The sequence below is a fragment of the Melanerpes formicivorus genome, unplaced genomic scaffold (assembly GCF_026170545.1).
Source record: "Melanerpes formicivorus ecotype bairdi unplaced genomic scaffold, bMelFor1.0.p_v2 SCAF_5, whole genome shotgun sequence".
Lineage (NCBI taxonomy): Eukaryota > Metazoa > Chordata > Aves > Piciformes > Picidae > Melanerpes > Melanerpes formicivorus.
Window position 1 is genome coordinate 4,445,719 of NW_027142357.1, and position 241,022 is coordinate 4,686,740.

Here is a 241,022-nt window from a genome sequence, read left to right on the forward strand (position 1 = left end):
ATTGCTGACTACCTGTCTCAAGCTCCTTTGTTGTCCAAGTAAGCAATTTGTGTCAGGGTCAGCAGGGAAAGCACCTGCTCATGGCTGTGACCTTACTCATGGTGGTGGCTTTGACCTTGCCAGCAGCTGCAGAACTCATTTCCTCTGCTTTTTCTTTTCAAAATACAGAAAACTCAAACACCAGGCTTGGACATGGTGATGAAACATGCTCTGACAGCTCCCACTTGAAGCACCAATGCTGGAGCATGGCTGTGAGGAGAGGCTGAAGGACATGAGGCTATTCAGCCTGGAGAAGAGCAGACTTAGAGATCTTCTCAATGCTGATCAATAGCTAAAGGGCACGGAGCAAGAGAATGAGGCCAGACTCTTTTTCAGTGGTGCCCAGTGACAGGACAAGGAGCAATGGGCACAATCTAGAGACCATGAAGTTCCACCCAAACATGAGGAAAAAATTCTTCCCTGTGAGGGTGCCAAAGCCCTGGAGCGTCTCCATTGGAGAGATCCCAAACCCTCATGGACTTTGTCATCCTGGGAAACCTGCTATGGGTGACCCTGCTTTAGCAGGGGGGGTGGCCTGGATGATTCCCAGAGGTGCCTTCCAACTCCCACCATGCTGGGGTTCTGTTAATGCAGCAATTTGGTAACACTTTGGCTTGGACCTGGGTTCCTGAGGTGGAGCAGAGAGCACAGGCTCCAATTTTGGGGTGCCAGCTGGTTATGTGGCTTTCCTGCTCCTCAATGCATGGCTCTGGTGGGGCTAGGAGGGGTTGTGCTGCTTTGCTGTGGAGCTTGCTGTCTGTCTCCTTAAGCAGGAAAATGAGGAGAAATGCCATGAGGCTCTTTTCTGCTGTACAGAAGGGTTGAAAAGATGTTGTGCTGCAGTGATTCAGTGGGGAAAGGATAAATCCCTCACATACACCTACACACCACCACGAGAAAGAACTCCGTGGGCAGGGAAGGAGCAGAACATGAAATATGAATTTCCTCGAGCTGCTGGGGAGGGATGGCTTTCCAGAGCCCTGCCTCCAGTGGCTCTGCACTCCCCCTGCCCAGCTTTACTGGGATGAAGGTCTGCACCTGCCCAGAGAAGAACCCCAGGCAGAGCTGCCTGCTCTGCTCCACCCTGCCCTGTCTCACCCCAACCCATTGCTTGCACCTGCAGCCTTCAGGAAGGGCGAGGCCCCTTCTCACGTGGTTTTGGGCTGCAGAGCCTCCTCAAGGAGATGGATCAAGGCTGTCTGCCCTTCCTGCTGTCAGCTCCAGCAGGCAGCAGCCCAAGGGCTGATGGAGGTGGCGTAGGTGGTTCCCACTATGGAAAAGCTTGGGAAGCCCTAAGGTAGGTTGCTGCCAAGTCCTTAGGTCATCAGATGAGGCCCTGAACAACTGCTCACCCCAAACCACCACCCCCAGCCCAATCTGTGGCATACCCAACTCCTTTTTCTTTGGGTAATTCCACAGGGAATAGTACTGCTCTCAGGGGAAGGGGGCTGCTGTTTGGGATAGTCAAAGGACCATTGAATGCTTCTAGCCTTGGAACAAAATATTCAGAGGTCTTTGAAGCATGTTCATCAGAGATAGGCACCATCTGTGGTGGGTTCTGGTGGAGCAGGGACTATGCAGAGCTTGGTGCACGTGTGGAGTGCCCTGGTGCAGCGAAGGTGGCTGCTGCTGGTTTGGGTGGATTTAATTTACATAGCATAGGGTTTTAATTAAATTTTGTTTGCTTTCTTAAATATTTTATCTTGTGTCTCAGTGAATTGGAAATCCTTCTGTATCTGTGGAGGGTGTGTGTCTGCACTTAATTTCCTGTTACCTTGGGGATTTGAGACAGCTTCATTCTCTCAGCTACTTAGAAAATTATTTAATCACCTTGAAAAATCCTGTGTAGCCCCAAAAAATCTTGTGCTTGCTTACAGCTCAGCTGTAAACTGGTAGTGCAAACCAGGGCAGAGATGGACTTTAAGGGTGCATGGCAGCCTCCAGTGAAATCACAGAATCATAGAATATTAGGGGTTTGAAGTGACCTCAAAAGGTCATCCAGTCCAACTCCCCTGCTAGGGCAGGTCACACAGGAATACATCCAGGTGAGTTTGGAATGTCTCCAGTAGGAGACTACTCCACAACCTCTCTGGGCAGCCTGTTCCAGGGCTCTGCCACCCTCACAGTGAAAAACCTTTTTCCCATGTTTACATGGAACCTCTGCTCCAGCTTGCACCCACCGCCCCTTGTCCTATCATTGGACATCACTGAGCAGAGCCTGGCTCCATCCTCCTGACACTCTCCCTTCATGTCTTTATAAACATGAATGAGGTCATCCCTCAGTCTCCTCTTCAAGCTAAAGAGCCTCAGCTCCCTCAGCCTTTCCTTACAAGGGAGATGTTTCACTCCCTTCAGCATCTTTGTGGCTCTGCACTTGCCTCTTCCACTTGCTTGGAAGAGGTCATTCTTCAACTGAGTGGCCCAGAACTGGACACAATATTCCAGATGTGGCCTCACCAGGATAGAGTAGAGGGGGAGGAGAAGCTATCTTGATCTACTAACCTCAGCTCTTCTAATCCACTTCAGGATGCTATTGGCCTTCTTGGATGTAAGGGCACATTGCTGGCTCATGGTCATCCTTCTGTCCACCAGGACCCCCAGGTCCCTCTCCTCTGCACTGCTGTCTATCAGGTCAGTCCCCAACTTATCCTGGTCCATGGGGTTGGTCTTTCTCAGATTCAGGATTCCACTTTTGTTCTTGTTGCATTTCATTCAATTTCACCCTGCCCAGCATTCCAACCTGTCCAGGTCTGGCTGAATGGCAGCACAGCCACAGAATGCTCAAATGAACAAATCAGTACAATCATTAATGCAGTGACACAAATGTAAATGAGTTATTTTGTCTCAAGGGCAATGATGCTGGTGAGGGGTTTGGAGAGTAGGTCTTGTGAGGAGAGGCTGAGGGAACTGGGGTTGTTTAGCCTGATGAAGAGGCAGCTGAGGGGAAACCTCTACAGCTACCTGGGAGGAAGTTGTAGTGAGGCCAATGCTGGCCTCTTCTCTCAAGTAACTGACAACAGAACAGGAGAAAATGATCTCAAGCTGCACTAGGAAAGGTCTAGGATGTATATTAGGAACAATTTCTTCACTGAAGAGTGGTCAGGTATTGGAGCAGGCTGCCCAGGGAGGTGGTGGATTCACCATCCCTGGAGGTGTTCAAAAAATGAGAGTGCTTTGGGACATGGTTCAATGGTCATGGAGGTGCTGGGTAGAAGGTTGGACTTGATGGTCTTAGAGGTCCTTTTTTAACCTTAATGATTCCATTCTTCTGTGGCGGGGCAGGAATTTGTGAGGTTTCTGCAGAGCTGAGTAACCCCCACAGATTCTGGGTAGCTCATGGGTGACACATCAGGTTAGGATGTGATAGTATTTATGCATCTTCAAACTCTGTGGTGACTCACAGAATCATAGGGCTTGGAAAAGACCTCTAAGATTATTGAGTCCCACCATTAACCCAACACCACTATGCCCACTAAACCATGTCCCAAAGTGCCATCTCTACTTTGTTGGGTTTTTTTTAAACATCTCTAGAGATCCATAGGCCACGAAAAGTTGGTGCTCCATAAGTGCAATTGGCTGCTGAAAAGGGGCTGTATAGAACAAACATGGGATCCTGGGAAGAGCTCCAATGGGCAAAGCATGGAGGTGCAGGCACTGCGATGCTGTGACCTCAGCCTTCTTCCTGCCTGTCCCTGGAAGGAGATTTGCACAAGTACACAATCACTACCTAAGAGGCCCTTAGATTTGGCATTGCTGTGGTGTATAAAGAAATGTGAGTTGGTCACTGAGTGAAGGACAGACCTCAGAGATTTGTAATCAGTGGCACAGAGTCTAGCTGGAGGCCTGTGGCTAGTGGTATTCCCCCAGGGTCAGTGCTGGGTGCAGTCTTGTTCAACATTTTCATCAATGACCTGGGTGATGGCACAGAGTGTACCCTCAGCAAGTTAGCTGGTAATACCAAACTGGGAGGGGGGTCTGACACATCATCAGGCCGCATGGCCATTCAGCCAGACTTGAACAGGCTGGAAGGTGGGGAACTTCATGAAGTTCAACAAGGGCACCTAGGGAGGGATGACCTTCTGCACCAGCACAGGTTAAGGGTTGACTTGCTGGAAAGCACCTCCACAGAGAAGGAGCCAGGAGTGCTGGCTGGCTACAGGTTCACTGTGATCCAACAGTGTGCTCTTGTGGAGAAGAAGGTCAATGGTCTCCTGGGGTGCATTCAAATGTGTGGCCAGGTGGCCAGCAGGTCAAGGGAGGTTCTTCTCCCCTTCTGTTCTGCCGTACTGAGGCTGCATCTGGAATATGGGGCTCAGTTCTGGCCTCCCCAGTCCAAGACAGGGAGCTGCTGGTCTCTGGCTACAAAGATGCTGAGGGCCCTGGAGCATCTCTGTGAGGACATCTCTGGGGCTGTTTAGCCTGGAGAAGAGCAGCCTGAGAGGGGATCTAAAAGGTGGAGGTCATGGGGATGGGTTCTTATCAGTTGTGTCCAGTGGCAGTACAAGAGGCAATGGACGCAAACTGGAGCACATGAGGTTCCATCTAAACATAGGAAGAAAACTTCTTTCTGTGAGAGTGCTGGAGCCCTGGAGCAGGCTGCCTGGTGAGCTCATGAAGTTTCCTTCTCTGGAAAGATTCCAAACCCACCTAGACATTGCAATTCTGGGTAACCTGCTGTGGGTGACCCTGCTTTAGCAGGGGGGTTGGAGAGGTCCCTTCCAACCCACACCATTCTGTGGTTCTGGATGATGACCCCCTTAACACAGAAATACTGGGTGACACATTTTTGTATTACCCAAGGGCCTGATGATGTCACTTATCACTGCGTTGGCAGCACATTTTACTGGACCCAGGCCACGTGTCAGAACCACCTTGCTTATGAGAGGCAATATCCATCTTTTCCTCACACACATAATGAGACTCACCAGGTCCCTAGTGAGCCCCTGACTGAGCCCAGGAGGGGGCACAGCCCCATCCTGCTGATGACGCGTCCGAGGGCTTTTGTCGGAGCAGTGTCAGCCTCCCACCCACACCTCAGGATCCACCTCGCACTCATTCAAGAGCTCCAGCTCCTCCACCACGCAGGCACACAATGATCTCAGCAGCATCCCTCTGGTATCTCCCCTCTCTGGCTCCCTTCCAGCCCCTCCCGCGTGCGCCTGGTTATTACCGGAGCATCCAGTGTGTTTTACTTCATCTTCATCTCTTTTGCACATCCCGGCCCACTCGCAGATTACATCCCAAGCTTCTCCTCTCTCTCTTTTTTTCTCTTTTCCTTTTTTTTCCCCCTCTTTTTTTTTTTTCTCCTTTTTGTTGTTGTTGTTGCTCGCTGCTCAATAAAGCGGTGAGGCATGACACGCTGCATGTTGTGACACCTCCTGACAGGTCTTGGCAGCATGGCACCTAGCAGCTGCCTTATCTGTGCCCTGCTTGCTTTGCTGGCCAGAAGCAAAGCTCTCGGCAGCAACCCACCTCCAGGCAGATACTGGCCTTCCAGGATCTGAAGAGAGCGTGCAAGAAAGCTGGTGAGGGGCTTTTTAGGTTGTCAGGTAATGATAGGACTAGGGGGAATGGAAAAAAATACAAGAAATGGGCAGACTCAGATTGGAGATGCAAGCTGGGAAGGGACTTTTTACTAGGGCTTGTAGTGATAGGATAGGGGGAAATGGATTGAAGCTTGAGGAGGGCAGATTTAGCCTGGGGATTAGGAAGAAGCTCTTCCCCGTGAGGGTGGTGAGACACTGGAACAGATTGCTCAGGGAGGTGGTAGAAGCCCCATCCCTGGAGGTTTTTAAGGCCAGGCTGGATGTGGCTGTGAGCAACCTGATGTAGTGTGAGGTGTCCCTGCCCATGGCAGGGGGGTTGAAATTAGATCTTTGAAGTCCCTTCCAATCCCAACTGTGATTCTGTGATTCCCAGGATCCCAGCATGGCAGGGACCTCTGCAGATTGTCTGGTCCAAACAGGGTGCCTGCAATGTCCAGGTGGGTGTAGGAGAGCATTGGAGGATGATGGCACTGGATTTGTCTTGGCTTTTAATGTCATAGCATGGTTTGCGTTGTATGGCACCTCAAAGGTCATCTAGTTCTGGCGACACCTCCCACTAGCCCAGGTCACTCTAGGCCTCATCCAGCCTGCCCTTCCACACCTTCTGGGAGGGGGCATCCACCACCTCCCTGGACAACCTGTCCCAGTGTCTCACCACCCTCACTGGAAGGAACTTCTTCCTAATGCCCAGTCTAAATCTGCCCTCCTCAAGCTTCAGTCCATTCCCTCTCAGCCTATCACTCCAAGCCCTTGTGCAAAGCCCCTTCCTGCCTTTTTCGTAGGCTCCCTTCAGGTACCAGAAGGTTGCTCTGAGGTCTCCCCGGGGCCTTCTCTTCTCCAGAGATATGCACCTCTTGCCAAACCAGGGAGAAAGATCATGGACAGCCACACATTCAACATATCCAAAACCTTGCTGCAGTCTTTTTAGGTAACATTTTGGCCTTTCTTTCCCGTGTGTGGCAGCAGCCGTGCTGGCTGATGGTGACTGGGCTGGCTGGGGCCATGCTGTGTTGCTGGGGTGGAAAGGGGAAACGACAATGGTTGGAAGCATGCAGGCAGAGTTTTCAAATTGTTTTAGTGTGTTCAGTGTGTGGCCACTTTACAAGATCATCACTACACTTCTCAGAAAGGTAAGAACAGCTTTTAAACCTCAGCAGGTGGAATGAACTGCCAGTGGAGCAGGAGAGTGGATCCTGCTTGCTGTATCCTTGCTGGTGTGAGCAGCTGGGGAAGCCAGCACCACTTCCTGGCTTCAGCAGGAGCAGCATCCCTGTGGCTGGATTTTCCTCTGGATCTTCTGAAATATCATTTTTCTTTTTGCTGGTTTTCCTCTTCTGGAGTGATCCCACTCAAAAGAATCACAGAATTTCAGAGGCTGGAAGGGACCTCGAAAGATCATCCAGCCCAATCTCCCTGCCAGAGCAGGATCACCTACACCAGATCACACAGGAATGCATCCAGGAGAGTTTTGAGTATCTCCAGGGAGGGAGACTCCACAACCTCCCTGGGCAGCCCGTTCCAGTGACCTCAGGGTGACAAAAGGGGTGATCTCATTCATGTTTATAAAGATGAGAATGGAGTCAGGTCCTTCTTGGTGATGCCTAATGACAGGACAAGGGGCAATGGGCAGAAGCTGAGGCATAGAAAGTTCCATAGAAACATGAGGAAGAATGATTTCACTGTGAGTATGACAGAACACTGGAACAGGCTGCCCAGGGGGGTTGTGGAGTCTCCCTCTCTAGAGATATTCAAGACCTGCCTGGATGTGTTCCTGTGTGATCTGGTGTAGGTGATCCTGCTCTGGCAGGGGGGTTGGACTGGATGATCTTTCAAGATCCCTTCCAGTCCCTAACATTCTGTGATTCTGTGAAAAAAATCCATTATGCTGGTTAGTGGAGTCTGGGTTACATTTAAATTCATAGAGGAAAAAGGTTGGGGATGGCTTTAAAAGTGCCCATTTTAAAGTCTACATCCATTGCAGCAGACCTCTGAGGTAACTGTAGATGTTTTAGTTATGAGATGGAGAAGAATTCATGCCAGTACTTGAAACCAGGTTTAACTCTCATTGTCACATGAACAACTTTCCCTTGGTGTCTGAAATAATCCCCAGTGAGCAGTGTCCCATCTAATTTCCCAAAGGCACTTTGTTTCTTCCTTCACATAGAAGTTAACAGGCTTGAGGAGCAGCAGACACTGTGGAAATTGCCTTGCTGCCTCCTCACTTACCTGGAGCCATTTAATTCCACCCGTTGCTGTACAAACAGTAGCTGGATGGTGCTGGGTTAGACACTTGTTCAGATGGCTTTTTCTAGCCATTTCATGGAAGCATAGAATCATTTTGGTTGGAAAAGACCTTTAAGAGCACCCAGACCAACCGTTATCTGACTCTGCTAAGTTTGGTGCTAAATCAGGTCCCTCAGGACCACATCTCTGTGTCTTTTAAAGACCTCCAGGGATGGGGATCCAACCACCTCCCTGGGGAACCTGTTCTGGTGTTTGAGAACCCTTTCAGGAAAGAAGGTTCTTCTAATCTCCAACCTAAACCTCCCCTGGTGCAACTTGAGGCCATTTCCTCTCATCCTATTGTTTGTTCCACCTGGCTCCAAACCTTTTTTCAGGGAGCTGTAGAGAGTGAGAAGGTCTCACCTCAGCCTCCTTTTCTTCAGGCTAAACATGTTTTGGGGGGCAGTCAGAGAGGTTTGATGTGAACTCCACGGCTGAGACAGAGCTGGTGAAGCAGGTGGCAAGCCTGTGTTTGGCACAGGGAGAGGAAAAAAGCCCTGCAAACCAAAGGGAAAGGCTTTTAATTAAAACAACAAAAAAAAAAAGATGATTAGATCAGCGAAGCATTACAACAGGTAGTTAAATCCTGCGGCAAAACAGCCCAAGCTTTGTTCTGCAAGGGTGAGACATGAAGGGAAGCTGTCTACAGGGCAAACTAGGCATGGTGCATACGTGGCATGGAAAGCACATTGCTGGTGGCACAGCAGAACTGGCACCTGCTCCTCACTGGGAGGAAGCAGATACATGCAGAAGTCAAAAGTTTGCATTCCCATGGGATAGGACGAGAATGGTTTGGGTTGCTCCTCACTGCAGCTGTGCAAGGGGGCACCAGGGGCTGAGGCCATCAGATTCCCTGGCTGGCAGTGAGGCTTGGCATGGCCACCCAGCCCTCTGCCGAACACCCTGCTTGTTAAAGTAGTGTGAGAGATTTTGTTCCTCGTGGGCTGTGAAGTTTGCAAAGCACTTGTGGGCAAGGGCTTCTGGCCAGTTCTGCAGCCACACTGTGGCAGAGGCAGGGTGTGGTACCTGCTGCTCCTTACCCTGCTCACGACCCCATGAGGTGCTGCTGGGCTACCTGCCAGAGATGCCTCTGTAGATAAGCTACACCTTGATTTTCAGGACTGTTGAGCAATATTTCAGTCTCCTGATCCTGAGATCAGGACACTCAACCTCATGTACATAGGGGGAGATGATAAAGAGAAGCAGTGTGCACCCAACAGTGCATTCATCCAGTCTCCTAATATCCATGTGCACCTGCAGTATTCTGTCCAGTTTTGAGATCCTCGAGTTGTGAGAGACTTGGAACTGCTGGAGAGAGTTCAATGAAGAGCTACAAAGATGCTGAGGGGCCTGGAGCATCTCTTTGAGGAGAGGCTGAGAGAACTCAGTCTTCTTCATGCTAAACAGCTCCAGAGGTGGGGATCTTCTCAATGTTATCTAAAGGGTGAAGGTCACAAAGATGGGACTGGGTGCTTTTCAGTGGTGCTCAGTGACAGGACACAAACTGGAGCACAGGAAGTTCCATCTAAACATAAAGAAAATCTTCTTTGGTGTGAGGGTGCTGGAGCCTTGGAGCAGGCTGCCCAGAGACGTGGAGTTTCCTTCTCCGGAGAGATTCCAAACCCATCTGGATATTGGGATCCTGTGTGGCCTGCCGCAAATGATCCTGTTTTGGCAGAGAAGTTGGATTAGATGATCTCCAGAAGTGTCTTCCAGGCCCCACCATGCTGGGATTCTGTGATGTAGGCATTCCCTACAGCTTGTTGCTTTGCAAAGTTCAAGATGAGAAGTCTCCTGGCTCATGCTGGGCAACATGATTGGCGTGACAGGGGCCACCAGGGCCACCAGCATGCTTCTCCTTGATTGTGCCAGTAGGTTGCCACCCTCTTGAAGGACCTGTCTGTACTGTGTCCTCCCAGCTGCTGGGGGTCACCCCTGTGGCTCTGTGCACCAGCACATGCCAAGGCAAGCACAGGCAGAGTGAGGGTAAGTGATCCACGAGGTGTTGGCAGCTCCAGGGAATGAAGTCAGTGCAATGGGGACATGCCCTCACTGCACCCGAGCAGCACAGACAAGCCTGGAGGCATTCCCAGCACTGCTGGTGAGTCCTCCTGTAGTGCTGTGGGACCTAGGGCAATGGGGGAGTGTTGTTGCTGCTCTCATGACCACAAATGATAGCAGGAAACAGAATTGCTCTTCGGAGTCATGACAAATTTCCTTCAAAGTAAGGCTGGAGGGGGAAAAAAAAAAAAAAAGAAAAGGAAAAATGAGACCCACCATTGAACTGCTTGGTGGCTTTGCTCTACACTCTGCATTCTGCAGAACTTAGGGAATGCCAACCTGAGAGTCAAGCTTCTGTCTGACAAAAGTCCAACCCAAGCCTCTAGTGACATTGTTCCAGAGGGAGGAATTTGATCACCTATGGCTGTGTGCTGCCTGGAGTGATGTGTGTGGTGGTGGCGTCAGAGCTCTCATCTGAGGCTCTCAAAGCATCTGCTGAGCTGTTTTAGGAGGCAGGTAAGGATGGCAGGTCCCAGAGGAAGAGGGCTGCTCTCCTGCAGCATGGGCACCAGCAGGCACAGCCCCAGCTTGGAGCAGGAAACCCGAGGCTCGGCACCGCCTGCTATTTTTCGCGGGATGAGGAAAGCGCTTTTGCCTGACCCGGGGGCTCCTTCCCCCCAGGAGAGGACAGATGGTCTCCCAGTGAAGGCGTGGGACTGGGAATCGGGAGCTCTGGATTCCTTTCCCAGCTACATCAGAAACTTGCTATGTGGCACCACCTACTCCTGTGCCCACGTTTCCTCCTCCTTATTCCCTCTTGCTTGCTGCTTTTTTCCAGACCTTTCACCTTGCTGCTCAAATGTTGTTTTTTTTTTTTCTTCCTTTCATGGAGCACTTTTCACAGACTCAAAAGCCTCCTGACACATTGTCACCGGTACCTGGACCAGACACCCACTCCTGCCCAGGTTTCTCCACCCCCCCTCGTTCTTTGCATCAATCTCTCCCTTCCCCTTGCAGAGCTGCTGCCATTTGATGTCTTCTCTAGATACTGCTCACGGCCAAAACTTCTCCTCGCTCTACTTTTGAAGCAGTGCAATTGGTTTTGCCACAGACTTGGAGGGCACAGGTACATGGAATGGTGAGTGTTGGAAGGCATCTCTGGGGATCATCTAGTCCAAGAGTCCTGCTAAAGCAGGGTCACCCACAACAGGTTGCCCAGGATGCCGCTGTCCAGGTGAGTTTGGATCTCTCCAAAAGAGATTCCACAACCTCTTTGGGCAGCCTCCTTGGAGACTTTGGCACCCTTACAGGAAAGAAAGGTCTCCTTATGTTCAAGTGAAACCTCCTGGGTTCCTGTTTGTGCCCTTTGCCCCTTGTGCTATCACTGGGCACCACTGAAAAGAGCTGAGCGCCACCTTCATGACCTCCACCCTTTAGCATTGAGAAGATGCCCTCTCAGGCTGCTCTTCTTCAGGCTGAACAACCCCAGGTCTCTCCACATCTTTTCTTCACAGAGATGCTCCATATCCCTTCAGCACTTTTGTAGCCTCTGTTGAACTCTCTCCAGGAGTTTCCTGTTCTTGAGCTGCGGAGCCCAAAACTGGATGCAATAGGGTGCTGGGGGCCAGCACTAGTCAGAATTTAGCCATTGTTCATCAAGCTTGCTGGAAGGATTATCATGATATTGCTGTATGTGAGTCACAGCAGAGCAGCCTGACTCAACTCAGGGGTCTTCTGCTCTGGACTGAACAAAGCCTTTGGGGCTGGCTACTGCTTGTGCCAAGGCTCTGGGTTTTGCTGTGATTTGCTGCTTCACGGCAATGCTCTCCTTTTTTGGCTGAAAGTGTGTGCTTGGTGGAACAGGCACTGCCTAGCTAAGAAGTGAGAGCACAGTTTTTGGCTCCCCAAAGATGATGTGTGTGGTGTGACACTGTGCTTCCCCTTCCCCAGGGCTCCTTGCAGAGGCTTCACTTCCCATGCACCATCCAGACTGTGGCTGTCAACGTCAATGGATTTTCAGTGACTAATCTCAGTGCTGAGGTTATTTATTGCTGCCTCAAAAGGACAAGACACCCACCCCAAAGCTAAAACACTTACAAGATTTCTAAAGCTGGGTCTAGTCCTAGCTGCCCAGTGTGTGTTGCTGCTCATGGTCACCCAGGGGACAGATCAAAGTGACAAGCCATGATCAGCAGTGCCAAAATATCAGTGGTGTCAAACCCTTCAGGAACATCCTTGGCAGCTGCTGTTAGAGCTCGTCACCCACAGCAAGTCCCAGCAACCATTTGAGGCTGCATTGGAGGCACAGAGTGTTAGGGGCTGGAAGGGACCTTAAAAGATCCAACCCCACTGCAAGAACAGGATCACTTAAGGTAGGTCATGCAGGAAGGCCCTGTCCCACAGCCCATGGCCTGAGGTCCTCCTTGGTTAGTTTCCACCTTGGGCAGCCACTCCATATCTTAAAATCTCAGTGGAAGCCTCCCCTCAACAGACTGAGTGTAGCTCTGTGGGGGCACAGCAGCCACCCAGTGAACATAGTTTTTATCAGTGGTGAAGTCTGGGGGTGCAATAGATGCTGCAGTTCTCTCCTTCAGCAAGTTTTTTTGGTGGGATCCTACATGGCATTCATCGTGAGCAAGCTGGGAGAATGTCTTCTGGCCGCAAGTGTCCAGGAGTGCTGAAAACACCAGAGGAGAAAACACACTTGAAGAGGAGACCAGAGGCATTTCCTAGGATCACTGATCCTTCCTCCAAAACACAAGGATAAGGAAAACTAGCTCATCTAGCCTGCAGAAAAGGGTTGGGGATGAGGGAGAGGAGTGATGCCAGCAGAATGAGGATATGCCAGTATAGAAACCTTGAACCTACACCTTAAAGCTTTATTCTTTTTCAGGAGCAACCCAAATGTGGGATGAGCTCCACAGCACTGAGCACAGGGTTTGACAGGGCAATGTCCCTACATACTAAGGAAGAGCACATAGGGGAGAGCAGCTTGAAGAGCAAAAGGTGAACCTCAAGATGGGTTGAAAATATCTCTACTTTTCATAACCCTGTAACATGTCTTGCATGCAAATTAGCTGCCTGATGCGTTCCCACCACCATCAGCAGGATTTTTATCTGCCGGTGAGAAAAGGGAGCTGAGGAAGAGCCTTGTGTTACTGAATAATCCTACAAGAGAGGAGAAGACAAGAACTAATTAAATGAAATCTTGTTTAAGACTTGGCTCTGGGTCAGGATGGTAATAAAAGAAGGGAAACTATTTCCTCATTTTAATATGGTAGAGCATTAATTAAAAAAGCCCCAAACCTGCTCTGGTGCCAAGCTGCATTAACATCCAGCTGTTGTGCTTTGCATTTGCCCAAGTGCTGGAGCAGTCCTTCCAAATATCCAGCTTTAAGTTTGCATAAGTAAAAGCAACAATCAGGGCTCTGAGGGGGAGCAAATGAGGGAAAGCAGAGATGCTCTACAGTACAGGAGCAGCGCACAAAGCTGTAGTCTCCTTCCCACCTTTCCAGCAAGGGGAAGCTTCTTCCCAGTGGACATTCAGAGATTGCAATGGGATGAAAGGGACCTTCAAAGGTCATCTTATGCAACCCCACTGCAGTAAGCAGAGACACCTCCAGCTATATCAGGCTGCTCAGGGCCACATCAAATCTGATCTTTAATGTCTGCAGGGATGGGGCCTCAACCACATCCCTAGGTAAGGGGGGTGATGGGGCTTTTCTTGTCCCTGCTCATCAAAAGAGATGGCCAGGATAGCTGAGGAGAAAATGCAGGCAATGTTACTTCATCCCTAAACTTGTCATCTTCTGCTCTAAAAATTAAGGCTTCTGAAACACCTTTTGACCTTCTTATGACTTTGTTTTATGCAATTCATATAATAATACTCATTTTGATAATTTAATTAAAATATTTGTGCTCTTTTAACCTATAAATGTAAAGAAAAATCTTAGGTTCTTTATCTCTGGATCTTCTTCGTGTTACTGAAGTGTGCCTTTGAAATGCTCTGACTTCACTGAATCTTCATTTGGTTTAATGGCCATGGTGTTGTTAGGTGAATATTTGGACTCAATGATCTTGGATCTTTTCCAAAAGAAACCATCTGATGATTCTTATACATTCCCCCCCTCCATGTTGATGTGGTGGTTTAGAATCATAGAATGGTCTGGGTTGGAAGGGACCTCTAAAAGACATCTAGTCCAACCCCTCTGCAGTGAGCAGGGACATCCTCCACTAGATCAGGTTGGTCAGAGCCCTGTTGAACCTGACCTTGAATATGTGCAGGGACGAGGCTTCAACTACCACCTTGGGCATCCTGTTCTAGTGTGCCACCACCATGGCTTTCTTTGGGATAGCTGTTTGTGTGGGGTTCTCAGCTCCATTCCCTTTGTAACAAAAAGAGTTCAGGAAACCCATGTGATGACACAATGCTAACCAGATCGGGATTTAGCAGAAGTCATTTGAAGATGAGGGTTTTGGAAACCAGAGTTAGAGGCATAAAGTTCATCAGGCTTCAGGATTCTGAAGAAATGTCACAAATACTATAATCTATAGCTATTGAATTAGAAAATAAAAGTAAATATTTTCATTTTTCCATAAACTCAGATTTTGGAAAAGCTACTTCTAAAAATTAATTAATTAATTAATTAATTAATTAATTTATATATAGAAATTTGAGGGCTGGAGCACCTCTCCTATGAGGACAGACTGCAAGAATTCAGCCTGGAGAAGAGAAGGCTCCAGGGAGACCTTAGAGTGGCTTTCCAGTACCAGAAGGGGGCCTACAAGAAAGATGGGGAGGGACTTTTTCTAAGGACTTGTAGTGATAGGATGAGAGGGAATGGATTGAAGCTGGGAAAGGGGAGATGTAGACTGGAGATTAGGATGGTGAGACACTGGAACAGGTTGCCCAAGGCAATTGTGAATGCCCAAATCCTGGAAGTGTTCAAGGCCGGTTTGGATGAAGCCTTGAGCAAGCTGGTCTAGTAGGAGGTGTTTGGGTATCTCCAGCCTTACTTCATGCATGGGGTATGTTTTGTCTTGCCAGCTTTTCATGACGTACTGTTGAAGGTAGCGTATTACCTGCCTTACAACTACTGACACATAGTCACGTGACATCAAACTTCAATGACTTCTTTTTTTTAATGTATATATATATTTAATTAAGAATGGTTTGGGCTTGATACTGATGAAACTACCTCCCTTTGTTTCTAGATCAAAGCAGCTCTCATTCGTGTTGTAACAAAACAGCTTTGCTGGGGCACAAAGAGGAGCCGCTTTAGAGCTGGAAGGAGGAGAAGATGTCTCCAACAGCACCAGGTAACAGCTGCTCTTTGTGATTGTAATCAGAAGTATAATGGGACTATTTCAACTATTATTCTTGTCATAATATGACATGACACAGTAACTACTCCTGACACATAACTTAATAGGTAGAAATAATAGAAGGTAACTGTTGTGGTTTAAGCCCAGCCAGCAGCTCAGCCCCAACAGCAAATTGCTCACTCCCTACCAGTGGGGTGGTGGAGAAAATGGGAAGGGTAAAAGAGAGAAAACTCATGGGCTGAGAGAAATGCAGCTCAACAAGGAAAAACAGAAGCAGACTCAGGAATCTACTCACCCCTTCCCATCAGCAGGCAGGTGTCTGGCTATCTCCAGGAAAGCCAGACTCCCTCACACATAGCAGTGACTTGGAAAGACAAACACTATCACTTTGAATGTCCCCCTTTCCTTTCTCCCCAGCTTTTATTGCTAAGCATACTATCACATCCTCTGGTGTATCCCTTTGGGCAGTTGGGATCAGCTGTCCCAGTTGTGTCCACTTCCAAATTCTTGGGGACTTTTTGAGTAGAAAAGACTTTGACTCTGTGTAAGCTCTACCCAGCATAACAAAAGTATTCCTGCTTTTGCTATTGCAAAACCTAAGATCTCTCAAACCCTAAGCTCTAGGCACTCCCTGGAGCCTTCTCTTTTCCAGGCTGAAGAGCCCCAACTCCCTGTATGTGAGGTTCTCCAGCCCTCAAATTTCTAAACCCCCAATTATCATTACTGGTTTCAGCACGAATACAAAACGTGGCCCTGTACCAGCTGCTGTGAAGAAAGTCAGTTCCACTCCAGCCAAAACCAGGGCAAATAAGAATCTGCCTGTCTGTTTGTTTTTTCAATGGAGAATCTTTTATTTATAAAGTGGAAATTTTCATCAATACACATTTTCTCAACAACTGAATTCTGTTGCAAGTTTGGGGATGGAAAACCTGAACAGAAACTAAGAAAAGGGTCTTGTTAGTTTGAAGTCCTTGAAGCACAGCAGCCTGGGATGTAGAGATGTTCTTGCAGATTGGTCAGAGGACCATGCAAGAAGCTTTGCTGGAACTAGGAGGGAGATGTTGATGGGTATTAAAAAGTGGGGAAGCTGTAGGATTTCTTCACAAGTGGGTTTTACTTGCTCATTTTTTTTAATCCCCAAACTGCATGCAAACAGCCTTTGTGGTCTTAATTTATGACTTTGTGGTCTTGCTTTATTGCTTTGACTAATATCTCTCCATGCTGAAGAAAGCTGGTCTAGGAGGGAAAGTTTCCTCAGCTCACTGGAGCTCAAAGATTTCAGGCTGCCCTTGCATAGTGTAGCCACAACCATTAAATGTCCCTCCTTGTGCCTTCGCAGGCTGCTGGGGCAGGCAGGGGCCCAAAAGGACCCTTCCCCATGCCCCATAACACCCTGCCTCTCTAGCTTAGCTGCCAGAAGGTTTAGAGGCAGGGCCAGAGAAGCTTCTTGGAATTTGGGGAAGGAGCCAAGAGTCATAGTGTGATCCCAACCAGCTGGTGAAGTTAGCTGAAACTTCAGGAGCTGGCAGCAGGCTTTCTGGCCAGCCTTAGCCTTGGGAGCTCTGGAGAGGAGCAGCAAATAAAACCTTCATTATTTTGCATATGTAAATTGTCTCCTGAAACAGGCTTTTGGCAAACCTGATGGTTTTGTGCATGCCGGGGTGTAGCCAGGCACAAAAATAAGTCAGTCAGTAGGAGGGATGGGAGGTGGGAGATAGGGAAAACTCTTTTTATACTATTCCCCTTGCTATATTAAGAGTCATCATTCTCTTTCCTGGCTGGAGAAAAACCTCTCCCTTGCCTTGCTGTCTCTCATCCTGGTTTAACTGCCCAGAAACCAGGATTTAGAAATCTTCCTTCTTGGCATTGCCACCTGTAACTCTCTGATCCATAGGGGTTTGAGGAAGTCTTAGCTGAACCTCAGCTGCAGAGCAAGGTCCTGATGCTGCTGTCAGCTGATTCTGGGGCTTGGGTTCTGCCACACATCCTGACTCAGTGGCCAGTCACAGATGAAGAGAATCACAGAATTGTAGAATCATAGAATCATTAAGGTTGGAAAATACCTCTCAGATTACCAAGTCCAACTGTCAACACAATACCACCACGCCTACTAAACCACATCCCAAAGCAACAAAGACCCAAAGTCTACACTTTTTTTTTAATAAGTCTAGGGATGATGACTTCACTGCCTCCCTGGGCAGCTTGGTCCAATGCCTGACTACCCTTTCAGTGAAGAAATTGTTCCTAGTATCCAGCCTAAACCTCCCCTTGTACAATTTGAGGCCATTTCCTCATGTTCTGTCACTTGTTGCTTGGGAGAAGAGACTGACCCATACTTCACTCTAACATCCTTTCAGGTGCTTGGAGAGAGTAATGAGGCCTCCCCTCAGCCTTCTGTTCTCCAGACAAAAGAATCACAGTTCCTTCAGGTGCTCCTCATAAAACCTGTTCTCCAAGCCCTTCTGCAGCTTTGTTGCCCTTCTCTGGAACTGCTCCAGCACCTCAATGTCTTTCTTGTAGAGAGGGGCCCCAAATTGAACACAGAATTCAAGGTGTATCCTCACCAGTGTCAAGTACAGGGGGAGAATCATAGAATGATTGGGGTTGAAAGGGACCTTAAATATCATGTGGTTCCAGCCAGATGGAGCCATAGGCAGGGACACCTTCCACTAGACCAGGCTGCCTGAGGTCTCATTCAACTTCCAGGGAGGGGGGTATCCATCACCTCCCTGGGCGACCTGTTCCAGTGTCTCCCAGCCCTCACTGTAAAGAACTCCTTAATCTGCAGTCCTAATCTGCCTTCCTCAAGCTTCAATCCATTCCTTCTCATCACTGCCCTGGTCCTGCCTGCCACAAATATGAGGAGCTGGGAGTTATAGGGAGGTCCTGATCAACCCAGAGAAGGGGAGCATCAGGCACCAGGATTGCTTCTTGCTTTTCCCCCTTTTATTGTTTTCTCTTATTTTCCCCTCTTGAAGTCCACAGCTGCATGTTGCTGTGGGGTGGATGACTTTGGATGTGTGTGTTTTACATCATAGTGCCGAGCCCAGAATGGTTTGGATGGGCACCACCTTAGCATTGTGGAAATCCAGGGAAACAAATATCAAAGGAGCAACTCTGACATGCATTCTCTGCTCACAGCTGGTTACTCCTAGGTAAGACTTCCAAGCACTCCTACAGTGTCCACTCTTGGAGATGGATCAATGAGATGTTAAATCTGTGACCTCTTCACAACTATGGAGGTGTACCTTCTTGGCTACCATGACTTCCCTACCTGGCTAGAAGCCTGGCATGCTGCTGGAAGCCAACACAAGTGAGGAGAAACCAAGAGCAGGTTGGGTTTTTTTTCCTGAAGCTGAGTGGGAGCAGGCAGCGGGTGATGCTGCACCCCCGCCTGTCACGGATGTTGTTTTCCACCAGAGATGGTGGGGAGGAGATGCAGACAGTGCAAAAAGCTAGACTGCAGCAAACCTCTGTCCTCCCCTCCCACCCCCACAGCCTAAACCCATCCCAATCCATCACACTGCTCAGAACAGTGATTAATGAGTGTGCAGCACCAAAATAGAGGGATTGGGAGCAGAGGCTGTGCCCAGGGTCAGAAGATGCTGGATAATGCATCCCCATCCTGAGCCATTCCACTGAATGTAAAGATTTACTGTTGCTTTGGGGTTTTTTGATGACAGCAAACTGGGAGGAGTGGCAGTAATGCCATCAGGCTGTGCTACCATTCTGTGAGACCCAGACAGACTGGAGAGCTGGACAGAGGGAAAGCTCGTGAAGTTCAACACAGGCAAGCATTGAGTCCTGCACCTGTGTAGAAATAAGCTCCTGCACCAGTACAAGCTAGGGACTGACCTGCTGGAAAGCAGCTCCACACAGAAGAACCTGGGAGTCCTGGTTCACTATGAGCCAGCAGTGTACTCTTGTGGCCAGCAAGGCCAATGGGATTCTGGGGTGCATTAAGAAGAGTGTGACCAGCAGGTTGAAGGAGGTTCTCATTTTGTCTGTCCTGGTGAGGCCACATCTAGGGTCCTGGGCCAAATTCTGGGCTCCACAGTTCAGGTGAGACAGGGAACTACTGGAGAGAGTCCAGCAGAGGCTACAAAGATGCGGAGGAGGCTGGAGCATCTCTGTGAGGAGAGGCTGAGAGACCTGGGGCTATTTAGCCTGGAGAAGAGCAGTCTGAGAGGGGAGCTCCTCAATGCTTATCAATAGCTAAAGGGTGGAGATCAAGAGGATGGGACCAGACTCCTTTCAGTGGTGCCCAGGGACAGAACAAGGGGGGACAGACACAGGAAGTTCCATCTGAACATGAGGAAAAAAAAAAATCTTTGCTGTGAGGGTGTGGAAGCCCTGGAGCAGGCTGTCCAGAGAGGCTGTAGAGTCTCCTTCTCTGGAGAGATTCCAAACCTGTCTGGACATGATCCTGTGCACCCTGCTGTGGGTGACCCTGCTTATGCAGGGAACGGGGTTGGACAAGATGATCTCTACAGGTTGCTTCTAACCCCTACCATTGTGTGATGCTGTGATCAAGACTAACTTGATAATGATGAACTAACTTTGTATAATGGAGCTTTTCCAATGAGCTGATCCCTCAGTGTTGTTTAGAGAACTTTCCCCCTCTGCTCACTTTGTGTAGACACTGATTAACTCAGGAGCTCCAACATGTACTTTATAGCCTCATGCAGCATCATACTCTAAGTATTAATTTCAAGAATGATCCATTTCTATTGTTGGAAGTAAACCCCACCAGTTTTCCACCACAGGGGCTGTTTCCCTTGTGCTTCATATAAGAACAATGCATTCAGTATATCCTCCAAAAGTGAGAGACAAATGATCCAGTATTTTTCAAGAGCATGTCTCTTCAGGTAGCAAGTATGCCACTTGTCAGCTGTTACAGCTATGTAAGTGTCATCCTGTGTTTTATTCCCTTTTTTTCTCCTTCTTTCCCCAGTTACTCACTTCAGCTCTCTAGAGAGGGCCCCTAACACTGTCAACCTGACAGTGTCATTACTGAGTACATCCAAGATTTCTTCCTACAACATCAGGTGGGCTTTGGGGATCAGACAGCAGGGTCCTCACCAGATGACTTTGCTGTAATGCCTGGTGAAAGCTGCTCTGACAGGGGCAGGCGGTCCCTGCACAGAGCCTGCTCCCAGAGCTGACTGCCTTGTGATGCTCAGTTTTATTTTGGGACTGCTTGGAGTCTTGAACGTGTTAGGCTCTGAGATGCCATTTTGCTTCCTCCCAAAATAAATGTGCAGTCTTGGTGGCTGAGGGCAAAGCCACATGGTTTGTGGTTTTCTTTCCATTGTTAAATAGAAAAGACAGTCACAAAATCCCAGCATGGTGGGGATGGGAAGGGACTTCTGGGCATCATTCAGTCCAACCTGCCTGCTGAAGCAGGGTCACCCACAGCAGGTTATCCAGGATCACAATGTCCAGGAAGGTCTGGAATCTCTCCAGAGAACGAGACTCCACAACCTCACTGGGCAGCCTGCACAAGGGCTCCAGCATCCTCACAGCAAAGTTCTTCCTCATGCTCAGATGGAGCTTCTGGTGTTCCAGTCTGTGCCCACTGCCCATCACATCATCACTGCCACTGGGCATCCATCACTGGGCTCCACTGAAAAGAGCCTGGCCTCATCCTATTGACCCCTAGTCTTTAGCTATTGATCAGCATTGAGGAGATCTTTCCTCAGAATGCTCCTCACCAGGCTAAGCAGCTCCAGGGCTCTCACCATCTCCTCCTCACAGAGATGCTCCAGACCCCTTGTTCTCTGTTGGATTTCCATTGGACTATCTCCATTAATTACCTGATCTCTCTTGAACTGGGGAACCCAAAATTGGACACAGTCCTTGAGATGTGGCTTCAGTAGGGCAGAAGAGGAGCAGAAGCTCCCTCATCTTGCTGGTTGCACACAAACTTTAAATGCATCCTTTAAAACTATTTTTTATAAGTATTTGAAAGAAGGAAGAGGATGCAGGAGACCTTTTTTGCTCTGCAGGTCACTTTGAATTCCCACTTGCTGCACTCTCACCACCCTTTTGTGAATGGAACTAAATACACTCATTTATCTTCCCAGCTGAATTCAAAGTGGTGATAGTGGCAGAGCTGGGAGAAGGACAGGAGATGAGCTCCATTCTCCAGGGATTTTGCTGATTGCATTTCCTCTGGGTAGGGTGAGATTCAGTTGTCCATCCTTGAGCTCCAACCTCAGGGTCTTAGTTATAGTTTCTCTTCCCAAAAGAAGACAAAAGGCATGTTTAAAGCCATCACTACATTTTTACTTATTTTGTTCTTTGCTATGTTGAAGGTTTTCCTTGGGGAAGATGGAGACAGGAGGATGCAAGAGGATGGATGCCGTCACACTGCCAAGGCTTTGGTCAGATTAAAGTCTTCCTTGCTATCACTCCAAGTCTTCAGAAGATAAAGGTGGGTGAGACTAGCTTTTGCTTTATTGTTCATGTGAGCTTTGCCCACTGTCAGCTTGTGCTGTATGAGATTGATCTTCATGGTGGCAGGGCATCAGCAAGCAGTTCTACAACACCAGTCCAGGCTCTGTTTGTCGTCATGGGTATCCAGCAAGGGGCAGCCATTCTGCTGGCCAAACTAAAAAGCCACGTAATTTATTGTGAGTACAGCTGGGTCATGGATCATAACTATTGGAGATGATATGGGTGTCCTCACTGTTGTAACTAGATGGCAAGTAAGATTGGCCTCCTGTGGCTGACGCTGGTGAGGCTGCACTTTGAATGCTGGGTTCCTTTTTAGGCCTCTCACTACAAGGAAAGGCACTGAAGTGCTGGACTCTGTCCAGAGAAGGGCAATCAAGCTGGTGAAGGGTCTGGAGAACGGGTCTAGTGAGGAGTGGCTGTGGAGAAAAGGAGGTTGAGGGGAGACCTTCGCACTCCCTGCAACTCATTGGAAGGAGGGAGGAAAGTAGGGGGTGTGTTTCTTCTCCCACATAACAAGAGACAGAAAAAGAGGAAGAAGCCTCAAGTTGTACCAGGGGAGGTTTAGTGTTGTCGGGCCCAGAGAAGTGGTTGAACCATTATCCCTGGAGGGATTTAAAAACTGTGTGGATGTGGTGTTGAGGAACATGATCTAGTGGTGACCTGGCAGTGGTTAATGGTTGGACTTGATGGTCTTAAAGGTCTTTTCCAACCTAAACAGTTCTGTGATGCTGTGATTGTAAGGTACATATGGACATGGTTTAATGGTGGTGCTAGGTTAACAGTTGGACTCAAGGTTCTTTTCCAACCTAAACCACTCCATGATTCTAAGGTAAATAAGAAGAAAGACATTACTGAGGTGGGCTAACACCCCATAAGGTGTAGGCTACCACTGGGCTTTAATCTAAACGACTGGCTCTGCACAGATATGTGGAGGTGTTTATTTTAGGATTGTTTAATGGGGTTTGCTACTTTTGGCAGAAAGCGTTTCTGGCTGCTTTCCTTTGTTTAGAAAGGGAATTGATCCATGTTAGGATCACATTGACTAAGATCACATTGGAATTAGAATTCACTGATCTCACCCTAACTAAATGTTCAACAATGGGTTGGTGGTAGAGGGCAAACCATAACCTCCATCTCTGCATCAAGTCTCTGTGGGCTGCCTCCACTCTGGGGAGTGATGCTATGGCTGTAGAATCATGGAATGGTTTAGATTGGAAGGCACCTTTAAAGGTTATCCAGTCCAACTCCCTTGCAGTAAGCAGGGACATTCCCAACTAGATCATGGTGCTCAGAGCCCCATCAAGCCTGATCTGAATGTCTCCAGGCCCCAGGTACCTCTCTGGGCTCCAACATTCCACCACCCTCACTCTAAAGAACTTCTTCCTAACATCCAATCTGTATATCTGCTCTTCCCTAATTTCAAACCATTGCCCCTTGTCCTATCACTGCAGGCCTTTTGAAACAGTCCCTCTGCAGCCTTCTTGTGGAACCCCTTCACGTATTGGAAGGCTGCTATTAGGTCTCCCTGGAGAGTTCTCTAAGGTGAACAGACCCAACTCTCTCAGCCTGTCCTTATAGGAGAGGTTCTACATCTCTCTGATCATTTTGGTGGCCCTCCTCTGGACCCACTCCATCAGGTCCATGTCCCACTTGTGCGTCCTTCTTCTCCTTACAGTGTGGTGCTTCCCAACGAGCACATTTTCATCTCTCCAAACTGATTTAATTCCTGCCTCGAGCAGTGCCAGCTGTGCCCTCATCGTTAAAGACTACATTGGTTGGATTTTACATGCTGTGCTGATGTCGTTTCTTGACATGCTTTCTGCCTGCGCTGTTGTGAGTGGGAACAAAAGTTCCCTCTGTTCAGACGTGGCCAAGGTGCTTTCAGTGGCTCTGAATGGAGCTCATGGTGAGAGCAGTCAAGTGCCAAGACATTACGGGTGCAGAGGCAAGACTTGAAAATAGGTGTTCAAAGACCACAGGCGTGAGCCTCCACCCAAGAGAAACAAATATCTTGACTTAGCCCAAGGGGGGTTCAGCCCAACCCCCCAACAGTGTGCATCCTCATCACAAATGGAATTTGAAAAGGTATTTTTTAAAAACCTTAAAATATTTTTTTTAAAAAAAAGGTGGGGGGGGTGGGGGAGGGGGAAGGGGAAGAGGAGTGTTTTGGAAGACCTTAGGGAAAGGCACTGAATTTGCACATTCACATTGGCTTGCTCCAAGCCTCTGCTCCAACGGGCAAACGCCCACCTCCCTCCCTGCCTGCCCACGCATGCGGCTGTCGCGTTCCATCCACCTCCCGCACCCCTGGCAGCCTGGGATGCAGGAGATGATTAATGCCAGCAGAGCAGGCACGCGAGTAGTACTTGTCTTGATCTTAAATAAATAAGACGTGCATGAAAATAATTGAATAAACAACCACGTTTTAAACGCAGCTCCTCTGGGGTGTGTCGTTTGGAGCTGATGTATGAGGAGGAAAGAGGGGGAAACGGGCAGTTTCCCCACACGTCGTTATGATTCTTTTCTATGCTACTAATATATTACATAGCATTTAGAGACCTGTAAGACAAAAAGTCTCCCTCTTGAGCCTTGATTGCCTTACTGCTTCCCACTCAGATGCTGCGAGGGACCAGTGCGGGCTGTGGTGCCGCCTTCTGAGCACGACGCTCAGCGGTGCTGATGGCCATCGACTCACAAAAATTATTTCAGGCTGTTGAGATGGAAGTTGCCCCTTAATATATTTTTTTCTTAAAACACCCTGCATCACAGATTGCAGCTCTGCCTGTTCAAAGGACCTGATTCGCCTTCCAGTGAAGCTGGTAAAAATTTGGGTCAAGCCCAAGGCAATGTTTTCAGGCTGGTGAAATGTGCTCCTTGTCTCCGGCTGGCATGCATCGCTCCCACCGAGCAGGGTGGGGAAAAAGGCATGGGGAAAGCACAATGCAATTGAAATCGAATCACACAATGTTTTTTCTACCCCTTTCTCTTCCACCTCCTCCTCCCTCTGCTTCTCCTGAAAACAAACAAAACCAAAATGAACAAAAACAAGAAGGGAGGGGAAAAAGGTAGAAGGTGTTTGAAGTGCTGCATAGTGACAGGTTTCCTGGAAAAAACACCTGATGGGGCATTACCCTTGGCTGCTCTCAGGGCTGCTCAGCCTATTTTGGGCACTTTTTGGGGTGCCCAGGAGTGGGGCACAGCTGTATTTTCAGTAAGGGCTGGCCACCCTCCTGGTGGGGATGTTATTCTCATGACAAATGATCCAGTGGAAATTCATGCTTGGCTAGGCTGAGATGTTTAAAATACTGATCATCCCACTCCACCCCAGTGGAGCCTTCCCTGTCAGGCACCTTGCATTGCTCGCTGTACTGCTGGGGAGAGCTGGGATCAGCCCTGCCTGATGCAGTCAGTTGCCTTTGTTTAAATAAACTTCCAGCTCCCAGAGCTCCTATATGACTGGGCTGTGCTTTGCAGGGGGAGATGGATGTGCATGGGTACCCACCACCCACTAGAGCCAGGCGTGATGGCAATGTTGAGACCCATCAGGAAGATGGATTGGGAAAATAAAATGGTGAGCAGAAGCCTCAGGCACTGGGAAGCTTTGAACTAAGCAGCAAGATTTAGCTTTTGGTTACTAATCTGCTGTGCAGAAGGGAGCTAATCTGGATTTATACCCAGGGAGCCAAAGGAAGAGATTTGGTCTTGAGTTTCCCATCTTTAATTGCATGCCTGCAGCTCTCTTCTTGTGGGGAGATGAAGGAAGCTTTGTCACCAACTTCAGGAAGCTCAGGTGTAGGCTCCAAGTTAGAATCACAGAATCACTAAGGTTGGAAAGGACCTCTAAGATCATCAAGTCCAGTTGTCAATCAATCACCACCATGCCCACTAAACCATGTCCTCAAGTGCCATATCTATCTATATTTTTTAACACCTCCAGGGACAGTGACTCTACCACCTCCCTGGGCAGCCCGTTCCAATGCCTGACCACTCCTTCAGTGAAGAAATTGTTCCTAATATCCAACCTAAATCTCCCCTGCTACAACCTGAGTCCATTTTCTCTTGTTCTGTTACTTGGGATGAGAGACCAACCCCCCATCCTTGCTCCAACCTCCTTTCAGGGAGTTGTAGAGAGCAATGAGGTTGCCCCTCAGCCTCCCCTTCTCCAGACTAAACCATCCCAGTTCCCTCAGCTGCTCCTTAAAAGGCTTGTTCTCTAGACGCTTCACCACCTTCATTGCCCTTTGAAAGTTTTGCGTTCCCCCCCCCCATTAATATTTAACATTTTAGGCAAGTTTTGGAATGATCCTTGCAGTAACTTCATGAAACCCATCTGGCTTCTCTCTCCTTTTCTTTTTTTCCTTGTTTTTTTTTCCCCCCTCAAATGCATCTGTGCAAATATAAATAAGCTGTTGATAGGGATATAACACACCCTCCATGAAAGCATGAACTCCATGTGCTGGGTGCTTACACGATGCATAGCCACTAAGAAAGGCACGTCTAACCAGGCCTCCCATCCTTCGTAATTCAGGTGGCACTTGTGCAGATAAATCAGGGCACCAAAGCATTTATTTGCTTTTAGTGACAGGCACCATCTGCTACACGCCTGTGAAGCACTCAGGAAGGGATCCTGCCCGCTCGCCTGCTGCTCGCAGAGAGGCTGTGGCACTGGGGATAATAACAGTGGATTTAGCAGCAAGAAAAGAAAGATATTCACTACAAGGACATTGAGGTGCTGGAGCAGGTCCAGGGAGGGGTAGAAAAGCTGGTGAGGTGTGTAGAACACAAGTGCTATGAGGAGCAGCTGTGGGATCTGGGATTGATTAGTCTGAAGGAAAGGAGGCTGAGGGGAGGGCTGCTTATTCTCTACAACTACCTGAAAGGAGGTTGGAGCCTGGTGGATGTTTGGCTCTTCTGCCTAGTAACAAGTGAAAGGACAAGAGGAAATGGCCTCAAGTCACACCAGGGAAGGTTTAGGTTGGATATGAGAAGAAACTTTTCACTGAAAAGGGCTCTCAAATACAGGAAGTCTCCCAGGGAGGAGGTTGAATCCTCTCCCCTGGTGGTGTTCAAAAGACACAGAGATGGGGTGCTGAGGGATATGGTTTAGCACCATGAATAATGGTTGTAGTTGATGTTCTTAAAGGTCTTTTCCAACAAAAATGATTCTGTGATTCTATGATGGTTGCCGGGGGTGTGTCTGTGAGCCCAGGTGCAGAGGTACTGACTGCTGGGAGCAGAGGGACAGGGATGTGTTTGCTCAGCTACAGGCTGGTGTGACAGCATCCAGGTGGGAATGAGCATCCCCTGAGTATCCACATTTACCCACGTCAGCATCCACCCAAACCATGGCTTGAAGAGATTGGGGGGGCTTACAACTGGTCCCTGATGGCATTCATGCATTCACCCATGACTGCTATGTGGAGGAATTTGGGTACCCCTGGGGCACAGCTCTAGGGATTTGGGATAACAAGGAACCATCAGCAGTAGTCGTGAAGTCTTTGAGGAGTGCAGGACCTTGGTGGTAGCCTGGGAGTCATTGCTCCAGTCTTTTGTGACAGCAGCCAAATCACACAGCCCCTGAGGTGCTCAGGACTGGAACAGGTTGCCCAGAGAGGTGGTAGAAGCCCCACCCCTGGAGGTTTTTAAGGCCAGGCTGGATGTGGCTCTGAGCAACCTGATTTAGTCTGAGGTGTCCCTGCCCATGGCAGGGGAGTGGAACTAGATGGTCCTTGAGGTCCTTTCCAACCCTAACAATTCTATGATTCTATGATCCCTAATGCCTTAATTAAGCCATGCTGCCAGTGGCAAGCTGGCTCCTGCTGAAATGAGCACGTTAAGGTTTGGCAGCACCACAGTGCCATCTGCAAAGTGAGGGAGAGGGTATCCAGCTGGCAGGGGTGGGAAAAGGCTGTGTGATAAAGTGTGGCAATGGTGGGAAGGATTTCTGAGCACCTCTGTGACCTCATCTCTCAGAATAATGCTGTTCTTGAGATACTAAACATATTTTAATGTCTTTATTTTTAGCACAATTGGACTTTTTTAATAGGAAATAATTGCTCTAGGGCTTTTTATTATTATTATTATTAATTTTTTTCCCTAAGCAAGCAATTCAAAGCAATTCACTCCTGGAAGAAGTTCCCAGGCTTCCCCCCACTCCCCCCTTTTTTTTTTTCCCCTTTGGGTCTGCTCTCATCACAGCAGGGTCAACTCCCCGTTGCAAGTCAAATTGATGCAAAACAACATACATGTAGGCTCTAGTCTGCTGGGTGAAGATCAGAGCCGGATCAGATGACTCACAGGAATCTATGGAAATAGATCAAAGTAGCAGCACACGTTTGAAGGGCGCGTTTGCGTTCGGCGGGGAGCGGGGTAGGTTGGCTCGCCTGGGTTTTTTTTCCTTCTTTCCCCCCCCCCCCCCCCCCCCTTGACAGCGGCTGGGAGCATGAGTCAGAGCGTGGGCTGGCGTGGGTGGCTGCGTGGGAGGCCGCAGCTGTGGGTGTCGGACCGAGACAGACGCAGATAGATGGCTGCAATTAAGTCGTTAGTGAAATGACTGAGATAGTAAAAACGAATTTAAAGGCGCAGCTTGCAAAGGCGGCACTCCCGAAGGGCTCCTGCCTGACAGCTTGGTGTTTTCCTGTTGGGTGCTCCGCTCCGCCAGCAAGTTGCCTCCTACATCAGCAATGATAAGTTGGGTGGCCGCTTGCTGGAAACCGACTCATTTCCAGCTCTTGTGAAAACCCTGAGGAAAGCATGGGGCTGAGCGGTGAAGCACTGACCCTGGCAAACTCCTGCTGGGGAAAGCAAGCCAGGAAAAGGAAGGGGTGCCAAACAGAGCTGGGAAGGGAATAGGGAGAGGAGACTAGATCTGCATTTACTGGGAAAATGGTTGCAAAACTCCCACATACTTATGTGGGACTCGAATTATGCCCAGAGCTCACAGAAAACCTAAAGCTGGTGGGGTTATTTTCATGGTGCCCATCGCTATCACTTCTAAGTACTGGCACTGGATCCCACTCATGATGTGACCCTGGTCAACCAGCTCAGGCAGTCTCCTTTTGGGCTGCCTTTGCAGCCAGTGCAGGACACCTGAAACTAACTGCCCCTGAGGGATGCTATTCCTGGGATAGCATTAGTGTCCATATCACAGCAGCTTGCTGACTTTATTCCATGTGCCACCACCTCTCAGCAGCTCAGTTTGTGAGCTTTCAGAGGAAGATGTAAAGCAACACACCCTTCCTCACTGGTGGTTTTGGGTATTGCTATTTCATGCCCTGCCAATCAAACTTGGTAAGTCTGCACGGCATGAGTGACATCTGATTAATAAATGAATTAAGTCCTCATTCACTAAGCGATGAAGACAACACAAAGCTTGCAGCCACAAACCTGCTTACCCAGTTATCTCCACACATGACCTAGGAGGTTCCAGATCTCTACTTCGGACTCACATCCCTGCTTTTGGTCTTTAAGCTTCATTTCCACATAATGGTGCCATTGGCATATTTGATAGCATCAATTTACTTGAGTCTATTAGAGGTTTTTATTGTTTGGGAGGCGGGGAGAAATTAAAGGACTCATCCTCCAAGGCCAGTTTTGCTTTCTAAAAATGAGATGAGAAGGAAATCTTTTGGCCTGCCACATTTAATGATGAATTGTAATTAAATCTGCTGCCAACAGGGGCAAATGGTTTGGGCATCTGATGAGTCATGAGGATCTTGTGTGCTGAAACACAGCTCTCAGAGATGTCCTACAAGTGAGTTCCTGAATGTCTCCAGTCTGAGAAGATCTACCAGTTTGGGATTACTTATCCCAGAAAACCTCTTAATTTCTGGTGGAAACCACCCATGACTGTCAGCAGTATCTTAATAAAGAACTTCCATGGGTGCCCAGCTGAAGAACTTCAGTGGTGCTCAGTAACAGGACAAGAGGTAACAGGCACAAACTTGAACATAGGAAATTCCAACTAAACATGAGAAGGAGCTCCTTTACTTTGAGGGTGACAAGAGCCCTGAAGCAGGCTGCCCAGAGACTCTGTCTCTGGAGTCATTCAAAACCTACCTGCACAGCATTCTCTACGTGAAACTGCTCTGGCAGAGCAGTTGGAGTAGATGATCTCCAGAGGTCCCTTCTGACCTCTAACAGTCTACAGTTCTGTGGGGTTTCTTTAATATATTTCTTGGCAAATAGCTATTATTGCCCTACACCCTCCTCAGCTGGCCCTGCAAGGAGACATGTCTAGTGGGGATTTCCTTCTCTGAGCAGATGGCTGCTGTGTGGAAAGGAGAATTTATAATTTATTGCCTTTTTTTTTTGTTGTTTTTGTTGAGATCTTTTGCACAGACGAGGCACCAGAGGACTGCTTTTCAGTCTGATTGCTACACCAGGCACATTTTAGCAGGGAGAAAGGGTGTTATTGTGAATAATTAACAAAAAAAAAAAAAAAAATAAGGCAAACCAACCAACTCCTGAAGTAGTAGATGTGCAAAATTCCTGTATTTTTAAGTGTTAGTAGAAGTGCTTCTAAATGTGTCCACTCTAGCAAGCGCTGCCCACACAGCTGCAGCGTTCCCCAGCACGTGTGAGCAGCACTCCCCTCTGCTGAGTGGCATCAGAGCTGGCCACAGCTCCAGCAGCCAAATCTCACAGTGCTTCTGGAGAAGTCCTGGCTGCAACAATTGGCTTGGTGTAGCTGAACAAGGTCTCACTGAAACGATTGCCCAGCCCGCTATCATTACAGCCAGTTAGCCCTGCCAGCAGGGAGGACAAGCACCCGCTGATGAGTGGGGAGAAGTTCCACAGAGACAGACCTGGGATACAAGTAGTTCACCATGAGCCATCAGTGTGCTCTTGTGGCCAAGAAGGTTGGAGGTCTTCTGGGGTGCGTTAAGGAGAGTGTGGCCAGCAGGTCAAGAGAGGTTCTCCTACCCTTCTACTCTGCCTCAGTGAGGGCATATCTAGAGGACTAGGTCCAGTTCTGGGGTCCCAAGTTCAAGAGAGACAGAGAATTGCTGGAGAGAGTCTGACAGAGGCTACAAAGATGCTGAGGGCCCTGAAGCATCTCTGTGAGGAGAAGACGCTGTGAGACCTGAGGCTGTTTAGCCTGGAAGGGATCTTCTCAATGCTGATCAAGAGCTAAAAGGGGAGAGGCAAGAGGATGGGACCAGACTTTTTTCAGTGGTGCCCATCAATAGGACAAGAGGCAAATGACACAAACTGGAACCCAAGAGGCTTCATCTAAACATGAGAAGAAAACTTCTTTGCTGTAAGGGTGCTAGGACCCTGGAGCAGGCTGCCCAGAGAGGCTGTGGAGTCTCCTCCTCTGGAAAGATTCCAAACCCACTCAGATATTGTGATCCTGAACAACCTGCTGTGGGCAACCCTGCTTTAGCAGTGGGGTTGGACCAGATGATTCCCAGACGTCCCTTTCAATCCCCGCTGTGCTGGGATTCCTTGGGAGATTTTCAGGCAGGGTGGTGGATATCCCATATAGAGGTGAGCTGAATCTCTGACAGCTTCAGCTCCCCTGCTTCTCTGCTTGCTTGCTGCAATTCTTGGGATACTGCCTGCAGGAAATTTCATGGAGTGTGAATGACCAGAGATAGTGCAGGTTTACTCATTACACAGCTTTTTATTTTCTGTGTTGATTTTCAGCAGTCTTTGGTTTCTGGAGTTATTACCTATCATCACCTAAAACACTTGAGGACTTGAAAAGGTCTGAAGTGAAATGACAACATTAATTTTTGTTGGAAGCAAATGACTGTTTCTGTCTGTTCTCAGGCTGGGGACAGTTACAGGGTATTGGAGCGCAGAGTTTCATTGGCCATGGCTGATTGTCAGGTGCATGCCTGCATTCCCCACCCCTCAGACCTGTAATTTAGCTTCTGCTGGGCCATGATACTCAACTCTGTTTTAATTACAATGATAACTTCATTGCAAAAGTTCTTTGGGGGGGGGGGGGGGGGGGGAGGGGGGGAGGGGGCATTCGTGGATTCATAGAATGGTTTGGGTTAGAAGGGACCTTAAAGATCACCTAGTTCCAAGCCCTCTGCTGTGGCTAGGGATGCCTTCCACTAGACCAGGTTGCTCAATGCCTCATCCAACCTGGCCTTGAACACCTCCAGGGAGGGGGCATCCACATTCTTCCTGGGAAACCTGTTCCAGTGTCTCCCTACCCTCACTGGAAAGAATTTCTTCCCATTTAGAGCCCTGTACTGCTTGGAGGCTTTCCCCAAAGCCACAACTGCCTCCCAAAAGCTTTACCCTGTGGTGGCCTGTGACTGTTTGAGGTTGTGCCTTTAAGAAAAGGACAGTACTGGGGCACTGTGGCTGAATGTTTTGTAAACAAAAGACAGGTCTAAACGAATTTCATTGGTAGATTGGTAGAATGCAACTTTAAGTTTTGAGTGCAGCTGAGACTTTCCTCAGTTCGCTCTTCCCTCCCTTTCCAGCTTGTCTGCTTCTAGGTTCTCTGCCAGACTGACCTTGGACAGATAAGCGTGTGGCCTACTAACACTTTGCTCTAATTTATAACTGCTTTAATTAACAATTGCTCTTTTTCTCTCTTTCTAACCCTCTTTGGGGAAAAATGGGAGAGGAGGAGGTACGGGGGGGAACCCTCCTCCAGGGGGGGTGGAATTTCATTCCTGTATTATTGGTTTTTTACTTTGCTGTATATTTCTGTGTATATATTGTAAATACTGTAAATTGTGTGTATATATCTTGCATTCCCTAAAAATTGCTTGTAAATATAGCATTTCCCTTTTCGCTTCTCTGGCTGTGGCTAGCTGTGGGTTTTATTTCTTTTTCTCTTTGTGGGGGGAGAAGGCTGGGCCTTCCTCTCAAACCCACGACATGGCCATGCGGTCAGATTTGGCGTCTCACAGAATCCCAGCATGGTGGGGTTTGGAAGGGGATTCTGGGCATCATGAAGGTCAATCCCCTTGCTAAAGAAGGTCACCCACAGCAGATCGACTAGGATCACAATATCCATGTGGGTTTGGAATCTCTCCAGAGGAGGCTCCACAACTTCTTGAACGGCCTGCTCCAGGACTGCAGCACTATCACAGCAAAGAAATTTTTCCTTAAGTTCAAGTGAAACTGTCTCATGGGAGAAGCAGTGTGGGTTTAAACCCAGGCTGAGATGACCACAAAACTGCCCAGGGTCTGGGATGCAGGACAGAGCCTGGAGCCATTAACTAGTGGCATTTTCTGTTTTCTAGATCTGTTCATAATCAGGTTGTATTATTTTTCCATATGGCAGTTGGAGCAGATGTGTTTTGCAAGGACCCTGAGTGACAACTCACCCAGTCACACTGCCCAGCAGCCTTCCTGACCCATGGGGCTGTGCCAGTGTTGTGCCATGCTGTGCCGTGCCACCCATGTTCCTGTTTCTTCAGGCCCACACGTGGGCTCTTCCTCACCCCAGCACTAATTCATCTTTCTGCTGCTGCACCTTCACAGGCTGCTGTTTGCTGCTTCTCCACTCCCTGTCTCTGTCTGTCTTCGTGTTCTGGGTTGGTTTTTTGTTTGGTTGGTTTTGGGGATTTTTTGGGTTTGGTTTGTTTTGGTTTTGTTTTGTTTGTTTGTTTGGTTGGTTGTTTTTTTAAAGGCTCTTGAAGCAGTTAAACATTAAACCCATTTTTTCTCACTGCTCCCTTCAGCCAACAGCAGCCTCTCAGCATGATGGCTCTTAACCCAGTACTGTGTGCAGTTCAGTTGATATGTCCACTGGCTTGTGGATCTGTCAAGATGCTTCAGAGGATGGTGCCTAGAGCCCTGTGATCTTCAAAAATTCTGGGTGCCTTAGTTCTAGAATCCCACTGTCCATTGGGGCCAGCACCTGCCTTGACTTGGAGAGTCAAGCAGGTAACCCCATGAAGTTCAATATGGGCAAGTATAGGGACCTGCACCTGAGGAATAATAACCCCCCTGCACCAGTACAGGTGAGGGGTGACCTGCTGGAAAGCGGCTTCGTGGAGAAGGACCCAGGAGTGCTGGCAGACAAGAAGTTCACCATGAGCCATCTATGTGCCCTTATGGCCAAGAAGGCCAACAGAACACTGGAATGCATCAAGAAGAATGTGGCTAGCAGGTCCAGGGAGGTTCTCCTGTGTGCCCTGGTGAGGCCACACCTGGAGTATTGTGTCCAGTTCTGGGCTCCCCACTTCAGGAGATGCAAGGAACTACTGGAGAGAGTCCAATGGGGGCTACAAAGTGCTGAAGGGCCTGGAGCGTCTCTGTGAGGAGGAGAGGCTGAGATAGCTATGGCTGTTTAGTGTAGAGAAGAGCAGCCTGAGAGGGATCTTCTCAATGCTGTTTGAGAGTTAAAGGGCAGAGGTCAAGAAGATGGGGCCAGACTCTTTTCAGTGATGCCCAGTGATAGGACAAGGGGTAATGGGCACAAACTTGAATGGTATTTCATTTTCTTCTGATACTTCCTTTTCCCTTCTCCTCTGTTTTTTCAGTTCCAAACACTTTTATCTCTGCCCTCTCACAAGGGCTGGGGCTTTTATCTCTGAGCAAATATACTCTGCTGATATGCTTTGTGCCAGCAGAGCAGCAGCTCCATGTGCTTTGTGAGATCCAGTTAGGCCACACATTGCATTTTCAGAGTGAATTTATTTAAATAACTTTCTTGTTCTGGAAGAGGCTGCCCAGGGAGATGGTGGAGTCACCATCTCTGGTGGTGTTCAAAAAACACGTAGATATGGCACTTTGGGACATGGTTTAGTGGGCATGGTGGTGCTGGGCTGATGGTTGGACTTTATGATCTTAGAGGTCTTTTGCAACCTTAATGATTCTATGATTCTTATTTTCTCCCTGCTTGGGCACTGGTAGATGTTGGGGTGTTAAAGTGAGTTGTTCTCTGAAGAGGAAGATGGAAACAGCTGGGGTTTTGCCTTCTGGCTGTAGCCACAGACTTGCATGAGGATACATTCTCTGCTGTAAGCCTCCTGGAGCTGTTGGTCCCAGCATGAGTGAGGGCTGGAAAGGGAGAGCTGGAAATGGTGGGGAAGTAGCTGGATGTTGAGATGATATAAATGATGATGCCATGAAGCACTTGAGCAAAGCTACTGGGGCTGTGCAAACACTTTTCTGTCTGCTCCTCTCCCTCGTGTGCCTGTTGTGTGTGTGTGTGTGTATGTGTGTGTGTGTGTGTGTGTGCGTGCATGGGAAATCCCACCCTGCATCCCTGACAGAGTATCTCCATCCTGAGATGATTGCTTCAGTTGTGAGCTTGCTTCTTTTCTGGCAGAAAGGACTGTTATTTCCATCCCAGTGCTGAGGAGCAGTGCCAGGGCCACGTGCATTTCTGTGCCCCCTTTGCCACTCAGGCTGGGCTCTTTGCTTGCTCCAAGCCAGCGAAGCACAAATTTCTTGTGTTTTGCTTTCCTGAGGTCTGCACTGGTGACCTGCCAACTGTCCTGTTGTGGAAGCACAAGAGGGGAGGACTGGCTCCTGTCAGGCTGGCCTCTTGCAGAGCAGAGGAGGTGCCGGCCACAGGAGGACTGGCAACTCAAACCTGAGGTGAAGCAAGTGCTGGGACAACCCTGAACTGGCACCACCAGGAGCAAAAGGTGCTGCAAAGCAGTAACAAAAATGCTTGGGAAGTCTAGGTGAAGTGTTGGACGCATCTAGAGGAGATTGAGAAAGGAAAACAAAGCCTGTGACCAACAGGTAGAGCAAAGGCCAGCAATTTAAACCTCCTCCTTTTTTTCATCTTTCCCTTTCTCCTAGCTGTGGTGACTGTGTTGGCCACTTTATAATGTTATCCTCATGTTTTAAAGTTTTGCTGGAGCATTTCACAGTGGTAAAACTTCAGCTTTTCTTGGTCCTGTGTTTGTTTTGTTGAGCATCTTTTCTCTTGCTTAGAGAAGACTGATGAAAGCAACCCTAGCCACCAGTTCTTAGAAATGAATCATTTCTCTTTCAAGGTATTTCAGGTTAGCATAGGCTGATGGAGCCTGTAAGCAGTAGATGGGCCTGAGGATGCTTGAAGCTATTGCAGGGGGATGTCAGACATTCAGACTCCCACGCTTGCACAGGGCTGTTGAAAATTGTTTTCTATGAAGCATCCATCCTCCCCTTTCTATTTGTTCCAGAAAGGGAACAAAACACAAGGCTGTATGGATTCTGGAAAGGATATCCACTTCCCAAACTTAGAAGCAGAGCCCATCTCCAAAGCAAGGTAATATGGCATAATTCAAGAAGACTCCTGACTTTATGAACCTTATTAATCAAAGTTTATACTGCATAGAGTTATAATTGTCTTCACTTGTTTCATTCCTGGTCATTCAGCAGATAGGCTTTGTGGTCAGGGGTCTGCTTAACTGGAGAGTTCTCACAGGTAACGCTGTATTTCCAGGTGGTCATGAACTAAAGCTCCTGTATCTCATTTTGGGCCAAGCAATAGTTGCCCCTCCCTCTCACCAGTACTCCAGCAGAGCTGAAGGCACGTACCCAGAGCCAAATTTCTTTCATCTTGGTGCTACTCTCCAACAGAAAGTTTCCTGTGGCATGGCTGTCCCTGAGGAGCCCCATCCTGTGGTCCACCCATGGACAGTTTTGAAGGCCTTTTGTGCAAAGTTCTTGGGAGCAGAGAGTCTGCAGTGCAAGTGGTGGTAGAGGTTTGGATGAGTTCTGGGCTCCACAGTTCAAGAGAGACAAGGAACTACTGGAGAGAGTCCAGTGAAGGCTACAAAGATGCTGAGAGGACTGAACCATCTCTCTGAGGAGGAAAGGCTGAGACACCTGGGGCAGTTCAGACTGAGAGGGGATCTTCTCAGTGCCGATCAAAAGCTAAAGGGGGAGAGGCAAGAGGATGGGACCAGGCTCTTTTCAGTGGTGCCCAGTCATAGGACAAGGGGAAGCAGGTACAAACTGGAGCACAGGAAATTCCACCTAAACACGAGGAAAAAATTTCTTTGCTGTGAGAGTGCTGGAGCTCTGGAGCAGGCTGCCCAGAGAGGTTGTGGAGTCTCTGGAGAGATTTCAAACATACTTGGACAATGAAATCCTGGACAACCTGCTATGGTGTGATCCTGCTTTAGCTTGAGGTTTGGATTGGATGATCCCCAGAGGTCCCTTCCAATGCCTACCATGCTGGGATTCTGTGAGTTCCTGGCACACAGCCATGAAGGTTTCCTTCCAGGAGATGATGTTCTGAGAGTGGTGGGGGTTAGTGTAGCTACTGTGAAACCATGCTGAAGCCCACTGTGCTTCTGGCAGGCTGATTGAGAGGGGATCTGGGCTCCGCAAGATTCCACTGAGTGAGAGCAGCTGCTGAAGTGCTTTAAAAAATGACCTAGATGATATTTTTGCTTGAAGCTTAGAAATTCTTGTGAGAGGAGAAATCATTATCTGCCTGTTGTTTTTTCACTCCTCTTTCACAGCTGGCAACTCAGAAAGGGATGCTTTGGGAATCTCAGTCCTTCAAAAGAAACACCATTCAAACCTTTGTTCTCTGTGCCCTGCTAAAATTCCCTATTCATGTATTGCTGCAATATTTCCAGGAAAAAGCTGACAAGACAGCTGTAAGGCAATGTTAATTCTCCCAGTGAAGTAGATTTGTGGTCTGATGTCTTTGCCCCGTATCAGTAATGATTCATAGATTCCTAGAATGATTTAGGTTTAAAGGGACTTTAAAGATCATCTAGTTCCAACCTCCCTGCCATGGGCAGGGACACCTTAAACTAGACCACCTTGCTCAAGTTCTCATTCAACCTTGCCTTGAACAGCTCCAGAGAGAATGCATCCATCACCTCCCTGGGCAACCTGTTCCAGTGTCTCATCACCCTCACTGTAAAAAATTTCTTCCTAATCTCCAGTCTAAATCTGCCCTCCTCAAGCTTCAATCCATTTCCTCTTGTCCTATCACTACAAGCCCTTGTATAAAGTCCCTCCCCAGCTCTCCTGTAGCCCTCTTTCAGATGCTGGAAGGCTTCTCTAAGATCTCCCTGGAGCCTTCTCTTCTCCAGGCTCAATAGCCCCAACTCTTTCAGCCTGTCCCCACAGGGGAAGTGCTCCAGCTGTCTGGCCATCTTTCTTCTGGACCCACTCCAGCAGTTTCATGTCCCTCTTATGCTGGGGGCACGAGAACTGAATGCAGTAAGGCAGATGTGGCCTTAGCAGAGCAGAGCAGAGGGGCAGAATGCCCTCCCTCGTCTTGATGGTCACACTGCTTTTGTTGCAGCCCAGCACACAATCTCACATTCATATCACAGAGAAGGGTGTTGTACTCTGTTAGAGAATTGCCTGGTGAGAGGTGACTTCTGAAATGCTCCCCAGGTCACCTACACGGGATGTAACACTTCTGTGAATAACCATGGTCCTTGTCTGGATGAATGATAGCTCCATTTATCTCCGCGTACCCCAGAGACCTTTAACTGGGGACAGGCAGGGGATACAGCGTCACTTGAAACGACATCTTATATCCATGTGACATCTGCTGGTAAAAAAAGGCATGGCTGCCCCTTAGAGAGTAGGTCTGCTCTGTGGCTTTTTTATTGTTCCCTGAAGGATGCATCTCTTATCTCTTGCTATCTCCCACCACCTGCCCGTACAGGGTTTTCTCGTGCTCTTAGTTGGTGACCTCAGTACTCTGACTCCAAGGCACTTACCTATTTCTCTAGAGGTTAGATTTCCTTGATGCTGCAGAAGATGAGCTTTCAAAAAGCCCCCACCCCTAAACTGGTTATACCGCAAGTTATTTCAGTGGCAAGAGAAACTGCTCTGAATGTGGAAGCAATGCAATGTAGCTTAATGCATTGCCATCAAGGAAGTTTGACCATTCATTTAACATTGAAACAGAGCTCTTGAACATCACCACATTGTATTTTTTGCCTTTCCACTTGTTTGTACATATGTGATCAGCTTTTTGCAAGCTCTGCCCTCTGCTACCTTACTCATCAGTTGTGCTGGTGGGAGGAAGGCAGTAGTGATGGAAAGTAGGAACATGGGGATCCCCATGACTACAAACTTGTAACCTCCAGGGATCCCAGCAAAAATCACAGAATGCATTGGCTTGAAGGGACCTGTAAAGGTCATCTAGCCATGGAGCAGGTCAAGTGCCATTATGCAGCCTGTGCAGGGCAGCCAGAAGATCATGCCCAGTCACCATGGGCTCAAGAAGGGCAGGTCCTGCTTAATCAACCTGATCTCCTCCTACAACAGGGTGACCCACTTAATGGATGAAGGGAAGGCTATGGACAGTAAAGCCTTTGCCACTGTTTCCCACAGCATCCTCCTGGAGAAACTGGCTGCTGATATCTTGGATGGGTGGATGCTTCATGGGGTTGAGAACTGGCTGGATGGCCAGTCCCAGAGAGTGGTGGGGGAATGGAGCTGGTGATCAGGTGTCCCCAGGGCTCAGTACTGGGGCCAGTTCTCTTTAATACCTTTATCAATGATCTGTACAAAGGAATTGAGTGCAGCCTTGGTAAGTTTGCAGGAGTCACTACACTGGGTGGGAGTGTTGATCTGCTCAGAGGTAGGAAGGCTCTGCAGAGGGATCTGGACAGGCTGTATCAATGGGCCCAGGACAGTTGTATGAGGTGTAACAAAACCAAGTGTTGGGTCCTGCACTGGGGTCACACAAACCCCATGAACGCTACAGGCTTGGGGCAGATTGTCTGAAAAATTGCATAGCAGGAAAGGACCTGGGAGTGTTGGTTGACAGCCAGCTGAACATGAGCCAGCAGTGTGCTCAGGTGGCCAAGGTCACCAGCATCCTGGATCAGCAATAGTGTACCCTGCTTACTGCAGTGGGGTTGGACTGGAATAATAGAATTGTTTTGGTTGGAAAAGATATCTAAGATCATTTGGTCCAGCCACCATGGGCATTAAACCATGTCCCAAATCCTTTTAGAATTCTTCTGAGGCTGAGCTGCTATCTGCTGGTGCTGCTTTTATTTGTGCTTTTAGTTTGTTGTTTTCTTTACACCTTATTCCTTCTATGATTCTATGATCTTTACAATGTAGAAATATAAATGGGAATGAGGGTGGGTATTATAATTTTGGTAAATATTCCTGTTCCAGATCCCTCTCTTGAATAAAGAACAAAAACTAAACCACAAACCAAAAGAGAAGTAACTCAGCAGTGCAATGTAACAACACAAATAGCATTCCAACAGCTCCATAGATTCAAATACCATCTTGCTGAAGGCTTCTCTGCTTATGCAAACCCTCTTAAGCTTATTCTTAAATCCAGCATTACCCTGAGTGCACTGGTGGGTTGCAAATCACAGAATCACAGAATGTTAGGAGTTGAAAGGGACCTCGAGGGATCATTGAGTCCAATACCCCTGCATAAGCAGGGGCAGGTTGCACAGGAATGCATCCAGGCAGGTTTGGAAAGTCTCCAGAGAAGACTCTGCAGCCTCTCTGGGCAGCCTGTTTCAGGGCTCTGGCACCCTCACCATGAAAAAGTTTCTCCGCACATTGACTTAGAACCTCCTGTGTTCTATTATGTGCCTATTCCTTTCCCTATCACTGGGCACCACTGAAAAGAGCCTGGCCCCTTTATCCTCACACCCACCCCTCAGATATTTATAGACACTGATCAGATCCACTCTCAACCTTCTCTTCAAGACTAAACAGCCCCAGGTCTCTCAGTCTTTCTTCATAGCAGAGATGTTTAAGTCTCCCAGTCATCCTCATAGCTCTCCATTGGACTCTCTCCAGCAGATCCCTGTGTCTCTTGAACCGCGGAGCCCAAAACCGGACACAGTATTCCAGGTGTTTCTCACCAGGGCAGAAGAGAGGGGGAGGAGAACCTCCTTAGACCTGCGGGACACACTGTTCTTAATGCACCCCAGCATGCTATTGGCCCTCTTGGCCACAAGGGCACATTGCTGTCCCATGGATAACTTGCTGTCCACTAGGACTCCAAGGTTTTTCTCCATGGAGCTGCTTTCCAGCAGGACAAACCTTAGTCTGTACTGGTACCTGGTATTATTCCTCCCCAGATGCAAGACTCTGCACTTGTCCTTATTGAACTTCCTGAGGTTTGCCTTTGCCCAGCTCTCCAGCCTGTCCAGCTGTCACTGGATGGCAGCACAGCCTGATGAGGTGTCAGCTACCCCTCCTAGTTTGGTATCATCATAGAACTTGCTATGAACATGGTCTTGAGCTCTGCAAAGGTGGCAAACCCTGGATTTGCAGTGTCACTATATTCTTTGGCTGGCTGTGTAAGAAGAATATAACTCAACAAACAGTAGTTGAGTGTATTTCATGTCAAGCAAAATCATTCCTTTAGGAGGTTTAGTTGTCAGGTATTCATTAAAGAGGATTTCACATCAAAATGATAGTCACTAATACAGTGAAAACATCTTTTATAGCTTCCAGGATTTTTATGGTGTGTTGTAAAAATGCCATATCTCCACTGGTAGAAGAATGTATTTCTGGACCTACACAGTAGTTACAAGACTGCATTACCCTGGTATCCTTCATAGAATCATAGAATGCTTTGAGTTGGAAGAGACCTCCAAAGGTCACCTAGTCCAACCCCCCTGCTGTCATCAGGGACATCCTCAACTAGATCAGGGGATGCTCAGAGCCCCTGATCTAGTTTGACCTTGCATGTCTCCAGGGTTGGGGCCTCCACATCCTCCCTGGGCATCTTGGGCCAGTGTCTCCTGACGTCCAATCTGAATCAACCCTTCTCTAGTTTAAAACTGCTGCCCCTTGTCCTGTTGCTACTTTCCCTTGTAAGCAGTCCCTCAACATCTTTCTTGTAGGCCCCCTTTAAGTGCTGGAAGGTTCAGAAGAATTGAATATGGTGATGAATCAGCACCATAGGAGCAAGGACATTCCTGAAAGCCCTGTATGTAAATAGGCCTAAACTGCAGCTGCAAATTTAGCATAGCATTCCCATTGCTCCTGCAAACCATTTTGCACCTTGCAAACGCTAACGTTGGAGTTTCTCTTTTATTATCCTGGTAATTAAAAAAAATACCATCCTAACTTTTTTTTTTCCCCCCACCCCCAAGTGACTGCTTAAGAAATTGGAAGTCAGTAGCAATCTGGTTGCATAGATTCACAGGTTTAAAGAATGGTTTAGGTTGGAAAGGACCTTAAAGTTCACCTACCTCCAACCCCCCTGCCATGGGCAGAGACACCTTCCACTAGCCCAGGTTGCTCAAAGCCTCATCCAGCCTGGCCTTGAACACCTCCAGGGACGGGTTACCCATGGCCTCCCTGGGCAACCTGTCCCAGTGTCACACCACCCTCACTGTAAACAATTCCATCCTAATCTCCAGTCTGAATCTGCCCTCCTCAAGCTTAAAGCTGTTGCTTCAAACTGTGTTTGTTTGGATGCCCAAAAGAATGTCACTCATCTGGGAGACTGCTAAATCAGCATTTAGTACAACCCAGTCCTTTCTTGCTAGTCCCCAGTCTGGAGAGACCCACAGGACACTGCCAAGGCCATGGGCACAGAATTCAGGTCAAGGTTAAGAGAAGCTCATCTCTCTTTGATAGTCAGACAGGTGCCTGAATGTGGATGGAGGCATCTCACTTCAGCCTAGCTATTTTTGAAATGCCTAGCCTCAGTGTGTGAATTGATGGCATTTCAGTTGCAAAGAGCAGATGGTTCTCCCTGGTGATCCAGGACAGCTTTTCATGCATTAGTGTCAAAAATAGATCAAATGCCAGCTGTAGCTTTTTTGGGTCAGTAGAGGTGAATTCAGAGAGAGGTGGTGTAATATCACCACGTGCAGCAGCAGGGAAAAGAATCAGGTGTTCATTTTAGCAGCATAAAGTACCTTGAAATCATAGAATCAGAAAGTCATTACCTTTGGAAAAGACCTCTGAGATCAAGTCCAGCCATCAACCCAACACTACTGTGCCCACTAAAACACACCCCGGAGTGCCATGTCTACATGTTTTTGGAATACCTCCAGGGATGGAGACTCCACTGCCTCCCTGGGCAGCCGGTTCCACTGCCTTACCAAATGGCTTGAAATGCTGTTTCTTGTGCCGAGTGGGTCTCACTCAGCAGCAAACTGAATAACCTGATACTCTAAAAGTATTCTTTTGCATGGATTTAGCTTTTGACCTGGCACAATTCTGCATGAGAAGGTACAGAAAAGGGCTACAAGGATGATTAGGGGGAAAGGCTGAGGGAACTGGGGCTTTTTAGGCTAGAGAAGACTGAGAGGGGAATCTCATCAGTGCTCATAAATACTTAAGGGGTGGGTGTCAGGAGGGTGGGTCCAGTCTGCTTTCTGTGGTGCACAGTGACAGGACAGGAGTTAACAGGCACAACCTTGAAGTTCTATCTAAATATGAGGAGGAGGGTGCTGGAGCACAGGAACAAGCTACCCAGAGAGAGCCTCTAGACAACCTGCTTTAGGTGAATCTGCCCTGGCAGAGGGGTTGAACTGGGTGGTCTCTAGAAGTCCCTTCCAACCCTTACCATTCTGTAATTCTGTTTGCATCAAATTCTTGGAGGCAGCTTTGGCTGTGCTGTTAATAGGGCACTTGAAAGAAGCATGGTCTCTTGTCAACTCCATTATCTGGAGAACTCATTAAATTCAGTGGTGTTAAGCAGGGACTGGTTAACACCTGGGGCAGACGAGGGAGCTGCAGTGCCCTTGTTTGCCTTCCAAGGAAAGCTGGTTGTAGAGGTTGTGGTGGGAAGGCTGCTATGTTGATTCACCTATGAGCAGGCAGCATGAAGAGGTGTTTGAGGGTCTTTTGTGTTTATTAGAAGACCAGAGATGGTGTCCCCTTGTCACTGCTGCTTCTTGGTGCTGCTCACTGTACTTGTTCCTGAAGTTTAGTTGTACTCTCAGGGAGAAACTACAGACAGGGGTTGTGGTGACAGCAAGGATGATCTTTTTTTTATAGTTAATCAGGAGAATGCTATGATGCAGAAAGAAGAGAGCTGGCATCATTTAGAACCAAAAAAAGATGAATGTGTTGTGCATATGTAAGAAAGCTGGTCTGCAGGCACACCCTGCTGGTGTGCAGGGAGAGTGCAAAGGAATTGAATATAAATATATAAATTATGAGATTAAAATCCAAATTTCCTATTCCCTGTCTTTTAAAATCTGCTTCAGCTCCCCCCCCCCCCCCCCCCCCCCCCCGATGGTATCTCTCTCTTGGTTTTCCTTTCTGAGAACATGAGCAGTGATGCACCAGCTGCTTAGGAGGGATCTGTAGAAGTCAGGGAGGTTGCCTGATCTGGATGATTCCCAGTGCTTTTGGAAATGTCTACTGGATTTGGGGGTCTACCAGAACCACTTTTTCACATGTGTAGCTGAATTGCCTTGGATCTAAAGCAGGCTGTAGGTGACACCTCTCCATGCTCTAAGAGAGGTAATCAACACCACGAGCCCAACCTGGGTCAGGATTTTTCCACATGAAGAACATGACTGGGATAGGAACAGAGAGGGGAAAAAAAAACCCTAACAAACCAAAAACAAACCTGTTCTGTGATTCTGCTCTGGAATCTTTCCCAGATGCCCGTGTGATGATTGCCTCCATATGACTTTTCATTCCCCAAAAACCAGAGAAAAGAATCAGGGAAATAATGGTGCCTTTATCCCTGAACAAAATATCTGCAGTCATTTGGAAACAGTTATTGTGGTGGATTTCCGCCGGCAGACCTGCTGCTGTTACCAGTGTGACTGAGTTACCTGTGAGCAGGAAAGGGCTTCACATTGTGCCTGAGCCTCACAGGACAAACAATGCTGATGTTTTGAAGAGATGCAGGCTGTTCCATTTGAAACCTCTCAAGTGGAGCTGAAAATCATTGGGGTTTGGTGGTGGTGTTTGTTTTTTTCAGAGACATCAGACCCTTGTCCATTAGTTCTGGAGGGGCTAACTGCTTCCTTTTTTCCAGACACATATTTTCATATATTTTGGAGTCATAAGAGAGAGCTGCCGAGGGAGAGTGGGGTGGAAAAGACCTTTTGTTGCTGGTGTATGACCCCCAGGGAGCATTGCTGTCTGAGAATTAGCATCCACCAGGGTGTCTGCTCTCCTTGCCCCACCCATAATTTGGATAACAAGCCACATCCAGCTCCAGAGCCCTCAACACAAGAGAGATATGGACTCACTGGAGCAGGTCTCAAGGAGGGCCACAAAGATGATGAGAGGGCACCTCTTCTACACAGGCAAGCCAGAAGAATGGGGCTGTTCAGACTGGGGAAGGGAAGGCTCTGAAGAGACTCTAGAGCTACATGTCAATATCTGAAGGGATCTAGAGGAAGGCTGGAGAGGGACTGTTTAGAAGCGCTTGTAACAATAGGATGAGGAGCAATGGTTTGAAACTGGAGCAGGGCAGATTTCGATTGGGCATAAGAAAGAAGTTCTTTACAGTGAGAGTGGTGAAATACTGGGACAGGTTGTCCAGGGATGTGGTTGAGGCCCTGCCCCTGGAGACACTCAAGATCAGAATCACTGTGGCCGTGGGCAGCCTGATCTGTTTGGAGGTGTCCCTGCTGACTGCAAGGGGGTTGGACAAGATGACCTTTGAGGCTCCCTTCCAATCCAATGCAGTCTGTGAATCTGAGAAACCTGTTACCAGAACAACCCTGCCCATGATAGGTGGGTGCCCTACAACCCCCAGGCCCCCTGGCTGGGTTCATGATCAAGTTTGTTGGCCCTGGGTACATCAGTAGAAATAGACAAAGCCACTGGGTTCTTTTGGGTCCTGTCTGGTAACAAAAGTTTTGTCCTGGGGATGCAGGAATCTGCAGTTTGGACTTGTCCCTGTGAAATGGAGGGATTAGCCAGCTGGGTGAGCAGGCTGCATGAAGAGCTACTTAGGAAGCTCCTTGAAGACTAGGAGCCTCACCTAAAGGTAAGCCACATTTCCTTTGGCTATGTTGGGTTAATGGTTGGACTTGATGATCTTTCAGCCAGAGCAATTCTCTGATTTATTCTTACTGTGCCTGGTATAAATCATGCTCATGTGGCCTCCAAGTTTTTCTGACTTGTTGGAGGATATGATATTACAAGTTATGGTGCCTAACTCACTTCAAGGGAAAAAAAGAACTTCAAGGAAAATGTCATCATTAATGTGCTGACTGAACCTTCATTCACCTTTTTCTCCAGTACACCATGCTTGTGTTTGGAACTGGTTTGGAAACCCAAATCAGTTGGCTCCTGTGAGGCTGTATTTAGAGAATAGAATAGAATAGAATAGAATAGAATAGAATAGAATAGAATAGAATAGAATAGAATAGAATAGACCAGACCAGGTTGGAAGAGACCTTCAAGATCATCATGTCCAACCTATCATCCAACAACACCCAACCAACTAAACCATGCAACCAAGCACCCTGTCAAGTCTCCTCCTGAACACCTCCAGTGATGGTGACTCCACCACCTCCCCGGGCAGCCCATTCCAATGGGCAATCACTCTCTCTGTGTAAAACTTCCTCCTGACCTCCAGCCTGAACTTCCCCTGGCGCAGCCTGAGACTGTGTCCTCTTGTTCTGGTACTGGCTGCCTGGGAGAAGAGACCAACCTCTGCTTGTCTACAACTCCCCTTCAGGTAGTTGTAGAGAGCAAGAAGGTCTCCCCTGAGCCTCCTCTTCTCCAGGCTAAGCAGCCCCAGCTCCCTCAGCCTCTCCTCATAGGGCTTGTGTTCCAAGCCCCTCATCAACTTTGTTGCCCTTCTCTGGACTCATTCCAGCAAGTCAACATCCTTCCTAAACTGAGGGGCCCAGAACTGGACACAGTACTCGAGGTGTGGCCTAGCCAGTGCAGTGTACAGAGGCAGAATGACCTCCCTGCTCCTGCTGGCTACACTGTTCCTGATGTAGGCCAGGATGCCATTGGCCCTCCTGGCCGCCTGGGCACACTGCAGGCTCATGTTCAGCCTACCATCAACCAGCATCCCCAGGTCCCTCTCTGCCTGGCTGCTCTCCAGCCACTCTGACCCCAGCCTGTAGCACTGCATGGGGTTGTTGTGGCCAATGTGCAGAACCCAGCACTTGGATGTGTTAAATCTCATGCTGTTGGACTCTGCCCGTCTGTCCAGCCTGTCGAGGTCCCTCTGCAGAGCCTCTCTACCCTCCAGCAGACCAACTCCTGTCCCAAGCTTGGTGTCATCTACAAATTTACTACACTCTGAGAACTCTGAAACTTGTATCCCTTTCACATCCATAACCCATTTTGCCCAGAAAGGAGGACTTCACCTTCATGAACAAATTGGTTTTCCATTAAGGAGGAGCTTGGGTTGGACCCTGAATCTTGAAGTGTGCTATCAGCTTATACCTGTAGGTTGTGCCTCTGGACAGCTTTTCACATCAGCTACAACTGCTTTGCCGTGTAAAATTACTCACTTCCTATCTTCTGACAGATTATATCTGTTGAGGAAATGATTAATGGCTTGTATTTACTTGATTACCTTTGCATTTGTATAAACCTATAATGAGCTTATAATAAATGGGGGGGGGGGGAAGGAGGAGGAGAGGAGATAGCCACAGCAAATTCACTGTCACATATAGCCCCAGCCTCAACAATCTGTGCAGAGATAGGCTTGTGTTTGATCATGCCAGCAGTGTGCTAAGTACTTCAGAGCCTGAGAAGGCAGATCTTTGCCCTTGCAGATCAAACAGCTATTTGGTGGGAAGGGCAGCAAGGAAGGAGTTTGGGCAGTAATGTTACTGCTTGCATCATGAACACTTGGGGGAAATGCTGGGGCTGATCCATACTTCTGTGGCTGAGGGGGTGGGGTGTGTGTATGTGTGCGTGTTTTGGTTTCACCTGTTTTTCCTGATGAAAGAGCCCTGTCAGTGGCCACACCTGCCTATGGGCCAGGTTTCAAGCCTTCTGAAGTACAGTGGAGATGGCTTTGCTGTTGTAGTAAGGAAGGGTTGTGACTCGTGCTGCTAAAAGGAGCTTGGATGTGGCAGGTGCAGGAGGAAATAGGCTCCAAACAAGCTGAATTTGGTTACAATAAGGTTTAATTTGTTTTGCTTAATGACTTTAGGGAGGAAAAAAAAATATCCCTTGTTTCTGCATATCTAGTTTTTATTGTTTCTACAGTATTTTCCCTCCTCAGCTCTTCTCCTTTCTCACACACACACAAAAGTTATTTGGGACGAATTTATCAGTGTCATGGTGGTACTTGAGGTACCAAGTGCACCACAACTCTCCTCCTCACACTACAAACCCACCAGTCAGACCCCATTTTTATTGTCCTCCAGTAGCATTTATGTACTTCAGGCCTTTGTTCTCATTGCTGTGATAGCATTTTTATGACAACCCATAAAAGCCATGGGAGATCCTACACACCCAGCCTCCCATAACACAGTAGCCCTGGCTGTTATCTAGAGTGAAGCACACGCTGATGTGCAAATACCTTGGATTGTGATGAGATTAATTTGGGGTGGAGCAGCAAATCCCCCGTTGACTGCACATGCCTAGGCTCATGTGCTGTGGCAGCCCTTCTCTTCCAGCTTCCTCCTCCTTGCTGCATAGCTATTTTGCTGGGAAGGAAAAAGATCACATGACTCTAGAGGAAGAGACTGTTCTGTGCTGGTTTTCAAAGCACACATCAGTGTCCTTTCAAGAAGGAAACGCTTGGTAAGTTGATGTTCCACCAAGCAGATAACAAATAAAGAGGGTGAGCAGCCACAAGGTGGCAAATTTCAACTTGTCCCTTCAGCTGACATGACTCCCCCCCCCCCCCCCCCCCCCGCCATGACATTATTCCAAGAGAATGTTCCTGGGATTTGAGAAACCACCACATAACTAATGGCATTTCAGCTTCAGAAGTGAGTCATCTCCAAGCGAAGGAGCACACAATGACCCCTTTCAATTGCCTGGCAGAGCAGGGTGACTTGCATTTGCAGCTCCAGCTGTCAACCTCTAAGCAGACCAGTGGCAGGCGTACAGAAAAATCAATGGGGATGTTGCTCTTCATTTCCAAATGAATGATCAATTCTGCTCTTTTGCTGTCCCAGAGGAACTGCTATTGCCTAGGCAGAGGAGGCTGAAGGCTAAAGATACTCTTGGCTGCTGGCTTGCTATCCTCAGCTGCCCTGTCTGCTGCAAATTCTCATCTTTTCTGTGGCCCTGCTTTGATAGTTTATTGAATCTGTGCCCAAAACTGAATTTGGGCTAAAGATTTTCTTTGGGAACAGCACATTTTTTAAGGCAAATGTTTAATCCATTCTAAAAAGCAGTGAGATGTTAATTGTTTCAGGGTTAGGAAGGTTGACACGGAGTAATTTTACCCAGAGCAACACAATCATGTGCAGAACAAGGTCCAAACTTCCATCTCTGCAGCTTCTTAAAAATTTAGGAATCACATCCCCTGGCCTGAGCCTTATCAGTTTAGGTATGAACATGATCAAACTTACACCTGTTATCCAGCTGGAGTGAAGTATAGATAGATAGGTACTCACCTTCTGAATAATCTTCTGTCCCTTCTTTTTGCTTCTTGGGGTTTCTACTGCAGAAACTGGGGTGCATCAAGAAGAGTGTGACCAGCAGGTCGAGGGAGGATCATCTCCCTCTCTACTCTGACCTAGTGAATCCACATCTTAAGGACTTGGTTCGGTTCTGAGCTCTCCAGTTCAAGAGAGACAGGCAACTACCAGAGAGAGTCCAGTGGGGGCTACAGAGTGCTGAAGGGATTGAAGCATCTCTGTGAGGAGGAGAGGCTGAGAGACCCAGGGCTGTTTAGCCTGGAGAAGAGCAGCCTGAGAGGAGATCTTTTCAATTCTGATCCATAATCTAAAGGGTTGGGGGCAGGAGGATGGGGCCAGACTCTTCTCAGTGCTGTCCAGTGACATGACAAGGAGCAATGAGCACAAACTGGAGCACAGGAAGTTCCACCTAAGATGAGAAGAAACTTCTTTGCTATGAGGGTGCCAGAGCCCTGGAGCAGGCTGCCCAGAGAGGTTGTGAAGTTTCTTTCTCTGGAGATATTCCCAACCTTTGTGATCCTGGGCAACCTGCTGTGGGTTTTAGCAGGGAATTTGGACCAGAAGATTCCCAGAAGTCTCTTCCAAGCCTCACCATGCTGGGATTCTGTAATTTGAAGCACTTGCCATTTTCCAGTTACTGTGCAGTCCCTGGACTGGAGACAGTAGCTGGTTTTGGCTAAAGGCTCAAAGGGGAGTTCCTTGGGCTGGTGCACACTGTTACCTTTTCTCTGGTACCCTTTGTGAGAGGGCTTCTGGGAGGGTTGAATAAGGACCCAACCCCATCTCCTGGGCATTGTTTGATGGGGCATTCCCTATTTTCTGTAATGCTTACATGACTGTAATGGACAGGGATCAGGACAGAGCTCTGTCGAGTTAAGCACTGAATGAACATGTGATGGAGACAGGGGCTGAAGAGTTTGCAAGCTATTGTTGGTGGTACAAATGTTACACACTCTCTGCACTCTTTGGGTTGGGGGGGATGGGCTGGTGGCTTTTTGTTGTTTTGGTTTGGGGTTTTTTGGTTTTTTTTTTGAATGGTGAAGTCAGCTGGCATTTAGCAAAGGGAAAAAAAGGAATTCTGTTGTCTTCAGTTTGACACTGGTACAATGGATATCAGAGAGCAGGACTATTTTTGCAATGGGGACTAAAGACTAAGGGAATGGCTAAGCCCAGCTGAGCCTGGAGCTTTGCCTTTTTAGGGAACTGCTGTAAAGTGCAGCTCTCCAGCGAGCCTCTCCTCGGCAGAGAAATCCACAGAGCAACGTGGTGATGTGTCAGAAAGGAGGTTGGAGGGGTGGCCAGAAAACCCACACTCCTTTAAATAACTCTGGAAAACTTCAGCATGAAGGAGGCCACCAGCTTCCCTCTGAGGAACAGTGTGTGCAGTCATGCCAAAGAAACATCTCCAAGTTTGCCTCTACAGGAGGCTTCTCTGTAAGAGCCAGTGCAAAGAGTTTCTGTTGCAGAGTGGTGCTTTAGCTGATTTCTCCTCAGCTGGAAGCTATAAACACCTTTTGGACTGCCAGGCACTTTCAGCTGGATGGGGGGAGCTCCTTCCCCTGGTTTAGGGAATATTCCTAGCTCTAGTTCTGCATAACCATCCCATCAAAGCTGTCTTCTGCAACCCCTGGGGCAGATAATTCATGCTGTGGTCCATAAGAGCCTCATAGAATCATGAAGGTTGGAAAAGAACTCTAAAATCATCAAGTCCAACCAACAACGCAGCACCACCATGCCCACTACACCATGTTCTCAAGTGCCATGTCTACATGTTCCATCTCCAGACACACCTGAGCAGCCTGTTCAAGGGGAAAACTGCACCTAGGGCAGGGCAGCCCTCAATATCAATATAGGCTGGGGGGTTGTGAGATTGAGAGCAGCATTGCAGAAAAGGACTTGAGGCTGCTGCTGGGTGAGAAGCTGAACATGAGCCAGCAATGTGCACTTGCAGCCCAGAAGGCAAATGTCATTCTGGGCTGCATCAAAAGCAGCGTGACCAGCAGGTCAAGAGAGGTGATTCTGCCACTCTGCTCTGCACTGGTGAGACCTCACCTGGAGTACTGCATCCAGCTCTGGAGCCCTCAGCACAAAAGAGTAAGGAACCTGCTGGATTGGGTCCCAAAGAGGGCTGTGAAAATGATCAGAGTGCTGGGCACCTCTCCTATGAAGACAGGCTGAAAGAATTGGGGTTGTTCAGCTTGGAGAAGAGAAGGCTCTGGGGAGACCTTAGATCTACATTTCAGTATCTGAAGGGGACCTACAGGAAGGCTGGGGAGGGACTGTTTAGAAGCGCTTGTAACAATAGGATGAGTGGCAATGGTTAAAAACTGGAGCAGGGCAGGTGTAAACTGGTCAGCAGGATGACGTTCTTTACAATGAGAGTCGTGAAACACTGCAACAGGTTGTCCAGGGATGTGATTGAGGTCCCGTCCCTGGAGACATTCAAGATCAGAATCACTGTGGCCGTGGGCAGCCTGATCTGTTTGGAGGTGTCCCTGCTGACTGCAAGGGGGTTGGACAAGATGACCTTTGAGGCTCCCTTCCAGCCTGATGCAATCTGTGGATCTGTGTGAATGTGTGAAGTGGGCTGATAGGTCCTTTCTTGTGCTATGGGTCCCTTCCCGAGTTAAGACAGTGTTGGAGAGACAGCAAAGACCCTTTGCAAAGAAAGAGTGCTGGCTCAGCCAGGAAGGTAGTACAGACCTTTGAATTCAAAAGGTAAGCAGCTGTGAAACGTTCCTGAGGCCTAAATGTGAGCAGACATCCACAGCACCAGTTTTGTTTGAAGCATAATCAATTTAAATAGATCTGCTAATGTCTGCCACAAAGCCATGCAACTCCCCTGGGTTTTTGGCATCTTGGCTGCAAGGCAGCAGTCGCAGAGGTCTTTCTGGGACGGGGCAGGATGAAACACAGCTTTGATGGGAGAGTATAAGGTCAGCTTTGTACAGAAGGCAGCCTCTCAAAGCAGAGCATTGTGGCAGCGCTCCAGCTCCCAGCTCTGCTTGTGCTTCCTCCGGTGCTGTGGTCCTGGGCCAGTGAAACATGCTGTCAGACAGAAAAGGCATTTTCAGATGAGCAGATGCGAGGAACTTGCCTGGCTTGTTTTAGAAGGGCCAAAACTGAGAAACCACCACCAGCTTGTTGTGTGCAGACCATCATCCAACAGAAGCCCTTCACCTGATCTTACCTGGTGTTAAGCCCAACTCTGAAGACCACAACACAGGGCAGAGACTTCCAACATTTTGGGAATTCATCCTCATCAGGCTCTCTGCTTTGGAGTTTAAATGGATCCTTCCTGAAGGCAAGAGGTACCTCCAAAGGAAAGTGTTTAGTGCAGATCATCAGAAATGCTCTGAACCTAGGTATTGCTTTGGGGGGAGCAGGTTCAGAACACAACTTGAGGGCAAGTGGTCATGTAACTTGTGAGAGCACCTGCCTACCATTCGCTGCTGTGACTAGGTATGGGTGATGTTACTCTGGCACATAGCCATAGAGATGGGATAAATTTAGGAGGCTGCAGGAGAAGGGCTGTTTTCAGATAGCTTTGAAAGGCTATGGGGAAGATTTGCCTTTGCTTGTATTAGAGAGGGTTATGTTTGGTCTCTGACTTGGAAAAGAATGTAAACATCTTGTGACTGAGGAGAAGAAATTGGGCAGAATTTGGTTGGACGTGTTAAAATATTGGTTTGTTATTTTAGCCTATTGTATGCCTTAGTTACACACATGCCAGTAGAAAATAACCAATTAAGATGTAATAATAATAATAATAATAATAATAATAATAATAATAATAATAATAATAATAATAATAATAATAAACAACTAGGTTGGAAGAGACCTTCAAGATCATCGTGTCCAACCCATCAACGTGACACATGTGCCTTCTGATAGACTATATAACTTTGCTGTATAATGTAGTAAATGTCTTTGCCTGCTTACATCTTGTCCTGGAAGCTGTGCTCAGGGTGGTTGAACACCTAGACAGCAACAAATGCTGATCCACGACAGCAACGCTGTATTGCAACAGGAGGCACTGATAAAAAGCTGGCACTAGGAAATGACAGCTGCAACTCCCCTCACTATAGGAGCAATGGCATAAAATACTAACTACAAATACAAACATCTGTGCATGGAGAAACTTTATTTGTGCAGGAATATCTGATATCCAAGAGCTCAATTAGGTCTGATGATTGAGCCTAAAGTTATACTTCAAGAGCAGCCTTCAGAAGTGCAAAGATGTCTCCCCACATACTGAAGTGGCTCTTTGGAGGTCTGAAGCATCACCCACTAAGCACAGGTGCAGGAACATTGCACATTGCCAAAATCTCTCAGCAGGTTTTAGCAAAACCTAAATGAATGTAAATTAAAGCAATCCTTATCCTATCCCCATCAGTACTTAGTGCAGAGTCCTTTCTCCCAGTGGCACTGCACTGTGTGCTGGTGGTATCTAACCACCTGTGTGGGAGCAAGCCACACTAGAACCTGTCAGATCTTGTCCCTCAGGAAAGTTAAACCTGTATGCTTCCATCTGGGGCTGGAGTTAATGATTTTCCTCAGATGCAAGCTACATGTTTCTGAGAAAACAGCAACAAATATACATTTCTGTTCTGGACATATGTCCCTGTGTCTGAACATGAGCTGCTAATGAGTAACTTCAGCACGTGGCTGGGGAAACAGGGCATAAGCTCTCTGCTGTGAGTCTTGGTTAAAACCCTCAGTTTCATCTTTTGAAAGTATGGCAATGTCTTAAAAAACCCAAAAAAATGTAAGCATTTTTTTTTCTAACCTGTGCTTTCTCTGTGAGCTTTTCCTAACCACTCTTCTCCACCCTCAGTGTAGCTTTTTGGAGTGGACAATCATGCAGATGTGCTGTTTCAGTCTGAATCTGCCCTGCTCAATCTTCAATTCATTCCCCCTCATCTTATCACTTCAAGCCCTTGTAAAAAGACCCTTCCTGGCTTTCTTGCAGGCCCTCTTCAGGTACTGGAAGGCTGCTCTAAGGTCTCCCCAGAGTCTTCTTTTCTCCAGGCTGAACAGCCTCAACTCTCTCAGCCTGTTCCCATAGTGGAGGTTCTCCAGTCCTCTGATCATCTCTGGACCCACCCCAGCAGCTCCATGCCCCTCTTATGCTGGGGGCAGCAGAACTGGACAAAGTACTGTAGGTGGGGTCCCATGAGAGCAGAGGGACAGAATCCCCTCCCTGTCCTGTTCACAGTTTTTCATGCAGCCAGGCACATAGTTGCCATCTGGGCTCCCAGTGACCACTGCAGGCTCATGTTCAGTTTTTTATCAGCTGACACCCCCAAGTCTTTCTCCTGCATGCCAAGTGCTGTTGCACACTCTAGCAAGGTAATTTCTCTGCCAAAGGTGGAATTTCCTTCCAAACGTGGTGTGAGGAGCAGCTGATGGAACTGAGGTTGTTTAACCTGGAGAAAAGGAGGCTGAGGGGAGACCTTATCACTCTCTACAAGTGTCTGAAAAGAGCTTGGAGCCTGATGGAGTTTACCTTTTTTCTCCCAGGTAACAAGCAGCAGGATGACAGCAAACAGCCTCAAGGTGCTTCAGGGGAGGTTTAGGTAGGTAGGTGTATTTTGGCTGTGTTGATACACACTTCCCTATCCAGACAGCTCTGTAAATAATGTTTGTGGTATGAATCTCGTCTGGTGCTGCCACTCTAGGAGGGGATGATAACTAGCAAGTCAGTTAAGTTGCTGTACATGCATCTTTTGGTGGCTTCACCATCTTGTGTGTTCTGTATGTCAATGCTGACTCTGGGCAGCAAGAAAGAGAAGAATGTTCCTTTGGTGCTGCCCAAGCACATGAGTTACACCGGACACAGGCAGTATTAGGAGATGACTCACAGGATGCTATGTCAGCTATGTGACCTTGGGAGCTGGGGCTTGGAGCTGGTCAGAGGGCACAGACCAGCTTGCTTAAGATAGCTTGTACTTTCTTTGTTATTGTCATTGTCATGCATTCTCTTTCATGTCATGGCTGATGTCTTCTACATGTCCTGAAGTACCTGAGGAAGCACTTGACCTCTGGTAGTCCTCTCAGCAGAGACTGACTACTGAAACAAGCATCTCATCTACTTTGCCTCTGTCAGAGCTCTTGGGATGATTTTGCACATCCAAAAATGCAAGTGGTTGAGAACACCATCCCTGTTACTGCAAATGCCTTCCAGACACCAGGCATTGCATCTGTGTTGCTACAGCTATAGCATTACAGCCTCTTTTATCATGCAGCCTTTTTGGGGCAGGGAAAGCTTGCTTTGTGAATTTGCAGCACTGTCAGACAGCTGGAAGCCCTCACTTCATTTATCTTCAGCCCCTGGAAGTGCTGATGGCCATCAGCCAGGCTGCAAAAGATGGCTGCTAGGTGAGGATGGTCATGCCACTCTCCCAGCAGCATCTAGGAAGGATGTTTTTGTGGTAAGGGGGAGCCAGGCACATAGCACAGGTCCATGGACAGCTGAGAACACCAAGGGGAAGCCTCATCTGGTTTGATCCTTTGAGTTTAGAGCCAAAGAGCTGTAGGGGTTCATGAGCACATCAGTCCTGCATGCAGGAAGGCTGCCCAGAAGTGTGGAAACATGCCAGTAACTCTTATTTCAAGTGCCTGAATAGGTCATATCTGTGGTGTAACAGTCTGAGCCACGCTCACTTCTGTATCCTCCCCGCGTCTGACCCAGCACTGCCACAGGCATCCAAGAAATCCTTTCTACTGAGTCACAGAAGGGACTCTGTTGTGTAACATAGGGTTTGCACTCTGTCATGGCTTCCACAGAGGATTAGGAGAGCATCTGCACTTTCCCCAAGCTAATCCTCAAGTATTCTAGCACAGCCACGGATGCCAGCCTTCATGAGGGTGTCCCCAACAGCATAAAGTGAATGAAAGTGACACTGAAGCCCTGTTGCACAGGCACTTGCCAGGAAGAGCCAGCAACCTCCAGTGTCCAGCTGCTTCTAATTATTCCCATTTCCTGGATAATGGTGTTCATTTCCTTTCAGATTTTGCTTGTCTGGGAACACATTAACATCTGTTCCCCCAGCTTTTGTGAAAGGTGAACTTCCTCTTGGCAGAAAAAGCTTTTAAAGGCTCCTTTCATTGGTTTTTCTGTTTTCCCCCCCTTGGTTTGTGTAGGTTTTTCTGTCGTTCTCAGAACAATTGCTTTAAGCAAGGTTTAGCCCTGAAAGACAATGATAAAATGAGAAGCTTTTCTTTCTGCTTGGCTATTTGCTGAACAATTTCTGCTTCTACTGATTCATGACACCACCTCCAGCTCTGAAAGCTCAACTGCCCTCCCCTCATGGTGTCCACCCCTCATGGTGTCCACCCCTCATGGTGTCCACCTTCCCTCCCCTTGGTGTCCATCTTCCCCCCATGTCCACCTTCCCCAGTGTCCCAGGCAGCATGCACAGCACTGATGGCTGTATCTGTGCCAGAAGCAGAGCTCCCATGTGCTGCCTCGTGTCTCACAAAAGCTGAACAGATTGGCAGTGCCACTAAAACATAGCCATGTGGTAGCCAACTCTACTGAGGATGGAGAAAATGCCAGGGAAATAAATCTTTCCCACACAGAGGTGTGCACGATCTGCTGCACTAGGGAGAGTAAAAATGGAAACAATGAGAGTGAGCGGGTTATGTGCTGAGTAAAAAACCACCTCTTTAAATGGGTGCTCTTCTTTAAGCTTGCACTTAAAGACTGCTAGATTAATGGAATGGTTTAGGTTGGAAGGGACCTTAAAGATCATCTAGTTTCAACACCCCTCCCACAGGGAGGTATACCTTCCACTAGAGCAGCTTGCTCAAGGCCTCATCCAACATAGCCTTGAACATCTCCAGGGAAGGGGCATTCACAACCTACCTGGGCAATCTGTTCCAGTGTCTCACCACCCTCACTGTAAAGAATTTCTTCCTAATCTCCAGTCTAAATCTGCCCTCCTCAAACTCTAATCCATTGCCTCTCATCCTATCACAACAAGCCCTTGTAAAAAGTCCCTTCCCAACTTTCTTGTAGCCCCCTTCAGGTACTGGAAGGCTGCTATAAGATCTTCCTGGAGCCTTCTCTTCTCCAAGCTGAACAGCCACAACTCTCTCAGCCTGTCCCCATAGGGCATGTGCTCCAGTCCTCTGATCATATTCATGGCCCTCTTCTGCACCAGCTCCAGCACTTCTATGCCCCTCTTATGCTTGGGGGCCCAGAATTGGATACAGTAGTGCAGGTGGGGCCTCATGAGAGCAGAGCAGAGGGGCAGAATCACTTTCCTTGTCCTGCTGGTCACTCTTCTTTTGATGCAGCCCAGGACATGGCTGCCTTCTAGTCTGCAAGTACACATTGCTGGCTCACACACTGACAAGAGTTCTGGGTTATTTCTCTGTTAGCAGAATATGGCATCATTTCTCCACAGAATCACTTATGGAGAATTGATCATGGAGGTTTTGCTTAAAATAAAAACTAATCCACTAGGTTAAAAATGCTCCCTTCTTCAAGATGACCAATAATGCCATTCCTCATCACTGTACTAGATAGATCCCTTTAAGGAGGAAGAGAAATGGTTAAGAACAATTTCATCCTCCTGCCACTCACATCTAAAGAATTTCAAGCACCTTATTTTCTTGCTGTCTTGAGCAGAAGACTACCATCTGCTACAGCTTCTTGGCCTCTCTTTGGGCACTACATGGCCAAAGAATTCCAAGCACTTCACTCTCTTACTGCCTTCACCAGAAGCCTAGCATCTCCTACACCTTTCCAACCCCTCTCTTTGGGCATGACCTGGCCTTTCAACATACTCAATCCCGTGGACTGTTTCCTAGGAGAGACTTTTGGGCATCCTGCCATCCCTCTGCCCACTCCACTTTGAGATAATGTGTAACAGACTGCTGGGCCTTCTGGAAATAGCCTTCTCCACTTGTTTGCAGGTCCAGTCTGAAAGCTTCAGAGAGGTGAAGGTTAAGCAGTTCAAGTTCCAGCTGGAATAAGCAGGCTGACTTTATTCCTGAACTCTGAAAAATGCATTCAAAGGTTACACCTGTAACTTCACAGCACAGCTGCATCTTACACATGCCCTTGCACTCAGAAGACCAGTAGATAGCAGAGGTTTGGAGAAACTAGCCTTGTCTTGCTATGAGTGACCTGAAGCCAGCCTGCTCTGCCGCTGCTGCTGCTCTTTTTGGAACGCAATATTCCCTATGCTGAGTTTCAACAGTGCTTAGAATTTGGTTCATGACTATCCAGCAAGGGGACAGCCTTCCAGTGACTACACAAGGGGAGGTGCCCCTGGATATGCAGCCATCTCACACATGCGATGGTCTTCCAGTTTTTAACATGTAAGTCTCGAGATACCAATAAATGTTCCCTAAACATCATTTCTGTCCTCTGCACCCTTGTAAGCAGAGCTGTAATGCCCCTCAAGATGCTCACTCCTTTTCGCCTCCCTGTGCTGTCTGCGAGAGGGTGTCAGTGCCAGTTGTGTGCGATCTATTCAGGGAAGCAAAAACCATGCCGGCAATCTTTTTTCAGAACTCCTGCGTGGGAAGAGCCCCATTCCTCGTGGCTTTCTTTTTCCCAACAACCACTCAAGCCAGTGGAAAGCCTGAGCAGAGCTGAATGCCGTTCAGCTGGGGTGCATTGAGCATCCAGAAGTGGTACAAACTCTCGGGAAGTGATCAGCGGCGTTCCTTCCCCAAGGACTGGGTCACGGGGTGCAGCTGGTGGATGTTCCAGTTCATTAGCTTCATAAGTTAATGGTTCTTGTTAGGCAAATTTTTATAGAGACGTAAATTAACCTGTTCCTTGTTAGCCATTAGAATGAAGGGGATAATCTGTAGATTCAGGATGTTTGTAGAAGGTTATTACTCACTGGCACGTGGATTTTGATTGGATATTTCCACTTCTAGTAATCATTAACAGCTACTGGTAGTTTAATAATTACTTTTTTATTACCAAGGGTAGAAATGATATGGTTCTACAACAAGGTAGATTGTATAAACCATACTGAGCAGCTATCATCTTTCTCTTTAATCATACTGCTGTGCAAAGAGGCAAAACTTTCTGCTGCTTCTGCTTTTTCAGCTTTGCATTTCACCTTTAACAGCAATAAAATATGTTGACATATTAAACAAGACAACTAACAGGTACAGAAGAACAAAATGAGTCAGTCACTATTTAAACTCCTCCTTTTAGGTTATGCTTTCTCTATTGAAGTATATAGGTCAAATGACAAACAGATACAACTTGGAAGACAGATAACCAGAGGAAGAACTTGCAGGAAGGTACAAGGTGAGATAAACTGAGCAGTAGAAATGCATCACAATACATGTCATGAAAGGCCAAGAAATAAACTAGATGGACTGCTTGGTTAAAGATGACTGAATGGGAAGACATGTGCTCTAATTTAAGAGTTCTGGTGCAGTAAGTAAAAGCTGGGGAGGAAATGGGAAAGCAGCTGGGTGATGGTTTCCTAAGCATAGACACATGAGTAATTACATGGGTCTCTTCTGTTTGCCCTGTGGCCCAAAATACTCTACACAGCTAATTTTTAATTTGTTTTCTTAAAGTCTTTTTGGCTCAAAATATCCTTCCTCATAAAGTTTGGTTCTGGGCTCATCACTCAGACTTTGTTTTATCAAAGTTTATCCTCAAGTGTCTAATGAGACTTGAGTCTAATGCAGCATGTTAGAAGACCAAAAATCAAATGGGCCACTGGTGGACACTACTAGATTTGTTCTTCAAGGTAGGTTCATGATGACTCAAGTGATTACTGTAGGCTATTACATGGTTAAAGTAAGTGCAAGTGTGTGGCAGGATAAGGGGTGTTCTAGTAATAGTAGGGCCATTCATATTTCATCCTAAAATCCTGGCCAGATCCCTTTGCAGAGCAATGCTCCCACCAGTTTAGTGTCATCTACAAATTTACTGAAGGTGCACTTAGTTCCCTTGTCCAGTTCATTGATAAAGGTATTAAAGAGAACTGGCCCCAGTACTGATCCCTGAGGAGCAACTCTTGTGACTGGCCACCAAGCAGATTTAACTCCATTCTCCACCACTCTTTGGACCTGACCATCCAGTCACTTCTCAACACAACAACAAGTTTACCCATCCAAGCCATGAGCAAACAGTTTCTCCAGGAGGATGCTGTGAGAAACAGTGTCAAAAGGTTTACCAAAGTCCAGATAAACAACATCCACAGCCTGTCCCTCATGGATTAAGCAGGTGACCTTGTCACAGAAGGAGATCACGTTGGTTAAGCAGGACCTGCCCTTCATGAACCCGTAAGTCCAACTGTCAGCATTACTGTGACCACTAAATCATGTCCCTAAGTGCCACATCCACATATTTATTATTTTTCAACATCTCCAGAGATGGTGACTCCACCAGCTCTCTGGGCAGCCTGTTCCAATGTCTGACCACTCTTGCAGGAAAGAAATTTTTCCTAGTATCCAACCTGAACCTCCCCTGGTGCAATTTGAAACCATTTCCTCTTGTCACTGGTTTACTTGAGAGAAGACACTAACCGCCACTCCACTACAAGATCCTTTTGGGGAGCTGTAGAGAGCAATGAGGTCTCACCTGAGCCTCCTCTTCTCCAGACTAAATGATCCCAGCTCCCTCAGCCACTCAATATGATTGTTATCCAGACAGGATAGGTTAGGATACACAATGGTTAGACTTCACAATTTGTTATTTGTCTGAAGCTCTGCTCACTGATTGAGGTACCAAAGGAAATTTAAGTATTCTAAACACCCAAGCACTTGCTCATGGTTTAAAAATGGCCTGTGACGGGAAGGCTGTGGAGCTTGCTGTCTGACAACACCCCTTTCCTGTGGTACAAGGCCAAGTACAGAGAGAGAGAGAAACTAAATGATCAACATTTCTTGACTACTGCTCTTCCTTTGAGTCATCCCATGGCACATGTAATTCAAAGCTCCTCAAGACACCTTTTGCACATTTATTATGTGAAATTCCTCCTTCTCAGAGAGGAGAATTATCACTCGTCAATTTTTAACCCAGGCTGTTTCATTGGTGCAGTTTACAGTATGTCCCAGTTCAAAAGTTGCCTCATAAGAACTGAGGGGGTGACAAGCCACGGCATGTGCGTGGGATCAAGTGACTTTGCCACCAGAGATCAGTCATGTTAGAAACAGTCAGAATTTCAGCAGTACAACCCAGTCAGATAAGGCATGAGCCCACATAATTTGGTCTAATACTGCTATGGAAACTATGCTGAGGGCTAAGAATACTACTTTAAAAGTAGAGATTCTGTTCTTTTGTGTTTTTTTCCATCATTTCCTCACTTCAGTGAGAGCTGTTTCAAGCCCTGTCTGAAAAGATGGAGCATTGTGGAGCAGTTACATAGGATCATAGAATTCGTTGGGTTGGAAGGGACCTTTAATGGTCATTTAGTCCAAACTCCCTGCAATCAGCAGGGACATCCTCCACTAGATCAGGTTGCTCAGAGCCCTGTTGAGTCTGACCTTGAATATCTCCAGGAACAAGGCCTCAACTACCTCCCTGGGCAACCTGTTCCACTGTTCACTACTCTCATGGTAATGAGCTGCTTCCTAATGTCCAAGGTGTTGGGAAGACATGCTGTGACAACAGTTAATGAAGGAAACACAAATCTTGTGCTTGCACAAACATTCCAAAAGCACCAAAAATACCTCTCAAGAATTTTGAATATTTGTCTTCTCGGAAGTCAGGCTGAACATGGAAACATTTAAGCACTATTTTAAAACCATGATTCATAGAATAATAGCATGGCTCAGGTTGGAAGGGACCTCAGAGATCATCTACTCCATCCCCCTTGCAATGGGTGGGAACACCTCGCAACTAGACTCATCTGCTCAAGGCCTCATCCAGTCTGGCCTTAATTTCTCCATTTTGTTTTTACATCTCTGAATTCAGCGTTGCAGATCTTCAGTGCCCCTGGCCTATTGCTGTGGAACCGTTAAAAAGCCTTTGTCTAAAGAGTAAATACCCTTGGAGTGCTGAGGGTACATTGTGTGCCTCTGGTAGCATAACTGCAGCCACCAGCAACCTGTTGGCACCCCCACTGGTACCAAGCAAATCTGCTTTGCTGTGCTTCCTTGCCTTCTTCCTTCAAAGTTACATCCTTCAAGAGTTAAAAAACATCAGGTATTTTCCCGTTAGTCTTTATGGGACTGTTTGTTTCTGAGTCAACAAGAGACATAAGAGTCTTGCAACCTGCAAGAAACCCATGGTGGCTGCAAAGGATGGCTGAGCCCTAAGTCACCTGAGACATCTGTTCCTCTTCCCTCTGTGCAGCAGCGGAAATGAGAACATGCCAAAAATATCAGGGCAGAAAGAACCTTGTGGCTTTGCTCATTAGTTTGCCATTTCAGAAGTGCCTGGGTTTTTGTTCGGGTTACTGTTTTTCCTTGCTGCACTTCATCAGAGTGGTTTCTGCGTATTCCAGAGGAGCCTTCTAGAGGTTGGAGACTTTTAACCTGTTTGGATCGCTACTTGTGATGAGAAAGTTTCCATTACTGCTTGTTTTGCTTGCTTGATTTTTACCTTGGTTTTGTTTTGCTTTGCTTTTTGTTGCTTTTTCTTTTCCCCCTCTCCAGGATGGGTGGAAAGGCTTTTCCTCTAGGTCTGTGTGTTCTTGCAAGCTTCAGTGTCTATGTGATTATGAGGAATTTCAACCTCAGTTTGTGAAAGGGCAAGTCCAGATGTGTGAAATAAGATTTTCCCTACATGGGACCATTAGATGAGATTCTCTAGTGTGTCTTTGCTTGAAAGATTGCATCTCTCCAAGTGCTGGAATTCAGACCTGAAAGCAACCAGCTTGGGATGAGTCATGGCTGTCATCTCCATCACTTTAGGGTTGGGGGGGGGAGGAAAGGGCACACACAGATGGTAATGATCCAGTTTGTGGTCAGCCTAAGTGCTCTGACCTTTACTTAAGTGCAGGCAACAATTTTATGTTCTCAGAAGCAGCTAGACATGAATTCACAGACCCCCCTGAGCTCCTAGGTGCTCTCAGGCACGACCAGCACAGACATCTGGGGTATGATGGAGCAGCCAGATAACATTATTGCTTGTTTCTATTTGCTAGAACAAGGTTACCAAGGTTAGTATTTGAGGACAGGGAACAGGCACAGAAGATCCAAGCTTTCTCCCACACACTAGGCTGCTGTACTATTAAGAGCTGGATTGCATTTGGGCAGGTGTCATCAGAATTAAGAATCAAATATGATTGTGGGTGGAATTTATGGGATTTGTTAACTATGACTTAAGCATATTATAGTACAAATCATGAGCAGCAGTGTGCTGGATGCAGCACAGGATGCTTCTCTGGTAGGTAAGCTGATGGTGAATGTTCTGACATGTAAAGAATTTTGCATCAGAAAAGTCCTATAACTGACAATGTGCATGGGGAACAATGGTTGCGTCTCACTGGTGAAGACGAAAGGAAATGAGTTAACAAAGAGAGTAATGGGGAAAAAATGTGCCTGTCTTCACAGATCACCCTCACTAAACCTACTTCTATTGCATGCTTGCTCTGCCATATACGCTAGAAAACATCTCATATTGGCTCTCAGTTATGCTAGGAATGTCTCAGGCACTCCTAGTCTCTTTTTACGTTGGTCTCAACAAAACCCCCAAATATTCTTGTTGCTTTCATTTGAATTAATTCCTCATTGACCTTATTTCTCTGGAATTAATATGATGAGAAATTATCTATAGTCTCACTGATGCACTATATAGGGATGATTATTTTGAATTGTTGCTGTTCCTTACCATTTGAAGACACTCCCTCAACTATTACCTTCCAGGTGAATTATTCCTCTGAATATGTTCCTTCTGGTTGGATTTTGGAGCTATCATAGAATGGTTTGGGTTGAAAGTGCCCTCCAAAGGTCATCTAGTCCAACCTCCTTTGCAGTCAGCAAGGACATCATCCACTAGGTCAGGTTGCTCAGAGTGTTGTCAAGCGTGACCTTGAAGATCTCCAAGGATGGGGCCTCAACCACCTCCCTGGGCAACCTGTTGCAGTGTTCCACCACCCGCACGGTAAAGAAATTCCAGTCTAAATCTGCTGTTCTCTCATTTCAAACCATTTGAACAAAGGCAAATCTTCCCCAGTAAAGTCTCACCAGAAGAGAGTGGCAGAATCACCTCTGTCAACCTGCTGGCCATGCTGCTTTTGATGCAGCCCAGGATGCCATTGGCCTTCTGGGCTGCAAATGCACACTGTTGGCTCGTGTCTAGCTTTTCATCCAGCAGCACCCTCAAGTCCTTTCCTGCAGAGCTGCTCTCAATCTCATCATGCCCCAGACTGTATTGATACTGAGGGTTGCCCTGACCTATGTGCAAGACCTTGCACTTTGCATTATTGAACCTCATGGGATTCTCCTCAGCCCACCTCTCCAGCCTGTCCAGGTCCCTCTGGATGCCATCCCATCCTTCAATCTTAACAACTGCACCATTTATCTTGGTATCATCTGCAAATTTGCTGAGAGTGCACTCAATCTCACTGTCAATATCATTGCTGAGGATACAGAATATCATGCCTAAACCATTTTACCTTTCATTTTCTTAGGTTAGATAGTAACTTTATTTACTGCTGCTGTGCTCAGTGGAGCAGGTCTGTATCCTCTGTACAATCCAACAGGAAATCTGTGCTGTGACTGAGCACCTTTTGTTTGAATCAGCATCAAAATGTCACCCAAAGGTGCAGCAAGTGAGCCTCAGAAAGGAAAAAAAAAATGTATTTTTTAGGGACTGCTGTTTGAATTGGTCAGAACACTTGAGTCAAAATTGCAGTGTCTGCTCCTTGGTTCTCTTTTGGAAAGCATTACCCAGCAACAAATGAAATGGAGCCAACATAACCATTTAAAATAGCAAAGTAAACAGTTCATGGCGTAGTCAAGATAATCCTTAATTTCTGCTGCTTATCTGAGATCTGCCCTGCCGATCTGATGGGAGGATTTAACCTTCCTGAAAGCTGTTATCAGTTGATGTGCTTGAACTGGGAAGACCTCTTCCCACCTGCCTTTCACAGCCCTCTCTCCTAGACGATTAACACTGCTATGCCCCTTTTGGAAAGAAAAACCCATGAAACGTGGATTATTTTTAGAGGGATATGCTGGGAACCACTTGCTGCAATACAGCTTAAGGGAAATACTTAAAAAACAACCTTTATTTTCAAGACTCTCTTCTTTCCACTTTTCTTTTCTTTTATGGAAAACCCACTTTATTTGAAATTTGTGGAAATTAAAAGAGGAGAACCTTTGCCTTATGGTGGCTGCCAGTTGTGTAACCGGCTCAGAAGCTAAGGGGAGTTTTGGTTTTGAGTCTCTTTGCGCTGTGCTGGAAACACAGTTTTGTGATTTTTGTCTTTCTCTTGGGGTACTGTGTGAAACAGCACAGCAGGGCAGATGGGCTGCCTTCTCCAAAGAGATGAGTAATGCCGCTCTGTGCAAGAGGAAAGGCTAAAGGGGGTCTTGCTGAGGTATGGAAAAGCCTGTCTTATCAGAGAATCATAGATTGGTTTGGGTTGGAAGGGACATTAAAATGTCATTTCATCCAACATCTCCCCAGCAAGGAGGGACGTCTTCAGCTGGGGCAAGTTGCTCAAAGCCTCATCCAACCTGACCTGGGATGAGGCTTCCACTACCTCTCTGGGCAACCTGGGCTAGTGTTTCACTGCCCTCATTCTAAAAACATCCTTCCTTGTATCTAGTATTTTAGTTTCAAAGTATCATCCCTTGTCTTGTCACAACAGTCCCTGCTGAAATGTCTGTCTCCATCATTCTGGTAGATCCCTTTATGTATTGAAAGGTCACAGTAAAGTGCTTCTGGAGCCTTCTCTTCTCCAGGCTGAACACGCCCAACTCCCTCAGCCTGTCCTCATAGCAGAGGTGCTCCATCCCTTGGATCATTTTCATGGCCTCCTCTGCACCTGCTCTAACAGTTATGTGTCCTTGTGCAGGGGGCTCCAGAGTTAAACACATTACTGGAAGTGATGACTCACCAGAGCAGAGTGGCACAATCACCTCCTTCAACCTGCTGCCCACGCTGATTTGGATGCAGCCCAGGACATGGTTGGCATCTGGGTTGTGTGTGCACATTCATCCACCAGTATCCCCAAGTCCTTCTCTGCAGGGCTGCTCTCAATGTCATCACCCACCAGCTTGTATCAATATCAGGAAATGCCCTGACCCAGGTGCAGAACCTTGAACTTGGGCTTGTTGAACCTCATGAAGTTCACACAAGCCCACTTCTTGAGCTTGTGCAGATCTCTCTGGATGACATCCCATCCCTCAGGCATGTCAGCTGCACCACTCATCTGTGAATTTGCTGAAGGTGCCCTTGATTCTGCTGTGTCATGGATGAACATATTAAACACCTGGATCCAAACAAAACCCACAACGTGTTTAACAGGTTCTGGGTGTATTTCTGGTCTCATCTTTACTACCTTTTTTTAAAGGCTTATTTCAAGAGTAGTAAAAAACAAAGCAACAAAACGTCTATCCCTAAATTAGGACTCCCTAGTGTACCTGCGTCTTTCAGAAAGAATCACTGGGTGAAACTTCTCAGGCTTAGTCATAGCAGGAACAAGGAGTGATGGCCTGAAATATGCTGTAAAAATTCTCAGAATAGGGGATGAGTCACTATTGCCCTTGAACTTTGTGAATCTGAAGCTATATTTATCATTTCACATTGTTCCTGAGCTGGGTGTTTGTAGGTCCACGCTCAGAGCAATGATCTGCCTTGTGGACATAAAAATGTAGAAAAGGGAAATTCCAGGGAGGGAAGCTGAGAATTAATTTCTCCAAGAGAGTTTTAATAAAAGCTTTATTGAGGAATACTCCTATTGGGAGATTACTAATGTGAAGGAGATATTAACAGGTTACATAAAGGAATAAGGCAACAGCATCTGAAGCAAAATGAAAGAGAGAAAAGGAAATGAGTAAAATAAAAGAGTTCACACAGGGTCAAGAATGTGTAACCCAGGGTACTGTTATGAAAGGCAAATATTTTTTGCTAGTGTAGGGATTTTTTTTTTCTTCCCTTCCCACAACCTTATTTCTGAACAGAAACAACAGCACTGAAAGATCCAGGTCATTACATCTGGCATCGTCCCTCGTCTTCCCCCTCAATGGTCTATGAGATGAATTAGATATGTTTTTGAACCAGGTCTTTTGGCTTGTGAAAAAGCACAGCTGTTCCACAAAAAATACCACCTTGGCACTTATAATCAGTAGAGAATCTTGCATCTGCAGAAGAGGGCATTCAAGGAGTGACCCAACACATGGACTGGAAGAGCAATGGCTGTCTCTGGGCTTACAGCAAGTAGAGAGAATGGAAAAGGTGCTGAGAGGCTTATGCCTTTATTTTATGTAACAGAGTTTGAAAAATGAAAACTACCATTGAATGGCAGGGTAAAAGAGGCAGTTCTTCAGAGATTCATAGAATGGTTTGGGTTGGAAGGGACATTAAAGATCATCTACTTCCAAGTCCACTGTCATGGACAGGGACACCTTCCACTAGACCAGCTTCCTCAAGGCCTCATCCAACCTGTCCTTGAACACTTTCAGGGAGGGAGCATCCACAACCTTCCTGGGCAACCTGTTCCTCACTGTAAAAATTTCCTCCTAATCTCCAGTCTAAATCTGCCCTGCTCAAGCTTCAATCCATTCCTTCTCTTCTTATCACAACAAGCCCTTGTAAAAAAATCCCTTCCTGGCTTTCTTCTAAGCCCCCTTCAGGTACTGGAAGGCTGTTCTAAGGTCTCCCCAGAGCCTTCTCTTCTCCAGACTCAACAGCCCCAGCTCCCTCAGCCTGTCCTTGTAGCTGAGGTGCTCCAGACTCCACTCATTTTTGTGGCCTACTCTGGACCCACTCCAGCAGCTCCATGTCCCTAGCTGTGGGCCCCAGCACTGGAAGCAGTACTGCAGGTGGGGGCTCACAAGAGTACAGCACGAGGGCAGAATTACCTCCCTGGTCCTGCTGGTCACATTTCTTTTGATGCAGCCGAGGACATGGCTGCCTTCTGGGCTGCCCTTGCCCATTGCTGGCTCACGTTGAGTTTTGCATCAGCTGACACCCCCAAGTCCTTCTCCTTGAGACTGCTCTCAAGCCACTACTCACCCAGCCTATATTTGTGCTTGGGATTGCACCAACCCAGGTACAGGACCTTGCACCTGGCCTTGCTGAACCTCATGAAGTTGGGTTGTGCCCACCTCTCAAGTCTGTCCAAGTCCCTTTGAATGCCATCCTTTCCCTCCAGCTTGTCAGCCAGGCCACACTGCTTGGTATCGTCTGCAAACCTGCTGAGGGTGCCTCAATCCCACTGCCCATGCCCCTGACAAAGACGTGCAGAGTCTTGCCAAAAAGCCTTATCACGTGGCAATCCAGAATTACTTCCAGGAAATATGATCAGGAATGTAAAAATCACATCAGAAACACAGGTACTTTGCATTTTTCAATGTAAAGTATGCAGGTTCTTTGCATTTTTGTATGTGAAGTAGCTGCAGCACAGGATTACACATCCCACGCTGGTATTGCCGGTTTCCTACTTCAGGGGGAAGGAAAAACCATGAGTTGAGGCTCATTTTGTAGGCACAGATTGTCAAATATCTTTAAATCTGCTTCAAAACCCCCTCATGGCTGCTGTGACAATTTATTAGCACAGGGAGCTCCAGTTGGCATTTGCACTGCAGTGTAAATACAAGCAAAGGCTACTCTGAATATCTGTCAGCTCAAGTTGGAGCACATAAGCAACAGGTAACAAAGCCCTCTCTGTGTTTGGCATGAGTCTTTAAGAGCAGTTCACTGTGTCTCTCTTCTCCTGCTACCCACAATGGACACCATTTACTAACTTAGATTTGCAGTCATCTAGGACCAGTTTAGCAATTGGTTATTGCTGGCTTGTGGCCAGTGGGACCAGGGAAGAGATCATTCCCCTGTATTCAGCACTGGTGAGGCTACACCTTGAATACTAGGTTCAGTTCTGGGCTCCTCACTACAAAGATGACATTGAGGTGCTGGAGCATGTCCAGAGAAGGGCAAGGAAGCTGGTGAAGGATCTGGAGCACAGGTCTTGTGAGGAGCAGCTGAGGGAGATGGGGTTGTTCAGCCTGGAGAAGAGGAGGCTGAGGGGAGAACTTCTCATTCTCTACAATTCCCTGAAAGGAGGTTGTAACCAGATGGGTATTGGTCTCTTTTCACATATAACAAGTTACAGGACAAGAGGAAATAGCCTCAGGTTGCACCAAGGGAGATTGTATATTAGGAAAAATGTCTTCAGTAAAAGGGTTATCAAGTTCTGGATCAGGCTGCTCAGGGAGGTGGTAGAGTCACCAGCTCTAGAGGAATTTAAAACCCATGTAGATATGGTGCTTAGAGGCATCATTTCATAGTGGACTTAACAGTGTTGGGATAATGGTTGGACTCAATGTCTTAAAAGCCTCCTCCATCCAGAATAATTCCACAATTCTGTGTGAGAAAAGGGTTTCATCAAGAAACTGCAAAATCCGTGGCCTCCAAGATACTGTGTAGTGGCAAGCAGCACATTGGGATGCTGTGACAGAAGATTAAGGCACATGTAAGAAGTGACATTTACACCTCGTGCTGAAGCCCTACGGTTATTTTCCCAGTTTGACCTTGGCATTACATTACTATGGGTTAGTAGTTCCCCAGCTGGGAACTGTGGATGAGCAAGAACAAAATTTTCATGCTCTGATTTAACTTTTGATGATGTGAACATCTAGAGCAACAACTCCACCCTATTCATCTAGGTGTCCAGGTGGTTCACTCCTCATCTGTTTCGTTGTGGTTGTTTTTTTTCTTTGGTTGAAGTTTTATGGCTGGGCTCCTCACAGGAAGCTTTGGGAATGGGCTCCCCAGTTGAACTTTGATAGAATCATAGAATTATTTTGGTTGGAAAAGACTTCTAAGATCATCAATTCCCACACCATGCCCATTAAAACACATTCTGAAGTGGCATGTCCACATGTTGGTTTTTTTTTAACAACTCCAGGGATGGAGACTTCACCACCTCCCTGGGCAGCCTGTTCCAATACTTGACCACTCTTCCAGGAAAGAAATTTTTCCTAATATCCAACCTAAAACTCTCCTAGCACACTTTGTGACCATTTCATCTTGTTCTGTTACCTGATACTAGGGAAAAGAGATCAACCCCCACCTCACTCCAACCTCCTTTCAGGGAGTTGTAGAGAGCAATGAGGTCTCCTCTCAGCCTCCTCTTCCCCAAACTAAACAATCCCAGTTCCCTCAGCCATTACTCCCAGGACTTGCTCTTTAGACTCTTCCCCAGCTTTGCTGCCCTTCTCTGGATCTGCTCCTACATCTCAATGTCCTTATTGGAGTGAGGGGCTCAAAACTGAGTCCAGTATTTGAGGTGTGACCACATCAGTGCTGAGTACAGGGAGACAATCACTTCCCTACTCCTGCTGGTCACACCATTTTTGATCCCACCCAGCATGCTGTTAGCCTTCTTGGCCACCTGAGCACACTGCTGGCTCACCTTTAGCACCCCAGGTCCCTTCCAACCCCTAACATCCTGTGATCCTATGATGGAAAGCCATCAGTAGACTTGGGCATGAGCAGTAGCATTTAGCCAAAAGGTTTTGGGAACCTGCTGAGGGCATTTCTAACACGCTCCCATCTTTCCAGCCCTCTCCCACTTCTCACAGGTAATTAGTGATAGAACGAGAGGGAATGGCCTCAAGCTGCAACTGGGTAGGTTTAGACTGGACATTAGGTAAAATTTTTTCACAGCAAGAGTAGTTGGCATTGGAATGTGCTGCCCAGGGGGGTGGTTGAGTCACCAGCCTTGGATGTATTTAAAGGTCATTTGGATGTGATGCTCGGGGATATGGTTTAGGGGTGAACTTTTGTAGAGTAGTGTTATCAGTTGGACTTGATGATCCTGAGGGTCTTTTCCAACCTGAATGTTTCTGTGAGTCTGTGATTCAGGGATGGGGACACCACCGTGCCGCCCAGCGTGGCTCCAGGGTGGGACAATCCTGCTCGCACCAGTGACCGCCCGCTCTCCCTATGCCGGTGGAGGTGTGGAACTCGATAGTTAAAACCAGAAAATGTTTAGAAATCGTCTGTCTCCATGGCAACGTCAACCAGACACCGCTGCAGACCTGCCTGTTTCTGACCCCTCTACACGCCCCGAGGCCCGGGGAGAGCCGCAGGCGCCCCCGTTTCCACCCCATAGGTGCCGGCCTCACCCTGCATCCCTTCCCCACCGCCGCCACTGGCCATGGCCCGGGCCCTCCCGTGCTGCCGGCGCGGGCGCGGCGGTTACTCAAACTTTCCCTTTCTCTAAAGCCTCAGAAAATGGAGTCGGCGGGAAGGGCGGGGTGCCCTCGGTAGCGACGGTGGCCGTGGCCCCGGCCCCGCTACCAGCCGCCGCCCGGCCCCTACGGCGAGTCCGCCCGCTGGGGGGCGCTGCTCCAGCCCCGCCGGCCGCGCGCGCCCAGACCCTGGCGGCCCCGCGGGCGGCTCAGTCAGTCCCGCAACCGGCGAGCGAGGGTGTGGAGGCGTGGCCCAGTGGGAGTGACGTCCCTGTTGGCCAATGAGCATACCTCTTCTCTGACAGTTAAGTGCGAGCCGCCAATGGGGTGAGCGGGTGGGGCGGGCGCGGCGGGACGCGAGCGGCGCCGCAGGCCGCCGCGTTGGGGCAGTCGGCGGAGGGAAGTGGCGCAGCATGATGCGGCTGTGGCGCTCGGCGCTGCTGCGGGAGCTGCTGCTGCTCGGCCCACCTGGGGCCGGCGGGACGGCTCCCGCCGCCGGTTCCAGGCGCCTGCCGCCCCCGCTGGCAGCCTTCGGCGCGAGCCCGCCCGCTTCTCGACGCGGCCCGGGTTTGGCGACGCCACCGCCTTCGGCGCGAGGTTTGTGCACTCGCTCGGAGGGAGCCTTGGAGGAACCGGGGAAGGGGGCGCCGTCGCCGACCGCTGGAGAGCCCCCCGCGGATAGCGGCCACAACAATAACCACGGCGGCGGCAAGGAGCTGGTCGGAACCGGCGGCGGGGAGAAGTGAGTCTGAAGCGGAGTGGTGGGGCTGGGCCGGGCCGGGCCGGGCGGCGGGGGATGCGGAGGCGCCATCTGAGCGCCGCCTTCCCCTCACACGCGTGGTGCCTGCGGAAGGGGGACGGGCCATGCCACCCCGGGCGGGGCTCGGGAAGCGGCGGGCCGCTGCCTCGGCAGGTGCGAGGGTCGGGCCGCCGCTGTGCCCAGGCATCGCCGCCTCTCCCGCGGGCCCCAAGGCTCCTAGCTCTGTGGGCTGGGGTCTGTCGGAGCAGGCCCGGCTGCCGCTTTTCTCTGGGTGCGTGCTTGGGCCACCCGCCCGGCGCCCTGGTGTGGTCCGGCGGGTCGTGGAGCGCGGGCTGGGAGGGGGAAGGAAGCGCAGACGTGTGACGTGGGCTCCCCAAGCTCCGTGTGGGCTTCGCGGGGCTGCCCTCACTGCTGCTTGTGGTCCTGTCCGCGCCCTGAGCTTCCACTTAACTGGAGATATGTCGGGGGGGAGTGGTGCTCGTGTGCTGGCTCGCTGAGAAGAGCATATCGTAGTAGTCCGCTGTAGATTTTTTGTCCTAGCGCTGCTGCTTGCATCAAAGATTTTTTTTATAAAGACCGTGAAAGCTGTGTCATTTCGCATTAATTATTAAAGGCAATATACGTGATGAGTAGTTCTGTTGGAAGTTTTGCAGCGCTATCATCTCCACGCCTATGTCTAGTGCAGTTAAGGATAGATATTATCACCCGTCAGTGGTGTGTGCAGGTGTTGATAGGTGCTGCAGAACATGTCCCTGTCCCAAGAGGTCCTGATTTCCCATAAATGCAAAGGTGCATGCAGGTAATAGAATGATAGGACTGTATGTGGTTATGAAGTTAATGTTCCTTCACTCAGAACCTGAAATACTCTTTTAAAAGAAGATCAGGGACAGGTATATGAGCTTCACTCTGTGTCCCAGGTAATGGCCAGTGCTGAATATGGGGAGTAGAGTGTAATGGTGAGGTAAATGGATTGATGGTTCTCCTTAAAGCTGTGCTCTTCTAGTCCTCAGCATTATTCAGTTTTTGAAAACCTTTTGTTCATTTCCTTCCCCGCCCCTCACGACAGTTTGCCTGTTGCTTGTTGCGAGTGCGGGCAACTTGGAACCTCTGATAGCATTCAACGTTCAACAGTTGTGCTGCAAACCTCTTGGAGCCTCATCTCCTTTGTGTGTATATGGAATGTGCCCCTTGGCTTTCCTGTAGGCAGCCCATGTGTCTTCTTTGCACTGCTTATACAGTGGCATAATTAAACCCCAACCCACTTTCCCAGGCTTTGCTATGCTTATTAACTAGATGAGAAAGGCAGAAGACAGAGGAAGTAAGGCCAAGAATGGAGTACCTTGTTTTAACACCAAGCAAAGCCTCTGCTAGCCTAATGCTAAGAGGAAGGTCTGGAAAAGATTCCACAGGGCCAGTCAGGAAGGCTTCAGCCCTTAGCTTGTTAATAGTTCTGCTTTTTGCGTTGTGGTTTTAGTTTTGTTGGGGCATTTTTGTTGTTGTTGGGTTTTTTTTTTTAGCATGAACTTGTACTCCTTCGGCATGGCAAGTGGGGAAGGAAGTTATCTTATTCTCCTCTTTACCCACCAAATGTCATAGCTGCTCAGCTTGGCTGAAGCCTTTTGTTTCAGTGGGGTCTAACCTTCTGTAAAGGCACTCTTGTAATTTCTGCTGTCAAACTGCTTAGAAAATGTATGAGGTTATATAACCATCTATAACATACTACACAGATGTGTGTTATTGTACTGCTGATCAACATATGAAGTCTTCTCTCTGAATTAGCTCAATACATAATCTTTAGAATTGAAAAATGATCCACCTCTGGCTCAAGTTGGCTTGGTTTGTAAAGGTTGTACTTCCATTTTCAATGAGAAGTACAGACAGTACCATGAAACACTTGGGAAAACCCAGTATGCCTCCCATAAGAGGGTCTGGGGGATGTTGAAAAGGTGGCTTTAAAAAATATACTCTTTACAGAGGTAGCATTTTTCTGAAACAGCTTTTCTTAACAGCTTCCTGCAGTAGCACAGGCAGGTAAACTATGTGATTTCTAATACATCTGCAGCCACAAACCAGTTAGACATTTCTGATGATTTTGGCTTTTGCCAGAAGAATGTACTTGAAAGTCAGAGGCGTGTTCTTTGATCCTTACTGCAAAATGAACAAGGAAGATAAAACATAAGTTATGAACAAGGAAGAAGCTGGAAATTTTCTTTTCAGTTCAGGCTGTGCAGGAATTCCTGGTGGTACGTTAACCAGACTGCTGCATACTTTCATTCTTCACTTTTTTTTTTAATGCAGAATGGTGAAAGTCTTCCTTGAGCATGAGTAAGTGATACATTACATATGGAAATCATGGCTGTATTAAGACAAAGTGCAGTGTTCAGAGGAAAAGTGAAGTTCTTCCAAAGACAGGTTTCTGGACTAAATTGACAACTGGGCTAAGTCAGTACAATCTGCCTGAGCTGCTGATTCCAGCACTTTGTCATCCAGCAGTATATAATGTTAGAGTTGTGTTTGGCAGATGGTTTGTGGACTCAACTGAGAAGATAATTGTCCTTTTTGCCTTTCTTTCTGATTGTTTTGGGGGATTATTTATTTTTCTCTATTTGGTTGTAAGGTTCTGGGATACAGGAATAAGGTACAGCGGCAAAAGGCTAAGGTTTTCTTGCTTATTTGCTTGCCTCACAGTCCTCAGGTACAGAGAGTTACAAGTGAAAAACTAAAGTGTTTTGTGCAGAGACTGTAGAGAGATTTAGAACAGTTTAATACCTTATAGAGGGAAAAAGTTCTGAGGTCTGTGGCTGATGAAATAACTAGGAGCACATTGCATAACCAGGTTCTCTTCCATACATCTCCTGTCACCACCTTATCCCTTCTTTGCAGCCTGCATTCTCTGTATCCACCTAAAACTGAATATATTTTGGAAAATAAAAATACCTGAGCTTAAACTTTAGGGGAAAAAAAATAAAATTTGGTCTTTCCCTGAGAGTGATCATAGACCAGTTATTTTGATTACTGAAGGTTGGGGATTAAAATGCAATCACATCCCACATTTGTGCCTAAATAATTAAAACGTGATAGCGTAGTCTAGGCCTAAATCCTAATCTTGTGTAATGTTTAATAGTGTTTACTTCAACTTTCAATAGAACTGTGCAAAAGTGAACAACTTTCAATATGTGTGCGTTGTTCTTACATTGTACACTGGATAGTAGTAGGATTAAACCTAATTAATCTTAGTATTTCTAAGATACAAAGACCTTTTAATATTAGTTTTTCTTTTGCACCTGGGCTAGAGTCCAGATGGATAACTGTATGGCTACCAGGCAGTGGTTCATCTTTGCTGTTAGACCTGTTGGATGTGGCTACGATTCTCACAGACGCCAGAAACTTTAAGTAGTACATTTTCAATAGACCTTTCACAACTTAGAGGCTGGGGTTTTGAACCAGCAGTGCTTGGTTTTGCCATAGCACTTTGATATCTACTAAAACATACCTGAGACAGCTTAGATCTAAATTTAGAAGTAATGTAGTTTTGTCTGAGTCTTGGTATGCTCTCAGGTAAATGGTTACCCACCACTATTAATGGGATTGGTGTCCAATTATGCCAGTTGACAGAAACACCACACTTGACAGGTGCTTGCATCTCTTACTACAGATAACCGATCTCCAGGTATGGTGACAACTTCTTCAGGATGCCTGTTTGAGATAGCCTAGCTACCAATTGTGTGTTGCAGCCCTTGCAGCTTTCATAGAAATGTAGAATGTTTCAGGTTGGAAGAGACCTTTAACTATCACTTAGTCCCGTTCCCCCTCAGTGAGCAGGGGTATCCTCAACAGAGCAGGTTGCTCAGAGCCCAATCCAACCTGACCTGGAATGTGAGGGAATTGGGCATCTACCACCTCTCTGTGCAACCCAGGCCAGTGTCTCACCTGTCACAACAGGCCCTGCTAAAATGTTTGTCCCTATCTTTCTGATTAGGCCCCTGAAATAATTACTGAAAGGCCACAATAAGGTCTCCCTGTAGCCTTTTCTTCTCCAGGCTGAACAATCCCTGTCCTCACAGCAGAGATGCTCCAGTGATCAGGTAATTTTTCTGGCCTTCTCTGGACTTGCACCCATGTCCTTGTGCTGGGGGCTTCAGAACTGGACACAGTACTCTAGGTGAGGTCTCACCAGAGCAGAGTGGCAGAATCCCCTCCCTTGACCTACTGCTGCTGTTGCTTTGGATGCAGCCCAGGACATGGTTGGCTTCTGGGTTGTGAGGTCGTGTTATTGGCTCCTGTTTGCCAGGACCCCCAAGACCTCTGAAGGGCTGCTCGCAATCACATTATCCCCCAGTCTGTATTTATATTGAGGGTTGTCTCCTTCCTGGTGCAGGACTTTGCACTTGGCGATGCACAGAGGCCAACTTCTCAAGCTTGTCCAGGTCTCTGGATGTTATCCTGTCCCTAGGGCAGGACGGCTTGGTGTCATCTGCAAACTTGCTGAGGGTGCACTTGATCCCAGTATGTTGTTGATTAAGGCATTAAACAGTAGTAGTCCCAGTACAGGCCTCTGAGGATGTGTCAGTTGTGACCTCATATTTTTAGGACTGGTGTCTTATGGTTAATAATGAGCCTGAAATGATGATTAATAACATCTTATCTATATGGCTTTTGTTGTTCTGTGTATCCTGTTCTGCATTTGCCACTTATATCCACCGGGGCATTTCACTATGTTTGTAATTTAATCTCTTTGATATTGTAGAAATGATAAGCTGGCTTTTGTTAAAATGAAACCCTTGCTGGAATCTGCTGTATGCATCATTCTGATGCCAAAGGAAGAGCTGAAGGAAGGAATTTATATGGAGCACAAAGTCCTTGTGCTTGGAATTCCTGCTTGCTTTTTTTCTTGATATTTAAATGAAAAAAAAAAAAAAAGTGTGGATGTCTGCCAGGGTTCTGGTGTACAGGTTAGAGAACTGCTGAAGGAATCTGGTTATGTAAGTGTCTGGTGCTTAATTATTTTATTTTTTTTAAGAAGGAGGGGAGTAAGTATCAAAAATCATTATTCATGAAATGGAATAAACTGGAATTTCCACTTTAATTTGACTGTGGAAACTGCGAGTGCCCTGACTTGAAAAACAGCTTTTTACCATGTGCTGAACAGTGCTATCTTGCTAAGTGTGCTCACGGTGCCAAAACATGGCTTTTAGGTTAAGCAAACATCAGTTACTCACATCACTGACCTGATAACTGCAGAGCAAGCCTTTCTACTGCTATTTAGCTGATAAACTTCATCAAAAGATGGACTATATGACAAAGAGCCATTTTCTGTAAATATATTGAATGCCACCCTCTCTGCTTTGGTCATCAGTGCAGACCCACTGTTCACTTAGGCTGGCTGATGCAACACTGAACAGCAGTAGATGTGAAAGATATGAAAGCAATGTCAAGAGAGAATTTGTGCTGTGAAAGGTGCACATCTCTTTCATAGATAGAGGCAGATAAAAGTCTTGGTCAAGCATCTGAAGGGGGATTTTTTTGTACTCTGTCAAGGATTCGGTTGAGCTGGCCATTAGACAAGTGACGGAGGCTCTCTATGAAACCCCTCTGCCATGCCAAAGAAAATAGGCTGATGGGGTGAGAAAGAAATGAAGCCAGATGAGAAGTCACTGCACTGAAGGGAGAATTGGTTTTGTTCTAGCTCAAACCATGACATGCTTCCAGATAGAAATTCCACATTTGGAACAGCTGTAAGAGTCTGAGTAGTAACTCTGAAACTTGTAATTAAATAGATTATCAATTAAAAAGTCTCAGTGTGTTTGCTGGCTTGTTTTGTTGGGAGTGAAATATGGAAGTTTCCTCTGGTAGACCTGCAATCCGGTGATGAGTCTTAGAATCATAGAATGGTTAGGGTTGGAAGGGACCTCAAGGATCATCTAGTTCCAACCCCCCTGCCATGGCCAGGGACACCTCACACTAGATCAAGCTGCTCAGAGCCATGTCCAGCCTGGCCTTAAAAACATCCAGGGATGGGGCTTCCACCACCTCCCTGGGCAACCTGTTCCAATGTCTCACCACCCTCATGGGGAACAACTTCTTCCTAACATCCAATCTGAATCTACCCATTTCTAGTTTCGTTCTATTCCCCTTAGTCCTGTCACTACCTGACACCCTAAAAAGTCCCTCCCCAGCTTTCTTGTAGGCCCTCTTCAGATACTGGAAGGTCACAATAAGGCCCTCTTGGAGCCTTCTCTTCTCAAGAGTGAACAGCCTCAACTCCCTCAGTCTGTCCTCATTAAAGAGGTGCTCCAGCCCTCTGATTATCCTTGTGACCCTTCTTTGGACATATTCCAGCACAGTCAGGTCCTTCCTGTAACAGGGACTCCAGAACTGGATGCAGTAGTCCAGGTGGGGTCTCACGAGAGTAGAGTAGAGGGGAAGAATCACTTCCCTCAACCTGCTGGCTATGCTTCTCTTGATGCAGCCCAGGATGTGATTGGTAAAACAGCAAATCTCAACCCTTTGGGGAGCTTAGTTAAATTCTGTGTGTAAACAGGGAAAACATAGGGGTGTGGATCGAAAGACCTTTAAAAATGCATGTAGCTGCAGAAGGAGATGCAGGATGAAGCTTTAAGTGGGGTGTTGGTGATTCTGTTTCTGTTGGCCTGATTGGACAGTGGTCTCAGAAGACTTGAAAGCACAACATGCTGTATGGAAGACTTGATTTTTCTTTAGAAAAAAGGGTGTGCAGTAATTTGCTTGAGGTAGTTGCAAGTGTTTGTCTCAGCTGAATTGCCAGCCTGTCTGTATATTAGTCATCCAGCATCATCTGAAAAAGAAGTAATAAAAAAAATATCCAGGCTGGAAGACAAGGAAAGTTCTGTTGGCTTACAAAGCTGTCTTCTGTTCTTAGTTTGGAAGTACAGTGTTTTAAATACATTGGAAAATGAGAAGTGAGATTGATTTTTTTTTTTTTTTTACACTACTGCTTTTCGCTGCTGGCTAAGAGGAAGGGAGGGAGGCAAGCACAGCATGAATGCTGTCTTAAATGTAGAAGGATATTTGGATATATAATCAGGTTTTTATAAAACATAATTGTAAGTCTGACCTGTTGTTGAGCTAGAGTAAAGCTTGCATTGGGAAAGGAGGGAGGATTAAATGTCAGTCTGTGAGACTGGTTTGGCCGACCTAAGGTCTGGGCTTCGTTGCATTTTATTTTTGTAGATATAACCCTGAGTAGTGATACTGAAAGAATTGCTCATCTTGTGAAAACCTTCTTCACAGCTAGGATTTAGACCTACTTTTTGTACATGCACCTATGCAAATCAGTTGCTACCAAACATTCTAGTTTGGGGCAATAACTTGTATACATTACAGTATAGTAACAAAATATTACCAATATTATTAGACTGAGCTTTAAAATTGATGGCTAAAATTAAGTAAGACTGCCCACTCTGCGTTTTATTCATGGCTTCATTTACCAGAGAACTCTCTTGGTTTTAACTTGTTGAACACCAGAACATGGGCTTTCTCCAAACTGACTTGGCTGGAAAAAATTCTGAGCACTTCAGGGGACTAAAAGGCATTGATCCAGAGTCTTTTGCTGGCCCTAGCAGTCTGGAAGTCTATGTTCTAGCTGTGTGCTGTGATCTCATACTGCCAGGGGGAAACACGTGCTTCTGCTTGCTGCAGGGTGCTTTGGAATATCAGGAAAGGGTAGAACTTGGAGGTTAAACCTACAGAGAACTTCCAAAAGCTTTGAGGGCAAGTTGTCAGACTTGGAAGGAATCTTGATGCTTAATCTGATAGGTTTCCTTCACATTTTGCTTACTGCAGGCATGCAGGAAATGTGTCTGAGAGTAAAACAGTTACTGCATGGAATGCTTGGAGAGCCAGTGGATTAACTTTGATAATCATAGTGACCATTTCAGGTGGAGAAGAGACGGCTCTGAGGAGGCCTAATAGCGGCCTTCCAGTACCTGAAGGGGCCTACAAGAAGGCTGCAGAGGGACTGTTTCCAAAGGCCTGCAGTGATAGGATGATAGGCAAAACTTTGAAATTAGAGAAGAGCAGATTGAGGCTGGATGTTAGGAACAAGTTCTGCACCATGAGGGTGGTAGAATACTGGAACAGGTTGCCCAGGGGTGGAGTTGGGGCACCATCCCTGGAGATACTGAAAGTGAGCCTTCACAAGGCTCTGAGCAACCTGATCTAGTGGATGATGTCCCTGTTGATTTCACGGGGACTGAACTAGATGACCTTTGGAGGTCCCTTCTAACCCAAACCATTCTGTGGGTCTATGAACTGCACTGCACGTGATCTTTGCCAAGTAGGCACAATGAGAGTTGCTGTTTCTGGTGCCTGCGCTGGTTCAGGTTACTGTATTGTGCAGCAGATAGCTTTGCTTGCTTTCACTGTGACTAGTGTGGCTTATATAAGCTTCTGGAAGGACAAGGACTTTAGGACTTCTCCTAGGAGTCCCTAAAATGGGCTGATCTTGCAGAAATTATCCATTCATTGTATCTTTCTCTTGCCTGTGGAACCATTGGGTCCCTCTGTTCTACAGCTTTATTATGAGGCCTGTGGGTCTTCTGAGTCTTATAAATACTTTATCTTCTGTTCAAGTCACATGTCTATCCTCTGTAGCATCAAGAAGAGGGAAGTGTGCTGAATCTGCTCCAAAAACCTTCTAAATATATCCTCAGCAATAAACATACGTCAGTGAAATGCGTGACTGTGTTGCAGTCAGCGTTTGCTATTGTAAAGTATGTGTGTACTACTTTAAATGTTACCATTTTTCCCCCTACCTAAGCAGACTTGGAATTCACTGATAGCAGTGGTTTTAGAAATTCATGGCAGCAGTTACCTTGTTATTGAAAATGTTTCCTTATGAATGATGCAAAAATGGGTATAAATAAAAATAGACACTAAACTAATCTATATATGTGTTTTTTTTGTTTTCTTTTTTCCAGTAAAGTGAAGCAAGGTCTCCTTCCTAGCTTAGAAGATCTGCTTTTCTATACCATTGCAGAAGGACAAGAAAAAATACCAGTTCATAAATTCATAACTGTAAGTTTACTGCTGTATGAAAGCTAACTACTGCAAGGGGTTTTGCCATTAAAAATAACAAAGCAAAGAATTTCAGTTACATGTGCTTAACTGCAGCAAGGAATGTCACTGTGGGTTTTTACCCCAACACTATTTCTGTAGTTAAGTAAGAGAATGAATGCTCTGGTATTGTTATTAATTCCTTTGTTGTGCAAAAGAGGGTACTTGAAAGCATCTGTGTCTGTGTGAGGGCTGGGTGATATTTCCACTTGCGTAAAATGTAGTTGGACCACTCTGGATTTCAAATTCCGTTAATCCTTGCCAAAAGAATCAGTGTCAAAAAGTCTCTGTGTTGATAATGACAGGTGACCCATATCTTGATAAATGAAAACTTGAGTGTAACAGCACTTTTTTTTTGTATTTCTTTCATGTCAGTAATTATTGTTTTACTGTTCTGTTGTGATAGGCACTCAAATCTACAGGGTTACGTACATCTGACCCCCGGTTGAAAGAGTGCATGGATATGTTAAGACTGACCCTTCAGACAACTTCGGATGGCGTTATGCTGGACAAAGACCTCTTTAAAAAGTAAACTTTCTGTCAATAACCTAATTGTATAATTCTGAATGAATGTTATCTGTGTGTGACTGCTGTCCTAGGAAAGAGGTGAGGTATATAAAAGGGAGTCAAGCACCCTCCTACTGATGCTGTTTTCATATGAATTTGTTCTCTTGTTTTGTGCAGCAGACAAATTGATCTCCACAAGGGTTTAATGCATCAATGTTGTTTGCTTGTGTATCTGACCCCAGACTAGAACTCTTGGTCAGATGCCAAATAAATGAACTGATGCAGCATGCAGTAACAAAAACCTCTCTTTCACTGCTTTTAGTGTAGTGAGATGTTCAAAGGAGGTGTATGGCTCATTCAGAAGCAAGTATATAAAAAAATTATGTTCTAGGGGAGCATAGAGATGACAACAGTTAGGACTGTGGGCTCTGCTTTGGAAGAGATTTGTGCCATGTTTTAGGGATGTTTTTTTGTTAAGAGAAGCCTGGTCAGTTAGCTGAATAATATAAGCACTGTTTGGGCTATCTCAGTGGCTAAGTGCTTCCCAGGCTGCCCAGAGAAGTGGTGGAATCACTGTCCTTGGAAGTGTTCAAAAACATGGATGTGGTGCTGAGGGATGTGGTGGACTTGGTAGTGCTGAGTTGATGGACCTGATGATCTTGGAGATCTTTCCCAACTGAAATGATTCTGTGATTCTGAATGGCAAGATTAGCAGTGTTCTACATCATGTCTCTAGGACTTGATACTCTGTATTGAGTTAGTAGTCGTTACTATGATAATTTGTAAAAAGCTTGCATGGTTGCCTCCTGTGCAGAAAGAAGAGTTTTGAACAGAAAGACTACCCAGAGGGTAAAGAGGTGACTTTTTTTCATGCAGCAGATTTTCCCTCACAGCAGCAGATGTTAGTTAACCTTTTTAATAAATTAGCACCCCTCCCCCTACAACGTGAGTTGCCTATTCCTCCTGAGCACACTGCATTTGCTGTGTAGAGACTCCTACAAGGGACCTGTATTGTTTCTTCTCCAAGTGTTTAAGGTGGGAAATAGAATAATGTAGCTGCTGAACTGTACTTACCTGAGGGCTTTGAGGTTTCAGTTCCCTAAATGTAGAAGCCAGTGGTGTGATTCGCTGTTGAATTTGAATTCAAATAAAGCATCAAGAATAAGTCACGTGGAGTAGTGATAGCATAAGCTTGACAAGATAAATCAAATTCAGTAGGAAAGAAACCTGTAAAATCTCTTCACTCAAGCATGTATTGTCTGTTTCTAACAGAACTTTCAGCCCCTTTTTGGTGGTGCCAAACATTTGACTGAAATTGATTTGTTGTGAAGAATTTTTGGCTTTTCAGTGCTGTCCACTTAAATAAAAATTCAGGAAGGCAGAGCAACTTGAGCTTTTAATATTTCCTCTCCAGAGCTTCTTGAATTGAAGCCTTCACTGGTGCACACTTCAGAGAGTGCTTGACAAATTTCTTGAATTAGGTCTTCGTGTGACATCTATAACACAACACTTGGTCTTTGCAGCATGAGTGATTCCTTGCTGAGAGCAGCCTGCTTACTGAAAGCACCTCAGCATGCTTGTTAGCTTCCTGGTTTTGTGCTACTCTATCTATGGTACTAAATAAAGTATCACAGTACATTAGAGGTTGGAAGGGACCTCCAGGGATCATCAGGTATTAGTACTGTCTAACTACTATCAGATGAAACTTAGGCAAGTTAAGAGATATAGAGGATAATACACACTATTCTTCTTCATGAGGTGTGCACATTTTGATCTATCCTATATTTTAGACCTGTTTTTGTGGAATTGTAGCTAATTTGTAGGGAAAACCCCCTTATAATAGTAAGGAATTGTACTATCCCCCATTTAGCTTTTCCTTTAACTTGCAAGCTTCTTACAAACAAAACTAGAAGACGTGCAAAAAGGTCTATTTCTTAACTAGCTGTGTTTTGTTGTGAGGGGGTGGTGGGAAGGCCTGAGGCAATTGGAATTGAGCTATTTTGGAAATGGTGTACCCTTGAATGGGATGGGAGCTACTTGAGGAGCAATTAAAACTGAGGTTTAAACGCAGTTCTCTTTTCAGAGTGGCTTTGTAGGTGTAGTCTTTGTCACAAGGTGCTGTCTGTCCATCTTTATTGCCTCAGAAGGATGGTCTTGCTAGTCACATCTCCTCTGATGTGCATGTAGGAAGCAGCAATCTGGATATGTTCTGTTCTAAGCCTAAACCTGACAATCTGTTGCTGGATCTCTATTTGCTGCCGAGCAGCTGAGCTGCTCTTTCAATCTAGTTAGCAAATCCTCAGGAAAACTTTCATTTTTAGATATGCTTAACTTAGCTATTAATAAATGTTTTTATCCTGTTGGAGTGCTTAGAAAGCTTTTGACAGAAGATGCAGAGGGCTTCTGCTATGTTATAATATTAATACCCCACTTGTCAAAATAATGTCACTTTTTCCCCCTAAAATGTCTAAATATGTTGAATGCTTCTGCAGACATAGTCTTGCTAGTTGGAGGCTAAGTTTCACATTCTTTTCTGTGACGCTTATACTGTAGCATTTTAAACAGGGGAAAAGAGTGTCCTTGGAGCTAGGGAGTTGATAGCCAAACAGTTTTTCAGGACCATGGAAGCTGAGACTGTTTTTAGCAGGTTATCAGCTTTGTGAAGGGAAGCAATAATCAGTAATCTAAGCCAGAACTTAAAGAAGAATGGGTGGAGGTAACAAGTTGATAAATGAAGAAAAATAGTGCTGTATGCTAGAGATCAAAAACTCAGCTTCATCACCCTCCCTCACCTCCCCAACCTGTTGCTTTGAGGTCATACAAGTCACTGAAAGTTAATGTAGAGAAGATTTGCACCATAGTCTTCCCAGCTCACACTTATCAGGGAAGTTTTATAGTTTGAAAAGGCTTAGTTTCAAATTGGAGAGAAAATGCTTGGATTGTCGTTTGGCAAAATACAATGTTTTAGGGTAAGATCATTAAAGTTTGGAGAAATGGAAGAAATTGAGGTTGGAGGTTTTTAGTGTACCTATCTTGAACACTGCTAAGGTATGTGGGAGATGAGGATTAAGTTGGTAGTAGTAAAATTTGACTATAGAAAGATTTTTATTTATCAGCATATTAATTTACTTAAGTTCCTTGCTGTGGTCCTTTCCTATGGCTCCACTGCTGAGGCTGAGACACCTTGGCAGAAGTCTGAGAACAAGAGCTTCTTGCAGAAGTAGCTAATGTCCTTAAATGTAATTGGAGGCTCTTGGGTACAAAACCAAACAGGATTTTTTTTGCAGGATATGGGGAAAAAAGGATAGGACAAGCATGACAAATTTCAGCAAATCCAACTAAATTGCAGTTTTAACACAGACTAACAAATCTAATACAGACAAAGCAATTCTGAAGATGTGCCTACAGCAGAAACTTCTCTGCTCTTTCACTTTTGGAAAGTAGCATTTGAAATGGCTGTCAGCTGAATTTGGGATGAAGTCTCCTAAGTACAAAGGACTGAAGGCTTAATAGAAGAAAGGGAGATTCAAAGAAAGATAATTCTATCTTTCAATAATCTTCATGTATCTTCATTTTGAACTGATAATGACTTTTAATAACAGGGTTATTGGAAATTTCTATTCCAGGTGAAAATTAGTTTTTTACTTTTCCCAGTAAGTCTTCACTGGAAGGATCTGATCACCTCCATAGCGTGGGTCGACATGTTCTCAACTTTCCACTTTGTCCTGACAAAGTGTGTTTCTGCTTTTGTCAAGGATGCCAGAAAGCAGTGTTAATGAAAGGGTTTGGTGTTAAACCTCCCTTTTTTGACCTTGCACTTGGATAGGGCTATTGATAGCCTTTATCAGGTCATATTTCAACTGATGTGATAAGAGCTCCTAATTTCTACCCTTGCTCCTGCTTGCCTCTTCACAGACAGACCACTTTCAGCAGCCTGTCTCAGCTTGTGTTCTGATCATTCCATTCTTCTGTTTCTCCTAGATAAGCTGTTTCCTTTTTACCTGATGAGTTTTTAAAATGTTCCAGATGGGCTGTTGTTTAGAGGGTGTGGATGATAACTGTTCTGGGTTAAAAGGCAACAAAAATTCCTTAACTGCTGGTAGTCTGAAGCAAGAGGCTTGCACTGCTGCTCACTTTTGCTCAGTTTAGAAGATGTTACCAAGTATTTCCATGGAGTTTTGCTCTTACTGGAGTGGAAGTGTGGATTTAGATTGGGTGTTAGGAATCAGTTCTTTACCATGAGGGTGGGGGAGTGTTGGAACAGGTTGCCCAGGGAGGTAGTTCAGGCCCCTTCTCTGGGGATACTCAAAGTGGGGCTGGACAAGGCTCTGAGCAACCTGATCTAGTGGAGGATGTCCCTGCTGACTGCAGGGGGGATTGGACATCTAGACCTCTGGAGGTCCCTTCCAACCCCTAACGTTTTGTGATTCTGTGAAATCTTTCTCATAAAGACTTGTTCTCATAGCCATGTAACTTCAAGGGACTTGCTTAAATAGCCTATAACTGTTATTCAAGTAGGTTGCTGGGTTGTTTTTTTTTGAGTGCTTCTTGAGTACACTAATAAACTCTTTTAACTTCTTGCAGGTGTGTACAAAGTAACATTGTGTTGCTCACTCAAGCTTTCAGGAGGAAGTTTGTCATTCCAGATTTCATGTCCTTTACTTCACATATTGATGAGCTGTATGAAAGTGCTAAAAAACAATCTGGAGGAAAGGTAACCTGCTTGTAAATTCAAAGTTGTATAGATTCCTTGATACCAAGCAGCTGCATACTCTTAAGAAGTCAGCTTGTGGGTTTTTGATTTGTTTCTTTCCTAACAAAGTGCCAAACTGATAACTTGATAAAATAGCTACGGAGGTTCAGTTATGCCTGCAACTTGTGAACCGTGTTAGAAACAGCTCTTTAACAATCTTACAGTTTTGAGGTTAGAATGAGAAAATAGTGTTGTTCTTTCTCTTTTTTTAATGTAAACTATAAAACTGCCATATACTTTATCTTATTAAACTTAGTCTATAAAAGAATTCTGCTCATCTACACAGTGAGCTAGGTTGTGTGACAGAAATAATAGTCAGCATCGTACCTGTCTTACTACAGTTGAAAAGCCCTGAAAGCTTTTTACAAGCTAAAATTTTATATGCTTTAGACTGGATATTAAAAAGAAATTCTTTACACTGAGCAACAGGTTGCCCAGGGTGGTTGTGGATGCCCCCTCCCTGGAAGAGTTCAAGGCCAGGTTGGATGAGGCCTCAAGCAACCTGCTCTAGTGGAAGGTGTCCCTGCCTATGTCAGGGGGGTTGGAACTAGATGATCTTTAAGATCCCTTCCAACCCAAACCATTCTATGAATCTATGATTCAGAAAGGCCAAACATACCATATCACAGAACAGAGATTCCTCTTAGAACATGCTGAAGTTTGTACGTTGAAAACATGCCTTGTTTGATAATGGTCTAGTGAAGATAATAGTTTGTAGTGAAAGTTTAGCTGTATCGTGTAACTGTCCATGGAATCATTCAGTTGTACCTTGTTTGTCCTTTCCACAGACATTTATTTTAATTAATGTGTATTAACATACAGTTCAGTATTTTGGATGTTGTAATGTGTCTTTCTCCCTTTCACATTGTGACAGGTTGCTGACTATATTCCACAACTGGCCAAGTTCAGCCCTGATTTGTGGGGTGTCTCACTTTGCACAGTGGATGGACAGAGGTATATTCTAACTTTTGGAATTTGCTATTTCACTTGTTTGAGCTGTCTGGCATAGCACTTCATGATATCTCATGGTGTAGTAAATAAAAAGCTTTGCTGGAGTTGTTTAAGAAGTAAAATCCACTTGGTCATCAACTTGTTTTCAACTTCTTTGTTTAACTGAATTATTTTGCTGCTGTTATGAAATACTGCTTGAATAATGTTTGTAAATAATATATTTAAAGCTCTTTACGATTCAAGCTCAGTATGTGATTACCAGAGGACAAGATAGAAGCAATGCTTACATACTGGCGTCCCCCAGGGATCAGTGCTGGGCCTCGTCCTCTTTAACATCATCACTGATGATCTCGATGAGGGGGTTGAGTCAGTATCAGCAAGTTTGCAGATGACACCAAGTTAGGAGCAGATGTTAGTCAGTTAGAGGGTAGAAAGGCTCTACAGAGGGACCTCGACCGACTGGACAGATGGGCAGAGTTCAATGGGATGGCATTTAACAAGTCCAAGTGCCGAGTGCTGCACTTTGGCCACAGCAGTCCCCTGCAGAGCTACAGGCTGGGGTCAGAGTGGCTGGAGAGCTGCCAAACAGAGAGGCACCTGGGGGTACTGATCGACAGCTGCCTGAATATGAGCCAGCAGTGTGCCCAGATGGCCAAGAGGGCCAATGGCATCCTGGCCTGCATCAGGAATAGTGTGGCCATCAGGAGCAGGGAGGTCATTGTGCCTCTGTACTCTGCATTGGTTAGGCCACACCTTGAGTACTGTGTCTAGTTCTGGGCCCCTCAGTTTAAGAAGGACATCAAGACACTTGAACGTGTCCAGAGAAGGGCAACAAAGCTGGGGAGAGGCCTTGAGCACAAGCCCTATGAGGAGAGGCTGAGGGAGCTGGGATTGTTTAGCCTGGAGAAGAGGAGGCTCAGGGGTGACCTCATTGCCCTCTACAACTACCTGAAAGGTGGTTGTAGCCGGGAAAGGGTTGGTCTCTTCTCCCAGGCAACCAGCACCAGAACAAGGGGGCACAGTCTCAAGCTGTGCCAGGGGAGGTTTAGAGTCGAGGTGAGGAGAAAGTTCTTCACGGAGAAAGTCCTTAGTCATTGGAATGTGCTGCCCGGGGAGGTGGTGGAGTCACCGTCCCTGGAGGTGTTCGGGAGGGGATTGGACGTGGCACTTGGTGCCATGGTCTAGTCATGAGGTCTGTGGTGACAGGTTGGACTCGATGATCTTCGAGGTCTCTTCCAACCTTAGTGATACTGTGATAGTGTGAGTTTTAGTCTCTGGAAATTGAAGAGTTTTGTCTGCTTGTGCCTCAAATGATGTTACTTTTCCTATAGGTCACATGTACTTAATGAGTTCTTTTTCTGCATTTTAATGTTTGTGCTGTAGCTTTGTTTTACAATTTCTGCACATCACCAGAAAAATAAGATTCATATTCTTCAAAAAGAAAATGGAAACTGGACAGAACTTAACATGGTTTTGCTTTTTAGGCTTATTAAACTTTCTTCCCTAAAGGTGTTTGTAGGTTTTGGATATAGCTAGAGTGATCTTGCATTTTTTTCTTTCTTAGTAACTTAGTGTAGCAGAGACAGTTCTGAGGCTAAATGTGAAGGTGTATCTCACACCATCTAGCTGAGCTGGTTTCATGAGTTTCTCTGAAACCTTCTTACATTTGTGCAAAGAAAAGCAGCAAATACACTTTTGGTTTTGCCATCAGACCCGTGCTTGCTTGGAGCCTTTTGCTCTACACTGAGCAGATGCTGCGTTTATGAGTCACTCTTTGATGCAATCTGTCTTAGATGTTGAAAGTAAACTTTCCAAAGGCATTTAATAATTGTAATAAAATGCCTATGCCATTATCCAAAGGAATGTAAATATGGTTACTTAATTACTGCCCTTGAATTCCAAAACCTAATTGTATCTCATCTTTGTTTATGTAGTCATAAATCTGTACAGTAGCTATATTCAGGTCAGCTGTAGTCTCTGTACTCTGAGTATGTGGTTTGTGATTGAGTAGGGTGGGTGTGATACTAGAGGTGTGAGGTGATTTTTTTGGGGTTTTTTTGCTCTGGTACAGACCTGTTTCTGAAGTTGCTTTTATTTTATTGCCTCAGCAGCTGACTTCATAATGCTTAGTTTGTGGATGCCATTGGCAAAACCTTTAAATCTTGTATGTTAGTTCTTTAAAAGACTTAGTAATAGTGTTCTTTTGGGTTTTGGGGTATTTTCATTAATAGCCTTAGTATATTGAAGACTCGATGAAGCATGTAACACTCAAACCAGGAGATTTCAAATCTTTTCATCTCTGTTTTTCCCAGGCATTCCGTTGGTGATACCAAAGTTCCATTTTGTCTTCAGTCCTGTGTAAAGCCTCTGAAATATGCTATTGCTGTTAATGATCTCGGGACAGAATATGTGCACAGATACGTTGGTAAAGAGCCCAGTGGATTAAGATTCAACAAATTGTTCCTGAATGAAGATGGTAAGAGATAGAGAACATTTGGTCTTGCAAATACTTCTGTTTAGAAAATCATTAAAAATGCTACACAGTTGTTTGATTTTCCCCCCCCTCCCAGTCATTTTACTATGTCCTCTTAACTCTTATTATTAGACAATATCCCAAAATATTTTGCCATCAGCAGGGTAGACTTATCCTTCCTCACTCACTTTTGCCTAATTTGGAATGCTAGTAAAATATACTTTCATAGATTCATCGAGTGGTTTAGTTTGGAAGGGATCTTAAAGACCATCTAGTTGTATCCCCCCTGCCATGGGCAGGGACACCTTTCACTAAAGCAGGTTCCTCAAAGCCCCATCTCACTTGGCCTTGAACACTTCCAGGGAGGGGGAAAATACACAATCTTCTCTGGGCAACATGTTCCAATGTCTCACCACACTCACTGTAAAGAATTTCTTCCTAATCTCCAGTCTAAATCTGCCCTCCTTAAGCTTCAATCCATTGCCTCTTGTCCTGTCCCTACAAGCCCTTTTAAAAAGTCCCTTCTTAGCTTTCTTGTATGCCCCTTTATTGTTTCTGTTTTATTTGCTTGTTATCCAGCTGTAGGGGAAAAAATGAAATAACTTTGATAATGCAGGTATTTGAAATGTGTATTTCTTCAGTTGAGTTGGTAGCAAGTGTTCCTCAAGCATGCCTGTGTGAAGTGCTGATGATTTAACATCTTTCATTCTTTTGAATTGAAGATACACGTATATCACCTCCCTCCATGGCCTTCTGAGAAGCAGGTGCTGGTGCCAAATACCAGCACTGCCTAGTTTCCAGAAGGAAAAACTGAAAATATTTTGGGTCACAACAAGCCCATACAGTGGTACAGGGTTGGGAGAGAGTGGCTGGAAAGCTGCCCAGTGGAAAAAGACAACAGTTGTCTGAATTTGAGCCACCATGTTTCCAGGTGGCCAAGAAGGACGGTAGCATCTTGGCCTGGATCAGTAGTAGTGTGGCCAGCAAGACCAGAGAGGTCATTGTCCCCCTGTACTGGTGAGGCCACACCTTGAATACTGGGTTCAGTTTTGGGCCCCTCACTACAAGAAGGAGGTGCTGGAGTGTGTCCAGAGAAGAACAAGAAAGCTGGGGAAGGGCCCGGAGAACAGGTCTGGTGAGAAAAGGCTGAGGAAACTGGGGCTGTTCAGCCTGGAGAAAAGGAGACTGAGGGGAGACCTCCTTGCTCTTTACAACTACCTGAAAGAAGGTTGTAGTGAGGTAGGTGTTGGTCTCTTCTTCTTAGTAACTAGTGACAGGATGAGAGGAAATGGCCTCAAGTTGTGCCAGGGGAGGTTTAAATTGGGTGTTAGGAAAAATTTCTTCACTTCAAGGCTTGTCAAACGCTGGAACAGTCTAGCCTGGGAAGTGGTGAAGTCACCATCCCTGTGGGTGTTTAAAATACGTGTGGACATGGTGCTTAGGGGCATGGTTTAGCAGCAGACTTGGTAGTGCTGGATTAATGGTTGAACTTGATGATCTTCAAGATCTTTTCCAGCCTAAAGGATTGTATGATTCCCACAGATTATCCTAAGCTGATTATTTCTGTTTCATATTACATCAATTCTCAGGCATGAAGATGTTATTTTTAAAAACATGATGCCAAAATTCTGCAAAAGATGACTCATGTAGCCTTAGAGGAAATACTGGATGTTATCTCTGCAACACAAATGTTTCTTCTAGCAGATCTTTCTCAGTGAGAGAGCAGACAATGTTTCTGTTGCCATGGTATTGCAATTAATATTTAATTAACAGCATAAGGTTTGGTTGATATTTTGTGTCAAGGGCTGTGTTGAATTCTGACTTAAATATCCATATTATAATATATTAATGATAGAGGAGTTTACTCAGTACAGACTTGAAAATCAGCTTTCCAAACTTACAGCCCTGCTGTCTTGCTTATGCTTTCCTAGTTTGTCCAAATCAGATGTACAGTGTGAAGAAGACTGCTTTTTGTGTCCTAAGGAAGCTTTCACATAAAAAAAGTTTTGATAGGGCTAAAAATGGACTTTTTCAGATTTCATGAGTTTTGTGTTTTTCATGCAATGGCAGAAAATATAGTAATTATTTTTTTGGTTTTATTGCTACTTTAAAGATGGAACTATGAAAGAAGAAGAATGTCTAGGCTATGGTCTTTTATGATGTTACTGCTCAAATTAGGAGTGTTTGTAAGGCTGCTCTGCAGTAAGACAATTGGGGTTATTTAAAGCATGCATTAAATTAAGAGACTAGGTCCAATGACAGAAATATTAAGTGTGTGCTGTCATGAGAAAACTGTTTAGAACTAACTTGAACAGCCTCTTGCCTATACAGTGCTTAAATGAAAGACTAAAACAAAGTAGAAGCTTAGTACAAGGAAAGAAAGGGAAGGGACCCTTGAAGGTCATCTTGTCCAATGTCAGCAGGGACACCTCCAACTAGAGCAGGCTGCCCAGGGCCACAGCAAGTCTGATCTTCAATGTCTCCAAGGATGGGACCTCAACCACATCCCTGGGCAGCCTGTGCCAGTATTTCACCACCCTCATTGGGAAGAATTTCCTCCTAATGTCCAGTCTAAATCTGCCCTGCCCCAGTTTCAAACCATTGCCCTTTGTCCTAGCACTCCAATCCCTCACCAACCTCCCTGTAGGTCTCCTTCAGATACTGAAATGCAGGTCCAATGTCTCCCCAGCCCCTTCTCTTCTCCAGGCTGAACAGCCTCAATTCTTTCAGCCTGCCTTCACAGGAGAGGTGCTCTGCCTACTAACCACAGCCCTTATAATACACCCCAGGATGCCCTTGGCCTTCGTGGCTACAAGGGCACATTACTGGCTCATGGTCATCACTCTGTCCCCAAGGACCCCCAGGTCCTGCTGCTCTCCTGTATGCTGCTCCCCAACAGGTCAGTCCCCAGCCTATACTGGTCCAGTAACATAATTGTTTGTGGAACTTAGTCAAGTAATAAATATTGCATTGCAGTTGGATAAGACATTGCCAGGAAAATGTTTATTCTGCTGAAAGATTTTATTGTAGCCTTGTTTTAGTTGGAAAAGACCTTGAAGATCATCGAGTCCAACCATGACCTAATTCTACCTTAAAGTCTGGTGCTAAACCACGTCCCTCAGCATGACATCTCTGCCTCTTTTAACACCTCCAGGATGGACATTCAACCATCTCCCTGGGGAGCTTGTTCCAGTGTTTGAGAACCCCGTTCAGTGAAGAGGTTTCTCCTAATATCCAGGCTAAACAGCTGTACAAGCTACACGTAGGGCCAGGGACCAACAAAGTCTGTTTCTTGTATAACTGGTCGGAAGAACTGAGAGAAAAGAAGCACTGTCATTAGAGCTGATTAGGGAAAGGGTCTGGTTTGCATAATTGCATGGCAGCTTGCTAGGGCCATCATGCTAATTGTCAAACAGTTTTGAGGTATTAAAAAACGCTCTGGTTTTTACTACTGATATCCAGTGGAGAGAATTTCAGGTAACTTATCTCTCACATAGAGACTTGCAGTATGTTTAAAGGGCTGTTCCAGACATGTATCTCCTTTCCACAATGAAAACAGTCTTGATGAAGAATAGATTTACTATTCCTGGGCTGTTAGGTGGGTTGTTTACCCATGAGAATAAGTGTTAGACTTAATCAGGGCACCCCAGTTACAGTGGAAGGGTTATTATGACTTGTGCTTTTCATTACAGATGAAAACAGGAATTTACTGCAAAGTAGAATGAGAAGATAAAGCAGTAGAAGAGACATGCAGAGGAGCTGCATAAAAGATTAATTTAGATTTGGGATTTTTTTGAGCCTTATTAGATGACTACCTTTATTGTTTGATTGTATACAGAGAGTGTGATGTGTGTGTGCTTTGGTTAGTGATGTGTGTCACATACCTTTGCAGAGTTTGATACCTCTTTCTTAAAGCCTTTTCTTCTCCAGGCTGAACAACCCCAGCTCCCTCATCCTGTCCTATAGTAGAGATGCTTCAGGGCCCCAGTCATCTTTGTGGCCCTCCTCTGGATCCACTTTATCAGGTCCATGTCCTTCCTGTGTTGAGAACTCGAAAGCTGGATGCAGTACTCCAGGTGTGGTCTCACTAGAGCAGAGTGGCAGAATCATCTCTCATAACCTGCTGGCCATTTGCCTTCGGGGCAGCAAGTGCCCATTGCTGGCTCATGCCTAGCTTCTCATCCAGCAGCACCCACAAGTCCTTTTCTGTGGGGCTGCTCTCAATTTCATCATGCCCCAGGATTGCCCTGACCTAGGTGCAGGACCTTGCCCTTTGCCTTATTGAAGCTCATGAGATTATCCTCAGCCTACCTCTCCAGATTGTCCAGGTCCTCCTGGATGCTACCCTGTCCTTCAGCCTTAGCAACTATACCACTTAGCTGTGTATCATTTGCAAACTTGCTGAAGGTGCACTCAATCTCCCTGCTTTTATCATTGATACTGAACAGCACTGTTCCTGGTGCAGACCCTTGAGGGACACCCCTTACCACCCATCTCCATTTGGACATTAAGCCTTTGACCACTACCCTTACTGAACCCCTTTGCTGATAGCACCCATTGTGAGGTACATCAGTAGTTTCTGCTGCTTTAGAGGAGACCTATCTATGCCTTCCCTGAAAAAATTAATGTAGTATCAGAACCTACACACCTCAAAGAGACAAAAACATACCTGGAAATAGAAGTATTATTGACAGCAGTAGTATAGCTGTGGAAGAAATGAGAAGGTATCTTTCAGAGTGTAAGATTTTACTGATGTATCCTGGCCCTTGTAAAAGGCACAGTGTTTCTTAAGTCTCTGGAGAGATTGTTTCAATGGGCTCAGTTGGTAGCGCATCAGACCTTTAATGGGAAGGTCATGAGTTCAAGCCTGCAGCGGGCAGTGGTGTCCTCTCTACTCTAGTCATGAGGTCTGTGGTGACAGGTTGGACTCGATGATCTTTGAGGTCTCTTCCAACCTTAGGAATACTGAAATACTGAAATATTATTGATATGGTGCTGAGGGATGTGGCTTAGCACCAGACTTGGTAGAGTTAGACAATGGTTTCACTCAATGATCTTAAAGGTCTTTTTCAATTGAAATGCTTCCATGATCCTTCACTGTAGAATAGACTGTAGCAGTTGGAAGGGACCTACAATGATCATCAAGACCAGCTGCCTGACAACATCAGGGCTAACCTTAATTTAAAGCATGCTATTGCAGTCCAAATACCTCTTAAATGTAACTGAGAGGCTTGGGGCATCAACCACCTCTCTAGGAAGCCTGTAGCTATTGTGATGAGATAAAAGGCTTATCTGCCAATTACACATATCTATGCTTAGGAAGTGTTTGGCCAGTGTTATCTGCTGCTGTGTAGATAATAGTGAAAACTGCTTTCTGGGGACCTAGATACCCCAACAGTCTATTCTGCTTAGAAGAGGTAGCAGTGGATTAGTGGAAGGTGTTCTGCTCAGCTCTGTGATTAGGCAGCAGTAGGAGAGACCCTCAATGAAGGGCTTTTCTGTGTGGCAAACTTGCCTGCTCTACCTTCCTTAGCTGTTAAGGCTCCTACAGTGATTGTCCCTTGTTGACTTGTCAAGGGGGGGAACAAAACACAACGATTTCAGAAGCACATTCAGGAAAGCCCATGTTCCATTTCCTCAGAAGGTTCTTGCTATTTTTCGTGCAAGGGCGGCACATGGAGGTGTGCCAGCAGATTGAGGGGATTCTGCCACTTTGTTCTGGTGAGACCTTATCTGGAGTACCATGTCCAGTTGTGGAGCCCTCAACACAGGAAGGATGGACCAGGTCCAGAGGAGGGCCGTGAAGATGATTGGTCGTCTGGAACACTTCTCCATGAGGGCAGGCTGAGGGAGCTGGAGTTGTTCAGACTGGAGAAGAGAAGGCTTCAGGGAGACCTAATAGCAGCCTTGCAATACCTGAAGGGGGCCTGCAAGAAGGCTGCAAAGGGACTGTTTCAAAAGGCCTGCAGTGATAGAACAAAGGGCAATGGTTTGAAATTAGAGAAGAGCAGATTTAGACTGGATGTTAGGAACAAATTCTGTACTAGGAAGGTGGTGAAATGCTTCTACTGGTTGCCCAGGGAGGTGGTGGAGGCCCTGACCCTGGAGATATTCAAGGTCAGGCTTGAAGCCAGGTGAGGGTTGGTCTTTTCTTCCTAGAAACAAGTGATTAAATGAGAGGAAATGGCCTGAAATTGTGCCAAGCGAAATTTAGGTTGGAGATCAGGAAAAATTTCTTTCCTGAAAGCGGTGAGGCATTGGACCAGGCTGCCCAGGGAGGTGGTGGAATCTCCATCCCTGGAGGTGTTGAAGAAATGTGGGGATATGGCACTTGAGAGCATGGTTTGATGGTCATGGTGGTGTTAGGTCGATGGTTGGACTCAATCTTAGAGGGTTTTTCCAACTGATCCAAGAAGAGTTACACAAATCTTCACAGAACCATGGAATTGTAAGTTGCAAGTGATGTTACAAGGGCCAGTGGCTTCACACTGTGGCTTGGGAGATACAGGTTGGATGGTAGATTAAATGTGTCCTCTAGTAAGAATGGCATTGCTGGAAAGGTAGGAGATTTGCCATGCTTGGAGTGAGAGGGTAGAGGAGATGACGTCCAGATAGGCTTTTCTGTCCAGGAGTCTGTGATGCTGAGACGAGTCGTAAGACTTGTAACACCTTATGACTAGAGTACCCAGCAATAGGGCAAGGAACTGGTACAAGCTGGAACATCAGAGGTTCTACCTCAACACAGAGAGGCACTTCTTTACAGTGAGGGTGCCAAAGCCCTGGAGCAGGCTGCCCAGAGAGGTTGTGGAGTCTCCTGGAGACTTTCAAAACCCACCTGGATGTGTTCCTGTGTGACCTGCCCAAGGTGATCCTGCTTTTCCTGCAGGGTTGGACTGGATGATCTCTAGAGGTCCCTTTCCAACCTATAACATTCTGTGTTTAGTTTGAGAGATGATTTGATAGTCACAGAGGGTGAAGTGCCACTGACCATGATCACTGTAATTTTCAGGGGAAAATGTGTGTGTGTTGTATGAGTATCAGGCTAATCTCCAAAAGCAATCATCTCAAGTTTCTTTCAGTGTGTGTGAGATGTGTATAAATAATGAATACTTTGTGGGTTTGGGGTTTTTCTAATTAATACTTCTTTTCAGACTTGGTGATAAAGAGGGAAAAAAAGACTTCCCACCAGTCACAATAACCACGTTTTGAGAATTGGTTGAGGTTTTTCAGGCACCAGAAGCCTCAAAAATCAACCTTCTTGTTAAAAGGCACAACAATAATGTTGGTTAAAAATAAAATAACAGCAGGAGGTAGATGTTAAAGAATGAAAACTTGTATTTGGAGAACAGAAAGATAACTGATAAGGGAAGCTTTATTGGAAAAAGGAGAGGGGGGGAAAAAAGGTAATTAATTCACTTGAGCAGCCATGAATGACTGGGAATGCAAAACCACTCTTAATATGGAAATCAGTGCTAAGAAAGAAAAACTCCAGTGTAGCAGGTATAGGCAAGTCAATTATAAAGAGAGTTAAATTCTAGTGAGGATGAGTTGAAGTGTTATTTTGGATGCTATAAGAGGAACCTCTGATCCTTAAAAAGAATCAGGATTTTGTGTTCATGTGCAGCAACAAGGATTTTTGAGAACTGGAATTTGTGTTTAGTTATGTGGGGTTTTTATAAAGGGCCTGTTGAACACTTCTGAAATTCCTGAGGTTTGATACCTTGGAAAAAAAAAAAACAACTGGAATTCCTTTTGGGGTTATTCTTCTTGCAAATGCTACAGTGATCAAATCTTGGAATGCTGGAGAGGATTCACAAGTCTGCTGAAAAGAAATTATGCCAAACAAATAATTTTATTGGGCTGTTAATTAGGCCAAGTGTGGTCTAGGTTGTAAGAAACTTTGCTCAAAATCACAAAAAATTGTCTAAGGTAGGATTACAGTATTCTTGATTTAGGATTATATGCCATAATCATAGCTTTAAGTCATGGTTAAATGTCACCTCAAGAAAGGTGATTCTTTCCCTTTGCTCTGCTTTGGTGAGACCCCACCTCCAATGCTGTGTCCAGTTCTGATGTCCCCACCATGAGAAGGACACAGAGCTGTTGGAGTGAGTCCAGATGAAGGTCACAAAAATAATCCAAGGGCTGGAGCACTTGTGCTATGAGGATAGGCTGAGAAATCTGGGGTTGTTCAGCCTGGGGAAGTCTCTGGTGGGGAATTTATAGCTGCCTTCCAATACCTGAAGGGAGCCTACAGGAAGGCTGAAGAGGGACTTTTCATAAGAGTGTCAAGAGACAGGACAAATTGGGGGAATGGTTTTAAGCTGAGGGGAAAGTAGGTTTAGAGTGGACCTTAGGAAGAAGTTCCTCAGTATGAGGGTGGTGAGACTCTGAAATAGATTGCTCAGAGTGGTTGTGGATGTCCCCTTCCTGGAGGTGTTTTAAGGCCAGGTTGGATGAGGCTTTGATCAACCAAGTCTAGTTGAGAGGTGTCTCTGCCCATGGCAGGGGGATTGATATAGATCTCCAAGATCCTTTCCAACCTGAACCATTCTCTTTCTATGATTTATAATTTTTCACAGACACTTGACTGGTTTTGTTTTGGGCTGTTTTTGTAATCAAAACATTTCTTCCACAGACAGGCCTCATAATCCTATGGTGAATGCTGGAGCAATTGTGATCACATCTTTAATCAAGGTAAAAAAATCTATTTTTAGTTTTGGTATTTTAACAGAATATAGAGAGAGTATCTTGTGCAGATTATGAACCATTTCCATTTTCTGTGTGCAGTATCTGCTGGCAGCTTACTCATTAGCAGGTAGATGAGCTCTGATATTTTGGAAATAGTAACACAAAGACTAGCAGCTGAAAAAAGTGAGGAGTGCAGCTGAAAGCCTTTTTTTTAACCTCAGTGGTTTTAGTTCTGTTTCCTCCTTTAACTGCCCAACACTTGATATTCTCTTGGGAGAATTGCCTCATACTTGTTAAATGCTAAGAGTATGTCCTTGGGAATATGCTTTATAGCACTCAGAATAAGTTTCTGAATGTCTAATGCTCTTAAAGAGCACAAAGTTGCAAGAGTATTTCTTGCTGTGCAGAAGAAATGGAAGATAGTCCAGTTTGTACAGGAGCAGTGCAGCTAAATTCACACTGAATTTGTCCGCTTTTAACATACCATACAAATAAATGATGTGCAACTTCTCTATTCCATCGTTTCTGGTGGGGTGGTAAATGCGCTTCCTTCAATTAATGTGCTTGGAAACAATTACTCATATTCTGCTGAGTAAACCACAGCTGAATAATGACTTGGCATCTTGAGACTTTTGGAAAGCTGTCTTTTATTTTTCCTTAGTCTTGGAAGTTGTAAGTGACATCAATTCCATGTAATGCTGATGATTGCCAGGTGTTTCTGTTTTCTGTCTTTTTCTGGTAGCTGCTGTGCAAAAATAAAATAAAAATATGTGCATTATTTTTTATTTTTTTTTTCCCTTAAGGGTACCTGCTTAGAATCCTGGGGAACATGTCAGTCCCCTGGAGTTTTGAAGTAGAAAACTTAATGCTGTTACTTCCGAGGTCTACAAATCTTGTTTACAGCCTTTTCCTTGGTTATGTTTCAAACTCCCATTAGCTGTAGTGTGTTTCCTACCTCCTATTTCCAATTTGTTTATTTTAAAATTACTTAGATCATGCTTCTCTGTTATTTTATATTTAAAGAAGGTGTAAAAGAACTCCTGCTTAAAGACATTTATCTTTAATAGCTGTAGGTGAAAGAAAATGGCCTTAAGTATGACAGGTAAATTTATTCACATTTATTTTATTTTTTTTTAAAGGTTGAGCATTGAAATTCACTTGGATCACAGTGAATTTTACAATCTGACTTAACACATTTGTCTGATATGTCAAAATGTTAGTTCCTACTACAACTACTAGTCCTAAGGCAAATGCCGAGCATGTGCCTCTTGCAAAAGGCACTTAGTTCTAGATAAATGGTGTACTTCTGAGTAGATAATGTGGGTTTGTTGACTGCATGCAATTGTGATTCTTGTTAGAAGGTTGGGGGATTGTTTTTGCTGGGTGGATTTGGTTTTGGTGGGTTTTTTTCCCCCTCTTTATTTGCTGTAATGTTCTTACAAAGAGTATTGCATTGCACTAATATTTTTGCATGTGGTAACTGCACGCCTAACAGACACCTCTCTTACTTATCACACTCCATTATTTGTTTTCAGTGTGATTCAAATGTAGGTTATTTTTTATACTGCTCCACTAAGATACCATTTATCATTTGGATAACTAACCAAACTAAACACAGTCCAAAGAAAACTACAGAGAGGCTCACGGGTACAGAGTGACATCATAGTTGTGCTTTCTGTGAAATAACTTGGTTAAAATCTTCAGTTTAACAGTATTCCTACTAACTATCCAGTGATTAATTTATATCTGAACTAATCTAGGACTTGTTTTACAAAGGTGGCTTCATTAACCCATGCTTTGCCCTCAGTTCCTCTGCATTCATTCTGTTTATTTACTTGCATATTCTGAAGGCTATGTATGACTCCAAGAAAAATCAAGGGATTGTTAAGCATGGAGTAATTTACAGTATACCCCAGATTTATCTCATGATAGCCTGTTGATAATTACAGAGAGTTTGTTGTTGTATTTCAGTGTTAATGTTAACCTTCTTTGATCGTCCTTATTTTGTCTGTGAGAAATTGATACCAGGAGTCTTTCAAAATTTCCATCCATTGAACTAAGTTCAGCAGCTGTTAGTATGCACTGCAAATTCTGATTACTTGTGGATAAGGAATGATGCTTGGAGTGATCTTTTTACCAGAATATGGAATATGTTAGAATTTAAGGAGGTAAAAAGGATTCTCAGCATTACATACCCAGTTCTGACTGCCTTATGAATTTGCTATACACACCTTAGAACAGAGCATAGGCCTAAACTGTAACGTTATGTTTAGTCTTTGCTACTCAGAATAATAAAGCCTGTGTGCGTGTTGAGTTGCACATTCTGGCTTACTTAGGCATGACTGTATCCTACTTTCACCAGCTTAAATGATTCTCCTACTGTTACATGCCTGGAACTCTCATGTATTTACATTTTGGTGCCTTAAGGCACGGCTCTGTTCCAGCTGTACTTGCATTACACTCCTCACACTGTTCAGCAATTTAAAACATAGCTAAATAAAAATGCTTTAGCAAAAGGACATCCATCCTGTGGGACAGTATTAATGAAAGAAAAGGTCCACAGGAGTGCCACAGAAATGATCAGAGGGATGGAATGCCTGCCCTGTGGGAACAGGCTGAAAGAGCTGGGGCTGTTCAGCCTGGAGAAGAGAAGGCTCTGTGGAGACCTTGCAGCAACCTTCCAGTACCTGAAGAGGGGAAGGGACTTTTTACAAGAGCTTGTAGCGATAGGACAAGGGGGAATGGGTTGAAGTTTAAGGAGGGTAGATTTATACTGGAGCTTAGGAAGAAATTCTTTACAGTGAGGGTGGTGAGACACTGGTTGTGGAGGGAGGTCATGCATGTCCCCTCCCTGGAGGTGTTCAAAGACAGGTTGGATAATGCCTTGAACAAGCTGGTCTAGTGGAAGGTGTCCTTGCCTGTGGCAGGGAGATTGGAACTATGTATGACCTTCAAGGTCGCTTCCAACCCAAACCATTCTATGATTCTTCAAAACCCCTAAGGACCTTTTCCTGTGTTTGTAAATTTGCCTTTAATACTAGTTAAGGAAATGGCACAGTTAGAACAATTTTCAAATAATTGTTGTAGAAAGAAAATTGTAGTGGCAGTCACAGAAGCTTGTGGATAGGTGATATTAGCTTAAATGGTAGTCTTCTGTGCCTCCAAGGAAGTAGAGGTGCTTGAGGTAAGAAGGTTCAGCTCCTGTGCAGCTTTAGTACAGATTCAGTGCTCTGTAAACACAGAGCTTTCTGCCTGTCACATTAACAGGGAAAAGTCTTTATTGCCTGTGGTATGAATAGATTTTCATGCTTTGATCTGTTTTTTCTTAAACCTTAAACTCCATTCTCAAAGCTTGTCAACTCCAGGAGTATCTGTGGTTGTGTCACCAAGTGCCCACTTGCACGTATCTTTACTGACTGGGGAGGATAACATACTAGAGGTGCCAATGAGATGATGAGGAAGAGTTCAGAGTGAAATATGCAGAAGGCAGATGGCTGTGGAAGGAATCACCAGAGGCCAAGGGATTAATCTTAAGTAATTTTTATTGTATGCTTCAAGATTCCATCTGTAGATAAAAGCTTTTCTAGTATAACAGCGGAGGGGTGGGCAAATGCAGCATATTTAACTCCTGTCAGTGCTGACAGCAAAATGCAGGAGCTCACAAAGCAGTGGTAGGATGAAGGGAGATACTCTGTGGTGATGAATCAGTGTGGGAAGCATTCAGACATCTTGTAGGGGGCACAGCAATATTCATAGTCCTTGCAGAAAACTTGGTGTACAAGGAAATCAGCTTGGTGATCTCACTGACCCTGAAAGCCCAATTCTATGACAGGTTTTTGTTTTAGTATGAAACAAAAAGAGGTGTAGCTGATACACTTAAGAGCATTCTAAATAGGCTGATATCAAATAAGTGAGATATAATACGATGTAATAATACAAGTCAGGCAAAGAATGATGGAAGAACCTGTCCATCTGTGCCAAGGATCAGTTTGCTGTTAAGATACAGTTAGTAGGAAACCTGCCCAGTTAAGATCTAACACTTGAGGGGTGGGGAAAATGCATGGTTTATTTGATTTATTTAGCAGTATAGTTAGAATAAGTAATAGAGAGTTAACTAAATTGCTCTATGCTACCCCCTCCACTTACCAGGACATTGTAAATGTACATACATACCACTTTAAGTCATGTGTTGGCATTGTGATTTTGCTCTGCCAGATACTTGATTTTGGTGTCATTTCCTCTCCTCCTGGGTTATTAATTTTCTTGGATGAACTAATTTTTGGATAGAACATGTGTTCACGTTCCTCTGCACGTGGGTTTTGTTGTAACTCAAATGTATAGGATGTTATTTGACATAAAATATGTGGTAATGATATTTGAAATCAGTGGCCACATAGGCAAGTATTTGAAACATGAAGGACACAAAAATAATTCTTATGTGTATTTTAAAGAGTCTCTATTGCTTTTAGAGGGCCAAATACTGCCTGTACCAGCGTACAAGTAACTCAGAGCTGAAAATGGCACACCAAGCACACAAGGCAGCAGTTCTCACAGCAAAGGCTCAGATGAACAAATAAAATCCAAATATCTCCAAGTCCAGAAAACTAAAATAAAGACATTAATAGTTAATGTAAAATGCAGAAATATAAAAAAAGAAAAGCTATTTCTTAATACTCTGATGTAGTGTTACAAATACATTTTTTTTTTTCCCCTGGATGTTTTCATTAGGGTGAATTGTTAGGTTATAAATTCATCTTTAAGATACCCAGAAATGAATTTTTTTAAAATAGTCATCTATTATAATATAATAAAGTTGTTTTCATTAGCTTGGCTTAGATTCAGAACTGGCACATTGTTCTAACATGAGACACATGGTAAGAGCTTTTGTATAACCACTGAATGTTGATCCAAGGAGATGTTTTCCAATAAACTTTGCTTAATTTTGTTGTTGCAAGTTCTGGCAAGTATCCATGGGTCTCTTCTTTGCTGTGTACACGTACAGATGCAACCCTTGCAACTATAGAAATGCAACTAATGGAAGGACTTTTTCTTTCTTTCTTTTTTCTTTTTTCTCTCCTTTAAAAGAAAGGGAAGTTCACCAAAATCTGACAAAGTCCAAAAATTCAAATTTCTGATGGACAGCCACAGTGTCCATTGTGGGTTTACGCAGTCACAAAATAGTTCTGAGCTGTGTCCTGCAAGTTTGAATTTTCTGCCTAGCAAACTCCTTTGACCTTAACTTTTTCAGTTTCATTTTGTATTTCTGTAGAAGTGTTCTTTCATCTATATATATATATACACACAAGCATGTCTGCAGTGTGCATATGGACATGTGCTCCAGTAAATGTTCTGACTGTTTGTGGAGTTCAAACTGTGATGTTCTAGGCAAATGAATCTCATCTGAGCGAAAAAGTGCTTTTGAAGAACCCACTCTCATACTGCCCCAGCCTCATAGGCTTGTACAGTGTAGCTCAAAATAAGAAGCCCTTGTGCAAGAACAGAAGTTTTTCGTGTCCCTTGTTTAAATGATTTAAGGGAAAGTTTCTTGTTGGATTCTGAATGTTAGGATTTGATATCTGCATATCAATTTGATACCGTGTGTTGCTTCTGTGTCTCTTCAGCTGTTTAGGAGGAGCAGTCTACCTCTGTCAGCTGCTAAAGAGGAAAACTACTACGTGGGGGTTTTTAGCCATGTGTATGGAAGTAAAGTTTTCTGCTTTAGCTCCATGTTATGTTAAATCCCTGCTGAAGTGTTGGTTGTATGATTACGTAGGCAAATATTTTAGGTTGTTTATGTAACAGTAGACTTTTGGGGGGTCAGGTATTTAAGTAACTGGGATTATTTTATTTTTTTTTAGGCATTTAAGTAAGAGTGGAATTTAAGTAACAATGCTGTTGTGTTTGATATAAAAGTACCTGTGCAAGTGTGTGGAACATCAAGGACATCATCTGAGTTAGTGTATACAAGACTTTCTTCCCAAAATATGAGATTAGATGTGAACTTGAAACCTTTTTTACAACAAGTCGATGCGGGGGGGAAAAAATGGGCATTGAGTCTCTCGCCCACTGACTTTACGTTCTGCTAGTTAAAGCAGGTTTTTGTTGAAGGGCTAGGGAAGTTTTTTTTCAACTGGGCAAACCAAAAAAAGAAGTGGGGTATTATGTATTTATATTTTTGCCAACAGCATGATCCCTTCCTCCGTCTTCCTTTTTTTTTTTTTGGTTGTTGTTTTGTTTTTAACAAAAAGAACTTGTTTCAATTTATTATACATGTCTAACCATACAACTATCAATGCAGCATCCCATAACTAATGCTGACCCACTTTTCCCAGGGGGAAAAAAGAAAAACAATTAAGATGTTCATTGTGCATTTGAAAGGTTGAAAAAAAAAAAAAGGTTTTTGTGGTTTAAATGTTGTTACATATTTTCCAGCATTAGGATCTATGGAATATTTTGACAACTGCAACAGTTCAATGAAGTTGGTAATTTCTTCTTTTAATTATTTTTTTTTTCATTGAACAGATTTGGAGTTAAATTTTTAAGGCTTGTGTTCTGGTATATTATACAGGAACATTTTGGTGAAATGTATCATGACCCTTTTGGGGTTTGGTTTTGGTTTTGTTTTTTTTTGTCTTAGTGCAAACTAGCTAGAGGTGATTGCCTTTAAGAGTGAGGATCATTAGTCTTTAAGCGTAAGATAACCACTGGCACATAGCTTTGACCAAACAGTGTGGTGTTCCTTCCAGCTAGCGATCGTACGTGTATGACTGCACATCCTGTTGCAGATGAGCCGATGCATGGGCTTCAAAGATTATCTGCAACACCCTAATCCAAGTACAGAGTGGGAAATGAGCCTGGCTTTACGCATTTCATTAAGTAAAACACTGGTTGATAGAAAGCTTCAGGTTTTTTTCCACTTCTTTCCCCCACCCCCCCTACTAAATGCAGTGCAAGTAAGCATCTGGAATTGCTTGAGAGATGTCAAACAGAGTTTTGTAACTTAAGAAGAGTTCTCTTTAAAATAATCTCTAAAACTATCTTCTGCAGATATTGTTTCCACTTGTGTATGTGATGCCATCGTTTTTTTAAACAGCCTCAAAAAATTCTGCCTGGCTACTTCCAAAAATTAACAATTTTCCCCCAATTGACCATACCTTTTTTTTTTTTTCTATTTTAAATCTCCCACTCGTCTTTCAGGGTCTTGCTATAGGAATTTGTGGAAGGTCACCTATGGGAGACCTGTAAAGAATAATTACATCCTTAACTGGCAGCTATTAAATTTTGAGAATGTTCTTAAACAGAGAAGGGTGGGGAAAAAAAAGCCCCAGAATAACACCCTTTGTCCTCCCCAACACCACCAACCAAACCAACCCTCAGCTTTCACTAGCATCCTGATTAACTTGGCTTATTATTATTATTTTCCTTACCTTGTTAGCACAGTGATGTACTCTGGGATCTGAAAAATCTTATTTTTCAGTTTAATTTTTAATAGGTAAGCCACGAATCAGAGCTGAAGGAAATCAGATTTTTTTGATTGAATTCAGTTCTTTTCTTTTTCATAGTTAGGGGTAACACTTTAAGTCTTTTAAATCTAAATTCTTAGGATGGGTGCTAGCCATGGAAATATTTTTAATTTCAGTAGCCTGAACTTCCCTGTGCTCAGCTCTGTTGGTAATACAAGAATACCTTTGGGGTTACTAATCCATAAAAAAGTTAGCGCTTTTGTTATCATTATCCTAATTGTAGTTCCTGTTGTGGGGGTTTTGGTTTAGCTGCTAGATTTACTTATGCTAAACACCTAAAGCTGAATAGAGAGCAATGTAAAATAAAACATACCTTTTCCAGTTTAAATCCATTGCCAACATAAAGGTGTTTGATAAGGCTCCTAGAGGATTATTTAATTTAAATGATAATTAAAGATTTACTTATCTAACACCTTAATATTCTCATTAATATATGAAATGATTGTAGTACCTTAATTAGCCTCATACCTTAGTTATATGCATTAAAAATCCTAATCCTGTTAAGTGAACTAACTTTATTCTTATGTTAACAGTTTGTGTAAAATATTTTTTCTTTTCTTGCAGCAAGGAGCAAATAACGCAGAAAAATTTGACTACGTAAGTTCATGTTTTTCCTTTTGAGCTAAATTTGGGGCGGGGGGAGGTCTGAACAGCAAGGGAATTGCAAGGGAAGCTTAGTGATTTCAAAGAACCATTGGTTGGGCTGGAAGACACCTCCAAAAGTCATCTGTCATCTAGTCAACCTCCCTGCAGTCAGCAGGGACACCTTCCACTGGATCAGGTTGCTCAGAGCTTTGTTGAGTCTCACCTTGAATATCTTCAGGGATGGGGCCTCCACTACCTCCCTGGGCAACCTCTTCCAGTATTCTACCACTCTCATCGTAAAGAATTTGTTCTTAACATCTAGTCTAAATCATCTCTAATTTCAAACCTCTGCCCCTTGTCCTGTCCCTACAGGCCTTTGTGAACAGTCCCTCTGCAGCCTTCTTGTAGGCCCCCTTCAGGTACTGGAAGGCTACTATTAGGTCTACCTGGAGCTGTTTCTTCTCCAGGTTGGACAACCCCAGCTCCCTCAGCCCATCCTCGAAGCAGAGGTGTTCCAGCCCCCTGTCATTTTTGTGGCCCTCCTCTGGGCCCACTCCATCAGGTCCATGTCCTTCTTGTGTTGAGGGCCTCAGAGCTGGACACATTACTCCAGGTGAGGTCTCACCAGAGCAGAATCACCTCTCAATCTACTGGCCACACTTCTTTTGATGCAGTCCAGGCTGTGATTTGCCTTTTGGGCTGCAAGTGCACCTTGTTGGCTCATGTTCAGCTTCTCATTCACCAGAGCTCCCAAGTCCTTTTCCTCAGGGCTGCTTTCTACCTCATTTCTCAGCCTGTATTGATAATGAGGATTGTTCTGACCCAGGTGCATGACCCTGCCCTTGATCTTGTTGAACCTCATGAGGTTCACCTGGGCCCTCCTCTCCAGCTTGTCCAGGACCTTCTGGATGACATCCCATCTCTCTGGCATATTGACAGATATTTCACACGTTTTGTCTTTTTATCTTTGTTATTTAAACATTTAGTGATTTTTGGGTTTCATTTGTAAAATTGTATTAGAAGATTTAGGGTGAAGCTGGATTGACAACTTCATCAGTGTCATCTTTTTCCTGTCTGAAAATGTTAGCATGCTTTTCTCCCCTCCTCTCTCTCTTAACAGGTGATGCAGTTCATGAATAAGATGGCTGGTAATGAGTATGTTGGATTTAGTAATGCTACGTAAGTATCGTTGATACTCAGGAGTTAGGTGGAAAATGTCTCAACCGGTAGCTGGCATATTGGCAAGGTTTAGCTGTTTACCTTGAAAACACCATCTCATCCCTCAGGTTAGAGGGTGTCTTTAACTTAACATCTATAAGAACTCCAGTTGTGCACGTCTCTGACATCAGCATGGCTAAATCTCATATAAAAGGGTTGCTTACCTCTTTGAAATGTCATTATTTGGTGTTGGTGCTGAGGCAGTGAGAGCTGTAATTGCAGCTCAGCTTCCTGGCATTCAGATTAAAAATTAAACTCTGCATGTTGATGGCTGCGTATCAAATGTTTGGAAAGCACACCTTATACCATTGGGACTCCCTGGGCCTCTTTACTTTGCATGTTTAAATTATTTCCTAGAACCACTCCACTCTAACTCAATGTATAGGGTTCTAAAAATTCTCGAGAGCCTTTTGAAAGCAGCACTGGGAAAATCATCAAGATTCCATAGACCAGAGTTGCTTCCAGGTTGTTGGCATGCACGTGCAGAGAAAGTGAGATAACTAGTGTTCTTCCTGAGCCTTTTTAACAGAATCCCAGAATGGTAGGGGTTGGAAGGGACCTCGAAAGATCACCAGGTCCAACCCCCTGCCAAAGCAGGATCACCTAGAGTAGGTCACACAGGAACCGATACAGGCAGGTTTGGAGTGTCTCCAGAGGAGGAGACTCAGAGGGAGATTCCACAACCTCTCTGGGCAGCCTGTTCTAGGACTCTCTCACCCTCACAAAGCTTTTCCTTATTTTCACATGGAGCTTCCTATGCTCCAGCTTGCACCCACTGCCCCTTGTCCTATTACTGCGCATCACAACCCCAGCTCCTTCAGCCTGTCCTTGTAGGAGAGGTGCTCCAGCCCCCGATCATTTTCATCAGGAGCATGTTTGTGTTCAAAGTTATATTTTCCATGTGATTTAATTGAATTACAGGCTGAAGATCTCTAAAGTTGACCATCTTTGGGAAGGTTTGATGTGTTGTCTTGTCCTCTTTTTTTAATTTACATTTGTGTTTTTTTTAACCTTAAGGTTCCAGTCCGAAAGAGAGAGTGGAGATAGAAACTTTGCAATCGGCTATTACTTGAAAGAAAAAAAGGTTGATCCCTTTTGTTTCTTGTGCTTTATGTGGTGGGATTTTATTTTTTTTTCATAGTCTGTGAAGACTTTTTTTATTCATTTACTATACAGAAGGCCACAAATCACTGCAGTAGTGTATCTTTCCATACTGTTACTTAAAAATGCTGTAATTTAAGATGTGTAATTGCTCTAATTGAATACCTGAGATATTTTTTCTGCATCATAGCCATGATCATTTATTTTCTTGGTCTTAAAAGGGATTACCTGTGCTGTGCAGCTGACTTTAGAAAACTTCTAGCTGCAGTTTGCTGATTTGAAGCTATTGATAGCTGGGCTGAAAAATACTTTCAACAGCTAGCTTATTGACTCTTCTGTCACTGTGTTATCTTTAAGTCTGATCTGATTGAATATTTCCACTTCTGACACTTACGTAAAGATTTAATTTAAATCTGCCTAATGCTTAACATGCTGACCAGAATATATCTTTGTCTGTAAAAGTGATAGTGAAAAATCCATGATAATTGAACCTAAATACTCTCTCTATTTTTCTTCCCCAGTGCTTTCCTGAAGGCACGGATATGGTTGCTATACTAGACTTCTATTTTCAGGTAACTGATTTTAAAGTTGAGACTCATTAACTGCTGCAAGCAGTAGAAACTGATTTATTGACATAGATATAAAGATTTTAATAGCCTATAGTTAAACTTGCCAGCTTCTGTTAAATTCTGGGACTACAATGATGTACATTTCATGCATGGAGATTGGCTTTTGTTTAGGTGATGTACTTTAGGTGTCTTTACAAGGAATAATTTTTAAACCACTAGTAGATAGAAGCTTAAAATGTCTTCTGTTACTTGAGTTTGACAAAATATTTCTTCTTTGGGTTGCTGCTACTTATTGTACTGTGAAGTACTTTAAAACTTGTGTGTAGCTAAAAGGAGAATATGCATGCTCTTGTAAGCTTGAAGGCAGTGGCATAAATGAAATAATATCAAAATCTCCTTTTAATTCAGTGCTTATGGGTAAAACAGAATCTGGTCACATGCATTCCTCCTCCCCCTCTCTTTTATTTTATTTTATTTTTTAACTGTCAGTGAGTTATTTGGAACTGTCACAAAGTGAGAACTTGGCAAGTGTGAGGTTATTTCCTCAGTAAGGGTTTCCTAATGTTAAAATGTTCACAGTTGGGTCAGCTCTGCTGCATAGACTTCTCAAGAGGCAGTTCAAGTTGTGTTACTGGTTCAGTCTGTCTGGGATAGTTGAAATTAAAATCTAGAATGTAGTTCTCAGAATGAAACTGGTTTTGATTGATGAGACTTGCTCTTGCTTATGCAAATGATAATATTCTTGTTAATGCAAGTTCTGAGTTCTTTGTATTGGAATGCCCCTGCTCAAATGACTCTCTGTGAAGTAAGGCATATGTGATTAGCCTCAGCTGATGTCTTGTTGAGTTGGAAATTTAGGAATAAGCTAATAGTCTGCTCTGCAGTTCTGTTATTGCAGGACAACCAAGTCTAGTTGATAGGCATCCCAGCCCATGGCAGGGGGGTTGAAGTAGATGATCTCTGAGGTCCCTTACAACCTGAGCTATTCTATAATTCTATCACAGAATGTTAGGGCTTGGCAGGGACCTTGAAAGATCAGCCAGTCCAACCCCCCTGCTAGAGCAGGACCACCTGTGATAGGATTATATGAACAAAACTGCTAATTTATTTGACTTTTCAATGTTTCTTATCCCACTGCCTCCACTCCTGAAATGCTGAGTGCAAAGCTGGTCATAAAGTTAAGAAATGCCCCAAATGACTTTTCTGTTGTGATTTGATTTGGCCTCGTATTCCTGCGTTATGATCTCTGATTTCCTGACTGCGCGTTGTTTTCATTCACTTGTTTATTTCCCCTTGCAAGATCCCCTTTTCACTCCATACTCCCAAAAAAGCGCAGAAATTCTGTTTTCTTCTCACTCTCCAAGGCTTACTTCCCAACACTACCCAGATGCCACTTCAATGACTTAGTTATTTCTTTGGGTTTTCTCTAGTGCTCCTTGCTCCCTTGTGTCATTGGGAACTTTCTGAACAGGAATAAGCTTCTTTTCCTGTAATCTCTGTAAAGTGAGGATGGATTATTCTCATTTTTAGAGAACCAAGGTACAAAATGAGAAGCTAGAAAGACTTTTTCTTTCCAAGCAGGTGATATTATGTATTACTTCCTATGTTTAAAACACAGTTGCCATTTTAGATGCGTCTCTGACAATCTCTTGATTTGCAACTCCAGTTGATTGGACTAGGATGTATTGAGTTTGGCACCCGGAAAATAAGAATTCCAGGTAGTAACCACTCATGCAAACTTGGCTTAGGTAACTTCATGAAGTATCATGTAATGACTGTTTGGCAAAAGCAAGAGTGCAAGCGCTAGTTTGTTTACTTTTCAGAGCAGCATTTCAGCTTCAGGTTGAAACCAATTTATCTTTTGGTTTCTGCAGAAATGAGGCAGCATCAGGTGATGGCATCTTATCACATTTCCTGATGTGTCACCAAAGTATGTATAGTCTGTACTGAAGCAGGGATCCTGGGAGAAGCTGTGGTGTGGTTGGATCATTAATATCTGGTATATACGAGAGAAAGGTGAAATGAGGCTGCAGCAGCAGGAGATGCTGGCGTTAAGACTTGCATGTGCTAGAGTTTGCAGCTTTCAGATGTCCTTTTAATAATGTGTGGGGTCTTCTAAGGCTTTAAACAACCCACCACACAAAACAAACTCAAAGTGGGGAAAAGAACCCAAACAGTCATTTTGTGGCTTTTGCCATTTTTATGCAGATGCAAAATACTGAGATTGTTATCCAGACCTCTACCTCTCAAAGGAACATAAGGGGAGGGGGTGGTGGGGGAATCAAACAGAGACACTAACCTTTAAAAACTGTCCCAAACTATTAAGAGGGCTTACAAACAGTGTCACTGGGATCTTTATAGTAGGAAAATTCAGACCATATTAATTGATGCTCCTGGCATCATCTGTAACAAATGTTATGCTGCAGGTTATTTTATGAGATGTTATTTCTGTAGAGGCATAATGTTGAGCCTGCTGTAGATGGTCTTTATTATACTAGAGGTACCAGTTCTTATAATCTCTCATTCTTTCTCATAAGCTTTGCTCAATAGAAGTAACATGTGAATCTGCAAGTGTGATGGCAGCAACCCTGGCCAATGGTGGCTTTTGCCCAATCACTGGTGAAAGAGTGCTGAGTCCCGAAGCAGTCCGGAATACCTTGAGTTTAATGCATTCCTGTGGCATGTATGACTTCTCAGGGCAGTTTGCCTTCCATGTAAGTACTCTTCAGGTATTAATTCTAGCTAACCAGGAAGATTAATCTTTTCCTTGTTGCAGGGCTGGCTGGCTTGCTTGTGGAGGAGGGATTGTTTAGAAATTGAACACACCACATGGTGAAACCTCAACAAGGATTCATGGCTCCACTAGTACACCATACCGTCTAGCTCTTACTATGCTCTGCCACTTCACGTTTGGGAATCCATATCATGTCAGAATGTAAATGCTGTCCTTTAGGAAAGGCTGTTCCTGAGAGAAACAGGTCATGGTGCAGATGTGACAGGAAATAACATAACTGAGTAAGACCTGCTGTAGGGGAGTGAGGAACAGCAGAAAGCCTTTGTGGATAGATACCTTTTCTTCACTAACTCAGGCTCACGAGGTGTCCTTGTGTGTTGTAAAAGTGGCTGTTGTACACAGCATATGTACCATGCTTCTATTTCCCAGCAGAATGTTTCTTGCATGAAAGCATTGCAAGATGTACTGCATCTTAGTTGTGTTTTCAGCATTATGGTTTTAGCATTTTGAGTTTTCCCTTATTGCACAGAAATAAAATTCATTGTGGTGCTTTGTGTGACCTGAAAGTTACTGCTTACAGAGCTATGAGGATAGAGCTTGGGGACTGACCTGTGGAAGAGCAGCACAGGGGAAAGGGTCCTGGGGGTCATGGTAGACAGAAAGATGACCATGAGCCAGCAATGTGCCTTTGTGGGCAAGAAGCCCAGCAGCCTCTTGGGGTGGATTAAAAGGGGTGTGGTTGAGAGAGGTTCTCCTCCCCTTCTACTCTGCCCTGCTGAGGCCACATCTGGAATATTGTGTCCAGTTCTGGGCCCCTCAGTTTAAGAGGAAACAGTTCAGGCAACTGCTTGGAGGGGTCCAGCACAGAACCACAAAGATGCTGAAGGTAGTGGAACATCTTCCTTCTGTGGAAAGGCTGAGGGAGCTGGGGCTCTTTAGCTTGGAGAGGAGGAGTCTGAGGGGTGACCTCATTCATGTTTATAAAGATGTGAAGGATGAGTGTCAGGAGGACAGAGCCAGGCTTTGCTCAGTGATGTCCAGTGATAGGACACGGAGCAATGGGTGCAAGCTGGAGCAGAGGAGGTTCCACATGAACATAAGGAAAAAGCATCACTCTTGAGTTCTTGACCCCTCAGTTCAAGAGGGACCTCAGGGAAACAGCAGTGTCTTTATCTAGGTTGTAGTCAAGGAAGTTACTGTGTGCTGTCATGGAGACTTTTATATATAATAGCTTTGTACTACTACCTTGTTTAGAAGCATTAGAGATCCACTTGTGTACTACTGCTTACAGATTCATAGATTCACAGATTGCTCTGGGTTGGAAGGGACCCTCAAAGGTCATCCTGTCCAACCACCCTGCAGTCAGCAGGGACACCTCCAACTAGAGAAGGTTGCCCAGAGGTAACATCAAGTCTTGAATGTCTCCAGGGATGGGGCCTCAACTGCATTCCCAGGCAACCTGATTGAGTACTTCACCACTGTCATTGTAAAGAACTTCATCCTGATGACCAGTCTACACCTGTCCTGCTCCAGTGTCAAACCATTGCCCCTCCTCTTCTCGCTGCAAGCCCTTCTAAATGTTCCCTCTCCAGCTTTCTTGTAGGTCCCCTTCAGTTATTGAAATGTAACTCTAAGGTCTCCCCAGAGCCCTCTCCAGGCTGAACCTCACAGGAGAGGTGTTTCAGCCCTATGATGATCTCTGTGTCATTCCTCTGGACCTGCTCCAGCAGGTTCATCTCTCTTGTGTTGGGGTCCCCAGAACTGGACACTTAGTCATAATTGCTTGAAATTCTTTTTCACTGTATGGCTGACTGTGTAGTACTGAAAGCAAATAACTCTACAGTCATGTACTCAAGATTGCCACCAACTGTGCTTCACGTTATTGTCTGTCTAAAAAGAAGTGAAGAATAATGTTTTACCAGGTTAGAGTGCTTTTCAGATCTACATTTTCTATAATGATCTTCAGTGAAATGCTGATGGATTGTATTACAACAGTGAAGAGTAATTCTCTGCAGAGTAATTCTTTGGTTATTCCATAGGTTGGTCTTCCTGCAAAATCTGGAGTTGCCGGTGGGATTCTTCTGGTTGTTCCTAATGTCATGGGCTTGATGTGCTGGTCACCTCCTTTGGACAAGATGGGCAACAGTGTTAAAGGAATACACTTTTGTCATGTAAGCAGCATTGCCTTTAGTGAGGCTTCTTTTGGTTTTAGTTTTGGGTTTGTTTTTTCCTTTTGCAGCTATTGTTTACTGAGCTTTGGTTAGTACAGCTGAGGTCTAAATGAGTTCAATAGTGAGTTATTACTCTTGCCATACTTTCATCTGATCCGAGGGTGAAAGCCCAAGCTGGGACACTGTATTTCAATAATAAAGGAGGCTTTAACTCAGCACTAAAAAAGCATGATGCCAGAAACACTGGAGGGATTTATTGTGGAAAAGCTTTGGAAAGGAGCACTTTGGTAAGAAATAAAAGAGCTGGCCTCTTGTACACAGCCGTAGAAGCTGTAGAGTCCTATTTATAGACCTCTTTTCCTCTCTGGTTGTAAAGTGAACAATATTCAAAACATTGGAAATGCAGCTCTTCAAAAGAAGAGGATTCTAATGAAATCTTGCTGTTCTGATGTATTTTTAACTCAATTTTTTTAGACAAGCTGACATGAAACATATCTTCAGAGATCAGACCCAGTTGTTGAGCTTCATCTCTTGTTTTTGAAAGGGCTGTGGCCTAGAAGCAGGAGAGATTTTGTGGAGCACTTAGTAATGGCTAATAAAGATGATAGAGTGGCTCAGGTTGGAAGGGACCTCAGAGACCATCTAATTCAACCCTTATGCCATTGGCAGGGATGCCTCTCGACTAGACTTGGTTGCTCAAGGCCTCATCCAATCTGGCCTTAAACACCTCCGGGGGGGGGCATCCACAACCATTCTGGGCAACCTTTGCTGATGACAGCAAACTGTGTGGTGTGTTGGCCTCCCTTGAGGGAAGAGATGGCATCCAGAAGGATCTCAACAGGCTTGAGAAATGGGCCATTTCTCACACACAATCAATGACTGTATGTTCTCTAACTGTTTGCAGGATCTGGTTTCTTTGTGCAACTTCCATAACTACGATAATCTGAGACACTTTGCCAAAAAGCTTGACCCTCGCAGAGAAGGCGGTGATCAGCGGGTAAGTTGCTGTCTCTGGTTAGTGTGAGCATTGCTTGTAAGCATCCAGAAGCAACGTGGAGAGTTCCTCTCTAAACATAAATCAAATCTGCTCTATGACATGTACTGCGTCAAAGCTTTCAGGGGGGAGCCTAGTTAGTCTGCGTAAGTAGCGGACACTTCCCTGGGTGCACCACACTCTTGACAGGGTTTTGTGTAGTCCAATTCCACATTAGATTAGTAACTCCCATTTCATGCAGCTCATCTCCCTTGCTAGATTAAATCAATAGTTTGTGATTACAGCTGCAAAGAGTTTTACTCTGTTGGTTGCATCTACTAAAGCTCTGAGCAGCTATTTGGCTCAGCCTGCAAGGCCTGAGCTATACGCTTGGCATATTTTCACCGTGATATCCCCAAGAGCACAAAGCTGCTGTGGATTTGGGCATTACAGTGCTGTAGGCAAGTGCCTGTGGCTGAGGAAGTGGCGTAAGCAATCTCTACGAAGGTAGCTACAGTTAGAAGTGTGAGGATACTGGAGATGGCAAAAACCTCTTTGCTTTTATTACCCTTAATGTTTTAAGTAAGACATGAAGATCTCAATAGGAGATGAGGCAGTAGAATGATTTTTAGAGTGCTTCTATTTGCATGTATATGGCTAAAAGAAACCTCATATATTTATTTTTTTTAAATAACATGCTAGAGCCATGAGGATGATTGGAGGTTGGAGCACCTCTCCTATGGAATCAGTTTGATTCAGGGCTGTTCAGTGTGGAGAGGAGAAGGCTCCGAGGAGACTTTATTGTAGCCTTCCAGTATCTTAAGGAAGCCTACAAGAAAGCTGGGGAGGGGCTTTTTAGGATGTCAAGTAGTGATAGGATTGGGAGGAATGGAGCAAAACTAGAAGTGGGTAGGTTCAGATAGGATGTTAGGAAGAAATTCTTCAGCATGAGGATGGTGAGACACTGGAACAGGTTGCCCAGGGAGGTGGAAGTTTTTAAGACCTGGAAGTTTTTAAGACCAGGCTGGATGTGGCTCTGAGCAACCTGATCTAGTGTGAGGGGTCCCTGCCCATGGCAGGGAGATTGGTACTAGATGATCCTTGAGGTCCCTTCCAACCCTGACAATTTTATGATCCTATGATAACTGGAAGAGACAATAACAGTTGATATGAAGAGGTGAGTCTGTTAGCATTGACTGCAAATATGGCTTTTTTTTTTTATTGTCCTTCAAATACACTAATAAATAATGTATGTTGCTTGAACAACTAGCATTCCTTTGGACCAATGGACTATGAGAATCTCCAGCAAGAACTTGCTTTAAAAGAAACAGTATGGAAAAAAGTGTCACCCGAATCAAACGAGGACATCTCCAGAACCGTAGTGTATAGAATGGAAGGTCGGGGAGAGCAGAGCTAAACGAATGGGGTCTGCTTTCATTAAATCCTTCATTTTTAAACAAAAACCTCAAGCATCTCTAGAGTTAAGCTTCTGATTTGAACATTGTTTGCCTGGTGTTTCATTTCTATATTCCTTTTGTGTAAATTCTGTATGCTATACCAAAAAGACTGTCAAAGTTCAAGGTTGGGAGGGAGCGGGGGTGAAGAAGGATGTGTGAGCAACAATACCCAAACCTGTTCACTTGGCTTTTTGTGGTTACTGAAAATACTTTTTTCCCCCCAAAAGGTAAAGCTGAATGTTTTCAAAGATATATACCACTTTGGTGTGTATCTATTTCGTTTTGTTTTTCTCTGGGAACTTTAAGTGAATAACTTTAGAGCTAAGCAAGAACTTTAAATATGGCCTCTTGTCAGGGTCAGCACAGAAGGATTTTACTTTGAAATATTCAGTAAGATAGTGTCAGCAAAAGACAACAAATGGATGGATTTCTAAATAATTGCTTACCAAGTGGAGATAGGTTCTGAGTCATCTTATTACCAGACCCTTTTTATTTTGTTATTAATGTGAGCTTTCAGATTACTTTGAACAGAATTGAATCCCTTGGATATGCCATGCTAGCCAAGAGTTTTCTTTTCCATCAGACCTTTAATAATTATGAATGCTAACATTTAAATAAAAAGAGCAGAATAACCTAGGGAGGTCTGAGAGAAGGGGATAAAATCTCTGCCTTGTTTGCAGGTTAACTAAATGCAGCAGAAAGATTTCATACCAAAGGGTTTTGAGTGTCTTGCTAGCTGCTTCTGCTGCCAGCTGGTAGCTATGACTCAGAAGTCTGCTTTACTAAAACTGCAGTGCTCCACCCTCAAGAGGAATGTAAGCAAGCTTGGATTTAGAGTGGTAACCACGTAGGGAGCAGGAAATATCTCCAGTGTGAAGCAGATAGGTAAAGCTTATTAAAACTGTTTACAATTAACTTATTTTCCGGCTGCTTGTGTGTGTGCACGTTCGTCTGTAGGATCAGAGGCTTCATTTACTTGCACATGAGCAAATTTTTATGAAGTTATCATTAATTGCTCCTTTGAAAATGATAATGCGTTTGCACCCCTGTCAGCTGGCTAAGGAACAGGACTTGCATTTTTCTACAGGCAGCTGCATCTGCTCGTTGCATAATTTCATGGGTTTTTGAGTTTCTTCAGGAGGGCATAACTTGATCTGGTGGTGTGTAAGCTTCAAATTGGCTCAATAGGCCGCCCTGGACAGAGGGAGCAGACGTGCTAAATTCTTCCCATTTGTAGCTGTTAGTTTCTTTATGATGCTAAAAATCTTAGGAAATTGTTCTCCATAAAGTTTTCCCCTGTCTAGGTTTGCAGATGATTTGATATATCTGATCCACCTGCACACATCATGCAGAGCCCTGCTTATAGAACTGGGGAAGACTCACCCAAGTGATAAATAGTATTAACTGAGGGTTTTAAGAGACAGTGAGAGACAATTCCTTAGTAACACCTCCACCTGTCCTTCCTGCCCTCTCCCCCAATACCTCTCCCTTTTTAGTTTGCCTAAAGCCCCAAAGGGAGTGAATTTTGCATATGGGGAGAGTTAAGTTTTTCCTGTTCCTTTTTTGACCCATCTGGGTGTCTTGAGCTAAAAAGCAAAGCTGAGGGAGCAAGCTGTTCTTACTCTGTTCAGGTATTGTTACTTTTGCATAAACATTTGAAATCAGCTGACTAAAGCCTGAATAATCTTTATCTAGCAGTGAAAGGATGGGCTTCCTGTCTTTTGAAGCCTAGGATTAAAATGTTGAAGTGAAAACAATACAGAATGTCAATTTTCAGTGAAATTGAAGTCCTGCAGGGATGAAGAGGCCAATCTGTGGTGCAGATGTCAATAATAAATGTCAGGCACACATTGTGTAGCTGTCAATAATAAAGATCAGATGTAGATTGCTGAATAATAGCTTTTAGACTTTTCATCACTGATAGTAAGGTTAGGTTTGTCACTTCTTGGAGGTAAAGTAAAAGAAGTAAAGGTAAAAGCTTGAGTTCTAAAAATGCCTGACCTGTTAGAGGATTTCACAGCAAACTAGGAGTTACAGAGACCTAAGTACTCAGATCCTGCACACCTACATGTCTTCACCTGAAATACCCTCAGTTGTAAGAGGGAACAGAGTGTGTCTGTGCTGCTAATGAAAAGTATCAAGAGTGATGACATGTTGCTAGTTAAATTGTTGATTTAATTACAAAAGGAAAATGAATGATGTAGGGTTTGCTTGATCTAATTCTGCATATTTATGTTTCTGGGGGTTTTTTTTGTTTCGTTTAGTCCCAGTTGAAGCTAATTCTAACCCCATGGTTGAGAATGGAAAATGATTCCATATGGCTTTCAACTTGAAAATTGACTGCATTTGTTTGTCAGTTAAGTACAAAATTTGTGGCAGAGGCAAGTCCTGCATAGGAAACTAAAAACTAAGGAAACTGCTAGACCTTTAAGATGCATAAGAAGACAGTTTAGGGTACAGCTTACACAATCTTTACTTTAGGTAGATAATCTATATTACAGTTCTGTAATACATGCTTTTGAAGCCTATCTCAGAATTGAAGCCAGCCTCTAGTTAGGATGGATCAGGAGGCAGGGAGACTTCCTTTGGACCAATTATTTTGTAGCTTGCCTACACTCCCAGATCCTTGTTCTGACCTGCCACATCTGCAGAGGGCTCTTACTGCTGGCTGGGACCATAGTTGGGTCTGCCCTGAGGACTTACCCATGCCTGCACTGTGTCTGGTGAGCAGGTCTGAGAGAAGGTGGTGATAGAGGCTAGTCACTGGATGTTGGAAGTCTACAACGGTTTTAGTGTTCACCTGTGCTACAGTAATAGCAATTCTTGATATTCAAGCATTTTTAGCTGTTTGTTGGTTTTGGTTTTGTTTTAGTTTTGTGGTTTTAGTTTTTTTTTTTTTTCCTCCCCTTTGTCAGCATCATTAACATTTCATTAGAAATGTAAATGCTTTTTACAGTTTTACCTTTAGCCTTTGTGTTGTACCATTTTTTGCTCAGTTGTTTAAGTTTCCTGTCTCGTTTTCCATTTTTTTTTCATTTGCATTGTATGTTATTTATGTATCTCAATTTCCAGCATGCTTATTTTTGTATTGATTAATAAATTTATTTTAAGCTGATTTTTTTTATTGTATTTTTTCCCCTCCCTCCCCCTCAATGGCGAACAGCTTGGTTCAAACGTATTTTTGAGACTCGGGTGAGATAAGCAAGTGCTCCAGTCTAAAATGAAACACAGATCAAGCTCTAGATAAGGAAGTGGAATAAGTAGATTGAGTTAAAACAGTCACTGAAAATTTCCTAAGAGTTCTTAAATATTTTGTACAATAATCTAATTATTTTTCTCTCTAAACTGTTATCTCTGAAAGCAAAAATCAAAAATGGCAAAGCTTTCTCACCATGGCTTTTCTAATGAAAACAGCAGCAGCACTGTGGATTTGTGGGGGTGTGAAGGAACTGTTGCAGTCACTAGAAAACTGTGGTCAGTAGTACCAGTGCCAGGGTAGAAACTTGATCTGAGCATTAAGGAGTTAAAAATACAGCTTGTAATAAATCATATATAGCAAGGAAGGTGGTCCACAAACCACATCCTTCTAGTAGCAGCCGTGGGCTCTGAACAAGGGTTAGTTGAATCTGGGTTCCTGGCAAAGCACTTACTCTTTGCCACAGGCTTACTTGCTTTTCTCTGAAAATGCATTTGAGATAGATATATTTATTATGTGATGGTTCCAAGGCAAGATATTTGTCACTCAGAGACACGTCTTTAGTGAGGATGGCTCATTTAGTTTTCCTGTGGATTGGCTTATTAACCCAAATTTCATGCACTGTGTATTTAAAGTCAGCTGTATGCTTGTAGATACATAAAACATCGGATATCAAAGGAGTTCTACTCTCTGAAAGTCATCAAGAAAAGGAAAGGTAGGAGTAGTAGTAGATGAGAGAGAACCACCACAGCTGATTTACTCTGGAATTATTTTGGCCCTTATGTTTTGATTTTCATTGTGTATTTGTGTCAAAGGACCAGTGGGTGGGTAGATGAATAAAAAAGGCAGGAGGGGGTACAAAGTATATTGTTTTTATATTGTTCTTATTTCTCCTGCTCTCGCTACAGGCGTGTCGTTGATGCACAGTAGTCAGCTGTGAACAAAGTAGTCAGTTGGGAGCTTCACAAATTATATATATCATGTTTTGGTGTCCTAAACATTGTTTGTAGGCTTTTTTACTGCTGCCTTTTTTTTTTTTCCCTTTAATTTTGTTTAAATATTTCTGTAGTTTTCTGATGGGAGTTCAAAATCCATTACTCCAGTGAAAGAACAACAGATTTATATTTTTTTCTGCAGAGTTCCTACTGGGATGATTCCATACACCTAACAATATCGCTTCAGTGCAGAATCTCTTTCAGGAATTATTGTCATAGATGCTTGTAGTGGTTGCAGGGATAGCAAGAGACTTTAAATCAGGTAGAAATCTTATCTAAAGCTTATTTCTTTATCATGCTAGTGTCTCGTCTGCTTCAAGTCTGTTCAGTTGGAGCACTCATGGCCAGGAGCTTTGAAGGGATGAGTCATGCACATCCCCATTTTCTTTCAGGAAATTGTGCCCTGGTCTGTTGAATAGTTTGTTGCAGTCTCGATGGTGAAGCTACCTACTTGGAGTAAGTGCAGGTTCCTATTTATCATCTCTTCCTCCTGGAGTATATTGTCTGCAAACCAGGAATGCTGTGATTCCTCGTGTGAGTAGGAATTAGTTTTACTGTTGGTCCCTAACACTGCTTTATGTAGGCTTTTGCTGTCACTCAAACACTTGGCATTTAAAAGGCTTCACTAGACTTGAGAGTAGCACAGCTCTGCATGTAGTTCAGTGACTTCTGTGTGTAATGACTGGGGAGGGCAGGTTGCACCAGTTTAAGTAGTTTAAAGAGAACTTAATGCAGCTGACGTAGATGCGTGACCTGGAGTAGGCTGTTAGGGTAAGTGGACCATGCAGAGTTGGAGAATAACAGCCACTTTGACACCTCCACACTGATGAGGACGTGGAAGGCTGATGAGGAAAAAGCTGATGAGAAAACAGGGTTAAAGGAAGGACAAGGGGAAAAGGGAAAAATTCCAAAAGGCTTTTCTATGCTCAGAAACGTTTCAGTCAGCCTTACTTTTTAATTTGTTTCACTTAGAAGCAGTCATGCAGGGGATTTTATATCGCTTGTAAGGGAACATTTCCTGCTTTAGCTGTTGCTCTGCTCTGACTTTGACCTAGCTGACACCTAGCTGGTGCTTTCTGTAGTTTCATCTGTGTGCTTTCCTGATGCTTGCAGAAGACCAAAGCTGTCGTCTGCATATCTTTTTCCCTGATTTCCTCTGACCCATTTATCTGATCAGTTAGAGCAGATCTTCTCCAGTTAATTAGCACTAGAATGTTGTAAATTATGGGTTGTTGGTACCATGTGTCCTGTTAGAATCAGACTTCACTCAAAGTCATTGATTCATTAGTGAAATTAATTCCATTGTTAGTTGTTCAGACTTCAGATAAAGTATTTCTGTTTCCTCCCTGTATTTGCCCTTCTGTTAATCTGGTTTCTTGAGTTTCCAGTGAAATGGCTTGAATTTGATTCTTACTTTTACATTGTCAATTATTCAGAAAATTTGAAGTAATTGCTTTGTTAATACAGTCACCAAACACCTGTTAGGCTCTTTGGAAGCACCTAAGTGCTATGGTTAAGAAGGTTTTTCACTTGAGTCACCAGACAGCTGGGGTACAGGATTTGCAGTGTTTCTGTGGTATTGCCAAGTTCTCATACATTTATCACGTGGATTTGATCTTCATCCTGTATCTTTTCTTAAATCAGGTGTGTTTTACTTAGCTGGATGTAATCATCATACCCCATTTGTATGAAGTGCAGGAGGTTCTAGTGACTAAGCAACCTAAGAATTAAACTGTACAGTCATAGAGCTTGGGAGGAATCTCTGGAGATGACCTTATCCTCAATGCAGGATCTGATATCACCTAGGTCATGTTGCTCAGGGACTTTGCTGATCAGGTGTTGAAAACTTCCAAGGATGGAGTTTCTGTCATCTCACTGGGGTAACTTGTCCCTGTGCTTTCCCACTTCCAGTAAGAGGTTTTTTCTTAACTTCAGCTGAAGTTTTCCCTTTCTGCAGCTTATAATGTTTACTTCTCTCTTTTCACTGTGCATGGTGAGCTTATCTTGTGGAAAACTGATGGCCTTTAGGGTGTCCCAGAAGTGGCATAGGTAAAAATAAGTCTTTTGTTAAGCTATAACTAACATGTATTTTCACTGCATCCTAGATATTTTTTTTCTTACACCATTGATAATGAATGAAGTGACTTAGGGATGTGAAAGTGCCACAGTGCCTTCATTTTTTTTTTTTTTTCTATTAAAGCACAACAGGCTAACTGCAAACATGGTGTATGTTGTTTGCTGAAGGACAGCATGTTGTTGTTAGGACCCTTTGTGATCAGAAGGCTTATCAAAACAATGAGCTGAGGACACAAGTGGAGTGATAGGAAGAGATAATGTTGCTTGCTTCCTGTTGATGTCATTCACTAGTCCAGCTTTTTCCTTGAGCCAGGCAACTTTATTGTTTGCTCTGGAATTAGTCATTCAGAATCACTTTGTGGGGGGGAGACTTTTAGACCTGGTTTTGGTTATATGTGTAGCTTTGGCTTTCTTTATGGGAAGTGCATTTCACACCTCTTTTTAAGGGCTCTTAATCTTCTCCAACCTGTAATTGTTTCAAGACAACTAATTAAAATGTAATCTCAGTCTAAGAATAAACTTCCTAATCAAATGTGTGAAAAAAAGCCCACACAGGCTTTTGTAGAAGAGGATTAAGAGTTATGGCTGAGGCCATGGAAAAACAAGATAAAACAGCAGAGTATGATTTGCCCTATGTACCAAAGGCTGTTGGGATAGTGTAACAGTTTTGATAAATTCACAGAATAGTTTAGGTTAAAAGAGACCTTGAAGATCATCTAGTTCCAACCCCCCTGCCACAGGCAAGGACGTCTTCCACTAGGCCAGGTTGCTCAAGGCCTCATCCAGCCTTGTCTTGAACTCAGGAAGGGGGCATCTACCACCTCCCTGAGCAACCTGTTCCAGTGTCTCACCAGCCTCACTGTAAAGAACTTCCTCCTACTCTCTGGTCTAGATCTGCCCTCCCTAATCTTCAATCCATTCCCTGTTGTTCTATCACTCCAAGCCCTTGTAAAAAGTTCCTTCTGGCCTTTCTCATAGGCCCCTACCAGGTACTGGAAGGCTGCTATAAGGTCTCTGCAGAGCCTTCTGTTCTTCTGGCTGAACAGCCCTAACTTTCTCAGCCTGTTCCCGTAAAGGATGTGCTCCAGGCCTCTGATCATCTTCATGGCCCTCCTCTGGACACCCTTCAGCAGCTCTGTGCTACTCTTGTCCTATGGGCCCTTGGACTGGACACGGTACTGCAAGTGGGGTCACAGGAGAGCAGAATTTTCAAGGCTTGAAGATAAAACTATGAAGACAGGAGATCTAGTTAAGCTAATAAACATTTCTGATGCAAGAAAAGCAAGAACTGAATAAATAGTCTGAAAATTAGAACATGGTAACTGGAAACTTGTTCTTCATAGTTTAGAAGCAGCCCTCCCTACTAGATCAGAGGGCACATTGGTAATGAAGTTTCCCCTACTTTACTTTCAGCCTCTAAGTGTCCTCAATCCCTTGCAATTTTCAGTAAATAACTTTTGAGAACACCCTCCTTTATTTTGGGAATAATTTCAGCTCTGACTTCTGTAGTTAAGAATAAACTGTCATCCACAAAGTGGGAAGTCCCTTAGAGCCTGGAAAGCTGGTTGTGTGGATATCAGTCCTAGTCAATAGGTCCTTGAAAAGCCAGACATGCTTTTGTCCTCTCCTGGCTGCATTATGTCCTGCTTAACGCAGCTAGTGTCACTGAAGCACCCATCAGCATTCTGCTTTATCCATGTGACTTAGGCTTGATCCCAGCCCTTTGGTCCCAAATCTTGCAGTGTTAGTAATGTCTGTATCCAGCTACTTCAAAGGCTCTTGTTGTGTTTTTTTCCCTGCATCTGGTGTCAGTTGGTCAGTGTTCATTCCCCTTGTTAAGATTTCTGTGCAGATTCTGTCTGTTTTTCTGCCTCAGAAGCGTTTTGCAGGGGTTGCCTATTGAGAGGACTGATCAGGGTCTGCCAAAATCAGTACTGTGAAATGATCAACCTTAAGATCCCTGGAACAGGTTACTGCAAGAATTATTATTTTGCCATTTTGGAACTTGCAGTCATTTTCACACTCACAGATTGCATTGGCTTGAAAGTGACCCTCAAAGGTCATCTTGTCCAACCCCCACCCTGCAGTCAGCAGGGACACCTCCAACTAGGAAATATTGCCCAGGAATAAATCAGGTCTGATCTTTAATGTCTCCAGGGATGGGGCCTCAACCACATCCCTGGGCAGCCTGTTCCAGTATTCCACAATTCCCACTGCAAAGAACTTCCTCCTGATGTCCAACTTAAATCTGCCCTGTTCCACTTTCAAACCATTGCCCCTCATCCTATCACCACAAGCCCTTCTAAACAGGCTACCCAGGGCTGTGGTTGAGTCCCCATCCTTAGAGACATTCACAATCAGACTTGATGTGGTTGGAGGCGTCCCTGCTGACTGCAGGGTGGTCGGACAAGATAGATGACCTTTGAGGGTCCCTTCCAACCCAACGCAGTCTGTGAATCTGTGAGTTTGAATACCATGATTCTTGGGGAAGAGGCTTGTATGCAGGGATCCACTAAACTTTGTGACCTGCTCTGCACCTCTGGGGCTCAAGTTCTGGAGCCAATATTGGCATCTTCTGAGGGAGGTATTGGTGGGAGTTGGGAAACATGGCTGGCCAAAATAGGCTCAACTCACCCCGTGGGGTTTTGTGCATCTCAGGAGTGGAATAGATGGGCATGGTCTTTCTGAAAATCCCTCTTACTGAAGGTAAGTAGATGTTTTGCTTCATCTAGTCAATGCTGCTTAATTCTTTAACTCTTAGTTCACGTTGATTGCATGGTCTTAGCTGTAACTTAAGCAGCATCACTTCACTAACACTTCAGAATGTATTAGTAGCTGGAATCAGAAATAAGAAGCTATTGCTTGTTGTCATGAAATAATGTTTCTGCTTCAAGGACAAGTTCAACCTATACCTTAGTGTCTTTAAGGCACTTGAGCAAATCACCAGTGGGAAGCAGACTATTAATTCTGGATTCACAAACTGTATTGGAAGTATCTAAGTCTTTTAAATTTCAGTTACAAGATCCTAAGTCTCATTTGTTATCTAAAAATTCAAGTTAAATGTAATCATCTCTGATCATGCAGTGGTTCAGTTGTAGAACGCAGCTCAGTCACACCTCTGACTCTTGCTTTTTTGCCATACAAGTTAAAAGAGATATTTTATGGCTTTTGACTCATTAAAGAGCTTGCACCTCCTGCTTGTTAGTATTTAAGATGAATCAGCCTTTTCACAGGCAGACAGATGTTGTGTTGAGGAGAACCAGTGAGACAAACTTTCCAGCAATTGATATCCACTCCATGGCCACTGTTGGTATTGGAGGAGGTGAATTCAAAGTATTCTGACAAAAAAAGACTTGAGGCAGAGATGGGCAGAGACTTGGTTTACTGTAAAATGCAGTGGTAATCCTCTAACTAGTTGGTACTTTACACTTTTTGGCCTGTAATACATATGAATGTGTCTAGAGAAGGGCAGTGAGGCTGGTTAAAGCCCTGGAGCACATGGCCTGTGAGGAGCATCTGAGGGAGCTGGGGTTGTTCAGTCTGAAGAAGAGGAGGCTGAGGGGAGACCTCATTGCTCTCTACAACTCCCTGAAGGGAGGTTGGAGTGAGATGGGAGCAGCCTCTTCTCTAGCCCTGATGCTTGCCACCAAGGAGACAAGGGTTTCAGGCTTCACCAGGGGAGGTTTAGGCTGGCTATTAGGAAATACTTCTTCACTGAAAGAGTTCTCAAACATTTGAATGATCTGCCCAGGGCAGTGGTGGAGTCACCACCCCTCAGTTTAAGTGGCTTGTGGACCTGGCACTTAAGGACATGGTTTAGTGTTGACTTCAGTGCTGGGTCAAGGGTTGGACTGGGTGATCCTTGAGGTCCCTTCCAATCAGATCGGCTGTGATTTTAAGGTAATGAGTTCCTTGTATTTCTGTGTAACCAGCACAGCTATGTAGCTGCAGGAAGGGTCTGTAGGTAGGTTGCAGAGCACTGGAGGGCCTCTTTGTTGTGCTTTTAAGTATGATAATTAAATGGTAAAAAAAACCCCAAAATATATATCAAATATGAAAATAAGTGATTAAAAAAAGTGATAAATGTGATAAATAAACCATCCCAAGTGGTTACAGACTGCAGGCTGTTAGAACTGTGTTGTCATCCCAGCTGGGCAAAGGGAGACTGAGGAGCCCTTCTGGAACCTGCTTTGCTGGCCTGCCTGGGGTTTTTTGTAGCTATAGTAGGAGCAGAGTTGGTTTAAAGGTGCTTTGGATATGCATACGTGAAACACAACTTCTCTTGTGGTTGTGGCCTAGACATAACTCATGGGAGAAGAGAAGCAGCTTTCAGTCTACTCACAAATTGTGTCAGAACGTGGCTGCTGAAAATCATAAGGCAGTAACTGAGGGATGAAGAAGTTTCTGAGGCTTGGTTTTCCCCCAGTCACAGAAGCAGTGTGAATAATTGCTGTGCAAGCTACATTTTCAAGTTGATTCCACCAGCAAGCCTCCCAAAATAACCCCTGTGGTAGCAGCTTTCAAAGGCACTGTTGCAGCTTTGACTCCAAAAATAAATGATGCATCTGCAGCTCGTAAAACTGAAGGAGCTGGGGATAATCCTCTGTCTCCCATCTGGAAAGAGGAGCCTACACCATCTAGAGGAAAAGAAAGGAGAACTGATGTGTTAGGATGTGGGCTGGAGAAGGAAAAAAACCAAAACCAGCAAACAAGCAAAAACCCAAAAGCACCTAAACCAAACCCAACAAACTAACAGAACCAAACTCCAAAATTGTATTTCCTGTGTTAGATTCAAAACACAGAAGAGTAAATCTAGGCAGATTCTAGAGTTATTTTTGCACTTCCCTCAAATAAGATGAGGAAATGAAGATCAGTAGTGCAGAAAATAGGGAAGGAGGTGGTGGAGAAAGTCCTGAAGGAGAAAGGAAAGCTTTATGGAACAGCTTGTTTGTATTTTCAGATGTTTCTGTACTTCATCGCTATGTGCAAGCATCTGTGTTAATTTATTTCCATATCCTCTGCTGGTTTGTTGTGTAATGGGAACAAAAGAATTCTGAGGAATTCTAACTCCATAAATGCCTTGTGAACCTTGTGTTCAGTTAAAGTTAGGGCAAGAGGCTCAGTTAGAGCTGACACTACAGTCAGAGAATCCTAGAGTTGTTTTGGTTGATAAAGAGCTCTAAGATCAGCAAGTCCAACCATTAGCTCAACATCACCATGGCCATTAAGTCATGTCCCAAAGTGCCATGTCCACATGTTGCTGTAGAGGCAGATAGGGTCTGTTGATCACTCTTACTCAAGCCAAAACACAACTTGTGTGCTTCAGAGAGTTATTTACAGAAATTGTCTTTTCTTAACTGATAGGTTAGGGATTGCTGTGGTGTAATCCATAGGCTGCTTGGTGTGCCTTTGTGGACTGTCCATCTCCTTGAATCAGGAAGAACCTCACTAGGGAAGCTCTGAGAGCACTTCAGAACTAGCCCTCATGTGGGTGAGGCACCTAAACTAGTCTGGGATTCCCTGATTAAAACACAGCACTCAAGTTTGGGTGTTGTGTCCTGGCAGGCTGCTTGTGCTGGCATGGGGCATGTGAGTGGGCACAGAGATTGACATCTCAATTAGGAAGTGGAGGCAATGCTTAAGTGATGCTTGAAGATCTCTGCCTGAGAGGTGTTACATGGTTTTACCAAGGGAAAGTCATGTTTAACCAACCTGATAGCCTTCTATGAGGACATAACCAGGTGGGAAGATAAGGGTAGAGCAGTGGGTGTGGTTTATCTTGGTCTCAGTAAAGCATTTGACACCATCTCCCACAGCATCCTTGTAGATGAACTGAAGCAGTGTGGTCTGGATGATTGGGGAGTGAGGTGGATGTGAATTGGGCGAAGGAAGGAAGTCATAGAGTTGTGGTCAATGGGACAGAGTCTATCTAGTTGGAGGCCTGTGTCCAGTGGAGTCCTTCAGGAGTCACTACTGGGACCAGTACTAGTCAATGTATTTTTGTATGACCTGTATGAGGACACAGAGGGCACTGTCACAAGTTTGCTGATGACACCAAACTGGGAGGAGTGGCTCACACACCTGAAGGCTGTGCTGCTATTCAGTGGGCCCTGGGCAGGTAGGAGAGTTTGGCAGGGAAAAATTGAATTAAATCCAACAAGGACAAGTGTAGAGTCTTGCACCTGGGAATCAACAGCCCTATGGATCAGTACAGGTTGGGGACTGACCCACTGGAGAACAGCACAAGGGAAAGGGACCTGGGGGTCCTGGCGGATGTAAGGGTGACCATGAGCCAGCAATGCGCCCTTATGGCCAAGAAAGCCAGTGGCATCCTGGGGTGGATTAGAAGGGGTATGGTCAGTAGGTTGAGAGTGGTACTCCTCTCCCTCTAGTGAGCCCTGAAGAAGCCACACTGGAATACTGTGTCCAGTTCTGGGCCCTTCAGTTCAAGAGGAAGCAGTTCAGGGACATGCTTGGAGGAGTCCAACACAGTCACAAAGACTTTAAAGGGAATGGAACATCTTCTTTCTGAGGAAAGGCTGAGGGAGCTGGGGCTCTTTAGCTGTGAGAACAGCAGACTGAAGAGTGACCTCACTGATGTTTATAAAGATGTGAAGGGAGTGTCAGGAGGACTTCTCTGGCATGGGCATTGTGGACATTGCAACACCAGTTTCAGTTGGTTGTTACAGAGCTCTGTCCATGCCAGGCTGAAAACCAGCAGTGGGCAGACAGCAGTACAGAAGGGCTTTTGCCAAACCCCTGTTGTTCTGTTTGGGTATTTGTTTATGCATCAATCTTACTTTTGACTTTCCAATGTTTTCCTTACCTTAAGGTACCAACTTCTACTTTATTTCAGGGGCAGCAAAGCAGAGGATCAGCTTTAGGACCCAGTTTGGTCCAGAAGGCAGCTGTATCCTGGGCTGCATTAAAAGGAGGAGGAGGGAGGTGATTCTGCCCTTCTGTTCTCATGAGACCGCATATAGAGTACTGTGTCCAGTTCTTGCGCCCCAAACATAAGAGGGACATGATGCTGTGTGAGTGGGTCCACAGGAGGCCCCAAAGATGATCACAGGGCTGGAGAACCTCCCCTGTGGGGACAGGCTGAGAGAGTTGGGGCTGTTCAAGGTGGGATAAGAGAAGGCTCTGGGAAGACCTTACAGCAGCCTTCCAGTACCTGAAGGGGGCCTACAAGAAAGCCAGGAAGGGATTTTTTTACAAGGGCTTGTAGTGATAGGATGAGAGAGAATGGATTGAAGCTTGAGGAAGGCAGGTTTAGACTGGAGATTAGGAAGAAATTCTTTCCAGTGAGAGTGGGGAGACACTGGAACAGGTTTCCCAGGGAGGTGGTGGCTGCCCCTTCCCTGGAGGTGTTCAAGGCCAGGCTGGATCAGGCTTTGAGCAAGCTGGTCTAGTGGAAGGTGTCCCTGCCCATGGTAGGGGAGTTGGAATTAGATGATCTTTAAGGTCCCTTCAAACCCAAACCATCCTATGAGTCCGTGAACGGTAGAGCAGTGTTACCCTGAAGCTGAATTTTGCAGCTTTCAATACTTTGTGTAGTCCCTCTTGGCTGATGTAAACTCTGGTGCTGCCTCATCTGCCAGCACTTGGCCGTCTGTAACGGTCAGGCGAACAGGAAGCGTCTCTCGTAGTCATTCTTTCCCCAGTATGAAATATTAATCCTGGTTTGCTAGGCAGACGCTCACCTTGGGCAGCTTAAGCATCTATTTTTGACAGCGCAGGGTTAATCCCCTCCTGAGCCGGCTTAGGGCTGCCGGCCGCTGCTGACGGTGGCTTCGAGGGCTCAGCACGGAACGGCCGCGGCCGTCTCGGCCTGGGCTCTCCTGGCAAGCCCGGCCCTTGCTCATGGCTTCGGCATGTCGGCGTGACCCAGCTTCTTTCTGTCTGTCAGGACAGTCGCTGAGCCTTCCCCCTGCTTGTCACCAGGCCGCGTCGGGATCCGCCATGTTCAAATAACATCTGCCAGACTTTGCCTGTGGTGCTGCCGCACCCTCCTGCCGGGCAAGGGCTAAAGCAAGATAGCTGAGATACCATCAGTGCAGGCTGACCGTGCTGCAGCCTTGGTGGCACTGAGTGGTGTGGAGAACTGTGCCTCATATGCACGTGCCCACGATTTGGTCTGATTTCTGCGGTGTGTTCTATACTGATGAAGAGCTGCAGGACTTTAGTCCCACTTCAGTGCGGCTCTCCTACAGCAATTCTCAGGGGCTTGGGTGGCCTGGGTTGTCGTGCACTGAGACTCTTGCTTCTCTGGGACCCGTTCTGAGATCCCTCGGGTCTCTGTGGTAGTTGCTTGTCACTGGGGAAGTCCTGAGCTGCAAGAGGTGAAGTTAACATCCTAGCTGAAGTTTATATCCCAGTTCATCTCCAAACCTCTGCACTGTGCAGTGGAATGTTTAAACTCTGTTCTTTTGGCCAGTTGGCCAGGAGAACAGGGTTCCCAAAGGAAACATGTTTTAAATGTCCCCTTTTAAGCACAAAAAATGAGATACTGAGAGAGAGAGGTGGCTTTTAGTTCTCAACTAGCTCTGCTATCTGTCTTTTCCCCCTTTGTTGCATTGGAAAGGCACACTGGATCTGGTGCATAGTAAAGTTCAGATATGGAAAAATCCTTGAGAAAAAATATTCACTCAAACTATCTTTTTTTTATTTATCCCATCAATATTTTGAGCTTTTTCCCTTTTTTTGAGGGCTACCTGTGGCATTGTCCTTAAATACCATGTGAAGAGCGTTGGAAAGATGGTTGGTTGGTTTGTTTGTCCTTGTTTGTATAGCCTTTTGCAGCAACAGCATTTTAACCTCTCAGGCTTGACTCCATTCCTCAGCCACCTGTAGAAACAGCAAAGTTGGAAGTAATATTCTTTTTTTAGTCTGTAAATTCTGTCATGTTTTGAAAGAAATTATGAGGGAGGGGGGCACTGTCAGCAAGCAGGACACAGTAGGAAATTAAAATCCAGATACAGTGACCTTTTTAGCTAAGAGCTTCTCATGGAATTAATCTAGCTCTGAGCTATTTTTTTTTTCCCCAAAAGGATTTGTTGTCTTTGCCTGCACAGCTGTTTGGCTTCCCCATCCTCATGGAGCAGAGGCTCATCCTGCTGTGCTGGACTCATCACAGCCATAGCAGTGCAGGACAGACAGCTCTGTAGCAATAGGTTGGATCATCTTGGAGGTCTTTTTCAACCCGCATGAATCTGTGAGTGGGACACAGGGGCAGGTACAGAGCACAGGGCTGGTATGGTTAGCTGCTGGGGTTTGGTTGCTGCCTGAGGTCTGGATGGTTTACAGTAGCACTGAGGTGTGTGAGGCAGTGGGCAGAAGGTATCAGGTCACTTTGTTTGCCCACAAGACCATAGCAGTTCATCTCCATCTCCTGGCCTCAGTTTACCATCTTTTTGCTGACAGGGATAGCAGCTTGCTCTCCATGAAATGTTCGGAAGACAGAGACCTGGGACTGTTTAGTCTGCAGAGTAGAAGGCTGAGAGGGGACCTTATCAATGTCTTCAAATACCTGAAGGGTGGCTGTCAGGAGGATGGAGCCAGGCTTTTTTCAGTGATACCCAGTGACAGGATGAGGAGCAGTAGACATTAACTCAATCTCAGGAAATTCTATCTCAGCATGGGAAAAAACTTTTTTACTGTGAGGGTGCTGGAGACCTGGAGCAGGCTGCCCAGAGAGGTTGTTGGAGTCTCCTTTTCTGGAGAGATTCCAAACCTTCCTGGACGTTACAATTCTGGGCAACCTGCTCTAGGCATATCTGCATTGGCAGGGTTGAACTGGATGATCTCCAGAGGTCCATCCAGCCCCTACCATTCTACAATCCTGTGATCTGCTCTTGATGGTGTGAGAGCTAGGCAGTGCTACACATGCTGCTGTTCTGCATTAAAATCAAAACCTCTTGACTAGTGTCTGTGGAGAGAGAAGTGAGTCTTTTCTCTGTCTCATAGAGGGATTTGCTTTTAGCCATCATGAGACTGAAGCTGTGTAAACAAGTCTTCTCCTGTGGGCTGCATTTCAGTCCGCTGTTCATCTAGGAAGGACTATTTGGTTCCAAACACCCCGCAGAATGGTGGGGATTGGAAGTAACCTCTGACATTCATCAAGTCCAGTCCTCCTTCCAAGGCAGGATCACTTAGAGAAGGTCACAGAGGAACACACCCAGGCGGGTTTGGAATCTCTCCAGAGATAGAGGCTCCTTCACCACCTCTGGGCAGCCTGTTCCAGGTCTCCAGCACCTTCACAGTAAAAAAGTTTTTCTCTTATGTTGAGATACAATTTCCTGAGATTGAATTAATGCCCATTGCCCCACATTGTATCACTGAAAAGAGACTGGCTCCATCCCCCTGACATTGACAAGGTCTCCTCTCAGCCTTCTCTTTTCCAGCACCCATAAATTAAAGAAGTTCCTCCTCATGTCCAGATGGAATTTCAGTTAAGCTTTTCAGATCAATTAGATGTATCAGAACTCCAGGTGTAGTAGGTAGCTTCAGCATATAAATGCTAGAGTGCTAGAGTTAAACCTCCCTTTTCTTGAGGTTTTTCAGGATGGTTCACTGAGAAATTGAGGAACAGCCCCAAAACTCTCAAATCTTACCAAAATACTTTTACAGTGTCTTTGAAGCTCTTGTGTTTGCAGTGCTGTGTTTCCTCCATTCACATGCAGCTGGCTTCACATCTGAGTCCTGCTGTTTCAAGGAGACCTCCTCAAAGCTTTTACCTCCTTGAAACTTTTAGCTCCATCAGCTTTAGGACATACTTAAATAACTGCAGTATGAAAGCCTCAACCTGGGAGTCACTTCAGTGGTCAGTTTTCCCTTAACTTTAGTGTTGTTGGGGTTTGGGGGTGGTTGTTTTTTTCTCTTCTTCCCACCCCATGTTTATCTGAAACATCTGCCACAGTGGTCTGTCTTCCGGCTGCTCTGACCTTGGGGTGGTTCCTTCCTTTCACTTCACCTCAGTGTAGTTGTTCAACAGCAGCTGTCTTGGCTTTTCTTTCTTGTGCTTGACTCGGATCTGGTATTTCAGGGTGGGAGCTGGGGGCAGAGAACCTCTTACCTGATGCCTTAATAGATTTACTGCTTAGAATCATAGAATGGTTTGGGTTGGACGGAACTTCTAAAGGTCATCTAGTCCAACCCCTGTGCAGTCAGCAGGGACATCCTGCTGTAGATCTGGTTGTTCAGAGCCCTGTTGAGCCTGACTGTGAGTATCTCCAGGGATGGGGCCTCAACCACCTCCCTGGGCAACCTGTTGCAGTGTTCCAGCACCCTCATGGTAAAGAACTTGTTCCTAACTCCAATCTAAATCTGCTCTTCTGTCATTTCAAACTGTTGTCCCCCATCCTATCACTGCAGGCCATTGTAAACAGTCCCTCTGCAGCCTTCTTGCAGGCCCTCCTCAGGTACTGGAAGGCTGCTATTAGGTCTCCCCTGAACCTTCTCTTCTCCAGGCTGAACAACCCCAGCTCCCTCAGCCTGTCCTCACAGGAGAGGTGCTCCAGCCCCCAGATTCTTTGTGGCCCTCCCCTGGATGTTTATTGTGAATTAAGCAGAGTTTTCTTGTTACCTGCATTTGTATTTCCTTGGTTTACATTATTTGCCTGAAGAGAGGAACAGCTTTAACCTCTCCCAGATCGCTGAGAGGCACAACATAATCTAGCTGCAGGTGTCCCTGCTGACTATGGGGGGTCAGATAAAGTGACCTTTGAAGGTCCCTTCCAACCCAGTGCAATCTGTGAATCTGTAAGATTATCCTGTTGGAAAGCCTCAGGGATCTGCAAACTACATTTTGTCACATTGTTACAGGAAATGAAGGCAGCTTCTTAGCAAAAGCTTCAGCTGAATCCAGAGGGATTCTTGACCCTAGCTGCCCTTGGAAAGGTATTTTTCTGGAACACAGGAAGGGATGTTATTTTTATTTATTACTTTAATGCACATTTGCATTTCCCAGAAACATAAAGAAGCCCAGCCAGAATGATCAGTTGCCTTAGAAGTAGATTTTAATATGGGTGTAATGTCCTCTGCTCATCTTAGATGTGGAAAATGGGAGAAGAGTCAGTAGGACATGAATTGCCTGAGTATAACCAGCCAGGCACCAGCAGCAGAGCAATGCTCAGCTCCTCTTTCAGAAGGAAAACTGAATCATCCTGATGAAATGCAGTGATTATCAAACTCAATTCTCCTTCCATGCCTGCTTTTAAATGCAATGCACAGCCCAGGATCAATACAAGGTGTACATTCGGTCCAGTTCTGCTGTCCCCAGCATAAGAAGGTCATGGAAGTGTTGGAGCGAGTCCAAAGGAGAGACACAAAGATGACCCAAGGGCTGGAGCACCTCTGCTGTGAGGATAGGCTGAGGGAGCTGGGGTTGTTCAGCCTGGAGAAGAGAAGACTCTGGGGGTGCTTTTCGATACCTGAAGGGAACCTGTAGGAAGGCTGGAGAGGGACTTTACGTAAGGGCGTCTAGAGACAGTACAAGGGGGAATGGTTTTAAAGCTGATGGGGAGTAGGTTCAGACTGGTTCTCTAGGAAGATATTCTTCAGTATGAGGCTGGTGAGACTCTGGAATAGGTTGCCCGGGATGGTGGTTGATGCCTCCTCCCTGGAGGTGTTAAAGGCCAGATTGTATGAGGCCTTGGGCAACCAAGTCTAGTTGAGAGGTGTCCCTGCCCTTGGCAGGGGGATTGGAATAGATGATCTCCAAGGTGCCTTCCAACCTGAGCCATTCTGTGATTCTTTCAGGAAGGTTTAATGTTTTGGTGTGGCCATGATGTTTACTCTGGAAAGCCTAATGAGAGTGCTGTTGGATATTTGCACTGGTATCTTGTGACACTGTCTCCATGACAGCTGCAAGCTTAGATGAGAAAGGCTGAGACACAGCATCCCTTGGGGAGCTACCCAGGGGCGAGGGGAGAAACAAAGGCTGTAGGGGTGGGTGGGCTCACCCATAGACGACTGGTTCTGCAGCCAGAGCAAAGCCCACCCTGATGTGCTGTAGGGGTTTTGGTCACTGCTGTTTTCTTTTTTTCAGAAGCTTTAAACCAAAAAAAATCCTCATGGGAGGAACATTGGATTGTTTCAGTTAGACAGGATCTTTAATATCGTGGAGGCCAACCATTTTCTAACTCTGCCAACTCTGGTGCTAAACCATGTCCCTCAGCACCACATCTCTGCTTCTTTGAAACACCTCCAGGGATGGGGATTCAAACACCTCCCTGGGGAACCTGGTCCAGTACTGAAATCTTTCAGAATTGCAGAGTTACTTCAAGCCAATCCTCTGTAATGCTTGAAGAGGTTCTGGGCAATGATGTCAGATTTGCCACAGTTAAAGCTGACCGAGGTGCTGAGAGAGCCCAGGAGCTGGTCTGGTTTAGGAGGGGCCTTGGAGATAGAGGGGATGGAAACCTGCAGATCCTGCCAAGCAGGTCTCACTCTTGCTGTACAAGGCTCCTAGGCCTGATGAATCTCATAGAGGACCCTAAAAAGGAGCTGCAAGAATGGGTTTATGGATAGTGGCTGTTTCCACTCTGGCTCAGACCCCTGTGCTCTGTGTCAGTGCATATTTGAGGTGTAAAAACCAACAAGCAGTTCCACCACCAGGGCTTGCATGAGGCGCAGATGCTGGCTTCTCTGTGGCTCTGTGAAAACACGCCAGTGTTCTTGCAGGAATCTGGGGGAGGCTTGCTTCTGGGTGGTGATTCTGTTTGTTTGTTTATCCTCTTTCTGGTAGAAGGTCAATTTTTGTTCTTTATCTGTGTTACTTGAGCAGTAGCAGTGACAGAAGAACTTTGTAGACTCATAAAAAGCGAGGCAGCAGCTGGAAGGTTTACTGGAAACTCCTGTGAAGGGGGGCCTAGAAATGGCCATATCAGTTGGTGATAAGCTGGTGTGGGATGCTTGAGACCATCTTGTCTTGTTGGGTTTGGCAGCTGTTAAAGCTTGTGGAGTTGTTTTCACCAGGATGTTTTTAAAATGTGCATGGGCCAAGGCTGATGTAGCTTTAAGGGTATTGTTTCTTATTAATCAGTCAAGCTGAGAGAAGCCCTGCCTGCCTGCTACTTGTGTTATTTGAGCTGCAAAGATCCATTTTATTTTGCCTGCATTGAAACCTTGCTGCTCTTGTAGTGGCTAATGTGAATGGAAGTGCTTAAAATCTGGTTATTTGAAGGAAGCTTTGCTGTTAGATGGAAAAATCTGTCAGGAAACTCTGTCCTACAAAGCAAAACCAGAACCATTTTTTCTTTCCTGCTTACAAAGACTTTTCCTGCTTAAAAAAAAAAAAAAAAAAGAGAGAAACAAGGCAACAACAGCAACAAAGAAAACCAAACAACCAAAAAAGAACCCCAACAACCCAACCCAAACCAAACAAAAAGCCCCAACAAAACCCAAAACAACAAAAATCCCAGCCCAAAGGACACAAAAAAATCCCTCCCAGAACTAAACCATTTCTTTTTCCAGACTGAGTTGGTCTCCCAAGGTGTTTCTGGTTTTATGACCTGTGCCAAGTGATGCTCTCTTCATAATTCCAATGTCTTTGGGCAATCCCAGACACAAATACTGTTTGTCCACACAGCAAGGCTCAGATATATTTTCTTTTTTTTAACCCTTGGAGAATAGAAAGGTACTTTTGATTGGTTCTTTTATTGCCCTTGCACCTTCAACCTCGGACAGCTGCCTTCCAGTGCCTGAAGAGAACCTGCAGGAAGGCCGGAGAGGGACTTTTCATAAGGGTGTCAAGAGCCAGGACAAAGGGAGAATGGTTTAAACTGAGGGAGGGGAGGTTTAGACCGAATCTTAGGAAGTTCTTCAGTACTAGGGAGGTGAGTCTCTGGAATATTTTCCCAGAGTGGTTGTGGATTCCTCCTCCCTAGAGCTGTTGCAGGCCAGGTTGATTGAGGCCTTGAGCAACCAAGACTAGCTAAGAGGTGTCCCTTCCCATGGCAAGGAGGTTGGAGCATATGATCTCTGAGGTCCCTTCCAACCTGAGCCATTCTGCGAAAGACAGACCTAAAACTTCTGGTTGCAAAGCAAGCTGGAACAAAGCCTTCCAGTGTCTTACACTCTGCTGCAAAATGCAGCCAGGGATGGTTGTGGAGTCTCCCTCTCTGGAAATATTCAAGATCTGCCTGATCCTGCTCTGGCAGGGGGGTTGGACTGGATGATCTTTCAAGGTCCCTTCCAACCCCTAACATCCTGTGATTCTGTGAAGGGGATAAACTGAACAAGTTCACAAGCACTGGGTCTGCTGGGCAGCCTGGAATTTAATCTTTTCTTTCCATTTGGATCCCAGTTAAGGGAAGAAGCCAAATAAATTGGCCTGCATCTCTCTTTGCAGGTGAAGTCTGTGATCAATCTGCTGTTTGCTGCCTACACAGGGGACGTGTCTGCACTCCGCAGGTAAAAATCAGTGTGGATATGGGAATGCTGCTTGTTGGGGACTTGCTGCTGATGGTTACTTATGAATATGCACTGTGGTGGTGTCGAGGGCATCCAGCTGCACTGCAGATTGAATGTATTCACCACCAAACTCAGGCCATCCTGCAGTCCCATTGCTTTCTTTGTCTGTGGATCATGGGGTAATAAATTGCCTTTATCAATGTGCCCTTGTGACCGAGAAGGCAAATGGCATCCTGGGGTGCATCAATAAAAGTGTGTCCAGCAGGGCTAGGGAGGTTCTCCTCCCCCTCTACTCTGCTCTGGTGAGATTACACCTGGAATACTGTGTCCACTTTTGGGTTCCCCAATTTGAGCGATACAGAGACCTGCTGGAGAGAGTCCAATGGAGAGCTATGAGGATGATGGGGGGACCTGAACATCTCTGCTACGGAGAAAGACTGAGAGCCCTGGGGTGGTTTAGTCTTGAAAAGAGAAGGTTGAAAGGGCATCTGATCAATGTCTATAAATATCTGAGGGATGGCTGTCAGGTTGAAGGTGCCAGGCTCTTTTTGGTAGTGCCTAGTGATAGGACAAGGAACAACAACTACAAGATAGAACACAGGGAGCTCCACCTCAACATAACGAGAAACTTCTTTACTGTGAGGGCGATGGAGCCCTGGTACAGGCTGCCCAGGGAGGTTGTGGAGTCTCCTTCTCTGAAGACTTTCAAAACTTAGCTGGATGTGTTCCTGTGGGACCTGCTTTCCTTGATGATCCTATTTTGGCAGGGGGGGCTGGACTCAATGATCTCTGGAGGTCCCTTCCAACCCCTACCATTCTGTGATTCAACTGTTATGTTTCCTGCAAAGACATTTTATTTCTCTTCATAAGTGCAGAAACAAAGTTAAGACCCTACTCTTTATGATAGTCAGTATCAGTAAATCATAGAATTGTTTTGATTGGAAAAGATCATCCAGTCCAACCATTATTTAACTCTTCCAAGGCTGGTGCTAAATCATGTCCCTCAGCACCACATCTCTGCCTCTTTAAACACCTCCAGGGATGGAGATTCAACAACCACCTTGAGGAGCCTCGTCTAGTGTTGGAAAATCCTTTCAGTGAAGAAATTTCTTCTCACATCTAACTTAAAACTCCCCTTGTGCAACTTGAGGCAATTTCCTCCTATACTATAATTTCTTACTAGGCAGAAGAGACCAGCCCCCACCTCATTCAAACCTCCTTTCAGGGAGCTGTAGAGAGCAATGAGGTCTGCTCTCAGCCTCCTTTTCTCCAAGCTAAACAACTCCAGTTCCCTCAGCTGCTCCTCACCAGACTTGTTCTCCAGAACAGGGGGTAAAGGTTCCCCTTCACTACAACCAAAGTCCCAGTGCGCCCTTGCTACCATTTATATCCCCTGGCAGCAGAGCTGCCGTTGTTTAGCATGGGGCCATGGTTCATGCTGGCTTTGTAACTTCTACTAATTAAGTAATACTTGAATGAATTATTTTTTTGTGGTTAGATTTGCTCTCTCAGGAATGGATATGGAACAAAGAGACTATGACTCACGGACCGCCCTGCATGTAGCAGCTGCAGAAGGTAATGTCTGCTGGGCTGTGGTTTGCTGTCTGCTCATGGGATGTGGTCAGCTTGCTTTAGGGTATCTCCACTCCCTGTCTGTGCACTCCTGCTTTTCTGTGTCTGTACCCTCACAGACCTGCTCTTCTTATAGGACACGTGGATGTTGTTAAATTCCTGCTGGAAGCATGCAAAGTGAATCCTTTCCCCAAAGACAGGTGAGTGGAAAGGTGCTCAAATAGCCTCTCTCCAGCCCCCATGAGGAGAGGTATCCCATCAGATAGGAGTGGAATGTATTGAGCTGAACGCCTTGGAATGTACTGAGCTGAAGCAGGAGGAACCTGGTCCTTCTGGTTCTCTGTAGGTTCTGCAGAGCAAACAGAGGTTTAAAAAAAAAAAGGTGAAGCCATTAAAATCAATATATAAAAGGTTATGCCTGGCTTCACAGAATCCCAGCATGATGAGGGCTGGAAGAGACCTCTGGAGATCATCCAGTCCAACCCCCCTGCTAAAGCAGGGTTACCCATAGCAGAGTGTCCAGAATCACAGTGTCTTGGAGGGTGTGGAGTCTCTCCAGAGGAGGAGACTCCACAACCTCACTGAGCAGCCTGCTCTAGAGCTCCAGCACCCTCTCAGCAAAGAAGTTTTTCCTTGTGTTTAGGTGGAACTTCTTGGCTTCTGTTTTGTGCCCATTGCTCCTTGTCCTGTCACTGAGCACCGCTGAAAAGAGTCTGGCCCCATCCTCTTGCCCCCTCCCCCTCTAGCTATTGCTCAGCATTAAGAAGATTCCCCTCTCAGGCTGCTCTTCTCCAGCCTAAACAGCCCCAGATCTCAGCCTCTCCTCCTGAGAGAGATGCTCCAGTTTCCTCAGCATCTTTGTGACTGTCTCCAGTAGATCCTTGTCTCTCTTGAACTGGGGAGCCCAGAACTGGCCCCAGTATTCCAGATGAGGCCTCAGTGGGGCAGAGTAGAGGGGGAGGAGACCCTCCACTGACCTGCTGTTCACACTCTTAATGCACCCCAGGGGGCCAATGGCCTTCTTGGCCTTGAAGCCACATTGCTAGCTCATGGTCAGGCTAGTGTCCACCAATGCTCCCAGGTCATTTTCCCAGAGCTGCTCTTGAGCATGTCAGTCCCTAAGGTGTACTGATACATGGGGCTGTTCTCCACAGATGCAGAACTCCACCCTTGCCATTGCAGAATTTTGTTAGGTTCCTCTTCACCCAGTGCTCCAGTTTGTCTAACTCTCCAGCCTGTGAAGCTAGCTACTGAACTTGGTGTGGGCTGAGAACTTCACAGAGTGGTCTGTGTGTGTGCTTCATTATTAGCACACAATGTAAAGAACTGGGTGGTTGCTGCTTTTGCCCTTGGGTGCTGAGAGAATCATAGAATCATTAAGATTGCAAAAGACCTTTAAGATCCACAAAAATTATCAGGGGGCTGGAACAACTCTCCTACCAGGACAGAGAGCTGGGGTTTAGGATGGAGAAGGCTCTGGGGCAGACCTAATAGCAGCCTTTCAGTACCTGAAGGGGGCCTACAAGAACACTGCAGAAGGACTGTTTACAAAGGCCTGCAGCGATAGAATGAGGGGCAATGGTTTGAAATGAGAGGAGAGCAGATTTAGATTGGATGCTAGGAACAAGTTCTTTACCATGGGGGTGGTGGAACACTGCAACAGGGTGCCCAGGGAGGTGATTGAGGTCTCATCTCTGGAGATACTCAAGGTCAGACTTGACAAGGGTTTGAGCAACCTGATTTAGTGGAGGATGTCCCTGCTGACTGCAGTGGGGTTGGACTAGATGACCTCTGGGTGATTCTATGATTGAGTCCAACCATAACTACCATGACCGCTCAACTATATCCTGAAGCGCCACACCTCCACGCTTCTTGAACACCTCCGGGGATGCCGACTCCACCAGCTCCCTGGGCAGCCTGTTCCAGTGCTTGGCTGCTCTTTCCAGCAAAGACACTTTTTTCCCTAACCTCCAACCTTCCCCCTCCCTCCTTTCTTGCAGGTGGAACAACACCCCCATGGACGAAGCTTTACACTTTGGGCACCACGATGTGTTTAAAATCCTTCAGGAGTACCAGGTGCAGTACACTCCATCGGAAGATGCCAACGAGGGCAAGGAGAACCGGACGGTTCACAAGAACCTGGACGGCTTGTTATAAATCATCTGCAGCTCGACCCTAAGAATCAGATCACTCACCTGTTTTAATTGTGGTAGACTTAAGTCATGAAGAGCGTGTGTGTTTCTCTCTGATAGTGGTCTCTCTTTTCCAGAAGTCTCTGTTACTTCAGTGTTATGTTACAGGAGTTTCTATACGCACAGGACAAATCCAGTCTCTCTCCAAAAACAAAAAAAGAGAAAACCAAACAAAAAAAACCAAACCCCACAAAAACCAACCAAGAATCTCCCTCCATAATGTGAGCAATATTACCTCATGCTGCATAGAATTGATGTAGAAAAAAAACCCACAATATTTAGCTGTTGTTGGCTTTACTGTGCACTACTTAATTTATTTGAGTTTTCTTCTTTGTGTTTTGGGTTTTTTTGGAGGTGTTTTATGTCAACTCTACAGTCTGTGGCCAGGAATTCTTTTTCTTTATCTTTTTTTTCCGCTGAGGTTTTGTTTGTTTCTCTAGCCCTCTGTTTCCAGTATGGCCAAGATGAGCTGGAGTACTGTCAGGTATGAGTGTCAGTGAGGTTCTTCAGAAGCTGAGGATGCTGATGTGTAGATTTAGGCTGGGTGTGTGAAGGTAAGGATCTGCACTTAAACTTTGGGCGGGGAGGGGTGGGGGGGGAAGGGAGGAAAACCCCAAACCTTAAAAATCTTTCCACACAACCTTGTTTACATAATATAGATATTCACAAGTCTGTAGGTGACACTTGTCAATGGTCTAGGCTTGTTCTTAAGAGAGTCTTGTCAGGGAATCTTGTGTTGAGATTTGTTTGACCAAATGGTGTAAGGGAATGTGAATTGTGCCATCGCAGGGTGTTTATAGTGGGGTTTGTGTTTGAAGCCTTTCAGTTCCCTTTGTCTCACCTCCCTCCTTGTTCAGCTGCTAAAGTGCTTCCCCTGTAGCTGGGGACAGCAGGTGCTTCCCCTTGGTGCAGTCGTGTTCCTTGCAGGTACATTTGCACTACAGCCTTCACAAGTGACAACAGCCCCTCCTGTGGGCTCCCCCAGGGGGCACTTCTTGGCAGCAGCAACAAGAACCAGAGAGGGAGATGGAAGTGTGTGAAAGGCAAAGTGCTACACCAAATATTACCTGCAAATCTGACCTGATGTAAGGCTTGTGCTAAGAAGCACAAGCAGAGTGAAACAGCTTTAAGGAGCACAGAGCAAATCCCAGCAGGAGCAGAGCAGGAGATAAGCCACATTGTTGTGTACATTCTCTTCTTGCACTACCATTAACCCAGGGAGCAAGAATTACTGCATCGGTGGGATTCCACTGGTGTAGAACAAGGAGTTCAGCATCAGGAGCACAAGTAGGAGATGTTTTTTGTGGTGAAGGGTGGCATTTATTGCCCCTCCACTGTAGCCATCTGGGCATGTGCCCCGTCAGGGGGAACCCAGGGGTGCGGGTATGTCGTTTGCGGAAGTGCAATGTTGGGGCAGCTGCCTCATCCCGGGGGCAACTGCTTCTGCCTCAGAAGTGAGCAGCCGCCTAGGAGCTTAGAGTTGGATATTCACAACCCACCAGAGATGGACGTAGGCAAGAGTTTGAGCATGAGAATGTTTAGGCACAAATGGGTTAGCACATGGGAACAGAGATGGTGCTGGAGCATGTGTGTGGTTGTTCTGACCCTAGCACATAGCCTGTGTGAGTCCTTGGTAGATCTCAGAGTTCCACTTTTCTGTATTTAGGCACCAAATCCTGCTGAAACAACACCCCAGTTCTTCTTAGAATAGCCCATGCACTTTATCTGAAGATGATCTGAACCCCTGTAGCCTCCTTCTGCAAATGGGCACACTAAGGCCTAGGGAGAAGCTGGCTCTCCAGAATGAGCCAGCAGGGCAGGCTATCTGAGGAGCTGTCCTCTCAGGTTCCTGTACAGTCTCTCATCACCATGCCATACTGCCTCCCTGCAGGGAGGATGAGTCACATGGAGAAGTGCTTGATAACTCAGCACAGGGACATCTTCATCCTAATGAAGACATCTTGGAAGATTCTGGAAGTCCAAAGCCCTGAACCAGCATTTCAGCGCTGGCCCCTGGCATGGTTATCAAACACTTTTTCTCACAGTCTTGCTGTTGGTGAACTGCACTGCTGCTCTTGCTTTTGTGTTTTGTTCTGTTTGCTGCAGATCAGCTATTTTTCTGAAGGCTTTTAACCCTTTCAAGGCCTGCATCACAGCCACCTTACCTCTAGGCAAAAAAAAACCTAAATAAAATGGGCTCCAGTTCTTTACTGAGCCACTTTGATGGCTGAGGAGCACCAGGCCTCTTCTCTGCTGCACCTGGAGCTAAATTCCAGCAGGTTTTCTCTGTCAGCTTTAGTGTGGAGAGTATTTTCAGATGGGCTCTAGTTTAGTGTTCTGGATTCTCAGTGCTAATCTGACTTCTTCCATAGATTTATCTATCTCTATATTTTATTTTTCCTGTCCAAACCCATCCTTTGGCTGCTCAGAAAAATACCTGGTTTAGCTTTAGTTAACTGAAATTTGCAGTGTTCCAACTGGTGTTTGTTTTTTTAAGATAGGTAGATAATACACACATACTAAAGACAAAAAAACCCCAACAGAATCCAAACCAAACCCAAACCACCAAAAGAAGGCATTTTCTCTGAGTTAACATTAAGGATCCTGGCTAAACTTAACCTTTCCTGAATCATGCTGAGTGCTTTTAGCCAGCCTCTGCTTCAGTGCATCTTTGCTGGTTAGTTTTTGGTATGCCAGAGGCATCGTTTCGGCATCGTCCAGTCCAGTGCTGCAGCTGCTTTGACATGATGTTATTTATGACTGTAAAGATGATAGCAGTACCTTGGTTTGGCTCTTCATCCTTCATGACACAATGTAGCTTCTACCATCACTAGCTTTCGGTTCTCTTCTCAGCCGCCAACTTCCTTAACGCTCCAAAGAGACTTTCTCCTCCCATGCTCCTTTGTTTTTCTGCCATGTCTGTTCCCTGCCCTATGTATCACAGCCTCCAGTTGTTTCAGCTAACTTAATGCTTTGTACTCAGCAATATTGTCATAGTCCCAGCATTAATTAGCCCATCTTTGTGAACAAAACAAAGTATCGTACCAGACTGATTCTCATTTTTGTTCTGCTTCAGAGCTGGGCTGTCAGTGACTGTACTTCTTGGCAGTGTCATTGTAACCGGACTGGGCTGATCTCTCAACTTTTAGATTCTGTCTTGTGGGGGACTAGACAGTGATGAATGTATTTCTAGCAGTTTCCCATGAATGAATCTAAACTTGAGCTGTACTGGTTCTGAAAGAGAAAGTTATTTATTTTAAGAAATAAAAATCCAGATAGTGTTGCTTTTTACAGCATAATAAATGGAAATACCAAGATGATGGTGACTGCTTGTGGTGGGGGTTCTTGGTTGATTCACAGAATGGGTTGGGTTGGGAGGGGCCTTGAAAATCTAGTTCCAGCTTACCTGCCAGGTTGCTCAAGGCCTCATCCCACCTGGCTTTGAACTCCTCCAAGTCAGGAGCATCCACAACCTCCTTGGGCACCCCTGTTCCAGTGTCTCACCACTCTCACTGGAAAGAATTTCTTCCTTATCTCCAGTCTAACCTTTTTGCTTTGGAAAGAAGGCTTCAGTCATGGGGATGGTTGGCCAGGAAAATCTCCCCTGGTTATTTCCTTCATGAAGAGCTTATAGGAAATCAGAATTGCTCTGACCTAGAATTTGCCTTTCTTCTTTTTTTGGAAACTTGTTTTGCTAGAGCTGTGGCCTTTCACTGCTTTTCATTGATGCTGGGACTCTTAAGTGGGTTGGCCAAGTGCTCTCTACAGCTCTGCTTCTCTGGCTGTGCAGGTAACATAAAATTGGTAAGTGTGAGATGCCCCAGAGAAAAATGGGAATCATTGGGGCTGTCTTGGTAGCTCAGCAAGTTTAGCTATAGACCACTTATCCTTCTTAGCCACTCAAAGTTAGAAATTCAAGTTGAGTTTATTGAGGTTTTGCTGGGGAAGAAATAAACAATCTGTCATATGATACAAGCAGTCACCAGCCCCTTTCTAAGCAATCTGTAACCAACCTGCACCAAGACAGTGAAGTAAAAGCATCTGCAGTGCCTGAGGCTTCAGAGCTGCAGCTGTTCAGCTGCACAAGCCTGTTGAAAATGAGCTATAAGCTATTGGCAGACTAAGGAAGTAGCCAAAGCACAAGACAAAGGACCAAAATGTCAGCTCCCTTTATTTTAAATGGCCAGAGAATCCTCTATCAATAAATCAGGGATTGAAAAAACCCACCCAAACATTGCTTTGAGAACTCCTGGCAGTGTAAAGACAAAGCCATAGCTAAAGCTTTCAACCTCCCACCCTTTCATCCTGCTTGATAAACTCAAGATAGGAAACTACTGAACACAAACTGCTGCCTGCAGACCAGGAGGAGCTTGAGGAACAAGTACTTGGGGTTTGTACTGTACTACATTCAGCTGTTTACAAGACAAGCAGGGAGGTGCCAGCTGTGCTCTGCAGCACTGTTAGCCTCAGCAGCCCAGGGTAGCAAAAATAAAGTCAGTTAAACAATGCTTTCTGTTTAAGGACGGATCCGATGTGCTCCATGCACTGCCATTTTTTTTCTCTCGTGCTTCTGAAGGGGGCACATCAGTATGCACAGGGACAACAGCCTGAAGGGAACCACTCATTCAGTTTGAGAGCAGCAGAGGATGGATTGAGCATTTCTGAATGGTAGAGTAGCACCTCTGCAGTTCCTCTCACTGAGGACAGGTAGCATTGGGGTGAGAGGCTGCAGCGGTAGCTGCTGGCAAGGCACTGGCTGAGGTTGGAGGGACCTCTGGAGGCCACCTAGAGCAGAGTTGCTTGGGTCCTGTACTTGAATGTTGGAGAGCCTGCATGCGTGCTGCAGTTCCTCCTCTCAGCTACATGCCAATGAGCCAGCTAAGGATGACAGATGTCCATAATCCAAGAGACCATCTGCTTAAGACAACCTCGCCTCTCAACTATCACTTGTTACTCTCAAGCATGCTGAGGACCGACCTGTTCTTCTCTGGGGGAAGCATAACTTCATCCTTTAAGTACTAAAGATGGAGTATCCTGCAACCACTACACAGTGTAAAGGTAACTTCTTCAATTTCCTGTGCCTCATCCCTAACCAGAAACTCACTTCATTACCAAAGCCAGTAGGGTCCTGTGAAATGCATGCCCTGGTTCATAACACAGGAGACAATTCAGGTCCATTTCAGCTGGAATAACCGAAATGGGGCACTTAAAAGGCACAAATGACTGTCTCACCTGGGTATGTTAATTATGACAGCATCCTCCAACCCCTTCTACATCCTTAAAAGTAGGTTCTGGTTTTGTCTGAACTGCTGTTAGAGTCTGCAGTGGCTTTAGTCTTGCTAGGACATGTTTTGAGCTGCAAGCTCAGCATGTGCCACTGCAGCTGTAAAGGTGGTGTCCTAAGAAGTGCTCTTTATGAGACAGACTGTGCCAAACACCCTCTGCCAGATGAAAATGCAGGCACCATTTCTGGCTGGTGTTCTCTCTGTATCCCATGTCCTTAGAAGAGAGAAAACCAGGATGAACATGGACTAAGCATGGCATAATACCTGTAGTGGCCCTCTTCTTTCTGTGGTACAGATGAAAGTTCAAAGCTGTGAAAGTTCTTCAGCGATCGTTATGCAGGAGGTGCAAGCCTTCAGAACAGAAGCTCTGAAAAGGAACTAGGTCCTCTTTGAAGCTTTCTATGCACAGCCAACATTTCACCAATTCCCTACATGATTTTTCCCATTGCTCTTGCTGATGACCTCTCATTTCCATCTTCCTCTTCCCCCTCCACTCAGGCAGGGATCTTATTTAGTTAGCCAACTAAAAAAAACACCAACCCCAGTGCCTGCTCAGGAGGCTGCTCAGCCTGCTGCTTATATGCCCATTAGATAAAAAACTGTTGCTGGACCTTCAGGTTCAGAAACCAAAGAATTGAAAGGTGTCACTGAGTCCTTGACTGCAGAGCAGGATGCATAAGCTGATCAGCTGTGCTAATGCTGCAGTGAAAAGCTCAACCTTTAAGTTGAATAGGCTGAACACATCTGCAAGAGGAAAAGTAAAATGTTAATTAAACAAGCTAAGGAAAAAGTCCCTGCCTTCCAGTTTGTGTCTCTTGGCCTCTCTCTGGGAGCCACTGAAGAGCCCAGCCTCATCCTATTGACTGCCACCCTTGTATATATTGCTCAGCATTGAGAAGATTCCCCTCTCAGGCTGCTCTTCTCCAGGCTGAACAGCCCCAGGTCTCAGCCTTTCCTCCTTACAGAGATGTTCCAGACCCCATAGTATCTTTGTGGCCTCCACTGGACTCTCTCCAGTAGTTCCTTGTCTCTCTCAAACTGGGGAGCCAGCACTGGACACAAGGCTCCAGCTGTGGCTTCGCTATGGCAGAGGAGAAAACTTCTTCCTTCCTGTCTTACCACTCCCTACAAGATCCACACAGAAAGCTTTTCTCTCCTGTTCTCCACCCCTGCAGCACAAGTGGGAAGAACAATTGAGAGCAATCGTAGTCTAGCTCTGGCTTCCCTGCTTTCCCTCCACATTTGAAGAGCCATATTCTGAAGTGTTGGCCTGTGTTAAGTGAGCTATGAGAAAAAAGGCACCTTGTGGCTCAACCCTGCCACAAAAGGCTGCTTTACAATCCATACCACAGTATCGATCTCTGCTGGGCCCACCATCCGAGACACCTCATCAAACTCCTCAGGAGACATGGGGAGCAGGTTTTCAGGAGACTGGAGCCTGGAAGGGTGGCTAATAGAAGAAAAAGAGCAGGGACAAACTATCACTAAAGAAGTGAGGTCCAGCTAGGCTACCACATGTGGCTCTGAGTCCAGAGGGGCCACTAAGGAATCACAGATTGTTAGGGGCTGGAAGTGACCTTGAAAGATCATCCAGTCCACCCCCCTTGCCAGAACAGGATCACCTAGAGCAGCTCACACAGGAACACATCAGGCAGGTCTTGAACATCTCCAGAGAAGGAGACTTCACAACCCCCCTGAGCAGCCTGTTCCAGTGTTCTGTCACTCAGTGAAAAAATTTGTCCTCATGTTTCCACGGAGCTTCCTATGCCTTAGCTTCCACCCATTGCCCCTTGTCCTGTCATTGGGCATCACTGAGCAGAGCCTGAATCCATCCTCTTGGCACTCACCCTTCACATCTTTATAAACATGAATGAGGTCAGCCCTCGGTCTCCTCCTATGCAAGCTAAAGAGCCCCAGCTCCCTCAGTCTCTCTGCTCAGGGAAGTCCCTTGTGACAAAGACCCAGCCTGGGAACAACACACTGCAAAGCCAGCAGAAAACAGGGACTGGTCAGTGAGCTAAATTCTAAGCAGACAAAGTCCCACAAGTCTTAAAGAACTTGCTTTTCAAGAAGGGACTTGCCACTACAACTACCCCCATGTTCAGTGGCCTTTTCAGCTGAAGAAGGGTGTTTCACACACAGCATGGCATGGATGTGGTGTGATCAGAGAAAAAGATGTGACAGTGCACCTACACCTTAAACAGCATGAAGACACAAGAACTACAGCCAAAAGGTTATAACCAGTTCCTAGAAATCCAACATTTCTGGGGCAACTTACACTTCAGACACAGAGATTAACTCTGTCTTGATGTAGCCGTTTCCCTTGGGACCATCCAAATCCATTGGCTCTGGTGCTTCAAGGAGGAGAGAAGGAAAAAATAAAACATAAAAGAAGGAAAAAACTTGGAGTTTCTAGCAAGTTTGTTTCACATTGCCATCTTTTTCTTGGACTGAAAACGAAGCCTGTGACCTACATAACCTGCAAGTCTCACTCTCGTACGTACGGCAGCACGATGGTTCGTTTATGCCATTTTTTAAACCAAGACTTTATTTGCCGCTTTTGCCCTGTAGAAAATGGGGCACAAAATCTCCCCTTAAGTTTGGTGTAACGCATCCTGCCAGGCCCACACAGCCAGGATCAGAGTTGTGTAAGTCAGACACGAGCAGTGGTGACAGTTGAAGGACAGGCCCAGCGACAACTGTTGATTGATCTGGCTGCATCTCATGCTGTGCCTCTAAAAATCAGACCTTTTCTTACTCTACTACAGCTGAGATGCCCATGCACTCAAACATGGCACAGCAGCACTCAAGCATGGCACAGGCCTGCCAAGACATTCAGTCCCAACTCCTGCTCTTCCTTTCTGTGTCATGGAACTGGTTTGGCACCCAAGTACCTGAAGGACAAACAGCACAGACTGCAGGGGCTGTGTGCAGCACTCACCCTCCTTTGGCCTGGAGTAGTACTTGCCAAAGGCATTGTCCTTGGGTATGTCTGGGTACAGGAACCTCAGGGGGTTTTCAGGAATGTTTTCAGCTGCCATCACTTTGTAGTTGCGGATGATGTCAGGGAAGGTGACAGCACAGAGCTCCTTCTTGGTGTATGGCTCTACGGAGTGGAACTGGGGCTCTGCAGAAGAGAGGAGCAGTGACAATTATCATTGTAGAGCTCAGGTTGGAAGGGACCTCAGAGATCATCTATTCCAATCCCCCTACCATGGTCAGGGATACCTCAACTAGACCAGGTGGCTGAAGCCTCATCCAGCCTGGCCTTGAACAGCTCCAGGGAAGGGGCATCCACAGTCTTTCTGATGAACCTCTTCCAGTGTCTCACCACCCTTGTACTGAAGAACTTCTTTCTAGAAATCCAGTCTGAACCTACTCTCCCTCAGCTTCAAACCACTGCCCCTTGTCCTGTCTCTAGACGCCCTTAAGAAAACTCCCTCCTTCCTGTAGGATCCCTTCAGGTATTGCTACTGCTGTGGCCTGTTGTAAAGGATGAGGACTGCTAGGGTAGGGTCTTGTATTGTCTCCCAGTGTGAAAGAGATGGCCATAAAAGCTTCTTATTCTTGTGCCAAAGATATTCTCTGTTACTTACTCACCATTTTGAGATCCTTCTACCCAGGTGAAGGTGATGGCTCCCTCCCTGCTGCTCTCACTGAACCTCAGCAGGAAGGTTCCTGGCTGCTGGTCCTTCAGCAGAGCACGTTCTCTCTCCTTGCTGATGAAACCCATGATGCAGCTGCAGTGGGGAAGACAAAAAGCTGACTTTACTCAGCAACACAAAAATCTAATCTGGGCTGGGCTAGCTAGGAAAACTGAAAAGCTTTTGTTGCTTAAGTACTTTAAAAGCTTCACAGAAGGCTCTGTGCTGTGAGCAGCTGGAAAACTAGCAGCAGGCCTGCCAGGCTGGAACTGCCCTGTGGAAGCCATGAATCAGCACAGCTTCCTTCAGCAGTCTTCCTTTGGCCTGGTGGCTTTGCAAACATTTTTCTGAGCTTGGAGTAAAAGGCATTCTGCTTGGCCAAGCACAAGTTATGTGTGTCAGATGGTCAGATCACAGATGGCAGTGTTAACTTCAGAAGTGTCTTAAGGAACAGTTGAAACTCTTTGGCTGATGAAACAAAGTTTGGTAGCTACCAGGATTGCATCCATACAGCTGTGGGGGGTTGGTTTTCAAAGATTCATAGAGTGGCTTAGGTTGGAAGGGACCTTAAAGATCATCTAGTTCCAACCCCCTGCCATAGGCAGAGACACCTTCCACCAGACCAGGTGGCTCAAGGCCTTATCCAGCCTGTCCTTCAACACCTCGAGGGAGGCTTGTGTTTTCTAGATGAGCTGTTAAGCTCATGGGCCTTCAACTTCCCCCCAGTTCACTATGCTCAGCAATGTCATTGTGTAGACAGGAGGCAGAATTCTTTGTGCACCTTATTGTGGCCTTCCAGTGTCTGAAGGGGGCTACAGGAAAGCTGGTGAGGGACCTTTTAGGATGTTGGGTAGTGATAGGACTTGGGGGAATGGATTGAAGCTAGAGGAGGAGAGATTTAGATTAGACATTAGGAAGAAGTTCTTCACCATGAGAGTGGTGAGACGCTGGAACAGGTTGCCCAGGGAGGTGGTGGAAGCCCCATTCCTGGAAGTTTTAAGGCCAGGCTGAATGTGGCTTTGGGCAACCTGATCTAGTGTGAGGTGTCCCTGCCTACAGCAGGGGGATTGGAACTAGATGATCCTTGAGGTCCCTTCCAACCCTGACAATTCTCTGATTCTAAAATACTCCTTCAGTAACAAGATCAGACTTGAATGTGACCCTAGACACCTTGAAGTGTCTCTGGGGGGGACTGTAGGGGGCTTGGACAAGATGACCTTTGAGGGTCCCTTCCAACCCAATGCAATCTGTGAATAATGAAGTTCTGAGTACAACTGCTACTGTCCTGTGCATTCAGCTGGGGAAGAGGGCACTTTGCACAAAACCTAAGTAATATTGTGCTGCTGCCCCCTAAAGGAAGCTCACCACAAAGTCTGGCTTTGCTTTGGAAGATGCGTGATCACCTTAGGACTTGTGCTTCAGTGTTCCCTAAGAAACATAGACTCTGTTCTAGGGTGTGGAAAGAACCTACTTCCAATGGCAGCAGAGGCCAAAAAAACCCATAATCTGACATTCACAGCCCTGCTCTGTGACGTAAATGGGACATCCTGGCCATCTGCTTTAAGCCAATGCCTCATTAGAGGCTTCCTCAACTTTGGATTTCTCTGCTTGTAAGTACTGCTTCACTGGACCTCACCACCAACTGCTAGCCTGAATGAGAGGTGTGAGGCAATAATCATGGCTTGGTTAACTTCACTCAGGACTTACCCATCATTCCAGAGACACAGGAGGTGTTTCTTAATAAGCTCCAGGATTCCCTCAACCCACAGCCAAAAAGGGAAATTTTTATCATTTATATTTTCCTGAAAATTAGAAGAGCAGGATTGGGAGGGGGAAGAACAGGGGTAGTGAAATGTGAGTTTTGTTAAGCAGAGAGGAAGCAGGCTCTCAATCCTTCCAGCATCTATTTCTCCTTGCATTTTTCTGCTCTCTTTCCCACCCTCCACATGTTCTCTTATGGTTTGTTGGTTGGTTTCTGTTCCTCTGCTCAGACGGACAGAAATTATTGGGAATGAAGGATGCACTGAATCATTAGGGCAAGAGGCAGCCTGAGAAAAATGCCTGCCTGAGCTTACAGCAGCCCCAAACATGCTCTATGACCAGCCTTGGTTGCTGCCTGGGCACTGTCCTTACTGGAGCTCTTGGACATCCAAACAATTCCAGGGGGCTTTCACCCAGGCTGGCTGGTAGAACACCTTACAGATGCTTCATGTTCAGACTTGGATTTCAATTCCTCCTGAGACACCCATATTAATGAACTGGAATCCTTGTAGCTTTGTCCTTCCCCTGCAGTCTGCTCCTGCTTGCTGCCATCTCCTGCCTACCTCTACCAGTTGAGGGTCTAAAGCCAGAGGAAATGGGAAAGGTTCTCCAATCCTGTCACAAAACCTCATCAAGTGGCTTTCTGCTGTCATGCTGACCCTCTTGGCTGCCCTATGCTAATCTTCACCCTAATCTGGTTGCCCCTGGCCTGGGAAGTGCCCTTCACTGTAAGAGAGGAGAATCTTGCTGGGGTGTTTTTGACACAAATGGAGAACTATTCTATTAATAGCAACTGCATTAGTAACAATAAGAGGCTGTGTTTGAAAGGTGCCATTTTTCTACAGTGTTTACATGGCTCAAAAGAAATCTCAAATTTCATAGTTTCATAGTTTCATTCAGGGTTGGAAGGGACCACAAGGATCATCTAGTTCCAACCCCCCTGCCATGGGCAGGGACACCCCACACTAGATCAGGCTGCCCAGAGCCTCATCCAGCCTGCTCTTAAACACCTCCAGGGACGGGGCCTCGACCACCTCCCTGGACAACCCATTCCAGGATCTCACCACTCTCATGGTGAAGAACCTCCTCCTCACATCTAGCCTGAATCTCCCCACCTCCAGCTTCATTCCATTCCCCCTAGTCCTGTCACTACCTGAGATCCTGAGAAGTCCTTCCCCAGCCTTCCTGTAGGCCCCCTTCAGATACTGGAAGGCCACAATTAGGTCACCTTGGAGCCTTCTCTTCTGCAGACTGAACAGCCTCAACTCCCTCAGTCTGCCCTCATAGGAGAGGTGCTCCAGCCCTCTGATCATCCTTGTGGCCCTTCTCTGGACACGTTCCAGCACCTCCACATCCCTCTTGTAATAGGGGCTCCAGAACTGGACACAGTACTCCAGGTGGGGTCTCACCAGGGCTGAGTAGAGGGGGAGGATCACCTCCCTCGACCTGCTAGCCACACTTCTCCTGATGCAGCCCAGGATCTGATTGGCTTTGCGGGCTGCAAGTGCACACTGAGAGCTCATGTTGAGCTTCTTGTCCACCAGCACCCCCAAGTCTCTCTCCTCAGGGCTACTTTCCAGCCAGTCACTGCCCAGCCTGGATTTGTGCCTGGGATTGCCTCCACCCAGATGCAGGACCCTGCACTTGCTCTTATTGAACTTCATGAGGCTGGCTTGTGCCCACCTCTCCAGCCTGTCAAGGTCCCTCTGGATGGCCTCCCTTCCCTCCAGCATGTCTGCTGCACCACACAGCTTGGTGTCATCAGCAAACTTGCTGAGGGTGCACTCAATGCCACTGTCCATGGCACCCACAAAGATGTTGAATAAGACAGGTCCCAGGACTGATCCCTGAGGGACTCCGCTTGTCACTGGCCTCCACTGGGACATGGAGCCATTGACAGCCACTCTTTGGGTGCGGCCATCAAGCCAGTTCCTTATCCATCTAGTGGTCCACCCATCAAACCCATGTGTCACCAGTTTGGAGACCAGGATGTGGTGCGGGACAGTGTCGAAGGCTTTGCTCAGGTCCAGGTAAACGACATCAGTTCTCTGTTCCTTGCTTATATAAACTCTTCCTCCTCCTCCTGCTGCTACTTTAACCTCACCACCAAAACCTCCCACAATCACATCAGCTGGAGAATAATTAGGGTGTGCTACTGAAAAAGCAACCCCCAACCAAACACAAAAATACCCCCAAAGAAGCCCCTCAAGAACCCCAGACAGAGCTCCCTCTTCCATCTCACTTTTTAAACCGTGTTCATACCTTGCAGAATCTTGTCCAAGGAATGAGGCCATCATGAGCTCCTCCACTTGTTGGCCCTGAACAGAACAAACTGACTTCAGTTGTGTTGCTCTAAGCTGACAAGCACTGAGCTCTGAGTGTTCATTTCCAGCTCTGACATCTACACAAGAACTGGAAGGCTGCTTGCTGTATTTTCATGGCTAGTACAGGAAGAGCTTGCAAAATTTCTCTCTGGAGAAGTTCACTGCATCAGAATGACCAAATATGTATTTAAACAGATATTGTGTAATGGCAACCAATTTGTTCTGACACTTTCCTTGCACACCTCCAGCAAAACACAGCTGCAACCCTCCAGCTCTTTTGTAGGACCTCTGCAATATCTTTCTGACATTAAGCATGTCACTGTCTCGATTCTGGTGGCCTGCAGGCTTTTGCCTCAGAAATTCCTGACTGTCTCAACCACAGACTCATCTCATTCTTGTTGCAATCATTTCCCCCAACTTCTTTTTATGTCAACAGCATTTCATAACCACAGCCAACCCCAAAGTCCTGTCCTGGGACTACAGCAGCTAGAAGCTTTGCAGACCCCAAGTGTGCTCAGAGCCAAATCTTTTCCACTGCAGATCATGCTGTGCATTTCAGTAGTGTCAGAAAGAAGCTGCTTTTCTCTCTCATCTCTCTAAAGGGTTTAGGGAGCTTGCTTCTGATGCTGCTAATATTAGAGATCAAGATTCTGTCAACTTTCACATCACAGAAACTGCAGGTGAGTTGTATCCTGGCACCTTGCTATCTCCCCTGGCACTAAGGAATCCTACAATATTCAACCACCTGGATTTTTTATTATTTTGGGTTTTTTTCAGCAGTGAAATACTTTTAACTCTAGAGATAAGATTTAAAAAGCATTCCTCCAGTTAGCAGAGCTGTGACGTTCTAAGATGCAAACTGACTACAGAAAACAGGGCAGTGGCCAGTCTGTCTTCAGGATGGTGAATTAAACTCAAGAATTTACTCTCCTTGCAGAATTCTGATATGTAATCCATTAAATCAGCAAGCATTCTTGTCTTGGGGCAATGGGAGGAAGGGAATTAGAGACTGGAATGCTGTGCTTGCCACCTAGACTCATTAATATCAAATCTCTTTGAATGCTCCCTGAAGCTTGGTGCAATAAACTCAATAAAGGGTATTTTTAGAGTCTACTATGCTAACTGTGCCAAGCACCCTGCCTGGCAGACAAAGTGACAGAGTTTGGAAACAGAACTCATGCCTGATGAGGCTTTTAGTAAGGACTCACAGAATCACAGAACATTAGGGGCTGGAAGGGACCTTGAAAGATCATCCAGTCCAACCCCCATGCCAGAGCAGGACCACCTAGAGCAGGTCACACAGGAACACATCCAGGAGAGTTTTGAATGTCTCCAGAGAAGGAGATGCCACAACCTCTCTGGGCAGCCTGCTCCAGGGCTCTGTCACCCTCACAGTGAAAAAGTTTATCCTTATGTTCTTGTGGAACCTCCTCTGCTCCAGCTTGCACCCATTGCCCCTTGTCCTATCACTGGACATCACTGAGCAGAGCCTGGCTCCCTCCTCCTGACACTCACCCTTCACATCTTTATAAACATGAATGGGGTCACCCCTCAGGCTCTTCTGTTCCTAGCTCAAGAGCCCCAGCTCCCTCAGCCTTTCTTCCTCCTGCCTTCAGCATCTTTGTGGCTCTGCACTGGACTCTTCCAAGCAGTTCCCTGAGGTCCTTCTTGAACAGAGGGGCCCAGAACTGGACACAATATTCCAGATTTGGCCTCACCAGGGCAGAGTAGAGGGGGAGGAGAACCTCTCCTCTCTCACACCCATCTAATATAGTCCCAGGATTCCATTGGCCTTCTTGGCCACAAGAGTACATTGCTCTCACTTGAAAGATATTCAGTTTGATCTCCTTCACTGGTTTCCTAGTTGCAATATCAACATGCAAATGCTGTTTATGCAGGTAGAGTACAACTGTACTAGTTTGGGGCATGCAGGAAAGTAAAATTAATGAAGATGGATTTAAAACCAAGCCCAAACAAATGCCAGGCAACAGCCACCTCAAAATTTGCCTACATGTGCATTACCTGAGCAACTCTTTTTAAAGAGAAGTAGTATTTCTCTAAGAGAAAAAGGCAGAAGTAGTCCTTGAACTCCTAAGTCAGGACTGCAGTCCATGACTTTCATTTACAAACTCTACTTCCCTGAATGCTGGAAAACAGCTCCCTGTAATAAAGTGATACAAGGGCAAAAGGGGAGAGGAGATGCAAACTTGAAACAGACTGCAGAAAAGATGTAGAATTAGCTTCAACAACAAGAAGCCATCTGTGATGGCAGCAAACCATACCAAGTAGCTTCTCTCCCAGCATGCTCAGCTGATCTGCATTAAGTCCTCTCTTTGTTACAGAAGAAAACTGCCAGCTCAGAACTTCAGAGAGGACAGACCACTTGGCACAAGGTGGATTCAGAAAGAAGGACAGGTTCTGGAAAGGAAAAATACAATTACTGGTTAATCACCATGAATTTTGGAGTGCCACTTGAATTCACAGGAGTATGTTGTCAAAACAGAACATAGTTTAAGAAGGGATGGCAGCTTGGCCAACGCTGCCAAAGCAGCCTGCTCTCCTGACAGGCACTCTAGGCTTGGAAAAATCTTTGACACACTGCTTTGAATCTGTCTCCTCCCAGCGGGTGGCCTCCCTAGCTGACTCACTGTATTTGAATTCTTGAATATTTATTTGGCTTTTCACAGGATCACAGATCACAGGCTCACAGGATGTTAGGGGCTGGAAGGGACCTCTGGAGATCATCAAGTCCAACCTCCCTGCCAGAGCAGGACCATAGAATCTAGCACAGATCACACAGGAACACAGCCAGATGGGTCATGAAAGTCTCCAGAGAAGGAGACTCCACAACCTCTCTGGGGAGCCTGTTCCAGGGCTCTGTCACCCTCACAGTGAAGAAGTTCCTCCTCATGTTGAGGCAGAACCTCCTATGCTATAGTTTGTATCCATTACCCCTTGTCCTGTCACAGGGTGCAACTGAGCAGAGCCTGTCCTCTCCCTCTTGACACCCAGCCCTCAGATATTTAGAAACATTTATTAAATCCCATCTCAGTTTTCTCTTCTCCAGACTAAAAAGCCCCAGGGCTCTCAGCCTCTCCTCTTCAGGCAGTGCTCCAGTCCCTTAATCATCCTTGTAGCTCTCCACTGGACTCTCTCCAGTAGGTCCCTGTCCCTCTTGAACTGGGGAGCCCAAAACTGGACACAATATACCAAGTGTGGCCTCACCAGGGCAGAGTAGAACAGGAGGAGAACCTCCCTGGATCTGCTGGACACACTCCTCTTAATGAACCCCAGGATCACCCATTGGCCCTTTTGGCCACAAGGGCACACTGCTGTCCCATGCAGAACTTGTTATCCACCAGGACTCCCAGTTCCTTCTCCACAGGGCTGCTCTCTAGCAGATCACCCCCTAGTCTGTAGTGAATACAACAGGTACTGCCCTTCTGTGAGCTTCAAACATTGCTCTCTTTAGGATGGAGAGGTCACTGCTCCTCTCTCTGCATCTGAAAGCCATTAAGAGTCACCTGCCTGGAAAAAATGCAGCAGACACTTGTGTACAATGCTTGAAAACTATACACAGCATTTCTGATGCTGATTTTGTTGTTGCTGGCAATACCTTAGGATCAGTAGACAGCATGTTGAACCATAAGATGGAAGCCCATCCGCTTGGCAGCTGGCTCACGTTTGAGATCACAACAATGGGAAGCGATGTGGTCTGAAAGGGACACAGAAGGAAACACATCAGACTCTGTTGTGCCCCTGGCTGCTGTCCTCCTCTAGACTACCAACAGGCCTTTTCCACTGCAATTCTCTTTATTAAGTTTGCATACAAGGGAGACAATATCAGTATGATGAAATACTAGAAAGACTTTCACAGAACGGTTTGGGTTAGAATGGATATTGAAGATCATCTAGTTCTGACCCCACTGCCATGGACAGGGACACCTTCTGGTAGACCAGGGTGCTCAAGGCCTTATCCAGCCTGGCCTTGAACACCTCCAGGGAGAAGGCATCCATGACCTCCCTGGGCAACCTGTTCCAGTGTCTCACCACCCTCACTGTAAAGAATTTCTTCCTAATCTCCAGTCTAAATCTGCCCTCCTCAAGCTTCAATCCAGTCCCTCTCATCCTATCACTACAAGTCCTTGTAAAAAGTCCCTTCCCAGCTTTTTGTATGCCCCCTTCAGGTACTGGAATGCTGCTCTAAGGTCTTCCTGAAGCCTTCTCTTCTCCAGGCTGAACAGCTCCAACTCTCTCAGCCTGTCCCAATAGCAGAGCTTCTCCAGCCCTCTGATCATATTCGTGGCCTCCTCTGGATCTGCTCCAGCAGCTCCAAGTCCCTTTTTACTCGGGGGGCAGAACTGGATGCAGTACTGCAGATGTGGTCTCATGAGAGCAGAGGGGCAGAATCCCCTCCCTGTTCTGCTGCTCTCACAGCTTTTGATGCAGCCCAGCACACAGCTGCCTTCTGTGCTGCCAGTGACCATTACTGGCTCACGTTGAGTTTTTCCATCAACTGACGCCCCCAAGTCCTTCTCCTCTTGAGCCACTCCTCACCCAGCCTGTATTTGTGCTGTGACTTAGGTGATTTTGTCTGATAAAGACTTTCATTTAGTGCCAAGCCACAATCATAGAGTTAACCAGGCTGGAAAAGACCTTTGAGATCATCAAGTCCAACCTATCACCCAACACCATCTAACCAACTAACCATCTAACCATGGCACTAAGTGCCTCATCCAGTCTGTTTTTAAACACTTCCAGTGATGGTGACTCCCAATGGCCAATGACTCTGGGAAGAATTTCTTCCTAGCATCCAGCCTAAACTTCCCCTGGCACAGCTTGAGACTGTCCTCTCTTTCTATCACTGGTTGTCTGGGAGAAGAGACTGACCCCCACCTGGCTACAACTTCACTTCAGGTAGTTGTATACAGCAATAAGGATTCCCCTGAGCCTTCTCTTCTTCAGGCTAAACAATCCCAGTTTCCTCAACCTCTCCTCATAGGGCTTGTGCTCCAAACACTGATAGCACATCACTTCTCACATAAAAGGAAACTGATCCCTAGAGAGCTTAAAGCAAGGGGTTGGTTCTCAGACACTTTGTAAGACACATCTATACTCTTACTCATCCAGAGATTTGACAGCATTCTCCCTGTCTGTGTCTATAAAGAGTTGATGTGAAGTGTCCGTCATGCACCTTGAAATAGCTGGAAGTGCTTGATATCCCAGTGCTTATCATAAAGTTTAGAGTGCCAACGTGAGTGACACACAGGAATTGAAGTTCCTCTGCTTCATCCAAGACATACCTCCAGGTCTATTACCAAGCCAGGCTGGCACAGCTGTGTCTCAAAACTCAGAGAGTGGAGTTCTTCAGTTACAATGAGAGGGCCCTTTAAAAAAATAAAACAGAAGAAAACCTTTCAGGGACTTAAAATTGCTTAGGAGGAAGAAAAGGGGATTTATCACAGGGAAAAAATCCTTTCTGGTCAATGCTACTTGGTCTAGATCTCAGAAACAGTTTACAGGTGAAAATCAAGTGACAGTGCTAACCTCCTAAAGCTGGTTGTTAAATTCTAGGCATCATTTATTTATTTGTTTACTTTTTTTGCTTCTATCTAGAAGCCACAGAAAAATCTGTCCCTGCTGGGAAAAAGACCACAGAAACATTCAGGTTGGAAAAGACCCTCAGGATCACCAAGTCCAACTCAGATGCCTACTCTGCAAGGTTCACCATATCCCCATATCCCACCTAAACCATATCCCCAGGCACCACATCTAAACCACCTTTAAACACATCCAGAGCTGGTGACTCAGCCACCTCCCTGGGCAGCACATTCCAATGCCTGACCACTCTTGCCATGAAAATTTTTTCCCAATGTCCAGTCTGAACCTACCCAGCTGCAGCTTCAGGCTCTTCCCTCTTGGTCTATCACTAATTACCTGTGAGAAGAGACCAGCACCAGCCTCTCTACAACGTCCTTTCAGGTAGTTGTAGACAGCAATGAGGTCTCCACTCAGCATCCTCTTTTCCAAACTAACCATCCCCAGCTCCTTCAGTTGCTTTCCATCAGATTTATTCTTCTGGCCCTTCCCAGCTTCCTTGACCTCCTCTGCACCGGCTCCAGGAGCACCTCCACATCTCTCTTGTATTGAGATGCCCAAAACCCAACACAACACTTGAGGTGTGGTCTCACCAGAGCTGAGTACAAGGGGACAATCACCTGCCTACTCCTGCTGGACACAGCATTTCTAATCCCAGCCAGGATGCCATTGGCTTTCTTGGCCACCTGGGCACACTGCTGGCTCTTATTCAGCTGCTTGTTGATTGGAACCCCCAGGTCCCTTTCTGCCAGACAGCTTTCCAGCCACACTGCCCCATGCCTGTAGTGTTGCTTGGGGTTGTTGTGACCCAAGTACAGGATCTGGCACTTGGCCTTGTTGAAGTTCATTCCTTTAACGGCTGTCATTAAAGCTGGATGCTGGTGAGGGAGAGCCCAGGGAGACACCTTTCTGGCATCACTTCTCACTTATATGCACCTGCTACACAGATAATTTTCTGGAAACACTGATCTCTCCTATTCATCTGTTTTCCTGGGTGTTTCTTCATGGGGCTGAATGTCTGAAGTGCCCTAATGCTGCCTTAGTACTGTGCAAAGGCTATGCAAACCAGGTTAGTACTGCTTACCTCATTTGTTCTGCTTCCTGCATTCTTCTGCTCTTTCAGTTGCTGCAAACGAACAAAAGCAACCCTGTCACTTGTCTGCTTCAGCCACAAAAGCAAGTGGGAGTAGATGGAAACATTTGGCATGCTCAACTGCATGTAAACCAGCTGCACTAGTGTCTGCTTCTAGTTGGGTCTTTGTGGAAGCCAAAGGATTAAACTGTAGGTAACTACTACTCTTCTACAAACTATTCATCTGTGAAAATAGATATTGCACTGTTATGGTGCCTTCTCTAAGAGGCCTTACAAGAACAGAAGCAGAGTGAAATCAGGCAGGATCAGATTAAATGCTGGATTATTAGAAATGGGCAATAATCTGCAGACTTTGTCAGCCCTGGACAATGAAGGGAAGAAGGGAGACCTCCATACTCAGGCCTTGCATTTTTGCTTTGGTTCCATCATTACAACAGGAATCTGATTTATCTCCCAATCCACAGATCAAATGTTGTACAGTCTACTAAAGACACTGAATTTCTTATAGCTGCCCACACCTTAAAAACTTGGATCTTCTAGACTCAAAGCTCTTTAATCTACTCCAAGCTTTTCTACTTACGGGCCTTCCTCTGACAGGCCCCAACCAGCGTTTCTAGGCTGCTTTTTCCTTCCTCTTGCAAGAGGAACATAAGCTGCATGGCAGCAGATAAGTCATTTTCACAGACTCATAGAATTGTCAGGGTTGGAAGGGACCTCAAATATCATCCAGTTCCAACCCCCCTGCCATGGGCAGGGACACCTCACACTAGATCAGGTTTCTCAGAGCCCCATCCAGGCTGGGCTTAAAAACTTCCAGGGATGAGGCTTCTACCACCTCCCTGGGCAACCTGTTCCAGTGTCTCACCACCCTTGTGGTTTCTAGCCCTATTTCAGTGACAAAAGCAATTGAAACAGGCCAAAGATTTCAAAAAGGGAAGAACAAGATAGGAAAGATGTTCACAGTTCCTCTTAGACAAAAGCAAATTGTCTCCTTCCTACCACACCCTCTACCCACACAATTAAATGGATGTGCCAATAAAAGGAAAACAAACATCTCCTACCAAGTGCCTGAATTCTGCTGCTAGGCTTCCATTAGTAGACTCTTCCATATTCATTACTTTTGTGTTTGTTCCCAAAATATTAAATTTCCTGAACCTTTACAAAGAGAGAGAAAAGAATTGAGTCTCGAATTCATTGAAAGAACCCAACCTTAATGTAATCATATTAATGATGCCACATACCCTTTGACTGAGTTCTTCTCACTTACATCTCTGTCAATGGAAAGAGAAGAAAAACAAAAGACACAATTAAAATCTTTCAAAGACCCTGCCACAGACAATGTGCCTGTTTGGATTCTGCCACAGACAATGTGTTTGAGTAGCTGACTGAGAACTGGTAAAATGCTTCTGTGAAGTCTTCCTGGAGCCTTCTCTTTTCCAGGCTGAACAACTCAAGCTCCCTCACCCTCTCCCTTGTTAGCAGAGGTTCTCCAAACCCCTGATCATCTTTGTGGCCCTCCTCTGGAGCTGCTCCATCACGTCCAAGCCCTTCCTGTGTTGAGGGCTCCAGGGCTGGACACAGCACTCCAGGTGAGGTTTGCCTTTGGGATTTCTGTGCACTGGGACTGCTTACCATTAGCATACATAGGGATGAGAAAAACGCAACGTACTTATCGAAGAAAACTTTCACTTTCAAGTTGTAGTTCAACTCCTGCAACTTCACCAGCAACCTGGAAAGAGAAGTTTGATTTTTTAAGTGACTGCAGTTGCAAAAGACAGCTTCTCTTCTACCACACTGCTTAGCACAGGTATGTTCAGGCTGCACAGCACAAGGTCACATACAGGCTCCAAGCTTGCTCCACACAAGACAGCATCTAGAGAGGAAACTAGGTGGGTAAATGAGTTGCTATTTTGCATGACAAAGTGGCCTGCAGTGTCTTCTGCTGTTTGGTTTTGGTTTATATACTCAATACCCCCCCACTTTTAGTAAAGGGTAAAAGCTGAGCCTGTGTTAAACTTTGCCTGAAAGTATCCCCCTGCTACCTGGCACTTTGTTCCTTCTGGCCTTAGCACTTGAGCTACAATGCTCTCAGCTGTAGGAAGCCAAACCTTGAAGAGCTTGTGAGCAAACAAGAAGGGGTTAAAGGGGAAGCATACCTCAGTTTTACAGTAAACTGTACTCCTGTCTTCAGGACTAAAGGCCTCTGAGGATGTGTTGGCATGCAAGGCTGCCTCTCCACCACAAAGGAGCTATGGAAAGAACAGATTAAAGGCACTTGGATTTATCAAGGAGCAAGGAATTACAGAAAAAGAGAACTTTAAAAGCATGGTGATTGACCAGCAATACTTTAAGTACAATTTATTCAATTTCAACCTACATACAGGTCTGTGCCTTGGTTTCTTTCACTTGCACCAAGGGGGATATAAATATTGCTAGTATGAAGTGATTTCATGAAGGTTGGCTTTTCCTGAAGACATTGATGGCTTGAGGAGGCAGAGTGCTGCCCCAGCCTTCCCTGAAACCATGGAGCATCTAAACACTGATGCAACCAGCACAATGCAAGTGAGGAGTGTTGCTGTCTCAGGCACCACTTGTGCAGCACTGTGCTAGACAAAAACCCTGAAGTATTTTTATGGTTACCCAGTCTTGGGCAGCATGGAGACTTTTCTTTCCACTATACTCACAGGCAAGGTAACTTAACAGCAGCTCACAGGGAACTAATCAGCTGGGCTTCTACAGCTTGCCCTCACTCACTTTGCTTCATTATAAAGCAATGCCTGCGTCTTCCAATTGAGTGTATCTGTGGTCAAAGCACTGAATGGGACTCTGGAAATGGAGGTTGTGGCCCCTCAGAAGAGGGGGTCATGTACTCTATCTAATCCTCTCCTCTTAGTTGCTACATTCAAGTCTTCTGCAGCATTAATTTTTGTCTGCTGGGACCCTGATCTTTTGTGGGGTAACTTCCAGCCACATCAGGAAGATGGTACAGAGATGGGGCTTCTTTTCTGGAGACAGAGAATGTGTCCACAGACAAAGGGCTGTGGAATTTAATGGTCATTTATCTTGGAATAGCTTGGTGCAAATGGTTTCTTGCCTCTATTTACTTGGACTTTGCAGGACTCAAGCTTAAAGCAAGAAATGGTCTAAGACTAGGAGTTGGATTCTGTAATCAGTACATACTGTAGCACACAGCTCCTGCTAATTCCAGTGATGCCTGATGCCAAACTCTTTCCATGGGCCTAAAGCTGTGGGAACTGTAGAATAAATCTCAGTAATGTTCATTATCTCAGCATTTGTGACAAACTTGTGAAAACCTCAGAAAACGCAAAGTTAGCAGGCAAGAAACACCCAGGGAGCACAAGGGGGGAACATGCTCTTCATCCACTTATTCACTCAGACACAAGAAGACTCTTGTCTGTTACCTCTGGATGAGCTGTCTGAAAAGGCTGTGGGTTCTGTCCTGCAGAACTTGTTTGTTTTTTGTGATGGGATCAAATTCATAGGTAAACTTCTGTTCCAGTTCCTCCAGCTTTTTGAGCTGCTGACGAACTTGCTGTAGGCTTTCAGCGACAACGGTGAACCTACAATTACACAATCTTAGTAATTTTTAGCATGGTTTTGAGTTGTCACAGCACTGAGACACCAGCCAGGTGACTGTCCCTAAGGAATAGGTAGTGCACAAAGAACACTTCTTGCTCATTGGCAATGTGGTGAGGTAATACAAATCAATTAAATGCACTTGTGGTGCGACAGAATGAAAATGTCACATAAAGAAGTGACCTCAGGAGTTCATCCAGTCCAATCTCCCTGCTGAAGAAGGCTCACCCAGAGCAGGTTATCCAGGATCACAATGTCCATGTGGGTTTGGAATCTCTCCAAAAAAGGAGACTCCACAGCCTCTCTGGGCTGCCTGCTCCAGGGCTCCAGCACTCTCACACCAAAGTAGTTTTTCCTCATTCACAGAATGCATTGGGTTAGAAGGGACCCTCAAAGGTCATCTTGTCCAACCTCATCCTCCCTAGGGCCACATCAAGTTTGATCTTGAATGTCTCCAGGGATGGGCCTCAACCACATCCCTGGCCAACCTGTTCCAGTATTTCACCACTCTCACTGTGAAAAACTTGCTTCTTATGTCCAACCTAACCCTAACCCTGCTCCAGTTTCAAAGCATTGCCCCTCATCCTATCACTGCATGTTTAGGTGGAACTTCCTGTGTTCCAGTATGTGCCCAGAGCCCCTTGTCCTATTACTGGGTACCACTGAGAAGAGTCTGGCCTCATCTTCTCGCTCCCTGCCCTTTAACTATTGATCAGCACTGAGAAGATCACCCCTGTCTTCAGGGGTATTTCACATATTGGGTGTTCCTTCCAAACACTGCAAGTTCCTGTCCAATACAACCCTTGATTAGAGACTTACCAGTTCTGTAGCTGGTCAAGACAAGCGTTGGGTGGGCCACCAATGCATGCAGTCTGTTGTCTGTGTTTCCACTCCACCAGCTCCTCATTAATAAGAGCACTCTGTGTGTGCTCTGTGGCGTTCAGCAGCTGCCCTATCTTGTTTACCACTTCCTGCAGGGAACATTAAATTACTCTGCTTATTAAAAATACTTGACTCAGGAAAACTCAGTCCTGTCCTGGCTAATGCTGTCTTGCCAGCCTCTGTGAGGACCTCAGAGTAAGCTTCTGACAGCAGAGGATGTTTTCTAAAGCACCTGTTTCTTTCTAGCTGGAGCTAGATTCAGTGGAGAAACAACTTCAGTGTCACCCAAATCTGAATCACAGAATCAGCCAGGTTGGAAAAGACCTCAGAGATCATCAAGTCCAACCTATTACCTAATACCTAACACCTCATGACAACTAAACCATGGCTCCAAGTGCCACATCCAATCCTTTTGAAGAGCCAGTGCCTCCCATCTATAGGTGTCCTAGGTGTCTATCAGGGATCACCCAGTGCATGCTGCAGACCTGAGCACTGCAACAAGAGTTAGCACATCTCAGTCTAACAGAGCTGCATATCTTTCAGTCAGTGTCTCCTCATGAACAGGACTACTGATGTGACACTTTTCCCTCTCTCTGCTCTAGCTTCACCTGACTAATGTCTCAGAAGTGCTGCTAGAAGAAAAATCATGCTGACAGATTCTAGATTGTTCAGTCAGGCTGGAAAGAATGAAATCTTTGCTTGACTGAGTTTTCTTTCATGCAATTCATGCCAGCCCAATGAAAATGACTGTGTGTTCAAAATAAAGTTTTGTTGCCTTCTGAAAGAAAACAAGAGCACTACCTTTCTCTTGAAGTCAAGTGATAGTAACATCTTCTTGAGATACATCTGTTCTTTTTTATAGTCATCTTGTGACATCCCATTGGACTCGTTCTCTGTAAAGTAAGTTCACTTTGTGAAGGTGAGACTGAAGAGAGAGAAATAGTTCATGGCTGTGGTAAGACAGGGAAGAATTCATAGCTTCACAGAATGGTTTAGGTTGGAAGAGACCTTAAAGATCATCTAGTTCCAACACCCTTGCTATGGCCAGGGACACCTTCCACTAGCCCAGGTTGCTCAAGGCCTCATCCAACCTGGCCTTCAATACCTCCAGAGGGGGGGCATCCACAACCTCCCCAGACAACCTGTTCCAGTGTCTCACCATCCACACTGTAAAGAATTTCTTCCTAATGTCCAGTCTAAATCTGCCCTCCTCAAAACTTCAATCCATTGTCCCTCATCCTGTCACTACAAGCCCTTCTAAAAAGGCCCTCCCCAGGTTTCTTGTAGGCCCTCTTCAGGTACTGTAAAGGCTGCTAGAAGGTCTACCCAGAGCTGCCTTTTCTCCAAGCTTAACAGCCCCAACTCTCTCAACCTGTCCCCATATGGAGGTTCCCCAGCCCTCTGATCATCTCTGTGGCCCTTTTCTCTGGCTCCAGCAGCTCCATGTCCCTCTTCTGCTGGGGGACACCACAACTGGACAGGTACTGCAGCCGGGGTCTCACCAGAGCGCAGTGGCAGAATCACCTCTCGTGACCTGCTGCTTACACTGGTTTTGATGCAGCCCAGCACACAGCTACCTTCTGGGTTGCAAGCAACCATTGCTGGATCCTGGTGATTTTTTCATCAGCTGGCACACCAAAGCATGGTGGGGAACACTGAGGGAAGAAGGGGACCTGCCTGGCTAATGTTGAGTAAAGTATCCCTCTAAAGCTTAAGGAAGGCAATGTCTCCTACATCTTTTTTCCCCTCCTTCCTTTCCCCTTTCTGAAAGGACAGCCTACACTTAGTGCTAGCTCAAGGAAAACCTCTCCCAGTGGAGCTGTTAAGATGTGAGCTTGCTTGCTTTTCAGAACAAGACCCTGCTTTGAAATCATGCTTGTATCATGTAAAGGTACATGCTGGGCAATTTGTTCTCATGCAGCCCTCTGACACAAATTGCTTGTGTTACTTAACCCGACAACAGAAGTCAACTCTCAGACCAAGGGCAAAAGTTTATAGGCTCCTGAGGGCAGCCTGGGCTGACAGATCCTGAACAGATGCCCTAGCCAATACCTCTGCTGCCTACTGACCTTAGGTTGGAGGTTCTGTCTGCTTCATGGAATCACTACCTGCCCTCAAGTACAAAGAGCAAGATCAGGGCTCAGTGCACATCCTGCTTCTGAGGGACAGTCAACTGACAGCTTGTTTTGGAATCACAGAATTAGAGAATGCTAAGGGTTGGAAGGGACCTCCACACATTCAGGTAAGTTTTGAAGATTTCCAGAGAATGAGACTCCACAACCTCTCCAAGCCACCTGTTCCAGGGCTCCAGCACCTCCACAGTAAACAGGTTTTCTTATGTTGAGATAGAATCCTGTGATTGAGCTCACATTCATTGTCCCTTGTCCTATCACTGAAAAGAGACTGACTCCATCCTCCTGGCAGCCACCCTTCAGGTATTTGTAGACATTCATAAGATCCCCTTTCAGCCTTCGCTTCTCCAGACTAAACAGCCTTAGGTCTCTCAGTCCTTCCTCAAATGAGAGATGCTCCACTCACTTAACCATCCTCCTAGCTCTCCATTGAACTCCCTCCAGTAGTTCCCTGTCCCTCTTGAACTGGGGAGCCCAGAACTGTACACAATATTCCAGATGTGGTCTAACCAGGGCTGAGTAGAGGGGGAGGAGAACCTCCTTCTGCCCGCTGGACACACTTACTTATGTTTGAGATGGATGGGTGCAGTGGGGTGGGTTGTGGGGGGTTGTTTTGGTTTGGTTTTCCTGGGTTTTTGGTTTTTTTTGGTGGTTTTGGGGTCTTTTGGTGGCTGGTTTTTTGTTTTTAAACAGAACTTCAAGTTTTAATCTGCAAATATTCAAGTCCAAGACTGAAAACTCAGGCCCCTTCTAGAATAAAGTAGTCATAAAAGGCTCATCTATGTCCCAAAACCAATGTGGAGGACAGCTGCATGTGCTTCCCTCAGCACATATGGGCCTACAAGATGTGGAGCAGGGAAGGCAAACATTTGTGGAACAGGTAAGGCATTTCTGGAGCAGGGAAGGCAAAAGTTTGTGGAGCACAAGATGACAAGGAGAAGCCTAAACTTAACGATTTAGATGTATGACTGAACAGTCACAGAGTCTATAGGACTTGCTATTTCTAGATGTAAAAGACAAAGGAATGACTGCATTAACAAAAAGGGGGTTTGTTATTTTAAGATGAATGCTGAGAATTCAGGAATTCAGGTTTCAGCATAAAGCAAATTTAATAAAGGAGGGACGTTAGCAGTAGGTTTGGCTGCACATTTTTAGGTTTAGCTGACACAAGACAGCAGAGTTTACTGTGAGCTCTGTGGAATCAGGTGCACCCTAGATAAGTAACTCACCTCTGTTCTGCCAAGTCTTATTTTTGAAGTCGTATTCATCTTGCATATCCTCTAATGTCTTGATGTCTTGCTCCACATCCTATAAAGCACAAATATAAGTGGCCACAATTATTCAATACCTCCACATAATGCAAGTCCACTGATGAGGAAATGGCAGCAGCCATTGCAGAGATCATAGAATGGCTCAGGTTGGAAGGGGCCTCAGAAATCATCTACTCCAATCCCTCCACCATGGCCAGGGATGCCTCTCATCCAGACTTGGCTGCTTAAGGCCTCATCCAACCTGGTCTTGAACACCTCCAGGGAGGAGGCACCCACAACCTCCCTGGGCAGCCTATTCCAGTCTCACCACCTTCATACTGAAGAGCTTCCTCCTAAGAGCCAGTCTAAACCTACTCTCTCAAAGCTTAAAACCATTCCCCCTTGTCCTATTACTAGACACCCTTAAGAAAAGCCCCTCTCCAGCCCTCCTTTAGGATCTGTTCAGGTTCGAGAAGGCAGCTATAAGGTCCCACCGGAGTCTTCTCTAGGCTGAACAACCCCAGCCCCCTCAGCCTGTCCTCACAGCCAAGGTGCTCCAACTCTTCAGTTACTTTTGTAGCCCTCCTCTGGACTCACTTCAACACTTCATATCCTCTCTATGTCCTTCTTATGATGGAGACACCAGAACTGGACACAGAATTGGAGTTGGGGTCTCATAAGAGCAGTCTAAAGGTACAGAATCCCCTCTCTTACCCTGCTGGCCACGCTCCTCTTGATGCAGCCCAGGAGATGATTTGCCTTCTGGGCTGCATGAGCACACTGCCAGCTGGTGTTGAGATGGAGCCCAGTTTTACAGCAGGGCCTTTTCCTGGAACTCTCTAACAAGACATACCCTTGAACTTAATCACCTTCTACTCACCTACCCTCCCTCTTCTTGGCTAAATAAAATCTCTTAGCTATAAGAGATGGAAAAGTCCTCATGGTCCAGCTGAAGAGGTTCACAGAACCTAGGAGAAGCAAGGCTACATAGTGGGAAATCTTATAGCAGCACACAGCATTTTAAACAAACTTCCAAATTCTTAGCTACTGCTTGGAGAAAAGCTTTGTCATGGCAGTATTTAAGATGAGTATATTGAACTGAAAATCTAGTTACCAAACTGGCCAGCATATGATTTGTGAAGAGTTCTTCCTCAGTTGTAAGTATTTCAGATGGGTAAATTTATGTGTTCCTAGAATATTATGAAGAAATTCTTTACAGTGAGGGTGGGGAGATGCTGGAACAGGTTGCCCAGGGAGGTTGTGGATCCCCTCCATGGAGATGTTGAAGGGCAAGTAGGATGAGGCCTTGTGCAGTGTGTTCTAGTGAACGGTTGGCACTAGATGATCTTTAAAGTCCCTTCCAACCTAAACCAATCTATGAATCTATTAATTTAAGCATAAGAAACTTGATTTTGCTAAACCAGTTAAATCCCAATCTGTCCTATGGTGCTACTGCACTGGTGAGGCCACATCTAGAATGTTGTGTCCAGTTCTGGGCACCTCTGTTCAAGAAGGACCTCAGGGAACTGCTTGGAAGGGTCCAGTGCAGAGCCACAAAGATGCTAAAGGCAGTGGAACATCTCCCTTGTGAGGACAAGCTGAGGCTCTTGAGCTTGGAACAGCAGAGCCTGAGGGGTGACCTCATTCATGTTTATAAAGATGTGAAGGGTGAGTGTCAGGAGGACAGAGCCAGGCTCTGCTCAGTGATGTCCAATGATAGCGCAAGGGGCAACGGGTGCAAGGTGAAGCAGAGGAGGTTCCACGTGAAGGGTAAGAGAGCCCTGGAACAGGCTGTCTAGAGAGATTGTGGAATCTCCTCTGGAGACTTTAACAACCCACCTGGATATGTTCCTGTATGACCTCCTCTAGGCAATCCTGCTCTGGCAGGGGGATTGGACTAGATGGTCTTTTAAGGTCCCTTCCAACCCCTAACATTCTGTGATTATTTTGTCACCAGTGAGTGACTGAAAATCAAGTCAAGTTGGGCCCTTTTCTGTTCTGAAAGCTTTTCAAGACATGTAAATCAACAAAGACCACTTCAGTTATACTTACTGTTACGCTTTTTTTCACAGCCCTAACTTTTGCATCCAGCTCCTTCTGTTTGTCCAGCATCCCTATCACAGTGTTCTGTGCACTCCCCACTTCCATCTGAGGGAGAGAAGCAGAACAAAAACCAAAATCAAACCAGAGTGACCCATGACATATAAATCTTTCATTAATAGAAGTTAGTAGCTTCTGCCTGATGAAGCCTGGCTTGTTCTGATAAATCACACTAAGATATTCAATATAGATTTCAGGTGAATTGTCAAGATACAAAGGAGGACTAAAAATGTCCTTTGTGGAGTGATGCTGCTTTTCTTCTTCATGGCAATACAAAGCTATAAACATACAGTTTTCTCTCTACACAATTCCATTCTTTTGTTTGCTTCTCTTCAAGTACCTTTTAAGTGTATTTCAAGAAAACAACACCCCTGAAGGCTGGATGACACCTGCATCATGTGTCTGATTCATCCATAAAGGCATCAACAACAGTGTGACAAGAAGGACCAGGCAAATGATTGTCCTGCTGTACGCAGCACTAGCCAGAGGACACCCCTCAAACACTGGGTACACTTTTGGGCCCCTCACATGTCCAAAGAAGGGTAACAAAGCTGGTGAAGGGTCTAGAGAATAAGTCTTATGAGAAGTGGATGAGGGAACTGGAGTTGTTTAGCCTGGAGGAAAGGAGGCTAAAGGGAGGCTCCTGAAGGGAGGCTGTAGTAAGGTGGGTGTTGGTCTCTTCTCCCAAGTGACCAATGATAGGATGAGAGGAAACAGCCTCAATTTGCATCAGGTAATGCTTAGGTTGGAGATAGGAAAAAATTTGTCACAGAAGCTGTCAAGCCCTGGAACAGGCTGCCCAAGGCAGTGGTGGAATCCCCATCCTTGGAGGGATTTAAAAAACATGTAGATGTAGTGCTGAGGGACATGGTTTATTGGTGGGCTTGGCAGTGTTGGGTTAATGGCTGGACTTGTCTTAATTCTGTGATACAGGGAGAAATGAGCCAAGGACAAGAACAAGACAGGTCTGTGCACAGGCAAACAGAGTAATCCTTGGTTTTAAACAGTTAGTAATTGTGCTTGTTCTGAGTTCTATCTTCTTAGCTTTGGGAAATGAGACCTTCTCCCAGAAAGCAGAGGTGTTGTACCTATCGCCAGCAGTAAATACAGGAGGACTTACTTCCCTTTTCAATGACCCAAATATGATGCATGCTGGAAAAGCTTTCTGTCATGTGCCAGAACAGAAACCATACAGCTGTGCTGCAGCTCCATGGGCTCTGCCAGTCACATTTTTCATGGAGCTGTTTTGGAGAGAGTTGCTTTAGGCCTCTTAATGAAAACCTATTGCCTGAGTGCTGTTCCCACTTGCTTTAAAGGAAAGTGGTTTGGTATCAGAACTTAACATGGCTGGGCACTCATCACTTTGTTCCTACCTAAGTGGATTTCATCTAGCTATATAGTTTGCATGCCTTTTACAACTGCAGAAATATTTATTTTTTTAATTGCAAAACAGTTCTCCTTGCAAAGGAGGAAAACAAAAAAGATAAAAATCAAAGTTGAAAAGCCAGAGAACAGATGAGGAAGAAGAACATGGCTTTATCTACGGTTCAGATAAAAGTAATGGGCTTCATTTAAACCTCAAAATTAAAAACACTTAAGAGGTAGCTTAGGAAGGAGAATGATGCAGCATTTCCCCCCAGAAACACTCCAGAGAAGCACCAAAACTCAGCTGCTTAGAGTAAATTCAGGAGTAAAACACAGAAGAAAAGAGCTACAATCTTGCTGGAGAAATAAGGCAAGCACTCATTGTAATACAGCCTGATGTGCTCAGCAGATTTTACTACAGAAGCACTTAAAAAACCCCAACAGAACAAAACATGTAGTTCTTGCATCACTCAAGAAATTCAAATTGGTTTTCTGGCCATTTCCCTTCCAAATGCTTCACACAGCATAAACAAGCCACACTGTCCATCTGGAAAACACCAATGGTCCCTCTTCGGCCTTTAAGAGGCATATTGGTGGGCAGACAGGACAGACAGCCTGTTTCCTCTTTCAGTCTTCTTCTGCTCCCTCTGTCCCAAATAACAGGAAAGGGCAGACAACTGCAGCAGACATTCCAGGACTGTTACCTGATTTGACAGTTGGGCACTGTTCAGGATTTTCCTCTCTTCTTTCAGACAGTTGTAAATGATCATTGCCATGTGTATTGGATCTTCTTGGAAGTTATCCTGGCATTAAAGACAGCTGTTAAAGTTCATCCCCCTAATTTCCTGTCCTTCAGTAAACTGTCTGGCAAAAACATCAGTGGGTGACTGCGTAAGAGCCTCTGGGGCATGCATTTGGTCATAGCACGCTCTAAGACTACATAGAGCATGACAGCCCCCACAAATGAGTGTCTATTTTAGTTCATTAGTGGATGAAGAGATGGGACTCAGCACAAAACAAAGGTCAGAGGCATTACTGGGAAAGGTGAGATACTACCCTACAGTCCTAGGAAGCTCATCCTCTCTTGAGCCACCCTCCAACATTTTTGACATATAGCTGCTGGTTTTGAATGACCATTGCTCTAGTCTGACACATGCAGCTTTTGTTTAGTGATGTAAAGGAGAGGTGCTGCCTGCCCTTCACCAGCACACAGTCATGGCTGGATATAAACTTAACTTTACTGTTTTACAGGCATGCAAAGTTGAAACATGACTGATGGGTACTGTCCTGCTCTGCTCAGGATGGCACCAACCCATAGGGCTGCTGAGCTGTATCTACCTCATCTTTCATTACTGATCTGTAGCTATTACCAGATAGGTACAGCCTGGTCACATTTTCTCCTCAGAAAACAGTCCTCTAGTCACTGACTTATAGTGACAAGAAGCTAGATGTATGTGAAACAGACTGTGGAGAAGGTGGCTTTATGGAAGATCCCCCGGCATAGAGCCCTACAAGGAGGAGAGGACTAACTAACACAACTAATTAAGCTCACTAAGGATTAGGGTGTCAGGAACGGCTAGGACTAGGGGGGACGGAGCAAAACTAGAAATGGGTAGATTCAGATTGGATGTTAGGAAAAAGTTCTTCCCCATGAGGGTGGTGAGACACTGGAACAGGTTGCTCAGGGAGGTGGTAAAAGCCCCATCCCTGGAGGTTTTCAAGGCCAGGCTGGATGGGGTTCCGAGAAACCTGCTCTAGTGTGAGGTGTCCCTGCCCATGGCAGGGGGGTTGGAACTGGATGATCCTTGAGGTCCCTTCCAACCCTGACAATTCTAGGATTCTATATTCTGCACTGGTATTCACCAGGAACTGCATTAGCCCTTTTCTTTGTCACTATGATGGACAGAAGTGCTGTCTAAGGGCAAGTTCTTTGCTGTTGACTGTAGTTCTGCACTTACATGGAAGAATTTATTTTCTTTGCATTTCTTCTACATCAGCAGCTTACTGGGACACTGAGAAAAGTGACTAGGGAAGGGGTGGAGTAAGTGAAACTACATTTGAGCTAGCAAGGCCCATTACAAACAACTTTCTTTTTGTTGGAGTTCTCAGAAACTAACTGTACTCATAATAAAACTAACTAACTGTAGCCAGTTAAAAATGGAGCAACATCTGAATTCTGCCTTTTAGCTTAGGATTCTCACCCACTTAAGTTTGCTTGGAGGCATCCCAATTGCACTGCTGAAGCAACGCAAGCAAGTTTATAGGCATAAAGCCCAGGCATACCTGAAGATTACGTTTGCTTTTCCTTATGTTGTGCTGCAGCAAAAAGTTGTTTTCTATGAGGAACCTACTAAACTGATCATCAAGCTGTGAGAGCAGGTCATGGAATAGCACCGTTGCAAAAGACACATTGTTGGCTGCATGTTCCCTGGAAAAAATTAGGGCATATTTGTGTTAAATACACTTTCAATACAGCACTCAAGGCATGCATAAAGGAGCACTTTGTTTTTCTCCCCAACTCCAGATGCAGTATATGCAAGCAGTAAAGATTACCCTCAAACATAAGTTTCATCCTCTCAACTTTATCTTTCCTTGATACAGAAATGTTTTTCTCTGTATTAGTTTTGCCACGTTCTGTGCAATTTGATTTACTCATTCCATGCACATCAAGAAGCTAAAACCAAGGCATGTGCAAGCTGTACCAGAAAACACCCCACAGAAAGTTCAAAATCTGTGAAGAGCAACAGACTGAGTCGCCAAAGAATAACTCACTGGTCTTAAAACAGCCACTCATGCCACAGACCAACTGAGAGAAATACGAGCTAGTGCAATTGCTGCCCCAGGTGTCAGGCCCCGCTAGAAAGCCCTGAGGAGGGGCAGGAACACAAGCTACAGCACCCAAGCAGCTACTGAAGTGCCCTACCAGTAAAGGTTCACCTAGCAGCTTGCTTCCCCAGTATTCTTCCCCTAGCTGTAACTGCATATATGAGGAAACTGCTTATGGCACAACCTGAAGGCCAATTTCTGTGCTTACCAGTCCTGGTTTTCCAGCCACTGAGCCAGGTACTGCCTGATTTCCATAGGAAAGCTGTCATCATACAGCTGGTGGACTTGTTCCAAAAACTTGGAATCAAGTTGTTGTAGCTGATACCATTGAGTCATTCTAAGGAGAGGGGAAAGAAGGAAAAAAAAAAAAAAGCATAAATATTTAAGTAGTATTTGGACTGAACTTGTAAAAAGCAGCTCAAGTTTTCAGAAACAATGGCAAAGGAGTAGGATGGAAAAAACGTTTCCAGCAAACACCACCATTTTATTCTTAGGTCCAACAATTTTAGAAGGCTAATCATTAAAACTGAACTCAACTTCTGTGCTTGTCTTAATTAAAAAAAACAATATTGCAAATGAAGACACAGTGTGCTACTGCAGGAAAAGTAACTCAAAGTTCTATCAGCCTTCCCTACGAAAATTTGCCTTTTTCTTTCCTTTGAAGCTCTTCTCACAGGATTTGGAGTACTGTTAGTGTTGCCACTCTCTTGTTTAATAGGGATACAGGAATGAGAATCCATTTGATGCCTGCACTCCTGTATGTGGACTTCCACCTTCTGTCAGTGGAGATGTACTCCCCATTAGTGGAAATATCAAGGAACCCTCTGGGAGCCCATTTTCAGGTGTTACTTGTAGCCTCACTTGACTGCTGAGGTCACCTGAAACGCAGAAATATCAGAGCTGTTTTATTTCCTACGATATGCTTTAGTTTGCACAATAAAACTTGCAGGCTAAACTGAGTAATCCTTGCAGCAAACACAAATTACCTAAAATGAACTAATATGGCTGGGAGAAACCACGCTGTATAGTAACAGGTCTGCAACAGTGGTTGTATGCCCTGGTGTCTCTGGCTGCAGGCCAGCTAACTCCTCACTGGGCTGCTGGCTAGCACCTTGTAGTTGAAACAGCATGTAAATAAAGCATGTTCAGGCGGAGAATATGGGAGGTGCGGTGCAAATCTTTTTCAGAAGAGCAATAGGACTTATCCAAGTGTGGTGGTTTTAGGCTATGCCTTCAAAATTTAGTTACAGATTTTGAGCAGAAAAGTAGAAAGATAGAAACAAATCACTGTTGGGTATAAAAAGGAAAACTAAAGATTATTCTAAACAAATGCACTGGAGAAGTATCTGCTATAAGACTACCTGTACCAAAACAATTCTTTCTCTTTTCTGATCTCTTCTTTTCTTGCTTTACTTGGGAGAGAATAATCTGCTTCTGGCTGATTCCTGCTTTCTCTCTGCTACTTTCTATCTTGGGACTGGGATGGGAGGAAGGGGGGCAGCAGAACAGCTTCCCTGGTCTCTGATCAGGGTGTTGTTTTTTTTCCATCTTGTTTGCCAATTGTAAATATCTGTATAGTATTTTAAATGCTATATATTTTGTACATAATAATTGCATTCCATTGTAGAGTGTAGTTTTGCTTGTAAATACAGCTTTCATTTGCTTCTGAGTTGGTCTGGCAAAGTTAACGCTGTGGGGGGGAAAACTTCAACCCACCACACCAAGGAACATGGAAGCATCAGGGTGAAGGAATCATTTATACATGGCTTCCTGCCAAAGCCATCAGTGCTTATATGCCAGTCCCCTCAGCTCCTGAGCAGGATATGCTATGCCTAAGAAGCAAATGAGTGTTGACAATTGTATTACGCTTCAAGCTTGAGGGCTTTTATGTGCAAGGGATGCAAATTACAGGCAACATAGTATTTGAGCATGCTGTAGTGGAACCAAGGCACAGTTAAACATAACATTGGTGAGGAAAGCTGGAAGAATTTCTCAATGCATGAAGTTAGTCCTTTCGTTTTGTTGTTGGTTTCCCTCCCCCCCGCCCCGTATTGCTTAAATAAAGATATACTCTGATCTCACTGTGCCTTAAAGCATCTGGTGAGGAAAGCTGGAAGGATTTCTCAATGCACAAAGCTAGTCTATTTGTTGTTTTTTTTTTCCTGTATTGCTTAAAGATGTACTCCAGTCTTCCTGTGTCTCAAACCAACTAGACAGGGAAAGGACTGAAGAGCGGTGGCAGAGAGCCACTAAAACTGCCGGTTGTGGAGCCATATGATAACGCAGCAAATGCAACCTGTGGGGATGCAAGCAGGGAAACATCAAAAATGCAGCAAGTCAGCACCTTTGTGGAAAAGCCATCAGAAACAAATAGGGGGGTACAGAGCTCAGCCTGCCAAGTGACTGGCGGTGTAAGATGGAAAGCCCGCTTTGCTGTTCCTTTCCTTGAGTAGGGGCAGAAGGGTCTCAAAAAACGCATCTCTGGAGAGAGGAGCCCTTGCCTGGGGCTGATGCGGCCGGGGATGAGGGGCAGAACTGTACCTCCGTACCACTCCTGCTCAATGCTCTCTGCCACAGGGAGATCGGTCTCTTTCCTGGCTGCGCTTCATCTCCACCTAACCCTGAAGCATCCAACCACCTCCATCCTTCACGTCTCTTTCGCCCCCCAGGTGCTCCGCAACTAACCGTGCGGCGGCAGCTCGGGAGAGCAAAGGGCAGAGGAGTTCCCGCCTCTTCACGCTCCCCCCTCCTACCACTACATCTCGACGGACCGCTCTACCTCGCACCCCCTCCCAGAACAGCCGCTGAGCCGCCCGCACTTACCCGAATACCAAACCTCCAACTCTGCACCTCGACCCTCGCCTGCGCCCACAAATATCCCAGCGACTGGGGGGCCCCAGGACCAATCAGAACCCAGCATTCGCCGCCTCGGCCAATGGGCGCGCCGCGGTGCCGCGCTACCCCGCCCACAGCTCTTACCCTTCCGCGCCGGGGAGACGCGCTGTCCCCAGCCCGGCACCCCAAGGGGCTGGCTCGGGGTCCTGCCCTGACCCCCGACCCACGGTCACCGCACAGAGTTCGCAGGCAGAAGTAGCATCATGCAGAGAGAAGCCATACCTGTTAGGAAAACACTGCCCTACAGCGCGGCAGTGGCGAGCGAAGCAGAGAGGGTGACCACCGTCCCCAGGGTCAGGCCCGTTTCTGATGGCCTCAGGAGCCAGGGCAGTGTTAGAGGACTGGGAACGTGAGAGAACCTGCAGCTGTCGAGAAGGCGCTAAACGGCCTTTGAGAAGTAGTTTGTGAGCAGATGTAACAGGCGAAAAACAAGCACAAGCCTGAGGTGGATGTCGCGATTACGGTATCCCCTACAAGAAGCCAGAAATGAGGACCTTTAGAAGATGACTCCTATTGCCCCAGAAGGGAAGGCACCGGAGCGCAAAGCTCCGTGGGCGATCTCCAGACACCAGCCAAGGCCAGCCAGGGGCTTTCCTGAGGAGAGGCTGGGTTAGCTACAGGGGCATTCACCCCGCTGCCCGATCCTCTGAGGCGCAGCCACCGCACCATCGTGCAGCTCCCAGCGCTGTTGGCGCCGGTTTCCCCCTCTCTCCGCCGCACCTCCCCTCACCTCTCCGTTACGTCTCCGACAGCCTTCTTCAGCCACCAACCCAGATCCTGGTAGGTACGGGCTGAGGTCGCCTCGGGGAACGGCGTCGTGCGCAGGCGCGGCGGCGGGCGGGGGAGCGGCGGGGCGGGAGCAACCACCCCGCGTGATTTCGGGGAAAGGCGGCGGGGAACTAGAAAGGGCTGGCTGAGGGGAAGGAGAAAGTGAAACCGTCTGTGGCCCGCCCGCCCTTACGCACCGCCTTGCATTGCTTCGCCTCGCCTCCTGACCTCTGGCTCGCTGCACGCCTGCCCGCACCTGCCGCAGCTTCTCCTTTGTGTTGGCTTCGGTAGTGAGAGGGGCCCCGAGCCTGGCAGCTGGCACCAGGCCCCGGCATGGGGGCACTGACTGGCCGGCCTGGCCTAGCTCTCCCTACCTGGGCAACAGTGCCATGTTTGACTTGATCTCTCAGGTCTTTTCCGACCTGGTTGATTCTGTGATTCCTCGTCATGATTTCATGATTTATTGGGGTCAAAAGCACAGGACGTGCTTTTCACCTCTGCAGTAAGAAAATCTCCCGGTTTTCAACAGCTGCTGGTGAAATGCTAGGTGACAGCTCCAAGCAGGGCCTGGAAAGCAATAGCTGGGGCACAGACATCTGTGAGGGTGGCCGCTGTGTCGGCCGGCTGCATTTCATGGGTGGGAAAGCATGCAAGTGCAATAAAGCACCAACCGCAGCTGCAGTTCTTACTTTGGGAACTGCAATAGAAGTTTCTATCTAAGTTAAGAAAACTTTGGCTTTAGTCATTCCTGTCATTGTGTCAGTTGAGAATTTGCTTCACAGGGAATATCCTGTGATGAGATTTCCTTCTCCTTCATTGTCATTCCTGGCATCTTTCTTTTAATAGTTTGGGTTTACCTCAGCCTTGAGAAGAGGAGGCTCAGGGGAGACCTCATTGCTGTCTACAACTACCTGAAGGGGGATTGTAGCCAGGAGGGAGTTGGTCTCTTCTCTCAAGCAACCAGCATGAGAACAAGAGGACACAGTCTCAAGCTGTGCCAGGGGAAGTTTAGGCTGGAGGTGAGGAGAAAGTTCTTCACTGAGAGAGTTCTTTGCCATTTGGAATGTGCTGCCCAGGGAGGTGGTGGAGTCACCATCCCTGGAGGTGTTCAAGAGGGGATTGGACATGGCACTTGGTGCCATGGTTAGTCATGAGGTCTGTGGTGATGCGTTGGACTTGATGATCTTTGAGGTCTCTTCCAACCTTGGTGATTCTGTGATTCTGGGTTTGGGGTTTTTTTGCTAGGACACTCTTAGCGCTACTTGGACACATCCAGTCTTGTTTGTTGCGTGTGAAGTGCCAACAGAGATCAGAAAAATGAAAGCTCAGGTCTCCAGGATACTTGGATCCTTTTTCATAACCTTTGTATCCCCTGCTCTCCTCAGATAGCAAAAACAATTCTTAGTCCATTGAAGAAACAAGTAAATAGAAGGTCTGCTTGGCAAACTGTGGTATGAAATGCTACAGAGTAGTGGTGATAAATGTGGGTACAAATAAAAGCTAGAGCAGAAGGTAACTGATAATTTCTACATTTCAGTAGAATCATTATGGCAATGGGGTGGGACATAAAGCACAAAACAATCACAGGATTTGGTCCAGGGAAGTGGTGAAGTCACCATCACTGGAGGTGTTTAGGAAGAGACTTGATGGGGTGCTTGGTGCCATGGTTTAGTTGATTAGATAGTGTTGGATGATAGGTTGGACTTGATGATGATCTCAAAGGTCTCTTCCAACCTGGTCTATCCTATCCTATCCTATCCTATCCTATCCTATCCTATCCTATCCTATCCTATCCTATCCTATCCTATCCTATCCTATCCTATCCTATCCTATCCTATCCTATCCTATCCTATCCTATCCTATCCTATCCTACTGTTTTGACTTTGCTGTCAATCAGTGAATGAAAAAGCACAATAAAAGTAGATGTCTTGCTTCTTATGGTGGCATTTGAGGCATCCCTTTCAATGTGTTTTTTCTCTTCTTTCCACTCCCCCAAGTAATTTTACTAGAGAACCCTATTCTTACTCATAGTGACATATCAAACGCTGGAACAGGCTCCCTAGGGAGAGGGTTGAATCCCCACCCATGGAGGTGTTTAAAAGACATGCTGAGGGACATGGTTTAGCACCAGACTTGGCAGTTAGGTCATGATTGGACTCAATATTAAAGGTCTTTTCCAACCAAAATGATTCTGTGGTTCTGTAAGGGTAGTGTTCTGTTCTAACAGGAAGAAGCTAATGCTGTATACATTTATCTTACAGAAAAAGGTTAATGACCCCAATGTTCCTTTCAAGCAGTGAACTGATTTGAAATTAATACACCTTTCAATTATATGTTAAACCCACCTCTTGCAAAGTCTGTTTTAAAACAGTAGTAGAAACCATCACCTTCCACAAGGCTATTTGTTAACCAGAAATACTTTGTGTTCAAGTCAAGACTTGAAACTCTTGAGGAGTTGCATTGCAAGGGGAGCAAGGAGGAAGGAGATCCAAGACTGTGATTCACATGTCATGTCTGGCCCTTTTTTACAGTACTTCTCATGAAGGATAGATTGTCCCAAAGCATAAGGTGCCCCTATTTTGTTTATATTAAGATGGTGAGGTTAGAAGGCCAATGGCATCCTGGCCTGTATCAAGAATAGTGTGGCCAGCAGGAGCAGGGAAGTCATTGTGCCCCTGTACTCTGCATTGGTTAGGCCACACCTTGAGTACTGTGTCCAGTTCTGGGCCCCTCAGTTTAAGAAGGACATTGAGACTCTTGAATGTGTCCAGAGAAGGGCAACAAGGCTGGGGAGAGGCCTTGAGCACAAGCCCTATGAGGAGAGGCTGAGGGAGCTGGGATTGTTTAGCCTGGAGAAGAGGAGGCTCAGGGGAGACCTCATTGCTCTCTACATCTACCTGAAGGGAGGTTGTAGCCAGGAAGGAGTTGGTCTCTTCTCTCAGGCAACCAGCACCAGAACAAGAGGACACAGTCTCAAGCTGTGCCAGGGGAAGTTTAGGCTGGAGGTGAGGAAAAAGTTCTTCACTGAGAGAGTTGTTAGCCATTGGAATGTGCTGCCCAGGGAGGTGGTGGAGTCACCATCCCTGGAGGGGTTCAAGAGGGGATTGGACGTGGCACTTGGTGCCATGGTCTAGTCATGAGGTCTGTGGTGACAGGTTGGACTTGATGATCTTTGAGGTCTCTTCCAACGTTGGCAATTCTGTGAATCAAAAGACAGGCAATAGCTGATGCAAGGTGAACAAATCTGCTGCTTTAGAAATCTCTGTAACTGCTTGTAGTTCAGACTTGAGAGCAACAAAACCCAGGCAAGACTATTTTTGTTGTATCTTGAAAAACTCCACAGAAGTCCAAGTATCCAATTGTAAGGCAAAAACTGCTTTTATTCATCCTGGTCATATAAATTACAGATGTTTCCAGCTGTACACACAACCTCTCCTGTTGTTTTGGCAGATTATTTATACACGATACTTTCCAAGGCAAAATGACTTCTCACCTGCTTTAAATTGCTTAGATTAAAAAACAGACATATTTGTTCATTTAAAATCTACTCCCTTGTTTCTGTTTCCATTCCATTGCATTCAACCAACACAAACAGCTTTGGTGAGAGGAATGAATGAAAAAGCAGAAATGAAAGTCTTATTGATTCAAGGAGGTGACATTTTCATCCCAGATGTCTGATTTGTACCTGCTTTAGAAGACTGCAAAATGTAAATGCTCAGGTGATTTTGTGTATTTGAAGAACTTTGCATGTGTTGGCCATGTATTCTGCAGACAAGGATCAAATCTGGAATAAGTCTGCATCCAGGGAATGCAGTGGCCTTGGAATTGCCAGGTTGTTACTCTGTTAGCAGAGGTTTCAGGGATAATGTTAGGGGACAAAAAAACCCCACAATGAATTCAGGATTTTCTCTTTGTAGATTCTCTGATAGTACTTGCTGTAGTATCTCACTACTCTTTGCACACATAGATTTGGCTTTTTTGAGAGGGCTAAGTTTTACTAACCCTGTCTATCAGTGATTAAATGGAGGCAGCCCTTTAGACACCACAATTTAGGTCTGTTAGTTTTATTTTTCCATTATTCCTTTTTCTTCTGAGCCTTGCTTGTCTACTTTCTGCAACTACAATGAGACCTGGACAGCCTAGAGAGTTGAGTGGAGGGGAACCTCATGAATTTCAACAAGGGCAAGTGAAGGGTCCTGCACCTGGGGAGGAATAACCCCCTGCAGTACAGAACAGTACAGGTTAGAGACTTAGCTGCTGGAAAACAGCTCTGCAGAGAAGGGAGTGCTTGTGGACAACAGGAGCACAGTGTGGTGGTTTTAGGCTATGCCTTTAAAAATTTGTTACAGATTTTTAGCAGAAAAGTAGAAAAATATAAATAAATCACTATTGGGTGTAAAAAGGAGAACTAAAGATAATTCTAATCAATTTCATTAGAGAAAATGTCTAGTGTAAGACTGGCTGTACCAAAACATTCTTTCCCTTTTCTGACCTCTTCTCTGCTTGCTTCACTCGGGAAAGATCGACCTGCTTTTGGCTGACCTTGGCTGCATTATTTGGGTTGAGGCTAATCCCTGCTTTCTCTGTGTTCCTTTTTTCCTTTTGGACAGGGGGGTAGGCCAGAGGACCAGCTTCCCTGGTCTTTCGTGTTGTTTGCTAGTTGTAAGTATCTGTATAATACTGTAAATACTGTATATTTTGTACATATTCGTTGCATTCCATTGTAGAGTGTAGTTTTGCTTGTAAATACAGCTTCCATCTGCTTCATACTGAGCTGGTCTGGCAAAGTTAATGTTGGGGGGGGAGCAGAATTTCAACCCACCACAGCCCAGCAACGTGCCCTTGTGGTCGAGGGAGCTGAAGGCATCCTAGGTTACATTAGTAAGAGTGTGACCAGCAGGTCGAGGAACATTCTCCTTCTCCTCTACCCTGCCCTAGTGAGGCCACATCATGAGGACTGGGTCCATTACTGGGCTCCTTGGTTCAGGGGAGAGAGGGAACTCCTGCAGAGACTACAGAGATGCTAAGGGGACTGGAGCATCACTGATGAAGAGGGCCTGAGAGACCTGGGGCTGTTTAGCCTGGAGAAGAGCAGACTGAGAGGGGATCTTTTTGATGCTGATCAGTATCTAAAGGATGCATGCCAAGAGGATGGGGCTGGGCACTTTTCAGTGGTGCCCAGTGATAGGACAAGGGACAAAAGGCACAAGCTGGAACACAGGAGATTCTATCTCAACATGAGTTAAAACTTCTTTACTGTGAGGGTGACAGAGCCCTGGAGCAGGCTGGCCAGAGAGGTTGTGGAGTCTCCTTCTCTAGAGGGATTCCAAACCTGCCTGGACGTTGTGATCCGGGGCAACGTGGTGTGGGTAACCTTGCTTTAGCAGGGGGATTGCACTGGATGATCCACAGAGGTCCCTTCCAACCCCCACCGTGCTGGGATTCTGTGAACTTCTATTGTGGTGGCAGATAAAAATCTATGCTGAAAAATCTGTGCTGAAGGTAGTTCACCTTTGGAAAAAACCAAACCCCAGGCATCTATGGGACAGTCAATCTCAGGGGGATGAGAATCTTTGCTTTAAAATAGAAGCTAAACCAATGGTATCCAAGCTGATGAATAAACAAACTATATAACATAATAAACCCTAAGTTCCCCAAAACACATTTGTGTGTTTAGTTCTCCCTAGATGCTCTTTTCCCAAGAAAAACATTCATAGTCTCATATTTACAGCAATTCTATGCATGTTTATTCTGCAAGTAAAATGGATCTCTCCTGGGCCCTCCAAACCAGAAAGGGTTTGACCTTTTATCAGCGAGGACAGCACTTCTATCTTGCAGGAGACAGTTTGTAAACCCTAAGGAGAAGATCCCTGGTTTACATGGTATTGATAACAGAAGGGGGCCCAAAATAACACCATAATGGCTTCCAGGAAATGCTTATTTACAAAGATGATGGGGAAAAAGCTTAAATGACTGCATCTTTAACCCATCCAGTGTTCACATGATTACTCAGTTATCCAGTATGTGAACCTCAGTCAGTTGAGTAAGGAGAACTCAGCTAGAAGAGAAAAAGGAAAAGATTAGTCTGAGGTAGTCACTGCTGTTCATGCAAAAAAAGATCACTTTAGGTAAAACCTCCTGTGGCTCAAGGTAACTGCAGTGTCATTTTGACAGTGTGATACAAACTGGCAAGGACCTGAGGACCCTCTTTGTAGGGTTCTACACAAAATTAGAAAACACTGTTTGGGCAACAGCTGCAATAAAAATTATCTACATTTTTAGATGAACTTTTGTGGTTCTTGCAGCCTATGGATGTGTACAGCAGGGTTCTAACTGCTTGTTTTCCTGATGGGTAGGGGAATCTGGAGAGGGGAGAACTAAAGGGAACTCAGCAAGGCTGCAGAGTGTGTATCTTGCTGAGACTGAGTTACTGAGTTGTAGGATGTTTTGTCTTGCTGCAGATTTCACTTTTGCTCTCTGCATCTCACACAGTGATTTTTATTGGCATCTTACAGAGAAAAAGCCCATTGCTTTAATAATGCAGGTTGTCTGCTTGCTGTACTTAGCCAGCTCTTCACCAGGGTAGGGTTGTGTGAATTTCAGACCCCCCCATATTTTCCTCATTTCCATTTAGCAAAGTAAATAGAGTGGGAAAAGGAAGGAAAGATTCTTTAAAAATCTTCCAAAACTCTTTTCTCCCTCAATTTCTATCAGAACTTGAAAACACTTCCAGTAAGAGCTTCCATAATTTCACCTCTCATCTAGCAGCACTGAATCACTTACATTCTTAATACCTTAATCTCTTAACACCCCTTAAAAGCAACACCACAATTGTGTTTGACTCCCTTTCAGCTGTTTGGTGTGGGAGGCTTTAAGGAATTTTTGTTCAGGCTTCTGTTTCACTTTTAGCTGAAGAACTAGTTTGTTTTTTTCAGTCCCATGAGAGAAAAAGGTGAAGAAGTAAAAAAAAATAGGTGTTTTGCTCTTGAACTGATCTTCAGCATGGTGTATACGTGAGATCTCTCTGTTTCTCTGTCAAGTTTAACTCTGCTTCCAGTCATGGATGCAATTCTGGTTCACTTTTGTTCTGTTTGTGGGTGAGGAGGAGTGTTTACAGGGAGGCATTTGAAGGGATGTTGACAGGCTTTTAAACACACAACCATTTTAAGTTCATAAATCACTGAAGAAACAGAAAACTAAGAGGTACTATTAAACAAAGGAGGTTTTCTTTTGAAGATGTTGAAGCTTGCAGCAGCATCCTGTCCCATGTAGCACAGGAAATGTCTGTACCATCCTTTCAGAACATAACACAGCAAGAGATAAAGAGCTCTTGATTTTTTTCCAGAGTTCTACAAGCAACCATTTTATAAGCAGCCTCTGTTTTATGCATCTGCTTTGCTTAGTGTCATCTTAGAGATGGGCATGTTCACAACTTACAGCAGTTTCGATCACTGTGGGACTCAGGTGTTCTCTCAGCACAGCATAAACACTTGGAGACATGGGAAGAAGATCTGATGGAGAGTGGGGACCTGTAGAATCATTTAAGCTTAAAAAAAAAAAGACACAAAAATCATCTTAAAAGCAATCTCCATCCCTCTGTCTTGATGCATAGCAGTGGAGGATGGTGAATGTTTATGAAGTTAGTGAAGGCAGTAGTCAGGTTTGCTGGTGGCCCTGTTAGCACGGGCAAACAACCTGGTACACATTTAAAAATGGAAGAGATGGGACCAAGGATAAACCTGAACTCTGTAATAGGAGCTGCTGGAGAAAAAAAGGGAGACAGCAGATCAGAGTAACATGAAGTTTGAATTCAATTTATACAAATCTTCTGCCACATGAAAGGGAAAAACACCATAGAAGTTAAGTTCTTCACTTCCTTTTCTGTCTTCAGCATTCCTTGGCCAAATAGAAACACACCATGTGTTGCTGTCCCAAATTATCTGAATGGGGGTTAGGAGGCAGGAAAAAAGTTGAAATTATATGTAAAGTTAATAAAAATAGTATCTGATGTGCAACACATCTGGAAGGATACTTACATTTTGGAGACAGGGATAAATACAGAAGGAACATAACCTTTGTCTCCTCCATCTGAGGGCTTTGAGACTAGAAGTAAACATTAAATATATTAAATATTGCCTAATCATTTTATTATCTATTTGAATTTGATTATCTACTTAAAGTGCTGCAGACCATCGTGCATTAAAAACACAATGTCCCTGTTTAAGATTAAATAAGAAGCCATAAAAATCCAGGAAATTCCTGAGCTGAGTCTTGGAGTTCAACTCTTAGTCACATAATTGTGCTCCCTTGATCTGAGTGGGCATCTTGGAATCTAACACAGCAACTGCTGGAAGAGATCTCATTAGGGCTGCAAAAGCAAAAATCCAATTCCACAAGCTTAGCACTTCTGAGCCTCTTGGTTTCAGTTCTGCAAATGCTCGTGTGGAGCTCTGTCTCTACAGGTTCAGCTCCAGCTATGTCTTTTGCATGAAATGAAGCATGAACTTGGTGTTTTTGTGTTGGGTTTTTTTTTGAGGATTGGAGCACTAGGTAAATTAAATTGAAGAGGGAAAACGTTTATAGCCTCCAAACATTTCTGAGTGTAGGAATTTGAACTCAAATGCCATTTTTTTTTGAGAGAGAGATTGTACATTTCATCTAAAAGATCACCTGACTTGTAACTTGGACAAGAAAGTGCAGGGGTTTGAACTTATTTAGAGCCTTTTTGTACTTCGCTGTGCAGTTGCCAGGGGTTTGGGGGAATGCTGTCTGCTGTAATGACTGTGTAATTGCTCAGTACGTCGGCAAAAGGCAGTACAGAAAAGGGACCTTTGCTATGGGGTTCCACCAAGTGAAATGACATAAACCAGCTCTTCCAGGCTGTTTGGAAAAGACAGAATTCCCTTCAAATTAAAGAGACAGCATCCTACAGTGCTCATGTAAGACAATTATGAAGCTGGTAAGCAGGATGACTTCAGTTTCATCTCCTTTGAACACTCAAGCATTGATATTTTTGTTTTTGTTTTTTTGTTTTTACTGGTCAGGAAAAAATCCTTTTTTGACTTTTTCTACCCTAAGATCTGTTTGTTATCTTCTTTTAAATATTGTTCTCATTGCCTCTAATGCAACCTCTAAGGCCAGGGCTATGTTTACAGAATGAAGCTGTCTAAATGACAGACACACATGACAACAGTTCTCTTGAGGATGCTGATTAAATGAGGCATCTTAATTTGTTCCTTCCCTCCTCTCCCCACATCCCTCAAACTGCCTCTTGACTTTGCAGCTGCTTTGCAGAAAGAGTAAATAGGGAAAGGAAGCCCAACCTTCACTTGGCTGACAGCTGTAGTGTTTGCCAAAGGCCTTATCTTTGGGAATGTCTGGATACAGATACTTCAGAGGGTTTTCGGGAACGTTGTCTGCCATAATAACCTTGTAGTCACGCAGTATGTCGGCGAACGGCAGCGCGGACAAGCGGCCTTTGTTGTAGGGCTCCACCGAGTGAAACGTCACATCTCCTGCAGAACACAAAGGCACCATGAGCACTGACAGCTGCTAGGCCAGCACCGGCACTAGGGACATAGTTTTGACTTTCCTTTGAGCTGGGTTAATGGTTGGACCTGATGATCTCAAGGGTCTTTCTCAAGCTGAATGATTCTATGATTCTGTGGAATCTAAAGCCTGAAGTGAGCAAGTGCACTTCCTAATGAAGAGTTAATACGAAGGACTGAGAGGCAGACTTTCAGAGTTTTGGTTTGTGTTTCAGTAAACATGATACTTGGATCTTGGCCAAAACCCTACTAAGACTTGACGCACAGAGCTTTTGCTTTCACACCAAAGAAACCGTGGCTCCTGTGTTCCAGCTGTGTTGCAGAGTTTGAGGGTTATGTTTGTGGGTTTTTAATTACACTTACCATTTTCTAGCTGATCCACCCAAGTAAAGGTAATTCCACCTAGGTTGCTTTCACTAAACCTTAACAAAAACGTCCCTGGTGTCTTGTCTTTGAGCAAAATTCGTTCCTTCTCTTTGCTTACAAATCCCATCACGTACCTGAAGTGTAAGAGAAAATCATGTGTTTACTTTTTTCTTGGAGAGAAGGGTAAATAGTGACTTCAATCTGTGTAGTGCACCTGGGCAAACTTTATGGAGGTGTTCAGTGAGTGGTTAGAAAAGCTTCATAAGGTCTTAAAGCTACAGCAAAAGCTTCACATGACAAAAGTGGAGTATTGCATTGAGCTCCAAGAACTATGAAGCATGATGAAGTTTTTCATAGTACTCTGAGTGTACGCTCACAGACCTGCTAAAGAGGTCTAAACCTGCATTTCTAAGAGATTTAGTGGTGTTCCCTTTTGGCAGAAATTCCCAGAAGTTACAAACGGGAAGAGAGAGAGAGAAGCATTAAACTCTCTGCAAATTACCCCCCGCATAACTAAAACTGAGATTAGGCAAAAGGCAAAGCAGAGAGAGATCATTATACAGCAGATTCCTTGTTGCTCACCCATCAATCCAAAGAGGAAGAATGTGTTTCTTGATTAAGTCCAAGATGGCTTCAAGCCAAACCCAAAAGGTAAAAGGTTTTCCAGGCAAATGTTCCTGGAACAGAATGGTTAAAAATGGTTACAATGGCTTTGAAGAAAAAAATAATTAAAATCAACAGCCACAAAACACAAACAAAACCAACACACAGAAGAGGTGAAGCAAAGAATCATAGAATGGCTTAAGTTGGAAGGGACCTCAGAGATCATCTACTCTAACCTCCCTGCCATGCCAACTAGACTTGGTTGTCCAAGGCCTCATCCAGCCTGGCCTTAAACACTTCCAGGGAGGAGGTTTCCACAACCACTCTGGGCAACCCATTCCAGAGTCTCACCATGCTTGTAGTGAAGAATTTCTTCCTAAGATGCAGTCTAAACTTACTCTCTTTCCGCTTAAAACCATCCCCCCAGTCCTATTGCTAGACACTCTTATGAAAAGTCTCTCTCCAGCCTTCCTGTAGGCTCTCTTCAAGTATTGAAGACTATCGTTACCCAGCATCCACATGATATGGTTTTCTTGATTTCTCAAGAACAACTTAGTTTCTTCAAGCAAGAACAGAACTGCTGCTTTGAGGAAGTCTCTCAGTCTGACATAAAGCCATTTGATTTTCAAGGAATGCATTGGAAACACCTCATTTTTTCCAAGCTCCAGCCCTGGAAGTGTTGAAAGTGAGGTTGGATAGGGGCAATAGTAACCTGGTCTAGTAGCAGGTGTCCCTGGCCATGGCATGGGGGTGGGAACTAGATGATCTTTAAGGTCCCTTCTAACGCAAACTAACCTGTCATTTTTGAAGGAAAAAAGTCACATCTGTTGTTTCCTCCTGTTTATGAAGTTTTGTTTTAGAGAAAAGGTGATGAGAAGGAACTTCCTTCAAGGGTCTGTATGTTTGAATGTAGTTAATATGAATACAAGGGGTTAACCTTTCTTTCCCAATAACTTTGTTGTTCCTTTTCCAAGTCAATGAACTGAATTTAGGTCACAAGTGAGCACATGAGAAAAATAACGCAGTGTGCTTTATCAAAACTGTGTTGTATGTTTTGATAGCACAATGAGCAGATCATAAAAATGCATCAAAAGAAGCATGCCCCGCAGACTGAGAGAGGTGATTCTGCAACTTTACTCTGCTCTAGTAAGACCTCACCTGGAGTACTGCACCCAGGTCTGGAGCCTTCAGCATAGGAAGGACATGGACCTGATGGAGCAGTTCCAGAGGAGGGCCACGAAACGAATCAGAGGGCTGGAGCAGCTCTGCTATGAGGACAGGCTGAGGGAGCTGAGGTTGCTCAGCCTGGAGAAGAGAAGGCTCCAGGAAGACCTAATAGCAGCCTGCTCATACCTGAAGAGGGCCTGTAAGAAGTCTGCAGAGGGACTGTTTCCAGAAGCCTGTAGTGATAGGACATGGGGCAATGGTTTAAAAGTAGTGAAGAGCAGATTTAGATTGGATGTTAGAAACAAGTTCTTTACTATGAGGGTGGTGGAACACTGCAACAGGTTGCCCAGGCAGGTGGTTGAGGCTCCATCCCTGGAGATAGCCAAAGTCAGGCTCCAAAAGGCTCTGGGTAACCTGATCTAGTGGAGGATGTCCCTCCTCACTGCAAGGGGGTTGGACAAGGTCACCTTTGGAGGTCCCTTCCAACATAAATATATCCGGCACAATATAATGATAGTTCCTACATCTGTAGCAGTGTAACTAAGCAGATCTCTTATCCCAAGCTTTGAACTTCTGGAAATACCCTGTTACATATTTACACTGAATGTAAATATGTAACTACTGGGCTACAAGTAGCCTTGGGACTCTTGTCAGCAACATCAGAGAAACAGGCACAGATGTGACCTCAGGAGGAAGAAGAGGAAGAAGAGTCTAGTTTTACTTTTAGAATTGTACCTTGCAGAACTTTGCCCAGGACAGTTGATAATCATTGTAACTGACTTGTTGTCCTGAGAGAAAAAAACAAAACAAAAGAGCCCCCACCATATCAGAGTCTATGTTTATGAAGTTTTGACAGAGCTATTGCTTGATATCTGTACAGTTGGGGTGAGGAGGTTTGGGGGACAAGTACACCCAGACTTGGAAAGGGATTGAGTGGGACATGCTAAAGGCTTGCAGGTCAGTTGTTCTGTATCTTTTGAAGCAGCTGATAATGGTAGTCTGGGGAATATTTGCCTAAGGTACTCCAGGACTTTTTCTGCAACATTCTGTGTTCAGTTTCTAGTTCAAGTGTTACTTCTCTTGGCCTTAACTCCATCTTAAAATTCCATACTTTAAGACAATTTATTTTTCCTTTCTTACTCTTGGTGATTTACAATGGCTCCTCTCAACCCCACTACCTCTACTAAGTGAGAGATCTCCAAAACACCAGCGGAAAAAGTGAGTTACCCAGGGCAACCAATCTTCACTTCCCAGCTTTGAAAGCAACCACAGATCCTCCCGAGTCTTTGACAAATGCTTCTGTTCTTGCCCCATGGCAGAGGTCATTACACCCTCAGCCTGGAGTTTTTTTACAGCTCAGAGTGTATCTTAGAACTGTTTCTTCTCTGGAAACAGATAACACTTTCTTTTCTTCTGCCATCTTTCCCTAGAGTCCCTCCCTTCTGTAGGATGGTCAGATGCAAGCATTCAGTAGTTCATACTGCTGAATTTACAGGACCTCTTTGATGTCAGCAGCGAATGATTGGTCTCAGAACTAAACAAACCCACAAGGATGGATATTTAAAATGAAACAAACCCCCAAGCTAAACCCCATAAGCAAGCAAAAAAGATTTCCTTTTGGTTTCAGATGCATGAGATAACTTCTTGCTAAACAAACAAAGTAACATCATAGTTTGGTGTGACTCTGATGTCCTCTTTCTTCAGTTCAGCAGCCTGGAAGGTCAGAAGGTGAATCACTTTGTGGTTAGAACAAGCTGAGGCGTGCATTTCTTTAAAGAGAGAAATGTCATTGTGGCATTTTTTAAGTCAGCTCTGCATGTGGAGGTCACACTTAAAGTAATTACCTGTAACTATCAAATATAAGACCTAACAGCCCCCAACACACACATACACAACATCTGTGTATTTCCATACACTCACCCATGAGTTTCTCTGCCAGCATGCTGAGCTGCTCAGAATTGAGTCCACGGCCAACATAGGATGAAAATTGCCAGCTCAGTACTTCCAAGAGCTGATTTAAAGGGGCAGCAGGGGGATTGTTGAAGAAAGACAAATTCTGCAAGAGAATTAGGGCTTTTATTAGAGAGTCAGCAACCATGAAATACCCTGCAGGCTGTAAAAGGCACTTGAGCAGAACCTAAACAGCGCTTCAGTACATCACAGACCCACCTGTGTGCTTACTTTGAATTGTACTGGTAGAATTGTTTTGTATCATGTACAGTTTTGGTCAGCTGCATCCAAAAAGGACAAATTAAAACTCAAAAAGTTGTGGAGAAGAGCCTTTCCTTTTCCTTAATTTAAGAACTATTGTTTCAGCCTATAAAAAGGGAGGCTAAGCGTGCATGTAGGTTTATATCTGGGCAGGGAACAAAAGATAAAGCAAACAATGTGAAGTTGATAACAGTGTATCAATCACCTGGACAGGCTGGAGAATTGGGCCATGAGGAACCCTATGAAGTTCAACAATGACATGTCCCTGGGAAGGAATAACCCCCTGCACCAATACAGCTTAGAGGGTGACCTAGAAAGCTGCTCTGCAGAGAAGGACCTTGCAATGTTGGTGGACAAACAAATTCACTGTAAGCTAGCCCCGTGCTCTTTGGCCAAGAAGGCTAATGGGTTCCTGCACTGCACTCAGAAGAACATGGCCAGCAGGTCAAGGGAGGTTCTCTTCCCCCTCTGTTCTGCCCTAGTGAGCCCACATCTGGAGTATTGTGTCCAGTTCTCGGCTCCCCAGTTCAAGAAAGACAGGAAACTACTGCAGACAGCAGTCCAACAGAGGCTACAAAGATGCTAAGGGGACCAGAACATCTCTCTGACAAGGAGAGGCTGAGACCTGGGGCTGTTTAGTGCAGAGATGAACAGACTGAGAGGGGATCTTCTCAATGCTGATCAGAACCTAACAAGAAGGGGAGCAAGAAGGTGGGGCCAGACTCTTTTCAGTGGCTCCCAGTGGCAGGACAAGTGACAGTAGGCACAAACTAGAGCACAGGAAGTTCCACCTAAACGTGAGGCCAAAGCCCTGGAGCAAGGTGCCCAGAGAGGGTATGGAGTCTCCTTCTCTGGAACCCACCTGGACCTTGTCATCCTGGGCAACTTGCTGTGGGTGACCCTGCTTTAGCAGGGGGTTTGGCCTGGATGATCTCCAGAGGTGTCTTTTAATCCCAACCATGCTGGGGTTGTGTATGTGAAGAAAATAAAGCCAGTTTAAGAGGGAAACATAGCCTTTTTCTAAAATATATATTCAGTAACCTAGTAAAAGAAATGTGAAAATGCAGCAAGTCAGTACTTGCCTACTGAGGACCTACCTGAGGGTCATTGGTTGACAGGTTGTACCAAATAATAGAAGCCCACGCATTGGGAAGTTGGCTGACATTAGAAATCATCACCACAGGCAAAGAGCTGGTCTGATGGAAAGAATGAATGTGGTATGTAAATGCTGCTGAAAGTCTTAGTGCTGTGTTATGCTTGGGTTTTTCAGTCCCCTTTGCCTTCCCAAAGCATATGATTCTGTCCAGAAGTGCTGAAAATCTTGCATCTGCTTATAGCTACTGAGGAAGATAGCATCTAGGATAGATGGACTCATGGTCTGGCCCAACATGGTGGTGCTTCTGCAAGCTGCTGGCAAATGCCTTTTATTCTTGCCCCAGAAAATCTGGCTAGAATACTCACTTCCAAATTTATGGTCAATCCATACAGGCAGACCTGTGTTTCAAAGCTGATGGAGTGCAGTTCCTCAGTCACCATGTGAGGGCCCTGAGGGAGCAAGAAGGTTGTAGGGGTGAACACGCAATGGCATTTAACACTGAGTGACTGCTGAGACTGTCTGACTTTGAGAGGAAACATAGCAAATATCTAAGCAGAACAGGAAAAGAAGAAAGCAAAGGAAATTTGTTAAGCTCTGCCATTACATTAGTCCAAAAGTGACAGGACAAGGGGCAATGGCCACAGACTGGAACACAGGAAGTTCCACCTAAATGTAAGAGAAAACTCCTTTCCTGTGAGGGTGCTGGAGGCCTGGAACAGGCTGCCCAGAGAGGCTGTGGAGTCTCCTTCTCTGGAGAGATTCCAGACTTCTGGACATTGTGATCCTGGACAACCTGCTATGGGTGACCCGGCTTTAGAAGGGAAGATCCCCAGAGATCCTTCCCAACCCCCACCACATTGGCAGTCTGTGAGTTTTAAAGCAATACTTATTTCCAGCTTTTCATTTCCTAAAGTTGCCTTACTGGTTGACAATTCCAAGTCAAACAGAGATGTTAAACTTCAAGGAGAAACACACTAGAAACAAAACTAAAAGCCATAATGACAAGTAAACCCTCACCTGGGAACATAGCCTTGTTGTTGGTAGACTTCGATGACATTAGTTGAAGGAACAGAGGCCTCAGTCAGTAATTCAAAGTAAATCTAGTATTAAACCCCCAGTGTTTTCATGGATGGGAATAAAAAATAAACCCATTTGTCACAGTTGATTAAAGTTTGTAGTACCAGGGTCTTGTTTGGATTACAAGCCAGGACAGCTCTGTGAGAAGCCCAGTCCCACAGAATCACAGAATGTTAGGGGTTGGAAGGGACCTTGAAAGATCATCCAGTCCAACCCCTGTGCCAAAGCAGGACCACCTAGAGTAGGTCACACAGGAACACATTCAGGAGAGTTTTGAATGTCTCCAGAGAAGGAGATGCCACAACCTCTCTGGGCAGCCTGTTCCAGGGCTCTGTCACCCTCACAGTGAAAAAGTTTATCCTTATGTTCTTGTGGAACCTCCTCTGCTCCAGCTTGCACCCATTGGCCCTTGTCCTATCACTGGACATCACTGAGCAGAGCCTGGCTCCCTCCTCCTGACACTCACCCTTCACATCTTTATAAACACGAATGAGGTCACCCCTCAGTCTCCTCTTCTCCTAGCTAAAGAGCCCCAGCTCCCTCAGCCTTCCCTCAGAAGAGAGATACTTTACTGCCTTCAGCATCTTTGTGGCTCTGCGCTGGACTCTTTGAAGTAATTCCCTGAGGTCCTTCTTGAACTGAGGGGTCCAGAACTAGACACAATATTCCATGCTGGTAACAACTTGACTTTGTATTTGCAGACCTTTTTGCTTGGGACACTGATGTGAGTGATTTCTGAATTTTGAATCTTCCCAATACAACTTTACTCACCCATCTGTACTTTTTCTGTGCAAGACTGGTGTGGAGATTCCTCAATCCAGTATAGGCTGCTTTACTTCCCAGGTAAATAGGTGGCATTCACAGAAGCATTTTACAGCTTCAGTTCCCTTGGGAGGTGCTACTCGATCAGGTATCCTTGGCAGAGGCTGTATTACTGGCTGCAAGCTTCTGGCTTTGGCTTCAGTCAGAGATTTATCTGCAGGGTTTTGCTGTTCAACAGCAATGCTAAATCCATGGTTCATGGCCACCCCAGAGCTTGTGTGTACTTCCCTCCCTGCCTCAGCTGCCAGATGAGGACAGCCTGCCTTCTCCCCAGCCAGAACAGTTCTCCTTTCCCCTCCTGCCAGCAATGCACAAGGTGAGTGAATGAAGGCAGGAACTTTCTTGCCTGTGATTGATGTTTGTGACACCTAGGGCACTCGGGGGAATCATGGCTTGCAGGAAGCCAGAGCTGAGAAGGATGTAGGGTAGAACTGGGCAGATGAGGAGCTAGGCAGGGGAAGAAGCACCGGTGAACTGTGCGTGAGAAGTGCTGGAAGGTAACAAAGGAATGGAAGGAGCATAGTGTTCTGGGTGAGGATGGCAGGCTGAGAGAGTTGGGATTGTTCAGCCTGGAGAAGAGAAGGCTGCAAGGAGACATTCTTATGGCCTTACATTAATTAGAGGGCCTATCAGAAAGATGGGGACAGACTTTTTAGCGAGGCCTGTGGTGACAGGACAAGGGGTAATGATTTGAAACCTAAAGAGGGAGACTTAGACTAGATATAAGAAAGAATTCTTTTACAAGGGTGGTGAGACACCGGCCCAGGTTGCCCAGAGAGGTGGTAGATACCATAACCCTGGAAACATTCCAGGTCACGTTGTTTGGGGCTCTGAGCAACCTGCTCTAGTTGAAGATATCTCTGCTCACTGTGGGATGTGTTAGACTAGACCTTTAAAGGTCCCTTACAACCTAAAGCATTCTGTGATGAGCACTAACTTCTGATTTCTGTTCCCCACAAAGCAAGAAGGTAGGGGCTTTAGCAATCCGCAGCAGAAGACTGCAAGCTCCTCTGCTAAGAACCAAGCACCTTTTCACCTTACTTGCCAGGTGGTTTGTGCACATCTGAAACCTGGGTATTGCAAAGAAGCTGCTGGTTTCTTAGCGTTAATGTGTCATAGCCCAGTGTCACCACAAGAGGGGAACCTACGACCAGATTCAGATCAGAAAGCGGCCCACGCTTTTGGGCCTGGTTGAGGCAAGCAAACCTCTTTTGATGGAAATACAATTACACCCTTACTCCATTTACAAATTTGGCCAACAGAATACATATTTAAAGTACCATTCTTATAGGAAGAACTGGTTCATCAGAAAGCTTATTTTAATCAAAATGAAAGTGTTAAAAAATGTGGCCCTGAAGAGGAATTCAGATTACTGCCTCCTACCTTTTATTGGAACTCCTTAAATATACAGATTTAAGGCATGTAATTAACATTTCTATGAGTAGTTCTCACTGAGAAGTTCTCATTAGACACCAAATGGAATTCCTCAAGGCTCTGTCCTGGGTCCAGTGCTGTTTAATATCTCTGTCAGCAACATGGACAGTGGCATCGACTGCACCTTCACCAAGTTTGCCCATAACACCAAGCTGTTAAGTGGACTCCCTTCAGGGAAGGGATACCACCCAGAAAGGTCTTGACAGGCATATGAAATGGGCCAGTGGCAACTGCATGAGGTTCAACACACCAAAGTGCAAGATTCTGCATCTTGGTTGGGCCAATCCCAGGCACAAATCCAGGCTGGGTACAGAGTGGGTTGAGAGTAGCCCTGAAGAAAAAGACTTGGGGTTGTTGATTGATTGAGAAGCTCACCATTATCTGGCTGCACTCATGTAGCCCAGAAAGCAAATCATGTGCTGGGCTGCATCAAGAAAAGTGTAACTAGCAGGGCAAGAGAGGTGCTTCTGCCCTTTTATTCTGCTCTTTTGAGAATCCACCAGGAATACTGTGTCCAGTTCTGGTGTCCCCAGAATAAGAAGGAGACAGAGCTGTTGGAGCGAGTCCAAAAGAGGGCCACAAAGGTGATCCAAAGGCTGCAGCACCTCTGCTATGAGGATAGGCTGAGGGAGCTGGGGTTGTTCAGCCTGGAGACGACTCTGCCTTCCCATACATAAAGGGAACCTGCAGGAAGGCTGGAGAGGGACTTTTCATAAGGGCATCTAGTGACAGGACTAGGGAGAATTGTTTTGAGCTGAGGGAGAATAGGTTTAGACTGGAGATTAGGATGAAGTTCTTCAGTATGAGGGTGGTGAGACTCTGGAATAGGTTATGCAGCGAGGTGGTGGATGTCCCCTCCATGGAAGTGTTTAAGGCCTGACTGAATGAAGCCTTGGACAACCAAGACTAGCTGAGAGGCGTCCCTGCCCATGGCCACAGTATTGGAGTAGATGATCTCTCAGGTACTTTCCAACCTGAGCCATTCTATGATTCTACTTATTGTGTATTTGGGTCCTTTGCTTATTATGAAGATAAAATATTTCAAAATCCAACAACATATGGGTTGCTTTTTGATTTCAATAAAGTTACTTGTGAGAGTAATAAAAAATAAGATGTAAAATGAATACACAAACCTCATTTCCTTTGCTTCCAGCACTCGACTTCATTTCTTTGGGTTGCTGTGTAAAGCAAAACAATGTTTATGTGCCAAAGCAAGAGCATAGGAAGAACAGCATTTGTAACCACAATGTTCTGAGTGTAATAAGGTTTTATTTACAATACACAGAAATATGTTGCAATGAAAGCTCTGACTATGCCTTGAAAAATCTATTTGGTCTTCTGATATTTTAGAGAATCTTCTAAGAAACTAAGTCTTTGTAACAAAGTGTTAATTAAGGTGCTTGCAAAGTGTACAATGCAAAAAAAACTACTAAACACCATCAATCTCCACCTTCTTTTGCAAAATTGCACTGACAGTAGTGTGATGGGAGATGGCATCTGTAGTTGAGCCCCCCAAACCAGCACTGGTGAGGGAATCTAGTCAGAAAGCATGACCCACTAGGGTATGAGAGCAGTTCTAGAAGCAGAACTATAGTAATACTGTAGTCTCTCAGAAGACAGTTATCTCAGGCATTCATTTCACCCAGATCTAAAGCATCCAAGTCTGTTTTTCCCCAGACAATGGTGGTATGGTTTGGGCTTGGTTTTCTGTTTGGTTTGGTTTGGTTTAACAAAGCTCAGTTTCTGAGCAGCTGTGTAATTCAGTGTGATTAGTCTTTGCCTTTTCTGGCATTAAGATTCGCTTTGTCATGTCTGTAAAAGCAGATGATCTTAAGGAATGGATAAAGTATAGAATGGGATAAAGAGGTTCTAGGAGCAAACTTTCATATAATAAGGGCAAAGTAAACAAGTGCAGACTCAGCAATACAGCTCTCCTTGCATAGTTTTTAAAGATTCTTTTATTTCTTTATCAGAGTTAGAAGAGTCAGAAAGGTACCAATGGAAAAAAGGTACCAGAGGAGGAAAAAGCTAACTTACCAAATGTCTAAATTCTACTGAGAGGCTTCCATTTGCAGATTCATCCATGTTCATTGCTTTCACATGTGTGCCACACAGAAGGAACCTACGATTGCTGCAGAGGACATTCCACTTAGGTACCCAGGTAACGTTTGATCAGGTAATTCAAGAAATATGATTTCTTATTTTCTTACCTGACAGTTGAAACATTCCTAAAACACAAGAGGGGCAGAGGGAAGAAACAGATTGTGAGTCAGTAAGCTTGTCCTGAAAAACATCTTGAGATGGCAGGCTTTTGCCTTGTCAAAGTTTATTTCTATTGTCAATCCAACTGCAATGTTTAAACTAAAGAACTGGGACATTTTCTGTCTACTTAAGTCATTTGCATATGACCAAATGCAAGTAGCATATTTTATCCAGCTTTTTCCCTGGAATGATCTGTGGGTATTGAAAGGTGCAGCACTACCTGCCTCCATGCCTGGGTTCTGGGACAATACGAGCCTGTGTAGGCAGCTCATGTTGTACTGGGAGAACATGTGCACAGCTTGCAGCTTTTGAGGGAAACAGCCCTGGCTTATCTCCTGCTCCATCCTCACTGGGTGTTTTTGTCCTCCTTTTGGGTGACATCTATATCCATGTGGCCAGGATGGTTTGTAGGGGGCTGCAGAAGCACAACAGACAGAAGACAGGAGGTAGCTGGTACCTGTGGCTCGGAATGGTGGGGGGTGAGGACTTGGATCACCCTTATTGATTTCAAAGACATACTTTGACAGCAAGTCTTCTGCCCTGAGTTTTATCATGGTGGCTTGACCTTTTTGTAACCAAGTTTGCTCTACAGTACTGGTTGCTGCTCAGAATAATGCAACTCAAATAGAACTACTCCAGGCAGCCATTAATGCTGCTCTAGCATAGACAGGCTTTGAGATGCTTTCTGGTCAGGAATTTATCATCAGCCCAAGAGGCTGAGGGTCCTGTTCATTTGTGACTGCTGTCAGGGATAATGGGAACACAAAGGAGAACCAAGCAGCTTAGAAAGGGAGAGTTTATGTAGCAGTCTTAATTTCAGGCAGAGATAAAAATCTGTGGTGTCTGCAGGGACAGGTCTGCAGAGAGAGAGAGGGCATGTCTTTTGTTTTCAAGTTCCTTACTTGTCAATAGTTGCTTTCACTCTGATCTGGTAGTTCAGCTCTGGCAATTTAATCAGCAACCTTCAAAACAGAAAATGTAAAAGCAGGATAAGTTTTAGAGAAAATAACAGAAAACATTAGAGACCAGTAGCCCCACACTAAAGTATCTGAAATTATTACAATCTGAAAACAGATTAGACATTGTTTAGGGTTATTAGGCATTATTTAGGGTTATATCTTATTTATATCACAATTTACAGGGTTGTATACTCAGAAAGAGAAGCTGTACTGTTCCAGTGACAGGTGTTCTACTCTCCCTGCAAGTAAGTGGAAAAGTTAGTGTGTATTTGAGGGAATGGCTAGAGAGAGGACACAGAAGGCATAATTACAAGATGGATTTGTACAGTCTGTGACTGCATGGCAGGAATCTGTGTACTTTCCTTCACCCCTTCCATACCCCCAACCTTCCACGCATTCTTTCTGCTGTGAGGGGGGAATGAGATGAGAGTTTCTCCCCAGCCTTGGCTCTTTTCACAAGGTCAAGCAAGGAGCTAGTGGGAGAAAAATAACTTGTCAATGATTCACCAGAGCCCCCCCAAAATGCAAAATCTTCTTTCCTAGATGCAAAAGTGGCTCTGAGCATTCTGATGTTGGCTTGTATGATGTGGATCATGATTTACTCAGTTTAGCTAGTCATTGAAACAAAGCTTCAATACAGACAGGAGCCTGGAGATGCTGACAGTTGGCTGCAATCTGCCTTTCTTCCTCACCCTGGTCTACTCTTATTGCCACTTCTTAGGAGTGACAGATTCTGTGGTCTTTATATCCCTATTCCAAAAAAAATCTCCCTGGACTCAAAAGGATCTCTAACACAAATTAGGCTGCTTTGGTCTCCAGATTATCCCAGGAGAAAATGCGCTATGCACATGAAGGAGTTTGGAGCACATTTCCTTTTCTTACCTTAATTTAACCGTGAACTGTATTAATGTTTTAAGAACCATTGGCCTCTGGGGATGTGTTGGCATGCAGGGCTGCCTTTCAACCACAAAGGAACTGTGGGAGAAGAAGGGAAACTGATGGTTAGGAATATGCAGAAACAGCTGTAATGGGGGGAGGGTGAAGGAATTGTATCTGTACAGATGCTGAAGTGGGAGGTATGTTTTCCAACTCTCAGTTCTCAAAATGAACTGCTAGGCTAACTTAGAGTTGAATTATTCTTGAAAAAAGCAGATATTTGGAACATGTAAACAAATTCCATAGCCATAAAATACCAGGCTTGACAAAAGTCTGGAAGACAGAGACCTTTATCAGAACCATAAAACAGAGTATAAAACTACACTGAGCCTGCAATTAAGCAATCAATTATCTTTTTTCATTCTTAATAAAAGCCCAGCTGAGCATGTTTTGCTTTCAGGTAACCACTTACAGTGTGATAGTCACTTACAGGGAGAGGCTGAGAAAGCTGGGGCTGTTCAGCCTGGAGAAGAAAAAGATCTGGGGAGACCTTATATCAGCCTTCCAGTACCTGAAGGGCACCTACAAGAAAGCTGGGAAGGGACTTTTTACAAGGGCTTGGAGTGATAGAACAATGCAGAATGGATTGAAGTTTGAGGAGGGCAGACTTATACTGGAGATTAGGAAGAAACTCTTTACAGTGAGAATGCTCAGACACTGGAACAGGTTGCCCAGAGAGGTTGTGGATACCCCCTCCCTGGAAGTGTTCAAGGCTAGGCTGGATGAGGCTTGAGCAAGCTGATCTAGTGGATAGTGTCCCTGCCCATGGCAGGAGGGTTGGAACCTGATGAATCTTTAAGGTGCTTTCCAACCCAAACTACTCTATGAATCTCAAGTGAAGCCAGTACAAAAGGCAGGAGGAATGATAACAATTTTTATCTATTAACAGAGGGGTGAATTGGGAAGGGAATAAAGCCTTGGTGGGGAAGAGGAAAGACAAGGAAGAAATGAACACCTGCTGCTTTTGTTAAAAAACCCACAAAGACACAATTTTTCTCTGCAGTCTCTATGTAACTCCTGTTGAAATAGTGGATTTGGTGAGTTCACTTAGGCAGAACTTGATCACAGCCCCTTAACTGAGAAGCTGCATAGTACCTTCAGCTTCCAGGAGTTTTGATGACAGCTCTACATACTTTTTATGCTGGACTTTTAAAGTCCTCAGAGACTCAAACTCATTTTCATCTTTTTCTTTGCAACAATGCTGTCTCATGGCTGCCAATAACTCTGTGTCAGTTCAGGTGAAGTTATGTCTGCTGACAGCGGCTTACGCACTTCCGGAAAAGATTGTAGAGCAGAAAGTTGACTTTTTCCAGCAGCTGGGGTCTTTGCACTGGGATGGGGTCCCCATCATAGGTCAGTCTGGTCAACAGTTCATCCAGTTTTTCTAGCTGCCTTCGAACTTGAAAGAGACTCTCCGCCAACAGCGTAAAACTAGAGCAAGACAAAAGAGCAGTTTGCAACGTATTTCTTACAACATCACGGCTACTGAGATTCTTGCTCAGGGGAATCGGAGTCAGGACGCACTGATGCTTTCTAACTCTGCCCAGAGTCATGTCTGCTCATCTTTTCTTTATAGGACTATGGGAATACATCAGGCAAATCATCTGTTTCAATTTCAAATAGAACTATTTATGCACTAGGCCTCATCAATAGCAAGGCAATGCTCTCTGTGATAATTTGGAGGACATCTATACTGATCCTGACATTTGACATGCAGAGCACTCCTGACATTCCCAATTATTTTCCTGCAGCTCAGTCCTTTTGCAAAATATCCTTTTTAAAAGGATAATATTTATATAAAATGAGCAAGTTATCAAGACTGAGGAAAGATAACAACAATGAGGAAAATCAAATCCTAACAGGCTTGCTAACAGTTTAATGGGCTATGTGTGTAGAAAAGTCACATTTTAAAGCTATTTCCAACATCCTCACTGGGAAAAAAAAAACACTTCAGTGGGGAGAGGAAAAAAAAAATGCCAAAACCCCCACTTTTTTCCTTCAAACCTAAATTGGTTCTTGGTTGCTTTCCTTCCTTTTTCACTTTTTACTTCACCTTTTCCAGAAGAGAATTTTGAGGGGAGAGAAAAGACCAGGCCCTTCTCTGGATGCATTCTCTCTTTAAATATAATGCTGTTTTCTTTTCACTTTCAATCATTTTTAGAGTTTCCACCATGGAGACCACTGCCAATCAATTCCTGTGTAGTTTGAAATCTGGGGGAGTGATGTAGCTAGTGAGTCAAAGCATAAAGTGTGTACCCAGCTCTTGCCTAGACAAAACTCCCACTGTCCTCAGTGACAAACTCAGTCAAGCACAGTTCTTACTCAAGCAAAACTCCCGAGTGGGTATGTACCAAGTATCTGGAACAACTGTCAAATCAAAAAATGAGCCACTGCCATGGCTCAGGCTCAGCTCTTCACTGTCATGTTCTTCCTTCTGAATAGCAGCTGTTGTCCCCCAAAACCCAACTGTATTTTTGGTTATTTACTTGCTTAGCTGCTAATGAATCTGCCGCTGCTGCAAGGCAGCTGATCTAAAGGAATGGTGGTTTCATGCGCAGCGGACTTCCTGTGGTTTTCAGTGGAAACACAAGCTGAAGGCAAGTTTACCAGTTCTGGAGCTGATCAAGCCCACCGTGCAGAGGACCCCCAATGCAGGCAATCTGCTGCCTTCTCTTCCAGTCCAGCAGCTCTTCAGTCAGCATGTTGCTCATAAGCATATCAATTTCATGAATCACACGCCCTATTTTACTGAGCACTTCCTGCAAAATAGGAAAGGTGTCACAGTCAGACCACAGGGAGCAGCCACAAAATTCACCAATTCTCACAAAGAGCTGATTGCTTGTTTTTTCTTCAATTATTTTGAAGAAAATTATTTTGTCAGTCTCTAAGTCAGAGGTGACTGGTTTCATCACCCATGGTACTCTCTACAAGACACTGAGTTGCTGGATTATGTTCAAGGAAGGACAACAAAGCTGGTGAAGGGCCTAGAGCACAGGTCACATGGGGAGAAGTTGAGGAAATTGCAGTTGATTAGCCTGGAGAAAAGGAGGCTCAGAGGAGACCTTCTTGCTCTCTACCTGAAAGGAGGTTGTAGTGAGGTGGAGATTAGTCTTTTCCCCCTAGTAACAACTGATAGGATGAGAGGAACCAGCCTCAAGTTGTGCCAGGGGAGGTTTAGGTTGAAGATGAAGAAAAGATTTTTTTACTGTAAGAGTGGTTAAACCCTCGAACAGGATGCCCAGGACAGTGGTGAAGTCACCATCTATGGAGGTGTTTAAAACCAGTGTAGATGTGTGGCTTAGGGACTTGGCAGGGTAGGTTAACAGTTGGACTCAATTACCTTAGAGGTCTTTTCCAACCTTAATGATTCTATGAAATTAATTCTGAATCTCTAAGACCTCTTCTACAGTAAAAATTCTTTCTTTTCTGAGGGAGTGGAAGGGAGGTTTGTTGAATTTTTTGTGGGCATAACACCTCCATAAAACTGACCCTTGCAAGCACTGTCAAGTGTCAAAAAGTTCTCCTTTTTGCTTTGCATCATATCCAGTGCATTGGTTTTTTTGCTTGCCTTCTTTTAACTGTAAAAAGTAAGTGGACTCAAACAAACTACCTAACTGTGCTGCTTTCTGTGCCAGCTAAGAAGTGGCTAGGGAAGTATCTGTCACATTTGCAAGTCTCAGCTGATGAAGAGGGCAAGGTACCACTGATGGGTTGTTGGATTTACTTTCTTTGCAATTATTGCATTTGGTTTAATTTGAATATTTTTAATTTACTTTAAAAGATACAAGTTGACAGCTGAGTCCTCCATTTAGCAGAGTACATAAGAGACACAGTGAAGTGATGCCCTCACCTCACTTCTGAGGTGTGCAGAACCAGATCCTGGATTAATTGAGCTGTTAATTGCCAATTGTTTAGCCTGGAGAAGAGGAGGCTCAGGGGTGACCTCATTGCCCCCTACAACTACCTGAAAGGTGGTTGTAGCCAGGAAGGGGTTGGTCTCTTCTCCCAGGGAACCAGCACCAGAACGAGGGGACACAGTCTCAAGCTGCGCCAGGGGAGGTTTAGACTCGAGGTGAGGCGAAAGTTCTTCACCAAGCAAGTTGGAATGGGCTGCCTGGGGAGGTCGTGGAGTCACTGTCCCTGGAGGTGTTCAAGAGGAGTTTGGATGTGGCACTTGGTGCCATGGTCTAGTCATGAGGTCTGTGTTGATAGGTTGGACTCGATGATCCTCGAGGTCTCTTCCAACCTTAGTTATACTGTGATACTGTGATACTGTAATTTCTCCATTGCTAGTCACTATCACCCAAACTGTCTGTGGAATTGCACAGCCTAAATTATTTGTCTGCTCTTCTGAGAGCAGAATTAAAAAAAGACAACTCAGTATTGTGATCAGCAGGACAAGGGAAGTGATTCTGCCCCTCTACTCTCTTCTCTTGAGACCCCACTTGCAGTACTGCATCCAGTTCTGGTGCCCCCATCAAAAGAGGGACATGAAACAACTGGAGCAGGTCCAGAGGAGGCCATGAAGATGACCAGAGGGGTGGAGAATCTATCCTGTGGGAACAGGCTGAGAAAGTTGGTGCTGCTCAGCCTGAAGAAAAGAAGGCTCTGGAGAGACCTTAGGGCAACTTTCCAGTACCTGATGGGGGCCTACTAGAAAGCTGGTGAGGGACTTTTTACAAGGGCATCTGATAGGATGAGAGAGAATGGATTGAAACTTGAGGAGGGCAGATTTAGACTGAGTATTAGGAAGAAATTCTTTACAGTGAGGGTGCTGAGATACTGGAACAGGTTGCCCAGTGAGACTGTGAATGCTCCCTCCCTGGAGGTGTTCAAGGCCAGGTTGAATAATGCCTTGCGCAAGCTGGTCTAGTGGAAGGTGCCCCTGCCCATGGCAGGAGGGTTGGAACTAGATGATCTTTAAGGTCCCTTCAAACCTAAACTATTCAATGAATCTATATTCAGGATGGGAATAAGGAGAGAAAGCAAACCAACCTCAAAAGACGAAACATGTCACTAACCTTTCTCTTGTAGTCTAAAGTATTGAGCATTGCCTGCAATGCCAACATCTCCTGTTTAATGAGGATGCTGTTCTTGTCACTTTGCTCTGCAGGGGGTGAAAAAAAATTAGTATATAATGGCAGGGGAGATTGGGGGGGTACAGACATGACAGGTTGGTAAGGGGAGGAGGGGAAAAGCCACAACCAGACTGCAGCATGCATTAGTGAAAACACCAGCAGGTATCTGTAGGTGATGTACCAGTGTGTTTCATCTGAATGAACTAACTTTAGTACAAGACAAGGTGCCATGTGTCCACTCTTTAGATGTGTATGTGGAATAGGGAAAGGTAGAAAACATGCAGATAGTACCTAGACATCTATACATTTTTTACTTGTGCACAGTGATGTATTATGATCAGGCCTGGATCAGGCTTGATCTGTGCACTACTGAAACATGCTTGTGGTGTCAGCAGTTAGATGAAAGCTTTCTGGGCTTGATATGAATGACACATCAGTGGCTGAGAGCATGGAGGTTATGCACTCAAAACAGACAAAGCGTTGCTGGCTGTGTGGGTTTCAGCAGCCAGGAGTACTGATCACTGGGTAGTTGCCCCTTTCTTCAACCTTCTTCCTTCTCTCTGGATCATGCACTAATTTCAGGCTTCCCCAGGCTTCCCCCATGCTCTTTCATATGCAGCTCCTTGCCTGCCTCTCACATTCCCCACCTTTTGATCTTCTTGCATTTTTCATGCTATGTTCAGAAAAGAAATTGGTGTCAACTATGTCTCTGCTCAGCTCTGGGTATTGACATCTTCCCATTATGTTAGCGTAGAAGTTTCAGTGGAGGAAGATGAGGATTGTCAGCTTGGCCACAGCAATTGCTCCCAGATTTTGTAAGGTGCTGCAAGCTGGCTCTGCTGCTGTAGAGCATTTGACACAGTGACATTTTAAGCCCCAAAAGTCACTTTATTTTGCAAATGGGACATGCTTCAGTCATCTCTGTGGTCAATAATTCTGACTGGCCTGGTGACCAACAACTCATTAAACCCTGGCAGTTCGACCTCTTCTGGTTGTAGCCTTAAATGTAGAGAACTCAAGAACTCAGACATTTCAAGTCCAGTATCTTTGCACATTCAGTGGGAGACACTATGAAGATATCTGAGCAGACACCAGTGGATCTGTTTCTTTTCTGAAGGAGATCATGCAAGGACTGTTGCCATGTGCTGATCTCAATCATAATAGGCTGGCCAAACATGCATTCAGAATGCTTACCAGATGGTTATCACCACTGTGGTCAAACAAAAGAACAGAAGACCAAGTTAGAGGCTAAAAAAAAAGATCATTTTTGCACAACTCTGTTGTGGTAAATAAGAGACTCTTCACCATCCTGCCAAGGAAAGGCCATGTCAAAAGTAAGGAAATGGAAAAATTATTAAAATTGCTCTTTTGGTGAGGTACCTGAACAGGCTGCCCAGAGAAGCTGTGGGGACTCCAACTGTGGAAGTGTTGAAAACCAGGTGGGGTGCAACCTTGAGCAAACTGGTCTAGGAGGAGGTGTCCCTGCCCATGGCAGGAGGACAGGAGCTAGTTCTTTATGGTCCCTTCCAACCCAAACCATTCTATGATTCTATGAAAATAACTATCCTTGCTTGACAAGATCTACTCCACCATCCTAATCCCAAAAGTCATCGTATTCCAAGACTACACTTTGATATAAACTAAAAATCCCTTTTTATGTGTACATATATTATCTGGGTAACCCATAAACCCCCTGTCTCAAGCTGCGCCAGGGGAGGTTCAGACTCGAGGTGAGGAGGAAGTTCTTCACCGAGCGAGTCATTCGGCATTGGAACGGGTTGCCCAGGGAGGTGGTTGAGTCATCGACCCTGGAGGCGTTCAAGGGGAGATTGGACGTGGCACTTGGTGCCATGGTCTAGTCATGGGGTCTGCGGTGTCAGGTTGGACTCGATGATCCTCGAGGTCCTTTCCAACCTAAGTGATACTGTGATACTGTGATACTGTGGTACTGGGGTCTAGCTGTGGAATTAGCCATTCCCTAGAGAATCTAAAAAAGATTATAAAACCTCTTACCTAAGCTTTGTATGGTCTTATACCTGAAGTCAAATTCCTCTTGCAGGTCTTCCAAGTATTTGACATCTTGGTCAGTCATCTTTCCCAGAGAAAAGAAAGTGAAATCACTTTGGAGTTCCCAGTGGCACAAAAAGGAATTTGTTTTGTAACAGACAAATGCATAACGTAGCATTTTCCTGTCCTGCTGTTTGAAAATCCCTCAGCAGTTCTGGGTAAACTCTGCCTTACTCTCTTGTCAACTTTAAAAAAGACAAAATAATTTAAAATGTGCATGTCTAATTACAGATTTATTTCACTCGTTCAGAGAGCCAACTGATATCCTCTCTCCCACAGCCCTCAGATGTGCACGTTAACTGTCTGTGCAAATACAAAAACTTGTTTGCTAAATTAGGATGCACAGGATCAGCCACTTTTGGTTTCCTCTTTACTTTGGAGACCAAACTCTTTAATTGTATGTGCAAGTTTTGAAATTACATGCACAAGGAGATGGCTGATTTCTGTGTTAAACTTAATTATCTGCTAAAAAAACCCTTTCCATTTAGAGCTTGTCCTCAGTTTTCCCGGGTCTTTTAGGGATGGCTGTGCTTGTCCATGCAGGCAGAAGGAACAGCATGGCAGGCTGCTGGGTTGCAGTTCTGTCTGCTTTTGCTCTGAACCTCTTATCTTACAACTGTATACACAGATGGAGATCTAGTACCACACATTTCTAGCTTTATCCTTTTAAGGGTTTCATGTCTCTAAGCCTTCTTCCCCATGTAGGGAAACTCTGATAAAGAATGGCCACTAGGACCTCTTTCCAACATACCTGCAGTGTAGGTATTGATTGTGGACAGGTAAATCAAATATAACTTCTTCACTGAAACTCCTGCAAAGCTGAAAGTGGAGCTAGGATAGCAAAAAGGCTGTGTGTCATCTCCATCCTCATCCTGCCTTGAACTGAACAGGAAGGTATTTTCTGACTGAGCTTTCAAGGGATCTATGGGACAGGTTTGGCTCAGCCCAGCCATACCCTGCCATGGTATGGCAAACTTGAGGAGAATTGTCACCATTATCTCCCAGTGTTCTTCTCCCCTAAAATCTCCAGAAAGTGTAATTATGTCACACAGCTCTTCAGCTTTACAAAGGTCTTGGTATGTGACTCAGAGGACACAAGGTCTAGAGACTGCTTAAGAGTCTAGCACTCCTTTACTTTAAAGATGCTGAAGGCAGTGGAACATCTTCCTTATAAGGAAAAGCTGAGTGAGCTGGGGCTTGGAGAAGAGGAGACTGAGGAGTGACTTCATTCACGTTTATAAAGATATGAAGGGTGAGTGTCAGGAGGACAGAGCCAAGCTCTGCTCAGTGATGTCCAATGATAGGACAAGGGGCAATGCGTGCAAGCTGGAGCAGAGGAGGTTCCAGGTGAACATAAGGAAAATCTTTTTCAGTGTGAGGGTAACAGGGCCCTGGAGCAGGCTGCGCAGAGAGGTTGTGGAATCTCCTTCTCTGGAGACATTCAAAACCTGCCTGGATGTGTTCCTGTTCAGCTTCTCATCATAACAGATGTTCCACTCCCCTTGGCATGCTTCAGGTGTGTCAGTATGAAAAACATGTCTGTGTAAACAGCAAACAGGACAAAAATGATACCTGAGCACTGTTCTTGATGGCTGACACCTTGTGTTCTACATTTCTTTGTCGTTCTGAAACCACAGAGTTCTGAAGAGACTTCTCCAGTGGCCCCTGGAATGCATTGATCAGATAATGTGTGTATGAGTAATGATAGTAAGCGATAGTTACTGTACTGCAAGAACTAGCATGGGAAGGGAATTCAGAAGCTGGTCTTTAACCAGATGTAACCAGATGGTGCAAACAGACTAATCTGGCTAGTTCTACAGATATGAAAAATATGCTGCTTGAACTTTCAAATCCAAAAGGTGGAAGGGTGTGGGTATGCTGCAAGCATTTAACACCTAGTAAATTAAAGGAACTGAAACATAGGCTAGTAGAGTTCTGAAAAAGACCCACAATGCCCTTCTGAGAATATGTATAGCATCGGCAGGTGAGTAAAAGAAATAGATTTAGCTTCAAAATCTTATCTAGGCTTTCACCATGTAACAATTTCCCCCAGATTGTTTGTTGGGTGTTTTTAAGAATGTATATTTCAAGTGTCTTTCTTCAAACAACACAAAACCTATCAATGCCTTTGCAACCTATCAGATGAAATGCCTTTAAATGATGCGTTGCATAATTTAAAATCACACACATCTGGTTTACAAAGAATAATCTCTTTAAAGCCTGTCCCACAGATTACAATCTTTGAAGATTAGCTGTGACACAGAAGTCACCTGAAGCAATGTTTGCAGCAGCAGAGCCAGTAAGGAAGTACAAACATGAGTTTAAAGGGCACTGTTTGGCAACTCCTCCACTCTTCCGCTCTGGTGGAATGAGAGGGCAGGAATTGGCCCTAAAAGCATGGAAGCAGAATAATGAGATGTAATTCATTACCTGTACAGGCATGCTAGCTGCAGCCAGGATTCTTCTTTCTTCTCTTAAACAGTTTGAGATGATCACTGCTATGTGCATGGGATTCCCATGATATTTGCCCTGCAAGCACAAGAAAATACCACTTGGAAGAATTCAGAAGTCATGGTGTCTCTGTGGAAATCACAATGTGTTACACTGCCCAGGAGCTCAGTGCAAGTGGAAGACTCCTGTATTGTTCTCAGCCTTTGTTACTTGAGAGGGTTCTTGATCCGCAACCAGCTGCATATAAGCCAGCATGCGCCCAGGTGGCCAAGAAGGCCATCAGCATCGTGGCTTAGATCAGGACAGTGCAAGAAGTTTCTCCTTATGTTTAGGTAAAATTTCCTGTGTTGCAGTTTGTGCCCGTTGTCCCTTGTCCTGTCACTGGGCACCACTGGAAAGAGTCTGGCCCCATCCTCTTGCCTTTCACCCATTAGATATTGATAAGATCCCCTCTCAGTCTTTTCCAGCTAAACAGCCCCAGGTCTCTCAGCCTCTCCTCATCGGAGAGATGCTCCAGTCCCCTCAGCATCTTTGGAGCCTTCATTGTATGCTCTCTGCTAGTTCCATTCTCTCTTGAACTGGGGAGCTCAGACCTGGACCCAGTCCTCCAATGTGGCCTTACTAGGGCAGAGTAGAGAGGAGGAGAACTTCCCTTGACCTGCTCCACGCTCTTCTGAATGCACTGCAGAAACCCATCGCCCTTCTTGGCCACGAGAGCAAACTGCTCTTGTACATGTTCAGTAACTGATGTACAAAGTGTTCACTTCTAGAGAGGCTTTGACTGCTATGGTGTGGTCAACAATGAAAAGAAACTTTCTAATGTTTCTAGGGTTTCTGAAGTCTTTTCAGGATAAATAAGGTACCTGCTCCATAGCGCAGCCAATGCACACCCAAAGTGCCTCCTTTGATCTCTTCAAAAGCAATGTGTGATTGGTGTTAAATCCACTGGTGTGCATATTCATTTCTCAGTTAATGACTACTGATTTCTGTTCGTAGCTGTTATTTTTTTGCTGGTAAAACAGGGTCCCACCTTCCATATAGATGGCTGGACCACACCACGTGTTGGTATCTGCAGGCATCTGAAGCTATGAAGCTTGAGGAGTGTATAGCAGTGGCATACCACCATCCAGCAGTATTTTAGCACTCTAAAATTAAATATCCACTTTAGGGGATCTTTGCATTTTGTCTTTGCCCTGTAATAAAAAGGAGTCAAACAAAAGGTATCTAACAAATGAAAGGAGAAATAAAACCCCTCTCCTGGAGCTGGAAAATGCATTTATGTAGAGGAGGCATTTGGAAAAAAACAACCTTCTGACAGCAGGATGTTTTAAAATACCCCACAAAAAAAGCCAGGTAGCAGGGACTTTCCCAGCATTTCCAGATACTGTTCACATGCAAAACTTTTAAAAACTCTTTCTCTTTTGTTTCATTAAGAGAAAACCATCTGAATCAAGAAGTGGAAATTACTCTTTTTGCCTTCTTCAACTCTTAAAGCTCTTAAAGCAATAAGTAAGCTGCCCCCATTTTGATTCCTGTACTTGTGCCTGTTCAACTCAATTCTGTTTGAGCAGACACCAAGCAGATCAACAGAGAAAAGTGCCACCTGACCTCCTGGAACAGCAGCTCTGCAGTCAAAAAAGCGGAACCCCTTCAGCTGATCTTGAACTCTCTCCTTCAGCTTTCTAATTCTGAAAAAAACACATCAAAATTTGGGGGGTTTCCTTGCTTTCCTCTTCTTTCTTTCTTTCTTCCTTTCTCTCTTTCTTTTCTTTTTCTTTCTTTTCTTTCTTTTCTTTCCTTTCTTTCTTTTCTTTCTTTTCTTTCTTTTCTTTCTTTTCTTTCTTTTCTTTCTTTTCTTTCTTTCTTTCTTTTCTTTCTTTTCTTTCTTTTCTTTCTTTTCTTTCTTTTCTTTCTTTTCTTTCTTTTCTTTCTTTCTTTCTTTTCTTTCTTTCTTTCTTTCTTTTCTTTCTTTCTTTCTTTCTTTCTTTCTTTCTTTCTTTCTTTCTTTCTTTCTTTCTTTCTTTCTTTCTTTCTTTCTTTTTTTTTCTTTCTTTCTTTCTTTCTTTCTTTCTTTCTTTCTTTCTTTCTTTCTTTCTTTCTTTCCTTTCTTTCTTTCTTTTTCTTTTTCCTTTTTCTTTCTTTTTCCTTTTTCTTTCTTTCTTTCTTTTTTCTTTCTTTCTTTCTTTTTCTTTCTTCCTTTCTTTTTCTTTCTTCCTTTCTTTTTCTTTCTTCCTTTCTTTGCTTGCTTGCTTGCTTGCTTACTTGCTTTCTTGCTTGCTTGCTTTCTTTCTCTTTCTTGCTCTTTCTTTCTTCCTTTCTTTCTTCCTTTCTTTCTTCCTTTCTTTCTTCCTTTCTTTCTTCCTTTCTTTGCTTCCTTTCTTTGCTTGCTTTCTTTGCTTGCTTTCTTGCTTGCTTGCTTGCTTGCTTACTTGCTTTCTTGCTTGCTTGCTTTCTTTCTCTTTCTTGCTCTTTCTTTCTTCCTTTCTTTCTTCCTTTCTTTCTTCCTTTCTTTCTTCCTTTCTTTCTTCCTTTCTTTCTTCCTTTCTTTGCTTCCTTTCTTTGCTTGCTTGCTTGCTTTCTTGCTCTTTCTTTCTTTTCTTTTTTCTTTTCTTTTCCTTTCTTTTCTCTTCTCTTCTCTTCTCTTCTCTTCTCTTCTCTTCTCTTCTCTTCTCTTCTCTTCTCTTCTCTTCTCTTCTCTTCTCTTCTCTTCTCTTCTCTTCTCTTCTCTTCTCTTCTCTTCTCTTCTCTTCTCTTCTCTTCTCTTCTCTTCTCTTCTCTTCTCTTCTCTTCTCTTCTCTTCTTTCTTCTATCAAAACCATCAGCTGTATTTTTTCTTGTTTCTGCTAGAAAAAACCTGCTTGAGCCTTTTAACTGTATACTTTACTTGGAGGCATGGAACCCTTAACTAGTATGACTGTTGATGTATTTGTTGGAGTCTAGCAAGTATTTAAAGAAGCTGATAGAAGGGAGGTGATATACCAAGAGATAAAAAACAGGATTACAAAGGCAGGCCAAAAAAAAAAACATTTCCTTCTCTGTTGCTCATTTGTGATACACTTATTTTACTAAGTGTGATACTCAGCATCTCCTTGAAGACACAGATATCTCATCTTTCATCTAATTAAAAATCTGGGAGAAAAAAACAAAACAAAACAACCACCTTTTGTCTAGCATTTTATTTTTGAAAGAAAAAACCAAAACCCTTTGCTATAGTTGTGTACCTCAAAAATTGTGTGGGTGAGAAGGCAGAACCATGCACACTTACTGCCCATTTTTACCTTCAAATATGACAAGCAACATTTTGCCTTGATTGGTTTCCTGGCTTCATTGATGCACCCAGCTGGATAGTCTAATGAAGACAGTGCCAGAACATGAAGAAAGAATAACAGAATCACTTGGGTAGGGAGAGACCGTGCAGTAGCAGGGACATCCTCAACTAGATCAGGTCACCCAGAGCCTCATCGAGCCTCACCTTGTTGTTAGATCTCCAAGGATGTGGCCTCAACCACCTCTCTGGGCAACCTGTTCCAGTGCTCAGCCACCCATATTTTAAAGAACTTTTTCTTAACATCCCATCTAAATCTGCTCTTCTCTAATCATGAAACCATTGGCCCTGAGATAGGTGAAGTGCTTGGGAGGTTTTTTGGAAGCTGTGCTTAACTAGGTGATACTTTCATTAAAAACTCTTTTTTCTACTAGAAAGATGTCTTTGTTGTATCTAGGTCTTTAAGAGGAAGTACCTGTGACACTATTTAGACTGCTCTTGTTAAGATTGTTATTTTTAGATTTCCCTTTCCCCCCTCTGAAAATATGTGATAGAACTTAAAGGTAACCCCATTGTTTTAGACAACTCCTGTGAGTGTGGGAAGTCCTCCTCATAGGCTGTTGTGTTTTGCTTCTCTTGTATCTCATAATGCATGACTTCCGAAAGATTGGACACTTTTTAGGCCATATGCAACCAAATTGCAATAGGCAAAGCTCTAAAAGCACAATGAGTGGGCTGTGAAGACAGACTTCTTTTCTGTCCCTCAGTTTGTCCCCAGGCTCCACTGCTGAGTGTCTTCCCACAGACTGTAAAACCAGTCAAGGAACAGTCTGTAGGAAAAGCAGATTTCTAAGCAGGTAGAGTGAGATACAGTTACAAAATACATATATGTTTGCAGATCTCATCATAGAATCACAAAATGCTTTGGGATGGAAGGGATCTCAGAGATCACCTCCTTCAACCCCACTGCCATGGGCAGGGACACCTCTCAGCTAGACTTGGCTGTGCAAGGCCTCATCCAATCTGGCCTTAAATACCTCCACAGAGGGGGCATCCACGACCTCTCTGAGCAACCCATTATTCCAGAATCTAAACTTTGCAGAATTTAAACTTTCCATCACACACTTTGACTTGTTGAACCTCATGAAGTTGTCACTGGCCCACTTCTCAAGCCTGTGGAGATCCTTATGGATGGCATCTCTTCCCTCAGGCAGCCAAGCTGTGCTGCCAGCAGAGTAGGGTAATGTAGTGATGCTTCTCATTTAAATGACATTTATTTCAGAATAAGTAAAATGTTCCTCATTCAAAATGGGTAAAACAGCACAAGAGAGAGAGGATTGCTTTATTTTTTTAATCCTCCCCTCCTTTCTGGATGCAAAGACCTGGGTATTACTAGCTAATCTCTCAGGCAGATGTTTGACTGCAACTGGGCCCTTAATACTCCAGAATGAACAGAACACAGAAGAGGCTGTTTAGTTAGAATAGAATAGAATAGAATAGAATAGAATAGAATAGAATAGAATAGAATAGAATAGAATAGAATAGAATAGAATAGAATAGAATAGAATAGAATAGAATAGAATAGAATTAACCAGGTTGGAAAACACCTTTGAAATCATCAAGTCCAACCTGTCACCCAACACCATCTAATCAACTAAACCATAGCACTAAGTGCCTCATCCTGGCTCTTCTTAAACACTTCCAGTGATGGTGACTCCACCACCTCCCTGGGCAGCACATTCCAATGGCAAATCTCTGTTTCTGTGAAGAACTTCTTCCTAACATCCAGCATAAATCTCCCCTGGTGCAGCTTGAGACTGTGTCCTCTTGTTCTGGTGCTGGTTGCCTGGGAGAAGAGACCAACCCCCACCAGGCTACCATCTCCCTTCAGGTAGTTGTAGACATCAATAAGGTCTCCTCTGAGCCTCCTCTTCTCCAGGCTAAGCAACCCCAGCTCCCTAAGCTTCTCACAGGGCTTGTGCTCCAGACCCCTCCCCAGCTTTTTTGCCCTTCTCTGGACATGTTCCAGCAACTCAACATCTTTCCTAAACTGAAGGGCCCAGAACTGTTTGCTTGTGTTTTTACATCTGCTTGTAAATTAACTTCTATTCATTCATAGATTCATAGAATGGCTTTGGTTTGGAAGGGACCTTTAATATCATCTGGTTCCAACCCCCCTGGCATGGAAAGGGACAGCTTCCACTAGATCAGGCTGCTTACGGCCTCATCCAGCCTGGCCTTGAACACCTTCACAGAGGGGGCATCCATGATTTCCCTGGACAAGCTGTTCCAGTGTCTCACTACCCTCAGTGGAAAGAATTTCTTTCCAATCTCCACTCTAAATCTGCACTCCTGAAAAGTTCCTTCCCAGCTTTCTTGTAGGCCCCGTTCTGGTGCTGGAAGGACACTCCAAAGTCTCCCCAGCGCCTTCTTTTCTCCAGGCTGAGAAAAAACCTGTTAGAGTTGTATTATTTAGTAACTAGGAAATAAAAGCATTTCACTTGTAATAAATAGCCTTTTATCAGCCTTGTAATGATCATTTTATTAGCAGTCACCAGCCTGCAATCACTCACAGCAGCCCACCAGCTGCTTTAGCATACAGACTTCTGCGTGGGGTTTTCCATTTGTACACTAACATTCTTTGTAAACAGCTTTAATGGTTGAGCTGGAGAACTCAGTGGGGACAAGATGCTCAAGAAAAATCAATCTGAATTGATTAATGTAGGGCACACTGGTTCCAAACCTATTTCCTACTGTTATTTGCTGCTCTGTTGAACTGGTGGGTTGCAAAAGCTCTAAATGCATGTAAATAACACATTGAAATGGATCTTCTGTGGTGGACTAGAAACTTTCTTTTGTTCCATTCTCACCCTGTTGTAAGCTTAACAGGAAACAGCAACTCAAACATCAATGGCTCGGTTTCCATTCTTTGCAACTGTTTCTCAGCACAGTGCTTGTTAGGAGCTGTCTGTTAAGTACCAACTGGAATGTCCTATTTCAGATCTAATGCTATTAGGACCATTTTCCTTGATGTCCTGAAATAAATAACCATGGGGTCCCTCGTGTAGGTACCTTTCTGGTGCTTACATGAGGTGCAAGTGACTTGTGTGCACAGTCACCTGAAATAAAAAAAACTGTTTATCATGGAATCACAGTATCACACAGTATCGCTAAGGTTGGAAGAGACCTCGAGGATCATCGAGTCCAACCTGTCACCACAGACCTCATGACTAGACCATGGCACCAAGTGCCACGTCCAATCCCCTCTTGAACACCTCCAGGGACGGTAACTCCACCACCTGCCTGGGCAGCACATTCCAATGACTAATGACTCTCTTGGTGAAGAACTTTCTCCTCACCTCCAGCCTAAACTTCCCCTGGTGCAGCTTGAACACAGAATCACAGAAGCACAGAATCATTAAGGTTGGAAAAGACCTCCAAGATTATTGAGTCCCACTGTTAGCCCAACACCACAAAACTATGTCCCTAAGTGCTACATCTACACATTTCTTCAGTACTTCTAGGGCTGGTGACTCCAGCCTGTTCCAATGCTTGACCACTCTTTCAGTGAAGAAATTTGTTCTGTTGTCCAACCTAAACCTCCCCTGGCATAACTTGAGGCTGTTTCTTCTCATTCTGCTTGTTATCTGGGAGAAGAAACTGGCCCTCCACCTTGATACAACCCCCTGTCAGGTAGCTGTAGAGAGTGAGGTCTCCCCATAGCCTTGTTTTCTCCAGGCTGAACAACCCCAGTTCCCTCAGCCACTCCTCCCCAGCCCTGTTCTCAGACCTTTCACCAGCTTCGTTGCCCTTCTCTGGACCCGCTCCAGCACTGTGGCATCAGTCTTGCAGTGAAGGTTGAAACTGAACCCAGTACTCAAAGTGCAATCTCACCAGTGCCCACTACAAGGGGATGATCCCTGCCTAGTCTTGATGGTAGCAATATTGCTGATCCTGGCCAGGAGGCTGGTGGCCTTTTTGGCCACCTGAGTACACACTGTCTTATGTTCAGCCAGCTGTCAGTTGGCGCCCCCAGGTCCTTTTCCATCTTTTCCAGCCTCACTCCCCCATGCCTGTAGCCTTCATGGGGTTGTTGTGACCCAAGTGTGATCCAGCACTTGGCCTTGTTGAACCTCATACAATTGACCTTGGCTCATTGGTGCAACCTGTCTTAGATCCTTCTGTATGTTCATTTTAGTCCTATCTGCAGAAGAACAAACATGTTTTGGTTCTCATTACAGATTGAAACACACTGGCCAGTAAAACCAAGAACCTTGGTGAGAACCTGAAGCACAGTCAGGAAGGCACTACTGTGTGACTCTTTAAAGGAGCATGGTGTGAAGTAAGATGCTGTTTGTTTTTACTGCTTAGAAAGAGGGTGAAGTTTATGTGAAAAGAAAAGTAATGTTATTATGTTAATATATGTTGATTACAATGGCAAAATATATTTTCAGATGATATTCCAGATCTTCCAGAGAAGTTACATTTCAGCATCTGAAGGGGACCTACAGAGAGGCTGGGCTGGAGAGGGACTGTTTAGAAGGGCTTGTAGTGATAGGATGATGGGCAATGGTCTGAAACTGCAGCAAGGCAGATTTAGGTTGGAGGAAGTTCTTTACAATGAGAGTGGTGAAATACTGGAACAGGTTGCCCAGGGATGTGGTTAAGGCCCCATCCCTGGAGACATTCAAAATCAGCCTCGATGTGGCCCTGGGTAGCCTGATGTAGTTGGAGGTGTCCCTGCTGACTGCAGGGAGGTTGGACAAGATGACCTTTGAGGGTCCTTCCAACCCAATGCAATCTGTGAATATTTCCATAAAAATATAGGGCTGTGTAGGAGAAAGAAACCAAACTAAATCATTACTTCCCAACTCCACAGTGTGACTACAGTACTTCTAAAATCTTGTTTTGATGTGACTGGTTGGTGGGAATCAGCAAACCAGGTGATTCTGCCTGATCTCTCCATTTGTAAGCACATCCCAAGGCGTTAACAGTGTGCACACAGAATGCCCATTGCCCTCTCTTCCCTCATCTGAAGCTGTAGCAAGGCTGGTGAATGGGTAAAGTTCATCTGCTGTGAGTATCAAATGAGTGTCATAAATACACATCATTTACAGCAAATTGTTCCCCAGAACACATACTCATTCACTCAGGCTTCAGTGGTTAATTCATTTTTATAAAGGATGATTGATGTAATCAGATTTTCCTCTGAATCTAGTAAACATGGATGTGACACAGACGCATGCTGCCACTAATCACAAGGGATTGCTTTCAGAAGACATCTTGAAACTAGAGTAGAAATTAGAGCTCCAGAGATCTGAGAGTAGGATGACTCTGAGAACAACTGCATTTTCACATTTGTAGTTGTCCTGTATCCATCACAGTGCAGCCAGTGGCTCCCCAATTCCTGGGAACGCAGCTGAATCCAGGCTATAATCCCACAGAACTACATCTCATCTAGAAGGCAACTACTGGGTGCTCAAAATTTTCAGCTTGGAGTATTTGGGGAAGAACATCCCTGAGATGAACATCACTGGATTACTCAGAGACCCACAGGTGCCTGCCAGCACCATTCCTAACTGGAGCAGTGGGACACTGGGGTGTGATGGCCACCTCTGATTTTGAGGCTGCTCTAGGCTTCCTCTGCCCCGACTCCTCTGGTTCACTGCCCCTAACCAAAGACTTTGGCACATGAGTCAGAAGTAGGGACAATGCCTCTGTCTATGTCACCAACTGTTGTGCATTACATCTATTGATGTACTGCAGAGGAGCTTCCATCAGGGCCAGTCACGACATCACTTACAGCCATTCCTTCTGAAAACCAAGAAGTAGTTGTTCATGGGCTAGGGTCATGCAGACTGTAGTATCTGCACTCTGGTTCCTAAAAGTGCTAGGCAGCTCTTCTGTGCTTAACATCTGCCCTTTCTGTTTTGTTGTCATGGCAACAGCACACACCATCTCCTTGTGACTAATCTCTGCTTTTCTCCATCTAGGTTTTAAGCAGGAGAAAGAACCACAGGCATAGTTCCCCCCTCCCTTTTTCCCCCATTGCCTCCAAATATTTTCTCTCCTCATTCCTTTCCAGAACTGCTGCTGAGGGAAGCAGGAGTTTTGTTAAGAAGATGGACAGAAAATTTAACCTTAGCAAAGGACTGGGCTGTACTGTCTCCCATCAAAGAGCACAGCAATAAAATGCTGCTTTGCTGTAAAAAAAGAATCAAATTTCCTGACTAGAGAAGTAGTTAATAGTAATGTAAGAAGTAAAACTGAAGGATTTTATCCTAAGCCCCTGATTTTAACATAACCTGTACATTTATATCAGATTCATGTTGAGAAGCAATGTTTCAATGACAACAAGAAATAGAGAAGCAAATTACTGAGAGCTAGCAGGAAACTCAGCTGCTTTACTAAATTTTTCAGCAGTACTTTCAAGTGCTTGTAACTTTGTCAAACTGCCCATTTGCTGCATAGTGTTTCTTTTTCCCTCAAGATAGTTTTGGAATGTCAGCAGTGTGAGCAGAAACGCCAAGTGCTGTAGTTACTTCTCTAATGGTGATCCCTGCGGCCTAAAAGCAGACCCATCTTTCTGCTAGGACTTCAACTCTTTGCCCCTCACAACACTTAAGATGATCCAAAGCCTCATATTGCAAGCATGAGGCAGGAAATTTCTCATTTCTTTCACTACTTCCATCATTATTTTCATGCAGCCACTAGGATGTTTAAGTAAAGACATTTCAGGTCAATCACAGAATCACCATAGAATGGTTTAGGTTGGAAGAGACCTTAAAGATTGCCTAGTTCCGACTCCTCTGCCATGGGCAGGGATGCCTTCCACTAGACTAGGGTGCTCGAGGCCTCATCCTACCTCGCTTTGAACATTTTCTCCATTTGATAACAAAAATGAATCCCAAAGAGATCATTCAAGGTGGGGTATGCTCAGCTGTGGTGCTGGTAAGTCAGGCATAATTCTCCCCAGATTCAGTAAAAGCACCAGGAATCTGGATCCTGATGAGCCATTTGCTGTCTAGTAAACAGCTGCAGAATCCATTTGTAAAGCGTCCATGGCTTCCTCTTCTAAGGCTGCTCTTCATTAACCATCTAGTTGCATTTCTAGCTAAACATTAGTCACTCAATTTTGCCTTTTGTTAAGAACTCCAGAATGCTTTTTAATGCCTTTTGTGTGTTCTCTAATTGTATTAGGGGCCTGGAGCATCTCTTTGGGGAAGAGAGGCTCAGAGACCTGGGGCTGTTTAGCCTGGAGGAGACTGAGAGGGGATCTGATCAATGCTGAGCAACAGCTAAAGGGCAAGGGGCAAGAGGATGGGGCTGGTCTCTTTTCAGTGGTGCTCAGTGACAGGACAAGGGGCAATGGGCATAAACTAGAACACAGGAAGTTCCACCTAAGCACGAAGGAAAAATTTGTTTGCTGTGAGGGTGCTGAAGGCCTGGAGCAGGCTGCTCAGTGAGGTTGTAGAGTCTGCTTCTCTGGAGAAATTCCAAACCCACCTGGACACCGTGATCCCAGACAACCCACTGTGGGTGACCCTGCTTTTAGCATGAAGGTTGGACTAGATGATCTCCAGAGGTCCCTTCCAACCCCTACCAGGCTGAGATTGAGTGTGATTTTATTATTACTATTGTCACAGTATTAAGGAACCTATCCCACAGATCAAGGTACTGCTCTGCATACTTAGCAAGAAATGCTGGTTTCCAGCACCACCTACTCTGATAACACAATTTGGCTCCAAAGAGCAAACAAACATTGCTCTAAGATCATGTGCTGAAATTGAACAGCTTTCTGTTGTGTCTGTGTGCACGTTGTAGATGTGTCTGAAGGTCTGTGTGGTATAGAGGGGAAGGAAGAGGAGTGAACTGTGAAATTTCCAAGAATTGCTTCTTCAAAGAGCAAAGCAGAGATAAAGGTGGGCTCATAGTAACCAACTATGGTAACTTAATCAAACCAACACTGTTCACAGTCACCAGAAAAGATGTTGACAAATGTAGCTTACTCTCCTACTCATAAACCCAGCCCTCCATAGTCAGTGAAAAAGCTTGCTAGTTTTATGGTGTAGCCTTCCAGTCTCCCTTTCTCTAGGTGGTATGTTGGGACAGAAGGGCCCCTGGTATTGTCCTATGTATATCAGTCATCTTCTGTTGTTCTATTATGAAACTGCCACAAATTAGCTCAAATGGAAAGAGTTAGGTATCTGCAAGTACATCTAACTGTGGGTGGGGAGCCAAATGCCCAGTTACAAGCTTCTCACATATTCAGCAAAATACACTCAGTGATGCATTTTAAAAAGATTAAACACAGTCACAGGATTTGCATACTCAAATTTAACAGCATTACAGCAGATACCATCCATAAAGAATCATAGAAAGGTTTAGGTTGGAAGGGACCTTGAAGAATATCTAGTTCCAGTGCCCCTGCCATGGGCAAGGTCACTTCCTCCTAGACCAGGTTGCTCAAGGCCCTATCCAACCTGGCTTTCAACACTTCCAGGCTTGGAGTCCTCACAACTTCTGTGGACCAACCTGTTTCAGTGCCTCACCACCATCATGGGAAGAATTTCTTTCTAAATCAAGCTTCTTCCAGTTTGAAGCCATTCCCTCTCATCCTGTCACTACAAGCCTTTGTTAGAAGTCTCTCACCTGCTCTCCTGTAGCCCACTTCAGGTACTGAAAGGTTGCTCTAAGGTCTCCCTGCAGCCTTTTCCTCTCCAGGCTGAACAAACTCTCTCAGTTTGTCTTCATAAGCAGAGGTGCTTCACTCCTCTGATTATCTTCATCTCCACCTCTGGATCTCCTTTAACAGTTAATAATTTTAAAAACCTCAACACAGCAAGAGTCCAGTTCTACTCCAGCCTACAGAAATTCTTTGGGAAATCCAAATAGATGGTGGGTGATACTGCTGAAGGTCACCAGAAATCAGGGAAAGCTCTAACAGTGCAAGTGCTGTTCAGTGGTGACCACATGTTTTGAAACTAAACAAGCAGGTTCTTATCTAAATACAGGTTATTGATGTCTTTTTAGCATGGAGAGAGGCTAACATGGTTAGTGAAGGGGACAGATGTTGTACTTTGTTTTTAGCTCAGCTGGAAACATTTTACATCACAGTTTCAAACTTTTTAATCAGCAGTCTAATTCCAGCATCACACATGTTAAGAAGTTGTTAATGCTTTAGACTGCAAACCTGCAGAGCTTTGCCACCCTAGGGAGCAGAGGGAGCTTGCTACTCCAGACAGCTTACTAAGTCAGGCCCTTCCGGTGTTCAACAGCGTGCCAGAGAAAGCAGGCTAGTGTACATTACAATTTGGGTAGCATTTCATTTCAGGGCTAGCAATCAAGGGAAAGTATGTCTTGGGCTACTCCACATGGACTTTACTGTTGCTTTACCAAGAGTTAAAAAAGAGCAGTTCTTGTGCTGGCTCTGTATGTGGTGACCAGAAGCTAGCTGTACAGTTGTAACGGGGACACCTGAGCTTATTGGCTTGTTCCGGAATCATGGCTCAGATCCTTGCCACCTGAGAACCCACTTAATCAGAAACCAATTAAAAGGCCCCTTCTGCTTTTCTGGAACAAGCCTCCTTTGCTTTGTGCTTCTCAGGAAGCAAACTATAATATATTTTTCCAAACACATCCAGACTTAAAGAAAATGGTTTTCATTATGGCCATTTTCACAGCCCTAAAGGCCTGTTTACTCGTCTCTGTGTGCCAAATCTCACAGAGCATCCAGACCTGCCATTTCAAGTTTTGGTAAAAAAATCAGGAATAAAATAAATGGTCTGAAGAGAAGGAACAGTGAGAAACTTAGAAACTTGAGGTTTGTAGAGCCCACAGGTACATCTGACCCAGTCCTTCTGCACATGCACATTGTGATGATATTAGCATAAATGCTCTGGTGAGGCTACATCTGCAATGTTGTGTCCAGTTCTGGGCCCCTCAGTTCAGAAGGGCCTCAGGGAACTGCTTGGAAGAGTCCAGTGCAGAGCCATAAAGATGCTGAAGGCAGTGGAACATCTCCATTGTGAGGAAAGGCTGAGGGAGCTGGGGCTCTTTGGACTGGAGAAGAGGGGACTGAGGAGACCTCAATCATGTTGATAAAGATGTGAAGGGTGAGTGTCAAGAGGATGGAGCCAGGCTCTGTTCAGTGATGTCCAATGACAGAACAAGGAGCAAAGGGTGCAAGGTGGAGCAGAGGAGGTTCCAGGTGAAAATAAAGAACAACCTTTTCACTGTGAGTGCAACAGGGCCCTGGAGCAGGCTGTCCAGAGAGGTTGTGGAGTCTCCTTCTCTTGAGAGTTTCAAAACCCACCTGGATGCATTCCTGTGTGACCTACTCTAGGTGATCCTGGTCTGGCAGAGGGGTTGGACTAGATGAGACTTCCAGGTCCCTTTCAACCTCTGTAAAAACACCATATGCTAAGCCAGGAATACACCAATGCACTGCTCGTTTCAGTGCCCTGACTAAAGAGTGTCAAGACCCTGTCAGAAATAACAGGATTAACCTTCCTGCTCTTCAGTCCCGAAGCAATTGAGTAAATTTGCTGTTGAAGCAGTGCTGAACAGTGGATAGTTTCTGGCTACACAAACTAGGAAAGATGCAAAAAAAGCAATTTTAGTTTTAAGTCATGTGAGACTGTTTGCCTAACAGCAGGAGAAAAAGTGGAAATGGAAATGTTGTTGCATTTTTTAAGAGGCCACCAGCAGGACCAAAGAATAGACAGACACAAAGCCATAGAGAAAACAAAATATTTGGCAAAGTAATGCTAAGATTTTCCTGGACTTCTGTCTGTGTGTATGTGTGTATGTATATTTATACCTCAAATGACAAAAATATTTTGCAAGGAGTGTAACTGTCACTTAAGTACTTCTGGAAAACACCACCAAAGAGAAGGAAAACCCACAAACTTTCATTAAACTCAGATGCCTATCTGTAGTGTGCAGAAGACAGATAGATGTCAGGAAGTAGGTGACTAATGAAGTGGAACTATGAGAATCCTTGCCTTAGATAAATACATTTTTGGAGAAACATTCAGCCACTCAAAATAAATATCATTTTGCAGAAGCCCAATGGAAAATCCTTTAAGCCACTCAGAACAAATAATCCCAGCTCAGCATAAACCAGCAAACATGCTGGTGATTTACAGGGCTTCCTTTTTTTCAGGGTGCTGCTTTTAAGCCCCAAATATGTTTGATTTGGGTTTTTTCACTCCATAATTAAATACCCATATGTGCCTGCAAGGTGGTAATTACAGTGGTAATAATCATGAACATCTATCAGCACAGAGCTAAAAAAACTAACAGAGCTTGTATCTGAGCAGTGTGCATTAAAATGTCAATTATTGCTCCACAAAGTAATAGAGTGGAATTATTATTTTGAATTATCTTGTTGAAGGCTTGGTCTTTTGAGTCTAGAGCAATCAGCACAGCTCTGAGCTGTGTGCAGGAACAAACCTGCCTGAGGCTGAAACAGCCTCAAGCTGCACCAGTTGGGGTTTAGGTTGGATATTAGAAGAAACTTCTTCACTAAAGGGTTCTCAACCACTGGAACAAGTTCCCCAGGGAAGTGGTTGTATCCCCATCCTTGGAGGTGTTTAAAAGAGGCAGAGATGTGGTGGTGAGGAATGTGAGGATGATTAAGGGACTTGAACATCTCTCCTATAAAGAAAAAATGAGAGAATTGAGGCTGGTGGGACCTGAATCTGCTTTCCAATACCTGAAGGGATCCTACAGGAAGGCTGGAGAGGGATTTTTCATAAGGGTGTCTAGAGGCAGGACAAGGGGAAATGGTTTAGGGGGAGGTTTAGACTGGATCTTAGGAAGAAGTTCTTCAGTATGAGAGTGGTGAGACTCTGGAGTAGGTTGACCAGAGTAGTTGTGGATGTCTCCTCCCTGGGGGTGTTTTAAGGCCAAATTGCATGAGGCCTTGGGCAACCAAGTCCATTTGAGAGGCATCCCTGCCCATGGTGGGGAGGTGGGAATAGATGATCTCTGAGATTCCTTCCAACCTGATCCATTCTATGATTCTATGTCTAGTCTTGAGAAGGCTAAGAGAGGACCTTATCAATGTCTATAAGTATCTGAGAGGTGGTTGTCAAGATGCAGGTGCCAGGCTCTTTTTTGGTGGTGCCCAGTGACAGGCCAAGGAACAACAGGTACAAGCCGGAACACAGGAGGTTCCACCTCAGTATGAGGAGAAACTTCTTTACTGTGAGGGTGACAGAGCCCTGGAGCAGGCTGCCCAGAGAGATTGTGGAGTCTCCTTCTCTGGAGTCTTTCAAAACCCATCTGGATGCATTCCTGTGCAGCCTGTCCTAGGTGATCCTGCTTTGGCAGGGGGGTTGGGCTTGGTCATTTCTAGAGGTCCCTTCCAATCTCTAGCACTCTATGATTCTACGGCTTAGCACCAGACTTGGCAGAGTTAGAGCATGGTTGGACTCAGTCATCTGAAAGGGCTTTTCCAGAAGAAATGATTCTATTAAACTGTGTTCAGCAAAGGCTGGGCACTACCTTTAGAAACCAGTCAAGAGTATGCAATTTGTCACCTGAAGTAACAACTCACCTGCAGCAGCTTCCTGATTCTTTTCAGGTTGTGTATCAAGAGGAGATTCTTTTCCTGTGAAACTCGGTCCAGCTGTTCATCCACTTGTATGAGCAGATTCTGTAAAAGGATCATTGCCATTGCTTCGTTGTTGGACGCAGCCTCCCTAAAGAATCAATGAGCGAGAACCACACCTCTTTAAGATTTCATAAAATGTGTCAATCTGTCTGTACAGAAAATTCTATTTCCATTCAGAAATCTAAGTAGCAAAAAACAGGCTTTAAATGTACAAGGAGAAACTTCTTTCCTGTGAGAGAGCACAGGAACAGGCTGCCCAGACAGGCTGCGGGGTGTCCTTCTCTGGAGAGATTCCAAATCCGCCTGGACATTGCAATCCTGGGCAACCTGCTGTGGGCGACCCGGCTTCAGCAGGGTGTTTGGACTAGATGGTCCTTTCCAACCCCCATCAGTCTAAGATGCAATGATAGGTGATGCATATAGTTAGGTGTTTGTGAATAATCAATTTTATGATACTTTTATTCATGTTTGTGGCCAGTTGACGTTGCCCCCTTAAGAAAGGGAATATGGTGGACGGAAGTTGGTAAACGGAAGGAATAGTCTAAACTAATTTCATTGGGAGAGTGGGAGGAAGCACCTTCGGAACTGGGAGTGAACTGGACATTTCCAGCACTTCTCTGTCAGTCTTGCTTTCGCCTTTCCACGGTGCAGCAGCTCTGCAGCTATCTCTGTGCTGGGCTTTCTGCCAAGGCCTCGGCCTTGAAGTCCAGATACAGGCCTGTATTAACTGCTTTTCCAATTAACACAAAACTGCTTTTAACTTCTTTCTTTCGCTCTCTCTCTCTTCTAACCTAATCTGGGGAAAGGGGGGGAGAGAGGGGAGAGAGGAGGTGGGGAACCCCCTCTCTGCCGAGGGGGGTTACTCTCATTTCTGTGTTACTCTGTTGTATATCTTTGTATATATTGTAGATATTGTAAATTTGTAAATATTCCCCTGCATACTCTACATTGCTTTGTAAATATAGCTCCACTGCTTTGCTAATTCAGCTTGTGAGGTTTTTTTCCCTTTCCCTTCAAGTTTCTTTCCTTTTGCCTTACAAGGGGGAAGGGAGGAGGCTTCTTGGCCTTACCCTTCCAAACCCACCACAATGTTCATAGAACGGTTTGGGTTGGAAGGGACCTTCAAGATTATCTAGTTCCAACCCCCCTGACGTGGGCAAGGACACCTCCTACTAGACCAGGCTGCTCAAGGCCCCATCCAACCTGCCTTTCAACACTGTCAGGTTTGGAGGATCCATAGCTTCTCTGGGCAACCTGTTCCAACGTCTCACCACCTCACAGAGAAGAATTTCTTCCCAATATCTAATATAAATCGAGGTTTGAAGGCAGTACCCCTTGTCCTGTCACTCAAAGCCTTTGTAATAAGTCACTCTCTACCTCTCCTGTAGGCCCTCTTCAAATGCTGGAAGGCTATTGTGCAGTCTCCCTGGAGCTTTCCCTTCTCCAGGCTGATCTCATCTATAAAGATAGTGCGAGGATGTTCTTTGGCTGGCTCTATAGCCTGTGCTGAGAGGAGGCAACCAGGGCTTTCTAGCCCCTGTCCAGTGAAAACTTAAATATAGCTAACTTCTCAGAGGAAATGGGCCTTGTGCAGACTGTCCCTCTTGCTCTGTTAGTCACAGATGTAATTTCTGAATTTCATGCCCAGTTTCAGAGTTGTCACTGGGCTCCATTTCCACAAGAGACTATGCCCTTACACACTGCATAAAAATGGCAGGTTAGCAGAGAAGAGAAATTCAAATTAGTGCCTCCACTGAGGAAAATAGTAGTAATAACTTGCTCCAGGAGGCAACAGCCAGATGGCCAGTCAGCAGATGGATATCCTCACCAGGTAAGGTGTGAGGATAAGCCTTGCCTGGCCAAAGTACAGGAAGACTGAAGTTGATGGTGAAGGGTATGTAGGGGACAAAAGACACAGTAGCATGCAAAACCAGGCTTTACTGGTTCTGCTGTTTATGGAAAAACTTGGTACACAACGAGCAAAACAGAGGAAGATAAGACTTTGGACTGCATCATACCCTTGTCCTTGCGATATTCTCTTTCCTTGCTCCTCAAATGGCAGATGCCTGTTTGAGACATTCCTGCTAAATCTGGCAAATAGGCTCTTGTGCTCCTACAGCCCCATAAACACTAAGCTAGGAAATGTACCAGAAGATTATATTCTTTAGCAGATGTAGGTTTTGTCCTCCAGTAGTCTTGGGGATTTAGCTTGAAAAACTGAGTCGTCTCTTCTTGGTATGACTAACTCAATCTATTTTTGGCATTTAGTTCTGAACTTTATGAAGATAACTCTCCAGTGAATTTGTGCATAAATTCACCTTCTAGAGAACAGTTCCTGCAAACTAGCTGGCTTGTTCCCCCAAAATTCTATCTCCAGCTTTAAGTGCACTTTCAGACAAGTGAATAATTTGATGCTGCTGTAAGTCAGTGTGTAACACTTCCAGATGAAAAACCTTTAATACCATCACTTCACCTACCATTTTTATTGGATTTTGTTTAAAAGTAAGTTCAAATGAAACTCTACCTGCAGGCATTCCTTAAATTTTAACTCAGTTCAGTGGGCTAAATCCATGAGTGGAATACATTGCAGGTGCCTGCAAAGCTGACAAATGAGCACCCTAAAATCTGCCAGATAATGATAGAATTGTTCATGAGAGAAACCAAATGAGAGGGAAGAAAAGGTTTTTCCTACCAATCTTGGCTTTCTATCCATTGTGCTAGTAGATGGCGGATTTCCATGGGGAAGTTGTCATCGTAGAACTGGTCTACTTGCTCTAAAAACTTTATTTCCAGTTGCTGAACTTGACTCCATTGGGACATACTGCAAAAGGAAAGATTCAAGGTGTTTGCCATTAAAAGGTGGATATTAATTATGAACCCAAAGTGTATAAGCCATTTATTTTCACTGTAGTTCTTATTAGAGACTTTAATATTCCTGTTTATTGTCTTGGCTAAAGTCAAAGGGAAGAAGGAGAAAAGTGAGCAAGATCATTATAAGAAGTCCTAGCTCTTATACTTGAATGAGCAGCTCTACCAACGTCCTTCCTTAATGCAAATGTTTTGGGGTGCTGTATGAGAGGGTGATCTACACAGACCTTCCTTCAAGAGAAGTAGCTTAGGATTGCACTCTTCAAATCCAGGTAAAACTGCTCTTAGGGAGGAGTAGTAGAAAGCAACAAAATTGCTGCTCTCGGTGAATTCATACCATTCCTGTCTTCACCTTAAGGTACTGATGGTTGGTAGTTATTGTGCTGTTCCCAGAGTCCCACATCTTCTGTTTGAAGAGTGCTGTTTTGCAACCTGAATTATGTATCTAGTACATGCTTTCTATTTTCAATTGCCATGCAATTCCTAAGTTTGACATTACACAAAGAAAATGAGATGCATAAAGTAATATGAAAACTAAGAGACAAGCTCTGATATTCTGACTGAAAAATAAACTTTCTCAAGTTTTGACAGAGATACTGGATTTAAAAGCTTGGTTGCTCCTGGTTTGAAGTGGGCTGAATTGTCTCTGTTGTTGAATTGTCTCTGTTCCTCTCCATGGGCAAAAGAGATTGTTTTGGATGAGCAGGCTTTCTGCAGACACCTCAGCCTCAGTGACTCTCTCTCCATGTAGAGCATGGCCTTTCTGACAGCTGCACTGTAAGGTTATCATCATTAATCCTGCTAGTGAAAACATCATTTTCATTGTGACTTTTGGTTTTTTTTTTCAGTGCAGGAAAGACTGAAGATAAAACATTGCCTCAGACCAGGATACAGTAGGCTATAGTTCTACGTGGGGCATTTGGATAACAAGTTAGTAGTAGGATTGAGAACAGGCCATTATGGGTGACCAGAAAAGAGGGCCTCCATCCTGGGGTCCTCCATCCTCAAGTGGGCTCTGCCCACACCTTGATATAAGTACCAGAGGTTGTCTTCCCTTTTGCTGGGATGTTTGTGTTAGCAAACTATACAAAATCCACTTATGGACTAAAAGTTGCATGGCAGTAAGTCAAAATACTACATCTGTTTGAACATGTCTGATAGAAATTTTTCCTGATAAAAGAAAAGATGAGATTTAATCAAAATTAACATTTCCACAGAATGTTGACCTTTGTATAAACAGCTTCTCTTTTTCCAATTCTGATTCATAGTTTCACAATGTGAACAGCTTGGAGGACAGAATATATCATGGTTTTACCGCTCTGATCTTTCATTTTCACAGATTCACAGATTGTGTTGGGTTGGGAGGGACCCTCAAAGGTCATCTTTTCCAACACCCCTGCAGTCAGCAGGGTCACCTCCAACTACATCAGGGCCACATTGAGTCTGATCTTGAATGCCTCCAGGGACAGGGCCTCAACCACATCCTTGGGCAACCTCTTCCAGTATTTTACCACTATCTTTGTAATAACTTTCTCTTTGTATTCATTCTGCATTTTCTGAAGTCAGAGGGGGGAAAAAAAGGAAAGATGATGAAGCATGTCAAGGTGTAGCAGAGTCCTGACTCATGCTACTGCAAAAGTAGCAAGTTTTAGTTTCTCCTCAACAAAGGCTGGATGGGATGATTGTATGCATGGTATGAAGGATACTGCATATAATGTCAGTGGAAATGTGCCCAGTGACATTCCCCTCCTCTTTATTACTTCCACTTGAAGAGGAAAAAAATATTGCCTGAACTTTCTATAAAGTGCTGAGGAAGAGTAATTCATTCTCTTTGTTGCTACACTGAGAGTTACACAGGATCACAGACCTTATTTCTAGAGGTATATACAAGAAACTAAATAATAATACATTAATAACTCATGCTCAGAAAGAAAATTAAGGGTGTTTTATTAAGCCTGTCTACTTCCCATGGGAATATTATTATTATTATTATTATTATTATTATTATTATTATTATTATTATTATTATTATTATTATTATTATTATTATTATTATTATTATTATTATTATTATTATTATTATTATTTCTGGTGAATCCTGGTGATTATGAGATCCTAAAAAGATTAGTAAGAAAACTTCATACGATTATCTAAAGAAAAGAAAAAACATAGAGCAAGATTTAGTTCAGGCTGCGTCCATGAGGTGTGCACCCAGGAGGGATGCTCACATGCATAAACAAATGCTTGCATGGCATGGTTTGCAGATTGGATTTTTATGATGTGTTTGCTGTGATACATCTTGACACCCACACACAACTGTTTGGTTGGAAGAAACCTCAGGAGAACTTGCACCCCAGAAGGCTGATGGCATCCTGGGCTGCATCAAAAGAAGTGTGGCCAGCAGATTGAAAGGTGATTCTGCCACTCTGCTCTGGTGAGACCTCACCTGGAGTGCTGCATCCAGCTCTGGGGCTCCTGACACGAGAGACATGGACCTGCTGGAGTGGGTCCAGAGGAGGGATACAAAATGATCAGAGGGCTGGAGGACCTCTCCTAAGGAGACAGGCTGAAAGAGTTGAGGCCGTTCAGCCTGGAGAAGAGAAGGCTCCAGGTAGACCTTAGAGCTACATTTCAGTATCTGAATGGGACCTACAGGTAGGCAGAGGAGGGACTTTTTACAAGGGCTTATAGTGATAGGGCAAGGGTCAGTGATTTGAAACTGGAGCAGGGTAGATTTAGATTGGACATCAGGAGAAGTTCTGTTCAATGAGAGTGATGAAACGCTCAAAGAGGTTGCCCAGGGATGTGGTTGATGCCCTTTCCCTAGAGACATTCAAGATCAGACTCGACGTGGCTCTGGGCAGCCTGATGTAGTTGGAGGTGTCCCAACTGACTGTAGCGGAGCTGGACAAGAGGACCTTTGAGGGTCCCTTCCAACCCGATGCAATCTGTAACTCTGTGAGCCTGTCTCTGACCAACCGTTAAGGGGTTTTTCTCCCATCCCTCCTCAGAGAACCGCTCCGCCTTTCCCAGCGCCGGTTCTCTGCACACCGGCCCTGCTCCACGCCGGCCCGCCCCGCGCTCCCGTCTGCCCTACTTACCTGCACCAGACGGGTGAGGACCGAGCGCTGCAGCCCGCGGCGGGTCCCGGCTGCTCGACGGCTGCCTGCTGCCTGCCCGCCCCGCCCTCTACCGCGCGCATTATGCTGCGCCTGCCCCCGGGCCTGCCCCTGCGGCCTTCCTGTGCGTCAGCCCGGCCCGGCTAGGTGCTGGCGGCCCCGCTGCCGCCTGGCCTCAGCGCAAGGACCCCCTCAGCGCAGAGACCCCCTCAGCGCAGAGACCCCCTCAGCGTAAGGACCCCCTCAGCGTAAGGACCCCCTCAGCGCAGGGACCCCCTCAGCGTAAGGACCCCCTCAGCGCAGGGACCCCCTCAGCGCAAGGGCCCCCTCAGCGCAAGGACTCCCTCAGCGCAGAGACCCCCTCAGCGCAAGGGCCCCCTCAGCGCAGAGACCCCCTCAGCGCAGAGACCCCCTCAGCGTAAGGACCCCCTCAGCGTAAGGACCCCCTCAGCGCAGGGACCCCCTCAGCGTAAGGACCCCCTCAGCGCAGGGACCCCCTCAGCGCAAGGGCCCCCTCAGCGCAAGGACTCCCTCAGCGCAGCGACCCCCTCAGCGCAAGGGCCCCCTCAGCGCAGGGACCCCCTCAGCGCGGGGTCTTTAGGGCCGTGGTGGGAAGTGTGCGCCGGCGGTACTGGAGAATCATGGAATGCATTGCGCTGGGAGGCGCCCTCCCAGATCTTGTCCAACTCCCCTGCAGTCAGCAGGGACACCTCCGACTAGATCGGGTTGCTCAGGGCCCCATCAAGGTTGACCTTTAATGTCTCTACGGATGGGGCCTCCACCACATCTCTGAGCAACCTGTTCCAGAATTTTACCACTCTCATTAAAAAGAACTTGCTCCTTATGGTCCAACCTAAATGTCCCCTGCTCCAGTTTTAAACCATTGCCTTGAAGAGCCCCAACTCTCAGCGTGCCCTCACAGGAGAGGTGCTCCAGCCCTCCGATCATCCTTGTGGCCCTCCTCAGGACCTGCTCCAACACATCTGTGCCCTTGTGTTGAGGACTGCAGAGCTGGACATAGCACTCAGGTGAGGTCTCACGAGGGCAGAGTGGCAGAATCAGCCTCTCACAACCTTCTGGTCACACTGCTTTCAATGCAGCCCAGGATGTGAGTGGCCTTTTGAGCTGCAAGTGCACATTGCTGGTTCATATCCAGCTTCTCATCCACTAGCACCCCAAAGTCCCTCTTTGTAGGGCTGGCTGCTCTCAACCTCATTATTGCCCATTGAGGATTCTGTGGTTGCCCTAACCTAACTACAGGCCCTTGCAGTTGGCCCTATTTAACCTCATGAGATTCTCCTTAGCCCACTTCTCTAGCCTGTCCGGGTCCCAGCTTGTCAGGAGGACTGCTTCTGTTGCTCTTTATGACCAGACACACATGTAGTCCCAGATTGCATTTTGACTTCTGTAAGCAGCTGGTTTTGTTTCTGAATTAATTCAGGTCTCAAATGAGCTGACACTAGAGCAGAGTGACAATATTTCATTGCCCTGTGTTGGGAACTGGGGACCAGACAATGTCAGACTTGCTCTTTGTCCAACGAGATCAGTCCCCAAATACAAGCACAGTTTGGCAGGTCTCTGCTCAGACCTGCCTTCTGTCCTTTAGATTTCAGCCAGCATAGGAAGCTCTCCAGCTGTGCTTGACTTAGATTTCTGGCTTTGCTGATGGATGTCCTGGTGTTTCATTCAGAATGCCTGCACTCAGACACATCTTATTAGCTTTGCGTAGGGCTGCTGCTGCAGATGAGCATCTTAAATCACTTATGTCACGTGTTGTAGAATCCTGCTTTAGGATATGCTGACTACAGCAATTTATCACAAACCAGTGTTTTAAATCACTTAAATGATCATTGTCAAAGGAATTAACAAAAGTGATTTTAATATGAATTTGTAAAAGTGCAATTTAACAAAGTTTGATGGCAAAATTCACTCTTATTTACTACATAGAAGCAGCATAAGAAGGAAAATTGAGTTGGAATTGATTTAGAATGGAGCCCTCAATACAGGAAGAATCATAGAATCAACCAGGTTGGAAGAGACCTCCTCACCCAGCCCTATCCAATCAAGTAGACCATGGCACTAAGTGCCTCATCCAGTCTTTTTGAAGATCTCCAGGGATGGCAACTCCACCACCTCCCTGGGCAGCACATTCCAATGGTAAATCGCTCTCTCTGTGAAGACCTTCTTCCTAATATCCGGCCTGAACCTCCCCTGGCACAACTTGAGACTGTGTCCTCTTGTTCTGGTTGCCTGGGAGAACAGGCCGACCCCCACCTGGCTACAACCTCCTTTCAGGTAGTTGTAGACAGCAATAAGGTCTCCCCTGAGTCTCCTCCAGGCTAAACAACCCCAGCTCCCTCAGCCTCTCCTCATAGGGCTTGTGCTCAAGGCCTCTCACCAGCCTCGTTGCCCTTCTCTGGACACGTTCCAGTACCTCAACATCTCTGTTGAATTGATGGGCCCAGAACTGGACACAGTACCCAAGGCGTGGCCTGACCAGTGCTGAGAAGAACATGGAATGGGTCCAGAGGAGTGCCATAAAGATGATCAGAGGAATGGAGCACCTCTCCTATGAGGACACACTGAGGAAGCTGGGCTTGTCCAGCCTGAAGAAGAGAGGGCTCCAGGGAGACCTAATAGCAGCCTTGCAGTACCTGAAGGGGGCCTGCAAGAAGGCTGCTGAGGGACTGTTTCCAAAGGCCTGCAGTGATAGGACAAGGAGCAATGGTTTTATATTACAGAAGTGCATATTTAGATTGGATGTTAGGAACAAGTTCTTTACCATGAGGGTGGTGGAACACTGCAACAAGTTGCCCAGGAAGGTAGTTGAGACTGCATCCCTGGAGACATTCAAGGTCAGGCTTGACAAGGCTCTGAGACATGTGATGTAGTGGAGGATGTCCCTGCTGACTGGAGGGGGGTTGGACTAGATAATCTTTGGAGGTCCTTTCCAACCCAAACCATTCTATGATTATGTGAATTAGACAGACACTGGAGATGCAAAAGCGTAAGGAGCACCTTTCTGCTCAGTCATGAGGTTCAGAGTGGAGCTGTCTTGCTTTCTAAGCAAGCTCCTGATGGAGCTTAGATATGTCTAGAGCAAATATTAGTCCCAGACTTGGTCACAGTTTATGCCTAATGGAAGAGATACAAAGGGTGATACTGTCATGTCACTATGCCAGTTTGTTGGGGAATGTGTGATTTTGGATTCCTCAGATTTTTGAGGTGGCACCAAGTTAACCTTTACTAGTACTATTATGGTAAGGCACCTCCCCTATAGGGGCAGGCTGAGAGAGTTGGGGCTGTTCAGCCTGGAGAAGAGGAAGCTCCAAGGAGACCTTAGAGTAACCTTCCAGTACTTGAAGAGGGTCTACAAGAAGGCTGGGCAAGGGTTTTTTACAAGGGCTTGTAGTGATAGGGTGAGAGGGAATGGATTGAAGCTTGAGGAGGACAGATTTAGGCTGGAGATTGGGAAGAAATTCTTTTCAGTGAGGGTGGTGAGACACTGGAACAGGTTGCCCAGGGAGGTTGTGGATGCTCCCTCCCTGGAGGTGTTCAAAGACAGGTTGGATGAGGCTTGAGCAACCTGGGCTAGTCGGAGTTGTCCCTGGCCATGGCAGGGGGATTGAAACCAGATGATCTTAAAGGTCCCTTGCAACCTAAACCATTGTTTGATGGAAGCAAATTGTATGTACACAAACACACATGCACATATAGAGCTTAGCCTTTGATCAAGATATTTCTCTCCTTGCAAGTTGTAGTAAATTATTGGTGTCAAATAATCTTTGAAACCTCTTGAAGTCTAGTTGTAATTAGGTTCTCCTTTGTCAGCATTTGTCAGCAGAAAATCTTTGACCCTTTTTATTTCCGCAGATGCTCAAGGAAATCCTTGTGAAATCTGCTCTTGGAAATCCTCACAGGATCTACCCTGAGAAGCATCTCAGCTCAAGGAGAGGTCCTTGGTCACAGCCTGCTGCAATCCTAGAATGCTCAAAGGGTCTCACTTAGGATTGCAACATGTTTGACTTTGGCCAGTGTATTTCCAGTTCTTGTCAGATGATTCTGACATCTTCCAGGGCAGGCCGCCATCCAGACAATAGGAATTTCAGATACAATTAGGGAGTGCCTAATTGTCCTAACTTACTGTACCATAACCAGGACAAGGACGTACCAGATGTCCAAACTTGCTGCACTTGTAGCCAGAACAAGAACACAGTGTTGGCTGATCATGACATTGTAACAAAGCACAGGGGGTCTGCACCACCACCACTGCATGCTGTCTCATTTTGTATAAGCCATAAATAATCTTAAGCATCAACCAGAGTTTTGTCACATTTTGTTCTCTACTATCTGATGAATGTTCATCGTTCTCAGAGGCAGCAGATTTTCACATGTGTTCTGGCAAGCTCGTGTAGGAACCACATCAGGACATTGAATTAGTAATTTGAGGACCACCTAGGAAATACCATTGATTAGTAATTTGGTTTTGTGCTGTCAGTAGGGGGAACTATTGCACTGTACTTTTTTTTCTATAGCCTTTGAATAAATATTGGTGGCTGGTTTTTGGTCTTTTTTAGATTAAGCACACATTCTATGAGCATCCTTGCCATCACTGATATCTGTAATGATCAGAACACAGGGCATTTCTACCAGCCCAACAAAATCAGACAGTAACAGGTTTCCAGTGCTCTGGGGTTTTTTTTGCATTCTGGTTCTCTGTTTAACCTAGAAAAGAAGCTGTGTGGTGGAGTGGTTGCTGTTAAGATGAGACTATGTTTCCTGTTATCTGATGCAAGTATCTATTCAGGCTTGCTTTAAGAGGCCCTGACAAAAAACGCTAGTTAAGTGTCATTCCCCAAACCTGGAGTAATCAGAGGTCATCCTTCATTTGAGGTTCAGCGATCAGTTTCTGGGAAGATGGTTCCTATTGCCTTTTTCTCTCCTTCCTCCACCATCTTTCTGGCAGGTATAGCAGTGAAGGCAGGTCAGTTGCTGGGATGGCGAGCAGCTGTGGAACCAGCTGTTGGGGGTGCAGTACACTGGATACAAGCCATGGCTGTGGAGACAGGAGAACAGGGGATGATCCTCACAGCAAAGGATGCAGGAAAATGAGTGGAGCTGCTTGTGATGTTACAGTGAGTCTGGGGGGAACCCTGGGGCTTTACTGAAGCTTGCTGGAGACTGTAGAAAGGAAGTGCACTTTATTTAGAGGAGAAGAAGAAAGAGGTCCTAAAGCATTGGAATTGGATAGCTAAAGGGGATGAGGTATGGCTGGGTGTGAAAAGGCCTCTGATGTGCATGGGAAGATAAGGCAGCCTGAGTGGAAGGACTAATTGAGGAGCACACATGGGAGAGAGGAAGGTGTGAAGCAGCAGCACATGCTGTCTGGGTAATAAGGGCTAAGAGGTTCCTTTCTGAGGCTCAGGGATGGCTCAGCCCTGTGCACTTGGAAGAAGGGTCAATGGAGTATGTTAGCACACTGAAAGATGTGATTATGTTTGGAAAGAAAATGCTGTGGAGCAGGAGTGAGATTAGAAGAAAGAGATGGTCTTAGGTAAGTTCAAGACTAAGTTCTGGTGCAGAGCTACATGGATAGGATCCTGGAGGAGACGGCTTGAGGCATGCAGTGCAGCAGCATGAAGGATTCTTGCTGAGCTAACACATGAGAAGGGTGTGTAGGAGGCAGCTGTGTGGCCTGAAAGCAGAAGCTCAGGAGCAAGTTGTGGCTCACAGTGGAGCAGTTCAGTGAAGCACACTGGCAAGGCAGGACAGGCTGGAACGCTGCTTGCAAAGTGGGGGGCAAGGCAGTAAAGAGCCTAGGGCAGCCCACGAAGGCGAAGGAGTTTCTCCAGCTGCACTGAGTCACAGCACTCTGGTGAGGGTGCAGATTGCACCCCTGGAGAGTACAGATAAGGACAGGCCAGGAAAAAATCAATCTGCTGTTGAATTTAGCAGATCAAGGTTAATCTTCACTGTGTAACATTTCATTCCACTTCCCCAATGGTTCAGCACCAGTCAGAGGAGGAGATCAAGAATCAGATATCTAAATTGTGGGGGCTATTTAAAGGGGAAGAAAAAGTCTCAGGTGATAGAGAAGGAATTCAGGACATCATACGCTTCTCATCAAAAGTTCACTAAGTTGTTTCTAGGAACACCAAGGCCATTTATTACTTTGATCTGCCTGACCAACCTGTAATCAAGATCATAATCTCTTACATTTGGCCTCTAGGCATTCTACTCCTTGAGTAGCCTTTAATTAGAGTATGTGTCATCTATCTTTTACATAAAGGAGACATTTAGTTTGTCTATGCTATACCTGTCTTGTGTCTGAACCTGTCATACCTTTTCTCCTTACATTCAGAACATGGACTTCTGGTCTCAGTGAGCCAGGTAAACACTGTAATCATGAGAAACTGTCTTGCTGGCAGTGTAGTTCCTCCAAGTCAGCACAGCATAAATCAGCAGTCATATAGGTGAGTCTGGAGAAGAAGACAGGAACAGCAGTGTTGTCCTGAAGTTAGGTGTTGCAACAAGCTGCTTCTAAACTCTGGAAAGAGCTCTTAGCTCTGTATTTGTGTGTAGCTGTAAGAGTGATTGTTAGGCTTAGACATGGCGGGGAGGGGCTTGGTTCTTTGGTTTGCAGCAGTTGAGAATAATCACTCTTTTCCCCTTTCTGGTAATGAATGAACCATGTGTGCAGATGTATAAATCCAAATGAAGTTACCATATAGATAGATCTCACCCAAATTCACAGTAATGTTGGTTAGGAAAATGTAATTAGCTTGCCATGTGGAGAATAATAAGGAATTACAGAAAAGAATGTTTTCTCTCCTGAGGTAGGCTCAGGTTTGGTGGCAGTGTGGCCTTTTGATACTGGCTTTGCTTTTTTGGCAGGTGCAAGTAAAGTGACCACTCAGCAGTGCAGGAGCAGGTCTAAACAAGTACCCTGTAGATAGAGGACATCACTCCTGGGACTTTTTTCTGTGGCTTGTGCCTGTGCTTCCTGCTGGAAACATCGCCCTCCCCTTCAAATCCATGCCCTGGTTTGCAAATAGATCAGGAAGTCAGTATTTAAAACATTCACTAGGACTCAAAGACCTGGTGTAATTTCCTCACCAGGCTGAGGGAACCCAAACATTGTCTCTTTTTCTCTCCCAGCAGACTCCTTCAATCCTGCTTCCGAATGTTACAGAAGGA

The 241,022-nt window shown here is 45.2% G+C and overlaps 3 protein-coding genes and 1 long non-coding RNA gene across 10 annotated transcripts; 2 read left to right on the forward strand and 2 right to left on the reverse strand.

The window, feature by feature from the left end:
* Positions 1 to 62,423: 62,423 nt before the first annotated feature.
* Positions 62,424 to 66,527, forward strand: LOC137440981 (uncharacterized). The gene is made up of 3 exons (XR_010987279.1): positions 62,424 to 62,502; positions 63,851 to 64,088; positions 66,010 to 66,527. It is a non-coding gene; the product is annotated as an uncharacterized lncRNA (long non-coding RNA).
* Positions 66,528 to 71,725: 5,198 nt separating this feature from the next.
* On the forward strand, positions 71,726 to 145,674 carry GLS (glutaminase). Of its 5 annotated transcripts, XM_068137921.1 has the most exons (18): positions 71,726 to 72,092; positions 81,068 to 81,164; positions 81,610 to 81,731; positions 86,295 to 86,424; positions 87,338 to 87,417; positions 89,727 to 89,890; positions 98,526 to 98,584; positions 106,666 to 106,698; positions 107,807 to 107,865; positions 108,922 to 108,988; positions 109,527 to 109,577; positions 112,112 to 112,288; positions 114,348 to 114,479; positions 115,384 to 115,476; positions 138,529 to 138,590; positions 140,089 to 140,165; positions 140,299 to 140,362; positions 142,163 to 145,674. In XM_068137921.1, the coding sequence occupies exons 1-18, from the start codon at positions 71,764 to 71,766 to the stop codon at positions 142,317 to 142,319; spliced, it is 1,953 nt and encodes a 650-aa protein (XP_067994022.1). In that variant the 5' UTR covers positions 71,726 to 71,763; the 3' UTR covers positions 142,320 to 145,674. The 5 variants fall into 5 exon arrangements, with proteins under 5 accessions (XP_067994022.1, XP_067994023.1, XP_067994024.1 ...); XM_068137922.1 differs by lacking the exon at positions 140,299 to 140,362; XM_068137923.1 differs by lacking the exons at positions 140,089 to 140,165; positions 140,299 to 140,362.
* Positions 145,584 to 179,906, reverse strand: STAT1 (signal transducer and activator of transcription 1). 3 transcript variants are annotated; one of them, XM_068137918.1, is made up of 24 exons: positions 179,837 to 179,906; positions 176,420 to 176,548; positions 175,669 to 175,813; positions 174,090 to 174,188; positions 171,973 to 172,068; positions 169,900 to 169,978; positions 167,340 to 167,431; positions 166,476 to 166,627; positions 165,482 to 165,640; positions 164,216 to 164,308; positions 163,729 to 163,788; positions 163,301 to 163,330; positions 163,121 to 163,214; positions 162,051 to 162,092; positions 160,672 to 160,755; positions 158,985 to 159,083; positions 157,651 to 157,786; positions 155,307 to 155,362; positions 152,991 to 153,085; positions 151,240 to 151,379; positions 150,581 to 150,766; positions 149,918 to 149,993; positions 148,987 to 149,089; positions 145,584 to 148,383 (listed from the first exon to the last, which is right to left on the reverse strand). In XM_068137918.1, exons 2-24 carry the CDS (start codon positions 176,545 to 176,547, stop codon positions 148,360 to 148,362), a joined length of 2,268 nt encoding a protein of 755 aa, XP_067994019.1. In that variant the 5' UTR covers position 176,548; positions 179,837 to 179,906; the 3' UTR covers positions 145,584 to 148,359. The 3 variants fall into 3 exon arrangements, with proteins under 3 accessions (XP_067994019.1, XP_067994020.1, XP_067994021.1); XM_068137919.1 differs by lacking the exon at positions 179,837 to 179,906 and adding an exon at positions 179,329 to 179,411; XM_068137920.1 differs by lacking the exon at positions 179,837 to 179,906 and adding an exon at positions 179,035 to 179,120.
* Positions 179,907 to 185,598: 5,692 nt separating this feature from the next.
* STAT4 (signal transducer and activator of transcription 4) lies at positions 185,599 to 233,853 on the reverse strand. Its single transcript, XM_068137927.1, has 24 exons — positions 233,808 to 233,853; positions 230,531 to 230,659; positions 227,782 to 227,926; positions 211,931 to 212,029; positions 211,073 to 211,165; positions 209,447 to 209,525; positions 207,377 to 207,462; positions 204,963 to 205,114; positions 203,628 to 203,786; positions 202,302 to 202,394; positions 201,363 to 201,422; positions 200,409 to 200,426; positions 200,236 to 200,329; positions 199,332 to 199,376; positions 195,231 to 195,314; positions 194,867 to 194,965; positions 193,479 to 193,614; positions 192,294 to 192,346; positions 190,371 to 190,465; positions 189,786 to 189,922; positions 189,198 to 189,389; positions 187,911 to 187,977; positions 187,312 to 187,420; positions 185,599 to 185,932 (listed from the first exon to the last, which is right to left on the reverse strand). The coding sequence occupies exons 2-24, from the start codon at positions 230,656 to 230,658 to the stop codon at positions 185,906 to 185,908; spliced, it is 2,250 nt and encodes a 749-aa protein (XP_067994028.1). The 5' UTR covers position 230,659; positions 233,808 to 233,853; the 3' UTR covers positions 185,599 to 185,905.
* Between the last annotated feature and the right edge of the window lie 7,169 nt (positions 233,854 to 241,022).

Excerpts from the sequence above, each read along its gene's own strand:
- STAT4 (XM_068137927.1), bottom strand. The coding sequence starts at position 230,658 with ATGTCCCAATGGAGTCAAGTTCAGCAACTGGAAATAAAGTTTTTAGAG. Across the intron at positions 227,927-230,530 it reads TGGATAGAAAGCCAAGATTG|GGAGGCTGCGTCCAACAACG; the intron begins GTAGGAAAAACC and ends TTGATTCTTTAG. Across the intron at positions 201,423-202,301 it reads CAGTTCACGGTTAAATTAAG|GTTGCTGATTAAATTGCCAG; the intron begins GTAAGAAAAGGA and ends TCTGTTTTGAAG.
- GLS (XM_068137921.1), top strand. The coding sequence starts at position 71,764 with ATGATGCGGCTGTGGCGCTCGGCGCTGCTGCGGGAGCTGCTGCTGCTC. Across the intron at positions 72,093-81,067 it reads GGAACCGGCGGCGGGGAGAA|TAAAGTGAAGCAAGGTCTCC; the intron begins GTGAGTCTGAAG and ends TCTTTTTTCCAG. Across the intron at positions 89,891-98,525 it reads ATTGTTCCTGAATGAAGATG|ACAGGCCTCATAATCCTATG; the intron begins GTAAGAGATAGA and ends TTTCTTCCACAG.
- STAT1 (XM_068137918.1), bottom strand. The coding sequence starts at position 176,547 with ATGACTCAATGGTATCAGCTACAACAACTTGATTCCAAGTTTTTGGAA. Across the intron at positions 169,979-171,972 it reads CTGTGAAAAAAAGCGTAACA|GATGTGGAGCAAGACATCAA; the intron begins GTAAGTATAACT and ends TGTGCTTTATAG. Across the intron at positions 157,787-158,984 it reads TGCTGTCTACTGATCCTAAG|AACCTGTCCTTCTTTCTGAA; the intron begins GTATTGCCAGCA and ends TTTCCTTTCCAG.